This window comes from Ranitomeya imitator, chromosome 3, assembly GCF_032444005.1.
Source record: "Ranitomeya imitator isolate aRanImi1 chromosome 3, aRanImi1.pri, whole genome shotgun sequence".
In the NCBI taxonomy this organism is placed as follows: Eukaryota; Metazoa; Chordata; class Amphibia; order Anura; family Dendrobatidae; genus Ranitomeya; species Ranitomeya imitator.
The window spans coordinates 39598389-39819998 of NC_091284.1; the positions used below are offsets into that span (position 1 = coordinate 39598389).

At 46.5% G+C, this 221610-nt stretch overlaps 3 protein-coding genes across 7 annotated transcripts; 2 read left to right on the top strand and 1 right to left on the bottom strand.

The window, feature by feature from the left end:
- The first annotated feature begins 4108 nt into the window (after positions 1-4108).
- On the top strand, positions 4109-12600 carry ATP5PO (ATP synthase peripheral stalk subunit OSCP). Its single transcript, XM_069760788.1, has 7 exons — positions 4109-4256; positions 6033-6083; positions 9018-9128; positions 9249-9378; positions 9680-9792; positions 10243-10329; positions 12425-12600. Exons 1-7 carry the CDS (start codon positions 4227-4229, stop codon positions 12536-12538), a joined length of 636 nt encoding a protein of 211 aa, XP_069616889.1. The 5' UTR covers positions 4109-4226; the 3' UTR covers positions 12539-12600.
- A 7112-nt stretch (positions 12601-19712) lies between these two features.
- Positions 19713-170472, bottom strand: ITSN1 (intersectin 1). 3 transcript variants are annotated; one of them, XM_069760790.1, is made up of 39 exons: positions 170321-170472; positions 120662-120724; positions 120207-120299; positions 118632-118695; positions 115416-115576; positions 112295-112474; positions 103773-103869; positions 103483-103583; positions 103145-103208; positions 102139-102276; positions 100591-100703; positions 99920-100182; positions 84332-84481; positions 84107-84247; positions 83788-83875; positions 83175-83314; positions 76342-76469; positions 74269-74486; positions 73681-73799; positions 72938-73176; positions 71866-72025; positions 71116-71321; positions 68732-68814; positions 68227-68393; positions 67311-67356; positions 67107-67228; positions 65964-66081; positions 59046-59237; positions 40244-40365; positions 38185-38291; positions 37423-37606; positions 37173-37271; positions 35061-35228; positions 34644-34856; positions 27211-27332; positions 26576-26658; positions 26225-26308; positions 23949-24122; positions 19713-23515 (listed from the first exon to the last, which is right to left on the bottom strand). In XM_069760790.1, exons 2-39 carry the CDS (start codon positions 120690-120692, stop codon positions 23367-23369), a joined length of 5127 nt encoding a protein of 1708 aa, XP_069616891.1. In that variant the 5' UTR covers positions 120693-120724; positions 170321-170472; the 3' UTR covers positions 19713-23366. The 3 variants fall into 3 exon arrangements, with proteins under 3 accessions (XP_069616891.1, XP_069616890.1, XP_069616892.1); XM_069760789.1 differs by having other exon boundaries at positions 20468-23515; positions 74263-74486; positions 170321-170454; XM_069760791.1 differs by lacking the exons at positions 19713-23515; positions 23949-24122; positions 26225-26308; ... (6 more) ...; positions 38185-38291; positions 40244-40365 and adding an exon at positions 54472-54700 and having other exon boundaries at positions 74263-74486; positions 170321-170454.
- Positions 170473-170636: 164 nt separating this feature from the next.
- On the top strand, positions 170637-216650 carry CRYZL1 (crystallin zeta like 1). 3 transcript variants are annotated; one of them, XM_069760793.1, is made up of 14 exons: positions 170637-170754; positions 170852-170944; positions 173977-174048; positions 174155-174232; positions 176860-176932; positions 179345-179389; positions 180497-180565; positions 195260-195393; positions 197893-198004; positions 203700-203798; positions 212654-212772; positions 214393-214498; positions 215418-215463; positions 216424-216650. In XM_069760793.1, exons 3-14 carry the CDS (start codon positions 173983-173985, stop codon positions 216521-216523), a joined length of 1047 nt encoding a protein of 348 aa, XP_069616894.1. In that variant the 5' UTR covers positions 170637-170754; positions 170852-170944; positions 173977-173982; the 3' UTR covers positions 216524-216650. The 3 variants fall into 3 exon arrangements, with proteins under 3 accessions (XP_069616894.1, XP_069616893.1, XP_069616895.1); XM_069760792.1 differs by lacking the exons at positions 170637-170754; positions 170852-170944 and adding an exon at positions 173013-173183; XM_069760794.1 differs by lacking the exons at positions 170637-170754; positions 170852-170944; positions 215418-215463; positions 216424-216650 and adding an exon at positions 173046-173183 and having other exon boundaries at positions 214393-214691.
- Positions 216651-221610: the final 4960 nt, after the last annotated feature.

Here is a 221610-nt window from a genome sequence, read left to right on the forward strand (position 1 = left end):
TACTTAAATTTAAGAGGGGACTGGATACCTTTCTTGAAATGTATAATGTTACAGGGTATATACACTAGATTCCTTGATAGGGCGTTGATCCAGGGAACTAGTCTGATTGCTGTATGTGGAGTCGGGAAGGAATTTTTTTCCCCAATGTGGAGCTTACTCTTTGCCACATGGGTTTTTTTGCCTTCCTCTGGATCAACATGTTCGGGCATGTTAGGTTAGGCTATGGGGTGAACTAGATGGACTTAAAGTCTTCCTTCAACCTTAATAACTATTTAACTATGTAATATACATTACATGCCCGAGTATACTTCCTGCCATTCCAATTTTCTACAATGCATTAGTTGGCCGGGTATTTAGGTGGGCACGTTGTTTGACTCCATAGATCACCAAGGAAAATGACCTCATTGGGGTTTTTGCAGTCGTTAATTGGCCTTATATTTGGGAATTTAGCAATATTTAGCATGTAAAAGTTATGCACCCCCTGGTCAAAATTCCTGTTATTGTGAACAGTTAAAGGGAACCTGTCACCTGAATTTGGCGGGACTGGTTTTGGGTCATATGGGCGGAGTTTTGGGGTGTTTGATTCACCCTTTCCTTACCCGCTGGCTGCATGCTGGCTGAAATATTGGATTGAAGTTCATTCTCTGTCCTCCGTAGTACACGCCTGCGCAAGGCAAGATTGCCTTGCGCAGGCGTGTACTACGGAGGACAGAGAATGAACTTCAATCCAATATTGCAGCCATCATGCAGCCAGCGGGTAAGGAAAGGGAGAATCAAACACCCCAAAACTCCGCCCATATGACCCAAAACCAGTCCCGCCAAATTCAGGTGACAGGTTCCCTTTAAGCAAGATGAAGATGAAATGTTCTCTAAAAGGCCTAAAGTTAAAGATGACACATTTCCTCTGTATTTTAGGCAAGAAAATATGTATAGCCAAGTTTTACTTTTTAAAAATTACAAAAAGGAAAATGGGCCGATGCAAAAGTTTGGGCACTCTGCATGGCTAGTACCTAGTAGCGCCCCATTTTGAAAGTATGATAGCTTGTAAACCTTTTTTGTAGCCCTACAAGAGTCTTTGAACTCTTGTTTCAGGGATTTTCATCCATTCTTCCTTGGATAATGGATGGTGTTGTGTTTGCAATTTGTTGAAGTTTCATTGAATCCATTCTTCCCTCTACCGGTGTTCTCTGTGCCATTGGCTGCAGCACAACCCTAAAGCATGCTTACAAATGTGTGCACTTTTTTTCTCCACACATACCTTTGATCATTGTGGCCAAAGAGTTCATTTTAACCTCATCGATCCACCGGACTTGTTTCCAAAATGCACAATCAAAATAATAGTAACTTTGACCAGGGGTGCCCAAACTTTTACATGCCACTCTATCTAGTGCCATTAATCTGGCATCTGCTAATCCAGAAAGTCTCATAATCCAGCGTATAGACTAAAAGCAGGTCAACTGACAATATAATAAGCCGATTGGCACTCGTTTAAAGGGAATCCATCAGCATGGTTTCACATGTGACAGTAGCGGCATGGTGGTATGGAAGCTTGTTCACTAATTTAAATGATGAGAGCTTCTAGAAGAGTTTTGATGTACAGCGAGAAATCTAATATAGAAGTCATATGCAAACGAGGATGGAAGTGCACTGTGGGCGTGTCAGTGCACTTAAGCGGCTTCTTCCAAGTGACACGCCCCAGTGCACTTCCAGTCTAGAGGCTTCCACTAACTGTTAGGGTTTTCAATCATCAAAGCGACTACATCACATCAATGAGATTGCTGGGGCTTGTCGATGGGCTGCCATGGCAGATGGGGGACTACAGAAGACTGGTTACTGACATTATGGCCATAGGAGACCATAATATTGTCTGTAGACTGGAATAGTGAGAAATTGCAATACATTGCACGAGAGATCAATCGCAGGACTAAAAACAAAGTGAAAATAAAATAAAAATACCTTTGAATCAGAACTCATTTGTCCATCCAAAAAATGTAAAAATATTAACAAAATTTAAAAAATGAATATATTATTGACTTGTTTGTAAAATGTCAATATATAATAATATAGAATGATTTAAACCCTCATACAGTAAAAGCCATAAAAAAATCAAACTGCCAGAATTTGGGAATGTTTAGCTTGCGCAAAAAAAAAAGACTGAGAGGAGACTTCATAGCGGTCTACAAATATCGGAAGGGCTGTCACAGTGTAGCGGGGTCATCATTATTCTCATTTGCACATGGAAACACGAGAAGTAATGGAATGAAACTGAAAGGGACAAGACAGACTAGATATTAGAAAAAACTTTCCGATAGTGAGGGCGACCAATGAGTGGAACAGGCGGCCATGAGAGGTGGTGAGTTCTCCTTCAATGGAAGGCTTCACACAGAGGCTGGACAGACATCTGTCTGAGATGGTTTAGTGACTCCTGCATTGAGCGGGGGGCTGGATACGATGACACTGGAGGTCCCTTCCAACAATCACATTCCATGATTCTCTGAATTGCTGTTTTTTTGTTTGTTGCTACACCTACAGATACAAATGCCATACAAACCGATAAAAACGCCGTATCTCACCCAACAATATCAATAAAAGCTACAGCTAACCCCGGAAAAAAAAAAAAACCCCAAGCCCTCATACCGCTCGCCTGAAAAATAAAGAGTTAAGGATCTCAGAAAATGGAGAAACTATTTTTTTCCAAAATTCAGAATTTTTATTAAGTTTTAAAATAATAAAAATAAACAATAAATGGTTAAAAAACACAAAAAAAACTAAACAATAAAAAGATAATAAATGAAAATGATATAAAAAAATAAATGATTAAAAAAACTCAAAGATAAACAAGTCTGTCATCGCTGTGATCGCACTGTTCTCTAGCACATTACAGGGTCATTTTTACCGCACAATACACGCCATAAAAAAAAGTTGGTATTGCATTTTTTTTTCTTTTTTATTAATTTCAAAACCGCAGGATTTTTTTTTTTCCTGTTTTTACTACATTATACGGTAAAATGAACGGCATCAGTCAAAAAAACTACGACTGAACCCACAAAAAAAAACCCCTGTGGTAGGGCTGCGTGGTGCAAAAGTTATGGTTCTGGGGAGTGGGGAGGAAGTATCAGCAAATGACCGGAGTCACGTGATTCTGGTGCGCCCTGCATCTACACTCACTTAAAGGGAACCTGTCACCCCGTTTTTTGAGATTGAGCTATAAATACTGTTAAATAGGGCCTGCGCTGTGTGTTCCTATAGTGTATGTAGTGTACCCCGATTCCCCACCTATGCTGAGATATAACTTACCAAAGTCGCCGTTTTCGCCTGTCAATCAGGCTGGTCAGGTCGGGAGGGCGTGGTGACATCGCTGGTTCTTCCTCAGCTTTACGTTGGTGGCGTAGTGGCGTAGTGGTGAACAAGCAGCGCGCGATCTGCGCTGTAATCCCTTGCATCGGTGGGGGCGGCCATCTTCCTGGGGCCGCGCGTGCGCAGATCGAGTGCTCTGCTGCACGGGGCTTCAGGAAAATAGCCGCGGGATGCCGCGCGTGCGCATTAGAGATCGCGGCGGCCATTTTCCCAAAGCCGAGTTTGCATCTCGGCTTTGGGAAAATGGCCGCCGCGATCTCTAATGCGCACGCGCGGCATCCCGCGGCCATTTTCCTGAAGCCCCGTGCAGCAGAGCACTCGATCTGCGCACGCGCGGCCCCAGGAAGATGGCCGCCCCCACCGATGCAAGGGATTACAGCGCAGATCGCGCGCTGCTTGTTCACCACTACGCCACCAACGTAAAGCTGAGGAAGAACCAGCGATGTCACCACGCCCTCCCGACCTGACCAGCCTGATTGACAGGCGAAAACGGCGACTTTGGTAAGTTATATCTCAGCATAGGTGGGGAATCGGGGTACACTACATACACTATAGGAACACACAGCGCAGGCCCTATTTAACAGTATTTATAGCTCAATCTCAAAAAACGGGGTGACAGGTTCCCTTTAATAATGTACTATACAGCGGAACAATAGAGCGTAGATGTTTCCAGCTTTGTCCTACGCATGCGCGTCTCTCAGCCAGCCTTGGTAGCGTTGTACGCATGCGTTGTGACCTCTCCTCCCAGCACTACATTACCCGGAAGTCAATGCGCGCGTCTTGCATTACCATATTTTACGTCACCGCGCTTGACGTTCTCTGGCTCGTGGGAGGCGCCGGTTTGACCTAGACAGCGGCCGGAGGAGAAGATGGCAGCGGCGGGCAGGATCTCCTTGAAGGTAGAAGTGACGAGGGACAGGAGGAGAAGAGGAAGGGACGCTGGTGTGTGTGTTCCCCCCGGAGGCTGCCATTACTGTCAGTGTGCTCAGCTGGTCTATGTGTGTGTGTGTGTGTGTGTGTGTGTATATATATATATATATATATATATATATATATATATATATATATATATATATAGATATATATGAAACATTGCTCAGTGACACTGCACAGATGGCGGCAGGGGCATATATATATATATATATATATATATATATATATATATACACACCACACATAGACCAGCTGAGCACACTGACAGTATATATATATATATATATATATATATATATATATATATATATATATATATATATATGGCCCCTGCCGCCATCTGTGCAGTGTCACTGAGCAATGTTTCATGTTTCCATTTTTTGGGGGGGAAATTTAATTTTTTTGATCATATTTTACCGATGTGGCCAGATCCAGCCGCCCAGGAGAACAAGCATGGCGGCATTGGGGGTCTTCACACGCCCCTGCTGCCATGTTACCCTGTAGGCGCCATGTAATTACGCCAACCCCCCCGGCGATCACTGAGTGTGAATGCCACAATCTGAGGGGTTAATGGCAGCCATGGGCTGTAGCACCAATCGCTGCTGTTAGAGGCAGATGCCGGCTGTGCGATACAGCTGACATCGGCCCTGTGTGCAGCGGGCTCGGCTGCTGAGCCCGCACCGCACACTGACCTGCGCCATGACGTATATTCCCCCCCATTATTGCTGTGGGATGTGATTATTACATGGACCGCGCTCTCTGGTAACTATATACTGATATGTTGCCCTCCAGTCCTGGGGGATAAGTGGCTGTAATTTAACATATTTGTCATTACCGGACTTTTGACCTGGATCCGCTGTCACTGAATGGTTTCTTAGAGGAGCTAAACTTTGTAAAAGTTTTAATTTTACCATCACCTGTTTATTAGTGCTGATCAATGGTGGTGGTGAGAGGGGTAGGGTCTTAAGACCCCTATAGATTAAACATCTATGGCAGGAGTAGAGCTGTGTACGGTCAATCTCGTGGCTTGTGCAATAATTCCGGACCCTTTTTTGAGTGATCCCTGGGGGTCCTGGCTCTCTAGACACCCATCGATCTCACACGCCTTTGTAATGATTGGGGTGAAATCCGATACAGATTTGCTGACAATTTTTCATTTTTGAATGATTTCTTAAAGGGATCCTGACCCTGTCATTGGGTGTTCATTATAGAAACCGACGCGTCCCACGTTATTTGCACATCTTCGCAGCTGTCCTCGGTGCCTTTGCTGACGCCGTGACTTCTACTCCTCTGCACAGCTCTGTAATCTCCACAAGTTCCCTTTAAGATCTATTAGTTGTCAGTGCCTTACTACATCACAATAAGGCGGCCATTGACGCACATTAAGGTCACTGAAGCGCTCGCTCACCTTGAAGTGCACAGCCTGGCGGAAACTACTGCTTTTCAGTAACACAATACAATGCTCACATGCATCCGATACAGTACAGCGAGCGACAGGGGAGGTTTTTTGTTACCACTTTTTTTTATGTGGGAGAGATATTTAGAGAGAGATTCTCCGGCAATGAGATCCCTCCTTGTAATCTGTTGTTAGACGGGTCACATTCAGCCTAAGCGGGTGAAGCCTGTGGGCGGGTAAGAGAGGAAGGTTTTACATTTATTACATTTCGACCTACTCAGACATAATCTTGTATTTAGATCTAAGGTGGAAAAACATCATCTCACCTCTGCGTCTTCTATTCCAGGTACGTTCCTTCAGCACAAGCGTCTCCAGACCTGTCGCCAAGTTGGTGAGGGTAAGTCTACGGCGAGCCCGCCATTCTCTGCGATATGAACGGTTTTTGTTACTAATATGCTGTACCGCTAATTCTCAGTCTTCACTCCCGGGATCATGGTGGCCACTTGCTGCCCACCATGGTGAGATTTCATCACAGTGACCAAATTTGAGAAAAAAATATTTGCAAGACCCTGGTCCGGCAGCCACGTTGGTCACGCGGGACCAAAGCCCTGCAAACCTCCTCCTGTTTGTGGGCATCACCGGGGCCTCTGCTGATTTTGTAGTCTCTGTGTGTGATATACACATGACATCGCAGCTAATCAGAAGAGGCACCAGTGATACCGGCAGGTAGATGGAGACCCATAGGGCTCGGTAGTTGCTGGACCAGGGTCCTGTGAATCTTTTTTGCCCAGCTCTAATACTGGCAGTACACAGGATAAATATTTTTATTTTTTTCTTTGCTTCGAATACTGACTAAATCTGCAGTGTGTGACTAAAGGTACCGTTACACTAAATGATTTACCAACGATCACGACCAGCGATACGACCTGGCCGTGATCGTTGGTAAGTCGTAGTGTGGTCGCTGGGGAGCTGTCACACAGACAGCTCTCCAGCGACCAACGATGCCGAAGTCCCCGGGTAACCAGGGTAAACATCGGGTTACTAAGCGCAGGGCCGCGCTTAGTAACCTGATGTTTACCCTGGTTACCATTGTAAATGTAAAAAAAAAAAAACACTACATACTTACATTCCGGTGTCTGTCGCGTCCCTCGCCGTCAGCTTCCCTGTACTGTGTAAGCGCCGGCCGTAAAGCAGAGCGGTGACGTCACCACTGTGCTCTGCTTTACGGCCGGCCGGCGCTGACCGTGCAGGGAAGCTGACGCCGGGGGACGCGACAGACACCGGAATGTAAGTATGTAGTGTTTTTTTTTTTTTTTTTTTTTTTTACATTTACAATGGTAACCAGAGTAAACATTGGGTTACTAAGCGTGGCCCTGAGCTTAGTAACCCGATATTTACCCTGGTTACCAGTGAACACATCGCTGGATCGGCGTCGATTCAGCGATGACAGCGGGTGATCAGCGACCAAATAAAGGTCCTGATCATTCGCAGCGACCAACGATCTCCCAGCAGGGGCCTGATCGTTGGTTGCTGTCACGCATAACGATTTCGTTAACGATATCGTTGCTACGTCACAAAAAGCAACGATATCATTAACGAAATCGTTATGTGTGACGGTACCTTAAAGGGCCACTGTCACCCCCCCTCCAGCCGTTATGAACTAAAAGAGCCACCTTGTGCAGCAGTAAAGCTGCATTCTAACAAGGTGGATCTTTTAGTTTTGTGTTCAGGTGTTACTAAAATTAAGCGCTTTGAAACTTTGCAAAAATACCTATCTTTGTCCACGGAGGCGGGTCCTCAATCCCCAGCTTGAACGGTACTCTGCCGGCACTCACATCTTCAGGGGCTTTCGGCGCCGCCCCCTCCGCGCTGTTTTCTCTTCAAATCCGGCGCCTGCGCTGTGTAAATGTTTGTGGGGCAGGCGCAATAAGCTCTGGCGGTCTGACGTCCCAGCCAGGCTTGGAGACTGCGCCTGTGCGGGCAGTGCGGCCACCCACCTCGGTAATCCCTGCCCCGCACTGTGTTATGCATTATGAACAGTGCAGGGCTAGGATTCCTGGGCATGCGCACTGCGTGTGTCAGACTGTCACCCAGGTCCCCCACCTTACAGCGTCTGTCTATTCAGCTGATCGTGCCTCCTCCTCCTCACAGCAATCGCCGGGACGATCAACTGAATAGACAGAGGCTGTAAGGCGGGGGACCTGGGTGACAGTCTGACACACGCAGTGCGCATGCCCAGGAATCCTAGCCCTGCACTGTTCATAATGCATAACACAGTGCGGGGCAGGGATTACCGAGGTGGGTGGCCGCACTGCCAGAATGCAGCTTTACTGCTGCACAAGGTGGCTTTTTTAGTTTATAACGGCTGGAGGGGGTGACAGTGTCCCTTTAAGGCCGGTCACTTGTACCGGTGATGTGATCACTGGAAACCACCTTCCCCTTTTAACATAAGACGCAAAAGTCTAATTTATTAAAATATAAAATCCGTTACCCCAATCGATAAACACTGCAATGAGAGAAAAAAAAATCCTACAACTAGAATTGTGTTTTGTTTTTGTTTTTTGTTGCTGAAACATCGCAAGAATGCAAACCCAACACATCGACCATAAGATGGAATCATGAAAAACGTCAGATTGCCATGCAGAAATCAAGCCCAAGAGTGGTGTTTTTTTTTTTTTTCGAATTTCCATCTTTTTCACCGCTTAATGACATAAAAAATTATATACGATAAAACCTTGGTATAATTGTCGTGCTGTAAAACTACAGCACCAAAAATTGCGTGTTTTTTTTTTTTTTTTCTCAGTTTCACTGCACTTTCATTTTCCCCCCCCATTTTCCAGTACATTGAAGGGTAAAGAGCTTTGAAGTGCACCAATCTACAACTCGTACCGCAAAAAAACCCCTAAGCCCTCATGTGTCTGTGAAAAATTAAAGTTATGGGCCTTGGAAGTAAGGGAGGAAAAATCACCCGGTCAGGAAGGGGATAAAGTAGGCATCATCAATTTGGTGCCTTATTAGACAATCGTGACTTTTTTTTTTTTTTTTTTAAAGGAATGACGACTTCTGGCTCTTTAAAAAGTTGCAAAAACCAAAAAAAGTATAGAGCTTTAAAAAAAAAAAAAAAAAACTTGCACGAAGTTTATGAACAGCGTGCGCTATTTTAAAGAATGCGGATCAAAAATGTGTGTAGGTAGAAGACAATAAATAAGTGACTTCACCAGTGGTGATTTTGGACCAATATGTGGATTGGCTTCAACTTTATTTCATGTTACGTGACAGATATTATTGGGAAGGAAGAGTTCATTGCCTGTTTTTATTTTTTCTCCTCCAGCCGCCCATCCAGGTGTTTGGTCTGGAAGGCCGCTATGCCACCGCTCTGTACTCTGCCGCTTCCAAGGAGAAGAAACTGGACCAGGTGGAGAAGGAGCTGAACCGAGTGTCTGTGAGTATCGCTGCTGGCGCTCGTCCCCAGGCCTGGTCTGCTGAATGTGTAGACCTGACCTAGCGGATCCCTCCTTCTACCGGACGTGATTATATGTAATGCTGATACTTTTTCTTTCAGACTCTAATTAAGGATCCGAAGTTATCAACCATCATCACCAACCCCCACATCAAGCGCAACCTGAAACAGAAGACGGTCGCTGATCTACTGACTAAAGAGAAGTTTTCTCCCCTCACCTCCAACTTTGTCAGTGAGTATCCAACCTCCTGCACCGATTCATGTCTCCCAGCCCTTTATTTAATAGTCTGGAAGCAGTGAGCCCCCTCCGCTGTGAGGACGAGGCACTGCTCTCTGGAGGACGGGAACCAGCAGAATTGTATCGGTCTCATTGTAAAGAATAGCTAAATGGAGAGATGAAGATCCTGTGTTATGGAGAGTGTCGCTGAGCCCTAGATCCTGAGGCCGGGGTGTTCGGCTATCAGCCGTCCAGTTGGGAACAATCCTTTTAATGTTGAGCATTTCCATCGTTAACCTACTGTTTTTTTTGACAGATCTGCTGGCCGAGAACGGTCGTCTGCGCTACACTCCGGAAGTGATCGGCGCATTTGTTAAAATCATGAGCGCTCACCGAGGAGAGGTGTTGTGTTCTGTCACCACAGCCTCCGTAAGTGTCCTGTCTGCAGCGGACCACACGTGTTGTATAAAGCTCCGTCTTGAGGAGAGATGAAGTTATGAAATGTTTTCTACCCCGGGGCTGGGATGTGTTCATGGGGGGGAAAATTTATTATGTGAATGTCAGGTGGCCCAGACTTTTGTGTGAGATTAGAGGGCGTGAGTACTTAAAAGAATTGCCCATAGTAAGTACTCCGGATCTGTCACTTTTAAAGAGATTTTCCACTTTCAGGAAAGTGGATCCTAAGCATTGGATGTAAAATAACAGGCAGGGCTGGTACTCGCCCTCCATGGGTTCAGCTGCAGCAATGACGTCACATCGGCAGCTTGAATTTATGCAATATGTACTGCAAAATGTAGGAGCTGCTCTGTGATCAGACCACTCCAGTCCACTGCTATGACTATAAACCATCAATCTGATCACATAAACGTCTGCTTTCAGCCTCTGGATGAAGCCACCTTGACTGAATTAAAGACTGCCCTCAATGGTTTCCTTGCAAAGGGAGAATCCTTGAAATTGGAGACCAAGGTAGGTGTTCAATGATTGATGCCATCCTTCATTAGACTCCATTATTGTCCGAAGATTATCAGACAAGGTAAAAGGTTTTGGATTTGCAGCTCAGTCTTCATTAAACGGGTTGTCCAGTGAAAACGTCATCAATAGGCTGGGTGTTGATTGATTGGGGTCTGACCGCTGGACTCTGTGATGGGCAGCAAGGGGAACGTAGCAGGTGTACTGCTGCTCCTTTCATTCCTAATTGGGCTGCTGAGCGCTGCACTCGGCTTTTTCTACAAATCTCATAGAGATTGAATGGAGCGTCAGTCAGATGTCTGACCTGCTGCACCAATTTTTTTTTTTTTTTTTTAAGTATGAGGGTATGTGCACACGATGCGGATTTAGCTGCGGATCCGCAGCAGTTTCCCATGATTTTACAGTACAATGTAAACCTATGGGAAACAAAAAAACGCTGTGCCCATGCTGCGGAAAAAAAACGCGCGGAAACGCAGCGTTTTATTTTCCGCAGCATGTCAATTCTTTGTGCGGAATCAGCAGCGTTTTTACATCTGCTCCAATAGAAAACTGCAGATGTGAATCCGCAATGGAAAACGCGATAAATCCGCAGTAAAAACCGCAGTGGTTTTTCCCTGTGGATTTATCAAATCCGCTGCGGAAAAATCCGCAGTGGACCATTCTACGTGTGCACATACCCTGAAAGTTCTGCTGATTGGTACAAGTCCCATCTGTCAGACACCCATCAATCATCACGTTATCACCTACCCTGTTGATTGGAGATAACTTTCTACTGAAAAATCCCTTTAAACTGAATGCAATACCTGACGCCACCCTCAGAGGGATGAGGATTCTGAAATGGCAATGTGTTAGAGCAGGGGTCCCCAACTCCAGTCCTCAAGGCCCACCAACAGGTCATGTTTTCAGGATTTCCTTTGCATTGCACAGGTGATGCAATTATTACCCCTGTGTTAGAGGAAAAAACTTCCAAATTCAGACAATCTAAGATAAAGAACTCAAGAATCTTGCTTCTCATTATCTCATCAGAGCTGTTCTTAGGTGTGTGAGCGTGCTAGTAACCGTACTGTCCGCAGGAGGCAGGATAACACGTTCTCCTCTTATAAATAGTGTAGGCATAGCTCACGCTGCTTATGACTTTTCCCACTAAAGGGGTTACACCACGTTTATAAATTATCTCCATCCCATCAGTTAGGGGGCTAACGAACTTACTGATTGCTGGAGGTTCAGCTGATGGGACCTGCACCGATCCTGACAGTGGGGCTTGCAGAGGTCAAGCATGTGCACATTCTCTCCATTTATTTTTTTGTGCAACTGATGGAAATGACCAAACACTTTTGGCCACGTTCAGTATTTCACATCAGTATTTGTAAGCCAAAACCAGGAGCGGGTGATAAATACAGAACTGGTGACGTGCTTCTATTTTTTTTTTCCTGACTGTTCCACTCCTGGTTTTGGCTTACAAATACTGATGTAAAATACTGAATGTGTGAACATGGCCCAATCCTCTGGTCCATCCAGACCTCCAGCAATCACTTCTCCTGTGGATAGATGAGAACACAAACGTTGAACAAAGCCTTTCCTTACAGATGAGCTAATAAATAGCAGAGCCTGGTCCAGCCTAGTAATCTACGTCTGCTGGATGGGAACCTGTGAACCATGTCCCGCTCATCTAATGATTTGTAGGGCTGGACCGACTTAATCTGTGTCAAGCCAAACTGGCTAATCTAAAGAGCAGCCACGAATGCTTGCAGGGCCAACGAATTACTTACTTGGTTGCTGAACCAGGGTCATGCCATTCGATTCGCTCAATTTTACCCATCATTGTGGTGTTTCCTGATAAATTATATATCATTGACTTCTGGAAACAATGTAAGTGCAGATTGCAAGGCCTTTGCCTCTGTTGCCTCATAAATGAGGGAGCCATGGCTATCAATGACTCCTTGGGTATGGGGTAAGATAGGGAATGGCGGTGCCATCTGTACTTACACAGAACACGATGTGGGGCAGATAACAACCCGAGTACATCTGCCATTAACTTTCTATGAGCATGCACTGATAACTTGTCTTTCTATTTTTTTCATATGTTTTGTAGACTGACCCCTCAATCTTGGGAGGAATGGTTGTCAGCATTGGGGACAAATATATTGACATGTCAACAAAAACCAAGATCCAGAAACTAACCAAGGTTATGAGGGATACCGTGTAAGAGCGTTGATGGTCTGTCTGATCACTAGTAACTGAATAAATCATTTTACAGAGTGTAACTTATCTCGTGTCTTGAGTGTTTTCCTGAAGATGTCCGTCCCATTGACTCGTCGCAGTCTCCTCTCCTGCATGTCTGCTGTTAGACAAGAGAAGATCCTACTGATTATACACAGCGCCTGTCTAAACTGTGTGATGGGGACAGGTCATATTTCTAATAAAGACTGTTTTTGGCCCACCAGAAGGGGCTCATTGTAGAGGAACCTGAGTGTAAACGGCCCCTTGCTTCCAAATAAACTGAAGAAACTGCATCGTAGTTCTGCTAAGTGGTAAAAGTACTGACATCTCTTCCTCTATTAGGCCGGCTTGAGCACAGACCGATAATCTGGATTAGACATGGGGACGGGGTCTCCAGACCAAAGCACAGCAGCCTCATATGCCAGTGAGTTTAATTCAGATCAGGAGGCCTGCGGCCAAAACCACACATCAGTCCGTACTGAGTTGGGCCGTGCATGTTGAATGTATGAGTCCAGCATTACAGATGTCAAACCATAAGGGTATGTGCACACGATGCGGAAAACGCTGGGGGTCCGCAGCAGTTTCCCATGAGTTTACATTACAATGTAAACCTATGGGAAACCAAAAACGCTGTGCACAAGCTGTGGAAAAAAACGTGCGGAAACGCAGCGGTTTACATTCCGCGGCATGTCACTTCTATCTGCGGATTCCGCAGCGGTTTTACAGTTGCTCCTATAGAAAATCGCAGTTGTATAACCGCAGTGAAATCCGCTGTAAATCCGTGATAAATCTGCAGCAAAAACGCAGTGTTTTTGCCCTGCAGATTTATCAAATCTGCTGAGGAAAAATCCGCAGTGGACCATTATACGTGTGCACATAGCCTAAGACTAGGATATGCAGTTTTTCAGGACATCTCAAGACGGCACACCAGGATGTAGTCCTTATCATATAGGGACAGGGAAACTCCAGTCCCAAGCAGGTCTGACGCAGAGTGGACACATCAGCGAAAGGATTACCTGCCGAGCTCGGAGGGGATCCATCCTTTCCCTTCCTTCTCTGAAGAGGCTCATGGCTGATACCTCACTGGTTAGGGGGTCCCTGACCCTGGTCCGCAGAGTGGGAAGTGGCTTATTTGCCGCTTCTCTCTGTGGAGGGCTCTCAGCCTCATGCTGCAGCTTCCCCAGGGTGGAACATACTGCCGGATTACAGGGGAGGCAGGACGCTCCTACATGTGCAGAGACAGAACAATTCCTGGGCAGTCTTTATGATGTTGGTTGGCCCGAAGATTTTCTTGAGTAAGCTCAGGAACTCTTAGCCTTAAATATCTTATTTAAGTTCAGGACAGAGGAACCCATATAGGGTCGGATTCTTCATCCAGGAAGCAAACCAGAAGATGTGCGACATGCTTAATTACCAGAGGCACATAATCGGTTATATGCGGAGTGCATCATGAAAATCTTAAAGCAGGAAAATGCCTTATTTATGGCCTACATGAGATCTATGACTGGAGAGGAGATGCAAAGCAGTCTCCAGCATAATTCCCCCCCTCAAGCGCTGCAGGGCATATCCCGCGCTAAAAGAGCTAGATGGGAAATGGAGGGGTCATCAGAAGAGGAAGAGTTTTCCTATTACTCTGACAAGGGTCAGGAGGATGCACCCAAGATCCTCTCAGAAGAAAGGAAGTATTTCCAGTTCACCACCTGACCGCACTATTGGAGGATGTCCTTCTAACCCTCAGTGGGACAGGAACAACAAGCGGTTAAAAGTTCCCTCCCCACTCCACCCACCAGTGTTTTTCCTGTCCCACTGTGGATAGGAACAGCAAGCTTATCCTCCAACTGCTGTGGAGATCGGGGGGCCCAGCCTTTCCCTTCCCCACCGCAAGACATCTGCTGATACCTGCCATGGGGGGGTCCCTCAGCCTCCCCATTGTAGCGCTGGTCCTGGGGTCAGGGTCAGGTCCATCTCCTCCATGTGGGGGGCGTGCATGGCAGCCGCTTCCAGCCTCCGAGTCCAGTGGCCGCATCACTTCCGGCCGCGACAAGCACACTCACCGGAGATACCAGCGGCAGCGCCGGCCTCAGGTGAGGCCTTGCAGCACGGTCAAGCCACGTGGGACACAGCAAGGAGGGTAGGATCAAACAGGTAAAGAAGCATATAAAAACGGGGTATGGGGATCCATGTGCGCCGGCCATCCTGATAAGGAGCACCCGACTAATGTGTCTTCATAATGGAGGAGACAGGCAGACCTGAGGGCCCAGAACAAAACACGGACACCAGAGTAGGCTAAACTATACTAGAATCTCTGTGTGTTTTAGGGTGAGCCTCCCACCCCTGCACCTGAAAAGAAAAAGTCTGGGAAGAATAAATGTCTTATTTGTGCAGCTAGATTACCAGAGAACTGGCGGAAGCCACTCTGCAAGTCGTGCACGTCTAAAATCATTGGTGAAGAACAGACTTCATTGTTAACCAATATGAGAGCAATGATACATCAGGAAGTTCAGGCATCCATCTCTAGCCTGAATTTTCCCTAGACCAGCCAGACAGAACCGCAAACATCGCGGAAAAGACCGAGAGAATCCAGTCCATCTTCTGATGAATAAGATACAGAGAAGACGGATCAAGAAGAAAGAGAAGAACCATTGGGAAGAGGAAAGAAATATCTCTTCTCGGCGGCAGATACGGATGAACTCCTACATACAGTATGTAACACCATGCAGTTACAGGACACTCCAGAGGAAATCTCGGGTCAGGATCAAATGTTTGGCGGTTTGCATGCGCAGGTCACGAAAGTCTTTCCGGTTAACAACCATATCCATTCCATGATATTGGAGGAATGGCAGGAAGTGGAGAAAAGGCTAGTGGTACCTAGAGACTTTAGACTCCCGTTTACCTTATAATCCAGAGGATATAAAAGTTTGGGATGAAGTTCCCAAGATAGATGTGCCATTGGCTAAAGTAGCAAAGAAGACTGCGATTCAGTTTGAGGACGCCTCCGCGTTGAAGGATCCAATGGATCGCAAAGCAGATGGACTGCTTAGGAGAACTTGGGAATCCTCGGCGGCGAGAATACGGGCCAATATAGCAGCAACCTCGGTAGCCCGGTCCATGCATCTATGGATGGACAATTTAGAGGAGCATCTCAAGGCTAAGACCTCCAGAGATGTTATCCTTAAATCCCTTCCATTACTAAAGCTCGCGACAGGTATCATGGCGGACGCTTCAACGGAATCGGTACGATTCGCCACCAGAAGAGAGTCTTTGTCCAATGCAGCCAGAAGATCTATCTGTCTTAAAACGTGGTCAGGGGATATTCAATAAAAGAATAAGCTTTGTGGGATCCCGTTCTCAGGGAGTAAAGTGTTTGGGCCTATTCTAGACGACATATTAGAAAAAGCCTCGGACAAAAAGAAAGGGTTCCCTGAGGAAAACACAAAAAAGTACCAGCCCTTTCGTAGATCCCGGCCTAGTCAGAAGACAGACTACAGGGGGAAAGGGAAGACTGGGAGATGGTCTTATCCCAAAGGTGGAAGAGGAAGAGATTCCATCTTCCCGGGTACAGGTTCAGGGAAACCGAATAAATGACATCAAAGTGGGAGGTCAGTTACAAAGATTTCTAGGGGGTTGGCAGAAAATATCCAAAAACCCGTGGTTACAAACTAGAGTTCACCAGCCTTCCTCCAGAAAGGTTCATAGTAACCAGATCCTATCCCCTCTTAAACTCCCCTATGTGGTCAGACATCCAGGAGTTGTTAGAAGTAGAGGCAATCGTCCCAGTACCCATCTCAGAGAAAGGCAAGGGCCATTATTCACATCTATTTTCAATTTAAAAAAACCCATCAGGGGACTCCCGGACGATTATAAGTCTAAAACCCCTGAACAGGTGGATCAGGTACAGGAGATTCAGGATGGAATCTATTAGGTCCACAATACCTCTCAAAGACATGGTGATGTGCACCTTGGATCTAAAAAGTGCATACTACCATGTCCCAATACATGCTTCCTACCAGAAATTCCTAAGATTCGCCCTGATGAACAGAGAGGTAATTTATCATTTTCAGTTCAAGTGCCTCCCCTTTGGCCTAGCTTCGGCACCCAGGATATTTACCAAACTAATGTCAGAGGTAGTGGCCTACTTAAGAAATCAAGGTATTTCCATAGTTCCATACTTGGACGACTTTCTGATAATGGCGAGATCAGAGAAGCTTCTCAAGATCGACTGCAACTTCACACTCTCCATTCTACAGGATCTGGGGTGTTCTCTTGTGTCTACAAGACTGGGGAGTTCCACCACTCCTCTTGGGCTATCTGCACAAAAGCTGTTCTACCCTGTATGCACACATGGATTTTTCCTCTCTGAACCCTGTTCACACAGGTTATATACAGATGATCAGGTTTTTAAATACATCAGATAGGGATTGCATACATTAGTTAGGACTGCTCTGATAAGGGTATACCGTGAAGATTGGTAGAGCAGCTTAGTATACATTTTTTGCAAAAAACGTATCAACCAAATACCCTGTTTTTTACATCTTTTACTAGCACTTGCGGATTACTGCAACATTTTTTCAAACTGAGTGTTTTTGGTTTCACTATTCTCTTTTGTGTCTTCAGGTTTCTTGGTGGTGTGTGAACATGATCATACAGACTTGTTCACTGTGCAAGTAGCCCATGTGTTCCTGTTTCCATCATTGTTCTCTTGTGTCTACAAGACTGGGGAGTTCCACCACTCCTCTTGGGCTATCTGCACAAAAGCTGTTCTACCCTGTATGCACACATGGATTTTTCCTCTCTGAACCCTGTTGTTGAATTGGGAAAAATCATGCCTAGTCCTAAATTCCAGAATTAAATTTTAGGGAGTCATATTAGATTCCAACACCAGAACGTCTTTTCTACCAGAAGAAGTTAATCAAGAACATACACCAGTTCAGAAAAAGCACTTCCTCCATAAGACAAGCAGTGAGGGTTCTAGGCTTAATGACGGCCTGTATTCCCTGTGTGAAGTGGAGCCAATTTCACTCACGAGGGTTACAGAAGGAGATTTTGAAATCTTGGAACAGGAGGCAAGATTCTCTGGAGAAGATGATTCTTTCTCCCTCAGGAAAGAAATCTCTAACCTGGTGGACCGTCCCAGAAAACCTGAAGGTGGGAGTTCCATGGGGCCTCTATCCCTGTGTCACTGTTACCACGGACGCCAGTCAGTTCGGATGGGGCGGGTATATAGGAAGGACATAATACCAGGGGAAGTGGAGTCCAGAGATGTCAACCAAGTCATCAAATTTCAGGGAACTATATGCAACTGGAAAGTACTCTACCAGGCCCAGTCACAAGTCAGAAACAGACACGTAAGGATACTGTCCGACAATGTGATGGCGGTGGCGTTTCTAAGGCACCAGGGAGGCCCGAGACATCCATCTCTACAGCACTGAGTGGATCAAATTTTCAGATGGGCAGAGAAATCCGTCAGATGCATCTCGGCAGTTCACCTGGAGGGTGCCAAAAATCAGGTGGCAGATTTTTTTGAGCAGAACGCCAGTAGATCCCAGAGAATGGAAATTGAATCCAGAAGTGTTCAGCAGTCTGTGCCAACAGTGGGGAACACCTCAAGTGGACCTTTTAGCCGCAACCTGGTCTAGCCGAAATACCTTCAACACTACAAGCTGGACATATCTGCCCAAAAGTTGGCGTATAGAAGGAAAGTCCATCAGGCAGTGGCCCAGTCCTAAGCCCCAATAATTTGGTATTTTTCCTGATGTGCCGTCATGAGGGACATCCTGGACAGTAGGAATTAGTCCTGTCGGTAATTGTATTTCCAGGAGTCCATCATGACAGCACCCTTACATTCCCTCCCCTGAATTCCTTGTACTTATGTGCAGGTAACATTTGTGTGAGAGAACTCGATAAAACTTAAGTTGCATCCATCCTGGTGCGGTGGGCTTTTAACCTCTCATGTGTTTCCTCTCCTTAAGAACTACCTCCTGGTGTGCGGTCATGATGGACTCCTGGAAATACAATTACCTACTAATTCCTACTTTTACAGTAACTGCAAAATGACTAAAGTCTAAAATTCATTCATATGATGCAGAAAGATAAAAAAAAAAAAAAGCAGCTTAACATAAACGTGCCAAAAACATGAAATTTCCAATTTTGTCTTTTCATGCAAAAACAATAACAATAGTAATCATCACTATTTTACCCATTTTTGAGGTCTCTGTTGCTGTCACTGCAGCTTTCAGGCCTTATTCCGGGCACACAGCTTCTGGGTATATTACAATATAACACCAGGGCCAGTTATTTTGCTCGCAATATAGACAAAAAAAGATACATCCGGTACATTTTAATGTAAAAATCACAATTTTTATTTTATTACAAATCCATTAAACGCATGGACAAAAGTTACATCGTATGACAGCAATGCTCGGCGTATATCATGTGGAGCAACTTTTGTCTGTGTTTTTAATGCATGGCTAATAAACTTATGATTGTAGGGGTTTTTTTTTTTCTTTTTTTTAGACTAAATGGATTTTCTGTTCTCCTTTTTGCCTATTGCAATGTATCAATGGTTATTTGTGCTGATGCGTTTAATTGCATAGACCCCTTTCGAGTGCTCAGCCATGTGTTCTGGTATCTACAATCTCTGATCTTTGTGTAAGTGATGGGCATACGAGCGAGTGTCAACCCAAAAATGTAACAAAAAAAAAAAAAGACTAAAAACACACGACTCTTAATTACTTCACTAATTGTTTTAATAAACTCTTATTTCCCCCTCCCTCCGCACCAAAACATGAAATTCATACATCACAGAAGAGGCGATAAAAAGGTCTGATATGTCTCGGAGTTGCAGTATGGCTGCCTTGGCATTTTCCTGAAGATGCCCATGTGTCGTAGTGCATGTGTCTTGGGAGCAGATACCAATAAGTGACAGATGAATGGTTTACGAACCAACAAAAAAAAAACAAACAAACTTATGGATCAATCGAAAAGTGCAAATACAGTATTACCCATAACCTGATCTTATTTGACCATCACAGGTAACCACTAGTTTCCTACCCCCAATTTAAAGAAAAAAATATATATATCTATCTCCTTCCTTCCTAGAACATTTGGCTGCTGGGAACGCCTGGAAAATAGAAACCAAGACAGCAGAACTGTAACTTTTAACAGTGAAACGAAATACTTTAATACGGTAAAAGCCTGAAATTGGCAACAAACACATGCTCGATTTACTCGAAATAATTCCCTTAAAACGTGTGACAGGAGGAGAAACAAAAAAATAAATCAACACTGTTGTCTAATAAATAATCGCTAAAATATTCATGTATGAAATGTAAACTCTGAAGTTTCGGAAACTTTTCCTACAATATTTCAAAATACATTTATATTACAGTGGTCTGTAGGAACAACCCATCGACTTAGGGGGTCACCCCTGGCTCTTACCTCGGGAGCCACGGGGAACCCAAGTCCTGAATTTTTCATGTCGTAGTCTACAGCCTGTGGCCTTTTCAGATGTTGTGAAACTACAACTTCCAATATGGTTTCCGCCAGCGGCAGAACACGGTTGTAGTTTAACGACGGGCCACGGGACGCAGAGCACCGGCCTCGTGCAATGGGCGGTGGCCGTTCTGGACACATTCGCCACACTACAATATTGGGGCTAAAACACGGGCTTGTCATAGTGACATACGTACCATATTAAAACACACGTACCATAGTGATCGTCAATAAATTACAGACTATACGGCAGTATTCAGTAGTTTCATCCGTAGGCACTGCCAGGATCAAGTAGTCACTGTGACCAAGAGTCCTCGACAATGGCACCACAACAGGGATAACAAAAAAATAAAATCTAATCCTTCTTTTACATAAAGGAATGGCAGAAGATTAGAAAAACTGTTTTTTTTTTATTTTTTTTTTTAGAAACAGCGCCACTTTTATCTATGAGCTATGTCAGGTATTGCAGCTCGGCCGTAAAGAAGCTGCAATATCAGATGTCGTCCATGGGCAAAGCGAGGCGCTGTTATTGCGAGACGGGTAAAAAAAAAAGAAGCCTTTTCTTTCAATTTCTTTATCCTTTTAACACCTTCACAACTGGAAACGTTTCCTGATATTTGTTGCTGACAAGGAGTGCTGGCAGCCATCTTTGTGGACTATCATAGAGTCCAAGGACCAGGTCAGCCACTTCATCGATGGCCGGCTGCAATTTTTGACTTTTCAAATAGGCCATTTCATCATTAAAAAAGAGAAGAAAATATCACAAAGATATTGTTAAAATAGCAATTGTCGCTTTTCTGGAGTGCTCAAAATGGCCACCTCTTTAGTGCGAAGGAGGTCAGCTTCAAGAAAAATAGATAATATCCATACAAAAAAAAAACAACGATCAATACAGGGTATTCGGCAGTGGATAAAAGGTAGGGATGGGGCATAGTCAACACTATGCGGGCGAATATTTAGCAGTTCGTAATGGATTCGATTGGGAGCCGTGGATTAATAATTACATGTATGGTCCATACTATTATGTGTCGCAAATGGTTTAAAGAACAACGCTACTTTAACAGAGTAAAATTCTAGGCAGGTGAAAAAGAGGATCTAAAGGGGAAGTTCAGGATTGGAAAACATGGCTGCTTCCTTCCAAACGTTGTACCACATCTATGGATTGTGTGTCATATCGCAGCCTGAATAGATTTACTTCTACGCGTGGCCCAAAATCGCCATTATACGCTGCTACATCACAGCATAGTGCAAGTGAAGGGGGGTCACTTTTGGGATCCGCAAGGTCCCACGAAAAACTACAAAAAAGTCATTTGGATTTTTTCTGACTTATTTGTCGCAGTAAGTTGAGACTCCATTTTGAAGCAATCTTTGGCCTTAGGACCTGTGTCCCTGTCAAAGTTGCCACGTAGCTCCAGTCAGCCATATTTCACAGACCCTAATGCCCGGACTGTCCGTGGGTGGCTCGACTCGAACCTCGCCTTATATAAGCCTATCAGGAGATGTGTTCGGATCCTGAGACCCACGGACATTTCGAAGCGTCTAATACGCCAATCTGAACTCAGCCTAAGGGGCAGACAGACGGCCGCATTTCTTGGGCGAGGATCGTACCGCAGTGCACGGACTGGCCCGGCCCCTCTCCTGACCTGAGCGTGACAGCGTGATATATTTCTATGCAGCCATCACGCTCAGGAGAGGGGCTGGTCATTCCAAGGATTGCAATGCGACCCTCGCACGAGAAATATGGCCGTCTGTCTGCTCCATTAAGCTGAGCTGCAATACCAGACACAACCATGACATGGTTAAAACAAAAAAAAAAAACAGCAGCCATGTTTTTATAACTAACCCTAGACAACCCCATGGCTGTAGTCGGAGCAATGAACTGCAATGTGTCATTTTCAGAATCGGTGAGGGTCCCAGACATTAGACCCCCAGGAAATAGTCTCTTAAGCTAGGGTGAAGAGATAAAGCTACCACGTACAGGAGGAATAAAATGATCGTACCGTTTACACAGGTTTTTCACGATGTTAGTAGCAGAATACAAGAGGAAAAAAATATATATACTGACTGTCCGTATAAATAAAGCAATTCAATTCACATGAAACACTGGCATTATCTGCTGTATACCTATATGTAATAAGCTCCATCATACGTCTTTCAGGAGGCTGTAGATTGTGTCTAGCATCCAGCTGAAAAGGACTTCCGCAAAGAGCTTTGCAAACTGTCAGCCTAATTTGTATCACTAGGAGTGGTTTTCACAGTTCTGTGACTGACAGCAGCGCTGCTTCTCCCAAGTCCTTTTCAGCTGAATGACAGCCACAGCATACATTACACCTAGGAGATGCTGCGAAGCTGAAATGCCTTATCGGGCCCTAAAGTCATATACAAACAGTCAGCACCACAACCGGGATGCTAAAAGACCAATAGGACCAACGTTATGTACCATAATCGCAACCAAATCAGACGCCGAGTGGAGTGCAAAACAAATTAAAGGTGACATCTGATTGGCTACTTCTGAAAAAAGGACATTTTACCATTGCCACCCCCAGACCTTGGACTGAAGCAAATGACATGGTCTCCCTGTAATGCGTCCTATGTAATGATCTGCGCGCCTGGAGAAAAAAATAAGGTGAGGCTGCCCTGTATCCGATAGGATGTATTTTAGGGTGCACAACACCTGCATTAGTAGAGAACCCCTTTAAATCATGTGCTACACTGACCCAACAATAAGAGATATTGGCTGTGCCCCATCACTGGGTTATGTGTAATGAATGCAGTTATAAAATTAGTGATAGGTGGCGCTGTTACCCATGGAAGTGTAAACAGTTAATTTCTTACATCCTAAAAAAAAAAAATTGGGGGAAAAACAGTAACTGAGCGGAAGTACTGCGGGTAATTTTTGATGGGTCGGCTCCGGTTCTTGGTCTCTGGTGCAATTTGGTCAAATATCCTCTATTGAAAATGTCAAATTCGAGCTTTCTAGCCTCAGTAGAACTACTATTCCAAGCGTCACTCCGTAGCTGCTGGTAGGGACTTGCTGGAACTTGTAGTTCTGCGTCTCTCGGAAAATAACCTTACTCCAGGGAATGTAACCGTTCCTTCTGAGCGAGCGATGCAGCGGAGGGTTCGTCACAGCACGGGTCGTCCTAAAATCTAAAAGTCGCACAAGTAAAACACAGACATTTTCTTAGAAAATGGTTGTTCCAATTAAAAATCTATCATGGTAAAACGGAGATGTTAGATCCGGGTTTGGCGACGAAGTAGCATCGAGAAAGGCTGGCGGGAGACGCCGAGGAGGAGGAGGACGCAGGATGGGGCCCGTCTCCTTAGGTTTCATCGAATAACTGCAAGTCCAGACGGACGACTATCTCCCCCGTGGGGACTTCGTGTAACAGCAGACATTTGGTGACCGGCCCTTTGGAGCCTTGGTCTTTCTTTATATCTGAAACTCGGATTTCTGTTCTACCCAGAAAATCTAAAAAACGGCAAAGAAACCAGAATAAATGTTATTTACCATTCACAATAATTCCCGCTGATACTTTCATCATTTCGAGAAGTAAGTTCACACCGGGCATTTTTACTGCGTTTTTTTTCTGCAGCAAAACCTGAGTGCTTGGCAGGAAAGACGCTGCAGCAAAAACGCAGGTTTTGCTCAGTGTTTGGTGCATTTTTTTCATGCGTTTTTTTCCATTCAATGCGTGAAAATGCTGAAAGAAGTGACATGCTCTATGTCCAAAAAAAAACATGCAAAGCACAAAATATCAATGACAAAAAAAACAATGTGTGCAAGAGATTTCTGAAATATCGTAGGCTTTGCTGGTACTGTGAAAAGCAGATGAAAATTAGCATTAAAAAAATGCATTAAAAAAAAACGCAGCAAATATGAGGTTCCATAGCAGAGTACTGACCGTCTGGAGAAAACTGGTCTCTCTCAAACACGGTGATGCAGAGGACGTCCTGCTCCAGGTCCTTGATGAAGAACTGGCAGTTGGAGTTCCACTTGGGGTTCAGGGTGTCCTGTATGGTCTTGGTGATGTGACACTGGGAGCCCATGGTGATCTCACAGTACGGATTACTCTTTCCTGTGTAGGGTATGAAATAGAAGGTTAGTCACGGTAAATGTTTTCTGCCCCGGATTTTGCACCAAAGGGATATTGCTGCGGAGTTGCCACAGACTTTGCCCTTAGTGTTGCACAGTGCAGAAAGCCACAGTATAGAATCCCCCAAATTCTGCAACAAAATGGGCATGAAAGTCAGCAGCAGGTCATAGAAATCCATGCTGACTCTCTCCGTTTCATGTGGTCGAGGATTTGGAAACACCATTCATATGTACTGTACTGTAAACCCATGGACAAAAGGGCCCTAGATAGATTGGCAAATATAGGTATATAAAATTAGGAAATGATAATAATGAATGAACAGTATCAGGTTGGGCACGTCACCAAGAAGGGAAATGGTAACACACAATTGTCAATGCATTCATACGTTTCTAGGTAGAATAACAGAGGGTAAATGTAAAACACCAAAATGACAGATAACACCTCTATATACAGTAGATAACACAGGATCCACCATTCACAATAGGTGATGCCACAGCTCACCTCCTCCTCCTGTACAATGACTGATAACACCTCTATATACAGTAGATAACACAGTATGCGCCATTCACAATAGGTGATGTCACAGCTCACCTCCTCCTCCTGTACAATGACTGATAACATCTCTATATACAGTAGATAACACAGGATGCGCCATTCACAATAGGTGATGTCACAGCTCACCTCCTCCTCCTGTACAATGACTGATAACACCTCTATATACAGGAGATAACACAGGATCCACCATACACAATAGCTGATGTCACAGCTCACCTCCTCCTCCTGTACAATGACTGATAACATCTCTATATACAGTAGATAACACAGGATGCGCCATTCACAATAGGTGATGTCACAGCTCACCTTCTCCTCCTGTACAATGACTGATAACACCTCTATATACAGGAGATAACACAGGATCCACCATTCACAATAGGTGATGTCACAGCTCACCTCCTCCTCCTGTACAATGACTGATAACACCTCTATATACAGTAGATAACACAGGATCCACCATTCACAATAGGTGATGTCACAGCTCACCTCCTCCTCCTGTACAATGACTGATAACACCTCTATATACAGTAGATAACACAGGATCCACCATTCACAATAGGTGATGTCACAGCTCACCTCCTCCTCCTGTACAATGACTGATAACACCTCTATATACAGTAGATAACACAGGATCCACCATTCACAATAGGTGATGTCACAGCTCACCTCCTCCTCCTGTACAATGACGGATAACACCTCTATATACAGTAGATAACACAGGATCCACCATTCACAATAGGTGATGTCACAGCTCACCTCCTCCTCCTGTACAATGACTGATAACACCTCTATATACAGTAGATAACACAGGATCCACCATTCACAATAGGTGATGTCACAGCTCACCTCCTCTTGTACAATGACTGATAACACCTCTATATACAGTAGATAACACAGGATCCACCATTCACAATAGGTGATGTCACAGCTCACCTCCTCCTCCTGTACAATGACGGATAACACCTCTATATACAGTAGATAACACAGGATCCACCATTCACAATAGGTGATGTCACAGCTCACCTCCTCCTCCTGTACAATGACTGATAACACCTCTATATACAGTAGATAACACAGGATACACCATTCACAGTATGAAAATTGCATGTTATTTTTCTTTTTAAAGAGATATGTTAAATAAAAAAAAAAAATCTAAAAAAAACTAATAAAATAAATAAAGTGAATATGAAAACCTCATTTAACTAGTAGGTCATTTTCTGAAGACACTCTCCCTTTAAAATATATATAATGCAGTTTATACTGGACCTTTTCCCACAAAATTATATACCAATCTGCTCTATAACACGGCGCCTGAGGACAGGACTGCGTAGAGAAGCATCAGGTTCTCTTCATGTGAGAAGGTGGCCTTGCCGACTATTCATTGGGTCTCGATAACATGCTTCATATTTGTAGGCGATGATCAGAGTCTCAGGTAACGTATCATTTGCCGTCCAGTGATGCCCACCCGGCTTTGCACCTTTTACCCTCTCGTAATCCCCCTGCTCGGCCGGAGAACGTTTCGTACTCACCGTGTGACCGGCAGGGTTTCAGTTCGATGCCTTCCACAATATTCACCATCAGCCGGCCGATTCCTGTAGCTCTTTGTGAACGCACTGGAAATCAATAATAATAAATGTATGTATGTATGTATGTATGTATGTGTGTGTCTGGCGCCATCTAGTGTTAAAATATTCTGAAAAAATCCTAGTGGGGGAAACGGGCAGTCAAAATTTACTGTGCTCAGATTCACAGATATATAAGGAACCATCCAGATCACTTATGTCGCCGGCATCTGGCGTCACTCACCGTCACGGTGTCAGATTTAAAGGGACCATCTGTATTTAGTAATATCGGCATGCAGTACAATGTGGCAGTGTTACCTAGGTATGCCTTCTCCCTCTTCTTCTTCTCCGTCTCTATGTACAGCTCCGACGCAGCTTTAATTTTCTGCACCCACGCCGTCCTGGGAAAAAAAAACAGGAGCCTCAGCCATATACAGTGCGATAAACTCTTACAGCAACCACACCGCAGCCCCTCCATGACTGTGGGGGAATTGGGTCTTGACTTGAGCGAACGTGATAAGGTGTTATCTGAGCATGCTCGAGTGCTAACTGATTGTCTTCAGTGTGTTCGATTCCCCGTGGCCGCATGTCTCGCGGTTGTTACGCAATCCCGCATGTGTTGTGGCTGTTGAACAGCCGCGGAGACCCGATCCACAAACAGATGAGAACATGTCACAAACTAAGTTTAGCGGAACTGACACAGACATACGACAAAAAAAAGTGGATCCATCCATTAGAAATCAAGATCATACGGATTAGAAAAGCGGAAATCAACATGATAAAGAGGCTGTATAGGACTCCAATTCACTTCAATGGGAGCTGAGCTGCAGTACCAAGAATGGCCACTATGCGGTGTACGCAGCCAGGGTGTTCCAGCTCTGTACACGGTGCACACCGGCTGTAGTGGGAGATGCAACATGCTGTATGGTGGGAATCAGGCCCAGAATTCTTACCTCTCGTTGATACTCTCAGCACGGAGCGTGTAAACGCGATCGATGTGAGAGATGTGGAAGATTGGCTCATCCCCTGAGGGGTCCGTGGGCAACTTCACCAGAACTTCATTCAGGAATATCGGCTGCAGGAAGAAGATTTATATCAGAATCAACTAACAGGTTCAATTTTTGGAGAATTTCTCTGTATAAAAATGTGATTAAAGGGAATTTGTCACAAAGCTTTTGCTATGGAATCTGAGAGCAGCATGATGTAGGGGCAGAGACCCGGATTCCAGCGACGTCTCACTTACTAGGTGCAGTTTTGATAAAAATCAGTTTTCTCTGCTGTAAATGTAGCAGTGCTATGAATGCTGAGCCCTGTATAACCCCGCCTACACTACTGATTGGCAGCTTCCTGTGCATAAGCAGAAATCAGCCAATCAGTGGTGAGGGCGGGGTTACACAGATTAGCAGGACTACTGTCATGATCCCAATGGCAGGGGATCACAAAAGGACAAGCACAAAAACAAAACAAGCTCTAGGGTGATGGAACCTGAGCTGACCGCGATCCTGAACCTAAACACACAACTAGCAGTAGCCGGGGAACGTGCCTACGATGATTCCTAGACGTCTCGCGCCAGCCGAAGCATTAACTTCCCCTATTAGAAGAAACACAGACCTCACTTGCCTCCAGAGAAACACCCCACAGAAATAGCAGCCCCCCACATGTAATAACGGTGAAATGAGAGGAAAGCACATACGTAGTTATGAAAATAGAATCAGCAAAAATGAGGCCCGCTAAAGCTAGATAGTAGAGGATACAAAAGTGAACTGCGCGGTCAGCGAAAAACCCTTCAAAAAACCATCCTGAAATTACTTGAACTCATGTGCCAACTCATGGAACATGAGGAGTAATTTCAGCCCACTAGAGCAACCAGCAGCAAGGAATCACATATCTGCAAGCTGGACAAAGACAAAAATTAAGCAAAACGTGGAACAGGAAAATCAAAACTTAGCTTGTCCTGAAGATAACAGACGCAGGGAGCAGAGGTAAAAAGGCACGCTGATTACATTGATAGCCGGCGAGGAAATGACAAAAAAGCCAGGTTAAATAGGAAACTCCCATAACCTGATGGAACAGGTGGACACCAGAGACCGCAGAGAACACAAGTCACCCAGTACCATCAGTAACCACCAGAGGGAGCCCAAAAACAGAACTGACAACAGTACTACCCCCTTGAGGAGGGGTCACCGAACCCTCACGAGAACCACCAGGGCGACCAGGATGAGCCCTATGAAAAGCACGGACCAAATCGGCAGCATGAACATCAGAGGCAATCACCCAAGAATTATCCTCCTGACCATAACCCTTCCACTTGACCAAATACTGGAGTTTCCGTCTGGAAACACGAGAATCCAAGATCTTCTCCACAACATACTCCAATTCACCCTCCACCAGCACCGGAGCAGGAGGCTCAAGCGAAGGAACAACAGGTACCTCATACTTCTGCAACAACGACCGATGGAACACATTATGAATAGCAAACGATGCCGGGAGATCCAAACGAAACGACACAGGGTTAAGAATTTCCAAGATCCTATAGGGACCGATGAACCGAGGCTTGAACTTGGGAGAAGAGACCTTCATAGGAACAAAACGAGAAGACAACCACACCAAGTCCCCAACAAGAAGTCGAGGACCCACGCGGCGACGGCGATTAGCAAACTGCTGAGCCCTCTCCTGGGACAACTTCAAATTGTCCACCACATGACTCCAAATCCGATGCAACCTATCCACCACCATGTCCACTCCAGGACAATCAGAAGGCTCCACCTGACCAGAGGAAAAACGAGGATGAAACCCCGAATTACAAAAGAAAGGAGAAACCAAGGTAGCAGAACTAGCCCGATTATTAAGGGCAAACTCGGCAAGCGGCAAAAAGGAAACCCAGTCATCTTGATCAGCAGAAACAAAACACCTTAAATAAGTTTCTAAAGTCTGATTAGTTCGTTCCGTCTGGCCATTCGTCTGGGGATGGAATGCAGACGAAAAGGACAAATCAATGCCCATCTTAGCACAGAACGTCCGCCAAAATCTAGACACAAACTGGGATCCCCTGTCAGAAACGATGTTCTCCGGAATGCCATGCAAACGAACCACGTTTTGAAAAAACAGAGGGACCAACTCAGAGGAGGAAGGCAACTTAGGCAAGGGTACCAGATGAACCATCTTAGAAAAGCGGTCACACACAACCCAGATGACGGACATTTTTTGAGAGACAGGGAGATCCGAAATAAAGTCCATGGAAATGTGCGTCCAAGGCCTCTTCGGGATAGGCAAAGGTAATAACAATCCACTGGCCCGAGAATAGCAAGGCTAAAGGTACCGTCACACATAGCGACGCTGCAGCGATACCGACAACGATCCGGATCGCTGCAGCGTCGCTGTTTGGTCGCTGGAGAGCTGTCACACAGACAGCTCTCCAGCGACCAACGATCCCGAGGTCCCCGGTAACCAGGGTAAACATCGGGTAACTAAGCGCAGGGCCGCGCTTAGTAACCCGATGTTTACCCTGGTTACCATCCTAAAAAGTAAAAAAACAAACGCTACATACTTACCTACCGCTGTCTGTCGCCGGCGCTCTGCTTCTCTGGTCTGGCTGTGAGCGCCGGGCAGCCAGAAAGCAGAGCGGTGACGTCACCGCTCTGCATTCCGGCTGGCCGACGCTCACAGCCAGAGCAGGAGGAGTGCAGAGCACAGCGCTGGAGGACAGACGGCTGTAGGTAAGTATGTAGTGTTTGTTTTTTTACTTTTAGGATGGTAACCAGGGTAAACATCGGGTTACTAAGCGCGGCCCTGCACTTAGTTACCCGATGTTTACCCTGGTTACCAGCGAAGACATCGCTGGATCGGTGTCACACACGCCGATTCAGCGATGTCTACGGGGAGTCCAGCGACGAAATAAAGTTCTGGACTTTCTTCCCCGACCAGCGATCTCCCAGCAGGGGCCTGATCGCTGCTGCCTGTCACACTGGACGATATCGCTAGCGAGGACGCTGCAACGTCACGGATCGCTAGCGATATCGTCTAGTGTGACAGTACCTTTAGCCCGAGCGCAAACTCCACAAGACTGCACGAAAGAACGCACATCCCTCGACAAGGAAGGCCACCAAAAAGACCTGGCCACCAAGTCTCTAGTACCAAATATTCCAGGATGACCTGCCAACACAGAAGAATGGACCTCGGAGATGACTCTACTGGTCCAATTATCCGGAACAAACAGTCTTTCCGGCGGACAACGATCAGGTTTATCCGCCTGAAACTCCTGCAAAGCACGTCGCAAGTCTGGGGAGACAGCCGACAAAATCACCCCATCCCTAAGGATACCAGTGGGCTCAGAATTTCCAGGGGAGTCAGGCACAAAACTCCTAGAAAGAGCATCCGCCTTCACATTCTTTGAACCTGGCAGGTATGAAACCACAAAATTGAAACGGGAGAAAAACAGTGACCAATGAGCCTGTCTAGGATTCAGACGCTTGGCAGACTCAAGGTACATCAGATTTTTGTGATCAGTCAAGACCACCACACGATGTCTAGCACCCTCAAGCCAATGACGCCACTCCTCAAATGCCCACTTCATGGCCAAAAGCTCCCGATTACCAACATCATAATTCCGTTCAGCGGGCGAAAATTTTCTAGAAAAGAACGCACATGGCTTCATCACTGAGCCATCGGAGCTTCTCTGTGACAAAACCGCCCCCGCTCCGATCTCGGAAGCATCAACCTCAACCTGAAAAGGAAGCGACGTATCTGGCTGACGCAACACAGGAGCAGAAGAAAACCGGCGCTTAAGTTCCTGATTGGTCTCCTGCGGCTGTGGAGGCCTATCAGTAACATCAGCACCCTTTTTAGTCAAATCCGTCAAAGGCTTAACAACACTAGAAAAATTAGTTATGAAGCGACGATAAAAATTAGCAAAGCCTAAGAACTTCTGTAGACTCTTAAGAGATGTAGGCTCCGTCCAGTCACAAATAGCCTGAACCTTGACGGGATCCATCTCAATAGTAGAAGGGGAAAAAATATACCCCAAAAAAGAAATCTTCTGGACTCCAAAGAGACATTTAGAACCCTTTACAAACAAAGAATTGGCCCGCAGGACCTGAAACACCTTCCTGACCTGCTGAACATGAGACTCCCAGTCATCAGAAAAAAACAAAACATCATCCAAATACACGATAATAAATGTATCCAGATATTCACGGAAAATATCGTGCATAAAAGACTGGAAGACAGAAGGAGCATTAGAAAGTCCAAAAGGCATCACCAAATACTCGAAATGGCCCTCAGGCGTATTAAATGCGGTTTTCCACTCATCACCCTGCCTTATCCGCACAAGATTATACGCACCCCGAAGATCAATCTTAGTGAACCATTTAGCCCCCTTAATGCGAGCGAACAAATCAGTCAACAATGGCAAAGGATACTGATATTTGACTGTAATCTTATTCAAAAGACGATAATCTATGCAAGGCCTCAAGGAACCATCTTTCTTGGCCACAAAAAAAAAACCTGCTCCCAAAGGGGACGAAGATGGACGGATATGTCCCTTTTCCAAGGACTCCTTAACATAATTCCGCATAGCAGTATGCTCTGGCACTGACAGATTGAACAAACGACCTTTAGGGAATTTACTGCCAGGAATCAAATCTATAGCACAATCGCAATCCCTGTGAGGAGGAAGCGAACTGAGCTTAGGCTCCTCAAAAACCTCCCGATAATCAGACAGAAATACCGGAACCTCAGAAGGAATAGATGAAGCGATAGAAATCGGAGATGCATCATCATGAACCCCCTGACATCCCCAGCTTAACACAGACATTGTTTTCCAGTCCAGGACTGGGTTATGAGTTTGTAACCATGGCAGACCAAGCACTAAGACATCATGTAAATTATACAGTACCAGGAAGCGAATCACCTCCTGATGAACGGGAGTCATACGCATGGTCACTTGTGTCCAGTACTGAGGTTTATTCATAGCCAAAGGTGTAGAGTCAATTCCTTTCAAAGGAATAGGAACTTCCAGAGGTTCCAGACTAAACCCACAGCGATTGGCAAATGACCAATCCATAAGACTCAGGGCAGCGCCTGAATCCACATAGGCATCGACGGAAATGGATGATAATGAACAAATCAGCGTCACAGACAGAATGAACTTAGACTGTAAAGTACCAATGGCAACAGACTTATCAACCTTTTTTGTGCGTTTAGAGCATGCTGATATAACATGAGCTGAATCACCACAATAAAAACACAATCCATTTTTCCGCCTATAATTTTGCCGTTCACTTCTGGACTGAATTCTATCACATTGCATTATCTCAGGTGCCTGTTCAGAAGACACCGCCAAATGGTGCACAGGTTTGCGCTCCCGTAAACGCCGATCAATCTGAATAGCCATAGTCATGGACTCATTCAGACCTGTAGGCGCCGGGAACCCCACCATAACATCTTTAATGGCCTCAGAAAGGCCATCTCTGAATTTTGCAGCCAGAGCGCACTCATTCCACTGAGTAAGCACCGACCATTTCCAAAATTTCTGACAATATATTTCTGCTTCATCTTGCCCCTGAGAGAGAGCCAATAAAGCTTTTTCAGCCTGAATCTCTAGGTTAGGTTCCTCATAGAGCAAACCCAATGCCAGAAAAAACGCATCCACATTGAGCAACGCAGGATCCCCTGGTGCCAATGCAAATGCCCAATTCTGAGGGTCACCCCGCAGGAAAGATATAACAATCTTGACCTGCTGAGCAGGGTCTCCAGAGGAGCGAGATTTCAAGGAAAGAAACAACTTGCAATTGTTCCTAAAATTCAGAAAACTAGATCTATCTCCAGAAAAAAACTCTGGGATAGGAATTCTAGGTTCAGACATAGGCGTATGTACAACAAAATCTTGTATATTTTGAACCTTAGCAGCAAGATTATTCAGGCTGGAAGCCAAACTCTGGACGTCCATGATAAACAGCTGAGGTCAGAGCCATTCAACGATTAAGAGGAGGAAAAAAACAGCCAAGCTGCAATTAAGGCTAGGCAGCAAACACTGAGGAGGGGGAAAAAAAAAAAAAAAAACTTCCTCAGACTACTTTTCCTCCTACTTCAGCCAAAACGATGACCAATTATTTTTTTTTTTTGGCCGGCTATACTGTCATGATCCCAATGGCAGGGGATCACAAAAGGACAAGCACAAAAACAAAACAAGCTCTAGGGTGATGGAACCTGAGCTGACCGCGATCCTGAACCTAAACACACAACTAGCAGTAGCCGGGGAACGTGCCTACGATGATTCCTAGACGTCTCGCGCCAGCCGAAGGATTAACTTCCCCTATTAGAAGAAACACAGACCTCACTTGCCTCCAGAGAAACACCCCACAGAAATAGCAGCCCCCCACATGTAATAACGGTGAAATGAGAGGAAAGCACATACGTAGTTATGAAAATAGAATCAGCAAAAATGAGGCCCGCTAAAGCTAGATAGCAGAGGATACAAAAGTGAACTGCGCGGTCAGCGAAAAACCCTTCAAAAAACCATCCTGAAATTACTTGAACTCATGTGCCAACTCATGGAACATGAGGAGTAATTTCAGCCCACTAGAGCAACCAGCAGCAAGGAATCACATATCTGCAAGCTGGACAAAGACAAAAATTAAGCAAAACGTGGAACAGGAAAATCAAAACTTGCTTGTCCTGAAGATAACAGACGCAGGGAGCAGAGGTAAAAAGACACGTTGATTACATTGATAGCCGGCGAGGAAATGACAACAAAGCCAGGTTAAATAGGAAACTCCCATAACCTGATGGAACAGGTGGACACCAGAGACCGCAGAGAACACAAGTCACCCAGTACCATCAGTAACCACCAGAGGGAGCCCAAAAACAGAACTCACAACAGACTACCTTGCATGTGACACCTAGTCCTGCGGTGATAATCTTCTGCTGATATAACACTGATTGTATTTAAACCTCAGCAAGCTGCTGAGCAAGTGAAACATCGCTGGAATTGTGCTCCCTGCCCCTACATTATGCTGCAAAAACCTGACAGATTCCCTTTAATAATACAACCTGAGATGGGAAACGACAGGATGCTTAGAGCCGAAATCAGGGAGTCTCATCATTGCTTATTAAAAATTCCAGCAGTATTAACACTTTTCTTCTGTTTACAGCTCGTTGCCTCGGAAACCGACCACCGTTGCTGACTAGATTGTAAACAGGGAACTGAACGGGATTAGGAGGTGACAGAGCGCTCCAGTCAGTGCAATCAGTGCTAACGAGCTCGATAGAAAGAAGCTTGTGAGCGCAGTGCATGATCTGCGGTCTAGCAGCGGTGGTCGGTAGTCTAAAAAGGTCTATCCGGAGCGCGTAAAAGACGCCGTTCTGCTGGTTCTTATTCCTCACTCACCGTCTTGTACATCTTGTACTGGAGGTTGGACTTGGGGCTGAACACTTTTTCAGTCCCAGAGGAGCCGAGCGGTTTTATGACCTGGGTCAGCAGCAGGAAGTCGTTGAACAGGAAACCGTATAACTCTTTGTTGCTCTTCGCCTTGTACAGTTTGCCGCTGTACAGGAACTTGCGCGGCCCCAAACAGTTGGTCACAGAATTGAACACTAGTTGCTGTACGGGAAAGAAAAAGGAAAGGAGTCAATGGTGAAAAATAACCAATATAATTCACAACAGATCAACATGGGGGTCACAACTATCTACCTGGGTAATTATGACCCCCATATTAAGGGAAGGAGATATTGGGCTCAGGGAACTCCAGGGAAAGAAACCATCTCCCCAGAATGCCAAATCTCCAGTAACACATCGGCCACCTACCTCGGACAGACCCTCGCACTGCACGTGCGCCTGGATCCACTCCAGACGGTCGGAGTTTTCCTTCTCTCGGACGCCCTCGTTGACCTGAGAGCACAGCTCCTCAGCCTTCTCCAGGGCGTGCTTTAAGTGACTGTTATCCGGGTGATTCTCAGGTGTATTTTCTATAATCTTATGTATTAAATGGTACAGAAGGAGTTAAGATATAAAAATACAACAACAACAAAAAAAAAAGAACCGGCAAATAAAATAAATGACATATCAATTAGTGAGCAGGGAAGCTAAAGAGATAATGATATCAGCCTCAAGTGCAGGAGCATGTGACTGTGCACAGAAAGCAGCGATATGGGAAGAAAGCCCCCGAGATATGTGGTCTCGTAATGTCTGGGACCCCAAGAAATAATGACAATAGGCTCCTTGGTCTTTTCTGTTCACCTGTAATTAGTCCTTAAAGTGGTTCTCCGCTGCTATTAAGTCCCACGCGGTATAATAATAATAAAACTATAATCACTAGATGGACGAGCCTCCTGGCGGAGGCATTACATGGACACTGCAGAGTCAGTGGCGGCAGCCTTCATGTTCCATCCAAACAGGAAGCGACATCCTTCGCGTTCCATCCAAACAGGAAGCGACATCCTTCGCGTTCCATCCAAACAGGAAGCGACATCCTTCGCGTTCCATCCAAACAGGAAGCGACATCCTTCGCGTTCCATCCAAACAGGAAGCGACATCCTTCGCGTTCCATCCAAACAGGAAGCGACATCCTTCGCGTTCCATCCAAACAGGAAGCGACATCCTTCGCGTTCCATCCAAACAGGAAGCGACATCCTTCGCGTTCCATCCAAACAGGAAGCGACATCCTTCGCGTTCCATCCAAACAGGAAGCGACATCCTTCGCGTTCCATCCAAACAGGAAGCTGTAGCCTTCGCGTTCCATCCAAACAGGAAGCTGTAGCCTTCGCGTTCCATCCAAACAGGAAGCTGTAGCCTTCGCGTTCCATCCAAACAGGAAGCTGTAGCCTTCGCGTTCCATCCAAACAGGAAGCTGTAGCCTTCGCGTTCCATCCAAACAGGAAGCTGTAGTCTTCGCGTTCCATCCAAACAGGAAGCTGTAGCCTTCACGTTCCATCCAAACAGGAAGCTGTAGCCTTCACGTTCCATCCAAACAGGAAGCTGTAGCCTTCACATTCCATCCAAACAGGAAGCTGTAGCCTTCACATTCCATCCAAACAGGAAGCTGTAGCCTTCACATTCCATCCAAACAGGAAGCTGTAGCCTTCACATTCCATCTAAACAGGAAGCTGTAGCCTTCGCGTTCAATCCAAATAGGAGGCGGCAGCCTTTGCGTTCGGTCCAAACAGGAGGCGGCAGCCTTCACATTCCATCCAAACAGGAAGCTGTAGCCTTCACGTTCAATCCAAACAGGAGGCGGCAGCCTTTGCGTTCGGTCCAAACAAGAAGCAGCAGCCTTCACATTCCATCCAAACAGGAAGATGTAGCCTTCGTGTTCCATCCAAACAGGAAGCGGCAGCCTTCGCGTTCCATCCAAATAGGAAGCGGCAGCCTTTCGCGTTCCATCCAAACAGGAAGCGGCAGCCTTCACATTCCGTCCAAACAGGAAGCTGCAGCCTTTACATTCGGTCTGAGCAGTTTCTTCCTGGTAGGATATGACGGTTGCAGCTGATCAGTGTCCACTGACTAGCTGCAGCAGTCACATGACACCAACCCCCACCAGATGTTGAGGCAGGAAACCGGTGAGGGCATAGTACTGACTGTGGCGGAGTGGCACAGGTCAGGGGAGATAGTTTAGGCTTTTTTTTCTTTACACCACTCTGGGCCCATTAACTTTACCTTTTATAGTGGTGGAGAACCCCTTTAAGGAATGTGGGCTATAAACATTTCAATTGTATGACTACAAACAATGACCTGCGATCATCCCATTCATCTGTAGCTTCAGTCGAGATTGTCTGAAACCTCGGCAGATCACATTTTGCCAGATGGTATTTATGGCTATTGGCCATCAGGAATGTATACGTCTACTAATGGACCACCAGCTCCATCACCTCAAAATACAAGCCTGAAGTGAATCGGGACGCCGTACTCCATATTACTTACGTTTTTGATGATAAGAGGATATCTCGTCACTCTTTGCATAGGTTTGAGAATGAAGCTGGACAGCGGCATCCCTTTACATCGAGGGTCCATAGCTAATCTCTGAGGAGACAGCAGAATGTCCGCTAAAGCTAAACATATAAAAGGCCCCCAGCACTGGACATGTGGGGTATACGGTAGTTATGGCAGGCAAGGATTTTCCTAATGAAGGTGGGGATTGGGTTCGGAGAGCACTAAGAGGTGTAGCACTTACTTTGACAAACTCCTTGAACTCAGGCACTTCGTCGGTTTTCTGCTGGATGAGGGCAGCACCGTTAAGTTGGCAGCTACAGAAGCGGATGTAGGGCTGCATGTGCGGTAACTGGGCTGTCAGGATGTCTCCGATCATCTTGACCGGCATCTTCTCACCAGACATCTTTTTCCGAACACGTAATGCCCTAAAAACAGAAGAGGAAAGGTTAATTTTTAAAGAAGAGGTCATTTCCAGAAAGAAACAGGAAGTCCGGTAAGCCCAGAATTATTTGTGCAGACCTCAATGGAGCTGTCCTCAGCCTTAGAAATGTTTTATTGTTGGGGGTCTGAGCACTGGGACCTCCACCAATCAAGAGAACAGGGTGTCCACAGTCTCAATGTGAATGGAGTTGAAGTGAGCATGTGCGACCACCGTGCCAAGCGCCTTCTACAGAAGTGGTGGTCGCACATGCTCACTACTGCTCCATCCACACAGGAGACTTTGGGCTTAGGAACAGCGGTGCTCTTATCGGATCATGCAATTATCATCTAGAAAATCCAACATCACAGGAATAAGAGCATGTGTAGGTTAACGCTCGGACTACGCCACGTGTATAGTCTGCCCCCTAGTGGCCACACTTACATGTAAAATAAATAAAGTGCAACTAGCCTCAAACAATTGAATCCCCGTGTCTGAAAACATGCGATTTCCTTGTACTTTTAGTTCCCCTTTCTACAACTTTTTTGATACAGAAAATGACTTAAAAAAATGAAAACCTCTTACTTCAGTAGCTTAATATTGCACATGATTAACTCCTTCCAGTTGACAAATATCATTGTCACTTCCTTCTCTGTTAGAAGCTCGGACTCCAGTAACGGCTTCTGGAAGGTCTGAAAAGCATAAAATCCTATTAATATGATAGAAGGTAAAATTGGGGAATATGGGACATCCCTGGAATCAGAACAGAAAGTTTTATGTCAGGCTAATTAATGGCAAATAGGTTTTGAAGCTCGTCAGATAAATACGTCTCTGCGAAACACCGTTTCCTAATGAACATGTGCCGGGATTGAGGGGAAAAGCTGAAAAGGCAAAAGTGCAGCGAGAAGTGGGAAAGCAGCAGCCTGGACCAGGGATGAGATAAGCATAGAAATTTGGACTTCATTATAGATACTACGTTAAGGTATATCTGCTGTGAAACCGCCTGAAAAAGCGCTGAGAAAACGCCTGAAAAAGCGATCAAAAGAATGAACATACTCATTTCTAAGGAAAAAAACACTTACTGTTCATATGTTCAATCTTTTAACAAAATATGAGGAGTGACCAGACCATTCTTTGGGCATTTTCAGCTTTGAAGAAGCTCCATACTTCACAATACAAGTCAACGTGAAGGCTCCAAAGAACCCAGAGTATTGGGAGTATTTTCAATTCAGAAACTGTCAACGGTTTCTTCATTGTGTATATGGTAGAAAAAATAAGAAAACACTCATAAAACCAAGGAAAAATGCTTAAAAAAAAAACGCTGCCAGTCAAAACGACAAACAAGCGCTCAGGAAAATAGACCCCAAAAAAGGGACGTAAAAAAAAGAGACAAGTCGGTGATTGAACTCTGCATTGCACTCTGGCACCACTCCAATCCATCCTACACTCTGCTGCCCGACTAATCCACCTGTCCCCCCGCTATTCCCCAGCCTTCTCCCCTGTGTCAAGCCCTTCACTGGCTTCCTATCGCCCAGAGACTCCAGTTCAAAACCCTCACACTGACATACAAAGCCATCCACAACCTGTCTCCTCCATACATCTGTGACATGGTCTCCCGGTACCTACCTACACGCGACCTCCGGTCCTCCCAAGACCTCCTTCTCTACTCCCCTCTCATCTCTTCTTCCCATAACCGCATCCAAGACTTCTCCCGTGCTTCCCCCATACTCTGGAACTCTCTACCCCAACACATCAGACTTGCGCCTACCATAGAAACCTTCAAAAAGAACCTGAAGACTCATCTCTTCCGACAAGCCTACAGCCTGCAGTGATCCTCAACCTACTGAACAGCCGCACAGCCAGCTCTTCCCTCTCCTAGTGTATCCTCACCCACCCCCTGCAGACTGTGAGCCCTCGCGGGCAGGGTCCTCCCTCCTTATGTACTCGTGTGCCTTGTTATCTGCTCATGTTTAATGTATTTGTCTATATTTGCCCCGTATTCACATGTAAAGCGCCATGGAATAAATGGCGCTATAAAAATGTATAATAATAATAAAAAATAATAATAAATTGAAACAGGAAAGGCACGTAGTGGCTAAATGCGCCTAGCCACAAATCTTACTCCAACTTTTGCGTTGCGCAAATTCCATCTTTTCAAAGCTTTTTTTAAGCAAGAAATCTGGCGAAAAAGCCTTGAAGAATCACTGAAAACCTGAGTCTTAGGGTGCATTTAGACAACCCATTTAGGCTGCATTTGAGCCGACAAATCAATTGTTGGTAATGTGTCAATGAATAGGAACAATTGTCCAAACAGACGATTGCAGCCTCCATCTTACAGCCCAGAATTATGAAGGCAAAAAAAAAATGGCAGTACCCTGCAGACAGACACATCCGAATTGCAAACACAACTGGCCGGATTGTTAATAGTCATCTGTAACCGGAGTTCCTTTGGCCAAGCTTCGCCTCCTTTGAGACTACCAGCAAAATAATGGCCTTCCTTAGGGAAGCCCTCTTCATGAAAAGGGACAATATATGTCAAATAAATGGAAACTGAAACGCGATCACGGGAAAATTTGGCCCAGATCAGACAATCTTTAGCAGATGTTTCCACAGATCAGAACATTGTCCCTCCAGATGAACCCACCTCTGTGACCAGCTGGAGATCGTTCACGTAGTTCTCTTCGGTCACTATGAGCTCGTGGATGTAGCCTTGTCTCTTCCTCTCTACAGGACTCAGCATATCTAGAAGATGTAAATCTGCGCACCCTAAAAATGCAAGAGGGGAAAAGTGTGTGTGCACGCATCCCTTATACCAGATGCCAATATAAATATCAAAAAACTGACCGTCACATCCAAACATGGACTAAGTGAGAACAGATGCTAACCTAGTCACCAACTCATGTACAATAAATAAGGCAGCACTCTGTAGCGCAACAAGTTACAAACATGAAAATTGAATTGCATTACTGCACTAGAAATATGAAAAATTGATAAAGTTTAGTGCATAAATTGGCCAATTCATGTGTACCTGGTAGCCACGATAAGGAATTTCTCGTTTACCAGGACCTATTAATGCCATCCTAACTTAGATAAAGTCTTCATCTGTATGGGAACCTGCGAGTCCTTTCTTAGACTAAAAATCTACATCTCGGTGGAGGGGTAGAGTCCTGTCTTGATTAAAAACGCCTGAAGTGAAAAGGCAAAGTGCTCAGTCAGAAGGCTAATGAATAGGATCGTCACATCCAAACATAGACTAAATGTGAACAGATGCTAACCTAGAGTCACCAACTCATGAACAATAAAATAAATAAGGCAGCACTCTGTAGCGCAACAACTTACAAACATGAATTGCATTACTGCACTAGAAATATGAAAAATTCACATTTAGTCTATGTTTGGATGTGACGATCAGTTTTTTGATATTTGTATTCATTGGTCTTCTGACTGAGCACTCCGCCTTTTAGCGTCAGGCATTTCTAATCAAGACAGGACCACTACCCCTCCACAGAGATGTAAATGTTTAGTCAAAGAGAGGACTCACAGGTTCCCATACAGATGAAGACTTTATTCTAAGTGAGGATGACATTGATAGGTCCTGGTAAACGAGAAATGCCTTATTGTGGCTACCAGGTACACATGAATTGGCCAACTTATGCACCAAACCTTCTCAATTTTTCATATTTCTAGTGCAGTAACGCAAGTAAATTTTTATGTTTCATGTTTGTAAGTTGTTGCGCTACAGAGTGCTGCCTTATTTATATTATACCAATTACCCTCTTTTTCTCCCTTCAAAATGAAAGAAATAGTATTTTATATCATCATGTCCAAAAAATATGAAAATTATTTCAACCGTAGAATAAATTCTAAAAACAATAAAATTGTAACGGCAAAATTGCCATTTTTCAGTCGCCACAAAATAAAATGCAATAAAAAGGAATCAAAATGTCACTTGTATAATCGTATGCGTACTCACCTGGAGAATCACGTCGCCCGGTCACATTAACTGCAGGATGAACAATTTAAAAAAGCAAAACCTGCCCCCCTCACCCCTCCCCCCCCCAAAAAAAAAAAAAAAAACAAAAAAAAAAAAAGGAAAACAAGAAGATATGATTGCTGTTTTTCCTTTCTTTTAATTTGGGGGGGTGGGGGGCATTTCACCAAACTTTGAATTTTTTATTGGCACATTGTATGGCAAAGTGAATGGTGTCATTAAAATCTAGAAAATTAACCTGCAAAAAAAAAAAGAAACAAAAAAAAAAAAAAAACAAGCTCTCATGGCTATGGGAACGGAAAAATAATATTTTTTTTTTTTTAAAAGTTATGGCTCTTGGAACAATGGGAGAGGAGAGAATAAACTCCTGAAAAATGTGTGTGCTGATCAATAGTTAATCCGCGTGTCACTATTCCCAATCTTTATCGACATGGATTAAAGATGGAGACCGGATCATTCCCTACAGGGTATGTACACTTTTGCAACCATTTTTTTTCTCCAAAATATGCAAGAATGCAAGACCAACTTCACAAAAAGTCTTGATCAAAAATACTACTAGTCTTGAGTGTATAGATCAGCGATGGCTAACCCTTTAGAGTCCGAGTGCCCAAACTGCAATCCAAAACCCACTTTTCTCTATCGCCTCTCATTGGGGAACACAGGAACCATGGGTGTATGCTGCTGCCACTGGGAGGCTGACACTATGCACAAAAAAAGTTAGCTCCTCCTCTGCAGTGTACACCCCACCGACTGGCATTATACACTTCAGTTTAGCTTAGTGTCAGTAGGAGGTGGACACGGGTCTTTGAATAGACCCCGATCTACCTCAATATGCGTCGTTTTTCTTTTAGGTTCTCCCGAGGAATACAGGGTGAGCAGTCACACCTGTAGCCCCACTATGTGGACTATGAGTACGGCGTGTACTGCCACCCCGTATCCTCATAGATCCCTCAGCAGGACCATGATCCTAGCACACAAGTGTGCTCAGAAGTCCGGTCCTAGCTCCGTCTCCCACCCACTCGCCCACCAGAGCCTGTCGGTTGGAGGAGACGAGGACGTCCATCACAGCTCCGTGGACGTCTTATTCCCCTCAGGTTAGTAACTGCATGGGATGTTTAGGTGAGTATTTTCACCTCCCATTCCCAGATCTCCCCCGGTCCTCCCTCACAGTGTGGGGGAGTAGAAGACCCTAAATGCGCTGCACGTTTTTCTTATGGCGGCGCTGACCTTTATTTTTAATAGGGATCCCAGGGGCAGCCACACGGGCAGTATCTCATCGCTTCCTCCTGAGCTGCCTCCTTCATCGGCGACCCAGCAGCCGCACTGCTTGGCGGCCACAATGTCCCCTCTTACAGCGCGACAGCCTAGCAGGCTGCCGCGCCGCTTTCCCCTGCGGCCTCACTGCTCGGCGGCCGCAATGTGTCCGGTGTCTGCACGGCGGCCTTGGCAGGCTGCCGCGCTACTTACTTCCTGCGGCGCACTGCTCCGGCGCCGCGATTCTCTTCTACGGCGGCGCCAGCATCTAATTTAGGTCCCGGCTTCGGCCGGGGCCTACTTCTGGCGCCGCGACCCCGCCACTTCCGGTTTCTCGGGCGGGCAGGCTGCCACGCTGCTCAGTCCCTGCGGCGCACTGCTCTGGCGCCGCGGTTCCCTTCTCCGGTGGTGCCAGCCTCTAATTTAGGTCCCGGCTTCGGCCAGGGCCTACTTCCGGCGCCGTGATTCCACCACTTCCGGTTTGCTCGGGCGGGCTTTTTTCCCGCCCGACAACCTCCTCCACGCATTCTCCGCCCAACGGCGCTCAGCAGACTCTACCTCCCACCTTGCTGGCGCCACACATCGCCGCTCCACTACCTGCAGAGCGCGCAGTCTGGCGTTTTCCCCCTTCTTGAAGTGCGGCAGGAGCTCACATCGCCTCCCTGTCTAAAGAATTCCCCGGAGGTCCACCCGCAAGCCGGACAACTTCTTCCACCTGGATCCGTTTTTGGCCGTGAGTAGCTCTGCACTGCAGACTGACACTCCCCTCTGCACCCTAACCCTCTGGCATTTTCTTCAGGGACCCTTCAAAATGGCTACTGCTAAGGGAGGCCGCTCTCGTCTTCCTTCTTCTTCCTCCACTTCTTTTGCCTTAGTCAAATACTTTGCATGTTCGTCCTGTAACTGCAAACTTCCCTCAGGTCAGTCCTCTCCACTCTGTCAGACCTGCAGCAACCCGATTGTTCCCACCTCCCAGGATCCCCTGGCTGCTCCGCTTGAGAGTGATACCCCCACCCGGGCCTCCTCTCTGTCACAATCGGTAGCGGATCTAACTCAGGTGTCTCAAACTCTGGTGTCCGTGCTGGAACGATTACCTCTGCAGATCCCCGCAGTAGCCAGCGGGTCGCAGGAGCCTCGGTCTGAGCCCTCCATTATAAGCTGCAAAAGGTCCAGACAGGAACACCGGTCTGAGTCCTCTTCTCGTTCCATCTCGCCACACGGTCCTTCTCTGCGGTCGACTTCCCCCCATGTCCTCCTCCCCTGAGTCAGGCGAGGCGTTCTCTGATGCGCCCTCGGAGGATATTTCAGAGCTGGATTCTAACCAAATCGCTACCATGAGGGATATGGTTCATAACCTCATTAAAGCGATAAATCAGACCTGTGGCATCAAGGATACCTCTACGGAACCCGCAGATCAGACGGTTTCGTTTAGACGGGCTAAACCACCTTCCAAGTTTTTCACTCCTCACCCTGAATTCGAGGAGATCATAACCAGAGAAAGAGAGAATCCGACCAGATGCTTTCGGAGAGGAAAGCGATTTGGCGTTTTATATCCCTTTTCTCCTGAGCTCACCGCTAATTGGACTGCTTCTCCTTCGGTGGATCCTCCAGTTTCCAGGCTATCCACCAATACGGTCATTCCACTGTCCGGAGGAGCATCTCTGAAGGATTCTAACGATAGAGTCATAGAATCCTTCGCGAAGTCAGCCTTTGAAGCGGCTGCAGCTACTCTATGCCCGGCTTTTGCTTCCACTTGGGTTTCAAAATCCATATCCAAATGGGCCAAACAACTCCGTCAGGTCATCCTGGACGGGGCTCCACCCGGACAGCTGGCAGAGCTTGCCAACCAGATTTCTTACGCAGGTGAATACTTGGTCTCCGCCTCCCTGGATGCCGCGTCTTGTGCGGCTCAGGCATCCAGCAATGCTGTTGCCATCCGTCGGACCATTTGGCTCAAGGCCTGGCAGGCGGATTTGTCTTCTAAAAAGTCCCTTACCAGCCTGCCTTTTCAAGGTCCACGTCTCTTTGGCTCTAAGTTGGACCAAATCATTAAGGACGCCACAAGTTCTCTTCTTCCCCAGTCCAAACCTCGTCGCCCTCCTCCTAGACGGCAATTTCTCTCCTTTCCGCCTTTTTGTTGCTTAGCGGCGTCAAACTCCTTTTCCCAGCAGCAACAGAGGCCACAGGCACATCAAGAGAAGACGGTATCCTTTAGACCCACTCCTTCCTGGCGTCCTCGCTACTCCCAGGGTAGATCCTCCAGGCCCAGGACTGGAAGATCCACCTCGGCATGGCTCTCAGCAAAACCCCACCCAACTTCCCAGGCTGGGCGGCCATCTCCTCTTCTTCAGGGACGTCTGGATCTCTTCAGTAGAGGACGCATGGGTCAGGGAAGTTGTATCCTTGGGATATAAAATAGAGTTCGTTTCACAACCCCGGGATCATTTCTTCGAATCCCGACCTCCAAGACACTCCGCTCCAGTTCCGGGTTTCTTCACAGCCATCGCTTCTCTCCTCAAAGCCGGGGTGATCGTGCCCGTCCCAGGACAAGAACGGTTCACAGGTTTCTATTCAAATCTTTTTGTGGTACCGAAAAAAGATGGCAAGGTTTGTCCCATTCTGGATCTCAAATTGCTGAAGAAGAGAGTTCCTCTGAGACACTTCAGGATGGAATCCCTTCGTTTGTTCAGTAATTGCTTCCATGGAGGCTCAGGAATTTCTGTGTTCCATAGATATTCAGGACGCCTACCTCCATGTCCCGATATTCCCGGGACATCACTGATTCCTGCGCTTTGCTGTGCTTCAAGAACACTTTCAGTTCGTCGCCCTGCCGTTCGGTCTTGCAACCGCTCCCAAAGGGTTTTCACGAAGCTTATGGCGGCGCTGATAGCCATCTTGAGGGTCAGAGGCCTGGTTCTGTTTCCGTACCTCGACGACATCCTCATCAAGGCCCTATCTTTTTCTCAAGCTCACGAAAGTCTGTCCATTGTCCTCGACACCCTAGCCCGCTTCGGGTGGCTGGTCAACCGGAAAATATCCTGCCTTATTCCTTCTCAGCGCATCGTTTTTCTGGGCATGCTCTTCGACACTCGTCAGACCAAAGTCTTCCTTCCCGAAGACAAGAGATCCATCCTTCGTCGGGACGTACGCTTGCTCCAGGGTCCTCGGTTTCCCTCCTTCCGATCGGCCATGAAGGTTCTGGGGAGGATGGTAGCAACATTGGAAGCGATTCCCTTCGCCCAATTTCACTCGCGACTTCTTCAGCAAGCCATCCTGTCTCAGTGGGACAGGTCTGTCCTTTCCCTGGATCATCTGATCCGACTCTCTCCCCGGGTCAAACAATCTCTCAACTGGTGGCTGACGTCCTCTCTCATCTCCCAGGGCAGGTCCTTCCTTCCAATTCACTGGCAGGTGGTGATGACGGACGCCAGCCTGCTCGGCTGGGGTGCGGTGTTTCGCCACCTGACTGTGCAGGGTTGTTGGTCGGCACGGGAGTCAACTCTGCCGATCAATGTCCTTGAGATTCGGGCCATCTTTCTGTCCCTTCGTCACTGGGAAAGGATTCTCAGGGGTCTACCAATCCGAATCCAGATGGACAATGCCACGGCTGTGGCATATGTCAACCATCTGGGGGGACTCGGAGCTCCTTGACCGAGGTATCCAGGATCCTCCTCTGGGCAGAGGCAATGGTTCCGGTGATATATCCGCGGTGCATATCCCCGGCGTGGACAATTGGGCCGCTGATTTCCTCAGCCGCGAGGGCCTCGTTGCAGGGGAATGGTCCTTGCATCAGGAGGTTTTTCCATCAGATTTGTCTTCGATGGGGGACTCCGGACGTGGACCTCATGGCGTCCTGAATGAACAGGAAGGTTCCTCGGTTCGTCTCCAGGTCTTGCGACTCCCTCGCAGTGGGCGTCAATGCCCTGGCCATTCCTTGGTTGCAGTTCGTGCTGCCCTATCTATTCCCACCTCTGCCCTTACTTCCCAAGCTGTTGATAAAGATCAAAGCGGAAGGGGTGCTGGTCATTCTGATTGCCCAGGATTGGCCCAGGAGAGGAGAGTTGGTTTGCGGAGATCGTCAATCTTCTCGCGGACGCCCCTTGGCGCCTTCCAGATAGGCCCGATCTGCCACCTGAATTCTCGGTCGCTCAGTTTAACGGCGTGGCTGTTGAAACCGCAGTTCTAAGAGCATCCGGCCTTTCGGACCAGGTGATTCACACCATGATCCAGGCTAGAAAGCCTTTGTCTTCCAGAATTTACTATCGTACCTGGAAGGCTTATTTCCGTTGGTGCGAGTCCAACTGCGTTTCACCTATGTCCTTTTCCCTGTATTCCATTTTGGCCTTCCTTCAGGCAGGACTGGATTTGGGTCTTGCTCTTAGCTTCCTTAAGGGCCAGGTTTCTGCACTCTCCATCCTTTTTCAGAAGACTATCTTCTCGGCCACAGGTTAAGACCTTCCTTCAAGGAGTGGCCCATGGTGTCCCTCCATACAGGGCCCCTGTGGATTCATGGGATTTAAATCTGGTACTGGACGTTCTGAGGGTTCCCCCCTTTGAGCCTCTCAGGGAGGTTCCTCTATCAGTCATATCTTGGAAGGTGGCCTTTGTGGCCAACACTTCTATCCGACGCGTTTCCAAGTTGGCGGCCCACTCTTGCCGACCTCCTTTCTTGGTCATCCACCAGGACAAGGTGGTCCTCAGGCCTTCGCCTTCCTTTCTTCCTAAGGTGGTTAACACATTCCACCTCAACGAGGAAATTGTTCTTCCTTCCTTTTGTCCAGCTCCGACTCATCCTTTGGAGCGATCGTTGAATAAGCTGGACCTCGTCAGGGCAGTGAGGATCTACTTGGATAGAACTTCCGCTTTCCGGAAGATGGATTCTCTTTTCGTCATTCCTGATGGAACGCAGAGGCCTGCCGGCTTCCAAGGCGACTATTGCTCGCTGGATCAGATAGGCAATTTTGGAGGCTTACCGGGTCAAGAATAGATTGCCCCCTCCTGGGATAAAGGCTCACTCTACCCGGGCAGTCGGCGCCTCCTGGGCGGTACACCACAGGGCTTCCGCCCTACAACTTTGCAAAGCGGCAACCTGGTCTTCCATCCACACGTTCGCCAAATTCTACAAGGTCCATACCTACGCTTCGGCGGACCCCAGCCTAGGCAGAAGGATCTTACAGGCGGCAGTGGTGAGTCCTCTGACCTGATGGAAGTATGTTTTTCTCACCCCAGGTACTGCTTTTGGACGTCCCATGGTTCCTGTGTCCCCCAATGAGAGGCGATAGAGAAAACAGGATTTTCGGTTGCTTACCGTAAAAGCGGTTTCTCAGAGCCTCCATTGGGGGACACAGCACCCTCCCATGTTGATCAATTTCTGTTCCTTGCTTTATGACTGTTCTCACGTTTACAGTTCTCATGTTTGTTATGTTTTCCACCTTGTTATTTATCTCCTACTGCTTTCTCACTAACTGAAGTGTATAATGCCAGTCGGTGGGGTGTACACTGCAGAGGAGAAGCTAACTTTTTTTGTGCATAGTGTCAGCCTCCTAGTGGCAGCAGCATACACCCATGGTTCCTATGTCCCCAATGGAGGCTCCGAGAAACAGATTTTACGGTAAGCAACCAAAAATCCTGTTTTCGCAAAGTGCCAACACGGCAATTTAACCCGAATACTGAGGTTTTAGATTAGAAAAACAACTCGCGCTATAGAGACTAATAGCAAAGAGCTTGTAAGCGCTGCTCTCCGAGCCTAAGATACCAGCCTTCCATTGCAGTGAAGGTCTATTCTTGGGAATGGAGAGGATTTTTATACCAAAGTAAAATCGCAAAGTTGTTTGTTTTTACAGACTCTTTGCGATTGTAACCCTTAAACCATGATGAGAACAAACCCTTTAAGCCAGGGATGTCAAACTAAACAGTAAAAAGCATATGGCCCAAATGGCCTAATTTAAATATGTAATACAGGATTAAACAAAACCTTGAATAAAACGAATAAAGTATGTTGCAAACAAAAGTGCCCCCACACACAGTACGATACCCACACCGTGAATTCCTACCCTACTGTACCCTCAATCCCCCCAGAGAATGGTGACCCCATGACAGTATGATTCTCCAACTGTAATCTCCACACAACCCTCCATACAGTATAATGGGCACAAAAAGTCCTCCATACAGTATAGTATCCCCACACAGCCCTCCGTACAGTATGTCCCCACATAGTGCTCCATACAGTATAATGTCCCCACATAGTCCTCCATACAGTATAATGTCCCCACATAGTCCTCCATACAGTATAATGTCCCCACAGTCTTCCATACAGTTCAGCGGGCCCCAAATAATCCCCCATACAGTATAATGGGCCCCAAATAATATTCCATACAGTGTAATGGGCCCCAAATAATATTCCATACAGTGTAATGGGCCCCAAATAATACTCCACACAGTGTAATGGGCCCCACATAGTGCTCCATACAGTGTAATGGGCACCACATAGTCCTCCATACAGTGTAATGGGTCCCACATAGTCCTCTATACAGTGTTATGGGCCCAACAGTGCTGTAAAGAGTATAACCGGGCCCTACATTGCTCCATTCAGTGTAATTGGCCCCAAATAGTGCTCCATACAGTGTACTGGGCACCACATAGTCCTCCATACAGTATAATGGGCCCACAGAGTCCTCCATACAGGATAATACCCCACAGTGCTCTATACAGTATAATGGCCCCACTTAGCGCTCCATACAGTATAATGGCCTCACATAGTGCTCCATACAGTATAATGGCCCACATAGTGCTCAATACAGTAAAATGGCCCCAGATAGTGCTTCATACAATAGAATAGCCCCACATAGTGTTCCAGACAGTGTACTGGCCCCACATATTGATCCATACAGTATAATGACCCCATGTGATGCTCCATACAGTATAATGGCCCCACATGATGCTCCATACATATAAACACCGAAAAATGGAGTTCCATACACAAAGAAAATTACATTTTAAAAATTGTACATTTTATTATTAATACTGTGAACAAAATAAATCACAAAATAACACAGAAGTAGAGCAAAGGAAAAAGGCCCTAGTTTAGAAACAGTGAATCCCCGGCAAAATTTGTAAATTTGTATAAACCAAACCCATGGTACTAGTATAGTCCACTATAAATCATATTGAGTACATGGCACCCAATCCAAATAGTATTCAGATAGCACCAATACAAGTCAGAGAATGGGATGTCCGTAAAATAATGCATACCCCAAAGGCTGTCACAGTGACCATCATCCATATAGGGGAAAAGAGCAATAGTGGTATACCTAGTAATAAAGTATCTTACCCATGGTGAATAGTCAGATGCCGGGGTGCAGTATGTGTCACACATAGCCATCCATACCGTGTAATGGGCTCAACATAAGCTCTATCCAGTATAACAGGGCCCTATATTGCCGCCTATACATTATAATGGGCACACAAAGATCTCCATACAGTATAATGGTGCCACATAGTGCTCCATACAGTGTAATGGTCTCACATAAAAAAAAAATTAACTATTCACCTCAGCCTGTTACCCCTCTGCTCCTGACTTCATATATCGCAGTCATACCTGTGGGCACGCACGTCAGCCCCTCAGCACTAGCACCACCACCCTCACCCTCCTCAGAACACGGGTGGCATGATCGGCACCAGTGATGAGGGGCATGACACGCAGGTTGAGGAGAGTTGCGATGGTGGTAGTGATGAGATGACACGCGTGCCATAGGTTCACCACCACTTGCATAGCTCCTACGCAGGCCTATGTGAACTGGGTTGATGCAGCAGATTACAAACCCTGAGTATATTCTGATCCTGGAGACATGTAGAGGGGTGTTCAATAATTTATCTGCCCGAATATGAAAACAACATTTTCTGCGAATATTGAACTTACTACTTTTCAATGTAATCCCCCTTGTCTTCAGCACACATATTCCACTTCGCCTCCAGTGACCGAATGTCCTCAGAATAGAATATGTCTTCCTGCTGCAAGAACCCAATTATTGCCTCTTTGAGTGCATTAGCATCAAGAAACCGTTGTCCACACAGAAATTTCTTCTGGTTCTGAAATATAAAGTAATCAGTGGGAGCCGTGTCTGGACTGTAGGGTGGATGGTCAAGCTCCATGAAGTCACATTGATATCAGCTTGAGATCTGCGATACTTGTGAGCTGGCGCATTGTTGTGAAGCAACAACACACTTGCCGACAACTTGCCACAGCATTTCTCCCTTACGTAATTCCTTCATTGTTGAAGAATAGGAGTTTCCAGTAATTGTGTTGTGTGGTGTGAATTCTAGCAATATGGTGCCTTCTGTATCCTAAAAAAACTGTTGCCACGATCTTTCGAATTAGTGACATCTTGGGCTTCCATTGCATGGACTCGTTTGGTCTCAGGTTCATGGTGGATGGAGGTTTCACCACCCGTAATAAATTTGAGATTTTCTCTAAGCATGTCTAAATATTCACTTGGCGACATATTTTTTGCTCCTGATTAAACATTCATTGAACCTACCAGTCTTTGGCATCATCAAAACATCATGAATGATACTGGAAATGGAGTCAACTGAAATGCGTAATTCATGAGCTAGAACTCTGAAGATCTTCTAAAATCTTGGCCTCCACTCTATGACACATTTCCTCTGACCATGCTTCGACTGGGAGCCATAAACGGGAGTCATCGTTTCATGGATTTCTTTAGACTTTTCTTCCCTCGTAAGGAATTTAATCACAGGGACGAAGCTCCGAAACAGTCACTTTCTTCGAAGAGCTGTACTGTACTTGCCATCCTATCACTTCCAGTGCCTTCACGAGAGAGAACTTCTCTGTCTGTTGAATGTTTAGACATGTCTCACCATGAACAAAAAGAGGTCAGCTCTCTAACTAGGACACGGATGTTAGGGTATAGAACTTATTGAGTCCACAGGTGTCATTCACAAATGGAAGATTATATATCCTTGAGAGTTCTGAACTGCATTTTGTTGCAAAGATTTATTTCAGCATGTCCTCCCATACAGCTAAAGATGGGGGTTGAAGACTTATGAAACTGTCTAGAAGTAAAATCAAGCCAATACGCATTAACTGTTTCATCTACATTTCCATTTGTTTATACCGTTTTTTTGAGGGGCAAGTTTTCTTTTTTTCACTAATTGCCAAACTTTTTCTAACAGATCCTTAATGGTTCAGCATTTTTCTCGTAAAATCTATTGGCAGCGCTTACTCTTTCACATTTGTTTTTTTGCATTGTTATGTATATATTCAATTTTGTTTAATTTAAAAAAACAAAAGTGATGAAAATTGAACAAAACAAAATGCAGGACAAACAGAATGTGGTAAACAAAACCAAACTGCAAAACCATTTGTAAAAATATAAAAGTACCCGTAAATGCACATTCATTCATGCTGTGAGCCTTATATTCATGGGAATCAGGAAATGTTCTGCTGAAATTTGTTTTTAAAAAATACATTCTGTAATAAACAGGAGTTTCCTATCCTTTTTTCTTTTCGTTTTCTGATTCCAGGTGTTTTATTTTATATTCTTTATTGCTCTGGGTCTGAGATTTGAAAAACAGCAGCTTTCATCAGAGAAGGCAGGTGGACGTGAAAAAAGTAACGAAATTACCGTACTCCCGATTTCTACACGAGATTGTTTTAGGCATATACTCAGTATCTGTGCAGAGATCATAGTACAAGAAAGGTAGGAGGTGAGCTGTGACATCACCTATTGTGAATGGTGGATCCTGTGTTATCTACTGTATATAGAGGTGTTATCAGTCATTGTACAGGAGGAGGAGGTGAGCTGTGACACCACCTATTGTGAATGGTGGATCCTGTGCTATCTACTGTATATCGAGGTGTTATCAGTCATTGTACAGGAGGAGGAGGTGAGCTGTGACATCACCTATTGTGAATGGTGGATCCTGTGTTATCTACTGTATATAGAGGTGTTATCAGTCAATGTACAGGAGGAGGTGAGCTGTGACATCACCTATTGTGAATCCTGTGTTACCTACAGTTATCGATCATTGACATTTGGTCTATGATAAAGATTACTTTAGAAAAAATATATATTTCATATTTTGATATCACGACAGTAACTTTTCGTGTGCAACAAGAAACAATCAAACAAGGACAACACAGACATGAGTGTTTTAGCTTCTATAAGAAGGATTTAATTCTCTATACATGTAGTAGATTGTAAAGGCTGTATTACAGTTGTTAAAGCTGTAGATTTTTATATATTTATATATCTTACATTCATATCCATGACAATACTGAAGTGCGGATGAACACGGAGCTCCAATTGGCTCAAGCGATAAAAAAAAAATGTTATTTTATCTTTTTTGGAGGGGCAATAGGGCGACACTTCTAGAATGAGTATTACAGTTGCGGGGAGAATGGGGGAATACAGAAGATAAAAAATAAAACAACTACTACAGCCATGAGTAAAAACATCCCATCGTGGCAAATTTTTTAAAAACTTTTCATTCCTTTTTTTTCTCTCTGCGCAAGGCAGGAAAAGTGGAAGCTAGTGTTCCAAAAAGATGACGGCACAATACGATATAAGTTTCTAAAAAAAAGGATAAAATATAGGACAAAAATTCCACAGTCTAGATAAAATAAGAAAATGAAAAAAAAAAAATAGTATGTAAACATTGCCATTAATTCCAGGTTAAAATAGTGTACTGTATTACATTCTTCGTCCTGATCGGAAAAAGGAACAGCTAAGAAGCCCTGTGACCGGAGGGAGGAGGAGAGGCGGGACGCCCCAAAAAGTCGGATGAAGACTAAACACTGGCATGTATAATACAATGGATATAATACCCCCGGCAAATGTATGTATGTATGTATATATATATATATATATATATATATATATATATATATATATATATATATATATATATATATATATATATATATATATATATATATATTAATAATAATAATAATAATAAACAAAATACATAAACAGTACAAATCAGGGAGGTCCGCCATCAATGACATGTGCAAAATTGAAGGACGTGATTAACAAGCGCAGCGGGCCCGTTAACGCTGGAGAACCATTGCACCAGAAAAATACAATTTAAAAAAAAAAATAATAATTGTTTTTTGCTTGTTTTAGGACATAAAAAAAAAAACCTAATCCTCTACATCTTGTTGAATACAAATTATGTAGTATATACCTTTCTAAATATTTGGGAGTATTTCACTATTTTTTTCTACTTCTTTCTGTGAGTTAAAAGGTTAAAATAAAGGATTCTGAGACAGGACAAACACACACACAAAAAAATCATAATAATACAATAGGTAATAAAATAAAAGCCAAACATTTCATATTTATGGACACGATATAAAAACAGTACATGCAGCATTCCTTGATAGTGGGTCTTTTTGCAAATTAAAAGTAATATCGCAACCATTTGATGACAGACTTCCCTCGAAAAAGTGTCATGATCAAACTAAAAAGGACGCTGTATGATTTTTATTATTTATTTTTTTTATTAAGTGGTGAAAGCCGCAAAAGGACCCACTATCCTCCTTAATCCGAGTGTCAATTTTATTTATTTCTTTATTTTTTATTTATTTTTTAATTATTTTTTTTAGCTTCAGGATCTGCAGGTACAACGTAATGGTCAACATGCATCTAAATGGAAAAATGAGGTAAAAATTCTGTGCAGCGGTCTTCTAGTCAGAAGGCAGATGAATGATCATGCTGGAAGTCACATGATCAAGGCTGCATCTCCCATCATCCCTCTGGGCAGTGATATGGGGATAGTGGGTCCCTTTGAGGACTTTCAAGCCTGAGTAGGGGGATGGACAACATATGATTCCTAGAAAAAGGAGGAAAACAACACATAAGCAAACAAAAAAAAAATCTAAAAAAAATAAAATAAAAAACACTGTACACTACAACAATGACTGTGCAAGGTGCAAAATAAACGAAAATAAAAAAGGCAGCATGCCACACACAGGGAATGATGTATGACAACAGGCCCAAGTACTCTCTTCAAGTTATTAAAAAAAAAAAAAGAAAAGAAAAAAAACCCTTAAAACACATTTTATGCAGCCTAAAATGCTATGAAAATAAGCGTCACAATATTTCATCGCTTATTCGATCCCGCTGTTCGGCTTCACCTCCTCTGTGTACATGTGATGACCACTGTCCAATCGCAGCCTGCTGCAGTGACATCATCATAGCGGGAGGTGAAGAGGCGGGGCCGCTCACATGCCCCGCCCCCCGAGAATGACAACATCACGGAGATATGTAAACCAAGATGAGGCAGAGGATCCAAATGGTGCGGGAACGGGGAAGGGTTCAAAAAGATGTTGAATGCGATTACAAAAATTTTGGCCTTAATTAAAAGGGTTACTCAAGGTTTTAGCAAATAAAAACTTATTCTTTAAGTTCTGAAAAGTTATACAAGTTTCCAATATATTTTCTGTATTAATTATTTCCAGATTTATAAATCTCTGGTTTCTGACAACATTCACTGGGTACCTACAATCTATTTTTTTAAATTAGCATTGGTCATGCGATGGACGCACAGGTAATCGGATCTTTACAGCACAGTTATGGGACCTCTGTCTTGGAACGGACCACCCTCTGTGTGTCCATCACATGAGCAGAATGGATTTTCATCAATACATAAAATATGTTGGAGAAGTGTTCACTTTAGCTGCTTCTGGACCGTCCATAGACTTTAAAGGGAAACTATCACTAGGTCTTTGCTACCCAATCTGATAGTAGCATGATGTAGGGGCAGAGACTCCGATTCCAGCGACGTGTCACTTTATAGATTTCTGCAGTTTTGATTAAAAACAGTTTTCTCAGCTGCAGATCTAAGAATGCCGAGCTGTGTATAACCCCGCCCACACCACTGTGGCAGGTTCCTGTATACACTGCGCATAGGCAGAAAGCTGCCAATCAGCTTGGGAGGTGAGGTTGGACTACATGGCAGCAGGTTTACTAGTCTTCTAGTCCATCTCCCACTGATAAGTGTACTTTTCATAAAATCGCTATTTTATCAGCCCAGTAAGGGTATGTGCACACGTTGCGGATTCTCTGCGGATCCGCAGCGTTTTTTGAGGTGCAGAAACGCTGCAGATCCGCAATTGATTTACAGTACAATGTAAATCAATGAGAGAAAAAGAAATGCTGTGCACACTTTGCGGAAAATCTGCTGCGGAAACGCTGCGGTTTAAAAGAAGTAGCATGTCACTTCTTTTTTGTGAATCTGCAGCGTTTTTGTACCCATTCCATTATAGAAAACCGCAGGGGTAAAAAATGTAGCAAATCCGCAAGAAAACCGCCGCAAAAAACGCACAAAATACGCTGTGGAACCGCACAAAAAACGGGACAAATCCGCAGGTGCGTTTTCTGCCAGGAGAGGCAGAATCCGCACCAGAAATTCCCAAGCCTAATCCGCAACGTGTGCACATAGCCTTAGTGATGTAGCACTGGAATTCGGGTCTCTGCCTATGAATAAAATCAGTTAAAAAAAAACAAAAAAAAAAAAGCAGTCAGTTTAAATTGTTGTGACTAGCCCTGCCCCATCTGGAAGAAAAACATGTTGTATTGTATATATAAAAATATTTCAGATTATAAAATTCCGAAATCTTAAAGCATGTATGAATACAAAAAAAACAAAAAAACAGACAAAAAAAAAAAACTTTCCAATAAAGTGTTTCTGATCAGAAAACTGTTAAACATTTGTTTGCTGAAGTTGGAATTTTTTTTTCTTTTTAATCTCTTTTAGGCCATGTTCACAGGTTGCGTTTTTGAGACTTTTGATGCTTTTTTTAAATGCATATTTTAGCTGCGTTTTACGGTACCAGCCTCGTGTCCTCAGTATTTTGTGCACAACGTTGGGTTTTGCAGAATGCAGCATGTCACTTTCAGCATTTTGTTCAGCGTTTTTCACCCATTGAAAGTAATGGGTGGAGCAAAAAATGATGCAAAAACGCTGTGTTTTCTTTGTGCAAAACCTGCTGAAATATAAATCTGATTTTTTTTGCAATAAAATGTATCAGCATGCACCAGAGACAAAAGTACCATGGAAAAAATGCAACAAAAACTAAGCAAAACTTTTTTTTTTACATGTGCACTTTGTTGCTGATTTTTCTCCACTCATTAGTATGTGTGAACTCTGGAGCAAAAACGGATTGAGATGCTGAAGATATAAGTCTCCAAGGAAAAAAATAAGCATCTTCAGGAGACTCATTCACTTTGCTGGTAATGGGAAAACTTTATTTAAAAAAAAAAAAAAAAAAAAAATTGTGCTGAAAAAACGTGACTAAAACGCAATGTGTGCACATACCCAAAGGCAATATGGACATGGGACATCCGAGTGCACCAAAATGGGAACTTTATGCAATAGATCTTGTTGTGAAAATGATGCACCGAAAACAAGTACTTTGCACTAAAAATCATTTTTTAGTCCAAAATACATGCATTAATGTAAAAATTAAAAAAAAGCCCACGCAAAGTGTCAGCATCCTTTTATTCTATAAAAAAAAAGTAAAAAATTCAGCTTCAAAACACTGTATAGGTTAAGTACCTCAAAATCAGAACCATAAGATTTAAGACCCCCATTTTGTATCGGAGGGGCTTCACCCCAGCATGTATTACACTACAGATCGGAGGCGTTGTGTTCCCGCCCCCACAATCGAGTACAGTGGACTGGACACGACTCCAAGGTCAGACTACACAAAGGGCAATTTTGTAGTCTGTAACCATGGAGACACATTGGTCACAAAATACATTTTAAAATCAAGAGTATTCACAAAGTTACTTTTATTTTAGAAGCTTAGGGGTAATAAAAATGGTCGCAAAACTATACACATCCTATATATATATATATATATATATATATATATATATATATATATATATATATATATATATATATATATATATATATATATATATATATATACATATATATATACATACACACATATATATACATACACACATATATATACACATACATATACCCCCTATAGGTAGGCCCAACTATTTTTCTAACGAGGCAAGCATTCAGGGCAGACATATTGTTTTCCAGGTGTTTGGGGGGCTTTGATGATCATGATCTACGCTTTGAACTGGGGAAAGTGTATTAGCTGAAAGAGGGAGCCGTGGTGATTCGGTACGACCTGCGCCGTATAACCAGGCAGTGCTGCACTTTTTGTGTCTATAGTGCTTGGCATTTCAACCCAGCACGTACGGTCAGAACGGGCACCAGGAATTGGATTCCCACCGATCATGTGCCAAATCCTAAAGGACAGGCCATCAAATATTACCGTATAGGTCACGAAAAAACTACTAACACCAAATCTATACCTGGCAACAGGATCGCAGGAATGAGGGCTCACTGCAAAATTCACGAGACTCTTCCTAGTACACGTCAGCATTTCATTTTCAGTTTGGATTTTGCCTTTTTACTTCCTTAAGGGGGTTGTCCAGTCTTCTAAAGTCTGCAGACTTCTGAACCCTCACAGTGTGCATTCCGCTCGCTGTCAGGATTCTTTGGCATTGCTGGTGATTTAACTGCAAGTTTGCGACTTGTATACTTTTGGCCACATTCCGACTAGACATGCTTGACCTTGCTGTATTGAGTGAGGCAGAGCACGTCTAGTTGGCATGTGACCGAACGTATGCAATTTGCACATTTGCAGTCATGTGACCGCCAGGTCTCGCTGGCAATATTGAAGAATTCTGACAGCAAGCGGTGCGCACACTGTAAGGATTCAGAAGTCTGCACACTTAGCAGAAGACCGGACGACCCTTTTAATGAAAGCAACTATAATAAAAGTAGTGAAATGGGGGTGGAATGCAAATTTCCAACGTTGACATTGCCTAGAAGAGCTGTACCACATTTTCCTGTGATGTTCACATGATAAATCACAAAATTAGGATCCAATTAGTAGATTATGAATTAGGAATTGTAGATAACGTCCTTTTTTTTTTTTTCTTGCCGTAGTCCCAATTGCTAAAAGAACTACCACATGATGTAAGCTGGAAATCGGACAAGTGAATGCGGGGGAAGGGGTTGTGCCACGTTTATAAACTCTAGTAAAGATCTTCAGAGGTGGGTGTAAGGCAGCGGGGGGAAAGCCGCATGTCATTTACAAGGCCGGGTTCATGGTAGAGGCCCACCCCGTTCTCTTACTTACATTGTTGGCTGGGGTCCATGTCTGTGGTCAGTTTGACGTAGTTGGATGGGAAGAGACCCACTTGGCCGTTCAGTTCCCCTTTCCACCAGTCGGGATCCTCTTTGTTCAGCACATTGATGACTTGACCTTTGGCGAAAGCCAGCTCGTCGTCGTTCTGTGCGATGTAATCGTACATCCCGATGACCTGGCATGCTGCAGGGCAACAATGTGAAATCAGTCGCACCATCCTGTAGAAAATAACTAAAAGGGGTATTCCTACCTCCAAGATCGGATCCCCATTTGTAGTAGGTGTAATAATAATAATAGCAAATATCTCCAATTATAAATGTAGTATAGTTATGTTACCCATGTGCAGGGCATTGCAGCAGCCTAAGTATCCACGGTTACGACCATGAACTGCTAACTGTTACTATAGGAGTGGTCGTAACTGTGGATACCAAACCTACCGCAATGCCCTGCACATGAAGCAAGTGACAAAACCAAGCAGAAGAACTATACTACCTTTCTAACTGGAGGTACTGGCTAATATTATTATTACACCTACTACATATTGGGATAGGACCCAACCAAGGGTTTTCTCAAGATCCATCTATAAGAGGGCACAACACCCTTGCCTGCTGGGCTTCTTACTGGCCAGGGGGCAGTGCACTTCTGAAGATTGACAGTTCAGGCCGGCAGCACTGTTGAATCGCTAGTCCGAATCGCGTGCTTTTAGATGATGCTTGCAAGCACTGTGCTCCAGGCCGAGGAGCCCGACCAACACGAACGCAGTAAATTATAGTATTAAAGTTTCCTCTGATCTTAAGAAATGAGAGGATTTAAAATAAGAGGTATATTGTACAGCTGCTTGTTTTTTGCAAGCACTTTGCAATTTTAACAATTTGTCTTTAATAAATTTATTTTAAAAAAAAATAAAAAAATCACTGCCCTGATTGAATGCACCAGCTTGTGATGCTAGTAAGAGGAAGGGTTTTCTGGACTGTGCAGCGCAGACTATGGTAACAATATTGGACTCAATAATGCAGCATAAAAACATTTTTAAAGGGGTGGTGGGAGAGAGAAAGACATTGAATGTGTCAAATTGGGGACTGACTACTAAAAGCCTTTTTATTTCCTTGGAGGACCCATCATTTCTCAATTTCAATGGGTGCGGTGTAATACTTCACTCATTCCTGCGGCGGCACTGCAGGGGAACAGCACACTTGCTGCCAAGTTTCTTCACAGATTACAGATGGTTGATGGGATCCCACCAACAGGACAACCTGCTTTTCAAAGTGGAGAACCCTTTTAAAAATAGGTATTAAGCTTACCGTTAATGATGTTTCCAGGAGTCCATCCTGACAGCACCCTGGAGGACGTCCTCCTCACCTTGCTGGGACAGGAAACACACGAGTTTAAAAGGTCAAGTCCCACCCACAGTCCTCAGTGTTGTAACAAGAACCGCCTCAAGGAAATGCAGAAAAAATTTTGTTTAATGGTAAACATATTACATTATAACCAGGAACATATTACATCATATGCTAGGAATAGGTTACAAACATGCTAGAATACTATGCATAATATAATAATACAGGGAGGGAACTACCCGTGCTGTCAGGATGGACTCCTGGAAACATCATTAATGGTAAGCTTAATACCTATTTTCCAGGACGTCCTCCTGACAGCACCCTGGAGAGTACCAAAGCACCTCCTCAGGGTGGGATTATCGCTTGGAGAACCTTTCTCCCAAATGCAGTATGCTGACCAGACAAAACATCAAGTTTATAGTGTTTGCAGAAGGTATTGGCACTAGCCCATGTTGCGGCCTTACAAATCTGTTCTAGAGAGGCGCCTGCCCTCTCTGCCCAAGAAGTAGCTATCCCTCTAGTCGAATGTACATGGAGACCCTCTGGAGGAGAGAGCCCTTCAGATTGGTAGGCCTCAGAGATTACCGACGTGATCCACCGTGGAATAGAGGCCTTAGAGGCCTTTTTACCCCTATTCTTGCCCCCATACAAAATGAATAGGTTTGGGTCAATGCGCCAAGCGTTGGTGGCTGCCAGGTAGTCTAGAACTGCCTGCCTGACATCCAGCGAATGAAGGGCCTTTTCTTTAGCATTAGCAGGGTTATTGCAGAAAGATGGTAACACGATCTCTTGATTTCTATTTTTAGTTGTTCCTACTTTTGGAATAAAAGAGGGGTCGAGTTTAAGAATTATACAATCCTCTCTAATTTGGAGGTATGGGTCCCTAGTACACAGGGCCTGAATTTCCCCCACCCTTTTAGCCGTAGTCACTGCCACAAGAAATGCCGTTTTACGTGTAAGAATGGAAATGGGCATATTATCCACTGATGCATAGAGGTCTTTGCAGAGAAATCTGAGGACCAGGTTAAGGTCCCAAGAAGGTGACATATGTCTGATAGTGGGGCGCAACCTCTGGGTGGCTCTGATAAATCTAACTATCCACGGGTGAAATGCTAGGGGATAGTCAAGGAAAGAACTAAGTGCCGAGATCTGCACCTTCAATGTGCTTGGTTTAAGACCTTTGTCAAACCCAGCCTGCAAGAAATCTAAAATTCTGGGTAAGTCGGGAGTGCCTGCCGTAACCTCAGACCTGCCACCCTCCAGACAGAACCGTCTCCAGATCTTCAAGTAAATTGCTGACGTAACAGGCTTCCTACTAGACTTCATAGTAGATATTACTTGGCTCGATAGACCCTTTGCCTTCAAGATGGACCCTTCAGGATCCATGCCGAGAGATGGAGCTTCTCTGGGTTTGGGTGGAATACCGGACCCTGGTGGATTACATCCGCTCTGAGAGGGAGCTCTACTGGATTCTCGATTGCTAGTTCTAGTAGAAGGGAAAACCAACTCCTTCTTGGCCAGTATGGAACGATCAATATGACGAGAGCTCGATCCTCCTTGATCTTTCTGAGAACAGCCGGAACTAACGCCAGAGGGGGAAACGCATACGAGAGAGGTTCCGTCCAGTCCTGGCTCAGAGCGTCTATCCCTTCCGGAAGATCCCGCGGGTTCAGAGAGAAGAATTTTGAGACCTTTGAATTTCTCCTGCTTGCGAATAGGTCTATACAGGGGGTTCCCCAGCGAAGACATAAGTCCTGGAAGACGTCCTGGTTGAGTTCCCACTCTGTTGCAGACACCTTTCTTCTGCTGAGATAGTCCGCTATAACATTCTGGGAGCCCTCCAGGTGGACTGCTGAGATAGAAAGGACCGATCTTTCTGCCCAACGAAATATCTTCTCTGTCAGTTCCTGAAGCGCATGGTGTTTCGCACCTCCTTGATGTTTCAGGAAAGAGACTTGTCACATTGTCGGACATTATCCTGACATGACGATTCTCCAGGATGTGTCGGTTCCTTCTCAAGGCTTCCCAGACTGCGTATAGTTCCTTGAAGTTGGAGGAGCTGTGGATGACGTCTTCCGGCCATCTCCCCTGAAGGATCCTGTCTTCTAGGTGAGCTCCCCAGCCCCAAGCGCTGGCGTCTGTAGTAACTACTAGGTAGGGATCTGCGGACCATAACACTCCTTTTCTTAACTTCTCTGGCTCTGTCCACCAGAGGAGAGACCTTCTTACACGATGTGATAGTTCTAAAGTACTGTCCAGAGAAGACAGACTCCTGTCCCATCTGGAAAGAATCAATTTCTGCAGTGGTCTTGAATGGAACTGAGCCCATCTTACACACGGAATACAGGCCGTCATTAGGCCGAGGACTCGCATGGCCGTCCTTGTTGTCACCCTGTGCTCCAGCAGGAGCCAAATCTGAGACTGTATTGCAATCAGCTTGGACTCGGGTAAGAGGGATATTCTGTTCACTGAATCCAGACATACTCCCAGAAAAGTCTTCCTGCACTCTGGAGTTAAATTGGATTTCCGCCAATTTATGACCCAACCAAGTTCTTCCATCACCGAAATAGTTCGGTTCCTGTGGTCTGATAGAATTTCTGGCGTTCTTGCCACCAGGAGAAAGTCGTCGAGATAAGGGATTATTCTGATCCCCTGATTTCTTAGGAAAGCGACAATCTCCGACACCAGCTTTGTGAAGATACGAGGTGCTGAGGCAAGACCAAATGGAAGGCACTGAAACTGGAAGTGACAGGTCCCGGACGGCAGAACTACCGCAAACCTCAGAAGCTTCTGAGAAGAAGGGTGGACGGGAACCTGATAATAGGCACTCTTTAGATCTAGAGTGCACATCACAGCATTCTGATCTATTAGGAGTATTGCCGAACGGATGGATTCCATACGAAACCTCTTGTACCTGACCCAGGCATTCAGAGGTTTCAGATTTATTATAGTGTGAGATTCGCCGGACGGTTTCATTATGGAAAAAAGGGAGGAGTAATGCCCCAGGCCTATTTCCGGAGATGGTACCGGAATTATGACCTCTGAGGAGAGCATCTCCATTAGGTCTAACAACATGGGAGAGCCTTGCGATACTACCGTAGGACTGATGAATCTGTCTGGTGGGGGGGAGTAGAGCTCGATATTGTAGCCTTCTGAGATGGTTCGAAGGACCCACTGATTTTGGGTGATCCGGGCCCAATTGTGCGAAAATTGGCGGATCCGACCCCCTATAAGACTGGCGTCATTGTAATTTAGATTTTGAGGAAGGGCTGAAGAAGAAACCTCTGTTTCTATTGCCCTGGCTACGGGAACCCCTATAAGATCCTCTATTGGATCTGCCTCCTCTAAACTCAGACTGCCTTCTGAAGAGGAATCCTCTCAGAGAGGACTGGGGCTTCTTAGATTTCTCCTCTGGAAACCCCTTCTTTTTGTCGGAGGCTGACTCCAGAATAGTATCCAAGGAGGGTCCAAAAACCCTTTCACCTGAGAAGGGAATTGAACATAGTTTAGATTTAGAAGCATTATCCCCTGACCAGGACCTTAGCCAGACCGCCCTCCTAGCCGCGTTAGATAAGGAACTGCATCTGGCCGAAAATCTGACTGACTCAGCAGTCCTAACGGACAGATAAGCCGTGGCAGATTTCATTATAGGAAGAGAATTTATGATTTCGGATCTCGGGGTCTTGTTGGATAGGTGCTCCTCCAATTGACCCATCCATAGGTACATAGACCGAGCCACCGAAGTAGCCGCTATATTTGTTTTTATTAGAGCCGCAGAAGATTCCCAGGCTCTTTTTAACAATATGTCAGCCTTCCTATCCATAGGATCGCGCAGGTTTGATGAGTCCTCAAAAGGTATGGCCGTTTTCTTAGCCACCTTTGCCACAGGAACGTCTATCTTGGGAACTTCGTCCCATAATTTTATGTCTTCAGGCTCATAAGGTAGACGAGCTTTAAAGTCCTTGGATAACACCAGCCGGCGTTCTGCCTCTTTCCACTCTTCCAGAATCATGGCCTTAATGTGCTCGCTGACCGGAAATACTGTCTGCTGACGTGACATAAGTCCCCCAAACATCAAGTCCTGCCTAGTTTGTGGTTTAGATGTCTCCTCTATTTGCATAGTGCATCGCACCGCCTGCACCAGATCATTTGTGTCTTCTGCCTGGAAGAGGTATTTTCTTTGATAATCCTGGCTTCCTGACGGAAGCTCTCCCTCTTCCTCTGAGACAAAGTCCTCTGAGTTAGACTTGTCCTCAGAAGTAACCTCCTGTTCTCTTAAATCCTGCTCCCGTCTGGCCCGCTTACGGCTGGGGATAGGACTGGATTTCTGCACCATGGTAGACAAAGAAGCTTGTACTTCTTCGCGTATAAGGGATCTCATTTCAGCCAGCAGTGTGGGTTGCTCGTCCCTTACGACCTTAGCTGTGCAGTCCCCGCATAAGGATTTCCCATGGGAGTCCGGAAGCTTCATATTACAAAGGGGACATCTATAGGATTTCCCAGATGCCTTGCCGGATTTCTTAATCTGAACAGGAGGACCCGCGGGGTTTCCCTTATCCTTAAATAATAATAATAATAAGAAGGGATAAGCACTGGGGTGAGCCTGCTTCTGCATATAGATAGGGGAACTTGCGCCATGCGCACTTACCCCCTCCTCGGTTGGAGTGCTTGCTTCCATGATGAGGGTAGCAGGTCCCCGCAGCTCTCAGCGCCAGATCAGGAGCGCTTCTGCCGCTGTGTGATTGACTGCACGCTTTCCCCCGCACATACAGCGTTACCGGAAGTAGCGGTAACGAAATGCCGACGGACCGGAAGTGACGCGTTCTGACGACTTCCTGCCTGGAGACGCCGTTCTGGATACCACGCTGCCTCAGGATGGCCGCACACCGTGTGGATAGCGTCCGCAGCCGAGAGCCTCCCACCGGGAGGAGCGGCTGCCACCAGGAGCCTTGTCCCACTCCTGGTCTTTGGAGCAGAGGGACCCCCCACCGGAGGGTTTCTGCCCTGAGCCTCTTGACAGGGGGAAGGGTATTGGCAAGCCGCACGATCCCCCTGAGCTCTGGTAAGTCCTGCGCAGCTTCTCACTCGTGCGTCCCTTCCTTGCAGGGACAGGAAAAACACTGAGGACTGTGGGTCGGACTTGACCTTTTAAACTCGTGTGTTTCCTGTCCCAGCAAGGGGAGGAGGACGTCCTCCAGGGTGCTGTCAGGAGGACGTCCTGGAAACGATAGATTAACCTCTAATATTTTGGTATTTTGGGAGGGAAAAAGCTTGCAACGGTCTAAAAAAGGAACTAACTCTCATATTACCATATGCCCTGCCGCCACTCCTGTGCTGACGCTTTCCTCGGCCTCCACCATCTATTAGACTCCAACAATAGCGTGATATTTCAACTCAACTGGGGTCTCTCGCTGCTACCCATAAAAGCAGGCAGGGGATTGGCAAGGTGGGCATTACTCGTTGGGTTATTTTAAATGAATGTCCAGAGGTTGGCTATCCAGTTTAATTGAGACAACTTTATTATCGAGGGGGAAAAAAAAAAAAGGGCAAAACACTGAAGTATTATACTTACTAGGGGGTAACACTGCTGGTTTAGGCGGCTCGGTGGGTGTACTTTTATTTGTACCAGGGCTCAGGAGTTTGACGTAGTTAGCAGGGAACCATCCGATCTGCCTCTTCTTCCCGCGGGCCTGTGGAGAGACAACATGGGTCACCAAGAGTACACTACATGTAACTGTTTCCAACACCAGTCAACCAAAAGTTGCAATAATTGGTACAAATGGCCACTTGTCAGTCTCCTTATATAAAATATTCTACAATTTGACAAGGAAAATAAATTCACAAGAAAAATTTAACTAATCCATCAGATATTTAGAGTCCTATATGGCCCTCGTGGACTTGGATAAGCGAGTCCTATATGGCCCTCATGGACTTGGGTAAGTGAGTCCTATATGGCCCTCATGGACTTGGGTAAGTGAGTCCTATATGGCCCTCATGGACTTGGGTAAGTGAGTCCTATATGGCCCTCATGGACTTGGGTAAGTGAGTCCTATATGGCCCTCATGGACTTGGGTAAGTGAGTCCTATATGGCCCTCATGGACTTGGGTAAGTGAGTCCTATATGGCCCTCATGGACTTGGGTAAGTGAGTCCTATATGGCCCTCATGGACTTGGGCGAGTCCTATATGGCCCTCATGGACTTGGGTAAGTGAGTCCTATATGGCCCTCATGGACTTGGGTGAGTCCTATATGGCCCTCATGGACTTGGATAGGCGAGTCCTATATGGCCCTCATGGACTTGGGTAAGCGAGTCCTATATGGCCCTCATGGACTTGGATAAGCGAGTCCTATATGGCCCTCATGGACTTGGATAAGCGAGTCCTATATGGCCCTCATGGACTTGGATAAGCGAGTCCTATATGGCCCTCATGGACTTGGATAAGCGAGTCCTATATGGCCCTCATGGGTTTGGGTAAGTGAGTCCTATATGGCCCTCATGGACTTGGGTAAGTGAGTCCTATATGGCCCTCATGGACTTGGGTGAGTCCTATATGGCCCTCATGGACTTGGGTAAGTGAGTCCTACATGGCCCTCATGGACTTGGATAAGTGAGTCCTACATGGCCCTCATGGACTTGGGTAAGTGAGTCTTATATGGCCCTCATGGACTTGGGTAAGTCCTTCCCTCAGGACGTTTGTTCATCTGGGATACCCACCTGCAGTTCTCCTTCCCACCAGCCTCCGGGGTTCTTCTTCCTGATGAGAATCAGCTGACCGGGTGCCAACGTCAGCTGCTCTGGGCCAGTAGCCATATACGGGGCAATGACCTGGGCAATTTCTAAACAAGAAACACGTATATAATATAGTACTGACTTTAGCCTGGGCCATTATGTTCTCTAGATAAAAAACTAGATACGCACCTGGTTTCTTCCCGAGGCTTCCTGTTTTTCCTGCAGTCACCATACCCTTCAAATAAAAGCAAATGTAGATTAAGATGAAAGCTGAGGAGAATCTATAGGATCCCAAATATAAGCGTTGCAGACTGGGAACAATTAGGAAGAGACCAGGCGGTGCGGCCATTCACTGACACGAGGCCAGTGCTTCAGCTAATACTCCTGGTCTCCACTTTATATAGAAGTCCATCATTTCCAGCACCAACTTATTTTTTTTCTTAAGCACTGGGTTAAGATGACCATGTACAGATTTATATTTGTTTAACCCTTTGAGGATTTTGATGTGTACGATGTTGGCAGATGTCAGGGTAAAGGAAGACTGAGCAGCTGGATTTCAACATGGGAGATACGTTGCCATCAGAGGAGTCTAGCAGCGCTTAATCAACTCTTCTCCTTCCATACATATGTATGCCAAGCAAAGTGTGTATGTGTACGATGGTAGAGGATGGGGATGGCTAGCATTTTCCCAAACAAATGTAGAGATGGCAGCTTAACTTCACGGTACCTTTAAGAAGATGTCTGGGACTTTTAATTGAAAGTAAAGATCACTATGGGCATTGACCCCAGAAATCATCACTGGACATCCAAAAACATGCTTTATCCAGGTACAAGGCCATAAAAATGAATGCGGGTGTGTCTAGGTAAAGAATACCCACATTGCCTCTTCAGAGAAGAATAGGCCTAGAACTCTAGCGCCACCTGTTGGAAGTGGCAATCCTAAAAGTCAATACTGGCCCTTTAACAATGGCGCTCATTGGAGGATTCCGCTCATCAGTGATGATTGGATCTAAGGAGACAACCCCATGTCATCTACATTTCCTGAGTGGAGTACACCGGGTGTCATGCAGTGCAGGCTTCACAGAGCGGTAAAAAGCATGTCTACCTCTGAATCTTTAAGTCTGACGTAGTTGGAAGGAAAGACTCCGGTTTTGTCCCCTACGGTCCCCGTCCACCAGTCGCCATCTTTCTTTATGACTACAATCATATCGCCTTGCTGGAAGGTCAGGTCTCCTTGTTCATTGCTCTCATACGTGTACATTGCTACGTATTCTGGAACAAAAAAGGGGACGCGACATTACATGTGAATGCTGACCGATGCTTCCGATACTACGGGCTGGATTAGGACCAGCGTGCACTTATTGGGCTCTTACCGTAAAACTCTGACATTTACAGTCAGGTGGCAACAATAAATACTAAGGGGTCATAAGGCTGAATTTTATAACATGCCCAATCAATTTCCAACCATAAGACTCATCAGCAAGTGAAATATTCCTCTCTACAAGGCAGTTACTTTTTCTCGTTAGCTTACATCTATGGCGCAACATGTCCATGACGTGAATAATTAAAAAAAGCCACAGAATGTAAGAGGAGGATGCGGCCGGCCTCACCTTCTCCTTGGACGGCAGGCTTGAATGCTGGTGACGAGACTCTCTTTAGACTGGCAGGACTTTCTGAAGACGTTGAATCAATGCTGTGGTGCAAAAAAAAACAAAACACCAAGTTACAGGGGATAAAATAAAAAGGCAAAAAAAAAACCCAAGAAAATAGCTGGGCTTTGAAAAAAGAAACCTTACGGCGGACACATGCTGCCCGACCCACGGACACTGGCTGCAGGATTTCGGCCATGTTTGACTCCAACACTGACGGAGCCGTTCAGGAGTGTGTCCTTCTCTGAAATATCGCAGCGTTTCAGGGTCAAACGATCAGGCAGCATGTATCATCCATTAGGTTCGCTTTATATGAACTTTCTCACCAATATTTGTGATACCAAGAGGACAAAGCTATCACTACCAGATCTGTGGGCATCTGGCTGTCACCCTTACAAAACATTGGAATAAATGAATTAAAAGGTGCCAAATAAATGTCTATGTCACAGCTTCTTCATTGTTGATTTGACCAGACTATGGCCCCAAAGGAGGCAAACACCCACAGAGAATAACACTATATGACAGTGTAGCGTAGCTAGGAAGGACGGAGTTAAATTCCAGCTCTACACGACTTTATTAGATGCACCTGTAGGGTTTTGCCAAGAACCAGATTTATAGAGTGTCAGTCTGCTGGATGATGAGCAGAGCGGAGTGTGCTACTGGCGAGTGACCAGCCAAAACGTGAGCTGTAGCTGAGACATATGCCGGGGTCTCTCTCTGAATGGAGACTGAGCTGAGCAGTCTGTTTGTGAGACCTGCAGAGAACTGTGTAGAAGCTGCAGCCTGTTCAGTGTGAACTGTGCCCGAAGTTAAATATTTCTGTTTGGCGCTGGAGTTCGGGCTGAAGGGAATACCGAGACTGGTGGAATCATGCCTCTTCTGTGTAGGAAGTCTGCTCCGGGATAAAGGACTGTAATCTGTTCGGGTGAGCCCGCACTGACATCTGTGTTCATGATGAAATGCACAGGCTGTGTGCAGAGAACCGCAAGTATCGCTGGTTTGCTGTGGACAATAGTTTTGTTTGCCCGAGCTGGGGCTAGAGCAACTCTGAGTAGCCAAGGTCTGTTCGGTGTAGGTAGCGTCTGGATTAGGCTAGTCATTTAGGAGTTTGTTTTGGTGCTGTGGAAAGCAGTAAAAACTGCACGTTTTTGGACCAAAACTGCATTGCCTGTGTGAACGCTACCTAAGGCTTAGACTATGTACACGTAGGAAATGTGGTGCAGAATTTTCTGCACAAATTCCGCATCTCCTGGCAGAATCCGCAGCTGCGGATTTGCCGCGCTTTTTATGCGGATTTGCTGCGGAATTGATGCGGATTTTCTGCAGTTTTTGCCACTGCAGATTTCTATCATGGAGGGGTGCAGAAACGCTGCAGATCCGCACAAAAGTAGTAACATGCACTTCTTTTAAATCCGCAGCAATTTCGCACTGATTTTTCCGCACCATCTGCACAGCTTTTTTTTTCCCATTGAACAATATCGTACTGTACATCACAGTGTGGATCTGCAGTGTTTCTGCGCGGAAAAATCCGCTGCGGATCCGCAGCAAATCCGCATCGTGTGCACACAGCCTTAAAGGGAACCTGTCACCCCGAAAATCGCGGGTGAGGTAAGCCCACCGGCATCAGGAGCTTATCTACAGCATTCTGTAATGCTGTAGAAAAGCCCCCGATATTACCTGAAAAAGGAGAAAAAGACGTTATATTATACTCACCCAGGGGCGGTCCCGCTGCTGGTCAGGTCAAACGGGCGTCTCCGGTCCGCTGCCGCGCCTCCCATCTTCATTACAAGACGTCCTCTTCTGATCTTCAGCCACGGCTCCGGCGCAGGCGTACTTTCTCTGCCCTGTTGAGGGCAGACAAAGTACTGCAGTGCGCAGGCGCCGGGCCTCTGACCCGGAGCCGTGGCTGAAGATCAGAAGAGGACGTCTTGTAATGAAGATGGGAGGCGCCGCAGCGGACCGGAGACGCCCATCCGACCTGACCAGCAGCGGGACCGCCCCTGGGTGAGTATAATCTAACGTCTTTTTCTCCTTTTTCAGGTAATATCGGGGGCTTATCTACAGCATTACAGAATGCTGCAGATAAGCCCCTGATGCCGGTGGGCTTACCTCACCCGCGATTTTCGGGGTGACAGGTTCCCTTTAATAGCTAATACCAACACGTGAATCCCTACAATGGGAATACAGCAGTTAGATGGAGGTTTCCTTCTCATTTATTTCACATTCATTGAAAGTGCAAGCTTTTTCCCATTTTACCCCCATGTCATGCTCATTGTAGATACTGACACTTTGCTCTACATGGTTTGAACGTTATGAAGTAAAAATAAAAAATCCTAGGTACAAACCTTGTAGACTTCCTGAGGGGCCCGGAGATGAGCTTCACATATGATTTGGGGAACCAGCCCTTATGTCCTTGAACTTCACCGAACCACCACATGTCCTGCTGCTCCAGAACAGTGATGGTGTCGTTCTTGTTGAAGTTTAGGTGGTTGTCCTTCTTGGCCCTCCAGGGATATAAAGCCTGTGCTTGAAGTCCTTCTACTTTTTCACCCTTTAAGAAAAATATAGCACAAAAAAAAAAAATGCCGGCATAAAAGGAATGGACAAATGGGAAGGTAGCATCATGAGAGTCATATTATAGGCAGAAGTAATCCAACATCTGCTGGAAATCCTACAAGAGCCATAATCGGGCTGGTTGTCCTAGATTGTTTTTTTTTTTTTTGCACTATTGTAAAGTTCAAATACAAGGACATTATGTGGATGGGGGGGCAGTTCTACTCAGAAAAGGTTAATAAGTACTTACATGTATTACATAGCAGTATATAAGGCTCAATTACCCCTGCAATGGCTGCTGCAGGAGAAAACACCATCATGGGAAGATCAGATATTAGCTATGTGCTCTTTGCTATTCTGTTCTGTACAGTGATATCTGGAGCCAACATGTGACCGGTGGAGGTTCCGGTGTGTTACCCAATTTACAATCAGGATACCATACCTATGGCCTCTAAGTATGGGTCACCAGTATAGAAGTCCTGGACAACTACTTTCCAGACAAAAGAGATTTAAAGGATGTTTAAATATGAGCTCCAACCTACCTGGCCTAGAACCGGGGACGGAGAAGAACCTGTGACTGTAGCGGGGGTAAAAGCTGAGCGCTGTCGGATCTGGCCAGCACTCGGTACTGTTAGCGAGGGTTGAGTTGCCCATGTGTCCCAGTTATCGGTCTCTGCTTTCTCATTATTATTAGTTGGCCACCTGATGAACACATGAAAAAGATAATTACAGCAATCAGAGATCTGCATTTTTATAAATGCGATGACAGCACAATGAGAGGGTTGGAAACAATCGGCAGAATGGGGCCCTTCAGTCCCGCTGCTCCAGTGAGTCACTATGGGGCTGTGAACGCTCTGCTCGTTCCCGACAGTACTCAGCAGCGGCCACTACACAGCTGAAGGAGCTGTGCTGTTCAGGTCCCCAACTGTTACTATCCATCCTCTGCCGGCACGGAGAACAGCTGATCTGTAGCTGCCAACTTCGAGATCATGCTACTGGAACCATGGCCCCACTTTCGGCCGCATCCCCGAGCGATTTTCAGCCCGTGTATCTCATGTGCCGGCTCTCAGATCCCAGCAACAGACTATTAAGCACATCAGACTATGTATTTGATTGGAGCCTATCCCTAGAGTTGTACAGCATCATAATCCGAGAGGCACCGCAGGGAGCTCAGACGGAGAGCTTAGGAGAGTGGGCTGAGACCAAAGGAGCCCGGCATGGTAAGATCGGTGAAGGCCGAATGATGGTGGGCATCTGGAAACCCCAGATTGGGGGGAGGGGACAAATAAAAAGGAGGTTCCTGTCACTCACCCCAGTGAATCCACAAGTTTGTGTCCCAGGACACGAAACCATTGAGGACTGGTGAGAAGTCCCACCTTTTTGTATCTGCAAGCTTCCTGTCCTGGGAGTTGGACCTTCTCTCATGCTACTGTCATGTTTGATGGGAAAGGCAGTTGGACACAATCTACACTCACATGATGCAACACAACAAATCTCATATCATATGCTTAAAAAAAAAAAAAAAAAATTATAATATTATATATATACACACACATATACACACACACACACTCTGAGGCATGAAATAAAGTGATCCGCCATTGGCACTCTTACGTGGAGCTGAAGTCTGCCCAGTTGTTGGCATTTGTAGACGAATCGGTGAAAGCTACTGACGTGACAGTGGACGCTGTCAGGTGGACAGTGGTTTTGGCTGTAGTGTCTGTGACTTGTTTTGCTGTACTTGGGAACTCGCTTTCAGGAAGTCTTTCAGCGTAGTTGGCAGGAAACCAGCCCGTTTTCCCTTTCAGCTCTCCACCAAGCCATCCTGGTTCCCCAGTCTGGCTCTCATCAACCTGGAGGAACAGAAATGGACATTCACCTGGTGTGCAAACACTAAACAGTCCTCATGGAACAAGCTCACAGTCCTGTCCCCCCAAACTGGTTTTATTGCTCACACCACTGAAGGGGGTATAGCCACGGAATGGACTAAATTACTAATATTTAGGTGATATTTCATAGAGGTGAAAAGAACAGTGGAAACAACACTAGTGACTTTATCAGTTATGCAGCGCAAGTCACTAGAGCCGGTGTGAAACGATTCGGAGGACTCCGTCCATCAGCCAGTGATCTGAGGATCTGAAAATCGTCCTGACGGCATCTGTTTATCTTCTTTTGATTAGGTGAACCTGATGCAACATCACATACTATACGCTGCGATGGCGTTGTCATGCCAGGATGACTAATCGAAAAAAGGAGCAGGGGTTGATGTCAGGTAAGAGGCGTACTCAGGGCCACTGATTACTGACGTTACCAAATGACAGGTGTCCTGAGAATAGTTAAGTCCCTCAACTACTTACCATGATAATATCCCCGGGATGGATGGCGATTTCATCATGACTTCTTGCATCAAAAGGATACAATGCTCGGTAATACACGACCTTCACATCCCCTTGGGAGATAGTTAGTGGCGCTTTCTCTAAAGAAAAAGATGGGTGGAAACAAAAAAAAAAAATACCATGAATGCCCCTTTTCCCGTTTTATGTAGATCGAGCGCAGGATCAAAATACACAAATGGCTAGGCTGTAACCATGAAGACGCATATTTCTATAAGATGATGACACTGTAAATACCGTTATTAAATAACTTTGCAGATTCGCACATAGAGAATGTGATTGGATAGTTATTGTAATGTCACCATTTCCCCTATCTTCTTCCCTTCCCTAATCCCCATAACATTGTGTTAATTATTAAGAATTTAATGTCAATAAGACGTAATGGTCGACACAATTTGTAAAAAAATAAAATTTATGTTTCAAAAAAAGATGATGACACTGACCTTTCACACAGAGCAAGCAGCAAAGCAGCTACACACACGTCAAGCCAACCGCACGTACAGTCCACAAAGCCCACCGCACGCACACCAAGCCCACCGCACACACCTGTACCTGTCCAGGGGACTTGTCCTCCAGGCTTCATTGGTTCGGGCGGCTGCTGGAAAAGTTTGCTGGATTTTTCCTGAATTTCCAACCTTCTCGCCTCCTCCATCCTCTTTAAAGATTCCTCTCTCTTCAGCTTCTCCTCGTCTTGCAGGGCTTTGTGTCGCGGGGGCTCCTCTTCTTGCTTCACACGGTCCTGCCATTGTTGCTCATGCTCTTGGGCCTTCCTAAAGAACGGAGAAAGAGCAGAAGCAATGGATAAGCCAGTAAAAGTTAACAGTCACTCATCTAACCCATTAATTGCTAATAAGATTCCCATTTTTACACCCAATAGAAAAGAGGAAGATAAGTAGCTGCTAGACACCCCTCCCCCCCTTGGATTGCTTATAGAGACCCAACATGATAAAGGGAAGGTACACCTTTTTAGCCCTTTAAGAAAGGGGCAGAAGTGTCCAACATGTGTGTGTATAACCAATAGTGACCAACTTGGAAGAATCCTTTACAAGCAGCCATGTCCTCCTCTTACAGATTAACCCTTTAGAAACAGCAGTGTCCTCTTTGAGATGGGCTACCTAAAGCTCAGTCATCCTATTAAAAAGCAGATATATAATAGTCTGCATTTGCATTTCACCATTTAACTGTCTGTTGGAATTAGTTAATGAATCAATTTTGTCATGTTCACGATTCTCTTACAAAATTGGAGAAAAATTGGGTGACTCACTACTCCCATTGCATTCTATGGACCACATCTGAGTACAGAGCTTTATTAACCAATCGGATGCTGTGTAGAATTTCACCGCATTCCTATCTTGTAGGATACACATTTTTACTATGATAAAGCAAGCAGGGGTCCAAGCTTTGGGACTCCTTCCAACCCTGAAAATGAAAGGACTACAGAGCGGACAGTGGTCTCCTGGCATCCACTGTCAGAGCATGCTTCGAGTTGTAGTTTCACAACAGTGGGAGTGGTTAGCCTTCAATTTAAACAGACATATTAACATAGCCTGGAGAAACCTCTGCACTTTCACTGACAACACATGTACCGCCAAAAACAGGAGAGCAAGCTTCTCAGGTAGGTTAAGCTAAAGCCTCTCTGTACACTTGTCTTGGATGCTTTACACGGCTGCTCTGGTTCGCTGTCTGGCATGACTTGCTCTGCACTGTCACTATTCCTTTCATTTATGACCCTGAGTAACAAATGCATAGGAGGTATAATACAGGATGTAACTCAGGATCAGTAATGTAATGTATATACACAGTGACTGTACCAGCAGAATAGTGAGTGCAGCTCTGGGGTATAATACAGGATGTAACTCAGGATCAGTAATGTAATGTATGTACACAGTGACTGCACCAGCAGAATAGTGAGTGCAGCTCTGGAGTATAATACAGGATGTAACTCAGGATCAGTAATGTAATGTATATACACAGTGACTGCACCAGCAGAATAGTGAGTGCAGCTCTGGGGTATAATACAGGATGTAACTCAGGATCAGTAATGTAATGTATGTACACAGTGACTGCACCAGCAGAATAGTGAGTGCAGCTCTGGGGTATAATGCAGGATGTAACTCAGGATCAGTATTGTAATGTATGTGCACAGTGACTGCACCAGCAGAATAGTGAGTGCAGCTCTGGAGTATAATACAGGATGTAACTCAGGATCAGTAATGTATGTACACAGTGACTGCACCAGCAGAATAGTGAGTGCAGCTCTGGAGTATAATACAGGATGTAACTCAGGATCAGTAATGTAATGTATGTGCACAGTGACTGCACCAGCAGAATAGCGAGTGCAGCTCTGGGGTATAATACAGGATGTAACTCAGGATCAGTAATGTAATGTATGTGCACAGTGACTGCACCAGCAGAATAGTTAATGCAGCTCTGGGGTATAATACAGGATGTAACTCAGGATCAGTAATGTAATGTATGTACACAGTAACTGTACCAGCAGAATAGTGAGTGCAGCTCTGGGGTATAATACAGGATGTAACTCAGGATCAGTAATGTAATGTATGTACACAGTGACTGCCGTATACAACTACAATGACATATCTCTCTCCATCAGAGACTTCTTACCTGAGAGCCTCCTCCTTTTGCTTCTCCAGCTCATACACCTTCCGCTCCTGCTCCTTCAGCCTCATCATCTCAGCCTCAATATCCTTCTGCTTTTCCAGCTGCTGTTTGTTGTGCATCTCTCGCAGCTCCTGAAAGAGGCAGATACTTTGTTACTCAAGACTGAATGTTTGTGTAAAAGAAAGAGTTACTGGTCACAAACTAACAGTCAGCGAGCGACCGACAGAACAGATTCTAACAAAGATAATATCTTAAAGCTGTGTAGTTGTAGATAAATCACACAACCAAGTTTATAGAGTTTAATTCAGGCGATTTTGGGACGAGTCTGCTTTGAAAAGTTGTTAAAAAAAAAAAAAAGCTGTGTGAACAAAGTCTTATCGTGAAATCCCTAAACCCAAAAGACTAAATCTTTAACAACACATGCCCTAAAAGAGACCACAAGTGAACAGAAGCCCGGTGAGATGTGGAACCTATAAAAAAAGCAAATAAAATGATATATAAAGCAAACAGCCTAAACCACTACATGTTACCTTTTGCCTAAATATGTCACACCGTGCAGGTCAGGGTGAAAAACAGGATTTTTGGTTGCTTACCGTAAAATCTGTTTCTCGGAGCCTTCATTGGGGGACACAGGAACCATGGGTGTATGCTGCTGCCACTAGGAGGCTGACACTATGCAAATAAAAAAAGTTAGCTCCTCCTCTGCAGTGTACACCCTACCGACAGGAAGTAGGATATTCAGTTAGTGAGAAAGCAGTAGGAGAAGCAACGTGTAAAAGAGAAAGAATAATAATATAATAAACTTTATCTACATAGCGCCAACAAATTCCACGGCGCTTCACAGATTAACAGATTCAAACACTCAAAGAGTGTTCAAAGAACTCAAACGTAAACAGAGCTGTTCAACTTGGGAGGGTGCTGTGTCCCCCAATGAAGGCTCCGAGAAACAGATTTTACGGTAAGCAACCAAAAATCCTGTTTTCTCTATCGCCTTTCATTGGGGGACACAGGAACCATGGGACGTCCCAAAGCAGTCCCTGGGGTGGGAAAAACAGACTTCCATCAGGTCCGAGGACTCACCACTGCCGCCTGCAGGATCCTTCTGCCCAGGCTGGAGTCCGCCGTAGTTCGGCAAAACGTGTGGATGGAAGACCAGGTTGCCGCTTTGCAAAGCCGTCAGCGAAAGCCCTGTGACATACCGCACTGGAAGCGCAGACTGCCCGGGTAGAGTGAGCCTTCATCTCAGGAGGGGGCCCTCTGTTCTTGACCCGGTAAGCTTCCAAAATTGCCGGTCTGATCGAGCGAGCAATAGTCGCCTTGAAAGCCGGCAGGCCTCTACGCACGCCATCAGGGATGGCGAAAAGAGAATCCATCTTTCGGAAAGCGGCCGTGCTAGCCAGGGAGATCCTCACTGCCCTGACGAGGTCCAGCCTGTACAACGATCGCTCCAGAGGATGAGTCGGAGCTGGACAAAAGGAAGGTAGAACGAAGTCCTCGTTGAGGCGGAAAGATGAAAACCACCTCGAGAAAGGAAGGAAGGCAGAGGCCTGGGACCGCCTTGTCCTGGTGGAAAATCAAGAAAGGAGGTCGGCAGGAAATGGCCGCCAACTCAAAAACGCGGCGGATCGAAGAGATGGACCTGAGAAAAACCACCTTCCGAGATAGAACTGACAGGGAAAACTCCCTAAGAGGCTCAAAGGGGGGAACCCCTAAGAACAACCAACACAACCTTTAAATCCCATGAATCCACAGAGGCCCTGTACGGAGGGACAACGTGGGCTACTCCTTGAAGGAAGGTCTTAACCTGTGGCTGAGAAGATAAAGTCTTCTTAAAGGGAAGAAGAGCGCAGGAAACCTGGCCCTTTAGGGAACAGAGCGAAGCCAGAATCCAGTCCTGCCTGAAGAAAAAGCAAATGGAAGGCAGGGAAAAAGGACATAGGTGAAAAGCGGTTGGACTCGCATCAACGAAAGTAAGCCTTCCAGGTACGATAGTACGGTAGATCCTGGAAGACGACGAAGGCTTCCTAGCCTGGATTATAGTGTGACTCATCCGGGCCGAAAGGCCGGACGGTCTTAAAACTGTAGTCCACAGCCACGCCGATAAACTAAGCGACCGATAATTCGGGTGGCAGATCGGACCCCGAGACAGCAGATCGGGTCTGTTTGGAAGGCACCAGGGGTGTCCGCGAGAAGATTGTCGATGTCTGCAAACTAAGACCCCCTGGGCCAATCCGGGACGATCAGAATGACCGGCACCCATCCCGCCATGATCTTTTTGGACAGCTTGGAAAGCAAGGGAAGGGGTGGAAACCGATAGGGGAGCAGGAACTGCGACCAAGGAATGGCCAGAAAGCCAACACCACTGCGAGAGAATCGCGGGACCTTGGGACGACCCGAGGGACCTTCCTGATCAATCGGGACTCCGTGAGGTCCACCTCTGGAGTCCCCCATCGAAGAGCAATCCGATAAGAGACTTCCTGAAGTAAGGACCATTCCCCTGCCGCGAGGCCCTCGCGGCCAAGGAAGACGGCGGCCTAAATGTCCACGCCGGGGACATGCACTGCAGATCTCACCAGGACCGTTGCCTCTGTCCAAAAGAGCATCCTGGAATCTCGGCCAAGGCCAGAGAACTCCGAGTCCACCCCTGGTGGTTGACATATGCCACTGCTGTGTCATTGTCTGTCTGGATTCGAATTGGCAGGCTGCTGAGAATCCTTACCCAGTGAAGGAAAGACAGAAAGAAGATCCGGAACTCGAGGACATTGATCGGCAGAGAGGACTCCTGTGTCGACCAACAACCATGAAAAGAACAGGTGACAAAGCCCCACGCCTCCGCCGAGAAGGCTGGCGACCATCGTCACCACCTGCCAGGAAACTGGAAGGAAGGATATGCTGTGAAGGATCTGCTCGGGGATAAGAGCAGAGACTTCGGCCACCAGTGGAGGAAACGTTTGATCCCGGTAGAAAGACGGATCGGACGATGCAGGGAGAAGACAGACCTGTCCCCCTGTGATAGAATAGTCTGCTGAAGAAGTCTTGAATGAAAACGGCGAAGGGAAAAATTGCTACCGATGTTGCAACCAACCTCCTTAGGACCTTTATGGTCCATCAGAAAGGAGGGGAGCCGAGAACCCTGGAGCAACAAGACGGAAGTATTTCCTGTTGACGAGCCACCCGCAACGGCTAGAGTGTCGGGAAAGATGGATAGACTTTCGAGAGCCTGAAACCGAAATTCCTGAGCCTCCATGGAAGCGATTACTGATCGAGGGAATATCATCCTGAAGTGTCTCAGACGAAACTTCCTGTTCAGCAATTTGAGATCCGGACTGGGACGAACCTTGTCGTCCTCTTTCAGTACAAATAGGTTCGAAGAGAAGCATGTGAACCGTTGAACCGTTACTGTTCAGGGACGGGAATGTTACCCCAGATTTATGGAGGGAAACAATGGCCGTAAAGAAACCCAGGACTAGAACGGGGTCTCTTGGAGGTTGGGATTAGAGAAAACGATCCCAGGACCGTGAAATTAATCTATTTTGTCTCCAGCGGATACAAGTTCCCGGGCCCATGCGTCCTCTGTTGAGGAGAACAAAGACGTCCCTGGGGAACAGGAGACGGCTGCCCAGCCTAGGAAACGGGCTGGGGCCTAGTTGTGGGTCCTGCCTAGGTGGAATTCCAGTCCTGGACCTGGAGAATCCACCTTAGGAGTAGCGGGAACGCCAGGAAGGAGCGAGTCGAAGAATACCTTCTTCTCTTAACGTGCCTGTGGCCAATGCTGATGCGAAAAAGGGATCGGATGCCGTGGAACGACGAAAAAGAGGGCCGAAAGGACCGAAGTTGCCGCCTAAGAAGAGAACTGGTGCCACCAGTGGCGTCCTTGATAATTTAGTCCAGCTTGGAACCGAAAAGACGTGATCCTTGAAAAAGGCAGGCTCGTAAGGGACTTCTTGATGACCCTTGAGCCAAACAGAGCGAGTAATCTGGGTGGCAACTTTCGCCAGCCAGTCTGGTTGAGCTCCGGCTTGAATGCCCCAATGGAGTTGTTTAGCTCCTTCGGATACAGACTTGGAAACCCAAATGGAAGGGAAAGCCGGGCATAGGGATGATGCGGCAGCTTCGAAAACCGAATTCGCGAAGGATTCCATGATCTTATCGATGGAATCTGTCAGATTCGCCCCACCGGACAGCGTGAGGGCTGTGTTGGTGGTAAGTCTAGCAGTCGGCGGATCCACGGAGGTATAGGTCATTCTCTAGCGCCTCTCGTTCCGGTTGGCGATGAGATCCGGAGGTAGGAAATATGAGACTCCAAGGCGCTTGCCTCTTTGAGAACGTCTGGTCGAATTCTCTCTTTCTCTGGCCAGAAGCTCCTCGAGTCAGGATGAGGAGCGAATCCCTTGGGAGGTAGTTTAGACCGTCTAAACAAAACCGCCCGATCTGCAGGTTCCGTAGAGGGATCTTTGATGCCACAGGTCAGATTGGACGCTCCAATGAAGCTTTGAACCATATCCCTCATGTTAAGATATGGTTCGACTCCGGCCCCAAAATACCCTCCGAGGCCTCGCCTGACTCCGGGGAGGGGATCAGGGGGAAGTCGACCACAGAGAAGGACCGTGGGGCGAGATGGACCGAGAAGAGAACTCAGACCGGCGTTCCCGTCTGGATCTTTCGCGGCCTGCATGGAAGACTCGGACGGAGCTTCTAGCGACCCGCTGGCTACTACGGAAGTCTGCAGGGGCAACTGATCGAGCACGGACACAAGGGTCTGGGACACCCGTGTGAGATCCGCTACTGATAGAGACAGAGGGGAGGGCCCAGCCTGGGGAGGGGACTTCGCTCTGAGGAGGAGCAGCAGGGGGGTCTTAGGCGGTGAACATAATGTGGGTTGCCGCGGGCCTGCCTGAGGGAAGCTTGGGGTTACAAGACGAACCCTGAAAGTGTTTCAGTAAGGCACAGGAAAAAGTAGGAGGCCGGGAGAGACCACCTTTAAAATTAGCCCGAAGGGGCCCCTGAGGGAAATGTCTGGAGAGTAAGGGGACGGGATGGGGGGGGGGGGGGGGGGGATTGAGGTCAAACTGCGGTGCAGAAATACTCACGGCAGACGCTGCGGTTTCCGGATGGAAGGCTGCACGGCTTGGAAGATACTCCTCAGGAACGATAGCCCCTAGGAGAACAGGCAGACACATCTGATGCACTCTCTTGTCCGATGTAGCTTGCTGCATGGCCAGTGGGGAGATGTGAGGACGCCAGAAATTTGCGCTCTTAAGATGGGCGAAGAAAAACGTTCCTGGCGCAGAAATAAGTATTTGTGGCTGCCTGGGAGTGGTGGGCGGGCTTAACCGCCAGGCCAGGAGCACTAAGATGGCGGCGGTGGGCGGAGCTTGCCATGATATTCGGGCGGGAGAAAAGCCCGCCTGAGAGAAAGGAAGTGGGAGGAGACGCGGCGCCGGAAGTAGGCCCCGGTAGAAGCCGGGGCCTAAATTTGAGGCCGGTGGCCGCCAGGAAGGGCCGCGGCGGCGAGAACCGTGCAGACGCCGGGAAAAGCGGCGCGGTTGCCAGCAAGGCTGCCGCGGCAAAAGGGCACAGTGTGGCCGGAGGAGGAAGCCGGAAGTAGGCCCCGGAAGAAGCCGGGGCCTAAATTTGAGGCCGGTGGCCGCCAGGAAGGGCCGCGGCGGCGGGTAAAAAGCGGCGCGGTTGCCGCAAGGCCGCCGCGCCGAGGCAAAAGGGCACAGTGTGGCCGGAGGAGGAAGCGGCGTGGTGCCAGCAATGCTGCCGCGCCAGAAGAAACGGTACAGCCGTAGGAGAAAGCGGCGCGGATGCCAGCGAGCAGAATAGTGCGGCTATAAGAGGGAATCGGCGCAGCTACCAATAAGGCCGCCGCGCCGGGGCAGAAACAGTGCGGCCGCAGGGGAAAAGAGGCAGCGGCTGCCACACGGCCGCCGCGCCGGGCCAGAGCACAATGCGGCCGGGGGAAAAAGGGGAAGCGCGGCCACCTGTAAGGCCAAGAACGGCGCGGCTGCCACGCGAATGGGGCGAAGACCCCCGCCCCATGAGAAGATGAAAACCAAGTCAAGGCAGCCTGGAAAAATATCCCAAGGGACCCCCAAATGACTGCCCTGGAACTGAGGAAGGTACTTTGGAATACTTACGTAAACATCCCACGCCGTCCTTACTAACCTCAATCTGGGGAAAATATCAGACGTCCAAGGAGCTGATGGACGTCCTCGTCTCCTCCAACCGACAGGCTCTGGTGGGCGAGTGGGTGGGGGACGGAGCCAGGACCGGACTTCTGAGCACGCTTGTGTGCTAGGATCTTGGTCCTGCTGAGGGATCTATGAGGATACGGGGTGGCAGTACACGCCGTACTCATAGTCCGCATTGTGGGACTACAGGTGTGACTGTTCACCCTGTATCCCTCCAGAAAAACCTGAAAAGAAACGACGCACATTGAGGTAGATATGGGTCTAATGAAAGACCAGTGTCCACCTCCTACTGACACTAAGCTAAACTGAATATCCTACTTCCTGTCGGTAGGGAGTACACTGCAGAGGAAGAGCTAACTTTTTTTATTTGCATAGTGTCAGCCTCCTAGTGGCAGCAGCATACACCCATGGTTCCTGTGTCCCCCAATGAAAGGCGATAGAGAAATAAGAATTAAACATGTTGGATTTCAACATACCTAATCTTTTCTTCTCATAAGAGACAGGCCACCATATATCTGGCAGCAGCTTATGCCTCTTGGGCCAAGAATTCACGTGTATTAGGGTACCAGGAGAGGGGTGTATGGACACCTTAAAAACACAGCGCTGAGAGATGACGACAGGCAACACCACAACCATTACCTTGAGCTGGTTGTTGAAGACATCAATCTCTTGTAGTTTCGCCCGGGTTTCCGTCTCCACCTCATCCAGTTGTTCTCGGAGCTGCTGACGACCCATTTCCTTGGCTTCCAAAGCCCTTTTTAGTGTAAGGAGGGAGTCTCCTGGGAACAGGACACAAGACTTCTATTAAATACAAACACGACAGCTGGAACTTGGTCTGGTAAGACTCGCACAGGTTGTACAATATCTCTAGGCATGGCCTAAATCTCTTCAGAGGCCGAAAACTGCCATGGTAAACCATAAGTATTCTTAGAATGTAAATGAGTTAAGATCTATGGGCCGGACATAGATCTCCCCAAGAATCAGCTTCCAGAGCTTACTGTAAATGCGAGGGGTCATTACCAATGTGAGACATGTAGACCATAAGAGCAGACGGTCAGTCATTACATGTCTCACACTAGGAACGCCACCTTCTATGTAATAATCTCTGGAGGCAGATTCTCAGAGATCTATGTCCAGCCCATAGATCTGAACAGCTCATTTACATATTAAGATATATGTGGATTTCTCTGGAATAAGAAATCGGATCACAGATTCCCTTTAAACATTGTGACAATTCAAAATTAATACTCACTGTGTAAACTGTTCTGCTGAACTTGCTTTAGTTGGTCATTGAGCAATTGCTTCTCAGGAATCAATTTTCCAAGCAGTTGCTGAGACTCCTGAAAGAAAAAAAAAAAGAAAAAACACCAAATGAAGCAAAGTATCCCCCACTGGAACGCAGATCAGGTAGTGCACATATTGGGACTATTTTGGGTCTTGTAAATGCAACTTTTTTTTCTTTTTTTCTTTTGCCTTTTTGAAGCACGTTTTCCCCTCCTTTATTTGAGAACAAAATGGAACCCACGTGAACAAAAGGGAATTTATAAACTTCAAGAAGGATAATCCGATACCTGTAGCTGCTGCTGCAGATGTGTAATTTCGGCGATCCTCAGCTCACGGGACTTGTTGGTACTTTCTATCTCTTGCCGCTGTGTAGTGAGTCGGTATCTGATATCTTGAAGTTTGCCTTCTAGCTGATGCTTTTTATCATTCTTCAAGAAAAATATAAAAAGACATCTTACAAGTTTCAGATCGTTTGGTAAAAAACTAAATAATATCAGTATTATAGAACTTACCAAAGCTTCCAGCTCAAATTCCAGCGTCTTCTTCTTGGCCTTCAGGATCACGATATCCTCTTGTTCCTTATTTCTCTGATTTAGGAGCTCCTGGCGGCGATTTCGTTCCCACTCGAGTTGTCGCTGACGTTCTAGTTCTCGCTTTGCAGCCTGATAATATTAATATATGCTATGAGAATAAAAGGGTTTGAGGCCTGTAAGTTTACCTTTAAGCTATGTGCACACGTTAAGGATTTTTTGTGTTTTTTTTTTTTTTTTTAGAGTCTTTTTGGCAGTTTTCCACGGAAAAACCGCAAAAAAACCAAAATAAAACGCTTACATAAGCATCCCATAATTTTTAATGCATTCCGCAATTTTTGTGCACACGATTCCTTTTTTTTTTTTTTCGTGGCAAAAATGCAGCATGTTTATTAATTTTGTGGATTTTACACATTTTTTTTACCGCTATAGTATTGCATTGGGGAAGCTCCGGAAAAAAACGTGGTAAAAATGAGAAAGAAAAAAAAAAAACACAAACGGATTTCTCTGCCGAGATTCCTGAACGTGTGCACATAGCCTTATTGTTAGGACGATACCTTTCATACATGTAGTTTCCAAAATGGGGTCACTTGTGGGGGGTTTCTACTGTTTAGGCACACCAGGGGCTCTGCAAACGCAACATGACGCCCGCAGACCATTCCATCAAAGTCTGCATTTCAAAAGTCACTACTTCCCTTCTGAGCCCCGACGTGTGCCCAAACAGTGGTTTACCCCCACACATGGGGTATCCGCTTACTCAGGAGAAACTGGACAACAACTTTTGTTGTCCAATTTCTCCTGTAACCCTTGGGAAAATAAAAAATTCTGGGCTAAAAAATTATTTTTGAGGAAAGAAAACGTATTTATTATTTTCACTGCTCTGTGTTATGAACTTCTGTGAAGCACTTGGGGGTTCAAAGTTCTCACCTCACATCTAGATAAGTTCCTTTCGGGGTCTAGTTTCCAAAATGGGGTCACTTGTGGGGGGTTTCTACTGTTTAGCCACATCAGGGGCTCTGCAAACGCAACATGACGCCCGCAGAGCATTCAATCAAAGTCTGCATTTCAAAACGTCACTACTTCACTTCCGAGCCCCAGCATGTGCCTAAACAGTGGTTTACCCCCACATATGGGGTATCAGCGTACTCAGGAGAAACTTGACAACAATTTTTGGGGTCAAATTTCTCCTGTTACCCTTGGGAAAATAAAAAATTGCGGGCTAAAAAATCATTTTTGAGAAAAGAATTTTTTTTTTTTATTTTCATGGCTCTGCGTTATAAACTTCTGTGAAGCACTTGAGGGTTCAAAGTGCTCACCACACATCTAGATTAGTTCCTTTGGGGGTCTAGTTTCCAATATGGGGTCATTTGTGGGGGATCTCCAATGTTTAGGCACACAGGGGCTCTCCAAACGCGACATGGTGTCCGCTAATGATTGGAGCTAATTTTACATTTAAAAAGCCAAATGGCGTGCCTTCCCTTCTGAGCCCTGCCGTGCGCCCAAACAGTGGTTTACCCCCACATATGGGGTATCTGCGTACTCAGGACAAACTGGACAACAACATTTGTGGTCCAATTTCTCCTATTACCATTGGCAAAATAGGAAATTCCAGGCTAAAAAATCATTTTTGAGAAAAGAAAATAGAATTATTCTTACCGTTAATTCGGTTTCTAGTAACCCACCACGACAGCACACCTGGAGGATGTTACCCCTTTCCTAATAGGGACAGGAAATGACAAGAGGTTAAATAACCCCTCCCTCATCCTCCCCTCAGTGTTATTATAAAGGACCACAGGAGAATGAATGCTTCAAATTATATTTATTCTTTTCAGAACGTATATTAAGCAAAGGGAGGGATTACTCCTGCTGTCGTGGTGGGTTACTAGAAACCGAATTAACGGTAAGAATAATTCTATTTTCTCTAGTAACCCCCCACGACAGCACACCTGGAGCAGTACCCAAGAGTAATTTTTAGGGAGGGACTACAGCACTAAGGACTTTTTCTCCGAAGGCTAAGTCTTCTTTTGACATCAGGTCAAGCCTGTAATGTTTGGAGAACGTATGGACCGAGGACCACGTGGCCGCTCTGCATATTTGCTCGATGGAAGCACTGGCTTTCTCGGCCCAGGAGACAGCTGTTGCTCTAGTAGAATGGGCTGTAAGCTTTCCTGGTGGTGGAAGGCCTTGAATTTGATAAGCCTCCAGGATTGCTCTTTTGATCCAATTTGCAATTGTGGATCTGGAAGTCTTCTTCCCCTTATTCTGGCCGAGAAGATGAATAAACAGATTTTGATCTTTTCTAATCTTTTCTGATGCATGAAGATAATAGAGTACCATTCTTCGAACATCCAAAGTATGGAAATGTTCCTCTTCCTCATTCTTTGGTTCTTGATAGAATGATGGAAGAATTATCTCCTGCGATTTGTGGAAATCGGAGACGACCTTTGGGAGAAAGGATGGGTCTAATCGTAGGATAAGCCTGTCCTGAAGAATCTTCATGTAGGGCTCGTTGATTGATAGGGCTTGTAGTTCACCCACTCTTCTGGCTGTTGTTATAGCTACCAGGAAGGTGGTTTTCCAAGCGAGTTTATCCATGGTTATGGAAGATAAGGGTTCAAATGGTGGCAGTGTAAGTCCTTTCAGGACTATATTCAGGTCCCAGGATGGAACTATATTTATGGGTCTTGGAGATATGCGGGATGCCGCCGTCATGAATCTTCTTACCCATCTATGGTTGGCTAAAGACTGGTCAAAATAAGAGCTCAAGGCTGCCACTTGTACCTTGAGGGTGCTGGGTCTGAGACCCTTCTCCAGCCCATCTTGTAGAAAATCCAGGATCTTGGCTAGGTTTGGTTTATCTGGGTTAGGTTGCTCAGGAGCACACCACGTGATGAACGTCCTCCAGATCTTTTGGTAAATAGAATTAGTTACCGTTTTGCGACTTTTTTGTAATGTTTCAATTACTCTCTTTGATAGTCCTCTAGTTCTCAGAATTGAGAATTCAGAAGCCAGGCATTTAGGTGTAGCCTCTCGGGATCTGGATGCAGTATTGGCCCCTGGTAGAGAAGGTCTTTGACCGGTGGAAGTGCTATTGGCCCATCTATCTTTAGACTGATGAGGGCCCCAAACCAACCTCTTTTGGGCCAAAGTGGAGCCACTAGGATCACCTTGAGTTTTTCTGCCCTTATTTTCTGCAGGACTTTTGGTAGGATCGGCAATGGCGGGAACGCGTATGCTAGCGAGAATGTCCATGGCTGGACCAATGCGTCCACAGCTAACCCCGGATTCATCGGATCTAGCGAGAAGAACTGGTCTACCTTTGCGTTCTGACTGTTCGCGAACAAGTCCACTTCTGGCTGTCCCCATCTTTTGACTAGTATCTGAAAGACTTCTGGGTTTAGGCTCCATTCTCCTGGATGGACCTCTGTTCTGCTCAGGAAGTCGGCTTGTACGTTTATCTCCCCTTTTATGTGTAGGGCGGATATGGAGAGAACATGTTCTTCGGCCCACGAAAATATTCTTGCTGATATTCTTTTTAGATCTTCGTGTCTTGTACTTCCCTGGTGGCGAAGGTGGGCAACTGTTGTCATGTTGTCTGAGTATATTTTTAAGTGGGAATTTTGTACAAGAGTTACCGCTGCTTTGAGAACTTCTACTGCTTTTAGCTCTTTGTAATTCGAGGATTGTTGTGTTATTTCGGCTGACCAGAATCCCTGGAATATGTGCTGGTCTACCGTAGCTCCCCAACCTTTTCCACTGGCATCTACTGTTATGGTCACTGCTGGGACCTGCAACCAGGGAACTCCTCTCATTAAGTTCTCTTTTTGTAGCCACCATGTTAATGAGGACTTTACATGCGGTGGTATCCGGATCTTTTTGTCTAGAGAACCTGGGGATCCGTCCCAGCTTGACAGAATATGAGTCTGAAGTATCCTGGTGTGGGCTTGAGCCCATGCCACCATCTGGATGCAAGATGTCATGGTACCTAGAACCGACATGGCCCATCTTAGAGATACTCTCTTCTTGTCCCGCAATGTTCTTATCCTTGATGTAAGCAGGGACCGTTTTTGTTCGGGCAAGAAAGACGTTTGTCTGTGGGAGTCTAATAAGACCCCTAAAAAGATCTTCGTTGTGGACGGAACCATATCCGATTTTTTGGGGTTTATCACCCAACCCAGAGATGACAGGATCTGGACTGTTGTTTGAAGATGTTCCTGTAGAATTGGAACCGTGGGAGCCACTACCAAGAGGTCGTCGAGGTATGGGATTATGCATATCCGTCGACTTCTGATGTACGCCATCACCTCGGACATGACCTTTGTAAAGATCCTTGGAGCTGATGATAGTCCGAATGGGAGGACATTGAACTGGAAGTGGTCTATAACTTCTCCTCTGGTGACTGCAAACCTTAGAAATTTCCGATAGGTTGGATGGACTGGGACGTGATAATATGCGTCCTGTAAGTCGATGGTTGCCATGACGAAGTCTTGCCCTATTAAGGGTACTGTCGATCTGACGGACTCCATTCTGAATCTTCTGTAGGTTACATATTGATTCAGCGGTTTCAGATTGATTATCATCCGATGGGTTCCGTTTGGTTTCCTTATCAGAAATAGGCTGGAATAATGGCCCTTGTTTCTTTCGTCTTTTGGGACTGTGGAGATCACCTTGTTGATTAAGAGATCTTCTATCCCAGTTATCAGGGTGGACTGTAGCTTCGGTGTTGATAACGTTGTAGTTTTCATTCTTTTTTGGGGATATGATGTAAACTCTATTTTCATCCCCTCTTTGACCAATCTTAAGGTCCACTGATCCACACCGATCTCTTGCCAGACTGGGAGGAAGTTCGAAATTCGACCCCCCACTATGACGGCGTCATTGCTTTCTCTGGTTTTGGGGTTGTGAAAGAAAAAGATTCCTGTCTTTCCCTCCTTTCGGATAGCTCCAGCGACCTGTTTTACCCTTTCCTCTGTATTGAGGAGTATGCTCCTGCTGAGTGCGGAAGGGTCTTTTCCTAGGGTTTCTAGGTTCTGGTAAGGTCTTTTTCTTGTCCGAAGCCTTCTCCAAAAGGTCATCCAAGGCTGGTCCAAACATATACTTTCCTTTAAAGGGAATAGAACACAGCCTCATCTTGGAAGTCATATCCCCAGACCAGGATCTTAGCCAGAGTGCACGCCTTACCGAGTTTGACAGTGCGGATGATCTCGCCGTCACTCTCACGGATTCTGCAGAAGCATCTGCTAAAAAGCCTGTTGCTTTCTGGAAGATAGGCAAGGAGGCCAGAATATCTTCTCTCGGAGTACCTGAGGACAAGTGCTCCTCTAGCTGCCCCAGCCAGCGATGCATCGATCTAGCCACGCAAGTGGATACTGAATTGATGTTCAGTAAAGATGCTGACGTTTCCCACGACTTCCTTAGTAGTCCGTCCATCTTACGTTCCAGAGGGTCTCTCAGTTGGGAGGCATCCTCGAATGGTAGCGTGGTCTTTTTGGCTACTCTGGCAATCTGGACGTCCACTTTTGGGACTTCTGACCAGCATGACGCTGTCTCGGCATCCACAGGAAATCTGTCTTTAATTTCCGCTGGAGTAGTCAGCTTCTTTTCTGGGGATTCCCACTCGTCCAGAACTAAATCTCGGATGTTTTGGTGAATAGGAAACACCTGACGCTTCCTAGAACGAAGTCCTCCAAACATCTCTTCTTGCACGGACTGTGCCGTCTTCTCTTCCTCAACCTCCATAGTTTTCCTTACAGCCGTAAGGAGTTCTTCTATATCAGATGAAGAGAAGTAGTATCTCTCTTGCTGGACAGTTTCAGAGTCCAGGGATAATTCACCCTCCTCTGGGGGTTCGTCCGACGTCTCTCCCTGAGAGTCCTCCTGCTCTTCCTCCTGTGGATTAAGTTTCCTTTTCTTAGCCTCAGGAGGGGCACTAGGAGATGGTGTAGGCTGAGAAAGAGTGGCCAGAGATGTTTTAATCTCCTGCTGGATTAAGGTTTTAATCTCCTCTATCAGGGATGGCCGTTCCTCGCTGATAATTTTGTCTGTGCATTCTTTGCACAATGATTTCTTGTATGAAGAGGACAGCTTCTTCATACAAACTGCGCATTTGCGGGTAGTTTTTGTTTTGCTTCCTGATGTGGGTTCCTTGTCCCCCTAAAAAGAAAGGGGAGAAGGAATCATAAGACTACAACCCACATCAGGGAATGGACACCCGGGGCCAGACTACTCACTGGGGCCGGGATGGTGCTGTGTTCTGCAGGTGCAGAGCGTGAGGAAGCAGACATCTCCATAGTCTTCACCACACAGTGGTCCTACCTGCGATGTCTTCCTGTCCAGGGCCTGAATATATAGGCGACCGGACGCAGCACCTGTCCTCCTGGATGAGGACCTCCTCCTCCGGTGTCCGGAAGTACGTGGGGGGAGAACGCCGACGTCTTCCATGCTATCTCCTAGCGTTCCTGGCTGGAACGCACGAGGAACTTCCTGATTCAGAGAAGCCGGCCGGCGTCTGACGTCACACCCGGCCGCCGGCTTCAGACCGGAAGTACCCACACACGCGCGCGCGCGGTGCGGAGGAGGAGAAGGGCTGGAGAGCTCCGAGAGGCCTCCAGCCAAAGAACGCCCCAGACCTTACCCGCAGGCGCGGAATGGTGGCGAAGGAGTCCCGAGTCGGAGGAGACGGGAGCAGCGACAGGGAATGGACGTAAGTCTGATCCCAGCTGCCCGGCCAGATTATCTGTATTCCCCCCGGTGACCGCTGCCGGCACAGTGCACCTGGGATGACCTCTTCATCCCTAGTAGGGACAGGAAAGAACACTGAGGGGAGGATGAGGGAGGGGTTATTTAACCTCTTGTCATTTCCTGTCCCTATTAGGAAAGGGGTAACATCCTCCAGGTGTGCTGTCGTGGGGGGTTACTAGAGAAAAATTATTTTTTATTTTCATGGCCCTGCATTATAAACTTCTGTGAAGCACCTGGGGGTTTAAAGTGCTCAGTATGCATCTAGATAAGTTCCTTGGGGGGTCTAGTTTCCAAAATGGGGTCACTTGTGGGGGAGCTCCATTGCATAGGCACACAGGGGCTCTCCAAATGCGACATGGTGTCCGCTAACAATTGGAGCTAATTTTCCATTCAAAAAGTCAAAAGGCGCGCCTTCCCTTCCGAGCCCTGCCGTGTGCCCAAACAGTGGTTTACCCCCACATGTGAGGTATCGGTGTGCTCAGGAGAAATTGACAAACAAATTTTAGGATCCATTTTATCCTGTTGTCCATGTGAAAATGAAAAAATTGAGGTTAAAAGAATTTTTTTTGTGAAAAAATAGTACTTTTTCATTTTTACGGATCAATTTGTGAAGCAGCTGGGGGTTTAAAGTGCTCACAATGCATCTAGATAAATTCCTTGGGGCGTCTAGTTTCCAAAATGGGGTCACTTGTGGGGGAGCTCCAATTTTTAGGCACACGGGGGCTCTCCAAACTTGACATGGTGTCCGCTAAAGAGTGCAGCCAATTTTTCATTCAAAAAGTCAAATGGCGCTCCTTCCCTTCCAAGCCCTGCCGTGCGCCCAAACAGTGGTTTACCCCTACATATGAGGTATCAGCGTACTCAGGACAAATTGGACAACAACTTTCGTGGTTCAGTTTCTCCTTTTACCATTGGGAAAATACAAAAATTGTTGCTGAAAAATCATTTTTGTGACTAAAAAGTTAAATGTTCATTTTTTCCTTCCATGTTGCTTCTGCTGCTGTGAAGCACCTGAAGGGTTAATAAACTTCTGGAATGTGGTTTTGTGCACCTTGAGGAGTGCAGTTTTTAGAATGGTGTCACTTTTGGGTATTTTCAGCCATATAGACCCCTCAAACTGACTTCAAATGTGAGGTGGTCCCTAAAAAAAATGGTTTTGTAAATTTCGTTGTAAAAATGAGAAATCGCTGGTCAAATTTTAACCCTTATAACTTCCTAGCAAAAAAAAATTTTGTTTCCAAAATTGTGCTGATGTAAAGTAAACGTGTGGGAAATGTTATTTATTAACTATTTTGTGTCACATACCTTTCTGGTTTAACAGAATAAAAATTCAAAATGTGAAAATTGCGAAATTTTCAAAATTTTCGCCAAATTTCCGTTTTTATCACAAATAAACACAGAATTTATTGACCTAAATTTACCACTAACATGAAGCCCAATATGTCACGAAAAACAATCTCAGAACCGCTAGGATCCATTGAAGCGTTCCTGAGTTATTACCTCATAAAGGGACACTGGTCAGAATTGCAAAAAACGGCAAGGTCTTTAAGGTCAAAATAGGCTGGGTCATGAAGGGGTTAATTCAGCAGCGCACACCCGTGGTTTTTTGTGTCGCCAAATGAAGCAACCGAGAAATTGTGTCACTTGTGGGATGTGAACGTTGCGCTCACTTACACTGCAGACCATCTGTGGGAACACCGTGCACCATGCTCAATGTCATGATCGCTATTCCACCATTTCATTCCAGATTTTCGACCTATAAACACTTACCAGACATGGATTGCTAGTCATGAATTATGAGAGTCTCATTCATCATTTAAACTATTATCTGTTCATGGAAATTCACAAAATAGGGATTTTTGTGTACTCACCGTAAAATCCTTTTCTCCGAGCCAATCATTGGGGGACACAGGACCATGGGTGTTATGCTGCTGCCACTAGGAGAACACTAAGTAAACACAGAAAGAATAGCTCCTCCCCTGCAGTATACACCCTCCTGCTGGCTGTAAGTGAACCAGTTCGATAAAGCAGTAGGAGCTTAACATTTAACAAGGATGAACTATGTCAAAACCAAGTCAACACAGAAACCAAAGCCAATAGGCTAACAGGGTGGGTGCTGTGTCCGCCAACGATTGGCTCGGAGAAAAGGATTTTACGGCGAGTACACAAAAATCCCTATTTCTCCTACGCCTCATTGGGGACACAGGACCATGGGACGTCCTAAAACAGTCCCTGGGTGGGAAACAATCAACTACAATTGCTTCTTGTACCCACAAGTTACAGATGCGGCACTGCCGCCTGCAAAATTCGTCTGCCAACGGTCGCATCTGCCGAGGCCTGAGAGTGACTATGGTAATGTTTTGTAAACGTATGCAGGCTGGACCAAGTTGCAGCTTTGCAAACTTGGGCTGCCGAAGCTTGGTGCCGGATGGCTCAAGACGCACCCACTGACCGAGTGGAATGAGCCTTAATCTCTGCTGGGACAGAATGACCTCTGACTCGGTAGGACTCCTGAATAGCCCAACAAATCCATTTGGCTATTGTCGCCTTGGAAGCCGAAAACCCTTTCCTTGGTCCTTCTGGGAGCACGAACAGGGGATCTGACCTGTGGAAAGATGCTGTCCGCGAGACGTATCTCGATACGATGTACTGGTGCCGGACAGAGTGACAGAAAAACAATCTCCTCAATAAGAAAGAGGAGTCAACTTTCGGTAGAAAAGACGGGGATGTTCTCAACACCACCTTATTCTGATGAAAATTCAGTTACGGAACTTGAGAAGACAAAGCCGGCAGCTCGCAGACCCATCTAATAGAAAGAATAGAATAGAAAGAATGAAAGCAAAGACAGGGAAACCTCCTGCAGAGGTTCGAAAAGAGCCTGTTGCAAAACTCCGAAGACCAGATTAAGGACCCATGGTTCCAATGGCATCTTATAGGGGGGCTCCCGATGGGAGACTCCCTGACTAAACGTCTTGACTTGTAATCTGTTGGCAAACCTGCGTTGGAACGGAAAAGATTAGGGCTGAGATCTGCCCCTTGAGAGAACTAAGGGCGAGACCCAAGTCCAAACCCGTTTGTAAGAATTTGAAAATGGAAAAAAGAAGAGAACATCCTCGGTCGTTGCACCATGAGAAGAAGGTCTTCCAGGTGCGATGATAAATACGCATAGATGAAGGCTTTCTAGTGCTGATCACGGTAAATGGGGCCCTGAGACAGCAAGTCAGCGCGATTCGGTAACCGCCAGGGAACGTCGGCAACTAGTTGAACGAGTTCCGCGTACCACGCCCGGCGGGGCCAATCTGGCGTAATCAGGATTACCGGTACCCTCTCCGCTCTGATCTTCTTGATGACTCTCGGCAGTAAAGGATGCGGGGGAAATATGTACGGAAGCCGAAAAGGATGCCACGGGAGTACGAGAGCATCTGCCCCAATGGCTACCGGATTGTGGGACCGAGCTGTGAAGTCGGGAAGTTTGGAATTTAGCCGTGAGGCCATCAGATCCACATCTGGAATTCCTTAACAACAGCAGATCTGGTGGAAAATCTCCGGATGGAGAGACCACTCCCCGAAGTTGATGCCTTGAAGACTGAGGGAATCTGCCTCCCAATTGTCCACTCCCGGGATGTGAACTGCAGAAATCATAAAGCGGTTTTCCTCGGCCCATCAGAGGATGTGGCCCACCTTAGTCATGGCTGCCTTGCTGCGGGTTCGCCCTTTTGCGGTTGATGTATGCAACTGCAGTGGCGTTATCGAACAGAATCCTGATTGGGCGACCCGCCAGGAAGGGAGGGAATTGGAGAAGCGCCAACCTGATTGCCCGAATTTCCAAGATGTTCATCGCAAGACGTGATTCATGGGGGACCAGCAGCCCTGAGCAGTGTGATGAAGGAGCACTTCTCCCCAGCCTAGAAGACTGGCATCTGTTGTCAGAACTAACAAATGTACTGGAAGAAATGACTTCCCTTGATTCAGGGAGGATTTCACTGTTCACCACCTGAGAGACTGTCTGACTCGCCGGGGAAGAGGGAACCGACGGTCGAGGGAGAACAGGTTCCTGTCCCAAACAGCCAGGAGGGCATGCTGTAAGGGGCGGAGGTGTAATTGAGCAAATGGAACCGCCTCCATAGCTGCTACCATCCTGCCGAGAACTCTCATACTGAAGCGCAGAGAGTGAGTGTGAGGCTGAGAAAGCTTCTGAGCTTTTCGCTGTAAAACCGAGATCTTTTCCGGGGGAAGAAGAACCAACCCCCGTGATGAGTCAAGTATCATTCCTAGAAGGGAAATTCGCTGAGCCAGTACTGGGGAAGATTTTTTTTTTTTGAAGTTCATCTTCTAAACTAGGCGAGAGAGTATCTATTGTGATGTTCACGGCCTCCTCGCAGGTGCGGAAAGGGGGGGCCTTTGAGGAGGATATCGTCTAGATACTGTAGCACCACCACTCCTCGGGTGTGGAGCATGGCCACGGCAGCCACCATGATACCCTGGGGGCGATGGCGAGGCCGAAGAGGAGAGCAACGAATTGAATCTGATCTTCCTGAACTGCGAAGTTTATCTTGTATTCGGAGGACACTAGGTCGCGGACCCATTCGTCGTGAACGACCGAGAGCCACGCGGCACTGAAGGAAAGCAGGCGGCCGCCTACTCTGAGGGTGTTCCCCGGATACCACAGGGAGTCCTTGTGTGGAAGATCTGCCCGTTCTGGAGCCTCTGGATCTCAACTGCCTAGGCCTGCCTTTCCATCAAGGGGAAGGTTTATAAGAGGCCTGGGAACCTCTGTCTCCACGTTGTGCCCGGCCAGAACCGGGAGATGTGGAAGTAGAGGACCAGTTTGAGTTGTAACGACAAAAATCGGGACTGAGACTGTGGTTGCTGGTTCCGAAAGGGCCGAGAGGGTCTCTGTTGTAGAAGAAATTTTACTCTTCCCTCCAGTGGCGTCGGAAATTAATTGGTCGAGCTTTTCGCCAAAAAAGGCAACCGCTCTGATATGGTAGAGAAGTCAATGACTTTTTGGAAGCAGAATCCGCACGCCAAACCCTGAGCCATAAGGACCTCCAGATGGTGATGGCGTTTGCTGCTGCTTGAGAAGCACAGTCAGCAGCATCCAGGGACGCGGTCACTACAAAATCTCCAGCTCTGGCTGAGTAGCAAGGTCTACTATCACGAGGGGGGAAGATTGGTATCCAGCACCGCTAAAGATAAGACCTCAGCCCAGTAGGACATAGCCTTAGCCACCCACATAGCGGCAAAAGATGGGAAGAGTGCGGCTGCTGAGGCTTCAAAGGCTGAACACGCCCTCCGAAGAGGATAAAACAGATTTAGTAGCCAGGCATGATCGGTGGAGACTGCCACCAATCTTTTCTTGGATCCTGGGCAAAAGGATATTTTGGCTCCATGGGCTTCTGCCCTGTGAATCGTTTATCTGGACAGATCTTGGGAGAATCAACGATTTATTTAAATTCGGGATGAGTGGCGAACACTATGAGCTCGCTTGGTCATCTTAAAGGACATGGCATGATCCGTTTTAGATAAAGGTTCCTCCTCAGGCTTCAAAGCCTTATTCACTGACTCAATTAGAGAGTCGAGAGTCTCCTGATCGTGATGAAATTCCTGATCTAGGGACGTATCAGAATCGTCCTCTGAAAAAGGTTCTCTACTGGCCCCAATGGAAGGGGAGCGAGAAATGGTAGTCTCAGAACCCGAATCCCGGTGATGGTCTGGAGATATGGCATGAGTCCTTTTCCTGAAAGAGCGAGAGCTCCTTGGCAACGTACGACCTCTGGAGTACGAGGGGTTCTGACGATCAGAAGCGTTGTCCGTAATAGTGCCCTGGTTAGAGAAAGGGACTCGGAACGAGTCTAATGTTTTTGCCAGAGATGCCATAGACCGGGCAAAGGAGGTAGTCCACTCAGGGGGACTAGGCTCACTGGGTTTGGTATCAGTAACAGGCGGTTCCTGAGCCGTCACCAGTTCACAAGCTGTGCATAATGCAGTGTTGTGACCCCGGGGTAATGACACCTTACAAGAGGAACATGCCGCGAAGAACACAGTGTGGATTTTCCCAGACTTTTTGTGAGGCTTTGATTGCGACATAGTATAGCTTGAGGAGAGCGCTTACTAACAGGGGAAGGGTTAAGCCATGTTTCTGCAGCTTACCCAGGTCCTGTGTCTTGAGTCCCCAGGGGAGGTAAGCAGTGTATGCCCAGAAATCGCTCGTCCTGAAGGCTGTAATTCAAAAGGCTGGAGCAGCGCTGCAGCATCAGCCCTGTGGGTGTACCAAGATGGCCGCCGAGATCAGGAAGTGAGAGCGCTTCTCAGGAAACGAGAAGCGCCAGAAAGAGTGGGAGGCGGTAACTGCCAGTGGGCATGGCCGAAAATTCCGGCCTGTATGAAGGGGAAAAGCTGGAGGCTAAATTTAAAAACATGCAGTAGTGGCCTGCAGCGCCGGGACCGCTATTAGCGCCATACTTAAGCCACGCTCCTTCATTGAATTGCCGCACTGCGGACCACCCACGGACCCGGGCTTTAAGGTGCGGACCTCCCATACCCCGGGGACCAGGACCCCCCCAGCACCTCGGCCCCTTCAATCCACCGTTGCCATAGTCAGGGAGGGGGTGAAGAGCTTCTGCCGCCATGCGTCATCCGCTATATCAGTGGTGATGCAGAGGGGGGGCTGCACGTACGCCATATACATTTATGTCCGGCTATGCACCTGGCTCCAGGAGAGGTAGATGGAGGGCTACTCCATGTGGTCGCCTGCTATGGAGGGGGGAGATCGGAGCACGAAGGAACCGTCACCCGTAAGGTGAGCTCAGGGCTGGCATCCAACGTTGCAGGAAAGGATACGGGAGGGATGCTCCACGTACTTGCCTGTTGATGGTTCGGGGGAGATCGGAACCTAGAAAGGATCCGGTGCCCCCATTCGCTCCGTTAAAGAAAAATAGAATAAAAAGTAAAAAGCTAAAAATAAAAATGGTGGGGTCTGAAAGCAGACCCAAGTGCCTCCTACAGACACTAAGCAAGAACTTGTTCACTGAGAGCCAGCAGGAGGGTGTATACTGCAGGGGAGGAGCGGAGAGCCAGCAGGAGGGTGTATACTGCAGGGGAGGAGCTATTCTTTCTGTATTACTTAGTGTCCTCCTAGTGGCAGCAGCATAACACCCATGGTCCTGTGTCCCCCAATGAGGCAAAGGAGAAAATCCAATTATATATGGGCAAAGCTCAATCATTCCACCAACATCTTTTGTCTACATGTAGTTCACAAGTGCAGCAGAATATTTCAGGTGCCTAGTGAGAATTAATTGGATAGCTGTTGGTTGAACAATGCTTTGGCCGATCGTTCGACTGACAGCCATCTTTCCCATGCACAATATCAGTGGGTTCGGTGGACATTAGTCTACTATGTATGAGGGTCTTTGGAGTCGCAGACTTGAATGTTTGGATATATGCTACTGCTCCCTCCTAATCAGAGGAGAACAAATATTACTCCATCATAAGAGGGGTGGTAAAGGTACCTTCACACATAACGATATTGTTAACGATATCGTTGCTATTTGTGACGTAGCAACGATATCGTTAATGAAATCGTTATGTGTGACAGCGACCAACGATCAGGCCCCTGCTGGGAGATCGTTGGTCGCTGAATAAAGTCCAGAACTTTATTTCGTCGCTGGACTCCCTGGAGACATCGCTGGATCGGCGTGTGTGACACCGATCCAGCGATGTCTTCACTGGTAACCAGGATAAACATCGGGTAACTAAGCGCAGGGCCGCGCTTAGTAACCCGATGTTTACCCTGGTTACCATCCTAAAAGTTAAAAAAAACAAACACTAGATACTTACCTAACGCTGTCTGTCCTCCAGCGCTGCGCTCTGCACTCCTCCTGTACTGGCTGTGAGCCGGAAAGCAGAGCGGTGACGTCACCGCTCTGCTTTCCGGCTCCCAGCCAGTACAGGAGGAGAGCAGAGAAGCAGAGCACAGCGCTGGAGGACAGACAGCGGTAGGTAAGTATCTAGTGTTTGTTTTTTTTACTTTTAGGATGGTAACCAGGGTAAACATCGGGTTACTAAGCGTGGCCCTGCGCTTAGTTACCCGATGTTTACCCTGGTTACCGGCATCGTTGGTCGCTGGAGAGCGGTCTGTGTGACAGCTCTCCAGCGACCAAACAGCGACGCTGCAGCGATCCGGATCGTTGTCGGTATCGCTGCAGCGACGCTTAATGTGAAGGGGCCATAACATGAAGAAAAGTTCCTGAATCTCACACCTGCAGTCACTATACAAGGGGAGAAATAACACCTAGAGGTGTGAGAAGTCAGATAACATGGAGAAAAGTTCCTGCATCCCAAGATCCCAACACATCCTCCATCAGGAGGAGACAACTAATTGATTGGGTTCAAGGGTGATAAAACAACAAGTTCCTTTATCACCAAACAAAACAGCTTTGCAAATACACCAACATTGACTTTATTGATCGCAATGTAATGATTTTCCAACTCTGATAATTACCTAGCTCATAAACTAGCTGAATGAAAAATTCACATTCCCTTTAGGAGGAACGTAAATTGAATTTCCAATGAAAACCATTAATAAATGTAAGTTTGGTGAAGAGTTCTACCCCTTCATTTCTGAGAGCATCATTTCCACTGAGGAGCTCCCACCAGTAACCGGCACCCAGTATTGCCCACTTCGCGGAATCTTCTGTGTGGCTAGATATGGATGATACTTGGCGTATCCCAATGATGCAAAAAGGATCCAATAACAGACCCTTATGTCTGCCGGCGCAGTCAATGAACGCGATTTTCTACGCCAGCTTCAGATCTCTGCTCACTTACCTCTCTCCGCTCGAACTCTTTCCTCCGTTCCTCTTCTCGTTGTCTCTCTATCTCCCGCTGCTTTTCTAACTGCTTCTCCAGCTCTTGTAGGCGCTTTCTCTCCACATCCTGACGCTCGCGTTCCTTCCTCTCCAGCTCGGCCCTTTCCAGCTGCGCCAGCCTCTCCTGCTCCTTACGCTGCTGCTCCAGCAGGGCCTGCCGCCTCTTCTCCAATTCCAGGTTCCCACGCTCAAAGTTCTCCCTCTTTTTATCTTCAAACGTCACTGGGAGAGAACACACAAGGGCGGTCATTGGTGCTAGACGTGACATACTCTGCTAGTGACCAGGGCAGGAGCTTCATGCTGCCCCATAATCGCCTTTCATTTCTGCATCTCAAGGTGTCCATCTTGCTCTGCCTCCAAAAATTAAGACAGCTAGAAACAGTCGTACAAACCAACAAACGGGATAGTCTGGTGTGAGAATTTCCAAAACGGGAAAGTGATTACAATACAACCGCCTCGATAAATCCCAATATCTCCATTTGTGCGGAGATTTTGGGATCCTTCCGTGTGGCCTGTGAGGATAGGGCATTAGTATCTAGGACCTGGACAATTCCTTCCAGAAATAGGACAGTCCGCGGAGTAATTCTCCATATCTGTTATACAATGCAAAAATATATATAAAATCCTCACCTGGTAGTTTTTTGTCCACCGGCTGTGGCTCGTCCTCTGCTGGTTCTTCAGGTAAACGTTGATCTACAGACACTGAGCTCATTATGGATATGCCGCTGCCAGAACGAACTCTTCTATAAAATATCCCCCCACCAAAGAAACAAAAAAAAAAAAAAACACTGAACACATCAAGTCAGTACAATTCCTGTTTATCAAAACATTGAATATTGTCTATGTCCACTCATGTCACTAATACTGCTCTGACCCAAGGATGGACTCAAGATCTCTGAAGACGTCCTGTGACATCGGCAGCAGCAGCAGATCCTTCAGGTCATGTTCATTGCTCGGTGAGGCCTCCATGGATCCCACAAATGCTCCATGTGACTGAGATCTGGGGAGTTTGGAGACCAAGCCGTGATCCAGACCTCAAATCATTCCTGAAGGCAGGAGCATCAAACTCCTGAAAAGCCACTGCCATTAGGGATTACCACCGCGATCATGGTGGGCGAGATCATAATAGGGTGAACGCCCACATGATGCGGGGTTCAGACACAAAGCGGTGTAACATGTAATGAGGACAGTTGACGAGAGCAACAGGTCTCTCCCCATTTGTGTAAATGTGGTGGGGACATATACAGTACGAGCATCCATCTGACAATACGAGCGTTCATCCTCTCTTTTTAATAAAGCGGTGTCTATAGGCGTCTGTGGCCTAAAATATGTCAGCGCCAAGAACAATTCTTTTTTTGTTATTATTTAATAAGGATTTATCGTATTTACTTTTAAATATTTACTAATTGTTTTACGTTAACACGAAAGATATTTTGGCTTTTATTTGTAGTAAAGGCTGTGGGTATTGTTTGAATGCACACTGCGCCCGGGAAGAAGGACATATTGGAGGCGAAACCCTAGGTTCTGCCAAGTGATCACCAATGTGCATGCAAATTTATATTATACACACACGTTGAAAAAAAGATCTAGGAGGTCCATCGAGTTAAACCTTATACATTTTATCACTAGATTATCTATAACCAGCAATGTTATGTGTACTGAGGAAATCATCCAGCCCTTGTATAAAAGCTGTTATTGTGTCGGCCATTACTACCTCTTGTAGTCGGCATTCCATATTCGGACTGCTCTAACTCTAAAGAACCCCTTCCTATTTAGCTGCCAGAATCACCTTTTTCCACCCGTAATGACTGCCCCCTGGTCCTTAGTATGGTCCCTGGAAGGAATAAGTCATGTCCCAGTCCTTTGTGGTGACCACATATTACATATTTATATATATCTTGAGAGTTGCCACACGTTGGTGTAGGAGCACTACTTATTTTTAATTTTCTGATCCTTTTGACAATTTGGTTCCAGTAGTATTCATGCCTGCACGGCATTATCAGGAGCAGCATAACCTTTGCATTCCTTTCATAAATACCTCTCTATTTTGTCTATAGACCAAACAGTGCAAAAAAAAAAAAAAACGTACAAAATACTTTTTTATATAAAAAACAAATGGCAGAAATACTTCTGATAGTGTGGAAGCAGCCAGCCCATAATGTCACATGTGCTCCTCACCTAAAAGATGGAGGGATATAATCTGGAGGCAGAACAGGAGGCAGCGGCTGGCCGGACATTGCGAGGTCTATTAAGTGCATAGCCAAGATAAACTCTTCAGCTGTCAACTTCCCATCTTGATCGATATCAGACAGATTCCTTCAAAAGTAAATAATATTAATATATAAAATAATAGAATAAACTAGACCTGCGCACAAGGTTGGAAACGGAGAGACACAGAACGGCCATGTTGCACGATCAGGGATGGGCAAAATAATACAGAAGATTGGATTTGCCATTATATGCACAGGGAGTTTTCTAAATGTGACGCTTGAAAATAAACGGTTCCTAAAATGTCCCCATGGATCAGGTGTCAATCATGGTGAATTCCTTCAATAAGCGTTTAAGCTCCTTACATCGCCTCATTACATTACACAGTTGTCATTGAAACCAATAGGCAGGCTGGGCAATGCAGGACAAGGCAGGTCCTCGAGGGCGACAGATACATTTTGCTAAGGAGCATCACGTCGGGATCCAAATAAAGGGGTTGTCCCCTTTTAAAAACAGTTGCTTACATGCTCAATTGCACGTATAAAAAAAACAAAAAAACTGGGCTTTACTTGCCCTCCCCAGGTCCTGCACGTGTCCCTGACATTACACAGGTCTTCACTGTTGCGGTCTGTGCAGTGGTGGCATTAAATCAACAGTGCTACAGTCAATCACAGAGCTCTGCCAACGCAGACAGCACGAACTGCTGAGATAAGTGATTTCCTGCAGGACTGTCGACGCGCAGCCTAGACCGATGCAGTGAGGACATCTTCAGCTCAGAATTATTGAGTATATATGAATATGGATTTCATAAACTGCATTACTTTACCAGGAACCTGCCGGCAAGTTTTTACCAATGGAAACAATAAAAATGGTCCCTTTTTCTTGGCTCATCTCTTTGCCCATCGCGCAGCTCGGCAGAAGAAAGCAAAGCGGTACAACCACATATCACACCGGAGTCGAGTGATCACATTCTTACCATATCGTAGCTAGTTGGGCTTGCGGTAAACTAGATTGCATAAGTATAGTTCTTGCCTGAGGACCTGAAATTAACACATCATTAATATAGTATAATTAACTGAGTGCAGGCAATAATTAATAGAAAGTAATAAAGTAAAAATGCAGCGTAGTTACAAGATGAACGGACTTCACCTACTGCATCAGCTACAGGGAGAAGTTACAAGATCATGCGGTGAAGGCCAGCCTACTGAACCAGACATGTATGGTCATTCATCGGGAAATGCAATCATCAGAACGAGGTCCTGCGGTTCATTTCGTAATCAGTATATGAATTAAAAAGGTTCCGTAAAATCGTACCCGTTAAGTGGCCGCTCATCGTTTTATCATGGCTGTTGAACAACTGTCTGTACTTTAGCCTTGAAGACTGAGGCACGGCCCATTCCACCACTGGAGGAGCCCTGTAGAAGAGAAAAAAATATATATTAGGATTAAAAAAAAAAAAAAAAAAAAAATTATATATATATATATATTATATATATATATATATATATATATATATATATATATATATATATATATATATATTAATAATAATAGGTTCAAATACACCCCATTATAAATAACAATGGATGCTGTTGCTTACTCACACGGCCACATCAAATGACTGGGCTTTCTGCAGCGTCTTACTGTTCATTTGGGCTCCGGCACCTGAACGTCCGAACGATGAACTCTTTGGCAATGTGGCTGCAAGTACAAGTATAAAAAAAAGTCTCGTTTTAATGTTCTTGATGGAACGTGTATTATTTCAAGTCATCATGATCACCGTAATGTGGTGGGTGGGCACCGGGCGGGGGGAGCAGCATGGCCTTAACGGCTCTGTGATGCAGATTAGTCCGATTCCTGATGCAGAGGGATCTGATCTGTGCGGATGAATACTCACCTTGTGAAGTTTTCATAAAATAAATTTTTCTGTTCTTTAGGGCAGGGTCTTCTGGTTCTTAGTCCCGCACCAGCCTCCTGATTACTCAGAGACCTGTCTCCTTTTTATATTTCTGTGCCGCTGCCACCATCATTGTGTGGGCGACATGTACGCGGTGGGAGCCGGTGTCCCATGTGCAGGGCTTTAATAATATGATGCCGAAGGCGACGCATACACAGATCGTGATTTCGGCGCAGTACATTTTTCACACCCCGATCTGCGCATGCGCCAACTGTGGTGCCATTTTATTCAAGCTCTGCATACAGGACACCGGCTCCCAATGTGCACACGTCACCCACACAATGATGACGGCGGCGCAGAAAAAGGAGGCAGGTCGCCGAATAATCCGTGACCTGTACAAGAAGCAAAGGAGGCTGGTAGGGGGGGGGGGGGGGAACGGAGAACCAGAAGAAGAAGACCCTGCCCCAACATTGTACACAGAAGACATCATTTTACAAAAACTTGACAAGGCGAGTACTAAATCAGTTACTGAGCGGCTCCCTTCACATCAGGAATCAGACTAATTAGCATCACAGCCCCAACATAGCCATGCCTTCAGTTTATAGGTCTCAATCCGGCTGAAAGCTTCTCATAATGTATATTTTTCTTTACATTTGTCATTTTTTTATTGCACTAATCAGGGGAAATGTCATTGTACAGGAGGAGGAGGTGAGCTGTGACATCACCTATTGTGACTGGTGGATCCTGTGTTATCTACTGTACATAGAGGTGTTATCAGTCATTGTACAGGAGGAGGAGGTGAGCTGTGATATCACCTATTGTGAATGGTGGATCCTGTGTTATCCGCTGTATATAGAGGTGTTATCAGTCATTATACAGGGGAGGTGTATGGATAGATAAAGTTGTAGGCTTAGAAAAGTGATACAGCTATAGCAGAAATGATTACGTCACTGGATATTTTACAATTACTAGTAAACTTTAATGTGAATTAGTATAAAAATCATGCAAAAACAGGATTTTTGGTTGCTTACCGTAAAATCTGTTTCTCGGAGCCTTCATTGGGGGACACAGGAACCATGGACACAGGAACCATGGGTGTATGCTGCTGCCACTAGGAGGCTGACACTATGCAAATAAAAAAGTTAGCTCCTCCTCTGCAGTGTACACCCTACCGACAGGAAATAGGATATTCAGTTAGTGAGAAAGCAGTAGGAGAAGCAACGTGTAAAGGAGAAAGAATAATATAACAATAATAATAAACTTTATATATAGCGCCAACAAATTCCATGGCGCTCCACAGATTAACAGTTTCAAACACTCAAAGAGTGTTCAAAGAACTCAAACGTAAACAGTAAACAAAGCTGTTCAACTTGGGAGGGAGCTGTGTCCCCCAATGAAGGCTCCGAGAAACAGATTTTACGGTAAGCAACCAAAAATCCTGTTTTCTCTATCGCCTTTCATTGGGGGACACAGGAACCATGGGACGTCCCAAAGCAGTCCCTGGGGTGGGAAAAACAGACTTCCATCAGGTCCGAGGATTCACCACTGCCGCCTGCAGGATCCTTCTGCCCAGGCTGGCGTCCGCCGAAGCATAGGTATGGACCTTGTAAAGTTCAGCGAAACGTGTGGATGGAAGACCAGGTTGCCGCTTTGCGAAGCCGTCGGTGAAAGCCCTGTGACGTACCGCACAGGAAGCGCCGACTGCCCGGGTAGAGTGAGCCTTTCTCTCTGGAGGGGCACTCTGTTCTTGACCCGGTAAGCTTCCAAAATTGCCGTTCTGATCCAGCAAGCAATAGTCGCCTTGGAATCCTGATCCAGCAAGCAATAGTCGCCTTGGAATCCTGATCCAGCAAGCAATAGTCGCCTTGGAATCCGGCAGGCGTTCACACGCACCATCAGGGATGGCGAAAAGAGAATCCAGCTTTCGGAAAGCAGCCGTGCTAGCAAGGGAGATCCTCACTGCCCTGACGAGGTCCAGCCTGTTCAACGATTGCTCCAGAGGCTGAATCGGAACTGGACAAAAGGAAGGTAGAACGGTGTCCTCGTTGAGGTGGAAAGGTGAAAACCACCTTGTGAAGGAAGGAAGGCGGAGGCCTGGGACCACCTTGTCCTGGTGGAAAATCAAGAAAGGAGATCGGCAAGAAATGGCCGCCAATTTGAAAATGCGGCGGATCGAAGTGATGGACCTGAGAAAAGCCACCTTCCCAGATAGAACTGACATGGAAAACTCCCTGAGAGGCTCAGAGGGGGGAACCCCCAAGAACGACCAGCACAACCTTTAGATCCCATGAATCCACAGAGGCCCTGTACGGAGAGACAGAATGGGCTACTCCTTGAAGGAAGGTCTTAACCTGCGGCTGAGAAGATAACATCTTCTCAAAGGGAAGAAGAGCGCAGGAACCTGGTCCTTTAGGGAACTAAGAGTGAAGCCCGAATCCAGTCCTGCCTGAAGGAAAACCAAATGGAAGGCAGGGAAAAAGACATAGGTGAAAAGCGGTTGGACTTGCACCAACGAAAGTAAGCCTTCCAGGTACGATAGTAGATCCTGGAAGACGAAGGCTTCCTAGCCTGGATTATAGTGTGACTCATCCGGGCCGAAAGGCCGGACACTCTTAGAACTGTGGTGTCCACAACCACGCCGTTAAACTGAGCGACTGATAATTCGGGTGGCAGATCGGACCGTGGGACAGCAGATCGGGTCTGTCTGGAAGGCACCAGGGGCGTCCGCGAGAAGATTGACGATGTCCGCAAACCAAGACCTCCTGGGCCAATCCGGGACGATCAGAATGCCCGGCACCCCTTCTTTTTCGACAGCTTGGAAAGCAAGGGAAGGGGTGGGAACCGATAGGGGAGCACGAACTGCGACCAAGGAATGGCCAAAGAGTAAACACCACTGCGAGATAATCGCGGGACCTTGGGACGACCCGAGGGACATTCCTGTTCAATCGGGACGCCGTGAGGTCCACCTCTGGAGTCCCCCATCGAAGAGCAATCAGGTAGGAGACCTCCTGAAGTAAGGACCATTCCCCTGCCGCGAGGCCCTCGCAGCCGAGGAAGTCGGCGGCCTAATAGTCCACGCCGGGGACATGCGCTGCGGATCTCACCAGGACCGTAGCCTTTGTCCAGAGGAGGATCCTGGGATCTCGGCAGAGGCCAGAGAACTCAGAGTCCACCCCTGGAGGTTGACATATGCCACTGCTGTGTCATTGTCTGTCTGGATTCGAATTGGCAGGCTGCTGAGAATCCTTATCCAGTGAAAGACAGAAAGATGATCCGGAACTCGAGGACATTGATCGGTAGAGAGGACTCCTGCGCCGACCAACAACCCTGAAAAGAACAGGTGACAAAGCCCCACGCCTCCGCCGAGCAGGCTGGCGTCCGTCGTCACCACCTGCCAGGGAACTGGAAGAAAGGATATGCTGTGAAGGATCTGCTCTGGGATAAGAGAAGTGACCTCGGCCACCAGTCGAGGAACCGTTTGACCCGGGAGAAAGCCGGATCGGACGATGCAGGGAGAAGACAGACGTGTCCCCCTGTGATAGAATAGCCTGCTGAAGAAGTCTTGAATGAAACGGGCGAAGGGAAAATTGCTTCCGATGTTGCAACCAACCTCCTTAGGACCTTCATGGCCCATCGGAAAGGAGGGGAGCCGAGAACCCTGGAGCAAGCGAACTTCCCGACAAAGGAGGGAAATCGTGTCTTCGGGAAGAAAGACTCTGGTCAGACAAGTGACGAAGAACATGCCCAGAGATACGAGGCGCCGAACAAGACGGAACTTCTTCCTATTGACGAGCCACCCGCAACGGCTAGAGCGTCGGGGAAGATTGATAGACTTTCGGGAGCCTGAAACCGAAATTCCTGAGCCTCCATGGAAGCGATTACTGAATGAGGGAATATCATCCTGAAGTGTTTCAAGACGAGACTTCCTGTTAAGCAATTTGAGATCCGGACTGGGACGAACCGTGTAGTCCTCTTTCAGTACAAAGAGATTTGAACCGTTCCTGTTCTGGGACGGGAACGATTACCCCGGATTTAAGGAGGGAAACAATGGCTGTAAAGAAACCCGGGACTAGAGCGGGGTCTCTTGGAGGTTGGGATTCAAAGAAAACGATCCCAGGGCCGTGAAATGAATCTATTTTGTATCCAGAGGATACAAGTTCCCTGGCCCATGCGTCCTCTACTGAGGAGACCCAGACGTCCCTGAGGAACAGGAGACAGCTGCCCAGTCTGGGAAATGGGCTGGAGTCTAGCCGTGGGTCATGCCTAGGTGGAACTTCCAGTCCTGGACCTGGAGAATCCACCTTAGAAGTAGAGGGAACGCCAGGAAGGAGTGAGTCGAAGAATACCTTCTTCTCTTAACGTGCCTGAGGCCTCTGCTGTTGCGAAAAAGGAATCTGATGCTGCAAAGCGACGAGAAAAGCCGAAAGGACCGAAGTTGCCGCCTAGGAAGAGAACTGGTGCCGCCAGTGGCTTCCTTAGTAATTTGGTCCAGCTTGGAACCGAAAAGACGTGATCCTTGAAAAAGGCAGGCCCGTAAGGGACTTCTTTGATGACTCGAGCCAAACAGAGTGACGGCTGGCAACAACATTACTGTACTGAAGACGCGACGTCCAGGGAACAAATTATTCCCCGGCGTGAGTAATCTGGGTGGAAACTTCCGCCATCCAGTCTGGTGGAGCTCCGGCCTGAATGCCCCAACGGAGTTGTTTAGCCCCTTCGGATACAGACTTCGAAACCCAAGTGGAAGCGAAAGCCGGGCATAGAGATGATGCGGCAGCTTCGAAAGTCGAATTCACGAAGGATTCCATGATCCTATCGATGGAATCTGTCAGAGTCTCCTCACCGGACAGCGTGAAGACTGTGTTGGTGGCAAGTCTAGCAGCGGCGGATCCACAGAGGGAGAGGTCGTTCTCTAATGCCTCTCATTCCGGTTGGCGATGAGGTCCGGAGGAAAGAGATATGAGACTCCAAGACGCTTGTCTCTGTGAGAACGTCTGGTCGAATTCGCTCTTTCTCTGGCCAGAAGCTCCTCGATTCAGGATGAGGAGCGAATCCCTTGGGAGGTAATTTAGACCGTCTAAACGAAACCGCCTGATCTGCGGGTTCCGTCGAGGAATCTTTGATGCCATAGGTCAGATTGGACGCTCCAATGAGGCCTTGAACCATATCCCTCATGTTATGATTTGGTTAGACTCCGGCCCCAAATTATCCTCCGAAGGCGCATCAGAGAAAAACCTCGCCTTACTCGGGGGGCGGGAGGATCAGGGAGTAGTCGACCACAGAGAAGGACCGTGTGGCGAGATGGACCGAGGAGAGAACTCAGACCAGCGTTCCTGTCTGGATCTTTCACGGCCTGTATTGGAAGACTCGGACGGAGCTTCTTGCGACCCGCTGGCTACTGCGGAAGTCTGCAGGGGCAACCGATCGAGCACGGACACAAGGGTCTGGGACACCCGTGTGAGATCCGCTATTGATAGAGACAGAGGGGAGGCCCAGCCTGGGGTGGGGACTTCGCTCTGAGGCGGAGCAGCAGGGGGGGTCTTGGGTGGTGAACATAATGTGGGTTGCTGCAGGCCTGTCTGAGGGAAGCTTGCGGTTACAAGACGCACCCTGAAAGTGTTTCACTAAGGCACAGGCACAGGAAAAAGTAGGAGGTCGGGAGTGACCTTCCTTAAAATTAGACCGAACGGGCCCCTGAGGTAAATGTCAGAAGACTAGGGGACCGGGGATTGAGACAAACTGCGGTGCAAAGGTACTCACGGCAGACACTGCGGGATCCAGATGGAAGGTTGCACGGCCTTGAAGATGCTCCTCAGGAACGATAGCCCCTAGGAGAACAGGCAGACACATCTGGGGCACTCTTGTCCGAAACTTGCTGCAGGTCTGAAGAACAGCAGTGGGGAGATGCGAGGATGCCAGGAATTTGCACTCTTAGGATGTGCAAAGAAAAACGTTCCTGGCACTGAAATAAGCATCTGTGGCTGCCTGGGAGTGGTGGGCGGGGCTTAACCGCCAGGCCAGGAGCACCAAGATGGTGGCGGTGGGCAGAGCTTGCCAATAATAGTCGGGCGGGAGAAAAGCCCGCCCGAGGGAAAGGAAGTGGGAGGAGACGCAGCGCCGGAAGTAGGCCCCGGAAGAAGCCGGGGCCTAAATTTAAGGCCGGCGGCCGCCGGGAAGGGCCGCGGCGACGGGTGAAGCGGCGCGGTTTCCTGCAAGGCCGCCGTGCCGTGGTAAAAGGGCACAGTGCGGCTGTAGGAGGAAGCGGCGGCGGTGCCTGCAAAGCCGCCGCACCAGAAGAAAGCGGTGCGGCCGCAGGAGAAAGCGGCGCGGCTGCCAACGAGGCGGCCACGCCGTGTCAGAAAAGAATAGTGCGGCCGCAAGGAAATCGGCGCAGCTACCATAAGGCCGCCGCGCCAGGACAGAAACAGTGCAGCCGCAGGGGGAAAAAAGGTAGAGGCTGCCGCACGGCCGCCGCATCGGGACAGAGCACAGTGCGGGGGAAAAAGGCAGCGTGGCCGCCTGTAAGGCCAAGAACAGCGCGGCTGCCACGCTAATGGGGCGACGACCCCCGCCCCATGAGGAAATGTCAACCAGGTCAATACAGCCTGGAAAAAATCCCAAGGGACCCCCAAATGACTACCCTGGAACTGATGAAGGACCCAGAGGTACTTTGGAATACTCACCTAAAAAAAAAAAAAAATCCCACGCCGTCCTTACTAACCTCATTCTGTGGGAAAATATCAGACGTCCAGGGAGCTGATGGACGTCCTCGTCTCCTCCAACCGACAGGCTCTGGTGGGCGAGTGGGTGGGGGACGGAGCCAGGACCGGACTTCTAAGCATGCTTGTGTGCTAGGATCTTGGTCCTGGTGGGGGATCTATGAGGATACGGGGTGGCAGTACACGCCGTACTCTTAGTCCGTGTTGTGGGACTACAGGTGTGACTGTTCACCCTGTATCCCTCCAGAAAATCTGAAAAGAAACGACGCACATTGAGGTAGATAAGGGTCTAATGAAAGACCCGTGTCCACCTCCTACTGACACTAAGCTAAACTGAATATCCTACTTCCTGTCGGTAGGGTGTACACTGCAGAGGAGGAGCTAACTTTTTTATTTGCATAGTGTCAGCCTCCTAGTGGCAGCAGCATACACCCATGGTTCCTGTGTCCCCCAATGAAAGGCGATAGAGAAAAGATTAACATGACAACATATAAAAATATTTTTTAAAGTCTGATACCACAAAATAGCCCTTTTTTGCACTTTGTACCAACAGAGTTCCAGAAAGGTGAGATATGAGGAGCTGTTTGCTGGGGTATTCACCGTGTAACGCAGCTTCAGCCATCGCCACCCATGGGCTGTGGTACAGGGCATACTGACACCACAGAGCCAGGACCCCTTTTTTAGTAAGGGGGACTTTGTGCATGTCAGTTCTGCTGGATTTCTACAAGCCCCTTTTAGATAAATGGTGGAGATGAGTGAATCGACTCACAAGACCCTGGATCAGCGGACAGTAGCCTATGGCTGACGGATGGGAGCCCTGCGAGCCGCCTCCTTCCTGTATCCCGGCTTCTCCTTTGATTAGTCGGCCTGATGAAACATTACCGCAACAATGACGTCACACCGGGCCGGCTAATCAAAAGAACAGCTGGAGATGCCGGCAGGTAGGAGGCGGCGTGCAATGCTCCCATCCGGCAGCCGTGGCAGACTGACTCGGTGGCTTCGCTCATCTCTAATGAACAGGACAGTTGCATAAACTCCAATTCCGAGCTTCAGAAACCGCCTCGCTCCTCAGCGATCAGTACAGAGATGGCCGTGGCACAAACTACATAAACCTCCTCATATCTCAGTTTTTCTGGTATTCCCTGAGAACAAGGCGATATTGTGGCTGATGTGCCACCAATAAAATAAATGACCCACCTACAATACAGGTGACAAATGTAGGATCGATGGCGGTTCAACCAGTGGAACCACCACTGGTGCTGAAACAATACTATGTCGCTCCTGTGAAAGACATGACCACGGCTCCATTCACTTCCATGGAGGGAGGTAGTAGTGTGCAGGTAATGCTTCCATAAACAGTGAATGGGGACATGAGATTTCCGTCATTATGGCCATTGGTCAGACTCTCACCGATCGTACGTTTATCGCCTTGTCCTGGGTCTTAAGTGTTATTGGTGGGATAACGCTACAAACATAACGGATGGCAGAGGATCAGTGACGAGCAGCGTACTCGAGTGAGCAAAAGCAGGAAGAGGCTGGATTACGGCGGGCGCTCCGTTGGCCAAAGGTGGCGCTGCTGCAGCGGGAACAGAGGACACTAGCGGAGGAGACATTCCTACTACTGGAATGGGAGGCATTGGCACAGGGGCCACAGCAGCCATGGGTGGCAAACCAGTAATTCCACTTATACCTAGAAAACACAAAAAAACAGTGCAGCTCGTACATGTGTGTGGTGGAGGACATGCCCAACTCCTACAGAATAAGGGTTTATTAAGTTGATGAAGTTCACATTGCTTCATCGGTTCTAGGGCGAGATGGGCGACAATCGTGATGACCGGCAACATAGAAAGGGATTCACGCTTATAACGACAGTAAACGCACCAATCTGTAACCTCATTAGTAAAACTGTAAATCACGATTCTACTGATTGTTTTTGGAAACCGTCATCAAGTTTGCTGACACGCCTAGTAGGGTAGCGGAGTTGACATAACGTAGGTGGAACAGGTTAGCTTTCCCATGTAGTTATTTTAGGTATTCAGAAGACACATGGCATCAAAAAGAAATGGAGTGAGCAAGAATTTCAGCTCTGAAGCCTGCGGCCCTAAAATGCAGCTGTGGAGTATAGTGCCTTGTGATAGTATTCAGCTCCCTGGAACTTTTCCACCTTTTCCCACATATCAGGCTTTAAACAAAGATACCAAATGTAAATTTTTGGTGAAGAATCAACAACAAGTGGAACACAATTGTTAAGTTGAATGAAATTTGTTATTTTAAATTTTTGCGGAAATTAAAAAACAAAAGTGGGGCGTGCAATATTATTCGGCCCCTATAACTTAATACTTTGTTGCGCCACCTTTTGCTGCGATTACAGCTGCAAGTCCCTTGGGGTATGTCTCTATCAGTTTTGTACATCGAGAGACTGAAATTCTTGCCCATTCTTCCTTGGCAAACAGCTCGAGCTCAGTGAGGTTTGATGGAGATCGTTTGTGAACAGCAGTTTTCAGCTCTTTCCACAGATTCTCGATTGGATTGAGGTCTGGACTGTGACTTGGCCATTCTAACACCTGGATACGTTTATTTGTGAACCATTCCATTGTAGATTTTGCTTTATGTTTGGGATCATTGTCTTGTTGGAAGACAAATCTCCGTCCCAGTCTCAGGTCTTTTGCAGACTCCAACAGGTTTTCCTTCAAGAATGGTCCTGTATTTAGCTTCATCCATCTTCCCATCAATTTTAACCATCTTCCCTGTCCCTGCTGAAGAAAAGCAGGCCCAAACCATGATGCTGCCACCACCATGTTTGACAGTGGGGATGGTGTGTTCAGGGTGATGAGCTGTGTTGCCTCTACGCCAAACATATAGTTTGGCATGGTTGCCAAAAAGTTCGATTTTGGTTTCATCTGACCAGAGCACCTTCTTCCACATGTTTGGTGTCTCCCAGGTGGCTTGTTGCAAACTTTAAAGAACACTTTTTTATGGATATCTTTCAGAAATGGCTTTCTTCTTGCCACTCTTCCATAAAGGCCAGATTTGTGCAGTGTACGACTGATTGTTGTCCTATGGACAGACTGCCCCACCTCAGCTGTAGATCTCTGCAGTTCATCCAGAGTGATCATGGGCCTCTTAGCTGCATCTCTGATCAGTCGTCTCCTTGCTTAAGATGACAGTTTAGAGGGACGGCCGGGTCTTGGTAGATTTGCAGTGGTATGATACTCCTTCCATTTTAATATGATCGCTTGCACAGTGCTCCTTGGGATGTTTAAAGTTTTGGAAATCATTTTGTAATCCGGCTTTAAACTTCTCCACAACAGTATCACGGACCTGCCTGTTGTGTTCCTTGGTCGTCATGATGCTCTCTGTGCTTCACACAGAACCCTGAGACTATCACAGAGCAGGAGCATTTATACGGAGACTTGATTACACACAGGTGGATTATATTTATCATCATTAGGCATTTAGGACAACATTGGATCATTCAGAGATCCACAATGAACTTCTGGAGTGAGTTTGCTGCACTGAAAGTAAAGGGGCCAAATAATATTGCACGCCCCACTTTTCAGTTTTTGAATTTCCACAAAAATTTAAAACAAATAAATTTGGTTTAACTTCACAATTGTGTTCCACTTGTTATTGATTCTTCACCAAAAATTTACATTTGGTATCATTATGTTTGAAGCGTGATATGTGGGAAAAGGCTGAAAAGTTCCAGGGGGCTGAATACTTTCGCAAGGCACTGTATAATTCTGTTCCCCAAGACAGTGCCCAGTGCACAAGATCCATACAGACTTGAAGGGGAGTTTGGTGGAAGAACATGATGGAGCCCGGATCTCAGCCCCATTCAGCAACTAGACTGGAGATTGTGAGCCCGGCCTCCCCAAGATCAGTATCTGAACTCACAAATGTTCTTCTGGGTGATGGAGGAAAAATTCCCATAGAGGCCTCCAAAATCTTGTAGACACCCTTCCCAGAAGAACTGAAAGTGCAGCACCCGGGAGAAAATTACCACGATTCCTCTCGGGAGCAGCCGGCTTTCAGTTATGAAGACGGGCTAATGCGGCTACAGTCACTGCTTACAGCACAGACGCACTGCAAAGCTGGCTGTCAGTCAGTGCCGGGGCATGCTTACAGCCTCCACTCTGTGACTAACTGCTGCGGGCAAACCTGCACGACTGAAAGCCGGCAGCTGCCAGGAAGATTGAAGTTATTGTTCTCCCAAATGTAACACTTTCAGTACAGGGCAACTTCATAACGTTATTATCATGTAGATTCACATTAATGATGACATTCATATTGACTGGTTTCCTTTAATATGGCTATTATGCAAATTAAATATGCAAATTTTATTACGCAGTAAATTGCAGAAGTGTTTGTTTTTACAACAACTAGCCAACATTGTCCATCTATGAAGATGGGAATAACCCTTAAAAAAAAAAAAAAAAAAACAAACAGGGTCGGTTGCGATTTCTGTGATCATACAGTTATTATCTATCCTATGGATGGGAAAAGTAATTTATTTGAAGATTTTTTTTCTACCAAATGTATTTATATATTTATCAATCAGCATAAAAAACATTTGTTTGCAGGCATTCACTTCAAGGTAAGAAGTTAAATGTCTCAAGGTGGATACGAACCAAATCCCGCAGAAGCTGGCATGGCGACTGGTTGCTTCAACATGGCGGCGGGGAGAGCAGATGGCAGGGGGTAGCCTTGCAGCTTCAGTTTGATCAGTTTCATAGCTATGGAGAACTCCAGCTGGTCCATTCTACCGTCATTGTTCATGTCAGCCAGAGCCCTGGAGAGAAATGAACGTTCACTGATCACCACTGGCAATAACACAAAGGATCAGAGCAGCGCTGACTGCAGCTGGAGCACCGCCACGCGTCAGCCGCGGCACACCGCTGGCATAAGGTGCAACCGGCACTGTACAGGCAATCAGTAAGGGGCAAACAATATTCTGAATACACACCTGTACCTAAACTCCACGCCTAAAATGTATCCCCGGGACAGAAGAAATAACCATAATACACTCACTCGGGGACTGCCCACATAATATGCCACCATCTTGCTGCCTTCTCGGCCCTCTAATCTAGCTGCCCGCCTCTGAACACTCGTGAAGCCCTAAACCTATATTCAACAAGGTGTTTACAATAATATTACACTGGGATCTTGGCACTTATTTTATACAATGCCTTGGCAGCTGCAGCCTGACATTGAGTATTACAGGTCCTGTTCTGCGGTCTCCATTTAAAAGCTTATTCCCAACATTAAAAGTCATCATTTACCCGCAATATTGGTAATAACTTGTGGACTGGTTAAGGTCTGTCTACAAAGACACCCACCGATCCTAAGAAGAGGGTGCCACCTCTCCTATGGGACTGCCAGGAACATAGCGGCTTGCTATCATTGACAGTCCCGTAGCCAATGCGCCACTCCAGCAGGGTGTTTCAGAGTCCCATTCTTAGGGTCAGTAGTAGTCCCGATGGACAGACCTCCAACGAACTACAAGCGAGGTATAATATTCAACGCTTGGAATATTCCACCAATTTTTCTGCCTGATGTGATTACTGAGACCTTAGAAATTATCATCGATTCAATGGATAAAGAACTGCACGACCAATGGGGGTCTAGGTGCTAGGACCCTCACCGATCACTAGTATGTCTGTTTTATGAATGATGGAGATGGCGGTGAGACCCGCTGATCTTGCTTTTATCACCTATCCCGTATCTGCCAAGTTCCTGCCCATGCCGCCAGCTAATTCAGGTCTTGTGTATTATTATTATACGACCATAATGCAAAGTTTTGTATCATCAGCAAAAACGGATACTTTAATCCATTTATTCCTGACCTTGTAAAAGTAACACAGATGGTGGTGCTCAACACGTTCTCGCCACTGGTAAGGATATCAGAAGCCAAAGACTATACCAGTCTATTATCCAACTTATGTACCACTACATCTTATCTGTTTAAAAACACCTAAAAATCACTCAAAAAAAAAAAAAAAAAAAAAAGAAGAAAAGGGGTATTCCTATCTTGAGGCATCATCAATTATTCATAGGATAGGCTGATCGGTAGGGGTCTGACCACTGAGTGTCTTGGACAGGGTGGCGGACGGACATGCATACCACCACTCCGTTTATTTTCTATGGGACTGGCGGAGATAGAGTTCGGTGCTCGACTTTTTCCAACAGCCCCATAGACAATGAATGGAGCCAATATGACTATTCAGAAGGGGCTCTGCAGTGCCCCTATCTCAGGATCAGAACGGGCAGAGACCAAACGCTAAGACCAACAAGTTATACGTTTTTATATGAATAAGATGGGAATACCCCTATAACTGCAGTGGAACAGAGGAGGGAAAACACGTGTACATGATCTGCTCCAGTGAACCCAACACTGGCCATATACACCAGATCATTGTAATCAGGAGATAATCTGTATGGAGTCAGTCTGCAGATTATGGCAGAAAAATTTTAAAAAAAATGCCATGAGGCTATAGAAGGCAACCGATGCAAGGTTTTTTATGAAACCCAAATTGCAAAAAGGATTTTTAGCCCCAACAATATCCAGTCAGTATGTAGGATCCATGTTTCCGAAGCACAAATTCGGCAGAATATTATGGGGAAAGTGATAACCTGGCTTATTCAGTGCGAACAAAATGTGTTCTGTTTTATTACAAACTCTTATTTTAGCAGCAATAGAAGACGGTGGATGAGCGCTCCGTGTCCTCCTCTAATTCTGAATTATTTACATCCATATCCCCCATCAGAGCTGTCTGCCGTTACAGTGTGCCGGCACAATTCATCTCATGTATGGCCGTCGTTCAGGCAGATTTCAGCAGATCCTTGGCCCGGCTCCCAGTAAAGGGCTAAACCACTATTTTAATGAGAGCAGAAAGGCATTCATGAGCAAATGTGTTTCTCCACACAAGACTGGAGACGTAATGTCTTGTAAGCGGAAGAGACAGAACCTCGCTTATCTCTGGGGGAGAACAAGCACATTGGGCCGGTCAGGAGCAGTAACAGGCGGAGCGGGGAAAATCCTGCACAATGTAGTGATCAGACAGAGCAGCCTCAGGGAAGCCCTACAAGAGCCCCAGCTGTGCCAGGGGGCGACACTGTACCCGTCACCGGATCACTGAGCGCCAGGGACAATACCGGGGCTCGGCGGACACATCCTTTTCTGTACTCGGCGGTATTAAGTCTGGAGGCCCTGGGCCTTTCACACGGACTGATAATAGGCAATAAAAGTTGTGCAAACGTGGCAGCAGTCAGCTAACCGGAAAATTGCTGGATGATTCTTGATCCTGTAAATGATCCAGAGTCGGCAGCACACCGCCACGGGTAAACAGAGAAAGTGCTGCCGACTACATGCCTGCTGTTTGGGAACAGAGCAAACTTGCCGTCATTTTATCCACTCTTTAAAAATGAGCGCAGATATACTCGAGAGCAGAAAACTGCCCAATGGAAATGCGTCTAACACATCAGAACGCTCGCTCATCACTACTAGCCATGTCGCCTATCAGTGGATGTAAACATTGTATGGAGCTAGAAAAGCACGGCTCTGCAATGTAAGGGAATGAGCACCACATAGTGTTCTGCACCATGGCATCCTGACTCCGTGCAATATTCATATACGTCCGCCTCTGCAAGCAGCAGACTGGGGAGGGGAGCCAGCTTGTCGGTCTTCCACCAAGGATAGGCCATCAATACCCAAGGAGTGGAGAACTCCTTCCATAACTCCGGCCAGAGACTGAATCTTCAGGGATTGCAGAGGCCATAGGTAACAGCCCTGATGGACATATTACGCTTGTGTTCATGAGCAGGAGCCCCCTGCCGAGGATACTCACCAGATCTGTGCAAGTACAGGTGGGTGCAGGCCAGACTGCAGGAAGAAGTTTCTGGCCTGGTCTCCTACAGGAAAATGAAAGAAGGCAAGAGAGTAAGTAAGGGAAAAAACTAACAAAAAAATAGCCGTCATCCACCCTGGACTTGGCCTTTTTAAAGGAGTTGTATAAGCTTGAGGTACATGTTTGTGGTCACTATGACTGCAGTCTTAAACATCCTCACAGCCCACACTGTCAGGAGTAGGTGACCATCTGACCTTGACTATCTCATTTATATACTTCCGGCCACATTACGACTAGACTTGTCCAGCCTTGCACTGAGTGATGCCACGTACGTCTAGTCGGCATGTGACCGCATGGATGAAAATTGAAAATTTGTGGTCACACGCTCCCACACTGGCACATTTACGTTGTGAGGATTAACAAGACTGCAGGTACATAGAATGATTGCAAACTTGTACTCCATGGACAATCCCTTTAAGATAAAGTTCTTTGTACTCCTTATATAAAAAGCCACCAGTGTGCAGCTGCTGCTTATTCCCCTACTGAAACAAAACATACAACAATCGACCAATACAAGTGTCTGTGAATAAATCATTAAAGGGATTTTCAGAACATCCATAATCAGAACGGACTCCAGTGGAAAGCATATAATTAGGCAGGAGGTGAAGATTAAGTCCGCATTAATATGTGTAATGATAATTTCATTTTCGCAGCATCCACAAATATACTATTAGCCAGCAGGATATTAAAAAGCAGGCGGAGAGGGAAGAAGCCTGGAAGCCACAGGGCTGTAATTGTCGTGTTAATGGAATTAGAGCCCGTGAGATCAACATCAACTTGCTAAAATTAATTACTGGACGTAGGTGGAACGAGCAGATTTCGGAACAGAGCATCTAATCCTCCAAATTAATCGAATTGTATGTGACATTAGCAGCAGAAATCCCATTACTAGGAGGATGTAAAGGACAGGAGTCTCCGCACCAACAATGCTTCATGTCTGCAATATTTACAGTGACCACATCTTATACATTGTGCAAGGAAAGAGGTGTTGTGCCAGCATTACCAGGGAATCTGTCAGCAGAATCCCCCCACCCCCCAAAAAAAGAAAAAAAATTTGAAATATTTACCTTTTTTAAAAACGAACCCAGAAATACCTTTACATAGCCAGTCCATTTCTCCTTTACAGAGAAATCAGCGTTTGAGTTGATATGCAAATGAGGCTGAAGAGCGATGGTAGATCCAAAGCCTTTGTCACTCCAGCTCTATTCCCTGCCCAGCGCCGCCCTTCTGCTTGACTGACTGCCTTCAGGGTAAAGGATCAGTCAGTCAAAAAAGGAGGTGGCGGCGCTAGGCACGGAATGGAGCTGGAGTGACAGAAGCTTCAGATCTACCATAGCTCTTCAGCCTCATTTGCATATCAACTCAGAGGCAGATTTTTCAGTAACGGGGGGGACGGACTGGTCATGTAAAGGTATTTCTGGACTGGTCTTTGAAAAAGCTACATGAACATATAAATAGTTTAAGGTGTGAAATACTATTGACGGACGCCGTGCACGCACGGTTACGGATACTTACCGGTAATATACCCCGCCGTTGGCTGGAGTCCATGGAACTGTTGGTCATGTTTCGCCCTCTCCTCCACCGTTATTGCCCAGATATCCAAATTCCCTATTCAAAAAAAGGATATAAGTAAATTACATCATTACCTATGTATGAGAGATGGAAAAAACGAACCGCTGCAGTCTATCAGCGGCGCCTGAATATGCAAAGCACGTCAAACCATGAGACAAAAAAGTGCCATGCTGATTCTTCAGGGGGCTTCCTACACTTACCTCCATTTCTAAAAGACGCTGCAAGGAAGACGGCAAAAATCGCCATTGAGGCTACTTCTACCGTACAAGAACTTGTGGCATCATATAAAAAATGCTTCACATTACCCCTATTAAAGTCACAACCCACCCCCCTCCTCCCTGGACAGGACAAAAAGGTACCAACAACTAATGTCAACATCCTAGATAAGGTCGGCTTACCCCCAAATGGCGCGGCTGCAAATTGAGCCATGGCTGTGCTCCGTTCAGCTCGCTAGACGGTACCTATGAAAGAAAAAAATAATTTGTTTGATATCATGATCCCAGGTCAACAAATGTTAAACGCAATGGTTGATTTTCTACTAGAAACAGCGCCACCCCTGCCCATGGGCCGTGTGTGGTACTGCAGCCCAATAATAATTTCATTTCAATGACTGAATCGAGTGGCACTGCTTTCTATTTTTTTTCTCAAGTATCTTTTCTTTTTTTTTTTAGTCCTGGTCGAGTTCTTCAAAAATGGTACATTTCGGTTGAATAATTCTGGGCAAAATGAAAGCTGCGGTTTAACTCTTGTCTTTTCTTTTGCCTTTTTTGGCGCAAAATGTCATTACTTTTAATATGCTGTAAGTTAGTGTACAACTTTAGTAGAGTACTGGATTACAATTGCGCAAATATTGCAAATGATAGATTAGGCCACAACGTCAGGATAATGGAAAAAAAACAAAAAAAAAAAATACATAAAAAATAAAATAAACCAAGTAAAACTGGTGGGAATTAATGGGCACATCATCAGTTTACTGCCTAAATACTCTAGAGGTGATGAGCAACACTAACATTTTCGGTTAGAAAAAAATAAATAAATATGGAGGCCTCAATTATCAAAACTATAAAATGGTGGTTGCTGCCCATAGCAACCAATCAGAACTCCGCTTTCATCTCTGCAGATCAGAAAGAAATGAAAGCTGGGCTCTGATTGGTTGCTATGTGCTACCACGTCAGTTTGTCTGTTGTTAAGGAGAGGGGTTTAGAAGGAAACAGGCCGTACCAATAGAAACGCACTGGGTGCAGATTACATAATGTGACCTAATACACTGACGCAACAATCCTGAGGTAAAATAAACATGGCTGCCATCACAACACTGACAGGATAACCCAGCTTTCCCAGGCCTCCGAATACCACATGCGCCCATGTATGCAACAGCGCTTCCATAACGATAACTTACGGATCGGCGGGGGTCCGACTGCCGGGATCATCAGAGCAGGGGAATTTTACCACACACATGCCCAAACACTACTCCATTCATTCCCTATGGGGCTGGCAGGAGCCGGGGGTCAAATATGCTCACTGCCGCTCCCAGCTAGCCGGGATAAAAGTTCCCTGGTCTCCTGATTAGTGCAGGTCTAAGCAGCCGGACCCCTAATCACTAAGTTATTACCTATCCTGTATATAGTTGATAAAGGGTTGTCCTATGAAAACAAGTTACCAGGGGCGGACATATCATTGGTGCAACCTGTGCCGCCGCACAGGGGCCCCAGGAGGTAAAGGGGCCCACTTCTAAAGGTACCTTCACACATAACGATATTGTTAACGATATCGTTGCATTTTGTGACGTAGCAACGATATCGTTAATGAAATCGTTAAGGCCCCTTCACATTAAGCAACGCTGCAGCGATACCGACAACGATCCGGATCGCTGCAGCGTCGCTGTTTGGTCGCTGGAGAGCTGTCACACAGACCGCTCTCCAGCAACCAACGATGCCGGTAACCAGGGTAAACATCGGGTAACTAAGCGCAGGGCCGCGCTTAGTAACCCGATATTTACCCTGGTTACCATCGTTAAAGTAAAAAAAAACAAACAGTACATACTTACCTTCCGCTGTCTGTCCCCGGCGCTGTGCTCTGCACTCCTCCTGTACTGGCTGTGAGCACAGCGGCCGGAAAGCAGAGCGGTGACGTCACCGCTCTGCTTTCCGGCTGGCCGACGCTCACAGCCAGTACAGGAGGAGAGCAGAGCACAGCGCTGGAGGACAGACGGCTGTAGGTAAGTATGTAGTGTTTGTTTTTTTTACTTTTAGGAAGGTAACCAGGGTAAACATCGGGTTACTAAGCGCGGCCCTGCGCTTAGTTACCCGATGTTTACCCTGGTTACCAGTGAAGACATCGCTGGATCGGTGTCACACACGCCAATCCAGCGATGTCCACGGGAGATCCAGCGACGAAATAAAGTTCTGGACTTTGTTCAGCGACCAACGATCTCCCAGCAGGGGCCTGATCGCTGGTCGCTGTCACACAACGATTTTATTAACGATATCGTTGCTACGTCACAAAAAGCAACGATATCGTTAACAATATCGTTATGTGTGAAGGTACCTTTATGTGTGACAGCGACCAACGATCAGGCCCCTGCTGGGAGATCGTTGGTCGCTGAACAAAGTCCAGAACTTTATTTCGTCGCTGGATCTCCCGCGGACATCGCTGGATCGGCGTGTGTGACACCGATCCAGCGATGTCTTCACTGGTAACCAGGGTAGACATCGGGTAACTAAGCGCAGGGCCGCGCTTAGTAACCCGATGTTTACCCTGGTTACCTTCCTAAAAGTAAAAAAAACAAACAGTACATACTTACCTACCGCTGTCTGTCCCCGGCGCTGTGCTCTGCTCTCCTCCTGCACTGGCTGTGAGCGTCGGTCAGCCGGAAAGCAGAGCGGTGACGTCACCGCTCTGCTTTCCGGCCGCTGTGCTCACACAGACAGTACAGGAGGAGTGCAGAGCAGAGCGCCGGGGACAGACAGCGGTAGGTAAGTATGTACTGTTTGTTTTTTTACTTTTAGGATGGTAACCAGGGTAAACATCGGGTTACTAAGCGCGGCCCTGCGCTTAGTTACCCGATGTTTACCCTGGTTACCGGCATCGTTGGTCGCTGGAGAGCGGTCTGTGTGACAGCTCTCCAGCGACCAAACAGCGACGCTGTAGCGATCCGGATCGTTGTCGGTATCGCTGCAGTGTCGCTTTAAGGCCCCTTCACATTAAGCGACGCTGCAGCGATACCGATAACGATTCGGATCGCTGCAGCGTCGCTGTTTGGTCGCTGGAGAGCTGTCACACAGACCGCTCTCCAGCGACCAACGATGCCGGTAACCAGGGTAAACATCGGGTAACTAAGCGCAGGGCCGCGCTTAGTAACCCGATGTTTACCCTGGATACCATGCTAAAAGTAAAAAAAAAACAAACACTACATACTTACCTACCGCTGTCTGTCCTCCAGCGCTGCGCTCTGCTTCTCTGCTCTCCTCCTGTACTGTCTGGGAGCCGGAAAGCAGAGCGGTGACGTCACCGCTCTGCTTTCCGGCTCACAGACAGTACAGGAGGAGAGCAGAGCACAGCGCTGGAGGACAGACAGCTGTAGGTAAGTATCTAGTGTTTGTTTTTTTTTACTTTTAGCATGGTATCCAGGGTAAACATCGGGTTACTAAGCGCGGCCCTGCGCTTAGTTACCCGATGTTTACCCTGGTTACCAGTGAAGACATCGCTGGATCGGTGTCACACACGCCGATCCAGCGATGTCTCCAGGGAGTCCAGCGACGAAATAAAGTTCTGGACTTTATTCAGCGACCAACGATCTCCCAGCAGGGGCCTGATCGTTGGTCGCTGTCACACATAACGATTTCATTAACGATATCGTTGCTACGTCACAAATAGCAACGATATCGTTAACAATATCGTTATGTGTGAAGGTACCTTAAGCGACGCTGCAGCGATACCGACAACGATCCGGATCACTGCAGCGTCGCTGTTTGGTCGCTGGAGAGCTGTCACACAGACCGCTCTCCAGCGACCAACGATGCCGGTAACCAGGGTAAACATCGGGTAACTAAGCGCAGGGCCGCGCTTAGTAACCCGATGTTTACCCTGGTTACCATGCTAAAAGTAAAAAAAAACAAACACTAGATACTTACCTACCGCTGTCTGTCCTCCAGCGCTGTGCTCTGCACTCCTCCTGTACTGGCTGTGAGCCGGAAAGCAGAGCGGTGACGTCACCGCTCTGCTTTCCGGCTCCCAGCCAGTACAGGAGGAGAGCAGAGAAGCAGAGCGCAGCGCTGGAGGACAGACAGCGGAAGGTAAGTATGTACTGTTTGTTTTTTTTTACTTTTAGCATGGTAACCAGGGTAAACATCGGGTTACTAAGCGCGGCCCTGCGCTTAGTTACCCGATGTTTACCCTGGTTACCGGGGACCTCGGGATCGTTGGTCGCTGGAGAGCGGTCTGTGTGACAGCTCTCCAGCGACCAAACAGCGACGCTGCAGCGATCCGGATCGTTGTCGGTATCGCTGCAGCGTCGCTTAATGTGAAGGGGCCTTTAATGTAATGAACTCCAATGCAGGTGGAATTTTGCATTTTTAGGAGCTCTTGGGCTGCAGAGGGCCCATATATTGATCTTGCACGGGGGCCCCTTTCTAGGTGTACGCTAGTGCCCCTTATAGCAACTTCCTAAACAGTCGTCATAAAAAATTTCTGTGGAGTGTCCAAGCCCTTCGTGATCTGCAAAAATGTTAACAAATCTGTCAGATGTCCTACTGGTTCCATCTGATGTCCCCTTCCATAAATCAAGATTACAGATAACAGGGAGGGCATTATACACAGGTCTCTACAGGATGGAAAAGTGAGAAAGCATACAGAGTCTCCGGGAGGGCAGAAAAAAGGAAGGAAGCCCATGAAAGGGAAGTAAGGCCAGAATACCAGTCGTGCTCTTGAAGACTGCTGCTCCAGTCAGCCTATATTATTGGGAGAGACAGACAGAGATCACATCAGGCTATATAGCTGCAGAGATACAGAGATCTCACTCATATCCAGCCTGTATTACTGGAGAGAAGCAGAGATCTCACTCATATCCAGCCTATATTACTGGAGAGACACAGAGATCTCACTCATATCCAGCCTATATTACTGGAGAGAAGCAGAGATCTCACTCATATCCAGCCTATATTACTGGAGAGACACAGAGATCTCACTCATATCCAGCCTATATTACTGGAGAGACACAGAGATCTCACTCATATCCAGCCTATATTACTGGAGAGAAGCAGAGATCTCACTCATATCCAGCCTATATTACTGGAGAGACACAGAGATCTCACTCATATCCAGCCTATATTACTGGAGAGACGCAGAGATCTCACTCATATCCAGCCTATATTACTGGAGAGATGCAGAGATCTCACTCATATCCAGCCTATATTACTGGAGAGATGCAGAGATCTCACTCATATCCAGCCTATATTACTGGAGAGATGCAGAGATCTCACTCATATCCAGCCTATATTACTGGAGAGACGCAGAGATCTCACTCATATCCAGCCTATATTACTGGAGAGACGCAGAGATCTCACTCATATCCAGCCTATATTACTGGAGAGACGCAGAGATCTCACTCATATCCAGCCTATATTACTGGAGAGACGCAGAGATCTCACTCATATCCAGCCTATATTACTGGAGAGATGCAGAGATCTCACTCATATCCAGCCTATATTACTGGAGAGATGCAGAGATCTCACTCATATCCAGCCTATATTACTGGAGAGATGCAGAGATCTCACTCATATCCAGCCTATATTACTGGAGAGATGCAGAGATCTCACTCATATCCAGCCTATATTACTGGAGAGATGCAGAGATCTCACTCATATCCAGCCTATATTACTGGAGAGATACAGAGCTCTCACTCATATCCAGCCTATATTACTGGAGAGATACAGAGATCTCACTCATATCCAGCCTATATTACTGGAGAGACATGCAGAGATCTCACTCATATCCAGCCTATATTACTGAAGATATGCAGAGATCTCACTCATATCCAGCCTATATTACTGGAGAGATGCAGAGATCTCACTCATATCCAGCCTATATTACTGGAGAGATACAGAGATCTCACTCATATCCAGCCTATATTACTGGAGAGATACAGAGATCTCACTCATATCCAGCCTATATTACTGGAGAGATGCAGAGATCTCACTCATATCCAACCTATATTACTGGAGAGACACAGAGATCTCACTTATATCCAGCCTATATTACTGGAGAGATAGAGATCTCACTTATATCCAGCCTATATTACTGGAGCGATACAAAGATCTCACTTATATCCAGCCTATATTACTGGAGAGATAGAGATCTCACTCATATCCAGCCTATATTACTGGAGAGATACAGAGATCTCACTCATATCCAGCCTATATTACTAGAGAGATACAGAGATCTCACTCATATCCAGCCTATATTACTGGAGAGACACAGATCTCACTCATATCCAGCCTATATTACTGGAGATATGCAGAGATCTCACTCATATCCAGCCTATATTACTGGAGAGATAGAGATCTCACTCATATCCAGCCTATATTACTGGAGAGATGCAGAGATCTCACTCATATCCAGCCTATATTACTGGAGAGATGCAGAGATCTCACTCATATCCAGCCTATCTTACTGGAGAGACACAGATCTCACTCATATCCAGCCTATATTACCGGAGAGATACAGAGATCTCACTCATATCCAGCCTATATTACTGGAGAGATACAGAGATCTCACTCATATCTTTGTATCTCTCCAGTAATATAGGCTGGATATGAGTGAGATCTTTGTATCTCTCCAGTAATATAGGCTGGATATAAGTGAGATCTCTGCATCTCTCCAGTAATATAGGCTGGATATGAGTGAGATCTCTGTATCTCTCCAGTTATATAGGCTGGATATGAGTAATATCCAGCCTATATTACTGGAGAGATACAAAGATCTCACTCATATCCAGCCTATATTACTGGAGAGATGCAGAGATCTCACTCATATCCAGCCTATATTACTGGAGAGATACAGAGATCTCACTCATATCCAGTCTATATTACTGGAGAGATACAAAGATCTCACTTATATCCAGCCTATATTACTGGAGAGATAGAGATCTCACTTATATCCAGCCTATATTACTGGAGCGATACAAAGATCTCACTCATATCCAGCCTATATTACTGGAGAGATAGAGATCTCACTTATATCCAGCCTATATTACTGGAGAGATGCAGAGATCTCACTCATATCCAGCCTATCTTACTGGAGAGACACAGATCTCACTCATATCCAGCCTATATTACCGGAGAGATACAGAGATCTCACTCATATCCAGCCTATATTACTGGAGAGATACAGAGATCTCACTCATATCTTTGTATCTCTCCAGTAATATAGGCTGGATATGAGTGAGATCTTTGTATCTCTCCAGTAATATAGGCTGGATATAAGTGAGATCTCTGCATCTCTCCAGTAATATAGGCTGGATATGAGTGAGATCTCTGTATCTCTCCAGTTATATAGGCTGGATATGAGTAATATCCAGCCTATATTACTGGAGAGATACAAAGATCTCACTCATATCCAGCCTATATTACTGGAGAGATGCAGAGATCTCACTCATATCCAGCCTATATTACTGGAGAGATACAGAGATCTCACTCATATCCAGTCTATATTACTGGAGAGATACAAAGATCTCACTTATATCCAGCCTATATTACTGGAGAGATAGAGATCTCACTTATATCCAGCCTATATTACTGGAGCGATACAAAGATCTCACTCATATCCAGCCTATATTACTGGAGAGATAGAGATCTCACTTATATCCAGCCTATATTACTGGAGAGATGCAGAGATCTCACTCATATCCAGCCTATATTACTGGAGAGATAGAGATCTCACTTATATCCAGCCTATATTACTGGAGAGATACAGAGATCTCACTCATATCCAGCCTATATTACTGGAGAGATAGAGATCTCACTTATATCCAGCCTATATTACTGGAGAGATGCAGAGATCTCACTCATATCCAGCCTATATTACTGGAGAGATAGAGATCTCACTTATATCCAGCCTATATTACTGGAGAGATACAGAGATCTCACTCATATCCAGCCTATATTACTGGAGAGATGCAGAGATCTCACTCATATCCAGCCTATATTACTGGAGAGATACAGAGATCTCACTCATATCCAGCCTATATTACTGGAGAGATACAGATATCTCACTCATATCCAGCCTATATTACTGGAGAGATGCAGAGATCTCACTCATATCCAGCCTATATTACTGGAGAGATGCAGAGATCCCACTCATATCCAGCCTATATTACTGGAGAGATGCAGAGATCTCACTCATATCCAGCCTATATTACTGGAGAGATGCAGAGATCTCACTCATATCCAGCCTATATTACTGGAGAGATGCAGAGATCTCACTCATATCCAGCCTATATTACTGGATAGCTACAGAGATCTCACTCATATCCAGCCTATATTACCGGAGAGATACAGAGATCTCACTCATATCCAGCCTGTATTACTGGCAGAAAAACTCCCACAAGAGAAAATCTCAAACTTGGAAAAGGCAGCCAAATGTATGTCTGGGGGTCTGAAAATGAATGAAAAAAGAATTTCAGTCTTCAGTTTTCATTCTAAGGAAAGGGAACCACACTTGTAAAAATATTTTTTTGTCCACGCAATAGGCGTCCGTAGACTTTAAAAGGGAAACGCTGTTTAATTCTGATCCATAATTTTACAGCTAAATTATTAATGCCCGAGTGTGCGGGGATGATACATATAATAGTTTTCCTTCTTCTGATAAGTTCTCCGTCTGCTAATGTACTTATGGGATCAATGAGACTGACGCGTGGGCCAATTATGGCGGGTTCTAGGGGTCCGCGCAGCTAATCCTACGCTACCAAAGCACAAGGGATGTGGAGTCGGATTAAGGAGGATCAGTGTGATCTCTGCGCATTTCAATACATAAGAATTCTGGAACATCTTTGCATTGCGCTATATTTTAACCATTCCTCCTGGAATTACTGCCCTCCATAACAACTTGAAGATGGGAACATCACATGTAACAATGGTCAATGGGGTTGGACCAGTGAATAAATGCTACTATGAGGATTGCAAAAAATCCAAACCAGTTTGATATTTTGGACCATGATGCAAATCAGACAAAGTCTGCAATTTAGCAGCTTTATAATAGTCTCTCTATAACAGGCTGCCCAAGTGTTTTGGAGGCAGAAGTGGCCGGGGGACGTGAGTTGTTCTGTGGCCCGAGCAGAAAGGACTTGTCCAGGAATTAAACTGGCTATTTATTGATACATTTTTTTATTTTTTTTTTAATTAAAAAGACATCTTGACCGGAGTCAACACTTCTTTTTAGAATCCCAGACAACCCCTGTGAGACTTCTGCTGAAAAGATTTCTTTATATTAAGTCCAACCAGTGACAGCTCTCAGTAGAGAATTGTCCGGAGAGCCGCCATGGTCCAGTGACTGACCGCTCAGGGCTTTCCAGTGTCTCTATGGAGGCAGCAGCTTTTTCTCCCAGTCCAGGAGAACACACCTCATTTGCCATTATGTGGGAAGATAATAAAAGAGAAAGTTTACTTCAATAAAAAAAAAGACAGAAAGTGAAAAGGCCCCAACAAAGGACCCGCCGTGACAAAAGGATTCTCTGGGAAGATGCCAGGACACCATGTGCGAGATGTGTCTACAAGACTCCAGGCAGAATTTCTACATAAAGGCCCAAGTCCGGACAATCAGCAAGAAAGGACTACATCATTAGAAACAGTAAAGGGAGAGAGGACGACAAAGCCAAAAAATAATGGTCAGCTGTATCCAGGCTAAATCCTCAGCAGAGAAGGCGGTCATTTACCGATCGGTGGGGGTCGGATTGTTGGGACCCACAATCATCAGCTTTTGTCCCAGTGAGAAATTGGAGCGCCAGGTCGGACACCTCATCACCAATCTATTAATTTTCTATGAAGCTGCCAGAAAAGCGGCAGTCAACCATGTGCATTGCTGCTCCATTCTAAAGGAGGGGTAAAAGTGCTGCCGCTCGGTGCGATCGTCATCAATAAGTTATCTCCAGTCCAAATCACACGACAAGTGCACGAAACCTGCAGATCTCGCAGGCGTATGTGTGAGGTTGGAAGCTCATCGGTACCGATCACCAATCCCTTTAAATCGTTCATTTTAGTTCGATCTGGCAACTGAAGCGGTCAGCTGTTTGCAGTAGTTGGAAGCGGATTGTGGGGGTGCCAGGATTAAGACCCTCACTGAACGGATATAAGACCAAAGTTTTGGACAACCACTTTGTTACAGCAGCAACTCGTTGATGGTTTCTTACTCTGTATAAAAAGAGCCCTTGTGGCCCGGGCCGTGTGATGCCAGCGCTTTTGCGGTATAGCCACTTTCCTGGTCTATAACTTGGGACATTTCCTTCTAGTCTAGGTAATATCATTGTTGTTCTGTATCAGCCTGGAGGCCGCCATCGCCCAGACTGGCTACAGCAGCAGCTAAAAGTCAACTGGGAGAAGTAAAAGTTTTCAGTTCTTACATGAGCTTCACATTCACTGATAAGCAGAGATCATTTAGGCTACGTTCACATTAGCGTCGCGTCGCTGTTGCGTCGGCGACGCACGGAAAAACGCGCGCAAACGCGCGCAAAAACGCGCGCGTTTTGCGACGCGTGCGTCGTTTTTTGCCGAAATCGGACACAAGAAAAATGCAACTTGTAGCGTTTTCTTGCGTCCGACGCTAGCGTCTAAAACGACGCACGTGTCGGAAAACGCGTGCAAAAAGACGCACGCGTCCCCTATGTTAAACATAGGGGCGCGTCGCCGCTGCGTCGCCGACGCAACAGCGACGCGACGCTAATGTGAACGTAGCCTTTCATGGTGATGAGTGAGCGTGTCCGGCACTGCTACATACTCCTTCATGGATCGGGATCGCAGGTGCTCAAGTCAGCGACCCGCATGTTTCGCAGGTGTTAGCCAATAAATATGCTGGGATTGCCCACCATATTCAGTAATACCGTAGCAATGTTGGCGATCGCCCCCCATATTCAGTAATACCGTAGCAATGTTGGCGATTGCCCACCATATTCAGTAATACCGTAGCAATGTTGGCGATTGCCCACCATATTCAGTAATACCGTAGCAATGTTGGCGATTGCCCACCATATTCAGTAATACCGTAGCAATGTTGGCGATTGCCCACCATATACAGTAATACCGTAGCAATGTTGGCAATTGCCCACCATATTCAGTAATACCGTAGCAATGTTGGCGATTGCCCACCATGTTCAGTAATACCGTAGCAATGTTGGCGATTGCCCACCATATTCAGTAATACCGTAGCAATGTTGGCAATTGCCCACCATATTCAGTAATACCGTAGCAATGTTGGCGATTGCCCACCATGTTCAGTAATACCGTAGCAATGTTGGCGATTGCCCACCATATTCAGTAATACCGTAGCAATGTTGGCAATTGCCCACCATATTCAGTAATACCGTAGCAATGTTGGCGATTGCCCACCATATTCAGTAATACCGTAGCAATGTTGGCAATTGCCCACCATATTCAGTAATACCGTAGCAATGTTGGCGATTGCCCACCATATTCAGTAATACCGTAGCAATGTTGGCGATTGCCCACCATATTCAGTAATACCGTAGCAATGTTGGCAATTGCCCACCATATTCAGTAATACCGTAGCAATGTTGGCGATTGCCCACCATATTCAGTAATACCGTAGCAATGTTGGCAACTGCCCACCATATTCAGTAATACCGTAGCAACGTTGGCGATTGCCCACCATATTCAGTAATACCGTAGCAACGTTGGCAACTGCCCACCATATTCAGTAATACCATAGCAATGTTGGCGATCGCCCCCCATATTCAGTAATACCATAGCAATGTTGGCGATTGCCCACCATATTCAGTAATACCATAGCAATGTTGGCGATTGCCCACCATATTCAGTAATACCATAGCAATGTTGGCGATTGCCCACCATATTCAGTAATACCGTAGCAATGTTGGCGATTGCCCACCATATTCAGTAATACCGTAGCAATGTTGGCGATTGCCCACCATATTCAGTAATACCGTAGCAATGTTGGCGATTGCCCACCATATTCAGTAATACCGTAGCAATGTTGGCTACTACCATTACTGTGATGGTCTGGCTGCATCACGTCGTGGGGTTTTCTATAGGACCTGGTGATGCGATGCTCCGCACATTGGCCCCTGGAAGCAGTTCAGGGAGAATTTAGGTTTAACCCAAAACAAAAAAAAAAAGGATGTGGGGTCCCCCCTATTTTTGAGGTGTGAGCTGATATTATCAGACTCGGAAGGACCATGGTTATTGGCCCCTTCTCAGTCTAATAATACCAGCCCACAGCCGCCCCAGAATAATCATGGACCTTCCCAGCCTGATAATATCAGCCCCCCCCCCCCCCCAGCTGTCTGCAACAAAGGGGGGACCCCCACATTATTTTATAAACTATTTATTGTGCTCCCAGCAGCAACTTGGGAGTCAGAGATACATCCAGGCGTCTTACCCATTACATTTGAGTGTTTCCATCCATTTCATTGATTTTCCTGCCCCCCCCCAGCCATCCTGTTAGGGTCTGCCAGAAAAATGCTCAAGTTTCTCATTGACTTCCATTATACTCGAATTAACTCGAGTTGAGCCCATCCGAGCGTCTGACCCGCTCGATTCGGGTACTCGAGAATTTTAGTGCTCGATCATCACTAATGGCGCTGAACTGCAATACAAAGTATATCGGAAAGTTGCAGATGGATGTAGTTTCTCTCATCACTACTTGGGGAGTCCCCTGGTGGTTTACATGTTGTATTGTGCGAAACCTCAACTTCTCCGTTCTGGTGTCACCAACGCCTCGCCCGTGTATGCTGCGCCAATCCTGGCATAAGCACCCCACACGCTCTGCTGGGATCAGGGGTCATAAGTTCCTCAGGCAGGACCTCCAACATGCACATCTTTATATTGAAAAAACATTCTGAGCCATCAAAGGAAAATAGGGATTTTTGTGTTACTCACCGTAAAATCCTTTTCTCCGAGACGCTCATTGGGGGACACAGGACTGTGGGTGTATGCTTCTGCCGCCAGGAGGCTGACACTAAGTAGACATAAAAAAAGTTAGCTCCTCCTCCGTCGTATACACCCTGACACTGGCTACCAGAGAATCCAGTTTGGTGCAAAAGCAGTAGGAGAAATAAAAATAATATTATCAGCATAAATACAGAAAACTTAAGTCTAGAAAAAACCTCACTCTGATAATATCAGATACAAAAAGACAGTAGCCACCTGGGAGGGAGCTGTGTCCCCCAATGAGCGTCTCGGAGAAAAGGATTTTACGGTGAGTAACACAAAAATCCCTATTTCTCCTTCGCCTCATTGGGGGACACAGGACTGTGGGATGTCCTAAAGCAGTCCCTGGGTGGGAAATTAACTCACCAATAATAATTATCCAGACCACTGTTGTCTATAAGAGCGTTACCGCCGCTTGAAGAATCCTTCTACTCAGACTTGCATCTGCAGAGATCTGGGAGAGGACGTTATAATGTTTCACAAAGGTATACAAACTAGACCAGGTTGCAGCTTTGCAAACCTGTTCTGCTGAGGCCTGATGCCGAATCGCCCAGGAAGCCCCCACTGCTCTAGTGGAGTGAGCTTTGATTCCAGCCGGAACCATCATGCCCTTGGTGCGATAGGCCTCCAGAATGGCCGCACGTATCCACCTGGCCAGGGTAGATTTTGAGGCCGCGCATTCCTTCCTGCGACCTTCTGGGAGGACAAACAGAGCATCCATCTGACGGAAAGGAGCTGTACGGGAAATGTATCTCCTCAGCGCTCTCACCAGGTCCAACGTATGGAGAGCTTTTTTTTTTTTTACACGGTGCGTAGGCGCCAGGCAAAAAGAAGGAAGAATATATCCTCATTAAAATGGAACGTGGAAACAACTTTCGGCAAAAAGGAAGGTACTGGTCCGAGTACTACCTTGTCCTGAAGAAAACGTAGAAAGGGAGTACGACAGGACAGGGCTGACAGTTCTGATACCCCGCCTTATGGAAGTTAAGGCCACTAAAAATAAGACTTTCCAAGAAAGGAAAGTCAAGGAAATATCCTCAAGAGGCTCTAAGGGAGCCTCCTGCAAGGCCCTTAAGACTAAATTAAGGTCCCAAGCTTCCAAAGGAGACTTATAAGTAGGGACCATATGAACGACTCCCTGAAAAAAAAGGTCCTGACCTGACAGGTAGTAGCAATCCTACGCTAAAAAAACAAAGAAAGACCGATAAGGCTGAAATTTGCCTTTTAAGAGTACTTGGAGCAAGCCCTGAATCCAGTCCTGCTTGGAGAAAGGCTAGAATATTAGGGATGGAAAAACGCACAGGAGGCAGCCCGCGCCCTCTACACCAAGAAAGAAAGACTTTCCAAGTGTAAAGAAATTCTGGCCGAAACGGTTTTACATGCATTAATCATGGTATCTGATACCTCTTGGGAGAACCCTGCCTGAGTTAAAAACCCAAGATTCAACGGCCAGGCCGTCAAACGTAGGACCCCTGAGTTCTGGTGGTAAAAACGGCCCTTGAGATAGAAGATCTGGACAATTGGGGAGCCGTCACGGAACTCCAGCGAAAAGCTGTACTAGGTCCGCATACCAGGTTCGCCATGGCCAACCCGGAGCGATCAGAATAGCCGGCGCTCCTTCTGACTTGATCTTCTTGATTACCCTCGGGAGCAGCACCAGAGGAGGGACAGATAAGAGAGATGAAACTGGTTCCAAGTAAGTACTAACGCATCCACGGCGATCGCCTGCGGATCTCGGTACCAGGAGACAAGTCTGGGTACCTTGGCATTCCACTTGGACGCCATTAGATCCACATCCAGAGTCCCCCATAGATGGCAAATTTGCTGAAATACTTCGGGATGGAGAGACCATACCCTTGACGCCAGACCCCAACGGCTGAGGAAACCTGCCGCCCAGTTCTCTTCGCTAGGGATGTGGACTGCGGGAATCACCGAGTGATTCCTCTCAGCCCAGAACAGAATTTCTTTTACCTCCTGCATGGCTGCCTTGCTGCGGGAGCCCCCCTGAAGATTTATGCAGGCCACGGCAGTGGTGTAGTCCGATTGAATTCGGACCGGGCGACCCGCCAAAAGATAGCAAAAATAATGCAAAGCTAGTTGAACCGCCCGAATCTCTAAGAGATAGATGGGGAGATCTGATTCCTGAGGAGACCAACGCCCCTGAGCTGTGTGGTGAAAAAAAAAAACACTGCTCCCCAACGGAGGAGACTGGCGTCAGTTGTGACTTACCAGCCAATAGGTTGGGGGAAAAAGCTTCCCTCCCCAGTAGGGACGAGCTGTTTAATCACCATGAAAGAGACTGCCTAACCTGGGGAGACAACAGAAAATCTGCGGTTAAGAGCGAGTTGATTCTTGTTCCATACTGCTAAGATTGCATGCCGGAGAGGTCGAAGGTGAAGCTGTGCAAATGGTACCGCTTCTACAGCTGCAACCATCCTACCTAACACCCTCATACAGAATCGGATCGTATGAGGGTACGGTAACTGGAGATTCCTCACCTCCCGCTGAAGGGCTAGGACTTTGTCCTGGGAAAGGATCGACAGGACTTGAGAGGAGTCGAAAATCACGCCTAGAAATGAAATCCTCCGAGATAGATCTAGGGATGACTTCCTTAAATTTACTAGCCAACCCAAACGAGAAAGGGAGTCTAGAACAAGCTGGCCTTTTATTTGCAAGCCTGAAAGGACGGTCCTTTGATCAGAGGATCGTTTATATAAGGCAAGACTACTATCCCTCGAGAGTGCAGAATGGACACCGCAGATAACATGACCTTCGTCAACACCCTGGGAGCGGAGGCCAGCCCGAAGGGTAAAGCCGTGAACTAGAAGTGTAGGTTGTTTAGGGCGAACCGGAGAAATCTTTGATGAGAAGAAAAAAAAATGGGAATATGTAGGCAGACATCCTGAATGTCTATTGAGGCCAAGAACTCTCCCTTTTCCATGAGGCAATAACTGACCAGAGAGATCTCATCCGAAAGTGACGAACGCGGACAAACCTGTTTAAGCGTTTCAGATCCAGAATGGGTCTTACTATCCCGTCCTTTTTGGGTACTACGAAAAGATTGGAATAAAATCCTTGAAACCTTTCTTCTCTTGGAACAGGAGAAATAACCCCGCAGAGACAAAGGGACCCTTTGGAATTGTACTGGTCTTGTCAGTGGGACCCGGACCTGGAAAGAACCGGGGAGAAGGCTGACAGACTAGCTCTATCTTGTAACTTGAAGATACGAGCTCTCCCACCCACTGGTCGTGGATAACTTAAGGTACCTTCACACATAACGATATTGTTAACGATATCGTTGCTATTTGTGACGTAGCAACGATATCGTTAATGAAATCGTTATGTGTGACAGCGACCAACGATCAGGCCCCTGCTGGGAGATCGTTGGTCGCTGAATAAAGTCCAGAACTTTATTTCGTCGCTGGACTCCCTGGAGATATCGCTGGATCGGCGTGTGTGACACCGATCCAGTGATGTCTTCACTGGTAACCAGGGTAAACATCGGGTAACTAAGCGCAGGGCCGCGCTTAGTAACCCGATGTTTACCCTGGTTACCATGCTAAAAGTTAAAAAAAAAAAACAGTACATACTTACCTACAGCCGTCTGTCCTCCAGCGCTGTGCTCTGCACTCCTCCTGTACTGGCTGTGAGCCGGAAAGCAGAGCGGTGACGTCACCGCTCTGCTTTCCGGCTCCCAGACAGTACAGGAGGAGAGCAGAGAAGCAGAGCGCAGCGCTGGAGGACAGACGGCTGTAGGTAAGTATGTACTGTTTGTTTTTTTTTACTTTTAGCATGGTAACCAGGGTAAACATCGGGTTACTAAGCGCGGCCCTGCGCTTAGTTACCCGATGTTTACCCTGGTTACCGGCATCGTTGGTCGCTGGAGAGCGGTCTGTGTGACAGCTCTCCAGCGACCAAACAGCGACGCTGCAGCGATTCGGATCGTTGTCGGTATCGCTGCAGCGTCGCTAAATGTGAAGGGGCCTTTAAAGCCAGACCTGGAGAAACAAAAGTAGACTTCCGCCTACTCTGTTGGAGGCACTCCGAGGAGGTCTCCAAACACTTTTGAGTCCTAGATTATCTGGATATAGTTGACTGGGAAAGCATCTTTCCCCCTTAATGGGCCGTATAGGAGACTCGATTGTCTCGATCCTGATTGGGTCGACCCTGCTCCGCAGAGCCCGATGCTGGAGCCCATCTAGTATTACGAAAGGATCTGAAGCGAGCCTGGAATTGGCGACGCAAAGGCTGTCTAATCCTCTGCTGAGGAGAAACCTAGCTCTTCCCACCTGTGGAGTTGGAGATAAGCTGATCCAGCTTTTTTTTTTTTTTTTTTTTTCGAATAAGCCACTCCCCTGGCAGGGTAAGGTTGAAAGACTTTTAGAAGTAGAATCGGCCCATGTACTTAACCAGAGCGCCCTTCTAATGGCAATTGCATTAGCCGCAGCAGAAGAAGGTACAGTCTGCAGCATCAAAGGATGCATTGATCAGATAGCTACCCACAAGAGCATCTGAGAAAAACATTTCTGACAGCTCTGCTGGCAAATCCCTTTCTTGAAGAGCCTTTGTTAAAGACTCTGACCAAGACAATATAGCCTTAGTAACCCAAGTTGCTGCAAAAGAGGGAAAAAATGCTGAACTTGAAGCCTCAAAAATTGGAACTAGTTAAGCTCTCTATAAGACGATCCGTAGGATCCTTAATGGACAAGCCATTAGGGAGCGATAGCAAAGTGCTAGAGGCTAAACGAGACACCGGGGGATCTACTGAAGGATCTTCTACCCATTTACTACATTTTTTTTTTTTTTTCCTGCTCCGATAAAAAGCTTGTCCGGGAGCTCCCGATTCCGAATCAGGTCCTCAAACTCGGGGAGAGAGGAAAAAAACCCTATGGGACCGATTGGCTCGCTAAAATGAGACCTTGTGATCAGAGGGTAAGGCGAGTTCGTCTTCTAACCCCAGGAACTGAATTGACAGTCTCAATCAGGCTATCGACAGACTCCTGAAACCCCGGAGCCTCAAAGATAAGGGAAACTTCTGACTCATAGTCTGTCTCAATTTCTCCGCCTCTACTGAGGAAGGCGAGCGAGATACGGACCTCCAGGGTGCCGAAGCCCCAGACGGCCCGAGCGACGCTGTGCGAACTTGCTTTCCACGCGTCTGCCTAGTTTGAGCGCGGCCCTGCAGGCCGAAGGCTTTTGAGACCCTGAGGCCTTCTCTGAGACAGATGGGCTGCAGACCCTGACCGCCGGGGTCTGAACGGACTTGATTGCTTCAGTTAGGGCGAAAAGGACGTGACCCATTCCGGTGGAAAAGTCCCAGCCTTTGCATGACGGGCAGGAGCTGGAGAGATTGCTGGGGAACTCGGGGGGGCTCCTGAGCGCGTTCAGAGTCGCAGACCTCACAGAGACGATTGCTCTGGGCATACGGGAGGGCAGCACGGCAAGCTACACAAACGGTATATAGGACCGTGTGAGACTTGACCTATCTAGACATAGTGATTCTGTAAAAGCTATACCCAGGGCTTTAGACTGGGAAAACAACAGCGCTTCAACTGTCAGGCTGGAGGGGGAAGCACTTACCCCAGTCCTGTGTTGCAGTGTGGAACCGAACACAAAATGTGCCGCCTTGATCCCCAGCTGTCTTCAGGGGGCAGAAACGCCATGATTGCAGCGTTGGAGCGGCCTGTAGTAGGCCGAAGCCGGGACCTCGATTTTCCCCAGCATGGAGAGGAGAGGGCGGACCGGAAGTAAACGCGCCGGAGGGGGCGGAGCCTCACAGCGCGGTCTGTTCTGGGTGGAAGCCGGGCCAGAATGACCCGGAAGAGCACCCGGGACGCCAGGCCGGAGTCTGGAGCCCCTGAAAGGCCGCGGCGCCGGCCGCACTGTACTGCTGCGGCGCCGACTAGCGCCGGACGAGCCGCAGCGCTGAAGGGAGACTGCGGAGCCGCTCATTACCTGGCGCCGATCGGCGCAGGGATGCCTGGAGCTGCCTAGGAGGTAAAAATCGCTTGCATCAGGAGCCCCTTTCCTATCCGTCCCCTATTTTTGCAAGCTGAACCCTCTGAGAAAAGAGGGCTAGCGGGGGAGGGCAGAGAATATGACTGTGTTAACCCTAGCTCCATTTTCCACCCTTGGGAAAAGGAGAGGGACCGTCCACCACCCCTCTAACACCACAGCAGAACTTAGGTGTAGAAATCAGGGGGATCACACGGACATCAGAGAGCACCTGTACAGCCTATGGTCTTAATACCTTAGGGTGGTCAGGGCCAAGTCCGGAGTGCAATCCCACGTCGCGGGAAAGGATACGTGGAGATACTCGCACGTGCTTGCCCGTTGCTGGTTTGGGGAGATCGGACCCTCAAAAGGATCCGTCGCCCCTCTCAATCCATATGAAGTTTGAAAGAAATAAGGGTCCGAGGATCCGGGACCCAGAGGTGTGCCTCCTTCAGACACTAAGCAAGAACTGGGTTCTCTGGTAGCCAGTGTCAGGGTGTATACGACGGAGGAGGAGCTAACTTTTTTTATGTCTACTTAGTGTCAGCCTCCTGGCGGCAGAAGCATACACCCACAGTCCTGTGTCCCCCAATGAGGCGAAGGAGAAAAGGTAGCCATGGAAATATAGTCATCATATCACATACGTCCTTGGTAGTGAATGCGTTAAAGAAGCCCTGTCTGAAATTCCCCATAACAATTGCTGAGCATCTTTTTTCTTTCAAGAAGTTATCAATGTATATTGCTACATTATTCCTCCTGGAAATAGCAACCGGTTCTCACCGTTCCCCTCGTCGGGGCGGGTGCTACATGGTTTATAATGGTTTCATCAAGCCTGACAGTGTTAGATGTAGGGACACAACCTGTTAATTTAAAAAGTGGCACGGAGTGGTCAATTTATCACAACATTTCCAGGGGGAATAGCAGAGGAAAAAGCACACAAAACAATTAAAAAAAAAAAATAAAATAAAATCAAGAATTGTTATTTCATGGGGAACACAGATAGTTACTACCCTACACATGTCAGAAAAGCTAACACATCTTTATTAGACGTTACGGTCACCTTTCACATGAAAAAATGATTTTCACATATTGGTTTAACATTATTTAATTTACCGTAAATGCACTAAGTTTCAATCTGTAATCTTCATTCATTTTCACACGATTTGATTTACGGTCGTTTGTGGCCTCGTTAAAGCTTCATACTTATATTATACATATATACATATATTATATAATACTTGTATTATAGGCTTGATGTAATATGCTATATCCAGGGAATTGTCGTCTTCAGTAACCCTGTGGACTTGTGTCTACCTTCAACCTTAAATTATGAAACCCATATCGGCACAGTTTCTATCCTGCAATTATTTCATCCTTATGTGCTCTTTTAAAGACTTTTCTCTGTGCCCTCCCTGAACCTGTACATGCTTTCTCCCCTGCACACACTGTGGAGATCTTGTTTCCAATCCTCTCCAAAGCTATCTCTAAAGAGAATGGAGGGGGGGGGGCAGGGATATTGGTAAGAACAGAAGCTGGATGGATTTGTAGTATTTTTTTTCAAAAACGCTTAAGCTAGATAAAGACAATCTAAGCAGCAAAATCTATCCAAACCAGCCTTTAAGTCTGGATGTGGCACACGTGTATGTCCGTTCCTTTCTGTATGTAACGTGGTGTTTTTCAGCCCTGAATCTGGTAAAATAGCAGTCAGTGTGAAGGAAGATTACGAGCAACATTCACGGCCAAATTCTTCCTACCTCTCCACGATAACCTGACTCCATGTCTCCAGAAGAGTTCCCAGTGGCAACGGAGAAATCCATTTGCCAGGGCCAAAGCATCCAGAGTAAACACAGCTGCTGCCGCTCCCATGGATCCGCACAGAGCGCAAGCAAACAGCTCCCATGTGGGCGGCCATAGCGAGCAGAGAGGGGCAGCAAGTCACATTTCGGATATTTAGTCGCTGCATGGAGGGTCAAACCGCAGGAGCGAGAGGAGGATGTGAAGATCGCTTTACAATTGCAGTCCTCTCTATACGCGCTGTCCTTCATTGAAGTGAATGGTACCGAGCTGCATACACCGTGGCACATACCTGAAGAAAGCAGCAATGCTTTTGTAATCACAGCCAAACTAATGTCTAATTACAAACTCCCAAAATGGAGAAGCTCCTGTGCTGGCGCTGCAGGGAACGCGTAGGCTATGTTCACGCGTTCGGTTTATGCAGGGTTTTTTAATATAAATTTTAACCTGCGTTTCACAGCACCAGCAAACGATGAGATTTCAGAAAGCTCAGGCACACAGCTTGGTTTTTTTGTCTTCCGTAATTTGTTCAGCCCCTTGGTTTTTGCCAAATGCAGAATGTCACTTCACCCATTGAAAGCAATGTGTGGTGCAAAAATGCTGCAAATACGCCGGTATCAGGTTTTACCGCGTTTTTGGTGCAAAAACCTGATCAAGTTGAATGAGATCATTTTTTTTAAGTACTAAACTTTATCGGCATGCACAGGAAATAAACGTACCCTGACAAAACCGCAGTTAAAGAAAAAATGAAAAAATAAAAGCAAACAAAGGGGGCTTAAGCGCCATCTAAAAGTGTTCCCCACCTATAACTGGGGAACACCAACTGTTTAAAGCACCTCCTCCAGCATGGAGGTGCCTGAACAACATTGATAGTTGACCCTCAGCATGCTTGCTAGTTGTATGATCATTGGAACCCACCAGTCCATCTACATGTCCTCTACTGGTCTGCCCGTACTTGCTAGTCTTCAGTTTCAGCAGGTACAGCCCACATCTGCCAGTGCTCATCTGTATACCAGCCGGTCCAGCCTGCACCTGCCAGTGCTCATCTGTATACCAGCCAGGCCAGTCCGCACCTGCCAGTGCTCATCTATACACCAGCCGGTCCAGCCTGCACCTGCCAGTGCTCATCTGTATACCAGCCGGTCCAGCATGCACCTGCCAGTGCTTATCTGTATACCAGTCATGCCGGTCCGCACCTGCCAGTGCTTATCTATACACCAGCCGGTCCAGCCTGCACCTGCCAGTGCTCATCTGTATACCAGCCGGTCCAGCCTGCACCTGCCAGTGCTCATCTATACACCAGCCGGTCCAGCCTGCACCTGCCAGTGCTCATCTATACACCAGCCGGTCCAGCCTGCACCTGCCAGTGCTCATCTGACTACCTGCCGGTCCAGCCTGCACCTGCCAGTGTTCATATGACTACCAGCCTGGCCAGCCCGCACCTGCCAGTGCTCATCTATACACTAGCCAGGCCAGTCCGCACCTGCCAGTGCTCATCTGACTACCAGCCGATCCAGCCTGCACCTGCCAGTGCTCATCTGACTACCAGCCGATCCAGCCTGCACCTGCCAGTGCTCATCTGACTACCAGCCAGGCCATTCCACACCTGCCAATGCTCATCTGCCTACCAGTCAAGCCAGCCCCCACCTGTCAGTGTATCTGTATACCTGCTGGCCCTGTCTGTATCCGTGGCCTTGTGTTCCTTCAGCACCTGCCCACATCAGCTGTCCCTCCCTCCAGTCCGTTTCTGCCACCAGTCCCTTGGGGGGGGGGGGGGTCAGCTGCTGTGCGTCCGTGGTCTGTCATGGAGTAGCACCAGCTGTTCATTGGGAGTCAAGCCTAAGCCCACCATCAGGGGCTCTAGTGAAGTGTCCGGTGCTCACCTAGTTACGCCCCTCTGAGCTCCCTCGAACTACAGCACAGTGGTTCCACCATTACACTTATTTGCTGCCAAGAGAGCAGGTTTTGCCTACAGAAAAAAAATGCATTAAAAATGCAACGCTTGAACATAGGCTTTAGGCCATGGTCACATGTTGCATTTTTTTCTGCAGGCAAAACCTCCTCTCTTGGCAGTAAAGCGGCTTACAGAAAGGAGATTTCACTGCGCATTTGCTGCGTTGTTTTTTTTTGTGTCTCTTGTGCCTGCTTATTAAGTTTAATTCCCCCACCCCAAAAAAACATGATGCAACTTCCTTAAAGTTTTTGCACCAAAAACACAGAAAATCTGATACCTGCGCTTTTGTACTTACTCATCGCTTTCCATGGTGAAAAAAAAACAAAAAAAAACACGATGCAAAAATGCTGAAAGAAGCGACACGCTGCAGTTATCCAATAAGTCAGGAAAAAAAAAAAGTGTGTGCAGGAGATTTCTGAAATCTCGGCTTTTGCTGGTACTGTAAAATGCAGCTTGAGGCTGTGTTCACACATTCCGGTTTTTTCGCGGTTTTTCCCTATAAAAACGCTATAAAACCGCAAAAAAACCGCATACAAGAAGCATCCCATCATTTAGAATGAATTCCGCATGTTTTGTGCAGATGATGCGTTTTTTTCCGCATAAAAAACGCATCAGGCACAAAATCCGGACATGCTCATTCTTTTTGCGGTTTTTATGCGGATTTCCCACTACAAAATGCATTGGGAAGTGTCCGGAAAAAACCGCGGAAAAAACGCGTCAAAAACGCGTCAAAAAACGCATGCGGATTTCTTCCGGATTTCATGCAGAAAATGTCCGGTTTTTCACAGGAATTTTCTGCATGAATTCCTGAACGTGTGCACTTAGCCTAACATTTGCATTAAAAAACCAGCAGCAAAAACCCAATGTGTGAACACTTGCCTTAAGGTACCTTCACACTAAGCAACTTTACAACGAGAACGACAACGATCCGTGACGTTGCAGCGTCCTGGATAGCGATCTCGTTGTGTTTGACACGTAGCAGCGATCAGGATCCCGCTGTGACATCGCTGGTCGTAGCTGAAAGTCCAGAACTTTATTTGGTCGTCAGGTCGGCGTGATTCGTCATGTTTGACAGCAAAAGCAACGATGCCAGCAATCCAGCAATGGTTTTTCACAGAGCTAACAACCAGCAAGAACGATAAGTACATCACTGGATCGCTCCTGCATCGTTCTGGAGTTGCTGTGTTTGACATCTCTACAGCGACCTAAACAGCGACGCTGCAGCGATCTAGTTTAGGTCGGATCGTTGTCTATATCGCTGGAGCGTCGCTAAATGTGACGGTACCTTTAGGGCTTGCTCACTCACTTTTTGCTGTTATTTTTCTACAGGAGTAAAAATGCAGCATCTTACACTACCAGCAGAGTGAATGAGATTTCTGAACTCTCACGCACGCGATGCTTATTCTTTCCTTGTGGAGTTGAACCAATGTGTTGTTTTTTTTTTTTTTTTGGGGGGGGGGGGGGGGGGGTTTCACAATTATTTCAGTTTTTTCACCCATTCAAATAAATAGGAAAAATACGAGCCAGGAATGAGGGTATTTTGGGCAGCGGTTTTCCTGCCAAAAAAACTCTTTTGTGAACCAAAATCTGCTGCAAAAAAATGCAACAAGTGAACATACTCTGAGTTTTCGCTGTATTTTTACGCCATTCGATAAACAATGCAAAATAATGCAGAACGGATTGACACATCTGCAGATTTGACAATGCATTGATGGTTCAGATCTACAAGGAAAAAACAGGCAGCGTGTTACGGAATTTCAGAAATCCAAATTTATTTTGCTGGAACTGTAAAGTGCAACATTTTTTTTTTTTTTTTTTACCCTTGAAGAACAGCAGGCAAAAACACAATGTGTGAGTGATCCAGGGCAACCCGGGCAGAAGTTTGGGGAATGTGTACTGCCCCGCATCTCCAGTGCTAGTGACACCGCTGCCATTTGTGGTTTCCTCACCCCAACTTGAAATTTTGTGCTTTTAAGAATTTTGAGATCCCTGTACCACCCCTCAACCAATGACCCCCAACCCCACTGATCCATTTTTTTACGGGTTCTTACTGCACAAACGCGTTCCCACTGGGAAAAAAAAATAAAAAGTTGGTGACGAGGATACAGCACTGTGGCCCCATCATTCTCAGGATCAGGGAGGGTCCTAGAGGTTGAACCTTCAAAGATAGGACAAGCCCTTTAAAAAGTAAACAGATCTTAGAATGTGACAATGCAGCCTCTCTCTGGACACCTTTTTTTTGTTAGGAATTGCTTGGACCCCCAGTGATCGGCAACAATCTTTAGTGGAACCTGCTCAATTTTCCTGCAGCACTCCCACAGGAGAAAAGAGGCATTACACAATTTCTATTAAAATGAAATGTTCATACAGAAATGCATACCATATAAAAAGTGGCTGCACCTTTGTAGCTGTGCCCTCCCCGTGCCATTGTCTAAGCATGGCACCTGCTGTTGTAAAGGTGTGAGTAATAATGTAGCATACAATCCTAAAAATTGTACAAGAAATGACAATACATAAGATTTAATCACTAACCACAATGATGACAAACTCCCCTGTCATCACACAGGAATGTCTGAACCCAAGGTGCAGATTACAATGGTCGCCCTCCATCCTGCCGCTCCTTGCCAGCTGCACCCATATTAAGCACCAGCAATTCACTTGTAGGATGCGGACTGATGGGGGATAAGACTCCACAGATTTAGACAAGAGGGAATCTAGAGGGTCCCAACTAATGAACGGCACAAAGGGGACTGGGACGTTTCCTCCTGGAATGTTACTACACCTTGGCATCCAATATAGACAGCGCTGCACCAGGATAAACCGGGCACAGTAACAGAGGCCAGACGTACCTCTATAGAGAGGGATGAGAGGAGCAGTACTGCAGGATGAGGCTGTATATAGAGGGGCTGAAAAGAGTGATGTACTGCAGGATGAGGCTGTATATAGATGGGCTTAAAAGAGTGATGTACTGCAGGATGGGGCTGTATATAGAGGGGGTTGAAAAGAGTGATGTACTGCAGGATGGGGCTGTATATAGATGGGCTTAAAAGAGTGATGTACTGCAGGATGGGGCTGTATATAGAGGGGCTGAAAAGAGTGATGTACTGCAGGATGGGGCTGTATATAGAGGGGCTGAAAAGAGTGATGTACTGCGGGATGGAGCTGTATATAGAGGGGCCTATAGCCATGTCGGAACCACCATCTAATATAGCAGCAGAAGGTTGTGACAATGTGCACAGGTAAGGAGAAGCCAACAATACAGAGGAGCAGCCCAGGTGGAGAGGAAGGCTAATAGGAAGACCAGAATGTAAACTAACAAAAGGTGAGAGCTGCGTTCATCTGCATCAGCCAACTCTCTCACTAGCTGAAACTGCTGATGGATATTAAAGGCGTTTTGGAAGTTTACAGATTTTGACGAGGGTCTCAGACACCCCTTTAAGATATTTTTTCATAAACTCACAAACTTTTCGTAATAAAGCAGAGACACTGTCAGCAGCGTCATCGTCCGAGTAGCTGAAATTAGGTGTCCCCCATTGTCCTGGACGTCTCCGTGTGCGCAGAGCCTGACTCAGCCGCGAGGCCTCCAGACAGACCGCAGTAAGGAGTGTGCCAACACCAGAGGTACTCAGGGCTTTCTCTGGTAACGAGAGTTATGCAAGAAGGAGCCCATTCACAGGAAAAAGGATGGACGTTACCAGAACAGCACATTCAGCAGTTGTGAGGGGCGAGAGCGGCCGCCTGCAGGTCCCAGAGGAGCGCCGGCAGCGAGCGTCACTAACACAGTCCTGGTACAGCAAAGAGAAGATTATTATGTAGGCGTCAGCGTGTCACATACTTGTCTCTACTGGATGAAACGGGGTCTCCTAGAAAGAAAAATTCTGCTTTGTGAAAAGAATGTAAAGCCATAAGATTTACATCCCATAGTCCTGGAAGTTCACAGCGCCGGACACCGTGTAGTGGCCGCTCTCAGGTACTGCAGCTTACTCCTATTGAAGTGAATGGGATCTAAGCTGCAATACCAGGGAACGGCCACTACACAGAGGTGTGCAAGCTTCATACTAAACAACCCGCACCTTGTGCATTATAGGTGTGAGCGTTGTTCATCAGGATTTTGCGTCGCGACCAGGTACCGGTAAGCGCGCGAGCGTCGCGACCAGGTACCGGTAAGCGCGCGAGCGTCGCGACCAGGTACCGGTAAGCGCGCGAGCGTCGCGACCAGGTACCGGTAAGCGCGCGAGCGTCGCGACCAGGTACCGGTAAGCGCGCAAGCGTCGCGACCAGGTACCGGTAAGCGCGCAAGCGTCGCGACCAGGTACCGGTAAGCGCGCAAGCGTCGCGACCAGGTACCGGTAAGCGCGCAAGCGTCGCGACCAGGTACCGGTAAGCGCGCAAGCGTCGCGACCAGGTACCGGTAAGCGCGCAAGCGTCGCGACCAGGTACCGGTAAGCGCGCAAGCGTCGCGACCAGGTACCGGTAAGCGCGCAAGCGTCGCGACCAGGTACCGGTAAGCGCGCAAGCGTCGCGACCAGGTACCGGTAAGCGCGCAAGCGTCGCGACCAGGTACCGGTAAGCGCGCAAGCGTCGCGACCAGGTACCGGTAAGCGCGCAAGCGTCGCGACCAGGTACCGGTAAGCGCGCAAGCGTCGCGACCAGGTACCGGTAAGCGCGCAAGCGTCGCGACCAGGTACCGGTAAGCGCGCAAGCGTCGCGACCAGGTACCGGTAAGCGCGCAAGCGTCGCGACCAGGTACCGGTAAGCGCGCAAGCGTCGCGACCAGGTACCGGTAAGCGCGCAAGCGTCGCGACCAGGTACCGGTAAGCGCGCAAGCGTCGCGACCAGGTACCGGTAAGCGCGCAAGCGTCGCGACCAGGTACCGGTAAGCGCGCAAGCGTCGCGACCAGGTACCGGTAAGCGCGCAAGCGTCGCGACCAGGTACCGGTAAGCGCGCAAGCGTCGCGACCAGGTACCGGTAAGCGCGCAAGCGTCGCGACCAGGTACCGGTAAGCGCGCAAGCGTCGCGACCAGGTACCGGTAAGCGCGCAAGCGTCGCGACCAGGTACCGGTAAGCGCGCAAGCGTCGCGACCAGGTACCGGTAAGCGCGCAAGCGTCGCGACCAGGTACCGGTAAGCGCGCAAGCGTCGCGACCAGGTACCGGTAAGCGCGCAAGCGTCGCGACCAGGTACCGGTAAGCGCGCAAGCGTCGCGACCAGGTACCGGTAAGCGCGCAAGCGTCGCGACCAGGTACCGGTAAGCGCGCAAGCGTCGCGACCAGGTACCGGTAAGCGCGCAAGCGTCGCGACCAGGTACCGGTAAGCGCGCAAGCGTCGCGACCAGGTACCGGTAAGCGCGCAAGCGTCGCGACCAGGTACCGGTAAGCGCGCAAGCGTCGCGACCAGGTACCGGTAAGCGCGCAAGCGTCGCGACCAGGTACCGGTAAGCGCGCAAGCGTCGCGACCAGGTACCGGTAAGCGCGCAAGCGTCGCGACCAGGTACCGGTAAGCGCGCAAGCGTCGCGACCAGGTACCGGTAAGCGCGCAAGCGTCGCGACCAGGTACCGGTAAGCGCGCAAGCGTCGCGACCAGGTACCGGTAAGCGCGCAAGCGTCGCGACCAGGTACCGGTAAGCGCGCAAGCGTCGCGACCAGGTACCGGTAAGCGCGCAAGCGTCGCGACCAGGTACCGGTAAGCGCGCAAGCGTCGCGACCAGGTACCGGTAAGCGCGCAAGCGTCGCGACCAGGTACCGGTAAGCGCGCAAGCGTCGCGACCAGGTACCGGTAAGCGCGCAAGCGTCGCGACCAGGTACCGGTAAGCGCGCAAGCGTCGCGACCAGGTACCGGTAAGCGCGCAAGCGTCGCGACCAGGTACCGGTAAGCGCGCAAGCGTCGCGACCAGGTACCGGTAAGCGCGCAAGCGTCGCGACCAGGTACCGGTAAGCGCGCAAGCGTCGCGACCAGGTACCGGTAAGCGCGCAAGCGTCGCGACCAGGTACCGGTAAGCGCGCAAGCGTCGCGACCAGGTACCGGTAAGCGCGCAAGCGTCGCGACCAGGTACCGGTAAGCGCGCAAGCGTCGCGACCAGGTACCGGTAAGCGCGCAAGCGTCGCGACCAGGTACCGGTAAGCGCGCAAGCGTCGCGACCAGGTACCGGTAAGCGCGCAAGCGTCGCGACCAGGTACCGGTAAGCGCGCAAGCGTCGCGACCAGGTACCGGTAAGCGCGCAAGCGTCGCGACCAGGTACCGGTAAGCGCGCAAGCGTCGCGACCAGGTACCGGTAAGCGCGCAAGCGTCGCGACCAGGTACCGGTAAGCGCGCAAGCGTCGCGACCAGGTACCGGTAAGCGCGCAAGCGTCGCGACCAGGTACCGGTAAGCGCGCAAGCGTCGCGACCAGGTACCGGTAAGCGCGCAAGCGTCGCGACCAGGTACCGGTAAGCGCGCAAGCGTCGCGACCAGGTACCGGTAAGCGCGCAAGCGTCGCGACCAGGTACCGGTAAGCGCGCAAGCGTCGCGACCAGGTACCGGTAAGCGCGCAAGCGTCGCGACCAGGTACCGGTAAGCGCGCAAGCGTCGCGACCAGGTACCGGTAAGCGCGCAAGCGTCGCGACCAGGTACCGGTAAGCGCGCAAGCGTCGCGACCAGGTACCGGTAAGCGCGCAAGCGTCGCGACCAGGTACCGGTAAGCGCGCAAGCGTCGCGACCAGGTACCGGTAAGCGCGCAAGCGTCGCGACCAGGTACCGGTAAGCGCGCAAGCGTCGCGACCAGGTACCGGTAAGCGCGCAAGCGTCGCGACCAGGTACCGGTAAGCGCGCAAGCGTCGCGACCAGGTACCGGTAAGCGCGCAAGCGTCGCGACCAGGTACCGGTAAGCGCGCAAGCGTCGCGACCAGGTACCGGTAAGCGCGCAAGCGTCGCGACCAGGTACCGGTAAGCGCGCAAGCGTCGCGACCAGGTACCGGTAAGCGCGCAAGCGTCGCGACCAGGTACCGGTAAGCGCGCAAGCGTCGCGACCAGGTACCGGTAAGCGCGCAAGCGTCGCGACCAGGTACCGGTAAGCGCGCAAGCGTCGCGACCAGGTACCGGTAAGCGCGCAAGCGTCGCGACCAGGTACCGGTAAGCGCGCAAGCGTCGCGACCAGGTACCGGTAAGCGCGCAAGCGTCGCGACCAGGTACCGGTAAGCGCGCAAGCGTCGCGACCAGGTACCGGTAAGCGCGCAAGCGTCGCGACCAGGTACCGGTAAGCGCGCAAGCGTCGCGACCAGGTACCGGTAAGCGCGCAAGCGTCGCGACCAGGTACCGGTAAGCGCACAAGCGTCGTAACCAGGTACCGGTAAGCGCACAAGTGTCGTGACCAGGTACCGGTAAGTATGGCTGCTTTATTCTGTGATGTTTTGGGGCTTTATGTCCTCTTTAGTGAATTACAAAAAGGGAATCCGTGCCGAAAATCACCAGCAGAGCATGAGGATATAAACCCCATCCAGATTCAGAGGAGATAGGAATGGCGGGAAACATATACAACAACCACAATGGGGGGAACCGCAATAACCAGGTCCAGTCTAATTCAGAGAGATGATGGGAACTGCAGCACTCGGCAGCGACCACTACACAAGGTACGAAGCTGGGCTGTTCCGCTCTCTACATCCGGCCACCATTGGAGCAGATTACAGCTCATCAGTAGGGGTACCCATGTATAACTAATAGCACAGACAAACCCTTTAAGAAACTTTTTTTTCCCTGTAATTCCTTCTCCTTTTTGGCTACAAAAGCGAAGGAAAAGCTTGCAGGATCCTTCCCGGCCACTACACAAATGTATGGAGCCTTGTCTCGACCTCTTCAGAATCAACTGATCATTGGAGGAGTCTACAGCCAGACCCATGCCCATCGCAAGGTCATGAATATTTTACACAGTTCTGAAAAACCCCTTTGAGTATTATCAAGGCAGAAGTTTTTGCAGCTTTTTTTTTAAAGCAGAGTATTCGGAGCAGAAAATATGCATTAATCCATTCTTATGAAGGGTGAAAAACGAGTGAAAACACTGCAAAAGCATAACAAAAGTGAGTGTATTGTAGGACTCTCTTTCCCCTGAGAACTAATTTTTCATGCAAAAAAAAAAAAAAATGCAATATGTGAACATACGCCAACTATTAACAAATGCCGTTCTGGAGTCTGGTATAGCTGGATATAACCCATTGAGTGTTACTCAGCTTTCCCAATAAGAAATCAGGCAAACACAGAAAACAGGAAATATGGCCAGGACTATATACTCCGACAGAACAGCTAATCTATATCCTTCACTTCCTAATAAGATATTCCACAATGTCCAGAAAACAAAACACGGCTCAGAACGGCTCAGAATCCATCGCAGCTCCAACTAAGGAACTTTTTAGAAGTCATGAGTAGCCCCCCCGTGAGACTGAACCAGGGGCCGTGTGACCGACACGATCATCAGACCAGTGGCCGCTGCATCAAAACGGAGAAAAGAAAAAAAAAAAAAGCAGCAATCAGACTTGGGGGCTGAAGGTAAAGCGATCAGCTCAGCACCATTGCTCCTCCATGCACAAAGCATCACGGGGACTCATCATGGAGGGATTGGTCTTGGTGGAGTTACTGCGCCCTGAAAATATTTTTTGGGGTTACGCACCGACATGGTCTAGATCTGCACCCCACTCTGAGGTGGTGATGGGTTACAACATACAGATGAACATTCCCAAACCCCAGCACTCACATCTAACCCGCTGGTGCGTTCCTTCACCCCTGGATCTTGGCTCTCTGCTGCCCACTTCCATTAGCATTCTCTCCGGAGCGCCCACCATGGGACATCTCTGCATTCACTCCCTGCCAACTTCCCGCTGCCCCTTATTTAATCATCAATGGAGGAACGTTTCTTCCAGGCAGCATTAACTAATGATTACACAACACGCCACGTAGTGTTCCCTACCCACCAGTATGGGGACACCACCAGCTCTCCTCACCTCCCATCATAGTGTTCCCTACACACCAGTATGGGGACACCACCAGCTCTCCTCACCTCCCATCATAGTGTTCCCTACACACCAGTATGGGGATACCACCAGCTCTCCTCACCTTCCATCATAGTGTTCCCTACACACCAGTATGGGGATACCACCAGCTCTCCTCACCTCCCATCATAGTGTTCCCTACACACCAATATGGGGACACCACCAGCTCTCCTCACCTCCCATCATAGTGTTCCCTACACACCAGTATGGGGATACCACCAGCTCTCCTCACCTCCCATCATAGTGTTCCCTACACACCAGTATGGGGATACCACCAGCTCTCCTCACCTCCCATCATAGTGTTCCCTACACACCAATATGGGGACACCACCAGCTCTCCTCACCTCCCATCATAGTGTTCCCTACACACCAATATGGGGACACCACCAGCTCTCCTCACCTCCCATCATAGTGTTCCCTACACACCAGTATGGGGATACCACCAGCTCTCCTCACCTCCCATCATAGTGTTCCCTACACACCAATATGGGGACACCACCAGCTCTCCTCACCTCCCATCATAGTGTTCCCTACACACCAGTATGGGGATACCACCAGCTCTCCTCACCTCCCATCATAGTGTTCCCTACACACCAGTATGGGGATACCACCAGCTCTCCTCACCTCCCATCATAGTGTTCCCTACACACCAGTATGGGGACAACACCAGCTCTCCTCACCTCCCATCATAGTGTTCCCTACCCACCAGTATGGAGACACCACCAGCTCTCCTCACCTCCCATCATAGTGTTCCCTACACACCAGTATGGTGACACCACCAGCTCTCCTCACCTCCCAGCGTAGTGTTCCCTACACACCAGTATGGAGACACCATCAGCTCTCCTCACCTCCCATCATAGTGTTCCCTACACACCAGTATGGGGACATCACTAGTTCTCACCTCCCATCGTAGTGTTCCCAACACACCAGTATGGGGACACCATCAGCTCTCCTCACCTCCCATCATAGTGTTCCCTACACACCAGTATGGAGACACCATCAGCTCTCCTCACCTCCGATCATAGTGTTCCCTACACACCAGTATGGGGACATCACTAGTTCTCACCTCCCATCATAGTGTTCCCTACACACCAGTATGGGGACACCACCAGCTCTCCTCACCTCCGATCATAGTGTTCCCTACACACCAATATGGGGACACCACCAGCTCTCCTCACCTCCCATCATAGTGTTCCCTACACACCAGTATGGGGACACCACCAGCTCCCCTCACCTCCCATCATACTGTTCCCTACCCACCAGTATGGTGACACCACCAGCTCTCCTCACCTCCCAGCGTAGTGTTCCCTACACACCAGTATGGAGACACCATCAGCTCTCCTCACCTCCGATCATAGTGTTCCCTACACACCAGTATGGGGACATCACTAGTTCTCACCTCCCATCATAGTGTTCCCTACACACCAGTATGGGGACACCACCAGCTCTCCTCACCTCCGATCATAGTGTTCCCTACACACCAATATGGGGACACCACCAGCTCTCCTCACCTCCCATCATAGTGTTCCCTACACACCAGTATGGGGATACCACCAGCTCTCCTCACCTCCCATCATAGTGTTCCCTACACACCAATATGGGGACACCACCAGCTCTCCTCACCTCCCATCATAGTGTTCCCTACACACCAGTATGGGGATACCACCAGCTCTCCTCACCTCCCATCATAGTGTTCCCTACACACCAGTATGGGGATACCACCAGCTCTCCTCACCTCCCATCATAGTGTTCCCTACACACCAGTATGGGGATACCACCAGCTCTCCTCACCTCCCATCATAGTGTTCCCTACACACCAGTATGGAGACACCATCAGCTCTCCTCACCTCCCATCATAGTGTTCCCTACACACCAATATGGGGACACCACCAGCTCTCCTCACCTCCCATCATAGTGTTCCCTACACACCAGTATGGGGATACCACCAGCTCTCCTCACCTCCCATCATAGTGTTCCCTACACACCAGTATGGAGACACCATCAGCTCTCCTCACCTCCGATCATAGTGTTCCCTACACACCAGTATGGGGACATCACTAGTTCTCACCTCCCATCATAGTGTTCCCTACACACCAGTATGGGGACACCACCAGCTCTCCTCACCTCCGATCATAGTGTTCCCTACACACCAATATGGGGACACCACCAGCTCTCCTCACCTCCCATCATAGTGTTCCCTACACACCAGTATGGGGATACCACCAGCTCTCCTCACCTCCCATCATAGTGTTCCCTACACACCAGTATGGAGACACCATCAGCTCTCCTCACCTCCCATCATAGTGTTCCCTACACACCAATATGGGGACACCACCAGCTCTCCTCACCTCCCATCATAGTGTTCCCTACACACCAGTATGGGGATACCACCAGCTCTCCTCACCTCCCATCATAGTGTTCCCTACACACCAGTATGGAGACACCATCAGCTCTCCTCACCTCCCATCATAGTGTTCCCTACACACCAATATGGGGACACCACCAGCTCTCCTCACCTCCCATCATAGTGTTCCCTACACACCAGTATGGGGATACCACCAGCTCTCCTCACCTCCCATCATAGTGTTCCCTACACACCAGTATGGGGATACCACCAGCTCTCCTCACCTCCCATGATAGTGTTCCCTACACACCAGTATGGTGACACCACCAGCTCTCCTCACCTCCCAGCGTAGTGTTCCCTACACACCAGTATGGGGACATCACTAGTTCTCACCTCCCATCGTAGTGTTCCCAACACACCAGTATGGGGACACCATCAGCTCTCCTCACCTCCCATCATAGTGTTCCCTACACACCAGTATGGAGACACCATCAGCTCTCCTCACCTCCGATCATAGTGTTCCCTACACACCAGTATGGGGACATCACTAGTTCTCACCTCCCATCATAGTGTTCCCTACACACCAGTATGGGGACATCACTAGTTCTCACCTCCCATCGTAGTGTTCCCAACACACCAGTATGGGGACACCACCAGCTCTCCTCACCTCCGATCATAGTGTTCCCTACACACCAATATGGGGACACCACCAGCTCTCCTCACCTCCCATCATAGTGTTCCCTACACACCAGTATGGGGACACCACCAGCTCCCCTCACCTCCCATCATACTGTTCCCTACCCACCAGTATGGTGACACCACCAGCTCTCCTCACCTCCCAGCGTAGTGTTCCCAACACACCAGTATGGGGACACCACCAGCTCTCCTCACCTCCCATCATAGTGTTCCCTACACACACCAGTATGGGGACACCACCAGCTCTCCTCACCTCCCATCATAGTGTTCCCTACACACCAGTATGGGGACACCACCAGCTCTCCTCACCTCCCATCATAGTGTTCCCTACACACACCAGTATGGAGACACCACCAGCTCTCCTCACCTCCCATCATGGTGTTCCCTACACACCAGTATGGGGACACCACCAGCTCTCCTCACCTCCCATCATAGTGTACCCTACACACCAGTATGGGGACACCAGCAGCTCTCCTCACCTCCCATCATAGTGTTCCCTACACACCAGTATGGGGACAACACCAGCTCTCCTCACCTCCCATCATAGTGTTCCCTACCCACCAGTATGGAGACACTACCAGCTCTCCTCACCTCCCATCATGGTGTTCCCTACCCACCAGTATGGGGACACCACCAGCTCTCCTCACCTCCCATCATAGTGTTCCCTACACACACCAGTATGGGGACACCACCAGCTCTCCTCACCTCCCATCATAGTGTTCCCTACCCACCAGTATGGGGACACCACCAGCTCTCCTCACCTCCCATCATAGTGTTCCCTACACACACCAGTATGGGGACACCACCAGCTCTCCTCACCTCCCATCATAGTGTTCCCTACACACACCAGTATGGGGACACCACCAGCTCTCCTCACCTCCCATCATAGTGTTCCCTGCCCACCAGTATGGGGACACCACCAGCTCTCCTCACCTCCCATCATAGTGTTCCCAGCACACCAGTATGGGGACACCACCAGCTCTCCTCACCTCCCAGCGTAGTGTTCCTTACACACCAGTATGAGGACACCACCAGCTCTCCTCACCTCCCAGTGTAGTGTTCCCTACACACCAGTATGGGGACACCACCAGCTCTCCTCACCTCCCATCATAGTGTTCCCAGCACACCAGTATGGGGACACCACCAGCTCTCCTCACCTCCCAGCGTAGTGTTCCCTACACACCAGTATGGGGACACCACCAGCTCTCCTCACCTCCCATCATAGTGTTCCCAGCACACCAGTATGGGGACACCACCAGCTCTCCTCACCTCCCAGCGTAGTGTTCCCTACACACCAGTATGAGGACACCACCAGCTCTCCTCACCTCCCAGTGTAGTGTTCCCTACACACCAGTATGGGGACACCACCAGCTCTCCTCACCTCCCATCATAGTGTTCCCAGCACACCAGTATGGGGACACCACCAGCAATCCTCACCTCCCAGCGTAGTGTTCCCTACACACCAGTATGGGGACACCACCAGCTCTCCTCACCTCCCAGTGTAGTGTTCCCTACACACCAGTATGGGGACACCACCAGCTCTCCTCACCTCCCAGCGTAGTGTTCCCTACACACCAGTATGGGGACACCACCAGCTCTCCTCACCTCCCATCATAGTGTTCCCAGCACACCAGTATGGGGACACCACCAGCAATCCTCACCTCCCAGCGTAGTGTTCCCTACACACCAGTATGGGGACACCACCAGCAATCCTCACCTCCCAGCGTAGTGTTCCCTACACACCAGTATGGGGACACCACCAGCTCTCCTCACCTCCCAGCGTAGTGTTCCCTACACACCAGTATGGGGACACCACCAGCAATCCTCACCTCCCAGCGTAGTGTTCCCTACCCACCAGTATGGGGACACCACCAGCTCTCCTAACCTCACAGCGTACATCCATACGGCTCCGCAGATATAACGGCTCCCGCTCTTCTGGGAGGGATTTCTACAAGAATTTGGAGGCATCTGTGGGAATTTTTCCCCATCACCCAGAAGAGCAGTTTTTTTGGTCAGACCCTGATATTGGGGGGAGGCCGCACTGAAATCTCTTGTCTAGTTGGATGAGGTCCGGGCTGTCAGGTTCTTCCACACCAAACCCATGTCTGTATGGAGCTTGTGCACATTCATGGAGAACAGAAGGGTCTTCCCCAAACTGTTCCTACAGAGATGGAAGCTACAATTGTCTTGTGACAAAGTATTAAGATTTCCTGTCACTAGAACTAAGGAGCCGAGGTCGCCCGCTTATAACAGCCCATAGTATTATCCCTCCTCCGCCATCTGTGGAGCGGGCACAATGCAGTCAGGGGGTAACGTCCTCCTGGAATCACCAAACCCAGACACCAGATAGTTAAGTGGGATCCATCACTGCACAGAACACGTCTCCTCCAGAGCCCAGTGGTGGCGGCTTTACACCACTCCATCCGACGCTCGGCATTGTGCTTGGTGATGTACGGCTGCATGCAGCTGACCGGCCATGAAGCTCCTGGCAAGGACGCAGTGTTTGTGCGGATGTTATACCAGAGGAGGTCCGGACTCTGCAGTTATGGGGTCAGCAGAGCGGTGGTGGCTTTTCTGCCCTCTGCTCCTCAGCACTCAGCCCCCCGCTCTATAACGTTACGGGGTCTCCTCTTCGTTTCTGAGTTGCTGCGGTTCCTTCCACTTCCCAATTATATCACTCACAGGTGATGGGGGAAGATTCAGGAGGAAGAAATGTCATGGACGGACTTGTTACCCCGGTGGCCCCCATTACAGGAACGCGCTGGTATCAGGAAGCTCTGCAGCACAGGTCCTGTCAGCGACAACACTACTGCCAGTCTTCTGTACTAGTAATCTGAGGGGGGACACTGAGCTGGGCCCCGTCACTAAAAACATGCATGTTAGATAGTGGAGTCGGGGTGTGATTACTTCTGCTCCCTCCACTTCAGATTAGCGCTTCTTCAGGAGCTGAGATTTAGCCCCTCCCATCGAGCACAGTAAGCCCCGCCTCTAGACTGGATTCACAGGCTTCAGCACTGGATAAGGGTAAAGACGTGCACCTATGTCCAGACTTCATAACCAATACCTATATAGGATCCCCCCAAATATACTGGAAGGTGGGATCCTCAAAATGCAGGAGACCGTTCACTGGTTAAAAAAGTGTCCAAACCCACAAAACTTGATTGTCCCCACAAATCCCACTGACCACCTCATCATGGATGTTATAGTAAAGGGTCAGCTAAGTGCTGCTGTGAATGGTCCAACAGGGGTCACGGCCGGGACACAAATCCTTCTGCAGACATTGCAGACAAACCCTGATAAAGTCACTATACACAAGGTTGTGCCTAAGTAAAGACAATTTATGGGCACCATAAAATAATTAGCTGTCACTGTGTCTGCAGCCTTTATAGCCAGTGCAGCCAGGGAGCCACGGGTCTGACACATCAGCGATAAGAGAGAGCGTCAGCTTCACTACCCGCCACATGACACTCATATCTGGGGCTCTATTTACCCAATATTTCACAAGTCATCAGAAACGATTACGGTGATTCATGTATTGCATCCGATAACACAGGGATCATCCACATGTGACACCGTGAGTAATCATCATGTGTGAGCTCAACTCCCCATCCTGTACAATCACTGATAACACAGGATCCACCATTCACAATAGGTGATGTCACAGCTCACCTCCTCCTCCTGTACAATGACTGATAACACCTCTATATACAGTAGAGTACACAGGATACACCATTCACAATAGATGACGTCACAGCTCACCTCCTCCCCCTCCACTTCGCCCGGGCAGAGTGTAAACTCCAGCCTACAGCAAGGTGATGGATATGTGACCATACAGCAACATCCTTACATAGTCTACATAATGCAGCTGGACAAGACATGTGTACTGTTACCAATCTCCAGACATTATGATATTTAGGATCTATCCTTTACACAGGTCATCAGTATCGGAAAGATGGGAGTCCAACAGCTGGCACCCCCATATATCAGCCAGATGGACCGGAACCTCTCAGTACGCCGTGCAGAGGTTGTTCCTGGGTACAGCAGCTCAGTACTTCACTAGGCTTTGTGGTGCTGTACCCAGGAGAGAGGAGGACGGCAAGGAAACAAAGTATCAGCACACACTACTTTCCAAGCACTATTCTGGGCCATAAAATGAATCAATGAAAAAGGCAGCTCCGGCACATGTCCGCAATTTGTAGCGGCAACCGACCCGATTTCCAACATGCCAATCTGAACCCAGCTCGCTTATTTCTTCCATGTGTCTCCTCTGGTGCTGCTAATCTGTGCTATTTGGGTAGGCTCCAATCAGTCTCCATCCCCCTCTGGCAGCCAACAAAATAGTTCCTTCCTACCTCTGCAGGAGAAGTCTTTTTGGCTCTACTTCTCTGCTGACAAGCAGGACAGATCTACAGGTCCTTCTCAAAAAATTAGCATATAGTGTTAAATTTCATTAATTACCATAATGTAATGATTACAATTAAACTTTCATATATTATAGATTCATTATCCACCAACTGAAATTTGTCAGGTCTTTTATTGTTTTAATACTGATGATTTTGGCATACAACTCCTGATAACCCAAAAAACCTGTCTCAATAAATTAGCATATCAAGAAAAGGTTCTCTAAACGACCTATTACCCTAATCTTCTGAATCAACTAATTAACTCTAAACACATGCAAAAGATACCTGAGGCTTTTATAAACTCCCTGCCTGGTTCATTACTCAAAACCCCCATCATGGGTAAAGGCCCCTTCACATTTAGCGACGCTGCAGCGATACCGACAACGATCCGAATCGCTGCAGCGTCGCTGTTTGGTCGCTGGAGAGCTGTCACACAGACCGCTCTCCAGCGACCAACGATGCCGGTAACCAGGGTAAACATCGGGTAACTAAGCGCAGGGCCGCGCTTAGTAACCCGATGTTTACCCTGGTTACCATGCTAAAAGTAAAAAAAAACAAACAGTACATACTTACCTACAGCCGTCTGTCCTCCAGCGCTGCGCTCTGCTTCTCTGCTCTCCTCCTGTACTGTCTGGGAGCCGGAAAGCAGAGCGGTGACGTCACCGCTCTGCTTTCCGGCTCACAGCCAGTACAGGAGGAGTGCAGAGCACAGCGCTGGAGGACAGACAGCTGTAGGTAAGTATGTACTGTTTGTTTTTTTTTACTTTTAGCATGGTAACCAGGGTAAACATCGGGTTACTAAGCGCGGCCCTGCGCTTAGTTACCCGATGTTTACCCTGGTTACCAGTGAAGACATCGCTGGATCGGTGTCACACACGCCGATCCAGCGATGTCTCCAGGGAGTCCAGCGACGAAATAAAGTTCTGGACTTTATTCAGCGACCAACGATCTCCCAGCAGGGGCCTGATCGTTGGTCGCTGTCACACATAACGATTTCATTAACGATATCGTTGCTACGTCACAAATAGCAACGATATCGTTAACAATATCGTTATGTGTGAAGGTACCTTAAGACTAGCGACCTGACAGATGTCAAGAAGGCCATCATTGACACCCTCAAGCAAGAGGGTAAGACCCAGAAAGAAATTTCTCAACAAATAGGCTGTTCCCAGAGTGCTGTATCAACGCACCTCAATGGTAAGTCTGTTGGAAGGAAACAATGTGGCAGAAAACGCTGTACAACGAGAAGAGGAGACCGGACCCTGAGGAAGATTGTGGAGAAGGACCGATTCCAGACCTTGGGGAACCTGAGGAAGCAGTGGACTGAGTCTGGTGTGGAAACATCCAGAGCCACCGTGCACAGGCGTGTGCAGGAAATGGGCTACAGGTGCCGCATTCCCCAGGTAAAGCCACTTTTGAACCATAAACAGCGGCAGAGGCGCCTGACCTGGGCTACAGAGAAGCAGCACTGGACTGTTGCTAAGTGGTCCCAAGTACTTTTTTCTGATGAAAGCAAATTTTGCATGTCATTCGGAAATCAAGGTGCCAGAGTCTGGAGGAAGACTGGGGAGAAGGAAATTCCAAAATGCCTGAAGTCCAGTGTCAAGTACCCACAGTCAGTGATGGTGTGGGGTGCCATGTCAGCTGCTGGTGTTGGTCCACTGTGTTTCATCAAGGGCAGGGTCAATGCAGCTAGCTATCAGGAGATTTTGGAGCACTTCATGCTTCCATCGGCTGAAATGCTTTATGGAGATGAAGATTTCATTTTTCAGCACGACCTGGCACCTGCTCACAGTGCCAAAACCACTGGTAAATGGTTTACTGACCATGGTATTATTGTGCTCAATTGGCCTGCCAACTCTCCTGACCTGAACCCCATAGAGAATCTGTGGGATATTGTGAAGAGAAAGTTGAGAGACGCAAGACCCAACACTCTGGATGAGCTTAAGGCCGCTATTGAAGCATCCTGGGCCTCCATAACATCTCAGCAGTGTCACAGGCTGATTGCCTCCATGCCACGCCGCATTGAAGCAGTCATTTCTGCCAAAGGATTCCCGACCAAGTATTGAGTGCATAACTCAACATTATTATTTGTTGGTTTTTTTGTTTGTTATTAAAAAACACTTTTATTTGATTGGATGGGTGAAATATGCTAATTTATTGAGACAGGTTTTTTTGGGTTATCAGGAGTTGTATGCCAAAATCATCAGTATTAAAACAATAAAAGACCTGACAAATTTCAGTTGGTGGATAATGAATCTATAATATATGAAAGTTTAATTGTAAATCATTACATTATGGTAAATAATGAAATTTAACACTATATGCTAATTTTTTGAGAAGGACCTGTATGGCGGTGAGGAGCCTGACGAGCGGCCACCAGCTCTCCGCTCACATAGCTGTACTCTGAGCACCATGAAATGTGAGGACTCTTCCATGAATACATTTGTAGTTCTATAACACGGGGCATATAATGGTGGGCAGCCCCTTCACCAGACATGGCGTGCAGTGCAGCAAGTCTTTCCGATTATTCTCACTTCATGCCAACACTACGTATAATAGAGCAGCTGAGCCGCGGCCGATGTCTGCTGATAACAGCGAGTAACCGGCAGCGTTCTACATACAAAGGAAGGTCATTATATGATAGGAAAACCCGATTATAAACCATGGAGCCTGTAATCAGCCCCGAAGCAGAGCGCACGCACTCCGCTAAGAGCAGCGCTGTCTGTGTGACCGTGTGTAACCTGCGGCCATTAGCGGCTTCAGTCATACACTGCACACGCAGGTCCTGATGATGACACACTCTTATGACAGATCGGACCGAAATATCAGGAAACTATGCCGACAAAACGACAAGATGATTGACAAGTTGTCTAAAGTGTCATCATCTCCGTTAAGCACGTCCTCTGGTCAGACCTGAAAATTTACATTTATCTGTAGCAATCAGCAAAACCCTCCCGGATTTTTTGGAACTGGCTTCTGTACTGCACCGTCCAGAGACTTGTATGTAACTTGCCCTAGCAGCGGGGGAGAACAAGCAGGGAGTGGAGTCAATGACCCAAACCAAAATGTCCCTGACTCCATAGTCACTACTGAGCATGTGCATAATTTATCTCCCCTTAGGCTGTGTTCACACGTTGCGGTTTTTTCCGAAAAAACCGCGGCAAACATTTCAAAAACCTGACCTGCACATCCAAACATAGACTGAGTGTGAACAGGTGCTGAACCCAGAGTCGCCAACTCGTATATAGTTAAGTAAAAAGGGCAGCACACTGCAGCGCCAAAACATGCAAACTTGAAAACACGAAATTTGAACTGCATTACTGCACTAGAAATATGAAAAATGAGAGCTTTTAGCGCATAAAAATGGCCATATTTATGTGTACCTGGTAGCCAATTTACGGCATCTCTCTTATACGAGGTCCTACGCTTGACCTACCTCACCGAGAATAAACGTCTCCATCTGAATGGGTACATGTGAAACCTCTTCTTGGACTCAAATTCTCTCTTTCTGTGGAGGGGTATTGGACCTACTATAATTAAAACACCTGTGGCTAGGAGGCGGGGAGTGCACGATCAGAAGGCTAAAGAATACATTTCAAAAACCTGACCTGCACATCCAAACATAGACACAGTGTGAACAGGTGCTGAACCCAGAGTCGCCAACTCGTATATAGTTAAGTAAAAAGGGCAGCACACTGCAGCGCCAAAACATGCAAACTTGAAAACACGAAATTTGAACTGCATTACTGCACTAGAAATATGAAAGACGTTTGGAGACGTTTATTCTCGGTGAGGTAGGTCAAGCGTAGGACCTCGTATAAGAGAGATGCCGTAAAGTGGCTACGAGGTACACATAAATATGGCCATTTTTATGCGCTAAAAGCTCTCATATTTCTAGTGCAGTAATGCAGTTCAAATTTCGTGTTTTCAAGTTTGCATGTTTTGGCGCTGCAGTGTGCTGCCCTTTTTACTTAACTAAAACCGCGGCAAAAACGCATGCGGTTTTCTTGCAGAAAATGTCCAGAATTCTCAGGAATTTTCTGCAAGAAATCCTGAACGTGTGCACATAGCCTAAAAGCCGAGATCCTCAGCTCAGGGACAGAACAGACACATCATAACTTTCCCAAATTCTTATGAAAAAGTTTACAGCACAAACTGCAGTGTACTACTGAACCAATAATATATTTTCAGAGTAGATCCATTTTATATTGACTCCACAGCCCTGGACATAAGGAGAGGTAGTTTATGTTGGCAAGGTGGTGGGAATGATGGAAAAGGGAGGAACTTAAAAAGACTAAGCAGAAAACTGTACAGATGAGCAATGGCTGGAAGAAGTGTTCATGGAGGTCTGGGCCAAACAGAGAAGATGAAGGAAGGGTCTTCTACAATCACTGCGCATAGTTAGTGATGAATCTTCTGAATGCTATATGCCACCATTTCATTTAAAAACCAAAATCCATCCAAGGACAATTTCCAAAGATCACAGCGACACCTCTCATGCCTTCCACCACCGTCCATGGACCCATTACACCTACACCTCTCATGCCTTCCACCACCATCCATGGACCCAATACACCTACACCTCTCGTGCCGTACACCACCGTCCATGGACCCATTATGCCTACACCTCTCATGCCTTACACCACCGTCCATGGACCCATTACGCCTACACCTCTCGTGCCTTACACCACCATCCATGGACCCATTACGCCTACACCTCTCGTGCCTTACACCACCATCCATGGACCCATTACGCCTACACCTCTCGTGCCTTCCACCACCGTCCATGGACCCATTATGCCTACACCTCTCGTGCCTTACACCACCATCCATGGACCCATTATGCCTACACCTCTCGTGCCTTACACCACCGTCCATGGACCCATTACGCCTAAACCTCTCGTGCCTTACACCACCGTCCATGGACCCATTACGCCTAAACCTCTGGTGCCTTACACCACCGTCCATGGACCCACTACGCCTAAACCTCTGGTGCCTTCCACCATCCATGTGCCCAGTTTGTTATTGCATTTGTACCCATTTTGCCTCTTTTGGTGTTTTTTGTCCATTTTTTTAGTTTTTTTTTTTTTCATATTCACTATTGTGGGTGAGGTTTGGGGGTTTACGGTGCAATTTGGCACAAAAAAAAACAAGTACCACAAAAAAAATTAAAGGGAGTTTAAGAAAAATGCCGAAAAGTAGTTGCAGACCCCAAGGCAAGACGTGCTCTAAAGTAAGAAATCCCTGAGCTCCTTCAGTTGTCCTCTTCCTTTAAGCACTTGCAAAACTTATTCTGATTTCCTAGTTTGATCCGTTGACCTGGGAAAGATGGGTCATAAAAATAAAAAAAAAAAAGTACAAAAGCAGCAGCTTATCAGATCCTAAAAAAAGGGAGCAGGATGAAGACTGGGGCTGTCAGGACTCTGAGAAAGCTGGGTGACTATCATTCTTCTTGTTAAAAGGGGCACATCCCTACACAATCAGCACTGACAGGACACAGTTCTTCTGCTCTAGAAAATCCCCCTCGACAACCATTTACGCCCATTTGCCAATTTATTCTTACACTTCCAGACGGAACAACAGGGGAATATCCGTAATAAATAACATGAAAAATGGTGACCTAGTCCAGCACACAATCTCCAACTTTCAAAGGAAAAAAAAAATTAAAAAGATGCAAAAAAAGTTTAAAAACATGACATCCTGAGAAAATAAGCCTAAACGTTTTGAACCCAGAGACATGTATGGTTCGCAACAAGCAGGATTTCTTTCCGGACGTCCAGTGTTTAAAGGGGCGTTTTTAGCATTCCTAATGGATCAAAAACAAAGTGTACTTAGAAATTTGGAAATTGAGTACAGGACAGGATTCCGATTGGGGACTCAGCCCTGCTTGCACATCTTCAGACGTCAAAGCCCCCCTCCCCAAACCCCCCGATCAGGTGAGCTGCACATTTATCTACTATATAAAGCTGAATGTGTGTGTGTGTGTGTGTGTGTGTGTGTGTGTGTGTGTGTGTGTGTGTGTGTGTGTGTGTGTGTGTGTGTGTGTGTGTGTGTCCGGGATTGGCATCTGCACCGTCGCAGCTACAGCCACAAAATTTTGCACAGTCACACATCTAGGCTATATTGTGAGGCGAAATTTTAACCCCGCGCTTTCCAATTCACCAAACTAATTTTCCCCTATGTACATAATGGGGAAAAGTGAAAAGAAAAGTGTTGGAGGCAAATTGACAGCTGCCAGATGTGAACAAGGGGGACTTAAAGAGTGAGAGCGATGGCGCCAAAGAGTATATACCGTACAGTTGCTAAGGTGGGGCCCCGACATGAGATACTCACCACACACGGGGATATGAACACACACACAAAATGCGCCACACACTACCACGTGCTTGAACACATATACCACCCTCAGGACACATTTCACCACACATACACCAACCTCACCACATAAAAGTCGCCGCTCAAAACTCGCCACGCGCAAAACTCGCCACATGCAAAAACTAGGCTCACGCAAAACTCGCCACAAGTGCAAAACTCACCTCATGGAAAACTCGCCACACGCAAAACTTGCACACGCGGAAAAATTGCCACATGCACAAAATTTGCAACACATGCAAAAGTTGCCTCACACAAAACTTGCACATACTCAAAAGGCACCAGACATAAAACTCACCACGCGCAAAACTCGCCATGCGCAAAACTTGCTGCACACAACTTGCTACACTAACCTGTCACATGCAACTCGACACACAAAAAGTTGCTACACACATGTTGCCACACAAAACTCATCTCACAAAAGTCGCTACATGCATGTCGCCACACACAACTTGACAAACGAAACTCGCCCTAAAACACACACAAGTCTGGTATTAGCCTTCAAAAATAAAAATCTACAGCAACAAAATTTTGCACAGTCACAGGTCTGGACCCTGAGAGCGTCATAGGCTACGTTGTGAGGTGAAATTTTAACCCCGCGCTTTCCAATTCACCAAACAATTTTGCCCCTATCTACATAATGGGGAAAAAGTGAAATGAAAAGTGTTGGAGGCGTCGCAGCTACAGCCACAAAATTTTGCACAGTCACACGTCTGGACCCTGAGAGCGTCATAGGCTATGTTGTGAGGTGAAATTTTAACCCCGCGCTTTCCAATTCACCAAACTAATTTTCCCCTATCTACATAATGGGGAAAAGTGAAAGGAAAAGTGTTGGAGGCGAATTGACAGCTGCCAGATGTGAACAAGGGGGACTTAAAGAATGAGAGCGATGGCGCCAAAGAGTATATACCGTACAGTTGCTAAGGTGGGGCCCCAACATGGGATACTCACCACACACGGGGATATGAACACACACACAAAATGCGCCACACACTACCACGTGCTTGAACACATATACCACCCTCAGCACACATTTCACCACACATACACCAACCTCGCCACATAAAAGTCGAAACACAAAAGTCGCCGCTCAAAACTCGCCACGCGCAAAACTCGCCACATGCAAAAACTAGGCTCACGCAAAACTCGCCACAAGTGCAAAACTCACCTCATGGAAAACTCGCCACACGCAAAACTTGCACACGCGGAAAAATTGCCACATGCACAAAATTTGCAACACATGCAAAAGTTGCCTCACACAAAACTTGCACATACTCAAAAGGCACCACACATAAAACTCACCACGCGCAAAACTCGCCATGCGCAAAACTTGCTGCACACAACTTGCTACACTAACCTGTTACATGCAACTCGACACACAAAAAGTTGCTACACGCATGTTGCTACACAAAACTCATCTCACAAAAGTCGCTACATGCATGTCGCCACACACAACTCAACACACACAACTTGACAAACGAAACTCGCCCTAAAACACACACAAGTCTGGTATTAGCCTTCAAAAATAAAAATCTGATTAATAAGCAGACGAACTACAAGAGCAACAAATGTACCATATAGGAAATACGGCAGCTGTCAGTCACATGACCTGTCTATTATGTGTATGTGTGAGCTAATATATACTGCCAGGGGGGAGGGCTTCCTGTTGGCTGGGTATTTATCAGGCTGCCAATTTATCTTACAAATACTGAGGTAAAAATACTGACCAAATAACGTGTGAACGCGGTCTAATACAGGAGGAGATGACACACAGGTATATACTATATACAGGGGAGATGACACACAGATATATACTATATACAGGAGAGATAGCACACAGGTATATACTATATAGAGGAGGAGATGACATACAGGTACATACTATATACAGAAGGAGATGACATACAGGTATATACTATATATAGGAGGAGACGACATACAGGTATATACTATATATAGGAGGAGATGACATACAGGTATATACTATATATAGGAGGAGATGGCATACAGGTATATACTATATACAGGGGAGATGACACACAGCAGGTATATACTATATACAGGGGAGATGACATACAGGTATATACTATATATAAGGGAGATGACAAACATGTATATACTGAGGTGAAAATGAGAGGTGTGAGGTGAAAATGAAAAGGTGTGAGTGCAAAATGAGAGGAGTGAGGGAAAATAGTGGAGTGATTGGAAAATGACAGATGTGAGGTCGAAATGACAAGTGTTGGGGGGAATGAGAGGAGTGAGGGAGAAAATGAGAGATGTGAGGGGGAAAATGAGAGGCGTGATGGGAAAATAAGAGAAGTGACGTGCTATAACTAACCACAGATATTTACTATGCCCAGGCAACGCCGGGCTCTTCAGCTAGTATAGAATAAAACGCAACATAATATTCAGAATAGGATGGAATAATATCAATTACCCTAAGACTGAGGAACACAAAAAGATATGAAACGCTAAAATACAAATATTGTACGGTAAATACAACCCTATAATACTGTATAATAGCACAGTATATATAGCACAATACTGTATATAACAAGGTATAAAATATACATACGGCATGTATTACAACATGCCATATAATGACACTAATAACAGCAATATAATACAACTAACATAACACTAATGTAACTCTGCAATACAACGTTATAACACTAAAATAATATCGCTGTAATGCCGCTATAACGTAAACTAAACTATAATACCGCTACAATGTAACGCTATACTATAACACTATAATACCGCTATGATGTAACACTATAATATCGCTATAATTTAGAACTATACCACTATAATATAATACTATTGATATAACACTAATACCGCTGCAATGCATGCTATAATATCGCTATAATGCAACACTATAATATAGTATTGCTAGAATGTAACAGAAAGCTATAATAATCACTACAATATAACACTAGAATATCGCTATATTACTATTATACTAGCACTATAATATAATACCGCAATATTGTAACGCTATACTATATTGCTATAATTTCACTATAAAGTAACTAATATAATATCACTAATACCACTATAATGTAATACTATAATGTAGCGCCATGCCACAATACCGCTATAATGTAACCCCATGCCACAATACTGCTATAATGTAACGCCATGCCACAATACCGCTATAATGTAACGCCATGCCACAATACCGCTATAATGTAACGCCATGCCACAATACCGCTATAATGTAACGCCATGCTATAATACCGCTATAATGTAACGCCATGGTATAATACCGCTATAATGTAACGCCATGGTATAATACCGCTATAATGTAACGCCATGCTATAATACCGCTATAATGTAACGCCATGCTATAATACCGCTATAATGTAACGCCATGCTATAATACCGCTATAATGTAACGCCATACTGTAATACCGCTATAATGTAACGCCATGCTATAATACCGCTATAATGTAACGCCATGCGCTATAATACCGCTATAATGTAACGCCATGCGCTATAATACCGCTATAATGTAACGCCATGCTATAATACCGCTATAATGTAACGCCATGCGCTATAATACCGCTATAATGTAACGCCATGGTATAATACCGCTATAATGTAACGCCATACTGTAATACCGCTATAATGTAACGCCATGCTATAATACCGCTATAATGTAACGCCATGCTATAATACCGCTATAATGTAACGCCATGCTATAATACCGCTATAATGTAACGCCATGGTATAATACCGCTATAATGTAACGCCATGCTATAATACCGCTATAATGTAACCCCATACTGTAATACCGCTATAATGTAACGCCATGCTATAATACCGCTATAATGTAACGCCATGCTATAATACCGCTATAATGTAACGCCATGCTATAATACCGCTATAATGTAACGCCATGGTATAATACCGCTATAATGTAACGCCATGCTATAATACCGCTATAATGTAACGCCATGCGCTATAATACCGCTATAATGTAACGCCATGCTATAATACCGCTATAATGTAACCCCATACTGTAATACCGCTACGCTGTAATCCCATGAGATCACATCCCGCCGCTGAGGACCCTGTAGATCCCCTGAGCCATTTTCGGGTGTAACTGTTACCATTCCCGAGGACCCTGTAGACCCCTCCGGGCCACTTTTCGGGTGTCAGCGTTAGTTTGTCCGTTAACCCTTCCCTCCCCTCTGCACAGTATATAAACCAGGCAGCAGCCGGCGCTCACCGCCGCCTCCCCCATCCACGTTTGATGAATGAGTGCACACCCGTTTGGGGTCACCCCGCAGGCCTCTCACCTCATAGCGCTCGGCGCACGCAGTGTGGGTCCCGGGCCGGGCTCCTCAGGCAGAGCAGTGGCGGCTCCGGTGAGACATGAGCTCCGCTCTCGTTCCCTCACCCGCGGCTCCTCCCAGCTCCTACCTACTACGACGACGACACACCATAACCCGCTCGCTCTGACGCCCTGACGTCAAGCAACCAATCAGCTTCTGTCTAAGCCACGCCCCCTTCCTGCTTACGCCTATCAGAAGCTTCGTTCTATTCAGCGCGTCGTTGCGGCAACTGGCAAGCCACTGACGTCATCAGCGGGGAGCCCGAAGCACGTGATTGCGACAGCGGTTGTAGAGCGGCCATTTGTAATCCGGGCATAAAATCCTTCTTCCCGTCCTGACCCTTCACACGACACGGAGGAAGCAGCGGGAGGCTCCGGAGTGATTTCTTACAATCCATGGTTGGCATCACCGCTTTTGTTGTTTTATATCAGTGCCCGGGAACGGACTGTGACGGCTACTTTTTTTATCTGAGTATTAAAAATACGTTTTCACCAGGTCCTTATTCCCGGATATTGCAGAAAGCGAAGGAAATCCTGTCGCGATTGGAAGATTTTTACCACGAGAGCGGACTGGTAGAACAGACCTAAGGTATTTGACCCTTGCCAGAATGTAAAATGGCCGCTGGAGGGGTGGGGGCGTGTCACGTGATGTGTGACGTAGCAGCTGAAGCTGCTGTTTGTGCAGATGTTGCCCCGCCCTCTCTTGTCCCGTTACCCCTGACTACCCCGCCTCATCCACTACCAGGCTAAAAAATAAATGGTTGCTATGGGTGACGAAACCCCCAAAAATGATTTTGACACAGTTTTATTGCCTTTTTGGTATTCATTGTAAGACACAATAATAATAATACATAACTATTTTATTAGTTTGGACAAATCTGTGATTTTTTTTTAGACTTCCACATTTGTGTTCTCACATTTGGAAGTTATCACCCTATTCATAGGAGATAACTTACCGATTGCTTGGGGTCTGACCCCTGGGACCCCCAAGGTCTAAATATCCCCGTGTGAATAGAGCGGTGGTCGATCTGCAGCTCCATTCACTGATACGGGACCGCCGGAGATAGTGGAGCAGAGGTGGGGGTCCCACGGCTTGGACTTGATCATATAATTGCGTGATTGCCTACAGAATACGCTGCAATACTGTAATAGTGCAGTTGTCCAGGCGGGGTTCAGGTCTGCCGTCAATCTAAGTGACTGCAGACTTGTAAATCCTCACTTGGCACACAGTGCACACTGTAAGGATTCTCCGGGGCACTTTGTATCCGTGCAGTCACGTGCCGACTAGATGTGCGCGCACTCGCTCAATACAAGGTAACTGAGCTAGGCCAGACACGTCTAGTCGGAATGTGGCCGAACGTGCGCACATCTCATACCTGCTGTCAGATGACCGCCCGATCCCACCGTGAAGAGTCACAAGTCTGCAGTCACATAGAGTGACCTGAGACATGATCCCCAAGCCTGGACAACACCTTTAGGGGTTCCCGAAGTGGCCCACAAGCAGGACTCCATTGGACTAGTAACATGGGAGACACAGAGACTCCCATAACAAGCTCTCATCACCCTGCGAATCCATCGGGGAGAAGGGGGAAAACAATGGGAGTTGAAAGTGCCACACCAATACTTTCTAAACCCCCCTAGATGTAGCTTTCAGGGTTCACAGTGGCATCTAAATGGTTATATGATGGTGGTCAGAGCCAGTTCCAATCACATATGTCGTCTGTACAGCACAGCTGACACCTGCGCTCCATGAATTGAGTCCAGTCTGTATAGTAATGAGCGAGCATTCTCCGGTGCTAATGATGAATCTTGGGCGCGCTCGAAAAATATGATTGAGTCCCCCCAGCGGCATGTCTTGCCGCTGTTCGGCAGCCACAACACATGCAGGGTTTGTCTGTTAGGCAATCCCTGTATGTGGATACTCTGACATAGTATTTGAGTACGCCGAATGCACTCGGTCAGTACCTGAGCATGCTCAGATAACACCTTATCCCAGCACGCTCGCTCATCACTAATGATAATCATCTGCCGGAGCCTTTACCTTCATATTGGGGCTCATGCAGACGAGCGTGTGAATCGGACCGGTGCTGTCTGATTTCTCACCGGATAGAACACAGACAGCACCCAATACTTTTTTTCATTGAGCGAAAAATTGCAGCGCTCGCTACCTTTTTGCATATATCTGACGGGGATTTTATTTTTGCATACAGGAAAAAACAAAAACCTCTTGATACACAGAAGGCAATTGTGTGAACAATGGTGCATATGTCTCCCCTGCGCCCATAAAGCGAACACACGCCCTTACAACACTGTAGCGACCATCCTGTCTTTTTCTGCCCACATTTCTTCTAAAAAATTTTTTTTTATAAATTTATAACTTAAAAAAAAAAATGCCCACCAGGGTACGTCATATAAAGATCACCCGCTTGGTGATCATTTTTTTTTATTACCAACGCGATAAAGGAAATATTTGCTACAAATACACCAATAATAAAGCGAAGAAATAAAAAAAGTAAAAAAAAAAAAAAAAAAAAAAGGCTCAGTTTCTATTGGCTGCTGTGATATTTGATGCCTGCAGTGTCCATGGAGGGTTAATGGCTGCTCTCCACCCTCGCTGCTCTCCGCTCCTCCTCTTCCACTTTCTTCCAAACCCATTCAGCAGCAAAAAAAATAGAGATTTGACTTCTCCAGCTGAGAGGCGGCAGGGTGCGGAGAGGCCGCAGCGGCGGACGAGGGTTCCTGTCCTCCGCGCCTTGTCCTGCTGACACCGCATTCTAGATCTGTGTCGTTTTCTGTCGCCCTGGAATCCTGAGATCTGATCCAGACGGGTATCTAAACCGCGCTCCGTGCATTTCCTGAGTCTTACTACAGTCGCTCGCTTAAAAAAAAAATTAAAAAAATCCCCATATTTTTTATTTTTTTTTACCGTGGTGGCGCAATCTATGAAGAATGGCGCCAAGATGGATTTTGTCACCATGTAAAAAAAAAATAATAATGGAATATTTCACAGTTTTCTCCGAGCTGCTAAAAACTGCGTCTGGCATTTTTCAGTTTTGTCCTTTTATTCACAGGGTTTGTCCAGTTTTTGGTTGCATTTTTTTTTCTTACCTAAATGCATGTATTTTGGGCAAAAAAAAAAAATAATTTATGTGTTTAGGTTTTCATTAAAAATGTTGCACCGTTTGCCTTTGCCATCCTGTTTGTTGCATTGTTTATTGCTGAATGAGTTAACGGAGAATCAGTCAGTGAGCTCAGTCTGGCGGGAGAGTTTGCACATTTTTTTTTTTTTAAACCTTGATTTATGACCACATATAAGATGAATGAGCAGGAAAACGGCCTGTAAAAATGGTGGTGCAGAATTTTAAAGGGAATCTGTCACGTCAGAATAAAGCTATTAACCTGCAGATCTAGGGTTTAAAGGGGAAGGTGTTTGGCCGGCAGCCACCGCTTAGCACATAGTGAGTGGCAGCAGTGTGACTGACTGATGCACTGCAGAGCTGGCTGTCAGTCAGGTGGTCTTGGGGGTCCTGTGATTTTCCTATGACCATGCAGCAGGGACCCCCACGTCTGTGTTGCAGCTTTCTCCTATCTGGCTCACCCCGAATCCTCTCCTTGCTCCAGGTCGGCATGAAAGGGCTGTACTACAGAATTACCACCTCCCGGGATGAGGAGACATTTGTGTTTCAGGAAAGCGTAAGGATTCTCTCATTTCTGGAATATACATATTTTAAGTGCATTATTTCTTTCTTTTGTTTACCTATTCAGTTCTAGAACTTCACTATGTCTTTATCTTCCTCAGGATCCGGCGTCTTCACCCAGTGACTATCATGTGAAGCTACAAGTGAAAGCCTGCGCCCTGACCCCCATCAATACTAAGGTATCTGTCCAGTCAGCGTGGGACTGGAGCACCTGGGGCCCACCAGAGAAAATCATTCTTGGGGCCCACTATATAGCTACATAGAAATAAATACAAGACCACCTGTTGTGCGGTAAAACACGCTAATATCAGGGTATAATATAAGGTAGTACATGTCTTAATTATGTAGCAAGGGTTGGGGTAGCCCCCTCATAGAATGTAATCTAGCCACCTTACATAGTATAATTTAGCCCCCTCATAGGGTATAATACAGCACCCCACAAAATATAATGTAACCCCCTCATAGGGTATAATGCAGTCCCCCCCCCACCCCACAGAATATAATGTATCCCCCTCAGAATATTTTTGCAATCCTATCATAAGGTATAATCCATCCCCCTTCATAGGGTATAATGCAGCCCCCTGATAGGGTATAAGGTAGTTCCCCCACAGGGTATAATGCAGTCCCACATGGAAAATAATGTAGCCCCGCCATAGAATATAATCCAGCCCATATATATAATCTCCTCCTCATTCTCTGCTGCTCCTGACTCTGCTCTGGTATCAGCAACTGCACTGCAGTCAGCCTGACACACAGCGTGAACGCGATGAAGTGTGTTAGGCAAGTGTGTTGTCACAGCTCACCTCCTCCTGTACAATGACTGATAACACCTCTATATACAATAGATAACACAGGATCCACCATTCACAATAGATAATGTCACAGCTCACCTCCTCCTCCTGTACAATGACTGATAACACTTCTATATAGAGTAGATAACACAGGATCCACCATTCACAATAGGTGATATCACAGCTCACCTCCTCCTCCTGTACAATGACTGATAACACCTCTATATACAGTAGATAACACAGGATCCACCATTCACAATAGATGATGTCACAGCTCCCGTCCTCCTCCTCCTGTACAATGACTGATAACACCTCTATATACAGTAGATAACACAGGACCCACCATTCACAATAGATGATGTCACAGCTCACCTCCTCATGTGCAATGACTGATAACACCTCTATATACAGTAGATAACACAGGATCCACCATTCACAATAGATAATGTCACAGCTCACCTCCTCCTCCTGTACAATGACTGATAACACCTCTATATACAGTAGATAACACAGGACCCACCATTCACAATAGATGATGTCACAGCTCACCTCCCCCGCCTGTACAATGACTGATAACACCTCTATATACAGTAGATAACAGGATCCACCATTCACAACTGGTGATGTCACAGCTCAGCTCCTCCTCCTGTACAATGACTGATAACACCTCTATATACAGTAGATAACACAGGACCCACCATTCACAATAGATGATGTCACAGCTCACCTCCTCATGTGCAATGACTGATAACACCTCTATATACAGTAGATAACACAGGATCCACCATTCACAATAGATAATGTCACAGCTCACCTCCTCCTCCTGTACAATGACTGATAACACCTCTATATACAGTAAATAACACAGGATCCACCATTCACAATAGATGATGTCACAGCTCCCGTCCTCCTCCTCCTGTACAATGACTGATAACACCTCTATATACAGTAGATAACACAGGACCCACCATTCACAATAGATGATGTCACAGCTCACCTCCCCCGCCTGTACAATGACTGATAACACCTCTATATACAGTAGATAACAGGATCCACCATTCACAACTGGTGATGTCACAGCTCAGCTCCTCCTCCTGTACAATGACTGATAACACCTCTATATACAGTAGGTAACACAGGATCCACCATTCACAATAGATGATGTCACAGCTCCCGTCCTCCTCCTCCTGTACAATGACTGATAACACCTCTATATACAGTAGATAACACAGGACCCACCATTCACAATAGGTGATGTCACAGCTCACCTCCTCATGTGCAATGACTGATAACACCTCTATATACAGTAGATAACACAGGATCCACCATTCTCAATAGGTGATGTCACAGCTCACCTCCCCCTCCTGTACAATGACTGATAACACCTCTATATACAGTAGATAACAGGATCCACCATTCACAACTGGTGATGTCACAGCTCAGCTCCTCCTCCTGTACAATGACTGATAACACCTCTATATACAGTAGATAACACAGGATCCACCATTCACAATAGGTGGTGTCACAGCTCACCTCCTCCTCCTGTACAATGACTGATAACACCTCTATATACAGTAGATAACACAGGATCCACCATTCACAATAGGTGATATCACAGCTCACCTCCTCCTCCTCTTGTAGAATAACCTATTCGCAGATTACAGCATGTTCGGATACTGCTACATAATACAAACAAATCGGGTCTAGTTCAGTCTATTGCTGCTAATATCCTTGTGAAGATCATGAAGTCGGAGTCTAAAATTCGGCCTAGCGACTAGTGTGACATTTATTTTTCCTTTAAAAGTAGTGATATGTTAACAAAAAAAAGAGTAAAAACTGTAAAAATCAATCCCAGTGACATATAAACCTGATTTAAAGTCTAGGCCGTTTTTAGGACCATTCGCCCCCTAAGTTTCCCCAGGTGACACTTGCAGGTTTGCTTTGTGTTGCTGTGCTCTGTGTAGTGTGAATGTTCCTGGATAAGTGAAGTCATCGGATGTTTCCCCCATATTCAGCTCCTCTCAGCATTACAGCGGAGCACAGACTATGTGCCGGTGGGGAGAGATGTGGCCGGAGTGATCCTGGAAGGTGAGTGCAGGTGATTGGGTAAAATGGGTTTCTTTGTTTGAGTTTTATGCGTTTTACCTGCGGATTTTTCAAAAAAATCCGCCCAGAAATCCGCAACGTGTGCACATAGCTTAGTGTTTCAGTTTTGGGTTATTCGAGAATACTATTAGAATACGGAAGTCTCGCTAGCATTATACGTGTGTCCTTCTTACAAGGGTGGTGCACCCGTTCCTGGGAGTTACTACGTTAGCTCTTCCTGCAATAATGGCCCTAGCGAGGGTCACCGGGTTTTCCCTCTAGGCCGCAAGTCCTTCTGACAAAGTCTATCAAGGAACGTTGAGCTTCCTGTTTATCAACCGTCCCCCCACCCAACCTGTTGTCCTAACCCACGCCAACCCCTGTACCGTACCCTTATGGTTGGAAATGGCGGCCCGGCTCACTCGTGTCGTCCTTCTCTAACCTTAGGCGGACTTCTCTGGTCAACGTCTCCTTGTGGATCTTCAGTGCTTGACTGACGGTGGGTGTCTCCTAGGCTTGAGGAGGAGAGGGCTGGGTCCCAGCTCTTGACAGCCGCCGTCTGGGCTCTGGAACTTGACCGGTTTAGGGCAAAGATTCTGATCTTGACCGGCACAGTCTGGGCCCACGGTCTTGACCGGCACAGTCTGGGCCCACGGTCTTGACCGGCGCAGGTCGGGTCTTCAGGTCTTGACCGGCACAGTCTGGGCCCACGGTCTTGACCGGCGCAGGTCGGGTCTTCAGGTCTGGACCCACTGTCTTGACCGGCGCAGGTCGGGTCTTCAGGTCTTGACCGGCACAGTCTGGGCCCACGGTCTTGACCGGCGCATGTCGGGTCTTCAGGTCTTGACCGGCACAGTCTGGACCCACGGTCTTGACCGGCGCATGTCGGGTCTTCAGGTCTTGACCGGCACAGTCTGGGCCCACGGTCTTGACCGGCGCATGTCGGGTCTTCAGGTCTTGACCGGCACAGTCTGGACCCACGGTCTTGACCGGCGCAGGTCGGGTCTTCAGGTCTTGACCGGCACAGTCTGGACCCACGGTCTTGACCGGCGCATGTCGGGTCTTCAGGTCTTGACCGGTACAGTCTGGACCCACGGTCTTGACCGGCGCATGTCGGGTCTTCAGGTCTTGACCGGCACAGTCTGGACCCACGGTCTTGACCGGCGCATGTCGGGTCTTCAGGTCTTGACCGGCACAGTCTGGACCCACGGTCTTGACCGGCGCATGTCGGGTCTTCAGGTCTTGACCGGCACAGTCTGGACCCACGGTCTTGACCGGCGCATGTCGGGTCTTCAGGTCTTGACCGGCACAGTCTGGGCCCACGGTCTTGACCGGCGCATGTCGGGTCTTCAGGTCTTGACCGGCACAGTCTGGACCCACGGTCTTGACCGGCGCAGGTCGGGTCTTCAGGTCTTGATCGGCGTAGTCACGTCTTTGGATTTTGTCCAGGCCTTGACTGACGGCGGCCAGCACTCTGCTGTCACACACTCTCTGCTGAGGCCTGTCACACTGGCTTCAGTGTCGTCCCTGGTCCACGTCCGCACTGCTCCTCTCCTTGGCGCCAAATCCCTCCACGGTTTGGCGTGCAGGGCTTTTATGTCCAGGAATGCCTTCACCCAATGCACCTCACTAGATCCCGCAAATTAACATGTTACCTCTGCCTGTTGGTTTCGTCCAGCCAGCAAATGCCAGTCTTTTCCCACTAACGCCACATCATGCAGGGGCTCTACAGTATTATTGCTTCCTCTTACTCGTATGTATGGCCTCCGCTCCATTCATTGTCTATGGGACTGCCAAGAATGGCGCTCGACTATTTCCAGCGGTCCAATAGACAATGATCAGAGCATGTGAACCTCTGCTCATTCTTGGCATTGCAGAGCCCTGTTCTTCTGATTTTTTTTTTTTTTTTTTTTTTTTGGAAGGGGGGGGGGGGAATGAGCTGACTCTTTAGGGGAAAGAGCCATAAAGTAGATGTGAGTGGTAATCTCTATTTTAGTCTATGACATGTTTCAGAAACAGCTGAGCCATTTGTCCATCCGATTTAGAAACCCCAATACTCTATTGCAGAATTCTATGTTTAAGGGGGGATTCAGCACCCCAAACTATTTTACTACAGTGGACACAGCTACAAAGCCTGTATTTTATGTTATATGACCCTGCACATCGGTGCATTACATGATTTTATTGAAACTGTGTAATGCTCCTTTTCTCCTGCGGGGGAGCTGTAGGGAAATGAGTCATTTCAGATAATTGCTCAGGGGCCAGATAGAGGGGCACTCTATCCTCCGCATATTAGGAAGCCATCTACCGTAATAAAATTGTGTTGTCTGAAATCAACTATTCCTGTAGTTGGATCCCAAACGTATACCTGACATTAAAGGCAAATTTTTTTTTTATTTTTTTTTTTTACTCTAGTGGGACCTAAAGTATCCTTCTTTAAGCCAGATGATGAAGTTGTTGGTGAGTGTCCGAATTATGCCGAAAAGCAACCTAATGAGCGTTGTGTGGATTTGTTTGCATCGCTGGTCTGAAGTCAATTAATTTTTATAAAAAAAAAAAAATCTGTTACCGTTTTCGGTATGCATCTTCTGTGCCAAACTATGTGTCTCCGTGGTTATTAACTTCAAACACACCCTGTGCAGTCTGATCCTGGAGTCATGTGTTACTGCACTCACTTGGCTTCAGAGTTGTCCAGCCGCAGCAAAAGCATATGGAAATTAGATAAGCTAATATTCTTTATTATGAAAGTTCCACCAATGGCCGCATTTCTGCTGGAGTATACAACAGCTGCAGGCTTATGCTGAGGAAACTGTCTTGAGTGGTCAGCAGATGGCGCTTTTGTTATGCAGTGGGGAGCCTGCTGTCAATTGGTGCACCGTCAACAGAGCGGAAGAGAAGCCACTGCTCTGTCGACGTGAAATCAACGGAAACCGCTGGCAGGATATACAGTATATATATATATATATATATATATATATATATATATATATATATATATATATATATATATATTTTTTTTTTTTTTTTATTAATTTTGAGCATCTTTCATGCGCCACCGCAAGAGATGTTACTCCAGCCAGGGACTGGAATGTGCTTCTGTCGTAATTTATGCCACCTTTGTGGTGTAAATTGATGAATTTTACCTATTTCACCCGTACTCCTCTCCCTTTTCTAAAAGTTGTCAAAGATGGCCAGGACTGGAGTCAAAATGCCCCCCAAAATTTTTTTTTTTTTTTTTTTTTTTTTTAATTTTCCCAGATTCACATTGTGCAAAAAAATTTTTGCCAGAAAACTGCTTGATAAATCGGGATGATATTGTTTTAATCAGAAACTAATGACCGTTTTTTGGCATTGTTGCGAGTTCCGTTTTATAGGTTCGGGCTCATTTTCTGACCTCTCCATACAAGCCCTTTTTTTAAATATATTTTTGTCTTCATTCTTGGCCGATGCCGTCGTTATTGTAGATCTTTCAGGGGGATTGATCAGATGTGGGTTTGGTTATGGCCCAACTCAAATGTGACTATAGAAACGCATGGACATGAAGTTTATTACTATTCTATCTTACAGGGATTTTGCCTCTTGATTTTGAAGAGTCCGGCCTTTGTGACGTCATCTGGGTGCATGAGCATCATTTAGGTAAAGTAAAAGATTCTAATTTTCTTAAATGGAACCAGTCATCAAAAAAACAACAACAGTATTTGACTGCAACCATAGTGGTGTAATCTGCAGGAAAATACAATTAGACACCAGAATATACCGTATTTAAAAATGTAAGTGCAGGAAGTGCAGGTGCAGGGAGAAAATGTTATTCCCCCAGCAGCCGCTCTCTTAGAGTCATGGGGGCGGTGCCCCGGCTGTGAACAGTCAGCGCTCAGTACACTCTGAGTCACTGTAATGATTCCCTTGATGCTTGCCTGACATCCTGCTCCGCACGCTCGTCCTTTTAGCCAAGTGGGCATGGTCCACAAGGAGACTCCCATAGAGAAGATTTGAGGACCACTCCCACTTGCCTAAAAACATTGGATTTTTATACATGGAAGAAGAGGCCATATCTCAAGAACGGAGAGGCTGAGGAATAAATGAAAAATAATGTCGGATTCAGAAGAACAGTGACATTTTACACCGGGTTTAAAAAAAAAAAAAAAAAAAAAAAAGAATTATTTATGATAAGTAACTGACCACCCTGGTCAAATAAAATGATGTGTTGGTCATCTCGTAGTCCACCCTAGCTATAATTCTGGCTAGAGTCATCCAGTGGCCACAGATTCAATGCAGAATATCAAAAGCTATTTTTAGGGAAAACTAAAGTTTTTGTGTTTAAAAAAACAAAACAAAAAACAAATATATATATATATTGCATACAGTACAGACCAAAAGTTTGGACACACCTTCTCATTTAAAGATTTTTCTGTATTTTCCTGACTATGAAAATTGTACATTCACTCTGAAGGCATCAAAACTATGAATTAACACATGTGGAGTTATATCCTTAACAAAAAAGTGTGAAACAACTGAAAATCTGTCTTTTTTTGTTGTTTTTGCTCATCCTTCCTGTGTCAGCATAGTCTGTCCTCCCTCATCTGCTGCTGTATCCTGTGCTTCCTGTTCCAGGACCCCCGTCCTTCTCAGTATTTCCTGTCCAGGGTCATCTCCGTCGTTCCCTGACATTAATTCCTTCATCTGCATTGTATTAAAAGTTGTGGATGGCATCATGTCCTCTGTGGTCAACCTTATGAGCCAAAATGCTGTACTTTTAAAGAGGTTTCCAGAACTAGAGAAACGTAGCTACTTTCTCCCAAAACATACAGCGCCACGCCTGTCTATAGGTCACGCGTAGTATTGCAGCTTGCACTTAACTACTTTGATGGAGCTTAAATGCAATACCGACTCAGCCTGTAGACAGGTATGGCACTGTTTTTGGAAAGCCGATAAGTTTGTATTTTTTTCCATTCCTGGATAACCCCTCTAACTTTTTTTTTCTTTCTTTTCAGTAGGGTTGAGCGAAACAGGTCGGCACTTTTCAAAAGTCGCCGACTTTTAGCAAAGTCGGGTTTTGTGAAACCCGACCCGATCCCACTCTGGGATTGGGTCGGCGGTCGGCGATCTATATTCCAAAGTCGGGTTTCGTTATATATATATATATATATATATATATATATATATATATATATATATATATATATATATATATATATATATATATATATATATATATATATATATATATATATATATATGTGTATATATATATATACACATACACACACACACACACACACACACACACACACACACACATATATATATAATGTCATAGAAACACATATATATATTGTGATGCAGTGACTCCTGTGACAGCTAGGGGGCGCTGTGAGTGCTCTTTGGGATGTGCATGGAGGCATATTTATTGTGATAATGGTGGTGAAACAGTGACTGGCTCTGTTGTGAATGGCCGATATGTGTCGCAGAGGGAGTCTGCGTAGTAAGTCTGATGCAATGTTGTTGTTCTGGGACCTTTAGTCCCTCAAGTGTGTATATGTATGGTGTAGCTGTAAGGGAGACTTACTAGGCTAGTTGTGTGAGATGGGCGGGACAAACTAGCCACACATCCACACTCCCATCCAGGGGAGTGGTTAAGGGTATATAATGTGACCAGGGTGTGGGTCACATGGTCCTGTGTATGGTCGCTGTGAGTGACCTGTGTGGTTCCAGTGGAGGGTCCTGGAGAGCCTTCGTGTTGGGAGGTCCTGGGAGTAGGACCGGATCCCTGAATAGCACACTGAACCACCTGTGTTGAATTTCCTGGGAGTAGGAGTTCTGAATAGCACATGGTAGGGCTTTCGACCTGGTGAGCCGGGTGTGTTGGATTTCCTGGGCGTAGGAGTCCTGAATAGCACACTGTACAACCTGTGTTGAATTTCCTGGGAGTAGGAGTTCTGAATAGCACATGGTGGGACTTTGGACTTGCTAGTGGCCTGGGGTGTTGGACGAGGTCCTGAATAGCACCTGGACAGGTCACACATGTGGTTCATGTGGGGAAGCTACCGTCCTTCGGTGGGTCTGGACTGACTGAGATATGCCGGCCAGGCAAGTTGGTGAACCCCGTAAGGCAGCTTTCCCGGAGGAGTGGACTGACAAGGAGTCAGCAGGTGGAGCAGGAGCTCCCGTCAGGTACCTATACAGACTGTTGGTGCTTGTGATGTTCCATGAACTGTGTGGTCTCCCACGGTGACTGAACGGAGTGAGGTTCAGTGTGTTTGGAGACCGCGACCCAGTGTCATATGCGCTGTATGTGACTTGGGACATTAGTGAAGTGTACGGCGTATGGACACCCATGGTAACTGGGCGAAGTGAGAGGTCCAGCATGTTTAGTGTCTGTGAGACAAAGCCGTAAACATGAGTTAAAACCGTAATGTCGTATGTTGGTGCCTGTTGTGCTCCATGGACATTGATGAAGTGTACGGCGTACGGACACCCATGGGAACTGGACGAAGTGAGAGGTCCAGCATGTTTAGTGTCCGTGAGACAAAGCCGTAAATGAAGTGTTAAGACAAAGCTGCAAGTTAACATCACCAGTTGGTGCCTATTGTGTTCTATGGAATGTATAATATGAACTGTGCATAACCCGGTTTATGACACTTTAATAAACCGCATGGACTGTTTTGTGTTCAAAAATCGTGCCTGACTACGTCAATCCCGTGCCAAGCGAGTGTCCCCCAATACACTTAGTGAGAGCAATCTTACAATATATATTTATATTTCCTTCAGCGCGATATAGCAGAAAAGCCGGTAATTCAATTACCGGCTTTTCATTTCTCCTGCCAAAACCCGACATGATATGAGACCTGGTTTACATACAATAAACCATCTCATATCCCCCTTTTTTTTGCATATTCCACACTACTAATGCATTTGTCACCATCCACCTCTCGTGTCTCCCCTTTTCCTCATAGTCTGTAGCTTGCGAGCAGGGCCCTCATTCCTCTTGGTATCTATTTTGAACTGTGATTTCTGTTATGCTGTAATGTCTATTGTCTGTACAAGTCCCCTCTATAGTTTGTAAAGCGCTACGGAATATGCTGGCGCTATATAAATAAAAATTATTATTATTATTATTATAGTAGTGTGTATATGCAAAATTTCAGCGCTCTAGCTCTTAAATTTAAGGGTTAAATCGCGGAAAAAATTGGCGTGGGCTCCCGCGCAATTTTCTCCGCCATAGTAAAGCCAGTGACTGAGGGCATATATTAATAGCCTGGAGAGGGTCCACGGTGTTTTTGGCCCCCCTGGCTAAAACCTTCTGCCCCCAGCCACCCCAGAAAAGGCACATCTGGAAGATGCACCTATTCTGGCACTTGGCCACTCTCTTCCCATTCCCGTGTAGCGGTGGGATATGGGGTAATGAAGGGTTAATGCCACCTTGCTATTGTAAGGTGACATTAAGCCAGATTAATAATGGAGAGGCGTCAATTCTGACACCTATCCATTATTAATCCATTTGCATTAAATGGTTAAAAAAAACACACACATTATTAGGCCGGCGTCACACTCGGCGTAAGACAATACGGTCCGTATTTTACGGCCGTAATACGCTGAAAAGTCCCCAAAATAGTGGTCCGTAGCTCCTCCGTAGGCAGGGTGTTTCAGCGTTTTTTGCGCATGGCATCCTCCGTATGTAATCCGTACTGCGAGATTTTCTCGCAGGTTTGCAAAACCGACATACGGACATACAAGGGATCCATGTGCTCAAAAAATAATAAAAACATACAGTGGGGCAAAAAAGTATTTAGTCAGTCAGCAATAGTGCAAGTTCCACCACTTAAAAAGATGAGAGGCGTCTGTAATTTACATCATAGGTAGACCTCAACTATGGGAGATAAACTGAGAAAAAAAATCCAGAAAATCACATTGTCTGTTTTTTTAACATTTTATTTGCATATTATGGTGGAAAATAAGTATTTGGTCAGAAACAAAATTTCACCTCAATACTTTGTAATATATCCTTTGTTGGCAATGACAGAGGTCAAACGTTTTCTGTAAGTCTTCACAAGGTTGCCACACACTGTTGTTGGTATGTTGGCCCATTCCTCCATGCAGATCTCCTCTAGAGCAGTGATGTTTTTGGCTTTTCGCTTGGCAACACGGACTTTCAACTCCCTCCAAAGGTTTTCTATAGGGTTGAGATCTGGAGACTGGCTAGGCCACTCCAGGACCTTGAAATGCTTCTTACGAAGCCACTCCTTCGTTGCTCTGGCGGTGTGCTTTGGATCATTGTCATGTTGAAAGACTCAGCCACGTTTCATCTTCAATGCCCTTGCTGATGGAAGGAGGTTTGCACTCAAAATCTCACGATACATGGCCCCATTCATTCTTTCATGTACCCGGATCAGTCGTCCTGGCCCCTTTGCAGAGAAACAGCCCCAAAGCATGATGTTTCCACCACCATACTTTACAGTAGGTATTGTGTTTGATGGATGCAACTCAGTATTCTTTTTCCTCCAAACACGACAAGTTGTGTTTCTACCAAACAGTTCCAGTTTGGTTTCATCAGACCATAGGACATTCTCCCAAAACTCCTCTGGATCATCCAAATGCTCTCTTTTTTTTTTTTTATCAGATAAATTTTTATTGAACATAATAAATGTTATCTATTCATACAACAAAGTGCATTTGTGTTTTTCATTTTAACAAGAAAATATACCCCTTCTCCCCCCTCCCTCCTTCATATAACCAACCCCAACTTCCCCCCCTCCTCCCCAAGAAGATCATTTTTATTACAGACAAATTGTATTATTAACATTATTTATCACAACCTCTTAATCATTCCCATTTAGCCATGGCTGCCATAGCTTTTGAAAAAAACCCATCCTATTCCTCTTGGTATAAATGCTTTTTTCGAGCTGGACAATATGATTCACCTGTGCGGTAAATTCTCGTCTGGTTGGAGGTTCCTCCCTAATCCAGTATCTCGCAATCACTTTCCTTGCAACGAAGAGCAATCTAGCTATTGCCATTTTGGCAGTTTCATCGGCCGACAACTCCTCCACATACCCAAGTATACAAACCACTGGATCCCTGGGAATCGCACATCCATAAAGCACTCCAATTTGGTTCAACACTGCTACCCAATATGAAAAGAGCCTGGGGCACACCCACAACATGTGGAGCATACCCGCCTCAGTCTGAGTGCACCTAGGGCACTCAGAATCCAATCTCACTCCGGCTTTGAACAGCAAGTCGGGTGTCCTATAGACCCTATTAACCACATACAATTGCGAGAGCCTCCCAGGCTCACTCATTGACAATTTAGGTATGTATTCCAGAATAGACCCCCATTTGTCATCGTCTATTTCCCCCAGTTCGGCCTCCCATTTTCCTCTAGCTTTAATCGGGTAATCCTCCAAAAATGTGTGTAGTAAATCCCCATATACTTCCGATATAGCCCCCTTTGTTCCATTGTTATTTAGAATACAGTCTAACATGAGATCTTTCTGAACCACTATGGGCCCCCTCTTCCTCTGTGCCTGAAAAGCGTGCTGAACTCTCCTATATTGATACCATTTTAATCCCGGAAACTGAAATTCCTGCCGAAGCGCATCATAAGATCTAAGACTCCCACTGTGAATCAATTGTCCTAATAGCCTAATACCCTTTTCTCTCCATTCTCCCATTCCTTCCATATGGTTAAATTCTTGAAGAGATGAGTTATCCCAGATAGGTGAAAATTCCGTGAAGCCCCCAATTCCCCTAATACGCTTCAGCATCTGCCATACTCTATGAATTAAATTCATGGTGGGAAAGCCGTTCCCCAATTTCCTAAATAGTCCTGATTCCAGACCCAAACTCAAGGGCCATACCCCGCTAATATGCACCAGACTACTGTGACCCATTTCTTCCACTAACCCTTTCCCCCATCCCCTAAGATGTTGGCTCTGTGCAGCCAGAAAGTACAACCATGGGTTGGGTAACGCAAGCCCCCCCTCATCCTTGGGTCTCTGCAAAGTCTCCTGCCTAATCCTCGGGCTCTTCTTTCCCCACACCAACTCTCCAAACATCGATTTCAGCTTACGGAATGTTCTCATCGGGATCCATACCGGAGAATTATGTAGGACATACAAGATCTGAGGCATCACCACCATCTTAAGGAGATTTACTCTTCCTACCACTGACAAATTTAGCTTACTCCAAGCTGAGATCTTAGTGCGTATCTTAGTTACTAAAGGCTCGAGATTAAGTTCCTCAAATCTAGTTAAGGGAAGAGTTACCTGAATCCCCAAATATTTAAACTGAGTGACCACCCTTAATTTTGTATCTTCTTCCACCTCCCTTGTACAATCCACTTCTCTATCTATCTGCATAACGCTCGATTTGTCCCAATTAATAACTAGCCCTGAAATTTGCCCAAATCTCTCGATTAATGCTATTACATTTCTTAGTGGTTCCCCAGAGCTCTCAAGGAAAAGCAGTATGTCATCTGCATATAAGGCGATTTTTTCCTCCATCTTCCCATATAAAAACCCTTTCACCATTTGAGACCGTCTGATAGTCGCTGCCAGTGGTTCCACCGCCAAAGCAAATAGCAGCGGGGACAACGGGCACCCCTGCCTTGTACCTCTAAAAAGCTGAAAGCTGTCTGACATCATATTGTTCACCCTGATTTTGGCCACCGGAGAGGAGTATAGGAGTCTCACCCATGACACAAAGACTGGCCCAAACCCACAACGACTCAGCACCGACCACAGGTATTGCCATTCTATACTATCAAAGGCCTTGTGTGCATCGAGGGAAACCACCACTCTCTTGCCAGCATTATCAGCCGGTATTTGCATATTAAGAAATAGCCTTCTCAAGTTAATGGCAGTTGATTTATTAGGCATAAAGCCTGATTGGTCCAAATGAACCACTTTTTCTATCACCCGGGTCAGCCTGTTCGCCAGGGCCTTAGCCAGAATCTTGATATCTGTCGTTAGGAGTGATATCGGCCTATATGACTCCGGCAATCTTGGGTTCTTGTCTGGTTTGGGGATGACCACAATAATGGCCTCCCTCATGGAATCAGGCAATATACCCCTCTCCAGTGACTCCTCAAAGACCTCCAACAACTGAGCCATCAGCTCCTCAGCAAAGTTGCCGTATAGTTCGACAGGAATGCCGTCCGCCCCCGGTGCCTTCCCTCCCGCCATGGACCTCAAGGCCCCCTCCAATTCCTCCACCGTAAACGGCCTATCCAACCATTCTCTATCCTCTGTCTCTATTCTAGGCAAGTCTGCCACCTCTAAAAACCTGTCAATTTCTTCTTCTCCCTGTTCCAATCGTGATGTATATAGTTTGCTGTAAAAACCCTTAAATCCTTCCATAATTTGGGCCCCCTGTGTAACAATACTGCCATTTTCCAATTCTAGGGCATGTACATGTGCCGATTCCCTTTGCGCCGATGCCACCACCGACAGCAGATGCCCCACTTTCTCTCCCTCCGCATAAAATGCCTCTCTTTGGAAATTCCTTGTCCTTTCTGCTCTACGTAAGTGTAACTTATTCACCTCCTCCTGAGCCTTCTTCATACGTTTTATGGTGTCCTGTGAGCGCAGATCATTCAATGCAGCCTCCGCTACCTTCAATTCTTCCATTATCGCTTTATCAGATTCCCTTGTTCGTGTTTTGTGCCTAGATATCTCTCTAAATAATATCCCCCTCAAGAATGCCTTCATGGTATCCCACACCACATATTTCGCTGCACTACCTTTATTAATTTGAAAGAACTCCTCCAGCTCCTCCCCTATCTTTCCCATATCCAGAATTTGCAACCAGAAAGGGTTAATTTTCCACCCCCGCTTAGCTATCTCCCCCTGGCTTTCAATTTTCAGTGTTACCACAAGCGGACTATGGTCCGAGACTACCCTAGCCATATATGCCACCTCCTCCACTAGCCCGTCCATTCCTTCATTGCCCAGGGCCAAATCGATGCGAGACAACGAGCCATATGTCGCCGAATAGCAGGAAAAGCAGTACGTGTCAGTGTTACGGACTCTCCACAGATCCCTCCATGCTACTTCTTTCAAATAACTACCAAACGCTGTCTCATTCCCTTCCGCCCTCAGCTGTGCGTGTTGACCCTTATCCCAGTGATCGTTAATAATGTTATTGACATCTCCCAATATAAGCAAAGGAACTCCTCCCCATCTACCGGCTATATTAAGAATTTCCTGCAGTTTTTTCCCCGAGTACGGTGGAGGAATATATACCGACACTACACATATCAGTTTAGCGAATACTTTACACACTAGGAATACATATTGTCCATCACTGTCAATCGTCACCTCCACCTCCTCAAACGGTACGTTCGTGTGCACCAGAATCGACACCCCTCTAGCATAGTTCGAGAACGTCGCATGGTACGCCCTCCTCACCCATCTTTTATGCAGTATATCCACTTTTTCTTTTACTAAATGGGTTTCCTGAAGGCATATCAGCGAGGGCCTCTGTTTCAAGATATATTGCAAAATCGCCGTACGCTTTGTATTGTTTGATAGACCTCTAATGTTCCAGCTCAAAATTTTAACTTTATCTCCCATCATATTGCCAAACAATGAAAATATTCTTCTCCCATCCTTTGATCTTCTTCCCCCCTCCCCTAAACTGACCCCTCCCCCCCCAAACCTCCCCCCCATCCCTCATTATTACAAATTAACCTAAACCTTACCTCTCCCTCCCTCAATAACCTCCTCCCTCACAAAACTCCTACTCCCTCTCTATATGAGAAAAAGGGGAACGTACTAACACTCCTATCAGTGACTTAGAATCCGACACTCACCCACAATAAATTTCCCACTATTCAACAGTCGTTCCCCTCCCCCCGCCCATCTGAAACATAATGTAAAAACAGTTGCGCCGCCGAACACAACCAAAGCGCACTAGTCCTTCAAAACAAGTTACTCCAGTATTCTGTCACAGTGAACCCGTAGCTCAGTTAATTCTGTCAGATGAACACTTTAGACAGAAAATCACTCCTGATCCTCCTCAGCGGTTCCCTTCCGCTTCAATACGCTTCGCGTTCAGATCCAACCAGTGTGACACTTCCTCAGGGCTCTGGAAAAAGTGGACCTTATCCATAGCCACCACGCGTAGTTTTGCCGGATACAGCATAGAATAAGCCAGGCCCAGTTCACGCAGACGTCTTTTAGTCTCTCCAAACTTCATCCTAAGCCTCTGCACAATTGTGGAATAGTCAGGATAAATGGATACTCGATTTCCATCGATGGTTAATTCCTCCATATTCCTGGCCTTCCTCATCAGAATATCTCGGTCTCTATAATTCAGGATTTTAGCCAGAAAGGTCCTTGGAGGAGATCCAGGGGGCAAAGGTCTGGACGGCACCCTGTGCGCTCTTTCAACCGCGAATAACTTAGTGAGACTATCTCCTCCCACCTTAGTTTTCAACCATGTTTCAATAAATTCCGTGGGGTTGTTTCCTTCTGCCTTTTCAGGCACACCAACAATTCTCAAGTTATTCCTACGTGAGCGGTTCTCCAGATCGTCAGTTTTAAGCTCCAACTCTGAAATGCGCTGGATGTATTTTTTCTCCCTTTTAGTCATTTCGGCAATTTGGTCCTCCGCTCCCCCTACACGTTCCTCTAACAGTTCAACTCTCCCCTCCATTTTGTGCATGGCTGAGCGAAACGAGGAGACCTCCCCCTTCAGGCCATCCACCTGAGCAGTTAGGGTTGTTAAAGCAGTCTTGCAAGACAATATAGCAGAGAAAATGTCCCTCAGGGTCGGCTCCGCAGGCTCATCAATACATACAGTTCCCAGCTGTGCTGCACAATCCAGGGCCAGCCCAGCCCCCTTATCTAGTGGGGCATTGCTTATGGCTGGTGTTATGGTGGGTGCTATGCAGGATTCGCTCTCCACCACCTCCCTCTGTGCCCCAGCCTGCTCACCCGTCTGCTCCACTGAGTCCACTGCTCCTCCTGTCACCTCTCCTTCAGCTCCTTGCATCATCCGTCCTGCCTCCTCTGTTCTGGCAAACTGCTCCAGCTTTGCTAGTATTTCTAGCCGCTTCTGGTAAGCAGCGCCTGCCTTTGCCGCCTCCTCCGCTGCGCTGTCGGCGCCATCTTGGGAGCGCGTGCAGCCGGCCACCCCGGCTTCTTTCTGCCTTTTGCGCGTCATTTTCCCCCGGCTCCTGCAGCGCGCTTTTCGCTCTCCCTGCTCCCCGGCCACTCAGGAGCTGCTCCTCCGGTGTTTGGCGTTCGGCGGCGCCTTCAGAATCACTTAAATCTCCGTTCGGGCAGCGGGAGAGGTCCGGCAAGCGTCCTCTCACATCTCCTGCTAGGCCACCATCCAAATGCTCTCTAGCAAACTTCAGACGGGCCCGGACATGTACTGGCTTAAGCATTGGGACACGTCTGGCACTGCAGGATCTGAGTCCATGGTGGCATAGTGTGTTACTTATGGTAGGCCTTGTTACATTGGTCCCAGCTCTCTGCAGTTCATTCACTAGGTCCCCCCGCGTGGTTCTGGGATTTTTGCTCACCGTTCTTGTGATCATTCTGACCCCACGGGGTGGGATTTTGCGTGGAGCCCCAGATCGAGGGAGATTATCAGTGGTCTTGTATGTCTTCCATTTTCTAATTATTGCTCCCACTGTTGATTTCTTCACTCCAAGCTGGTTGGCTATTGCAGATTCAGTCTTCCCAGCCTGGTGCAGGGCTACAATTTTGTTTCTGGTGTCCTTTGACAGCTCTTTGGTCTTCACCATAGTGGAGTTTGGAGTCAGACTGTTTGAGGGTGTGCACAGGTGTCTTTTTATACTGATAACAAGTTTAAACAGGTGCCATTACTACAGGTAATGAGTGGAGGAAAGAGGAGACTCTTAAAGAAAAAGTTACAGGTCTGAGAGCCAGAAATCTTGATTGTTTGTTTCTGACCAAATACTTATTTTCCACCATAATATGCAAAAAAAATGATAAAAAAACAGACAATGTGATTTTCTGGATTTTTTTTTCTCAGTTTGTCTCCCATGGGTGAGGTCTACCTATGATGTAAATTACAGACGCCTCCCATCTTTTTAAGTGGTGGAACTTGCACTATTGCTGACTGACTAAATACTTTTTTGCCCCACTGTATGTACTGTGTGTGTGTATATATATATATATATATATATATATATATATATATATATATATATATATATATATATATATATCCTATTCTATGTGTACGCATTTATTCTACCTATTGGACTGTAAGCTGTCAGTGTGATTTTACTGTACACCGCACTGAATTACCGGCTTTTCTCTCCAACACCGCTGCGTATTTCTCGCAAGTCACACTGCTGGTCCGTGTGTAATCCGTATTTTTCGGGCCCCCATAGACTTGCATTGGCAATTTTTTTTTTTTTGCGCAATACGGTGACAAACGCAGCATGCTGCAATTTTCTACGGCCGTAGAAAGTCGTATAATACGGATCAGTAAAATACGGAAGATAGGAGCTGGGGCATAGAGAATAATTGGACCGTGTGTAATGCGTGTTTTACGGACGTATTTAATGCGCTCATACGTCCGTAAAACTCGCTAGTGTGACGCCGGCCTTAAAGTATTTTAATGAAATAAAAACACAGGTTGTTTTAATATTTTATTGTACGCTCAATCCACTGGCTGAAGACCCTCGCTCTGTAACAAATAAAAAATAATAAACCAACAATATACATACCCTCCATAGATCTGTAACGTCCCACGTTGTAAATCCATCTGAAGGGGTTAAAATATTTTACAGCCACGAGCTCTGCTAATGCAGCTGTGCTTGTGGCTGTAAACCCCAGCGAATGAAGGTAATGTAGGTCAATGACTTATAGTTACAAACGGTGTGTTTATTTCAATAAAATCCTTTTTAATAATGTGTGTGTGTTTTTTTTTTTAACTCTTTCATACAATTGGATTAATAATGGATAGGTGTCATAATTGACGCCTCTCCATTGTTAATCTGGCTTAATGTCACCTTACAATAGCAAGGTGGCATTAACCCTTCATTACCCCATATCCCACCGCTACACGGGAATGGGAAGAGAGTGGCCAAGTGCCAGAATAGGCGCATCTTCCAGATGTGCCTTTTCTGGGGTGGCTGGGGGCAGATATTTTTAGCCAGGGGGGGGGGGGGCAATAACCATGGACCCTCTCCAGGCTATTAATATCTGCCCTCAGTCACTGGCTTTACTACTCTGGCGGAGAAAATTGCGCGGGAGCCTGTTGTGAGTTCTGTTTTTGGGCTCCCTCTGGTGGTTACTGATGGTACTGGGTGACTTGTGTTCTCTGCGGTCTCTGGTGTCCACCTGTTCCATCAGGTTATGGGAGTTTGCTATTTAACCTGGCTTTTTTGTCATTTCCTCGCCGGCTATCAATGTAATCAGCGTGTCTTTTTACCTCTGCTCCCTGCGTCTGTTATCTTCAGGACAAGCTAAGTTTTGATTTTCCTGTTCCACGTTTTGCTTAATTTTTGTCTTAGTCCAGCTTGCAGATATGTGATTCCTTGCTGCTGGTTTCTCTAGTGGGCTGAAATTACTCCTCATGTTCCATGAGTTGGCACATGAGTTCAAGTAATTTCAGGATGGTTTTTTGAAGGGTTTTTCGCTGACCGCGCAGTTCACTTTTGTATCCTCTGCTATCTAGCTTTAGCGGGCCTCATTTTTGCTGATTCTATTTTCATAACTACGTATGTGCTTTCCTCTCATTTCACCGTTATTACATGTGGGGGGCTGCTATTTCTGTGGGGTGTTTCTCTGGAGGCAAGTGAGGTCTGTGTTTCTTCTTATAGGGGAAGTTAATCCTTCGGCTGGCGCGAGACGTCTAGGACTCATCGTAGGCACGTTCCCCGGCTACTGCTAGTTGTGTGTTTAGGTTCAGGATCGCGGTCAGCTCAGGTTCCATCACCCTAGAGCTTGTTTTGTTTTTGTGCTTGTCCTTTTGTGATCCCCTGCCATTGGGATCATGACAGGAGCCCACGCCAATTTTTTCTGCGATTTAACCCTTAAATTTAAGAGCTAGAGCGCCGAAATTTTGCACATACACACTACTAACATTGGTAGTGTGGAATATGCAATAAAAAGGGGGATATGACATGGTTTACTGTATGTAAACCATGTCTCATATCATGTCGGGTTTTGGCAGGAGAAATGAAAAGCCGGTAATTGAATTACCGGCTTTTCTGCTATATCGCCCTGAAGGGAATGTAAAAAAAAAAAACCCCATAGACTTACATTGGGTTTCGAGTTTCGGCCGATCCCCGACCCCGACTTTTCAATAGGATCGGCCGATTTCACTCAACCCGACTTTTGAGAAAGTCGGGTTTCGTGAAACCCGACTCGACTTTGAAAAACTAAAAGTCGCTCAACCCTACTTTTCAGCATGTAATCCACCGTGTGAGTTAGTGTGAGGATATTTATTTTGTAAACTGCACTCCTGCCGGTCGGGTAGATCTCTGCGCAGGGCAGTAGTATTGTGTCTGAGTGTACAACTTGTGATAATGGAGGCCGATGTACACACCGGATCATGTATGTAACCTAGGATTTATGGCCAATGCCAAAAAAAAAATCAAAACATTTGCAGACGCCCAAGAGAGGATTATGAGATACTCGAGGAAATTGACCCAAATTATGATCCCAGTCGGTGCACGTCAGCAGAACACGGTGTACTGAAGTCTCTTCACCTGAGTGTCAGCAGTGAACAAGTTAAAGGCGGGTGAACAGAGGTGTATGATAATGGACTACTAGATATGATGGTTGACCGCTATGTTAGCCCAATAGAATACATCATGCCCGATGAACCCATCTAATCAAGTGTGTTAATATATCGCCCGTTTTCCGCTCTGCTATCTCTATCACTTGTCTCGGGGCTGCTGGGTGGAGACTAACTGCTATGATGTCTACCATACACGGCACACAGACATGAGACTCCTGCTCTCATGTCTCTACATAGGACATGTTCAGAAGCAGCAGCGGCATGGAAGGCAATAATAGGTATTCAGCAGTGTAGCTGTGAATCCAGGATGAAATGAAACACTAGAAAATGGCAGTGTGATCTATCTGCCTCTTGTTCTCCTCCCACTTCCCCACTTCATAGACTTCAATAGGCAGCTGTAATCTGATCCCTCAGTGAGCTGGTAGTCTGTCAGACAGATTTTAGTAGTTTTTCCCATGGATGATAAGTTTTGGAGTGGAGAAACTGGCATATTTCTCTGATAATATATGAGTAAGTTTCTTGCATTCGCTTACACTATTTATTTTGTTTGAGACAACAGCGACCATTTCGTTAATTCCTGTGTCACATTCTCATTACCAGTCCATAAGCCGGATAAGGTGAGCTGGGTGGAGGCGGCAGGAACCGTACGGGATGGATTATGTGTCTATACTGCCCTGCATAGTCTGGCGCACCTGGCACCAGGAAAGTTTGTGCTGATACCCGATGGAGCAAGTGTACGTATCGCTCTGCCTTTATCCTATATTATTACTACGTTTATGGCCAAGGGGAAACGTGATGACACAGAATAAGAGCAGAGGAATCTCCCCCTGCCTAGCTGCCATCAGCCCACTCGGAAAGCCGGTGATAACCTCTTCACCAGTGGTAATGGATGTGTTTTGTTTAAAATCTACCATGTGGGCCTTTTTATTTAGTGCTAGTGTATATGGTCCTTACTAAAGGGTCATGGCTTGCAGAGTAATTATGCTGAGTAGCCTAAAGACATGCCCCTTGGCATCCTGTGAACCATGCTCCTTCGCGTTCTGTGAGCCACACCCCTCTTGGCATCCTGTGAGCCACGCCCCTCTTGGCATCCTGTGAGCCATGCCCCCAAGCGTCCTGTGAACCACGCCCCCAGTGTCCTGTGAACCACGCCCCCAGTGTCCTGTGAACCACGCCCCCAGTGTCCTGTGAACCACGCCCCCAGTGTCCTGTGAACCACGCCCCCCTTGGCGTCCTGTGAGCCACGCCCCCCTTGGCGTCCTGTGAGCCACGCCCCCCTTGGCGTCCTGTGAGCCACGCCCCCCTTGGCGTCCTGTGAACCACGCCCCCCTTGGCGTCCTGTGAACCACGCCCCCCTTGGCGTCCTGTGAACCACGCCCCCCTTGGCGTCCTGTGAACCACGCCCCCCTTGGCATCCTGTGAACCACGCCCCTCTTGGCGTAATGTGAACCACGCCCCTCTTGGCGTAATGTGAACCACGCCCCTCTTGGCATCCTGTGAACCACACTCCCCTTGGTGTCCTGTTAAACATGCTCCCCCCGACATCCTGTGAACCACGCTCCCCCTTGGCATCCTGTGAACCACACTCCCCTTGGCATCCTGTGAACCACGCTCCCCCCTCTTGGCATCCTGTGAACCACGCCCCTCTTGGCATCCTGTGAACCACGCCCCTTTTGGCGTCCTGTGAACCACACCCCTTTTGGCGTCCTGTGAACCACACTCCCCTTGGTGTCCTGTTAAACATGCTCCCCCCGACATCCTGTGAACCACGCTCCCCCTTGGCGTCCTGTGAACCACGCTCCCCTTGGCGTCCTGTGAACCACGCCCCTCTTGGCGTCCTTTGAACCACGCCCCTCTTGGTGTCCTGTGAACCACGCTCCCCTTGGTGTCCTGTGAACCACGCCCCTCTTAGCGTCCTGTGAACCACACTCCCCTTGGTGTCCTGTTAAACATGCTCCCCCTGACATCCTGTGAACCACGCCCCTCTTGGCATCCTTTGAACGACGCCCCTCTTGGTGTCCTGTGAACCACGCTCCCCTTGGTGTCCTGTTAAACATGCTCCCCCTGACATCCTGTGAACCACGCCCCTCTTGGTGTCCTGTGAACCACGCTCCCCTTGGTGTCCTGTTAAACATGCTCCCCCTGACATCCTGTGAACCACGCCCCTCTTGGCGTCCTTTGAACCACGCCCCTCTTGGTGTCCTGTGAACCACGCTCCCCTTGGTGTCCTGTGAACCACGCCCCTCTTAGCGTCCTGTGAACCACACTCCCCTTGGTGTTCTGTCAAATATGCTCCCCCCCCGACATCCTGTTAACCACGCTCCCCCCCCCCCCCCTTGGCATCCTGTGAACCACGCCCCTATAATAGTGTTGTTGTTAATTTATTTTATTGCCATTTAATATTTTGATTACAAATTTCTTAATATTCCATTTTATTTTACTTTATGACATTTTTATTATGCTATATTATAATTAATCAAAATTGTATAGTAATAGTATAATATAAATATGGAAAAGAATCGAATAACCAAATAGAGAAGAGCAATAGGATACATTAATAACATTATTATTTTAATATTACTGATTAATATAGTGCAACATTAAAATGGCAAAAATACAATAAGACAAACCACATTAACTGGTAAGAGAAAAAAAACTAAAGAGATGACCTGGGATATAAGCTGGTGTGCGTGTAGCGCGTGCGTTCAGGTTACAGTGGCCACTAAACAGTCAAAACCTAAAATAAAAACACACTAAGCAAATGGTCACCGTGGTGTGGTGGGACGTCCGGCTTTCATGGCTTTTACGTCCTTTTTTTTTTTTTTAGCAGAATTATGTTATCTAAGTACCCTATATTATTTTCATGGACTATTGCTGTTTGTTTACTGCAGGGTATTTTATTTATTTTGTTTTTCTTAGGTTTTATTAAATAGTAATACTAGAAATGTAAAAATATCAATTATTTAATATCTTGGTGTGCCATTTTATTATTTTGCATTACTTTCATTTACTATTACATTTTTAATATAAATTGCAATAATCTGATGTAATAAAATATTGGGAATAAATGAACAATAATTTTGTGCATTATTATTTAATATTTTGATATCTTTTTTATATTCGACCTTTTTTTTTATTTTGCTTTTATTTTTATGTTCTACTATAAACTTTAAGCATTTAAATATTACTGATATTATATTATAATATATATTTATTTTTATTTTTTTTCCCAGCCGTTTGGCACGCTGGCTATTCAGCTGTCCCATCATAGAGGAGCCAGTGTGGTCACAACCGCACACAGCGAGAAGGACAAGCAGTATCTGGATAAAATAAGACCCCCTGTAGGTGAGATCTGCCGCTGTGTTCCTAGGTCTTGCTTTAGAAATATATTTTGGGATAATATGGAGACCCGTTCAGCAGTGTTTATTTTGAGGACCTTCCTACTGATGAGCCTGACAGCAGACATTATGGTTTTCAGACTTCTATATAAATCTGCATCAATCGAAAACGGCAGTCGCAGATAGAAGCGTTTGGCTTCTTGTTTGGGCGTTTTTAAGCTTAGGGCGAAACTAGGATCAATTATATTTTAGCTTTTTACTCTTCGTCACGACAGCACCCCACATGACAGCACCCCACATGAGGGAGAGGGATCCGCCCATAGGAACAGGAAACCTACAGAATAAAAGGAGGCGGTCCCCTCTCCTCCTCAGTTTAGGTTTCCTGTTCCTATGGGAATCCCAGGACGTACCTACAGAAGATCCCTGGGCCATACACCCGCCTGCGTCGGTCTCTGTAAGGAACGGCAGGGGCTGCGGTTCCAGTAGCAGCGGCGGGGGAGCCACTGTGTACAGCCTCCCCCCTCGTCTGATCGATAGCCATGGTCCGGGTCCAGTCACCGCTGGTCCGCCCGGCCCCATGAGGGCGCGCGCCCTCAAGCGGCCGGCTAAATAAAGCAGCCGCCGCATGGAGGAATGAGCGGCGCGTCTGACCCGGAAGTCGCTGGAGCACTTCCGGGTTCGGGCCGGGGAGGCAGGAGATTTGGCGCCATATTTAAAAGCTGCAGCGCTACTGTCGGCCGGTGTGTGGATGTGAGTATGGCTTCACCGGCCGACGAAACGCACCTTGTGGTACCAGAGCGCTCTCCTAGTAAGGAGAAAAGCGCCAGGAGCAGCATTAAAGAGGGTGGTCGTCAGGAGCGATCTTCCACTAGGCAAAAAGATCCCTCAAAGAATCCGCCTCCAGATCCAGTACCTGTCAGCTTCTCTGGGTGAGTGTAAAGACTTCTCTACCTATATGCTGATGTATGTTCCTCCTATGTCCCCTTCCTTCAGTCCAGGAAAAAAGCGCACAAGTCCAAGCACAAACAATGTGCTTTATGTATACAGCCCCTTCCAGACTCCTATATGAAGAGGTTATGCTCAGATTGCATCATACTGACCTTACGTCAAGAAAACATTATGACTCCATCTGACGTTAGAGCCATGATTCGAGAAGAGATGCAGGGACTGTCACAGGCTAGTATCCCTAGTTCCCACCAACCTAGCAGATCCCCATCTCCGGAAAACCCAGAATCAGAGGAGGTGCATAAGTCCTCAGATGAGTCGGAAACTCGGCCGAGTTCATCCGAAGATGAGGGGGGGCTGTGTCTGCCTAACAGCAGCGTGGACAACCTGGTGAAAGCAGTCAGAAACACGATGGGGTGCCCTGATGAGAAAGGGAAAAAATCAGCTCAGGACATCATGTTCGCGGGGTTAGGACAAAGGAAGCGCAGATCCTTTCCCGTTGTCGCAACTGTTAAAGAATTAATTAAAAAAGAGTGGGACAAACAGAGCGCCAGAGGTTTTCTACCATCTTCCTCTAAAAGGCGATATCCCTTTAGCGACGAGGAGCTGAATACTTGGTCGAAAGTGCCAAAAGTGGACGCAGCCGTAGCCTCAACCTCAAAACAGTCAGTCTTGCCTGTAGAGGATTCAGGGATGCTAACGGATCCGTTGGACCGTAAAGCAGAGGCCCTACTTAAAAAATCTTGGGAGGCCAATACAGGGGCATTCCGACCAGCCATCTCTGCTACCTGTACGGCGAGATCTCTGCTGGTTTGGATGGAACAACTGGAGGAGCAGATCAGAGGTAGAACTGCAAGAGACTCCATTCTACCAAAGATCCCTCTGATGAAGGAGGCTGTAGCATTCCTGGCAGACGCCTCAGTAGATTCGCTACGCCTAGCAGCCAGGTCAGCTGGCTTAACAAACACAGCCCGGCGAGCACTCTGGTTGAAGAACTGGAAAGGGGACGCACAGGCAAAGGCAAAGCTTTGTGCGCTCCCCTGCCAGGGTGAGTTCCTTTTCGGGAAGACTCTGGAGGAGATCTTAAAGAAAGCAGGAGAACGGAAGAAAGGTTTTCCTAATCAGTATCTTCCGTCTTACAGGAGAGCATTCAGAAGATGACCCTTTTCCCGGAGGCCGTTTGAGCAAAGGGATCGCTGGGAGGCGAAAGACCCTAAGCAAAAAGGAGCCCTGTTTACCGGATCTTACAACTCAAAACGTGGCAAGTACCGCTAACCTGGAAGTAGGCGGTAGATTAAAATTTTTTCTATCCAAGTGGGAACATATAACATCCAGCCGTTGGATATTGGACATTATAAGAGATGGCCTTAAATTAGAATTTTTTAGAATCCCTTGGGATTCTTTTATAATAACATCTCCAAAGGGACAAGAACAACAGGAGGCTCTAGAGTCCGAGATTATTTCTCTCCTATCTAAAAAAGTGTTGGTAGAGGTTCCCCAAGATCAAAGAGGAAGGGGATTTTACTCCCCTTTGTTTTTGATCAAAAAACCAGATGGTTCATTCAGAACCATCATTAATCTCAAGAAATTAAATTCCTTTCTATATAATCGAACTTTTAAAATGGAGTCTATTAGTTCTGCCATCAAGCTCTTGTTTCCTAGGTGTGTCATGGCCGGAATCGACCTAAAAGATGCCTATTATCATCTTCCCATACATGCCGAACATCAGCAGTACCTAAGGGTAGCAGTCATCCTGGCAGGACAGGTTCGTCACTTCCAGTATGTAGCAATGCCCTTTGGGCTTTCTATGGCTCCCCGCATCTTTACAAAGGTGATCCTGGAAGTGATGGCTCACTTACGCCAGCAGAACACTCTCATAATACCCTACCTGGATGATTTTCTTGTTATCGGAAATTCCATATCCCAATGTCAAATGCGGTTATCTAATGCGATCTCATCCTTGCAGGATCTAGGTTGGATCGTGAATTACGAAAAATCCAGGTTGAATCCAGACACCATCCAGATATTTCTGGGAATTCAACTAGATTCAGTAAGTCAGAGGAGTTTTCTGCCACAGTCAAAGAGAATAATTATTCAATCAAAGGTGTCAGAGGCAATATCAAAGCCCTGTATGACCCTGAGGAAGGCCATGTCCTTACTTGGATCACTGTCCTCATGTATACCAGCCGTGCTGTGGGCTCAATATCATACCCGTCAATTGCAGTATGAAATATTATCCATTCAAAAGGAAGTACGACATTTAGAGAGTAAAATCACTCTTTCCAGTGACGTAATTGAATCCCTAAGCTGGTGGTTAGACATGGATCACCTTTCAGGGGGTGTACCATGGATGATAAATCCCTCCAAAACAATTATCACTGACGCCAGCCCTGTGGGTTGGGGCGCACATATGGAAGATAATCTGATCCAAGACACCTGGAATCAGGCGGAGCTGGTGTATTCTTCAAATTGGAAAGAGTTAAAAGCAGTAGAATATGCCCTAAGTCATTTTCTTCCACAGGTTCAGGGAATGCACGTGAGAGTTCTGTCAGACAATTCCACCGCAGTGGCGTACATAAACCGTCAGGGAGGTACGCGATCAGGAACCCTGATGAACGTAGCAGCAAACATCCTCCAGTTGGCAGAGTTTCATCTTCCATCCTTAACAGCCCTGCACATCAAAGGGGCAGAAAACACCAAGGCGGACTACCTCAGCCGAAACAGGCTACGACAAGGGGAATGGTCGTTAAACAAGGACATATTCAACATGATAACAAAAGCATGGGGCGTACCCCAAATAGATCTGTTCGCCACAAGAGACAACAGACAGGTAAAGAGATTTGCTTCCCTGAACCTCATGGATCACCCAGACATGTTGGACTCCCTTCACCATCCTTGGAGCTTCAGGCTAGCGTACGCCTTCCCTCCAATGTCTGTGATACCTCTAGTGATCAGGAAGATCAGGAGGGACCAAGCCAGAGTAATCCTGATTGCTCCCTTCTGGCCAAAAAGACCATGGTTCTCGTGTCTCCAAAGCATGTCTCTATGCGATCCATGGATCCTTCCTTTACACAAGGAACTGTTGTCTCAGGGCCCATTTTTCCACCCGCAAGTGAAAGGTCTTCACTTGACGGCGTGGAATTTGAGAGGCAGTTGTTAAAATCTAGGGGGTTCTCGGAAAAACTAGTTAACACCCTATTGTTGAGTAGGAAGAGATCTACCACCCTATTATACAGTAGGGTATGGAAGAAGTTCTTAGATTTTCATACAAAACCATTCTCTAAGCAGATTCCGATAGTTCCGATTCTAGAGTTCCTACAAAAAGGTAGAGAATTAGGGTTATCGGTGAACACCCTAAAGGTTCAAGTCTCAGCTTTAGGAGCCTTGTATGGGGACAACATAGCAGCCAACAAGTGGGTCTCCAGGTTCATCAAATCCTGTGAACGTTCCAATCCGGTCCATATTCCCCGTCTACCTCCGTGGGATTTGAATTTAGTCTTAGAAGCCTTAACTGACTCCCCATTTGAGCCACTACATGCCATACCTCTAAAGGTCCTAACATACAAAGTCGCCTTATTGGTAGCCCTAACCTCAGCTAGAAGGGTTAGTGACATCCAGGCCCTATCGGCAGACCCACCTTTCTTAATGGTATTTCAGGATAGAATTGTCCTAAAACCTGATCCCTCATACCTCCCTAAGGTAGCATCCATCTATCACAGATCTCAGGAGATAATTCTGCCTTCTTTTTTTAATACACCTGTAACCCCAGAACAACATAAGTTGCACACCTTAGATGTCAGAAGAGCTATCCTGACATATATAGAGAGGTCTCAAACATGGAGGCAGAGTAGGGCTCTGTTTGTCTCCTTTCAGGGCCGCAAGAAAGGATATGGGGTCACAAAGGCTACCATTTCTCGATGGATCAGAGAAGCTATTTGTCTAGCCTACACATCAAGGGGCGAAATCCCACCAGTGGGGATTAAAGCGCATTCCACGCGGGCCATGGCTTCCTCTTGGGCGGAACATGCGGATGTACCGATCCACATGATATGTAAGGCCGCAACCTGGTCCACACCTTCTACCTTTTACAACCATTACAGACTTGACCTTTCTGCTTCCTCTGATTTGACCTTTGGTAGAGCTGTTCTTAGTACAGTAATCCCACCCAAATAATGAATCTCTGAAAATCTCTCATGTGGGGTGCTGTCGTGACGAAGAGTAAAAATCCGGATTACTTACCGGTAATGCTCTTTTAATGAGTCACGACAGCACCCATGTATTACCCTCCCTAAATTATGCACAGCACTTTCCCTTAAGTTCAAAGAAGTAATGGTTGTATAGGGTTAAGAATTTTTATGTTACTGAATAAGAATGAATACTAACACTTTTGCGGTTCCCTTTTTATACTCTGTAAACTAAACTGAGGAGGAGAGGGGACCGTCTCCTTTTATTCTGTAGGTTTCCTGTTCCTATGGGCGGATCCCTCTCTCTCATGTGGGGTGCTGTCATGTGGGGTGCTGTCGTGACTCATTAAAAGAGCATTACCGGTAAGTAATCCGGATTTTCTGCATCATTTATTGGTTTTCTGAAATCCACCTCCTCCATAAGATGCGATCGCCGTGTCCCCTATACTTTACACTGCAGCTCTGCTTTTTCAAACTGGCTGCTTTGTAAAAGACGACTTTCTATCCATGAGACCCAAGAACTAGAGTGACGAGAACCATCCAAAGTAAGCAAATGTGTCATCTTGTTTCCAGCCCGTGTTATAGACGTCTCTAAAGGCAACGTAAATCTGACCGAGAAAGGCATCGAGGAGACCGGAGGACTGGGGTTTGACGTAATCGTCGACGCTGGAGGTCAGTGATACCAGTCATCCCTTCCAGATCCTGATAAGTTTCCCGCAGCCGCTCTGATCAGCTCTAAATTGATGTTTTTTTTATTTATGATGTTTGTTGTTTTATTTTAAAGGGATATTTCAGTTTTAGCAAATTATTGTTATTCATTGCATGATATATATATATATATATATATATATATATATATATATATATATATATATATATATATATATATATATATATATATATAAATTTTATTTATTTTTTTTCATGTTTCCCATATTCTTTCTGCACCATAGTCTTTAGTATCTCTGTTTGCTGTCATTGAATAGGATCTTTTTAATTATATATTCTCCCAGTGGATTAAAAAAAAACTCATCAAAATATCTCCGTGTGCGGAACTGTCCGAACAAATAAAATATTTATCCCGTTCAGTCAACGCCAAAAGAAAACAAATCAAAATGTCAGAATTGCTGTGGTTTAGTCCTCTAGCCTCCTGTTGTGAATTCCGTTCTTGGGCTCTCTCTGGTGGTTGTAAATGGCACTTTTGTGAATTCTGCCCTTGGGCTCCCTCTGGTGGTTTTGAATGGAACTGCCGCTCCTTGGGTTTAGCTTTAGCAGCTGCTTTCACTAATCGTCTCTCCTGGCTCTGCTATTTAAGTCTGGCTCTTTCTTCAGCCTGTGCCACTTGTCAATGTTCTCTGGCTGGATTCACATCTCTGCTTGGATTCTCCTGGTTTCCTGACCAGTTCTGCAAAGATAAGTTCTGGCTTTGCTCTTTTCAGTCCACATGTTGTGGACTTATTGTTCTGTGCATTCTATTTTTGTCCAACTTGTCATTATGGATTTTTTCTGTTAGCTGGAAGCTCTGGGAAGCAGATTTACCCTCCACACCTTTAGTCAGGTGTGGAGATTTTGTAAACTCTGTGTGGATTGTTTTGTAGTTTTTATACTGACCGCACAGTATCCTTTCCTGTCCTATCTATCAAGCTAGACTGGCCTCCTATGCTAAAATCTGATTTCATCTCTGCGTATGTTATTTTCCCCTCCTCTCACCGTCAATATTTGTGAGGGGCTATCTTTCCTTTGGGGATTTTCTCTGAGGCAAGATAGGTTTCCTGTTTCCATCTTTAGGGGAAGTTAGATCTTAGGCTGTGCCGAGGGGTCTAGGGAGCGTCAGGTACCCCCCACGGCTATTTTTAGTTGCGCTGCTAGGTTCAGGGTCTGCGGTAAGTACAGATACGACCTCCTTCAGAGCTTGTCTCATGTTGTTCCTAAACCACCAGATCATAACAAAATGAAATTAAATGTATCTCAAAAGAAGGAAAAGAAAGTTCTGAACCATTTTTTTTTTTTTTTCTGTGCTCTGGTTTGCCTCTTTTTTTCCTCTTGATATCTGGGTGGTGCAGGATATATGCTCTGGCATGGATGTTCAGGGTTTGTTTTCTCGTGTGGATCAACTGGCTGCAAGAGTACAGAGTATCCAGGACTATGTTGTCCAGACTCCGGCTTTAGAGCCCAGAATTCCTACTCCGGATTTGTTCTTTGGGGACAGATCCAAGTTTTTGAACTTTAAAAATAACTGCAAATTGTTTTTTGCTTTGAAACCCCGTTCTTCAGGTGATCCCATTCAGCAGGTGAAAATCATCATATCCTTGCTGCGTGGTGATCCGCAAGACTGGGCTTTTTCTCTTGAAACAGGGAATCTGGCATTATTGAATGTAGACGCATTTTTTCAAGCGCTCAGATTATTGTATGACGAACCTAACTCTGTAGAGCATGCTGAGAAAACACTGTTGGCCCTGTGTCAAGGTCAGGAAGCGGCAGAGTTATACTGCCAGAAATTTAGAAAATGGTCTGTGCTCACTAAATGGAATGAAGAGGCTCTGGCTGCTATTTTCAGAAAAGGTCTTTCTGAAACCCTTAAAGATGTTATGGTGGGGTTTCCTATGCCTGCCGGTTTAAACGAATCTATGTCTCTAGCCATTCAGATTGATCGGCGTCTGCGCGAGCGCAAAGCTGTGCACCATATGGCAGTATCCTCTGAGCATAGTCCTGAACCTATGCAATGTGATAGGATTTTGACTAGAATAGAACGGCAGGAATTCAGACGTCAGAATAGGCTGTGTTTTTACTGTGGTGATTCTGCTCATGTTATTTCTGATCGCCCTAAACGTACTAAGAGAGTCGTTAGGTCTGTTACCATTAGTACGATACAGCCTAAATTTCTCTTATCTGTGACCCTGATTTGCTCATTGTCGTCCTTTTCTGTCATGGCATTTGTGGATTCAGGCGCTGCCCTGAACTTAATGGACTTAGAATTCGCCAGGCGCTGTGGTTTTTCCTTGCAGCCTTTGCAGAGCCCTATTCCTTTGAGGGGCATTGATGCTACACCCTTGGCCAAGGATTAACCTCAGTACTGGACACAGATGACTATGTACATGGCTCCTGCACATCAAGAAGATTGCCGTTTTCTGGTGTTGCATAACCTGCATGATGTTGTTGTGCTGGGATTTCCATGGTTACAGGAACATAATCCAGTGCTGGATTGGAAAACTATGTCTGTGACTAGTAGGGGTTGTCAAGGGGTACATAGTGACGTTCCTTTGATGTCAATTTCCTCTTCCTCCTCTTCTGAGGTCCCTGAGTTTTTGTCGGATTTCCAGGATGTATTTGATGAGCCCAAGTCCAGTTCCCTTCCACCACATAGGGACTGTGATTGTGCTATTAACTTGATTCCTGGTTGCAAGTTCCCTAAGGGCCGACTTTTCAATCTATCTGTGCCAGAGCATGCCGCCATGCGGAGTTATGTTAAGGAATCTTTGGAGAAAGGGCATATTCGGCCGTCTTCGTCACCATTGGGAGCGGGTTTCTTTTTTGTTGCTAAGAAGGATGGCTCCTTGAGACCCTGTATAGATTATCGTCGTCTTAATAAGATCACAGTCAAATTCCAATACCCCTTGCCTTTGCTTACTGATTTGTTTGCTCAGAATAAGGGGGCTAGTTGGTTTACTAAGATTGACCTCCGAGGGGCATATAATCTTGTTCGTATTAAACAGGGTGACGAATGGAAAACTGCATTTAATACGCCCGAAGGCCATTTTGAATACCTTGTGATGCCATTTGGGCTCTCTAATGCTCCATCTGTGTTCCAATCCTTCATGCATGATATTTTCCGCAATTATCTTGATAAATTCATGGTCGTATATTTGGATGATATTTTGATTTTTTCCAATGATTGGGAGTCTCATGTGAAGCAGGTCAGGATGGTGTTCCAGATCCTTCGTGATAATGCTTTATTTGTGAAGGGGTCTAAGTGCCTATTCGGAGTTCAGAAGGTCTCTTTTTTGGGTTTTGTTTTTTCTCCCTCGTCTATAGAAATGGATCCTGTTAAGGTCCAAGCTATTCATGACTGGATCCAACCCACATCTGTGAAGGGTCTTCAAAAATTTTTGGGCTTTGCTAATTTCTATCGCCGTTTCATTGCCAACTTTTCCAGTGTGGTTAAGCCCCTTACTGATTTGACGAAGAAAGGCGCTGATGTGACGAATTGGTCCTCTGAGGATGTTGAGGCCTTTCAAGAGCTTAAACGCCGATTTACTTCTGCCCCTGTGTTGCGTCAACCGGATGTGTCTCTTCCTTTTCAGGTTGAGGTCGACGCTTCTGAGATTGGGGCAGGGGCCGTCTTGTCTCAGAGGGAGTCTGATGGTTCTTTGATGAAACCGTGTGCTTTTTTTTTCCAGAAAGTTTTCGCCTGCGGAACGCAATTATGATGTCGGCAATCGGGAGTTGTTGAGGAGTGGCGACATTGGCTTGAGGGAGCTAAACACCGCGTTGTGGTCCTGACCGATCATAAGAATCTGATTTACCTCGAGTCGGCCAAGCGGCTGAATCCTAGACAGGCTCGATGGTCCCTGTTTTTCTCCCGTTATGATTTTGTGGTCTCGTATCTTCCGGGATCTAAGAATGTTAAGGCTGATGCCCTCTCTAGGAGTTTTTCGCCTGATTCTCCTGGAGTCCTTGAGCCGGTTGGCATTCTTAAGGAGGGGGTGATTCTTTCTGCTATCTCCCCTGATTTGCACCGGGTGCTTCAGGAATTTCAGGCTGATAGGCCTGACCGCTGTCCTGTGGGGAAGCTGTTTGTTCCTGATAGATGGACAAGTAAGGTAATTTCTGAGGTTCATTGTTCAGTGTTGGCTGGCCATCCTGGGATTTTTGGTACCAGAGATTTGGTTGCTAGGTCCTTTTGGTGGCCTTCCTTGTCTCGCGATGTGCGTGCTTTTGTGCAGTCCTGTGGGACTTGCGCCCGGGCCAAGCCTTGCTGTTCCCGCGCTAGTGGGTTGCTTTTGCCTTTGCCGGTCCCTGAGAGGCCCTGGAAGCATATTTCCATGGATTTTATTTCGGATCTTCCTGTTTCCCAGAAGATGTCTGTTATCTGGGTTGTTTGTGACCGGTTCTCTAAAATGGTCCATTTGGCACCTTTGCCTAAGTTGCCTTCCTCCTCAGATCTGGTTCCATTGTTTTTTTCAGCATGTGGTTCGTTTGCATGGCATTCCGGAGAATATTGTGTCTGACAGAGGTTCTCAGTTTGTCTCTAGATTTTGGCAGGCCATTTGTGCTAGGATGGGCATTGATTTGTCTTTTTCTTCGGCGTTTCATCCTCAGACTAATGGCCAAACTGAGCGAACTAATCAGACCTTGGAAACCTATTTGAGATGCTTTGTGTCTGCTGATCAGGATGATTGGGTGTCTTTCTTGCCGTTGGCCGAGTTTGCCCTTAATAATCGGGCTAGTTCGGCTACTTTGGTTTCACCTTTCTTTTGTAATTTTGGTTTTCATCCTCGTTTTTCTTCTGGGCAGGTTGAGCCTTCTGATTGTCCTGGTGTTGATTCTGTGGTGGACAGGCTGCAGCAGATTTGGACTCATGTGGTGGACAATTTGACGTTGTCTCAGGAAAGGGCTCAACGTTTTGCTAACCGCTGTCGGCGTGTTGGTCCCCGGCTTCGTGTGGGGGATTTGGTTTGGTTGTCTTCTCGTCATGTTCCTATGAAGGTTTCTTCTCCTAAGTTTAAGCCTCGGTTTATTGGTCCTTATAAAATTTCTGAAATTATTAATCCGGTCTCTTTTCGTTTGGCTCTTCCAGCCTTTTGCCATTCATAATGTTTTCCATAGATCTTTGTTGCGGAGATATGTGGTGCCCATTGTTCCCTCAGTTGACCCTCCTGCCCCGGTGTTGGTTGAGGGAGAGTTGGAATATGAGGTTGAGAAGATTTTGGATTCTCGTTTTTCAAGGCGGAGGCTTCAGTATCTTGTCAAGTGGAAGGGTTATGGCCAGGAGGATAATTCTTGGGTTGTTGCCTCCGATGTCCATGCTACCGATTTGGTTCGTGCTTTTCACTTGGCTCGGCCTGGGGGCTCTGGTGAGGGTTCGGTGGCCCCTCCTCAAGGGGGGGGGTACTGTTGTGAATTCCGTTCTTGGGCTCCCTCCGATGGTTGTAAATGGCACTTTTGTGAATTCTGCCCTTGGGCTCCCTCTGGTGGTTTTGAGCGGAACTGCCGCTCCTTGGGTTTAGCTTTAGCAGCTGCTTTCACTAATCGTCTCTCCTGGCTCTGCTATTTAACCTGGCTCTAGTCTTCAGCCTATGCCACTTGTCAATGTTCTCTGGCTGGATTCACATCTCTGCTTGGATTCTCCTGGTTTCCTGACCAGTTCTGCAAAGATAAGTTCTGGCTTTGCTCTTTTCAGTCCACATGTTGTGGACTTATTGTTCTGTGCATTCTATTTTTGTCCAACTTGTCATTATGGATTTTTTCTGTTAGCTGGAAGCTCTGGGAAGCAGATTTACCCTCCACACCTTTAGTCAGGTGTGGAGATTTTGTAAACTCTGTGTGGATTGTTTTGTAGTTTTTATACTGACCGCACAGTATCCTTTCCTGTCCTATCTATCAAGCTAGACTGGCCTCCTATGCTAAAATCTGATTTCATCTCTGCGTATGTTATTTTCCCCTCCTCTCACCGTCAATATTTGTGAGGGGCTATCTTTCCTTTGGGGATTTTCTCTGAGGCAAGATAGGTTTCCTGTTTCCATCTTTAGGGGAAGTTAGATCTTAGGCTGTGCCGAGGGGTCTAGGGAGCGTCAGGTACCCCACACGGCTATTTCTAGTTGCGCTGCTAGGTTCAGGGTCTGCGGTCAGTACAGATACCACCTCCTTCAGAGCTTGTCTCATGTTGTTCCTAAACCACCAGATCATAACAGCCTCCCCCCAAAAAAAAAATTGGAATAAAAAGAGATCAGAAAGTCACATGGACTCAAAAATTGTGATGATGAAAAAAACAAAAATGATAGAACTCTATTAACAGAAAAAGATAAATAAAAAAATAGTAAAATAAAAGGACTAGAAATAGGAAAAACCCAATGTGGCTAAACAAAGAAGTAAGACAGGCAATTAACAGTAAAAAGAAAGCATTTGCACTACTAAAGCAGGATGGCACCATTGAAGCTCTAAAAAACTATAGGGAGAAAAATACTTTATCTAAAAAACTAATTAAAGCTGCCAAAAAGGAAACAGAGAAGCACATTGCTAAGGAGAGTAAAACTAATCCCAAACTGTTCTTCAACTATATCAATAGTAAAAGAATAAAAACTGAAAATGTAGGCCCCTTAAAAAATAGTGAGGAAAGAATGGTTGTAGATGACGAGGAAAAAGCTAACATATTAAACACCTTGTTCTCCACGGTATTCACGGTGGAAAATGAAATGCTAGGTGAAATCCCAAGAAACAATGAAAACCCTATATTAAGGGTCACCAATCTAACCCAAGAAGAGGTGCGAAACCGGCTAAATAAGATTAAAATAGATAAATCTCCGGGTCCGGATGGCATACACCCACGAGTACTAAGGGAACTAAGTAATGTAATAGATAAACCATTATTTCTTATTTTTAGGGACTCTATAGCGACAGGATCTGTTCCGCAGGACTGGCGCATAGCAAATGTGGTGCCAATATTCAAAAAGGGCTCTAAAAGTGAACCTGGAAATTATAGGCCAGTAAGTCTAACCTCTATTGTTGGTAAAATATTTGAAGGGTTTCTGAGGGATGTTATTCTGGACTGTTTAACTCCATATCAGCATGGGTTTATGAGAAATCGCTCCTGTCAAACCAATCTAATCAGTTTTTATGAAGAGGTAAGCTATAGGCTGGACCACGGTGAGTCATTGGACGTGGTATATCTTGATTTTTCCAAAGCGTTTGATACCGTGCCGCACAAGAGGTTGGTACACAAAATGAGAATGCTTGGTCTGGGGGAAAATGTGTGTAAATGGGTTAGTAACTGGCTTAGTGATAGAAAGCAGAGGGTGGTTATAAATGGTATAGTCTCTAACTGGGTCGCTGTGACCAGTGGGGTACCGCAGGGGTCAGTATTGGGACCTGTTCTCTTCAACATATTCATTAATGATCTGGTAGAAGGTTTACACAGTAAAATATCGATATTTGCAGATGATACAAAACTATGTAAAGCAGTTAATACAAGAGAAGATAGTATTCTGCTACAGATGGATCTGGATAAGTTGGAAACTTGGGCTGAAAGGTGGCAGATGAGGTTTAACAATGATAAATGTAAGGTTATACACATGGGAAGAAGGAATCAATATCACCATTACACACTGAATGGGAAACCACTGGGTAAATCTGACAGGGAGAAGGACTTGGGGATCCTAGTTAATGATAAACTTACCTGGAGCAGCCAGTGCCAGGCAGCAGCTGCCAAGGCAAACAGGATCATGGGGTGCATTAAAAGAGGTCTGGATACACATGATGAGAGCATTATACTGCCTCTGTACAAATCCCTAGTTAGACCGCACATGGAGTACTGTGTCCAGTTTTGGGCACCGGTGCTCATGAAGGATATAATGGAACTAGAGAGAGTACAAAGGAGGGCAACAAAATTAATAAAGGGGATGGGAGAACTACAATACCCAGATAGATTAGCGAAATTAGGATTATTTAGTCTAGAAAAAAGACGACTGAGGGGCGATCTAATAACCATGTATAAGTATATAAGGGGACAATACAAATATCTCGCTGAGGATCTGTTTATACCAAGGAAGGTGACGGGCACAAGGGGGCATTCTTTGCGTCTGGAGGAGAGAAGGTTTTTCCACCAACATAGAAGAGGATTCTTTACTGTTAGGGCAGTGAGAATCTGGAATTGCTTGCCTGAGGAGGTGGTGATGGCGAACTCAGTCGAGGGGTTCAAGAGAGGCCTGGATGTCTTCCTGGGGCAGAACAATATTGTATCATACAATTATTAGGTTCTGTAGAAGGACGTAGATCTGGGGATTTATTATGATGGAATATAGGCTGAACTGGATGGACAAATGTCTTTTTTCGGCCTTACTAACTATGTTACTATGTAAAAGAAAGATTGGCTCACTGAGACTCGAAGGCCCACATCATCCTGTAGCCGGCTCTGGCCACAGCATCTGTGAAGATTGGCAACTGTTGGACATGTCAGCCATGACTGTGTACTGCCGTCAGGAGGAGCAGATACTGTGTGCATGTATAAGGAAAATGACTATACTGCCGACAGGAGGTTCAGATACTGTGTGCATGTATAAGGCAAATGACTGTGTACTGCCGACAGGAGGTGCAGATACTGTGTGCATGTATAAGGCAAATGACTGTGTACTGCCAACAGGAAGTGTAGATACTGTGTGCATGTATAAGGCAATGGAGCTCATGCACATGATGTACATGAGGGAGAGAGCGGCCGCTACCCTGGACGAATCTGGAAGAAAATGGTTCATGCGAGTGCAGATAATACCTCTGTATCAGCAGTTTGTGATTGGAGGCCATTCTCTTTTTCCCAGTGATGATGTACAACTCCGGAGACTCCATTAATAAACAATCGCTTCTGCCGCACAAACATGAAATCATCTCTCTTCTCGCTGTCGGAAGCCACTGGGTAACGAGAGAGCAATATCTTCAGGTACCAATATCACAAGAAATTCTCAGTACACTTTTTTATTTACGGTATTTATTTTTTACAGTTTTAGGATTTTTCTGTAGTTGCACAGATGAATGAAGTTGACATTATGGAAAATATCAGCAATATATTGTGTATAGACTTAAGAGATAGATGAAAAAAATATATATAGCATAGAGACATAGCTAGAAGCTCCTGAAGCGAATGCAAAAGTCACAATATATTGGTGGTTCATAGGAATTTTCAGTGCATGATCATGATGTCCGTGGCATGCAGAGCAAAGCATAGTTGAGTTGTGCTACATCTCAAATGTCAGAGCCGTGAGGATGCCATTAAAGTGTCTGGGAGATGTTTTATTAGACAGGATCATTAGGTTCATCTTTTTTTTCATGAATTAGACAGGGTCATGAGATGCAAATGTTAGCTGATATCAGGGAGTTCTTCAGCATAGCATAGCTGAGCTGTGCTGCAACCTGACTGTCAGGATCACGAGGCTGCCATGGCTGTGTCTGGGGGATGTTTTATTAGACAGGATCATTAGGTTCATCTTTTTTTTCATGAATTAGACAGGGTCATGAGATGCAAATGTTAGCTGATATCAGAGAGTTCTTCAACATAGCATAGCTGAGCTGTGCTACAGCCTAGCTGTCCGGGTCACGAGGCTGCCATGGGAGTGTCTGGGGGATGTTTTATTAGACAGGCTCATTAGGTTCATCTTTTTTTACGTGAATTAGGGTCATTAGGTGGAAATGTTAGCTGGTGTCAGTGGGTTCTTCAACATAGCGTAGCTGAGCTGTGCTACAACCTGGCTGTCTGGGTCACGAGGCTGCCGTGGGAGTGTCTGGGGGATGTTTTATTAGACAGGGTCATTAGGTTCATCTTTTTTCATGAATTAGACAGTGTCATTAGGTGCAAATGTTAGCTGGTGTCAGTGAGATCTTCAACATAGCGTAGCTGAGCTGTGCTGCAACCTGGCTGTCAGGACCATGAGGCTGCTGTGAGAGTATCTGGGGAATGTTTTATTAGATTAAGGTCATTAGCTGCAAATGCAGAAGATATCAGTTGGATCTTCAGCATAGCATAGCTGAGCTGTGCTGCAATCCAGCTGTCAGATGTTTCATTATACAGAATCATTGGGAGCATCTGATCATACACAACAGACTGCATTAAAACTGCTGGAGGATAGATCCAACAGTAATGGAAGGTAAAGAGAGCCCTGGGGTGGGCTCATCACTGGGTGGGGGGATGGTGATAACTGAAGATCAGTGCAGATTTAATAGTAGATTGGCACACATAATTCACCATCTTCAGAAAACCAAAACCGCATTGTGATTTTAGGAATAACCCTTTAATAGAGAAACAGATAGATGGAAAATTCCTGTTTTTTTTTTTTTTGTTTTTTGTTTTTTCAAAATCTTGTCAGTGAAACGCAGCCATTCGTAATGTGAAGATGATCCAATTTGTGACCCCTGCATCACAATGGCCACCAAGCCACATGAGAAAAAAAAAAACAGTATTATATTAGGGGTCTGACTCAGTACATTTTACAATAAAGGTCCTGGGACTACATCTTCATCAGACCTGTCATTAATGTTTTGGTTCTTCTTTTCCATTTGATTGCAGCTTGATCCACCGGACAGCAATATTCTCTTCCTTAAAGGTGCGTCACTCTCATACCTCAATGAGGAAACCTGGAATCTGTCAAGTTCTCAGCAAGGAAAATATCTTCATATCCTTTGTTGTACAATGATCACTGCTTTCGTGATAGATTTTTTTAAAATTCATAAACAGGTATGATAAACCTGAGATTAAAGGGGAGAGGATCCTGCTGGAGAGAGTTCAGAACATTTCCTTGTAGTTGAAGGTGGAAGCTCTTCATACAGTCATGTAGTGGTGTTAGCGGTAGCGCAGGGTGGAAGCCTTTCTTGTAAGGTTGTCTTAAGGTACCGTCACACATAACGATATTGTTAATGATATCGTTGCAACGTCACGCTTTTGGTGACGTAGCAATGATCCCGCTAACGATCTCGTTATGTGTGACAGCGACCAACGCTCAGGCCCCTGCTGGGAGATCGTTGGGGAATGATCAGGACCATTTTTTGGTCGCTGATCACCTGCTGTCATCGCTGGATCGGCGTGTGTGACGCCGATCCAGCAATGTATTCACTGGTAACCAGGGTAAATATTTACCCTGGTTACCATTGTAAAAGTAAAAAAAAAAACACTAGATACTCACATTCTGATGTCTGTCACGTCCCCCGGCGTCCACTGTGACAGCGCCAGCCGTAAAGCAGAGCACAGCGGTGACGTCACCGCTGTGCTCTGCTTTACGGCCGGCGCTGACAGTCAGTGCAGGGAAACTCTCGGCAGCAGCGCGTGCATTAGCAGCGCTCCTGCCGAAAGCAGTTTTAACCCTGTGGACGCCGGCGGGGGACGTGACAGACATCAGAATGTGAGTATGTAGTGTTTTTTTTTTTTTTTACAGGTGCAGGAACAAAAGAAAAATACTGGATTCGGGAGAATAACCGCATTCACACCAGGAAAAAAAATAAAATGCATATTTTTGGCAAGTGGCACGTCTTCTTTAAGGCCTCCACCACTTTGTTAATTCTGTACAAAATCAAGTGCATCCTTAACTGTATCCTCACATATCCTAAAAGATGTTATGGACAAATTGGGGGGTGGAATATTCAGGTAAGTAAATTTGGTATACAGTCCATTTTTGGTAAATTTCTAATGACTTCTATAGAAGAGTTGGGCTTGGTATAAATGGCGATATTTACGATTAGTAGCCCTGCTGGAATTATGTGGTCTAGCTAGAAGCTCATCACGGTGTGACGACCAAAAAACTTCAGAGTAGCACAACATAACTATAGTGGACACCTCGGCAGATGGCAATGCTGTTACTGAATAAAAACCATTACATAAAAACGCCAACCGCCTGTGCTTGTGCTAGCAGATTTAAAGTGACATATAAGGTCAACGTATTAGGACAGGGACTTCATGGGAAGTGGTGCGTGCCACCGGATCTAGGTGTTTGGGCGTGGGGCCATTAGCTATATTACTATAGGGCTCTTGGTTTTGGAATTGGGGGCCCAGCACAAAAGTGCTTCACATATTGGTAAAGCTCCTCTTAGTGGCATTCACTGCATATAGATTTATCCACTTAAGAATTCAACACCATGTGCAGGTAGCCTCCCAAAGTTATGGAATTTATCAAGCCAGGAAACCGGCACTGAACAAGTAAAGCAAATTCTTAAACAGCAGTTAACATAGCAAACTGCATTTTAAAGATTAATTTTATTTTCAGTCCTTGAGAACCGCAATGGGTTCCAGTTTGACCCCAGATTATGAGAACGTCTTCGTGTCCAATTAGACGTTTACAACGATTATTACCTACACTTCACCTCCACCACAAAAGATATAGCCAGATGTATTCTGAAATAATTTCATACAGAATTTTGGGAATTTTGAGCGCATGGTAGATATTAACATAAAACATATTGACATTGATTTTTATATTGATGAAGATGTAGTGGTAGGGGAGTGAATAAGAGATTATTTTACTATGGAGCCCTATGATTTCCATATATGTACACATATTGCTCCACTCTTATTTAACTCAAATGTTAAGGGTGTTTTTTTTCTTTTCAGGCCATATCTGGATGAACCTGTACCAATGTATGAAGCTAAAGTGTTCATGGAAATGGTCCAAAGAAAAGAAGTAAAGAAACGACTGGTTGTTCAATTATGAGAATGCTGAATTGACCATAGAAAGGTTCAAGGGCACATAACATATTTCACAGCAGCTAATCTAATAGTATTTTGTAAATTGGTGATATATGTGTTCAGTTAATAAAGTTACAGATGGTTTAAACAAATTGTGTGGCTTTTTACTGGTAAAATGAAGTTTTGTAGCTCATATACAGCTAAGAAATGTGGCTTAAAGGGGATTTTCCATCTCTATGATCATTAGAATTCTGACCTTTACACCCCCACTAATCCTGAAAATGAAGGGCACAAAGCACTAGTGTAGCTGTGCTACCTCATTTTTTTTCTCTGCTCTTGAGCTTCTGGCCACCCCGTCGTACATGGAACTGCAGAAGAGCCCGTTCAAGAAGAAATGGTCAGCTGCAGCTCCCGTCACAGCTGGATGGTCCGGAGCTCATGTATAGGCAAAAACTGTAAAAGTTTGCAGCACTGAGTCAATGCTCCAGACCCTGAATTCTCAAAATCCGTGCAGACTCTATATGCCAGACACACATGGATCACTACATGGTGGCATATGCTAACGATTGACCATTACTTTATAAGATGGAATTACCCCTTTTAAAAGAAATGTTTTAAAATATCTCTTTATTTTCAATCACCCTTTTATGGTAAATATGTCTATGAAATCACTTTTTTTCTACTATCCTTGGCATTATCTAATGATAAAATTCTGAAATTTTGCCATTTTTACTCACAATAGGCTGATACTATAGAGATCCACTGCTCCACAGTCCTGAAAAAAAAAAAAGTTTTTTCAATCTAGCAAAGTGAATTAAAAGCAAAAATGATTTGCCGCGTCATTAAAATTGTAGCATGGGCAAAATATCTGACACGTTTCGAGTCTGGCTGATCTCTTAATTGTAGACTTAAAGGGCGTCATTTTTATGTCCATGTGTGACAAGACGGAGTTTACTCTTAATTATTCCAGCTGTATTGTTCATTAGGTCAATGGACATGAGCCATTGTTGATATGAGCCTGTGCGTTGACTCATGTTGTATGTTACTCTGTGGAATGCCTGCTGATTATCGACCCCTGTGGTTTACTAGTGTACAGACCTTGGAGGACAAGTAGGCAGGTTAACTGAACAATCGATGTTGGTTAAGTTGTTGAATGTCTGCTGATTACATATTTTATCAGTCTCTGCAATTTACTAGAGGACAAATATGCAGGTAATAGAACAAAGAGGTATTTCCTCCCCCCTACCTTTACCCAGTTCTGTGGGATAATGTCAGCTGTGGGTATAAAAGGGACCAGTGAGACTCTACAGGATAGTAACCATGGCACCAACTGGTGGATTACAGATCTGCTCCACTGCCCATCAGTGAACCCAGAAAGATGTTTGGAGAACCCAGACTGGAACACTCAGGTCACCTAGCCACATACCTCACTGAACTCTGTCAACTTCCTAAGCTTGTCGCTACCTCCTCTCTCTGGGTGTCGATAAAAGCGGGGTGCTACTGGTTGGGGTAATTGTCCCTGGATGCCCCAAAGTCATACAGGTTCTAATTCCTGGTGAGCCAGTGGAAGGGTGCGACTGTCGTTTGCACCATCTTATGTACTTGCTGGGACTGTAATATATGTTGTTGACTGTTAGTGATCCAATAAAGTATTACCACAGTGTATCACCCTCACCCTGTGTTGTCTGACTAGTATTCTGCACAAGGGGAGGCAGTACGGGCTGTGACAGGGTCACTGGCAATGTATGTGAGCGAAGATGTGGATCACAAACATTGCGATCTGTGATATGAAAACCCAGAAACTTCTCTTCATCATGTTATGAGCGGTTAATTGGCCATGACTGGGTTTTTTTTTTTTTTTTTGTGAGTAGTTGTAAGAGATGGGTGGGACGGCGACTCACTATATCTCCACCCCAATGGTGTGGTTCGCCAAGTTAAAGGGAACCTGTCACCCCCAAAATCGAAGGCGAGCTAAGCCCACCATTCTGGAATGCTGTAGATAAGCCCCCGATGTATCCTGAAAGATGAGAAAAAGACGTGAGATTATACTCACCTGGGCGGGCGGTCCGATGGGCGTCGCGGTCCGGAGCCTCCCATCTTCTTACGATGACGTCCTCTTCTTGTCTTCACGCTGCGGCTCCGGCGTACTTTGCCTTATTAAAGGCAGAGTAAAGTACTGCAGTGCGCAGGCGCTGGGCCTCTCTGACCTTTCCTGGCGCCTGCTCACTGCAGTATTTTGCTCTGCCCTCAACAGGAAGACAAAGTACGCCTGCACCGGAGCCGCAGCGTGAAGACAAGAAGAGGACGTCATGGTAAGAAGATGGGAGGCCCCGGACCGGACGCCCATCGGACCGAACCGCAGCAGGACCGCCCCTGGGTGAGTATAATCTAACCTCCCTCATCTCGCCGATGCCCTCTCCACAATTCCCTGTCTGGTGTCTGAAGGTTCCCAAAACCCTGACTTTGGGCAGAAGGGGAGGATATGTGATGGGGTCACTGGCAATGTATGTGAGGGGAGGTACGTTTCTCGAAGATTGCCATCTTCTGTGATGTGAAAACCCAGAAGTTTCTCTCCAGAATGTTATGTGCCCAGAAGGGTTAATCGGCCATGAAAGGGTTGTTTTTGTGAGCAATTATAGGAGATGGGTGGGATGGCTACTTACCATATCTCCACCCCAAGGGTGTGATTCGGCAAGTTACATGTCCAGCCACTGAGTTATTTCACTGTCTGTGGGCTGGAGGTAAGAGAGATCCAAAGAAGAGTTTATGTGCAACTTGCTGGACTCTGATTGTACCCTGTTCGGGCAGATTCTCGCAGGTCTAAGGATTGTGCTATGTCATCTTTTCATCTCCTGGTTTTGCCAGAAAGGCCATGTTTACTTTGTTGAACCTTGCACTGGTTTATGCGATGATCTAAATAAACCAGCAGAAGAAACATCCGTGTCTACCTCTGTGAGCAGCTGAGCGAGTCGACCTACCACAGGTCGTTCAGTGGGATGAGCACTGGCACATGTGGGTTTTCAAAGACAGCCAGGCCAGCAGACCAGATCACCAAACAAACGTAAATATTAGACAAAGATGACACAAGTAATCACAAAATGCAGGTTATTATTAAGGGAAAAAGAAATCGAAACCTACAGAGTCCTGTGCGAGAAAGTGATTATCCCCTAAACCTTAATAACTGGTTTGGCCACATATGGCAACAACAACTGCAATCAAGCTTTCACAAAACTGACAATGAGTCTGACTCTCTTACAACGCTCTGGAGGAATTTTGGCCGACACATGTTTGCAGAATTGTTATAATTCAGCCACATTGGAGGGTTTCCAAGCATGAACTGCCTTTTTAAGGTCATTACAGCATCTCAACTGGATTAAGGTCAGGACTTTGACTAGGCCACTCCAAAGTCTTAATTTTACTTTTCTTAAGCCATTCAGAGGTGAACTTGCTGATGTGTTTTGGATCATTGTCCTACTGCATAACCCAAACGCACTTCAACTTGAGCTCATGAACAGATGGCCAGACATTCTCCTTCGGAATTTTTTGGTAGACCGCAGAATTCATGGTTCCATTTACCACATCAAGTCTTCCAGGTCCTGAAGCATCAAAACAGCCCAAGATCATCACACTACTACCACCATATTTTACTGTTGGTATGATGTTCTTTTCTGAAATGCTGCGTTACTTCTACGCCAGATGTAATGGGACATACACCTTCCAAAAAGTTCAACTTTTGTCCCGTCAGTCCACAGAGTATTCTCCCAAAAGTCTTGGGGATCGTCAAGATGTTTTCTGTCAAAACTGAGATGAGCCTTTATGTTCTTATTGGTCAGCAGTGGTTTTCATCTTGGAACTCTGCCATGCAGACCATTTTTGCCCAGTCTCTTCCTTATGATGGAGTCATGAACACTGACCTTAGCTTAGGCAAGTGAGGCCATATACAAAACTGTATACATATATAAATGCAGCATCTAGGGGCTAAACTGCCGGGCAGCTAGAGCCGGGTGTCGGCTATGATGTATGCTGACACCTGGCAGCGATACAACGAGCACGCAAAATCGCCATGATGTACCCAGTACATCCAAGTACATGCTTTTAACCCCGGACCATTTTCAATTTTCGTTTTTTTTATCCCCTTTTCCATCAATATGGCCGTATGAGGGCTTGTTATTTGTGGGACGAGTTGTACTTTTGAATGACACCATTCATTTTATCATGTGATGCACTAGAAAATGGCTACAAAAAATCCAAGTGAGGTGAAATTGCAAAAAAAGTGCAATTCCACAATTGTTTCCGGGTTTTTTTATTGATCATGTTCATTATATGGTAATACTGACCTGACAATGTGATTCTCCAGGTCAGTACGAGTTTGCAGATACCAGACATGGATAGCTTTTTTCTTTTGCTTTATATTTTGATAGATCGGACATTTATGAATGCAGCGATATCAAATATGTCTATTTTTTTATTCTTTTATTCTCAGTTGGGAAAAAGTGAGGTGATTTGAACTTTTGTGGGGTTTTTATTCATATTTTTAAAAAGTTGTTTTCACTTTTTTTTATATTTATTAGTCCCTTTCTGAGACTGGTGGTATTATTTATAAGTACAGTATATTGGGGTATTTGTATATGCTGTATATGGTGGTATTATTTATAGGTACATTATATTGGGGTATTTGTGTATACTGTATATGGTGGTATTATTTGTATGTAGAGTATATGGTGGTATTATTTGTATGTACAGTATACGGTGGTATTTATGTGTACAGTATATTGGGGTATTTGTGTATGCTGTATATGGTGGTATTATATAGGTACAGTATATTGGGGTATTTGTGTATACTGTATATGGTGGTATTATTTGTATGTAGAGTATATGGTGGTATTTGTGCATACTGTATATGGTGGTATTATTTATAGGTACTGTATATGGGGGTATTTGAGTAAACTGTATATGGTAGTATTTATGTGTACAGTATATTGGGGTATTTGTGGATACTGTATATGGTGGTATTATTTGTATGTAGAGCATATGGTGGTATTATTTTTGTGTACAATATACAGTGGTATTTATGTGTACAGTATATTGGGGTATTTGTGGATACTGTATATG

What these genes read in the sequence shown, in the direction of transcription:
- CRYZL1 (XM_069760793.1), top strand. Translation starts at nt 173,983, where the DNA reads ATGAAAGGGCTGTACTACAGAATTACCACCTCCCGGGATGAGGAGACA. An exon ending in GCCAGATGATGAAGTTGTTG is followed by an intron (nt 179,390 to 180,496) that starts GTGAGTGTCCGA and finishes TCTATCTTACAG; the next exon opens with GGATTTTGCCTCTTGATTTT. An exon ending in TAAAATAAGACCCCCTGTAG is followed by an intron (nt 198,005 to 203,699) that starts GTGAGATCTGCC and finishes TCTTGTTTCCAG; the next exon opens with CCCGTGTTATAGACGTCTCT.
- ATP5PO (XM_069760788.1), top strand. Translation starts at nt 4,227, where the DNA reads ATGGCAGCGGCGGGCAGGATCTCCTTGAAG. An exon ending in CGGGCAGGATCTCCTTGAAG is followed by an intron (nt 4,257 to 6,032) that starts GTAGAAGTGACG and finishes CTTCTATTCCAG; the next exon opens with GTACGTTCCTTCAGCACAAG. An exon ending in AGGAGCTGAACCGAGTGTCT is followed by an intron (nt 9,129 to 9,248) that starts GTGAGTATCGCT and finishes TTTTTCTTTCAG; the next exon opens with ACTCTAATTAAGGATCCGAA.
- ITSN1 (XM_069760789.1), bottom strand. Translation starts at nt 120,692, where the DNA reads ATGGCTCAATTTGCAGCCGCGCCATTTGGGG. An exon ending in TGCAGCCGCGCCATTTGGGG is followed by an intron (nt 120,300 to 120,661) that starts GTAAGCCGACCT and finishes TTTTTTGAATAG; the next exon opens with GGAATTTGGATATCTGGGCA. An exon ending in AATTTGAGCTGGAAGCTTTG is followed by an intron (nt 84,248 to 84,331) that starts GTAAGTTCTATA and finishes TTTTTCTTGAAG; the next exon opens with AATGATAAAAAGCATCAGCT.